General features: G+C 45.6%; 1 protein-coding gene across 1 annotated transcript; it reads right to left on the minus strand.

Moving 5' to 3' along the window:
• Nucleotides 1-9831: 9831 nt before the first annotated feature.
• Nucleotides 9832-174856, minus strand: LOC147123577 (mitogen-activated protein kinase 4-like). Its single transcript, XM_085974878.1, has 7 exons — nt 174672-174856; nt 139501-139596; nt 101763-102659; nt 57859-58003; nt 56087-56248; nt 42506-42707; nt 9832-21137 (listed from the first exon to the last, which is right to left on the minus strand). The coding sequence occupies exons 3-7, from the start codon at nt 102306-102308 to the stop codon at nt 20456-20458; spliced, it is 1737 nt and encodes a 578-aa protein (XP_085831004.1). The 5' UTR covers nt 102309-102659; nt 139501-139596; nt 174672-174856; the 3' UTR covers nt 9832-20455.
• Between the last annotated feature and the right edge of the window lie 28666 nt (nt 174857-203522).

The raw sequence follows: 203522 nt of genomic DNA on the forward strand, positions 1-203522 counted from the left end.
AGAGAGAGAGATTGGGAGTGTGAGAGAGAGAGATTGGGAGTGTGAGAGAGAGAGAGAGATTGGGAGTGTGAGAGAGAGAGAGATTGGGAATGTGAGAGAGAGAGATTGGGAGTGAGAGAGAGAGAGATTGGGAGTGTGAGAGAGAGAGAATGGGGAGATAGAGAGAAAGAGAGAGATTGGGAGTGTGAGAGAGAGAGACTGGGGAGAGAGAGAGAGAGAATGGGGAGATAGAGAGAGAGAGATTGGGAGTGAGAGGGAGAGATTGGGAGTGTGAGAGAGAGATTGGGAGTGAGAGAGAGAGACTGGGAGTGTGAGAGAGAGAGATTGGGCGTGTGAGAGAGAGAGACTGGGGAGAGAGAGAATGGGGAGATAGAGAGAGAGAGCGACTGAGGGGGAGAGAGAGAGAGAGGGAGAGACTGGGGAGATAGAGAGCGACTGAGGGGGAGAGAGAGAGAGAGGGAGAGACTGGGGAGATAGAGAGAGAGACTGAGGGGAGAGAGAGAGAGAGAGACTGGGGGGAGAGACAGAGCGACTGAGGGAGAGAGAGAGGGAGACTGGGGGAGAGAGAGAGATGGGGGAGAGAGAGAGACGGGGGAGAGAGACTTTTTCGAGGGCATGTTGTTGGAAGAGAGAGAGCGAGTGGGGGGGGGAAGAGAGAGAGAGAGAGAGCGAGTGGGGGGGGTGCAGAGGCTTTTTTGAGGGCATGTTGTTGGAAGAGAGAGAGGGAGCGACTGGGGGGGGAAGAGAGAGAACGACTGGGGGGGGAAGCGAAAGAACGACTGGGGGGGGAAGCGAGAGAGCGACTGGGGGGAGAGAGAGAGCGACTGGGGGGAAGAGAGAGAGCGACTGGGGGGGAAGAGAGAGAGCGACGGAGGGGAAGAGAGAGAGCGATGGGGGGAAGAGAGAGAGAGCGACGGGGGGGAAGAGAGAGAGCGACGGGGGGAAGAGAGAGAGCGACGGGGGGGAAGAGAGAGAGCGACGGGGGGGAAGAGAGAGAGCGACGGGGGGGAAGAGAGAGAGCGACGGGGGGGAAGAGAGAGAGCGACGGGGGGGAAGAGAGAGAGCGACGGGGGGGAAGAGAGAGAGCGACGGGGGGGAAGAGAGAGAGCGACGGGGGGGAAGAGAGAGAGCGACGGGGGGGAAGAGAGAGCGCGACGGGGGGGGGAAGAGAGAGAGCGACGGGGGGGAAGAGAGAGAGCGACGGGGGGGAAGAGAGAGAGCGACGGGGGGGAAGAGAGAGAGCGACGGGGGGGGAAGAGAGAGAGCGACGGGGGGGGGAAGAGAGAGAGCGACGGGGGGGGAAGAGAGAGAGCGACGGGGGGAAGAGAGAGAGCGACGGGGGGGGGACAGACAGACAGACAGACAGAAGAGCCGCTTTATATATATAGATTAAGGGTAAGAGGATAACTAGGGAAAAAATAGGGCCCATTAGGGACAAAAGTGGCAATCTGTGTGTGGAGCCGGAAGATGTAGGAGGGGTTCTAAATGAATTTTTTGCATCTGTTTTCACTATGGAGAAGGACGATGTAGACATAGAAATAGGGCGGGGGGACTGTGATATGCTCGAACATATTAACATCGAGAGGGAGGAGGTATTGGCGGTTTTAGCTGGCCTAAAAATGGATAAATCCCCAGGCCCGGATGAAATGTATCCCAGGCTGCTGTGTGAGGCAAAGGAAGAGATTGCGGGGGCTCTAACACATATATTCAGGACCTCTCTGGCCACAGGGGATGTGCCAGAGGACTGGAGAACCGCTAATGTAGAACCATTATTCAAGAAGGGAAGTAGGGAAAAACCGGGGAACTACAGGCCAGTGAGCCTAACATCAGTGGTAGGAAAATTATTGGAAAAAATTCTGAGGGACAAAATTTGTCTCCACTTGGAGAGGCAAGGATTAATCAGGGATAGTCAACATGGCTTTGTCAAGGGAAGATCATGTCTGACTAATTTGATTGAATTTTTTGAGGGGGTGACTAGGTGTGTGGATGAGGGTAACGCAGTGGATGTGGTATATATGGATTTCAGTAAGGCCTTTGATAAAGTCCCGCACAGGAGACTGGTCAAGAAGGTAAGAGCCCATGGAATCCAGGGTGCCTTGGCACATTGGATACAAAACTGGCTTAGTGACAGAAGGCAGAGGGTGATGGTCGAAGGTTGTTTTTGTGACTGGAAGCCTGTGGCCAGTGGGGTACCACAGGGATCGGTGCTGGGTCCCTTGCTGTTTGTGGTCTACATTAATGACTTGGATATGAATGTAAAAGGTATGATCAGTAAGTTCGCGGATGATACAAAAATTGGTAGGGTGGTAAATAGCGAGGAGGGTAGTCTCAGTCTGCAGGACGATATCGATGGGTTGGTCAGATGGGCGGAACAGTGGCAAATGGAATTTAACCCGGAAAAGTGCGAGGTGATGCACTTTGGGGGGACTAACAAGGCAAGGGAATACACAATGAATGGTAAGACCCTAGGCAAGACGGAGGGTCAGAGGGATCTGGGTGTGCAAGTGCACAGATCCCTGACGGCGGCGGAGCAGGTGGATAAGGTGGTAAAAAAGGCATATGGGATACTTGCCTTCATTAGCCGAGGCATTGAATATAAGAGCAGGGAGGTTATGATGGAACTGTATAAAACACTGGTTAGGCCACAGCTGGAATACTGTGTGCAGTTCTGGTCGCCACACTACAGGAAGGATGTGATCGCGTTGGAGAGGGTGCAGAGGAGGTTCACCAGGATGTTACCGGGGCTGGAGCGCTTCAGCTATGAAGAGAGACTGGGCAGATTGGGTTTGTTTTCCTTGGAGCAGAGGAGGCTGAGGGGGGACATGATTGGGGTGTACAAAATTATGAGGGGCATAGATAGGATGGATGCTGAGGAGCTTTTTCCCTTAGTAGAGGGGTCAATAACTAGGGGGCATAGATTCAAGGTAAAGGGCGGGAGGGGTCAATAACTAGGGGGCATAGATTCAAGGTAAAGGGCGGGAGGTTTAGAGGGGATTTGAGGAAGAACTTTTTCACCCAGAGGGTGGTTGGAGTCTGGAACTCACTGCCTGAAAGGGTTGTGGAGGCAGGAACCCTCACAACATTTAAGAAGCATTTGGATGAGCACTTGAAATGCCATAGCATACAAGGCTACGGACCAAATGCTGGAATATGGGATTAGATCAGACAGGGCTTGATGGCTGGTGCGGACACGATGGGCCGAAGGGCCTCTATCCGTGCTGTATAACTCTATGACTCTATGAACCTGCAGAGAGGCTTGTGGAGAGTCTTCCTCATTGGCAAGCTGCTCCAGTGATGGGAAGCAACCCGGAGTAGTTAGAAACATAGAAGATAGGAGCAGGAGTAGGCCATTCAGCCCCTCGAGCCTGCTCCACCATTCAATGAGATCATGGCTGATCATCCAAATTCAGTACCCTGTCCCTGCCTTCTCCCCATATCCCTTGATCCCTTTAGCCTTAAGAAATATATCTAACTCCTTCGTGAATATATTTAATGAATTGGCCTCCACTGCCTTCTGTGGTAGAGAATTCCACAGGTTCACCACTGTGGGTGAAGAAATTCCTCCTCATCTCTGTCCTAAATGGCTTACCCCTTATCCTTAGACTGTGATCCCTGGTTCTGGACTCCCGGCCATCGGGAACATCCTTCCTGCATCCAGTCTGTCCAGTCCTGTCAGAAGTTTATAAGTTTCAATGAGATCCCCTTTCATTCTTCTAAACTCCAGCAAGTATAAGCCCAATCGACCCAATCTCTCCTCATACGTCATTCCTGCCATCCCAGGTATCAGCCTGGTGAATCTTTGCTGAACTCCTTCCATGGCAAGAACATCCTTCCTCAGATAAGGCGACCAAAACTGCACACAATACTCAAGATGTGGTCTCACCAAGGCCCTGTACAACTGCAGCAAGACATCCTTGTTCTTGTACTCGAACCCTGTCGCTAGGAAGGCCAACATGCCATTTGCCTTCTTAACTGCCTGCTGCACCTGCATGCTTACCTGCAGCGACTGGTGCACAAGGACACCCAGGTCTCGTTGCACTTCCCCTTCTCCCAATCTATTGCCGTTCAGATAATAATCTGCCTTCCAGTTTTTGTCACCAAAGTGGATAACCTCGCATTTATCCACATTATACTGCATCTGCCATGCTTCTGCCCAATCACCCAACCTGTCCAAATCATACTGGAGTTTCTCGGCATCCTCCTCACAGCACACACGCCAACCCAGCTTTGTGTCGTTGCATTGCAAATCCGGGTGTAATTTCGAACTGGCCTGATGTTCAGTAACTACGATGCAAACTTAAAAATATTTAGAGTATTTTAATGTAAGGGAGAACCAGTGGATGTGGTGTATTTGGACTTTCAGAAGGCTTTCGATAAGGTCCCACATAAGAGATTAGCGTGCAAAATTAAGGCACATGGGATTGGGGGCAAGGTATTGACTTGGATAGAGAACTGGTTGGCGGACAGAAAGCAAAGAGTTGGAATAAACGGGTCGTTTTCCGAGTGGCAGGCAGTGACTAGTGGGTCCGCAAGGATCGGTCCTAGGACCCCAGCTGTTCACAATATATATTAATGATCTGGACGAGGGAATTGGATGTAATATCTCCAAATTTGCAGACGACACAAAGCTGGGTGGGAGGGTATGCTGTGAGGAGGATGTCGTGAAACTCCAGTATGATTTGGACAGGTTGGGTGATTGGGCAGAAACATGGCAAATGCACTATAATGTGGATAAATGTGAGGTTATCCACTTTGGTGGCAAAAACAGGAAGGCAGATTATTATTTGAATGGCAATAGATTGGGAGAAGGGGAAGTGCAAAGAGACCTGGGTGTTCTTGTGCACCAGTCGCTGAAGGTAAGCATGCAGGTGCAGCAGGCGGTTAAGAAGGCAAATGGTATGTTGGCCTTCGTAGCAAGAGGGTTCGAGTACAGGAACAAGGATGTCTTGCTACAGTTGTACAGGGCCTTGGTGAGACCGCACCTTGAGTATTGTGTGCAGTTTTGGTCGCCTTACCTGAGGAAGGACGTTCTTGCCATGGAAGGAGTGCAGCGAAGATTCACCAGGCTGATACCTGGGATGGCAGGAATGACGTATGAGGAGAGATTGTGTCGATTGGGCTTATACTCACTGGAGTTTAGAAGATTGAGAGGGGATCTCATCGAAACCTATAAAATTCTGTCAGGCCTGGACAGACTAGATGCAGGAAGGATGTTTCTGATGGCCGGGGAGTCCAGAACCAGGGGTCATAGTCTAAGGATAAGGGGTAAGCCATTTAGGACTGAAATGAGGAGGAATTCCTTCACCCAGAGAGTGGTGAACCTGTGGAATTCTCTGCCACAGAGGGCGGTGGAGGCCAGTTCATTAAGTATATTCAAGAAAGAGTTGGATATATTTCTGAAGGCTAAAGGGATCAAGGGATATGGGGAGAAGGCAGGGACAGGGTACTGAATTTGGATGATCAGCCATGATCTCATTGAATGGCGTAGCAGGCTCGAGGGGCCGAATGGCCTACTCCTGCTTCTATGTTTCTATGTATTTTGTTGCCTCTCAGTTATTATCTTTGTTGTGGCTGTCCTGTACCCATTAATCATTTGGGTAAATATGAAATATAACGAATGGACAAGGTACAGTTGCTATTTAGCAAAAGAATCCCTGACTGACTGTAGGTAGATCAACACTTTATTCCGTTTATAAACTCTGAGGGACCTCTGAGAAGGAGTTACTGTGCTCCTTTAAATAACTTGACCGGTTTATTTTGGAAGAGGTTGTTACTTTCACCACTTTCAGCTCATTACTTCTGGAGGTGATAGGCTGCAAATCATGTGTTGAAATTATTTGCAGCAGGAAAAAAAGTGCTAACGCAAACATTTAATTTTTGGAAGATGAAAAGAGAAGGCTGAAGGGTGGCCTACTAGAGGTTTCTAAAATTATGTAAGGTTTTGATAGAGTAGACACAGAGGCCTAGAAATTCTTGGGCGCCTTACCCGCAGAGTGCTAACGGCCTGCCCTCAAATGGGGAGGTCCGAGGAGGCCCGGATTTTGGGCCTCGGACCTCATTATCATGGAGATGGTGCTGCGGTAGGAGCCCGCACAGGTTAGCGCTCCAATGTTTAGGTAAGTGATTGGGTTGGATCGCAGGCAGTCTGGAGGAGGAATGGCTGGGTCTCGGAGTCTGATCGGAGGGCTGTTGGGGATCGGGTAGTAGGATTGCAGGAGTTTGGAGCAATGTCCCCTTTAATTTTTGGGAGGTGTGCGGCCCCTTTATGGGCTTGTGTGGCCCATTCAAAATACCACACGTGCAGTTTTTCCCTATTTAAAAGCCGGTGAGCTGGCTGCGCAGCTTAAAGGGAACATTGGTCTGGAGTATTGTTAGGGAAGTTGGGAGTGCTGTCGGGGAGGGCAGGCTGCTCGGAGGCTGGGGTTGGCGGGGGGGGGGGGTCAGAGATTGGAATCAGGATTGAGGTCGGAGATCATGGGACCAGGAGCAACGGTAATTATGGTAAGTACTTACCTTTTTTCACTTGCGTGGTGTTTAGCGTTAGTTTTCCCGGAGGCAATCAGCACTGGTGGTGGCAGCCTCAGGTGCAAACCAAAGTTGCAGCAGGGCCTCGAAGCTGGTGTTAGGCCACTTATTTGCATATGCAAATAGACTAATGCCTGCTTCAGACGTGGATAAAGGACACCTCTTGTTTGGCCTTTACCAAGATTGCTTCCGGCACGGCCGCCCCAGAAGTGCACGTGCACGGCCAAGATGCCATTTTAGACATAAAACGGCACCCGTAGTGCTGAAAAAAATGGGTGCCACGGAGCTGAATTTCTAGCCCATAGGGTGTGTTTCCACTTGTGGGGAAGAGCAAAACTAGAGGCCAGCAATATAAGATAGTCACCAAAAAAATCAAATAGGGAATTCAGAAGAAACTTCTTTACCCAGAGGATGGTGAGAATGTGGAACTCACGCCCACAGGTAATAGTTGAGGCGAATAGTATATATGCATTTAAGGAAAAGCTAGATATGCATATTGTTGTGTATGTAATAGGTATGTTACTTTAAACCTATGGCCAGGGCAGCACTACTTTGTAGGGCGTAGTGATACCGTAGTACCACTCCTGGCCATAGGGGTATAAATAGTACTCATCACCAGCCAATGTATCGAGCAGGAAACACGGAACGACCCGACATTGGCAAGGGTTTACGAATTAACCGTGAAAGGCTGGCCGGCGCAGGGTGACGCATCATTGCTGGCGTTTTCGGCAAGGAAGGACCAGTTGTCCGTCTGCCGGGGCACATTGATGTGCGGAGCCAGGGTGGTGGTCCCTCAAAAATTACAACATAAAGTGTTGCAGGACTTACACGAAGGTCATCTGGGGGGTGTCAAAATGAAAAGCCTCGCCAGAGCCTATGTCTGGTGGCCCGGCATTGACAGGGACATTGAGTAAGTAGCAAAAGCGTGCCAAGGGTGCCAGATGGTACAGAACGTACCACCACAAGCCCCACTACATCTGTGGGAGTGGCCCTCAACACCGTGGCAAAGGATCCACGTGGACTTCGCTGGCCCCTTCCTGGATGCGATGTTCCTTATTGTAGTGGACGCCCATTCAAAATGGCCGGAGGTCGTAAAGATGTCATCAACGACAGCCGAAAAGACGGTCGCAGTCTTAAGGACCATTTTTGCCCGAAACGGGGTGCCCGAGCAAGTCTGTTCGGACAATGGGCCACAATTTGTGGCGGAAGAATTTCAAGCATTCCTAAAAAGGAATGGAGTGCGACATTATACGTCCGCACCATATCATCCGGCTACAAATGGGCTGGCAGAGTAATTTGTACAGACTTTTAAAAAGGCCATCAAGGCGATGGGGGAGGAAAGGTTGCCACTACAACACAAGGTGGACAACTTCCTATTCGCATACCGTAATGCTGCACATACGGTGACCAACCAGGCCCCCGCCGTCATGTTCTTTAATAGAAGGTTAAGGTCTCGCCTTGAATTGCTCAGACTAAACATTCGGAGAGATGTGGAAAACCGAGTATTTCGTAGGGCTCCTGACAGACAGACACGGAGCTTCGAGGTGGGGCAGCAAGTGTTGGCCCGTGATTATAGGAATGAAAAGTGGCGGTCTGGTACGATAAAGGCCCGCCAGGGACCCTTGATGTACAACAGGGGAAGGCATAATCAGACGACATGCTGATCAACTTGTGGAGTCCAGAAACCCAACTGATTCACTACCTCAAACGTCTCAGCACATTGTTACAGCGGAATCACGGCCCAGCTCGTCGTTACAGAGGTCTCAGGATTGCGAGGAGTTCAGCACTCCAGTGATCTCCACGGCACAGGATGTGCCATCAGACACCGACGAGTCCAGCAATGAAGGGGTGACGGAAGTACCGCCGCCTACACCGAGACCGACTAGAGAAAGACGTTATCCTAGTCGAGACAGGAGGCCTCCTCAGAGACTGAATCTATAACATGTTTCTGTTTATATATATATATATATATATATATTGGTAGACAACTCTTGATGTAAATATGTTATGTATATTGTGTTACCAAATGTTATTAGCCCTAGTTATGGGGCATCTATTGACTTAATTGCACGGGTACGTTTTAATTAAAAGGGGAGGAATGTTGTGTATGTAATAGGTATGTTACTTTAAACCTATGGCCAGGGCAGCACTACTTTGTAGGGCGTAGTGATACCGTAGTACCACTCCTGGCCATAGGGGTATAAATAGTACTGTGGGTACTGATCTCCCCTCAGTTTCCCGCCTGTTGGTATTAAGTAAAGGCCTACGTTGAATCTTCCAAGCTATCTCGTCATTATTGCATTAAGTATAGACACATACTTTATACATATGAGCGAGAAGGGAATAGAGGATTGTGGTGATAGAGTTAGCTGAGGAAGGATGGGAGGAGGCTCGAGTGGAGCATAAATGGACTGGTTGGGCCGAATGGCCTTTTTCTGTGCTGTATATTCTATTTAAACCTATGTAACTATTTTAAAGTACCCAATATTCACTCTGATCACTATCTGAGATTTGAGCATGAGACATAGGACTAGAGATTAATCATGATTCTTTTGTTAAAATGACATTTTGTTCCAAATAAAATCCTCAATTGAACCAATTTCACTTCCAGTCATTGCCAAAAAATTGATATCAGGTTGCATGGAAAATTATATTATATTTATGATGAGATCATTGTAGGGTAAAGAGGTAAGAAATCTTGAATGCTCTATAAAAATGCATATTCCAACGTGACTCAAATTTATGCATTTTGATGGATCTGCCTTTTTTAAATGTGGTTTGGACCACAAGGAGTAGATTTGCTTTGCTCTGTAGGCTGGTGGCTACATGAGTAGTTCTTGTACAATTGGAAACCATCATTGAACTTGAAGGTGTAGAAAATGGACGAATACACCCATGGGAATAGCTGCAATAGAGAACACTGGGCTTGGGATCGGAATCCAAGAAGGATTGTCCCTTCAAGTTTTAGACCCTACCCTAAAATATACACAACCAACAGAGCACCGACGGGCATCCTAGACAACATAGCTGTTTGATGTGCCCCTCCCCCTTGCTGTATTTTTGGATTTTTTTAATGGCAGGTTGGTTAGTCACAATTGTTCTTGCTAATGGTCACAAATGTGCAAACTGAAAACAACTTGTGACACAATTCACCTTAGCAGCAAGATTATTTTGGGCGCCTTGGGATTTGTACATGTCACAAAATGTACTGTGGAAAATAATTAGCAGACTGAAAAGAACACTGTTGCAGAGAATATCCAACAGCGTTTTCCCCTAAAATTAAAATAGTGCAGAAAAACACATTAATTCTGAAAAAATGATCTTTATTCATTTTTGGAGATATTTACATCGATAGTTCTTAATATCCCAATAAATCTGGAATAATTTAGGAAGATATATGCTTTTAAAAAATAAAACACCAAGCTTTATTTCCATTTCACACATTTTGAGACACATTGATGTATTACATTTATAAAAATGCACACTGGAATTCTGTATTATGCATGAGTTACAGTGCTGCGCAAGACATTCATTTCTGTCACTATTTTCAAATATAAGTTTTGTTAATACAGTGCATTATCATGATTGATATTTTTCTTTAAATTTCTAAGCAACAGTCCCTTTTGCAGGCCTACATTCATAATAAAATATAGCTAAAACTTTTTTGAGGCCACTTTTAGGTAGATCTCCTGAGCTGGCAACCACTTTCTTATGTAGGTCAAATTTATTTTTGAAAGGCCACCATCTTCATGAAAAGAGACAAACCCCTTTCTCATTTGCTTGCAAAACAACATTATGACATGGTGCTATCAATTGCACTGAGATTTATTGTATCACTTGCTTGTCACAAAAAAGATGCATCATTTTTCTGGCTCTTCTGCCCATGATAGCAATGCCCCATTTAAAAGAAGAAAAATAAACTAATCAAGAGGCCTAATACTATAACAGTAAGGCACAACTTTGGTCACAAATTCCTACTTTCCAAATATTATTGTGAGTTCATCAGTTATACCTTGCAAGTTTACAATACATCTCGAAGGTTTCTGTATCACCTGCCCCTGGCTCCTGATGTTGAGCCAAGCTTGTCACATTGCAGTCAGAGACTTGACTGCAATGTGTGGAGTCAGCAAAGGTGATCCAGAATCCTTGCGGATAAAGAAGAAACTTGTAAAGTATAGTGGTTTAATTGTCAAGAAACTGATAGGGCTATTACAAGTCGACTGATTCAAGTGTACAGGAGGTCTGTATCATCGCCAAAAAATCCACAATGGCTTTTGATATCCTGACATGCCAACAATGCGAGTTTATATTTAGTAAATCACCAGTCCCATGACTTATATTCACTATGTAACTGCATGATGTTAATGTCTTATTAACAGAAAAAGTTCTTTATCTCATAGGAAGTGCTTTCAGCTTTGCACTTCTTGCTTACTCACTCCCTTTGAGCTTCACGTATTAAACTGAATTGTACCAATGATGATGACAGCTCATGAAATGTTCTTCATATTTCCTAAAAATGATCTTATAACTGAAAAGATAGCCTTACGATATAAATCCATACAACATAAAAGAATTTTAACCCATAAATATATTTTGATCTGTTACATTTATTTATTTTTTACCTCACACTTTTCTCTCTCATTTTCTGTCCTTGTCTTTACTTTGAAGTGGAAAATGATTCGGGGGTACAAATCCAGAGATGGCCTCGTCCATCTGGTACCTTGTTCCTTGTGGGAAACCAGATAGTGAGTGTCAGCAAGCTATTAGACCATGGGATCTATTGCAGCCGAGGCGAGTTCTGTTTTCCTCTGACATCTACACATATGCTTCAGCTGGGGTTGAGATAAGGTCATTAAGATTAGGTGCCCAGACCAGTTCATTTCACCCTCTCCCTAATCTAGTGACACTGAGGCCAATTGTGTGCACCTACAGCTGCATGTTTGAGATTGGCTAACTCAGCACATACCAGAACATGGGACTTTACTGATTTTCATGACGTGTTGTACATTTACCCATTGAGTTATCTACTTCATAGAATTTTAACTAGTTACAGAATGTAACATGCTTATTGACTGTAACTCATGACTTCATCACTCACAGATGATCAAATTGATTCACCCCTTTAATTGTATCCTACAGATCGTGTGTTCTCAATACATTACATATAGAACAATGGATATTTACTTCATCGACACAGAAATGTTGGTACAACAGATAGCCATTCAGCTCTTTGAACCTGTGCGGGTAGTATATATCAAAACTATCTATTCTAGTTCCTTTTCCCTGCCTTTCTCCTGCGCCCTTTATTTTCAAGAGATTTTCTAATTCCCTCTTAAAAGTAAGTAAATAAGTTCAGAAATGATGCATCATATTGGGTACATCTGCTGGACAGCAGCAGTGTTGTCAGTGACTAAAAGATTGAGATTGTTGTTCACTCAAGTATTTAGATTAAGTCAAGAACCAGCAGTGTTTTTGTAGTTTATCTAATCCCCAAGGTTAAAGTAGTACTTTATGATTATTTTATGATTTTTTTTTAAACATTCTATGACGTTGCTCACAGTAAGTCTGATGTTAATGCGGCTTTATAAGGAGTGTATAACATGCAGTGTTTTATTCTACTGCTGAAGCGAAGCTGTGCCCCTTTAAAGCCACAATGTCTAATTGATAAGTAAACACAGTCTCTGGTCAATCAGATTAATTGTCATTTGGTGAGGGAACTGTATAGAATTGAAAAATGCTTGTAGGTTTCAGGCTGCATGTCAGAAGCATTCAGCATTTAGTGGCCTGGTTTTCTTCCTTGTTTTTTTATGATTGTTTTGCATCTGAAGCAATGTATGACAGACAAAACGTGGACTAGATGGTAAGTCAGATGATACGATTTTTTATTTGAGGGCAAGTGTGTTATACAATTTATTGGTCTGATGCTGAGATGGAACTGAGTCCTTTTTAATACCACAAAATGTAATTGTTATTAAGTAAACAGGGTCTCATGTCAATCAGAATCTAATTGTTTAGTAAGGGAACTTTTAGAGTGAGACCAATTTGAGTTTAATTGCCTATCAGACTGCAAGTCAGAAGCCACGATGGAATATCTGGCTTTCTTTCCCTGTTTTAATTACTGAGGTCTTTTTTTAATTAACCTTCTGACTCCTGTGTTAGGAATGTATTTTCTCCTGATGAGGAGTTTCTCTGTACATTCCAAAGGACCAGCTTTCCCTTTTTTCCAGAAATTGGCTATGAAAAATTCTTCTAATAATCAGCTGCAAGAAATTTGCCTATAATGAAGTGTGACAGAGAGATCTGACACAAGAGGTGACACGACATGACGGAGATGTACAATTTCAATCTTAATTTTTAAAATATATATATTAGAATACATTGGGTATATAAAAAGCTCTGTGTTGCTGGTGATATTCACAATGAAAGATTAATGATTGTGGGCATTTACTGTTTTTCTCTTGCCTCTTTGACATCTCCATGCACCATTTCCAGCCGAGGGGAAAACAGGTGAGCTACTGACTAATTTGCATCTGCTACCTGACACGAGTCACATCAGAACAGTTCAGTTTGATATGTTTTCTGAGCCACACAATTTCATCCCTAGCTTTTAGAAACACATAAAAACAAAATGATTTTCTTGTTTACCAAAGAAAATAGTTTTATGTCAGAAACTGAAATGTATTTGCCATCATATATTTTTATATAACATGACATAGAATAACCATGTAGTTTTGTTTCAGGAACAATCATCAATTATATTTCAAATCTATATTTTCAGTGTAGTGGTTAGAGGGGATCATATTTAAAAAATTCAGACCAATTAGCAAAAGTAAGCAAACCAAAAAATGCTGAGGGAGATCCCTTGGGCCTATGCCACCCCAGCACATACATTACAATTTAGCAGCTCAAACAGCGATTATACAGAGCTCCAGAGAGGAGCCTTATAAATGGGATAATTTATGAACTGTTGCCCCCTCAACAAAAGTAATTTTACCAATGAATCATCCAGACATAAGCACTTACAGTGCCTAGCATTACCCCTACACTAAATGTTGCCGTTTAAAATTCAATGAAAGTAGGCAGGTTACAGCATCTCCAAACTGTGACATTATCATGCTTTCTTCCTGACCAACGCAAAAAACAGTGCAGTGCATAAAACAAAATACCAAAGACTAGTAATAATAAATGCAAGCTTTTTAAAATGGCTCTTGATTTTACTTAAACCGATTTTTAATTATTTTTTTCTACTTCCTCATGTACAGTGTACAAGTCCAGCTCTCTTCTGTACACTACTGGAGTCACTTGACAGACAAGTGACCCGGTCTTGATGTTTTGATATTCCAGTGTCGCCATAACCACCGTAGAGGTAACAATAGCTAGTGTTTCAATTAGAAGTGCACAATCAATAAAGATGTAAACTTGAGCCAGTCAGGGATGTGAAGCATCAATGTGCTGTGCCGTAGAGTGGTGGGATAGTTTGTGCACCCACCCCTTGAATTCACAACGTTAGTTGTCTTTCTCTGGGGAGGTACTGAGAGCAGACCAGCCTGATCCTGCTCCTGTTTTCGTGTGTCTAATTCTGTTAGATTCAGGAGATAGTCCTGTCATAGTGGATTGGCGGTTAGGATCAGATCAGCCATGATCTTATTGAATGGCGGAGCAGGCTCGAGGGGCCAATTGGCCTACTCCTGCTCCTATTTCTTATGTTCTTATGTTCTAGACCAGACACCCACTCCCTCCCAGAGGAAAGAAGGAAGGGAAAAGCAAAGAGACAGATATTCCACGCCACTCTCAGTAGCCAATTTTAAAGCAACCTCTGAGATCAAGTCCCCCATCTGTCCTCTTGACCTCTAATAACACTTGGTGATAAGGAAAAGGGAGAAAGTATTCAAAATACCTTAAAGAGGGAGCATCACCCTCAAAGTAAACCTGAGGCATCACAAGCCAGGCTTTTCTGAATTTTAATGGTGTGACTTGAACTATCTGGAGAAATACAGAACTATAAGAGGGATTCAGCATGGCCTTGTGGATGAGAGATCATCTCATGATTGATAAATCTCTTGGAGATAATAAATCTTGAGGACAGTGGGGAACTCCGTGATTGTTATTTGTTTAGGTTTCAGGGACGCTTTAGATAAAGCACCTCAGAAGTTTGGTCCACATGGTTGGAAGGCACATCACAAGTGAAGTGCTTCTGATTGTGAAATGGCTGAAGCAGAGGAAGCACAAGATGGATGCACATGGAGCTGGTTCATCATGGAAGAACATAACCAGTTTGATGCCTCTGGATTAGTGTTGGGGCTGTTGCTGTTTATAATGTACACAGATGACATGCAAGTGAGGATAGAAACAAACCTCTCCAAGTTTGCAGGTGATGTAAACAACACGGAACAAATTGATCAAATGCAGAAGGACTGGCTAGATTGGGAATCTGGGCTGACGAGTGGCAGATGTCATTTAATGTGGACAAATGCAAAGTCATGAAATTGGGAAAGGATAATAAACTGGCAATATGTTAGTATTCTACAAGGTACAACACAGGAGAGTATTAGTAGATAGATTGATAAAGCCTTCAGCATATTGTGCGGAACAGTAAAGAGAGCTAATAGGATATTGGGTTGTATAGTCAGAGGAATAGAGTACAAATCTCAGGAAGTGATTTTAAGTTTGTATGGAATGCTAGTCAGACCTTACCTGGAGCACTATGTATTATTCTGGTCACCATATTATGAGAAAGACATCAGATAGTGGAGAGGGTGCAGCAAAGGACAACTAAATTGGTAGTTGGGATTAGGTATCTGAGTTATGCAGAGAAGCTGCAGAAGCTGGGAATGTTTATACTGGAGAAGGAATCTAGATGTAATCTTACAGAAGTATTCAAGACAAGGTAAATGTCAATACGTTTAGCAGAGTTACAGATTCTACAACAAGAAGGCATAGCCTTAAACTTAGAGGAGGGAGGTTGAAGAGACAATTAGACTTAACTACACAGAGAGTGGTGAATGTATGGAATGGGTTGCCACAAGAGGCAGTGGGGGCTAATTGTATTAGCAAATTCGAGAGAGACTTGGATAAACACTTGGAGAGAAATATTTGATATAGGGGTATGCAAGGTATCAGGGGATGTGCGTATTCCTAGACTCTGGGACCGGCCAGATGGTCCTTTCGATCCTGTACATTCCTATGTTGTTGCTATGACATGTCACCTCACCATTCATTGAAGTTAGTCAATAGATCAGTGTTCAATTTAATGGAATCCAATTTTATGGCATCCAAACTGAGCCCATTAAACTCAAAAAATCAACAGTAAAATTCAGCTGACTCCTAATTTTTTATCTTTCCTTAATGTCCTGTGTGGGTTTTTTATATGTAGGAATTCTAAACTTAAAATGCGCAGATTTAGCATCGGCCTGACTGCATCTCATGGTGTTTACATTGGATCGGGTGTTCACGTTGGCTCGCCCAGATTCATGTCTATCTCAAGTTGACCTTTCAAATAAGGAAAATTGTTTTTGAGGTACAACAGTAATAAACAGACTTACCCCGGACTCCTACAGAAACATTTCTGTTTTCACAATCAGTCTTTCTGGTGGCTCTCCTGAGTGATACTGCCAATTTGAGCCTAATTATAGTTATTCTTAGGTTGGCGACTTCAACCCAGTGGAAATTGAATTCTGACTCATTTCACTAAGACTCTTTAGCCCATCCAGAGAGAGTCAGGAGATTTTTATCCTAGGGATTCAATTTAGGCCCCAAAGCTGAAGGAACTATGCATTGCTCTATTGCAGCACTCTGCCATTAAGTTAATGGGCCCGATTTTGTGGCTTGTGTGGGAAATGGTCGGATTCCCCCGAATGTGGGGTTCTGACACACAAAAAAATGTCAGCCAGCTCCACGCAATTTTCCCTCAAGTGGCCAATTAATTCCCAGCATGTGGGCAGCCTTGCTAATTGTCCATTTCTAGTCAGAAAGCCCCACAGTATGATGTCATCATTCGTGGCGCTTTCAAGGTCCATAGCAAGCACTGAATCATCTGAAGGCTTCCAAATGAACCATTCAGGATGGCAGAGGAGCCTGCAGCAGCTGTGGCCAGTGCCAGACCCCGAGCTGCCTCCAAATTCGACGAAGCTTCACTGCAGGCATTATTGGATGGGGTTAGGGCCCACAGGGAGGTCCTCTTCCCTAGGTCAGGCAGGAAGAGGCCTCCCACTGAGACCAAGGCTGCATGGATGCAGGTGTCAGCAGATGTCAACTCGAATGTGCATGTCACCTTGGCATCACATCTCTAACTCCTTCCTTTACTCCCCCACAGTACCATCCAGAGCCCCCGTCCTCACTGTGGAGGAGGAAGAGGCTGTGCAGCCAGACTCCTCAGAGGAAGCTCCAACCTCTGAGGGCGCAGCGTCAGCAGAAGTAAGCGCACCCAGCACTAGCGCAGACACTCACACCTCGTGGGGACCTTCGGGACATAGAGTAGTGTTGTCACCTGGTGTTTCACAGCTCACAAGTGAGCCTCAGCAGATTCTGGAGACAGGGACAGCAGTGGAGAGTCCTCGTCGGAGGGCACAGGACTCTGCCAGCTCAGCTCAGCTCAGCTGCATTGCATGTCGACCCTCTGCCTCTGGGTCCTTCCGTAAGATCAGAGGTGATGGAACTCCATGCACAGATGCAGGAGTCTCTGGCAGGTTTTGTCTCCAGGGTCGCTGCGAGTGTGGAGCGAATGGAGGAGTCCATAGCGATCATGAGCAGAGCCTTTGTGGAGTCATTGGCGCATGAACGCATCACCATGGAAAGGTTGGCAACCTCCATGGAGGAGATAACTCGCCAGGCTACGGAAAACATGGTGAGTGCTCATAAGAGAATGACATCTCTTGAGCATTGGCCATCTGTTGAACAGAGAAACCAGATCTTCATGGAAGTCCTTCTGAGTAGGACTGCCAGTGCAGAAACAGGCCCCCATGGCCCCCTAAAGCACAGCAAGTTGCTCTCAAGCCACTTCCAAGCGCTGGCCCCTTCTGGCCTGTGCAGCTTCAGGTGAGTGAGCAGCAGCCTGGTGCTCATCATGCTGTTCCTGGTTCTGCTGCTGCCGCCTCTGCTGCTGGAGATCCTCTAATGGCAAGAAGGGAAGGAAAAAATGGCGTCCCATGCTTCTCGTAGATGCCTCCACTGAGGAAGCGCTGAGTGAGGGTGGCAAGAGGGGCTTCCCAGGAGATCACATTGGAGAAGTTTGTGAGGCTCCAGCCTTCCACAGATGTGCCTAAGCCTTGAAGAAGTAGCCCCAAGCCTTCAGCAACAAGTACCTTCAACATACAAGTGCTGTCCCTTTTAAAGCGCAGCTTTTCCGAATGACCTGCAGCTGACAGCAAGCAAGCCGGCAAGCTTCACGCCAGGTTTCATCAGCGGGGTTCCCCGCAGGCGTGTTTGATGTGGGGAAAGCCCCAAAATCGCAACGGCCCCTGAAAATTGACTTAAACAAGGTAATAATTGCTTATTAGTGTTCCGACGGCCAGTCTCGCTAGCGGCGGGCGGGACTGATTCGGGTCGCGGGGAAACAGCGGTCCGAAAGTCAGACGGGGCGGGGAATCAGGCGGGGGGGGGGGGTCGCAACCCGCTTTTTCTGCAATTTTCGGCCCCCGGCCACCTGGAAAGCCGCCCGACGGCTGGCAGAAAATTGGGGCCAATGTCTGTGCCCAGCATCTCAATATGAGCAATTTACAGCAGTCACGGTCACAGGATAACAATCGGGAACGGGAACCTTCATTGGCTATCCCTTACCTAGCCCAGGGACACTGAGGCTAACTGTAGTGTCCCATTGCTGCCCTGTTTGAGATTGGCTAACTCAGCAGAAACAAGAGATAGAAGCTGGGACTTTCCTGTTTCGTATGGCTCAGTGGCGCACTGTGCCCTTGATGGGCTCGAGCAATATATTTACTTTTTCCCCGTCAATTTTCTCCACTCTCCTCATTTCTTGAATGCATTGACTCCTTGCTGACATACAGCTCAATGAGTACCAGTCACCATCCAGTCTCGCCCAAATGGTCACAGGGGAGCCAAGAATATTATTTCAAACAATTCCATTGTTCAGCATTCACTGATGACACTGTTCTCATCGTTTATGATGTCATCTGAATGTGATACTTACCTATAATACACTTCTGCTGCTGTGGCTAATGCAGCATTATGGATTTATTCTGTCAGCGGCAGCACTATTCTCATTCCTCAGTGGTTTGGTAATCACCTGCACTGGTATTAAAACAATATTGATCTGCAAGCGCTTGTTACATAACTGGCAGCAAACACCGCATTTCAGATCTGATTCAAAAACCTCTTGGTGTGTTTTCAACAGCTTAGCAGATTCAGTATAAGAAAAATCTAATGAAAGTTCCTTTGTCTGCTGACTAAGGTCCCTGTGAAAATTGAGTGTGACCAATCTCAATACAATTCCTAGAGGATGCAGGTCCAAAGTACAAAACTGCCTGTTATTTTGCACTGATTGGCGTTCTCACTCAGGGAGGTCACAAAAAACCGTAGGCACAGACACTGGAAAATGATCACCTTGGTAGAGTTGGGGTGGTTTTTCTGAGGTTGTAACTAAGGCACATTATTTGGACAGAATAGAGGGAGCTTTATTTTGCATCTGGCCTGTATTGTATTTGATAAGGGAATGCTTATTAATGACACAAGTGGAGAAAGTGTTTCATTCCCCAGCAATAATTATTCAGCTTAAAGAGAAATAAGCAAACTCACCTCAAAAAAAAAACCCTAAATTTAAATCAACCAACAAAAAAAAATTAACTCTGCCCGTGAAAAGATGGTAATAACAGTTTCACACCAACAGGTGGTGCAACAGCCCAGTGCTCTGCAATGACATCACAACACCACCACACAATGGACTAGAATTTAACTGTTGGGCTGCCGATTGGCTGCTTGATCGGGCCTCCTGTCAATTTAGAGGGCTGAGTACCATATCCCTGACGGGCTGCTGGTGCAAAAGAGGCACGCCAGGGCAGCCTGCCAGCTGTGTAAAAGGTGGGCCCAGGGCAGGGGGTTGCAGGTGTGGAAGGGGGAAGCCTGGAGCGGCAGCGGCCCGTGTTATTCATGTGGAGCCTCCGCGGAGCACCTCAAAAATAATTTTAGCACTTGCTCAAACGGGCCTCTTCTGCTGTTCCATCGGGTTTCACTGAGAGGAGCGTCCACAGTGGATGCTCTGCCCAGTACGCAGTTAAAATTGCATCAGGGTCTTATGTATGCCCCATTTCTGCTGGACAGAAGGAGTAAAATCTAACGTAATGACTGGAATTAACCCACTTCGCTTAATTCATGATCTCCGATGTGCTGTGGGAGAAATCAAAGGTCAGTCGGGTAGCTCCAACGGAAAGTGGCAAACATTGAAGGCTCACTCTCGGGTAGCTCCACATACTAACTCAGAACAACATTGGCAGAAAGCCAGAATTGGACAGACCAAGAGGGCAGGGAACCAAATAGAAAAATTTCATAGAACTTTTTTAAAATAAAAATTTACACCATGACTGTGTTATTGGTCCTAATTCACATGTGAACCGGAAATCTAACTCACTCATACATGTGTCACTGAAGAGTAATTGGTCTTTCAGGCAGGGCAATTAAAACTAGTAACGCATTTGACAAGTTCATTGTCTGAGAATACAAAAAATGCAAGCTTTGACTTGTTTTCTGGAATACCGTTATAGTCTTCAAAAGGTTAACATGTTGCCAGTACATGTACATGTACAGCTACCTTCCAAACCAGTGAAGCACTGATTCTGGGCTGTAGCAGGTTAACTAAACTTCCCCCAAGACTTAATTTTCCAGGTTAACAAACCCTTGGGTTAATCTGCTTGTTTTGTATTGCTGAGACACCATCTTTACGAATTGAAACTCCTGTCCAGCTGTTCTAAGAATTGCCTATTTTCTACCACCTCTCCTTTTCATTTACTTCTGCCTGGACAATTTCATTCGTATGTTCTGGCATGCACGTGCCATTCAAATCATTCAATTTACTATCAGTTAGCTCTTCTTGCTTCCCGCAAAGCTTCAAGGCTCTGGATATGAAGACATCAAAATCAAATTGGGAGCCCCCTCCATTTGATATTTCTGAAGATGCCAAGGTGCGAGGGGATGATGGCTGACTCCTTTCCTGAATATTTGGCAGTGAGCTGGAGCAATCGATTTTCAAAGGGCTCCCGTTCTTACAGTCCGAAACCTTCAAAAGGAGGTCGGATTTCCCTTCGTCCAGCGAGACGGCCACACAGGAAGCAGTTGCTGTTCTTTTCCTGTGAGATAGATCCAGAATGAGCTTAGGCTCCGAGTAATGATGAGGCTTGTTGTCCCTCCACAGTAGTCTATCCAGATAGGAGGGCGACCCGATTTTATAATCGCAAGATCGTCCATAGTCCATTTCACACACCCGATCCATGGAGGTGTGGGACTGCTCCAGGAGCCGCTCAGAACTGCTCTGCGAATATTTGCGAGGGTCGATCTGCACGTCCTCTGCAACAGCTTTGGACGCAGCACGAGGATCACGCTGCGCTTCATCCATGTCACCGTATTTGTCTCGGAGCCATTCCAAGTCAGAAGAGAGGCTGTCGTGATATCTGCAACAAAATTGTTGGTTGTAAAATTGTCAAAGACAAACAGCAGTAGTAACATTCAGCTTATTGATTCAGAACATGTCTTAACCCTGCAATGTCTTACAAAGAGCAAATGCATAAGAACATAAGAAATAGGAGCAGGAACAGGCCACTTGGCCCCTCGAGCCTGCTCCGCCATGCAATAAGATCATGGCTGATCTTGGGCTCAACGCCACTTCCCAGCCCGCTCCCCATAACCCTTCACTCCCTTATCTTACAAAAATCTGTCTATCTCCACCTTAAATGTATTTAATGACCCAGCCTCCACAGCTCTCTGGGGCAGAGAATTCCACAGATTTACGACCCTCTGAGAGAAGAAATTCCTCCTCATCTCAGTTCTAAATGGGTGACCCTTTATTCTGAAACTATGCCCCCGAGTTCTAGATTTCCCCACGAGGAGAAACATCCTCTCTGCATTTACCCTGTCGAGCCCCCTCAGTATCTTATATGTTTCGATAAGATCACCTCTCATTCTTCTAAATTCCAATGAGTATAGGCCCAGCCTGCTCAACCTTTCCTCATAAGTCAAACCCCTCATCTCTGGAATTAACCTAGTCAATCGTCTCTGAACTGCCTCCAATGCAAGTATATCCTTCCTTAAATAAGGAGACCAAAACTGTATGCAGTATTCAAGGTGTGGTCTCACCAATACCTTGTACAGTTGTAGCAGGACTTCCCTGCTTTTATACTCCAACCCCCTTGAAATAAAGGCCAACATTCCATTTGCCTTTTTGATTACTTGCTGTACCTGCACACTAACTTTTTGTGTTTCATGCACAAGGATCCTGCAGTGGGGAAAGAGTTAAACTGACATCGCTGGCAGTTTCACTGAATAGTGTAAGGAAGACAGGGACTAACATGAAAGACCACATCCATAAAGATGCGGTCAAAGATAGCTGACCTTTGGAGAGATATAAAACAATTAAATGGAGACAGGATGTCCAGCATTTCAACTGCCCGTAAGAACTTTATTACCTAGGTTACATTCCAAGGTATCTTTTAATTAACATTCAGCAGTTTGAGTGATTGATGAGGAGGCAGCTTATACATGTTTATATTAAGATTCGTAACCAATCCGTGAAGGTGCATGTAGGCCAAGATCCAATCAGGTGGCAGGAATGAATTTAGCATGAGGTGGCCATGCTTATTGTAATGTATAAAAATGTAGTGTTTTCTGTAACAATTTGGAAAGGTCTGGCTAAGACAGAGCAGATTGTTTCCCCACCGGTGCAATAAAGACAACTTGACTATCGATCTAAAACCTTGTGTCTAGTGTTGGTTTAAAATACTCCACAACAATTGGCGTCACGAACAGGATCCACACGGACGGGAGGCATGGGTGAGTGAAGCTGAGCCAAAAACGTGAGTACTTTTAAATACCACGTACAGTTCGGGCAAGGCAACACCATCTCATGTTCACCGCCCCCTTTGGAATCAAAGAACTAGAAGGTTTGAATTGATAAGTCAAGCGGTCTTGGGGTTAGGGTAATACGCGCGGGAGTATAGGCGTGGTATGATTTGCAAGTAGTGCATTAACTTTGGAGTAAAAGTCTAAAGCATACCTCTGACAATCCGAGTTGCAAGTAGTGCTAAGCATACCTCTGACAACAAATCGGCAGAACAAATTGTTGCAAGTACCATCTCACTCTGAGAGAGTAAAGTAAGGGACGTACCGCTGACAACAATTAACCATGAGAAGTGAACAACTCGAGTGGGGACCGGTGGGGTCTCGGACACGCTATTTAGCGGACAAAAATAAAAGATTAATTGACAAAATGGTTAAAAACGATTGGCAACCGAATGACCCATCGGTAAAACAAAGAGAATGGTGGGCTAAAGAAACAAAATTAAAGGGAGAAAAGGCCATCATTTTAGTGGCTCGCGCATATTATGAGTTGCGTAGACGTACTCGAATTTGGACCAAAAACGGGTGCCAAAATTGTACCTGTGTATCAGTAATTTAAGAAAGTGAATAAAGAAAAGATTAAAGTTTTATCGACACAGATGATATCAGTTTCTGTCCAAAACAAGTAAAATCCAGGATTTGCTGAGTGCAAGGAATCTTAAAAGGAATGCTGGAATCTCAGTTTGTGTGAAAGTGTGTGTTAAAAGTGTGGAAGTTTCTGTCTTTGGAAAAAAAATGTCTGTTGTGTTTGTTTTAGCTCCACCCACTCTTTCGTACAGAGAGCTAAAAGCTGTTTAACCCTTTGAAGAATTGTCTCGAATGATGGACAAGCGTGTGTTGTTTTAAGTTTGTTAATTGTTTTACAAAAGATAAGCTTCAGCCTTGAAGTCAGTTGCCAATGTGCCTGGAAGAAAATTAATTTGAATGTTTATGTCTGTTAATGTGGCTATTGTTTCTTTCTTTTCCAAGTGATACTGGTTAGTTTACAAAAAATGATCTGGATTGAATTGGAATTATTGAGGTTAATTAACCTATTAAAACCAGAATTTTATTGTGGCCACCGTGAAATTCTGGTCGCTGTAAATTTGTGTAGACCGCATTGAATAAGATATTTAATGGTCTGAAACCAGACTTTGAAATATTTACAGTCTTGGATATAGTGAACGGGTTCTGGTCCATACCATTGGCAGAGGAATCACAAAGGGAAATTTCGCCTTTACTGTGGGGGATAGACAGTATACATGGACCAGGGTCCCGCAGGGGTTCCACAATAGTCCAAATATATTCCACCGTGTACTGAGTCAAGCCTTAGAGGAGTTAGACCTATCAAAGTACCAGAGCGCCCTACTCCAATATGTCGATGGCATAATGATTGCATCAGAGGATGCCAAAGGACACATGGGAGCATTACTAGCCACCCTCCAGACACTTAAGAAAGCTGGCTTTAAATTGAACCCCAAAAAGGCACAGGTTGGACTGTCCAAAGTAAAGTATCTAGGGCATGAAATTAGCCAGGGGTATAAGGCACTCCCGCAGGAACGAAAGGCAGCCGTAAAAGACATGCCAAGGCCAGTGACCGTCCGGGGAGTAAGGAAAGTGTTGGGACTATTTAACTACTGCAGGAATGTTATATCAGACTTTGCAGGGAAAGCAGAGCCGATTCAACGGTTAGTTAAAGGGGGGAGACCAGCCACTGATAAGAGAGAATGGGAATCGGAGCAGGACGAGGCTTATGCAAAATTAAAAGCAGCCCTGATGTCCGCACCCGCACTAGGATTGCCAAATATAGTCAAACCATTCCATATATACTATAGTAATATAGACGGGAACTTCTATAATGTTGTAGTCACCCAAGAGTACGGGGGAGATATGAGACCAATTGCCTATTACTCAACCCAACAAACCCCCGTGGCTAAAGGAATGGTGAGATGCGTGGCGGCCCTCGACTGCCCCGCATGGGTGGTACGGATATGCGAGCCCGTCACTGTCAGGACAGCTGATATTACACATGCAACACACAGTGGTGGACCTGCTAAACACAGGCAAAATGAAGGCTGTATCAGACAGAAGGAGGGCAGCTTGGGAAGCAGTATTGATACCCAAGGACAGATCAGTCCAGGTTATAAGGGAACATAGAGTCAACCCCGCAGAGGGAATGCTATCGGAGGGTGAGGCACACGAGTGTCAGTTAGTATTCGAAAAAGAGGTCAGAGGAACCGTATCAGAATCGCCCCATGAAAATCCCGAAAACTCCTTTTATGTAGATGGATCTCGCCAATATATAAATGGGGAGCCACACATGGTTGGGCAGTAGTATCCGAGAACGGAGAAACAGTCACAAAGGGAGGGCTTGAAGGAGGAACCTCAGCGCAGGTAGCAGAACTAGTGGCTCTCACGGAAGCATTGAAATTGGCAAAAGGAAAACGAGTAAATATATACACAGACAGTAGATATGCATTTGGGGTAGTGCATAATTATATGATAGCGTGCAATAGGAGAGGATATGTAACCTCCGGAGGAGGACAAATACAGCATGAGAAGGTAGTGAGAGACCAAGTAGAAGTGGTAAAAGGAGCAGAAGAGGTAACAGTGATTAAAATAAAAGCACACCGTAAGATAGTGAGCGAGCAACAAAAAGGAAATATGTTAACTGATCAGGCAGCAAGAGCAGCAGTGGACACAGAGATGCCTACACCAATAGCAGTAGGTGGAATAACAGCAGAGGGAAGAAATACTGCCTAGTGATCATAGACCAGTTTACAAGGTGGTTGGAAGCATTCCCCACCAGAGACTGCAGTGCTCAGACTGTGGCCCAAATATTTGCATACGACGTGATACCGAGATGGGGGGTCCCGTTGCAAATAGATTCAGGTCAAGGTACCCACTTTACAGGAAAGGTAATGAAAGAAGCTTGTAAGCTACTAGGAGTAAGACAGAAGTTCCATATCCCCTATCATCTGCAAAGCTCAAGCATGGTAGAGCGAATGAACAGAACCCTGAAAACAGCCTTAAGCAAGGCCATTAGGAAATACGTACAAACATTGGATAATCAATTGAAGGAGCTCAAACAAGAAGTTAAAGAACAAGACATCGGAGATGAAAATACACAAAAGCAGGGGGCCTCAGAGCCCCTACCCAAGGTGGGCGAGCAGGTATTTGTTAAAATATTGACAGAGATCGGGATTCTCACCTAGATGGACGGGACCATTTGAGATTATCAAGACCAGCGATACGTGTGCATGTATAGATATGAGGGGAAAGGGTAGATGGAAACATTGGACCCAATTAAAACGATATAGCAATAACCCATCTGATCTTAAATCCCACAGGAACAATGGAATAAACACCGGAGATAAACTAACCTCTGGTGACGACCAGGCTTCTGCTTAATTTACAGGGAAACTTCACCATGAAGGTGGGATTACTGCTGGGAATCGTATGCATCACGAAATAAGCGAAGGGACATCCCACATTACACAAGTACATGATGAAGAAGCACCATGTCCCAATACAGAGAAAGAAGAGACAAGCGAACCGAGGATGCTACAATGTCCAGATATGAAACCTGGACCTATGAATGGACTAGTATTATTTACCCAGGGAGAACAACTGTATGGTAACATGAGACACGAAATTGTACCGGTGCTAATGAACTTAACTTTGTTACAATGGCCAGGATATTGTGAAAGGTTTACTAAAACTAGAGAATTGTGTGCATATATGATAAAGAATGTAATTAACCAAGCTGCTGATGCGACAGGGGCTACTAGTTTCAGGGGACATGCTGCATTCCACCAAAGGATTAAGAGGACCTTAGGAACCGATATACTCACGGGAATAAACACGGGGACATCATTCATTAATGCCCGAGATATACAAGGAGTCCAAAGTAGTGTGGAACGACTACAAAGGGTAATACAACAGATTTTAGAGAAGGAAACTGGTTTGGTTCGACAAGGGTCAGAGTTGGGAGGACATACAATAAGGAAATTACTCGAGGGAATCAAGGTTATAGAGGACCATGCTAGCATTATCAACAAACTAAGCCACAGAGATGTGGAACAGGCAAAAGACGGGGTAGGGAGAGGCTTGTGTCATGCCTATTGTAGTGTATGTGCTTTAAGTCAGAACTACTTTTTACAACTCCTGTATACTGTAGTACCGGCAGTGACCACACCGGTATATAAGCTGTGCGCATGCCTCTGTACCCCAGTCGAGAGATACCCTCCTCCAGTAAAGACCTGTTATTTGTTTATGTACAGCATCCGTGTAATTATTTATCCACTGAACCACGGATCTAACAGTGGCGACGAGTGTTGATGCGAATCTACCTGCAACATTAAAAAAAAAAAATTTTAATAGTCGAGTCCAGGAACATGGGCGTCGACCGCGAGCAACCGCCCAGCAGTCAGGCAGAGATCCAACTTCGCTGGGGAGGCTGTGGAGAGCCGGGCTTGGTTCCCCAGCCACAACGAGCAGTAAGAGACCGATGACAGGTCCAGAGCAGACCCTTCCCGAGCAGCGGCGGCTGGAGCCGACCGACGGCAGAGAGAGAGAGCCGGGCAGCGTCGACGAGGTAAGAAAGAGGGTGAAGACAGCAGGGCGCAGCCGGGGGTTGATCACCAAGCGGCGTCGAGGAAAAATACTGCAAACCAGAGAGAGGGTAAGAAACAGCCGGGTTTTAGACTGAGCGGCGTCGACAAATATCAAGAGAAGAACACGCAGAGCACAGCCAGGGATCACGGGCTGATCAGGGTCCGCGGGGCGAAGCAAGGGGAGACGCCATTGAGCCGCAGAGAAGCAGGGAGAGCGCGGGAGGCGCCATTGAGCCGCGGAGAAGCAGGGAGAGTGCGGGAGGCGCCATTGAGCCATGGAGAAGAAGGAAGAGCGCGGGAGACGCCATTTTGCGAAGACGGGTGAGCGCGGGAAGGAAGGAAAGCGCGGGAAGACGCCATTTTGTGCCAGCGGAGAAGAAGGGGAAGCGCGGGCGGCGCCATTGGTGATAGTTAACGCACAACCAAGGATGCCGAAGACTGGCAGTATTTCTACGTTCGACAATGAAGTCGAAGATTGGGCGACATATGTGGAACGTATTGAGGTGTACTGCAGGGCGAATGAAGTGCCAGATGCTAATAAAGCACTGGTTCTGTTAAATTCCATGGGTGCAAAAACTTATGGGTTACTGCGAAATCTAATAACCCCAGAGAAGCCGGTAAACAAGAATTTTGAAAGCATAGTAGAAATCCTACAGGACCACTTAAACCCCACACCGCTGCTGATAGCAGAACGATTTAAGTTCCATAAAAGGAACCAACACAAAGATGAAAGCAATGCTGAGTACCTAACGGAACTGCGCAAGCTATCGAAATACTGCCAGTTTGGAGCAGGATGAGCAGATATGTTAAGGGACAAGTTTGTGTGTGGGCTACAAAGTGAAGGAACCCAGAAACGGCTTCTATCAGAAAAGGACCTTACGCTGGACAAAGCTTTCAATATGGCAGTATCACACGAAGCAGCCGCAAGGGGCGCTGCAGAGATACAACGGAGACCGCAAGAATATGGCACCAACGAAATGACCTATGGAACAGGGAAGTGCTATCGCTGCGGCAGAACAACACATGACCAGAAAGATTGTTGGTTCAAGGACCAAGTGTGCAGACAGTGTGGGAAAGCAGGACACATAGCAAGAGTCTGCAGGTCTGGGAAGAAAACCAACAATAAGAAATCTCCACAGGAGAAGTACAAAAAGGTACACCAGGTGATGGACAGTGGTTCAGACGAACAGAAAAGTGACACAGACTCCGGAAGCAAGGAGCTGGGTTGTCTGAAACTACATAATGTAACCGAAATGGAGGATCACCAGACTATCTGGGTTACACTCAAGATAGACGGAGTCCAAGTGGAAATGCAATTAAGCACAGGGTCAGCTCTAACAGTCATAAATCAAAGAGACTACAAGCGGCTATTTTCACACATACCCTTGAAAGCTACAGAGATTGTCTTGAAGACGTATACGGGGCAAAAAGTCTACCCCAAAGGAAAAATAAGGGTGAAAGTGACATATAAAGGTCAGGAAATACCTAAAATGGATATATATGTATTGCCAAATGGAGGTCCACCACTGCTAGGACATGAATGGATCCGGAAGATACATTTAGATTGGCATTCCATACAGGCACTGAAGGTGGAGGCCAAAAAGGATGACGACGTCACACCTGGACGACTGTCAAAAATGCTAACTGACGCAAAAGAAGTGTTCCAGGAGGGACTAGGAACGCTAAAAGGAATAACAGCAACAATTAAAATAGAGGATAATGCAAGCCCAATGTTTCTGAAGGCCAGACCAGTGCCTTATGCGATCAGACCAGCGGTTGAAGCAGAGCTGGAAGGGTTGGAACGTTCAGGAGTACTGTCCAAAGTGGACTGGAGCGGGTGGGCTACACCCATCATTCCTGTAATGAAGAGGTCGTTGAATAATACGCCTGGGGAACCAAAGAAGGTCCGCATCTGTGGGGATTTTAAGGTGACAGTGAACCCAGTCCTTCACACGGTGCAATATCCGCTTCCACGAATTGAGGATATTTTCGCCTCGCTATCTGGTGGTAAACGCTTCACCAAAATTGATCTAGCCCAGGCGTACTTGCAAATGGAGGTAGAAGAAACTTCGAAACATTACCTTACGATCAACACCCATAAAGGGCTCTATCAATACAACCAGCTGGTGTTTGGAGTAGCCTCGGCTCCGGCTATCTGGCAAAGGGCAATGGATCAGGTCCTGCAAGGGATTCCAGGGACCCAATGTTATTTGGACGACATCTTGGTCACGGGCGAAAATGACGGTGATCACCTTGCTAACTTGGAGAAGGTGCTCGCCAGACTAAAGGAATATGGGCTACGAGCTAATCGCCACAAGTGCGAGTTTTTCCAGAAACAGATCTCGTATTGCGGCCACGTCATCGATGAAGAGGGGTTACATAAGTCCCCTGACAAGATTGAGGCAATAGTCAAGGCTCCAGCACCAGAAAATGTGTCACAACTGAGGTCGTTCCTCGGGCTGGTAAACTATTACCACAAGTTCTTACCAAATTTGTCTACGGTATTACACCCGCTGAACACCCTACTGCAAACAGGGGTACCATGGAAGTGGGATGACCAACGTAGACGAGCTTTCCAGAAGTGTAAAGAATTGATCACATCAAAAGAGGTGTTGGCCCATTTCAACCCAGCACTACCAATTCGTTTGGCATGTGATGCATCACCCTATGGCATTGGAGCGGTGCTGTCGCACAAATTCCCAGACGGGTTGGAGAGGCCAGTAGCCTTTGCGTCTCGGTCACTAACCTCAGCCGAGCGCAACTATGCCCAGGTTGACAGGGAGGCCCTCAGCCTAGTATGGGGAGTAAAAAAATTCAACCATTATCTGCATGGGCAGAAGTTCACCTTGCTGACTGACCACCAACCACTTGTCTCCATCTTTAATTCTAAGAAGGGCGTGCCAGTAATGACTGCACAGTGGTTACAAAGATGGTCCCTGTTTCTAGGGGCGAATCAATATGAAATAGAATATAAAGGCACGAAACAGCATGGGAACGCTGATGGGCTATCGCGCCTGCCACTGCCTACGGTGGAGGAAGCACCAGCAGTGGACCCTATCGAGATATTTTATTCATCGATAATTGAACGATTGCCAGTAACAAACGCGGATATAGAGAAGGAGACCCGCAATGATCCGACGTTGTCACGGGTATATGAATTGACGGTGAGGGGATGGCCAACACATGGCGACTCACTGTTGCCAGCATTCTCATCCAGAAGAGAACAGCTGTCAGTATGCCAGGGGACAGTGATGTGTGGATCCAGAGTGGTGATTCCACCCAAGTTAAGGGAGAGAGTGCTAAAGGAGCTACATGAAGGTCATCTGGGGGGGGAGTGAAAATGAAAAGCCTTGCTAGGGCTTATGTGTGGTGGCCGGGAATCGATCAACAAATCGAAGACCTAACTAAGAGCTGCTTAAGATGCCAGAAGGTCCAAAATGCACCACCACATGCCCCTCTACACCCATGGGAGTGGCCCTCCTCTCCATGGCAACGGGTGCACATTGATTTCGCTGGTCCATTCATGGACTCAATGTTCTTAATAGCAGTGGATGCTCATTCAAAGTGGCCTGAGGTGATAAAAATGTCTTCAACCACTACAGAGAAAACGATTGCAGTCCTACGGACCATATTTGCCAGAAACGGGTTGCCAGAGCAGATCTGCTCTGATAATGGACCACAGTTTGTGTCCGACGAGTTCCAAAAATTCATGAAAAGGAATGGGGTAAGGCATTACACATCCGCCCCGTATCATCCAGCCACCAATGGATTGGCTGAGAGGTTCGTACAAACCTTTAAGAAGGCGATAAAGGCCATGTGCGACGAGGAAATTACACTACAGCATAAGATGGACAATTTCTTATTAGCCTACCGAAACGCGACACATGCAGTTACCAACCAGACCCCGGCCATGATGTTCTTTAACCGAAGGTTGAGATCTCGTCTGGACTTGCTCAGACCAAATGTGCGAAGAAATGTTGAGGACAAACAATTCCAGCACATCAACGAGAAGCCGACAAGGAGCTTCAATGTAGGGCAACCAGTCTTGGCCCGTGACTATCGAACAGAGAAGTGGCAACCCGGAACGATATGTACAAGGCAGGGGCCATTAATGTACACAGTGGATGTCGGGGAGAACATTGTGAGACACCACGTCGATCAGATCTTAGCGTCACAGGAACCTGTCAACCCCATGTCTCGAGTACCTGGGGATGAACCCGACATACCGGTAGCATCTACTTCAGACCCAGTAGCAGTGGAACCCGATGAACTACCCGATGAAAAGGGGTCAGAATCGCCTCTGCACCAAGAACAAGAACCTCCGGAAAGGCGCTATCCCAAAAGGGTCAGGAAGCCGCCCCAAAGACTGAATCTATAAATGGACTTTTGTTATTGAATGTACATGTAAAAATGTAATTGTTATTTGAATATTAAGGGGGTATTAATCTAAAAAGGGAGGAATTGTAGTGTATGTGCTTTAAGTCAGAACTACCTTTTACAGCTCCTGTATACTGTAGTACCGGCAGTGACCACACCGGTATATAAGCTGTGCGCATGCCTCTGTACCCCAGCCTAGAGATACCCTCCTCCAGTAAAGACCTGTTATTTGTTTATGTACAGCATCCGTGTAATTATTTATCCACTGAACCACGGATCTAATACCTATGGCCAATGGATCACTGGACAGTTAAAACATAATCTGGCACAGATACAGCAAGGCGAGGTACCAGACTGGATTAACAGCACACAGCTCTATGGCCTGAGCCATAATCCAGGCCCTCTGAGTGCTTGTATCCTCAAAGGGATGACCAGAGTATATCCAGTGATACAAAAATGTAACGCAGAAGTGACAGCAATGGTAGGCATGGTACTCCTGATACCAGTGGTGGGACTAGACACGACTCCATACCCAAACATAGGCATAGTGAGGGGTGAGACATACCTCCAATACTATCCAATTGATACCTATGCCATCAGAAAGAGAAGCCTCCCTAAACGGATGCCATGGGAAAGGCACACTTACAATATGCCCACATCCAGTAGGAGAAGGCCCTAAGGATGATTGCGGTTATAATAAGACAGAGGGGTGTGTGTTGGAATTATCACATGTTGATCATCATCACACCCGCTCGGGATATAGAGGTGAAGGGGAGTATTGTATAGCCACCACAGAGACTGAGTCCCAATATAGTAACCTTGTTTGTGCAATCACAGTGCCTAACTTCTGCTTTACGTCAAAGATCCCTGTGACAATTGGACACGCCAGATTGGTGTATGTACATTCAAGGGAGGCGATAAAACTAAATGTGCCAGATAGTCTAAAGGACGAGTTGGTTAATTATGAAGATCTGGTAGGGGCCCCAATACCCCGCCTGCAAGAGGATCTGCAAGAAATGAAAGAGGATTTAAGTAAGATGGTGAAACAATAACTAGTGTTGCAAAGGAATCTTGGGGAATTAGGAAGGGACATAGAGGTAGAGCTACAGGATGTCCCGTGGTATGAGAACCTGTGGGATTGGGGAATGAATGTTAACATACACCCATGGATCCGCATCATTTCTCATATATTAGTGATAGTACAGTTAGTCATGGCTATAGGATGGGGAATAGCAGAATGCACCGCTTGTAAAAAGAAACGGAGCAAACAAAGCGAGTGGGGAAAAAACTAGAAAACACAAGGTTGCTCTAGACATGATGGGTATGCAGGGCCTCCCGAACCAGCGACTGATCACCGCATAGGGCAGGAGGCACAGCGATGCTTATACATGTGGCTTAACTTGGGCAAGGACCAAGTACCAAAAGGGGGGATTGCAGTGGGGAAAGAGTTAAACTGACATCGCTGGCAGTTTCACTGAATAGTGTAAGGAAGACAGGGACTAACATGAAAGACCACATCCATAAAGATGCGGTCAAAGATAGCTGACCTTTGGAGAGATATAAAACAATTAAATGGAGACAGGGTGTCCAGCATTTCAACTGCTCGTAAGAACTTTATTACCTAGGTTACATTCCAAGGTATCTTTTAATTAGCATTCAGCAGTTTGAGTGATTGATTGATTGAGGAGGCAGCTTATACATGTTTATATTAAGATTCGTAACCAATCCGTGAAGGTGCATGCAGGCCAAGATCCAGTCAGGTGGCAGGAATGAATTTAGCATGAGGTGGCCATGCTTATTTTTTAATGTATAAAAATGTAGTGTTTTCTGTAACAATTTGGAAAGGTCTGGCTAAGACAGAGCAGACTGTTTCCCCACCGGTGCAATAAAGACAACTTGACTATCGATCTAAAACCTTGTGTTGAGTGTTGGTTTAAAATACTCCACAACAGACCCCCAGGTCCCTCTGAACTGTAGCATTTTGTAATCTTTCTCTATTTAAATAATAGTTTGCTTTTTTATTTTTCCTGCCAAAGTGGATAACGTCGCACTTTCCCACATTATACTCCATCTGCCAAATGTTTGCCCACTCACCTAGCCTGTCTATATCCCTTTGCAGATTCTTTGAGTCCTCTGCACAACTCGCTTTCCCACCTATCTTTGTATCATCCGCAAACTTGGCTACATTACACTCGATCCCTTCATCCAAGTCATTAATGTAGATTGTAAATAGTTGTGGCCCCAGCACCAATCCTTGTGGCACCCTACTAGTTACCATTTGCCAACCAAAAAATGACTCATTTATCCCAACTCTCTGCTTTCTGTTAGTTAGCCAATTCTCTATCCATCCATGCTAATATATTACTGCCAACTCCGTGAGCTCTTATCTTATGCAGTAACATTTTATGTGGCACCTTATCGAATGCCTTCTGGAAATCCAAATACACCACATCCACTGGCTCACCCTTGTCCACCCTGCTCGTTACATCCTCAAACCCCAGCAAATTTGTTAAACATGATTTATCTTTCCTAAAACCATGCTGACTATTTGACTGCATTATGATTTTCTAAATGCCCTGCTACTGCTTCTTTAATGAAGGACTCCAGCATTTTCCCAACGACAGATGTTAGGCTAACTGGTCTATAGTTTCCTGCTTTCTGTCTCCCTCCTTTTTTAAATAGGGGTGTTATATTAGCGGTTTTCCAATCCGCTGGGACCTCTCCAGAGTCCATGGAATTTTGGTATATTGCAACCAATGCATCCACTATCTCTGCAGCCACTTCTTTTAAGACCCTGGGATGCAGGCCATCTAGTCCAGGGGACTTGTCGTCTTTTAGTCCCATTATTTTACTAAGTACTATTTCCTTAGTGATAGTGATTGTCTTTAGTTCCCCACTCCCTGTGGCCCCTTGATTATCCATTATTGGGATGTTGTTAGTGTCTTCTACAATGAAGACAGATGCAAAATATTTGTTCAGAGTCTCTGCCATTTCCCCGTTCCCCATGATTAATCCCCCAGTCTCATCCTCTAAGGGACCAACATTTACTTTAGCTACCCTCTTCCTTTTTATATACCTGTAGAAGCTCTTACTATCTGCTTTAATGTTTCTTGCCAGCTTACTCTCATAATTCATCTTTTTATTATTTTTTAGTCATCCTTTGCTGGTTTTTAAAAATTTCCCAATCCTCTGGTCTCCCACCAATCTTGGCAACATTGTATGCCTTCGTTTTCAATTTGATACCATCCTTTACTTCCTTAGTTAGCTACGGATGGTGCTCCCTTCTCTTAAAATCTTTCTTTCTCACTGGAATATATTTTTGTTGAGAGTTATGAAATATCTCCTTAAATGTCCGCCACTGCATTTCAACTTTCTTACCCTTTAATTTGTTTTTCCAGTCCTCTTTAGCCAGTTTTGCCCTCATGTCATTATAATTGCCTTTGTTTAAGATCAGGACAATGGTTTGGGATACAACTTTCTCACCCTCCAACTGAATTTGAAATTCAGCCATGCCATGATCACTCTTTCCTAGAGGATCCTTTACTATGAGATCATTTATTAATTCTGTCTCATTACACAGTACCAGATCCAAGATAGCCTGCTCCCTGGTTGGTTCCATTACATACTGTTCTAGGAAACCATCCCGGATGCACTCTATGAACTCCTCCTCCAGGCTACCATGGCCAATTTGATTTGTCCTATCAATATGGAGATTAAAATCACCCATGATTATTACCCTACCTTTTTTACAGGCCTCCATTATTTGTTGATTTATACTCTGTCCAACAGCATTGCTACTGTTCGGGGGCCTGCAGACTACTCCCACCAGAGACTTTTTCCCCTTATTATTTTTTATCTCCACCCAAACCGATTCTACATCTTGATCTTCTGAGCCGATATCACTTCTCAGCACTGCACTGATCCCATCCTTTACCAACAAAGCCACCCCACCTCCCTTTCCTTTCTTTCTATCCTTTTGCTACAGCTTTTGTTTGTTTTTGGTAACGTTTAGACCACCTATTTTAGCTAATTTTCTCTAATTGGGTCTCCACACATCAGGCACAATGTCATAGAGAGGAAGGTGGAGGCTTCTAAGCTTCCATCAAAGCTGCCCTCCCTCTACTTTTTCTGCTCTCGTGTGAGGAAGAACCAAACCTTTGCTGGCCCATCCCTACAATGATGTGGCTGAGCTAAGAAATTCAGCAGTGTTAAGGATAGAACGCATATGCCTAAATCCCGCCACTCCTTGGCTCTGTGCACTGGTGGCCAGCCTACTGCTACATTGATTAAATGGCCATTTTTGTGTGAGCACAGGCAGGGAGTGTTAATGTATTGAATTGTGGAGGGCACCACAGCCTGAGCTCGATCCTGTTCTCACCCATGCACACTTTTCCCAGCAGGGATCACTGCACTTCAATCAGGAGCCACTCTCAGTTTTTCTCTCCCTAGCCCAAGGTCACTAATACCAATTGTAGCTTGCTGCTCCCTGCTAAGATCAGCTAACTTGGCATAAACTATGTTTCAAACACAAGACCTTACTGGTCTATATGGCTCAGTACCACACCAGGAAGTGCATTTATTTGCTATAGTCAACTCCTATTAATTCAGTAGTTTTTTTTGCCCGCAAAAAATGCTAATTATCCAAATGCTTGAATTAAACAATTTAAATAAAACGGCATAGTAGGCAGTTTTTTAACACAATATCAGTTCAAATTAACAGTTAACAGATTAAACACCTTCAAATTAAGACTGTAAGCCATTGGGGGAGCGTCCTTGTAGATTTTCAAGTTTACTATCAGTGTTACAAAAAAAAATGACAATTCATTTCTAAGATGAGTCTGAGGGCTCTGAACATGCATCTTGCTCACATTTCTACAACTCCACATTTCTCTGAATTATGGATCACATCTCATTCTCTATCATCCTCTCCTCCTATAATGCCCTCTTTGTAACCCAGCTCTTTGACCAATCTCTTGATTACCCTTTTTAGTCTTCCCATCTGTTTTTCTTTATGCCTCTATGTAGATGCTTTTCTACATTAAGGGCATTACATAAATGTAAGTTATGGTTGTTGTTCAAAATTACCAATGTCTTAAAATACATTATGCTCCCTGGAAGATTTGAAGTTCAGCAAAAGAAGAAAGCTGCCCACAAAGATCTCGCGATTTCTGTGGCGAAAACTTTAAGTTTCTCCATGTTAAATTGATTGTAGTGCTGTCGAAAGGGTATTCCCAGCACAGAGCAGTAGCGATGTCATCAAGCTGTTACATTTAAGAATTCTCACAGACAGCAAACCAGGAAATAAAAAGCACTAATTCAATTTGCTTTTAATTTTTTGTACAGAGAGCGAAATAAAGACTGGGACATACACATGGGGTTAAGGTAGAAGCTGAAATATCATAAACAAACTGTAATTTTTCAAAAATTATTTTAAAAATAGAGTAATTTTTTATCATAACGGAGAAATTTGACATTCCACAAATCTAAAATTTGTTTTTCAGGGCCAGAATGGTTGTTCAGCAGTTAAAACCCCAGTTACACCTATTCCAATAAGGCTTAACTTTTAATGGGGTGTTTAACAGCGTAATTAGATTGGAAAAGCTTACGTTTTTGTCAGTTCAGCTGATTTCACTGATTGCCGGTTATGGGGAGTTTCACAGTAGAACCTGTGGCAGAGCAGTGAATGCCTGACCGCAACTTCAGATTTCCGCGTTTTCCTGCGCCTGCACTAAATCCTGAAGCTACGGTCAGTTTCAGAGGGGTAATGACAGCGAACGCTCACAGAAGACTGGCGAACGCTCACAGTTCGCATCATTACCACCACAAAATCCAGGCCAAATATATTTAAAATCATATCTTCTGCATGTACTTCCGGTCAGTACAACTTGACTACCTGTTGTTATGTTTTTGTCATTTTTTTAGTATCAACTTTTTCCCATTATAAATTCGTATGTCCACGTTTATAATAGGTTTTGCCCATGTAAATTCATCACTCTGACAACACAATCTGGATACTGTCTTTCCACAAATCACTCAAAATGCTTTCTAAAAAGATCCTGTTCTGCCCCATCACACGAGTACTTTGAAGTAGAAATCAGAAATGGGAACCCTGTATGATTTTTCTCCTTCTAACCTCAGGGTGCTGAGACCCATTGTCTGGTTTTGAATAGATAGTAAGATTTCATTTTGGTCACTACAACAACAACTTGTATTTATATAGCGCCTTTAACATAGTAAAACGTCCCAAGGCGCTTCACAGGAGTGTTATAAAACAAAATTTGACACCGAGCCACATAAGGAGAAATTGGGGCAGATGACCAAAAGCTTGGTCAAAGAGGTAGGTTTTAGGAGTGTCTTAAAGGAGGAAAGAGAGGTAGAGAGACGGAGAGATTTAGGGAGGGAATTCCAAAGCTTAGGGCCTTGGCAGCTGAAGGCACGGCCACTAATGGTTGAGCGATTATAATCAGGGATGCTCAAGAGGCCAGAATTAGAGGAGCGCAGATATCTCGGGGAGTTGTGGAGCTGGTGGAGGTTACAGAAATAGGGAGGGGCGAGGCCATGGAAGGATTTGAAAACAAGGATGAGAATTTTGAAATCGAGGCGTTGCTTAACCGGGAGCCAGTCAGTGAGCACAGGGGTGATGGGCAAGCGGGACTTGGTACGAGTTAGGACATGAGCAGCCGAGTTTTGGATGACCTCAAGTTTATGTAGGATAGAATGTGGGAGGCGAGCCAGGAGTGAATTGTCAAGTCTGGCGGTAACAAAGGCATGGATGAGGGTTTCGGCAGCAGATGAGCAGAGGCAGGGGCAGAAACAGACGATGTTACAGGGGTGGAAATAGGCGGTCTTAGTTATGGCGCAGATATGTGGTCAGAAGCTCATTTCAGGGTTAAATAGAAACATAGAAGATAGGAGCAGGAGTAGGCCATTCGGCCCCTCGAGCCTCTACCACCATTTAATGAGATCATGGCTGATCATCCAAATTCAGTACCCTGTCCCTGCTTTCTCCCCATATCCCTTGATCCCTTTAGCCTTAAGAAATACATCTAATATATGTCTAATAATAATATCTAACTCCTTCTTGAATATATTTAATGAATTGGCCTCAACTGCCTTGTGTGGTAGAGAATTCCACAGGTTCACCACTCTCTGGGTGAAGAAATTCCTCCTCATCTCAGTCCTAAATGGCTTACCCCTTATCCTTAGACTGTGACCCCTGGTTCTGGACTCCCCCGCCATCGGGAACGTCCTTCCTGCATCTAGTCTGTCTAGTCCTGTTAGAATTTTATAATTTCAATGAGATCCCCTCTCATTCTTCTAAACTCCAGTGAATATAAGCCCAATTGACCCAATCTCTCCTCATATGACATTCCTGCCATCCCAGGTATCAGTCTGGTGAATCTTCGTTGCACTCCCTCCATGGCAAGAACATCCTTCCTCAGATAAGGTAACCAAAACTGCACACAATATTCAAGGTGTGGTCTCACCAAAGCCCTGTACAACTGCAGCAAGACATCCTTGCTCCTGTACTCGAATCCTCTCGCTATGAAGGTCAACATACCATTTGCCTTCTTAACCGCCTGCTGCACCTGCATGCTTACCTTCAGCGACTGGCGCACAAAGACACCCAGGTCTCGTTGCACTTCCCCTTTTCCCAATCTATTGCCGTTCAGATAATAATCTGTCTTCCTGTTTTTGCCACCGAAGTGGATAACCTCGCATTTATCCACATTACACTGCATTTGCCATGCATCTGCCCAATCACCCAACCTGTCCAAATCGTACTGGAGTTTCTCTGCATCCTCCTCACACACGCCCACCCAGCTTTGTGTCATCTGCAAACTTAGAGATATTACATCTAGTTCCCTCGTCTAGATCATTTATATATATTGTGAATAGCTGGGGTCCTAGCACCGATCCCTGCGGTACCCCACTAGTCACTGCCTGCCACTCAGAAAAAGACCCGTTTATTCCAACTCTTTGCTTCCTGTCTGCCAACCAGTTCTCTATCCAAGACAGTACCTTACCCCCAATCCCATGTGCTTTAACTTTGCACGCTAATCTTATGCGGGACCTTATCGAAAGCCTTCTGAAAGTCCAAATACACAACATCCACTGGTTCTCCCTTATCTATTCTACCAGTTACATCCTCAAAAAATTCCAGTAGATTAGTCAAGCATGATTTACCTTTTGTAAATCCATGTTGACTTTGTCCGATCCTGTCACTGTTTTCCAAGTGCTCTGTTATTACATCTTTTATAATGGACTCTAGCATTTTCCCCACTATCGATGTCAGGCTTACCGGTCTATAATTCCCCGTTTTCTCTCTACCACCTTTTTTAAATAGTGGGGTTAGATTAGCTATCCTCCAATCCATGGGAACTGTTCCAGAGGCTATAGAATTTTGGAAGATGACCAGCAATGCATCTACTATTTCTAGGGCCAGTTCCTTAAGTATCCTAGGATGTAGATTATCAGGCCCTGGGGATTTATCGGCCTTCAATCCCGTCAATTTCCCTAACACCATTTCTCTACAAATACTGATTTCATTCAATTCCTCCCTCTCATTAGACCCTATGTTCCCCGACATCTCAGGGAGGTTATTTGTGTCCTCCTTTGTGAAGACAGAACCAAAGTATGTACTTAATTGGTCTGCCATTTCTTTGTTCCCCATTATAAATTCCCCTGATTCTGACTGCAAGGGACCTACGCTTGACTTCACCAATCTTTTTCTCTTATGACATATGACACTAGAATGGTAAGACGAGGATTTGTGCCCTAGATAGTCAATTAGTGATTTCTACTCTGCCGTTATGTGATAGGCAGCACTTTCCCAAAGGGGAAGGACAGTCTCCCAAGGCCACTTGTGTTGGCAAAGGCTTCTCAGCTGAAGACAGTGTGTGATACGGTGGTACCACAGAGCGGAAAAGGAGTGAAAATACATATCATAACAGATTTAAAATACAAAAAAAGGCATTGTAAAAGATAGCACCAGAGCAGATAAAGTGCCTACTCCGGTGTAAAACATTTCCTGGAATGATTAGAAACAGCTTATTCTGAAAACTGCAGCCAGATGCTAGCATGTTGCGTGCCTGGGAAAGCTTGCACTGCGGCTTATGCTGCAGTTGTCAAAATGTGGCTATCTCTGTTTTTATTTTGCTCAGAATGTTACAATCATTCACATGTTACTGCAGTTGTACATTTTGTTTACATGCCCAGCGAGTCTTTGTACATATTAGTGTATAGAGTGCTTTACAATCTTTTAATCCTAGGGGGAGAAATTCATTATAGCCCCGTTTGGGGCGTTAAATTTTAAAAGTTGAGAAAATTAACGCCAGGCGCTAATGTTTCTAAACTTTAAAAAAAATTGGTTTTGCGCTCCCGGAAGAGCGCTAAATCAAACACTCCACTTCCTTCTTGGAGCACAATCGGCAGCAGGTGGGGCGGAGACTTCAGCAGCGCTGCACACTGGGCCGTGCGGCGCTGCCGCGTTCAAAGGCTCCTTCCCTCCCTTAAAGGGAAGGGCCATCGCTGCAGGCTCTGCAGTATAAAAAGTACCTACCTGGACCACCAAGGCAGCCGCGATCCCGCGCGATCAGCCCGGCACTCAAGCAGAGTTCCGGGCTGATCAATCGCAGGCAGGAACCCGCGGAAAAAACTGGAACAAGATAGGTAAGTTTTTGTATTCTTACCTCGGCCACCTCGCCTTTAATCATCACCCCCGAAGTGGCCGCCCGCCCGATGCACGCCTCCTGCAGCTGTCGGTGTTTTCGCCCGGCACTGCTGCAGGGGGCAGAAGCCAATTTCGGGTCTGGGGCGGTACCGGGCAATGTGCACGATGATGACATCATGATCTCCGGGCGAAGGATATCGGGGCGCAACGCTGTAGTGCCTCCGCAAAACTCCCACCGAATATGGTGGGAGTCGATGTCAGCACTGCGCCTGGTTGCAAAGCCATTTGCGCCCCTTTAGCGCCCCCCAGGGGCGCTAACAAGAGAGGCAAAAGCACCCAATTCCCACCACGCCCCCCCCCTAGTTTTTATTCAAGTAATCCTAAAAAGAAACAATTTGTTGCACCACTTGCAATCACTTTTGCCAGGAAATTATGATGCTTTCCTGTATAAAGACAAGGTATCTTGTGAGATAACTTCTGGTAACATTGTCCCTTCAAATGCTACTTCAGTGAACACCAGCTGGTCCATCAAGCCTGCCCCACAATCATGATGGCCAGAGCATTACGACGAAACAATTCCTCCCACCCCCAACCTTTACCCACACCCTTACCTCACTTCCGCAGCTGACTTTCGTTGGTGTACATTTCTACAGATGCAGGTAGCCTTCTGTTAACTTGCTCAAATGGTCATTTAACATTTGTTGAGTGTCTGTGGAGGACATGGCGGCTGAGCCTGAACTTGCCTTCATCTGATGCATGGAATTTCCAGCAGGAGGTACTGAACAGCAGTTAGAAGAAGCCTAGCTGATTCATTTATATTTTTCTCCTCCTTAGTTCAGAGGATGTTGAGGCTGCCTGGTTGCAACCTGTAATTTAGCATAGACTGGAGATTGAATCTGAGAGCTTTTATGATCTGTAAGGCTCAGTACAACACTGAGACGTACCCCAGTAAGCCATTGGGAGAACTTTTCAGTACCATTACTGATTCAGCCAGTAGAAGCTACAAGAGAGTAGCTGAGCATTTCCCATCCTCTGGGTTTCCCATCCTCCCAGTTTCCCTTCTCCCTGTGGGGGAACACTGTCACTCGTTGCCAACTCCTTCTGAGACTGAGAACTGTTTGTGCAGAGATTTAGAGGTTCAAATGTAAGTCCTATCATCTAATTAAAGTATGATCTGACGTGGGCAGTGGTAAATTCTATGGAAAGAATAGTCTCTTAAATATCAAATTCATTTGATAGTACATATTGCAGAACATAATTCATATTACTCATTATGTAATACCTCTCCCAGTTGGACATCTGGCTCTGACTCGCTTCCATCAACAGTATGTCATCTATCTCATCTTCGATCCTGAAAGGATGCTGGGATATCGGTTCATCTTGCGGGCAGGAGTAAGGGCTCATAAAGAGATGTGCTAGGCCTTCCTCAGCAGTTAGTCGATCCATAGAGTTAAATGTCAAGATCTTTTCCAGGAAATCAATAGCTGTGGCAAGCAGATAATATTGGTTACTTTTACAAACATTGTAATTGGTTGTCTCAACACAATTTCTCTTCCCTCAGCTTCTACACTGATAAAAGTGACAATCAGGACTCATCTGAACCCTGTGCAAGTAATGTTTGCTGCATATTTGAATCTACAGTACTTTGACTGGTTGAGTAAAAATGCTCCAACTTATGCTCTTGCTGCTCACTGGGGAAGCTCTGTGGTGGATTTTATGTATGATTTGTTTTGACATGCATGGATCCCTCAACATCATTAAAGCAGATTATCTGGTCATTATCACATTGCTGTTTGTGGGAGCTTGCTGTGCACAAATTGGCTGCTGCATTTCCTACATTACAACAGTGACTACACTTCAAAAAGTACTTAATTGGCTGTAAAGTGCTTTGGGATGTCCGGTGGTCATGAAAGGTCTTTTTTTTCTTTCCCTACATTATACACATGATTATTTTTTGGAGAAATGGCAAATAAAGGAAAATATACCCTTATAGAAATAACTCACATTCATAAAGCAGCAACCAATACTTCTGAAATGTAGTCACTGCTGTTATGCAACAACAGTGGTAGTCATGTTGCACACAGCAAATTTCTACAAACAGCAGTGAGATATTGACCAGTTAATCTGGTTTTGGCTCAGGCCGGATTACCAGGAGTCCCTGTCTCTTCAGTCTAATGGGATCTTTTACACTTACCTGAACAGGCAGGCAGGGGCTCAGTTCAACGTCTCATCTGAAAGATTGTGCCTCCAACAGTGTAGCACTACCTCAGTACACCACTGAAGTGTTAACGTGGATTTTAACTGAAACCCTGGAGTGGGGCTTGAAGAAATATTCTTCTAATTTAGAGGCAATAGTGCTACCACGGAACTAGGTTGACACTGTGCAAGGGATAAATTGGAGTTTAAAACCAAATGAGAGGTGAAATATTGTAGATCGAGTAAGTTGTAACGGGGAAGGGGGAAAAGCCGGAAATTAGGGCAGTAAAAATGTTTGGCTATGACTGCTTTCCTCTGCAGTCCACCTTGGTGCCACTGCTCTTTCCCGGTTATAGAATCATAGAATGTTGCAGCACAGGAATAGAGCATTCTGCCCATCAAATCTGCACGAGCCACCTGGTCTAACTTCTCACTTCACTCTTCTCTCACTTCCCATATACCCTTCAAGCAACTATCTAATTTCCTTTTAAAAGTACTTATGGATTCTGCTTCAGCAACTAGTGTCCTAGGCCCAACCATCTACAGCTGCTTCATCAATGACCTTCCCTCCAACATAAGGTCAGAAATGGGGATGTTCGCTGATGATTGCACAGTGTTCAGCACCGTTCACAACTCCTCAGATAATGAAGCAGTCCACGCCCGCATGCAACAAGACCGGGACAACGTTCAGGCTTGGGCTGATAAGTGGCAGGTAACATTCACGCCACAGAAGTGCCAGGCAATGACTATCTCCAACAAGCGAGAGTCTAACCACCTCCTCTTGACATTCAATGACCAAATCCCCCACCATCAACATCCTGGGGGTCACCATTGACCAGAAACTTAACTGAACCAGCCACATAAATACTGTCGCAACAAGAGCAGGTCAGAGGCTGAGTATTCTGTGGCGAGTGTCTCACCGCCTGACTCCCCAAAGCCTTTCCACCATCTACAAGGCACAAGTAAGGAGTGTGATGGAATACTCTCCACTTGCCTGGATGAGTGCAGCTCCAACAACACTCAAGAAGCTCAACACCATCCAGGACAAAACAGCCCGCTTGATTGGCACCCCATCCACTACCTTAAACATTCACTCGCTCCACCACGGGCATACTGTGGCTGCAGTGTGTACCATCTGCAAGATGCACTGCAGCAACTCGCCAAGGCTTCTTCAGCAGCACCTCCCAAACCCGCGACATCTTCCACCTAGAAGGACAAGGGCAGCAGGCGCATGGGAACACCACCACCTCCAAGTCACACACCATCCTGACTTAGAAGTATATCACCGATCCTTCATCGTCGCTGGGTCAAAATCCTGGAACTCCCTACCTAACAGCACTGTGGGAGTACCTTCACCACACGGACTGCAGCGGTTCAAGAAGACGGCTGACCACCACCTTCTCAAGGGCAATTAGGGATGGGCAATAAACTCCATTTATATTGGAGCCCTGCCTTTATATGCAATGTTGCAATATAAATGAGACACCAAAATCAACATCAGGAATTTTACTTTGGACCGGGGCCAAGCCAGCACTTAGTGTAAGATCCACCATTTTATTCTGGCAGCAGGAGGACTGCTAATACAGGCCAGCAATGCATGTTTTGCATTAATAATACGTAGAATCTTCCCTGACAGATACATGTCCAGATTGTTAAGTTATAATGTGCAGTGTTCTGTTACTGTAGGAACTGTGCTACAGCATTATTTTTCTTTATTCATTCACAGGATGTGGGCATCACTGGCAAGGCCAGCATTTATTGCCCATCCCTACTTGCCCTGGAGAAGGTGGTGGTGAGCCCCCTTCTTGACAACTGAGTGGCTTGCTAGGCCATTTCAGAGGGCAGTTAAAAGTCAACCATGTTGCTATGGGTCTGGAGTCACACATAGGCCAGACCGGGTAAGGACAGCAGATTTCCTTCCCTAAAGGACATTAGTGAACCAGATGGGTTTTTACAGCAATCCGGTAGTTTCATGGTCACCATTACTGACACTAGCTTTTTATTCCAGATTTATTTAATTAATTAACTGAATTTAAATTCCCCAGCTGCCATGGTGGGATTTGAACTCATGTCACTGGATCATTACTAGTCCGGTAACATAACTACTATGCTACCATTCCCAGTTAATTTGAATTAATTAACATGAATTCATTTGATACCACAGAAACAGATCGCATTAATAACCTAAATGGACATCAGTGCATTTTTCCCCATCACTAGTAAACACCTCTTCTGATTAATCATAAATTAATAGGTTGCACTAACGAAATCAATAAATTTAAAAAAAAATCGCTCCTCATTTGCAAGCAGTTCAAAGGTAACAGTATTAATATCAAATCAGCAAGCTGGACTGAAAAATGAGTAAACAAGGTTCATCTCATACTGATCCAAAGGAAGGAAAGAGAAAGAAATGAAAGAAAGAACTTGCATTGACATAGAAATGTTTAATATGACCTGGCAGCAGAGTCAACAGTGGCAACTAGCATTTTTACAGTGCACCTCACACATGTCTTAAAGTGCTTAACATTGAGAAGGAGGGAGAAAGAGAAAAGCGGGAGAGTTAGGTTAGGGGTAAGAGTTAAAGGCAAGGTGGAAGAGAAGATTTTCTGAAGAGAGGGAGGTGTCAAGGTGAAGGGACCAAAGTAGGGAGTTCCAGAGCACTGGAGCATAGTGGCTGAAAGTAGCACTGGTGAAGCAGAGGGTGGAGAGGACCCTCTAAGAAGGATAGAGTACAGGGATACATCGGAGGTGCTAAGGAAGGATATACTTGCCTTAGAGGCAGTGCAACGAAGGTTCACTAGATTGATCCCTGGGATGAGAGGGCTGTCCTATGATGAGAGATTGTGTAGAATGGGCCTATACTCTCTGGAGTTTAGAAGAATGAGCAGAGATCACAAGATTCTGAGGGGGATTGACAGAGTAGATGCTGAGAGGTTGTTTCCCCTGGTCTCAAGGTAAGGGATCGGCCTTTTATGATTGAGATGAGGAGGAATTTCTTCACTTAGAGGGTTGTGAATCTTTGGAATTCTCTGCCCCAGAGGGCTGTGGATGCTGAATTGTTGAGTATATTCAAGGCTGATATAGTAATCTGGGATGTAATGTTTAAGTTATCCACCAGATGGAGCCAAAGAGTAAGGTTTCACATTCACCAGTATTTAAGGTAATGGGTCATGTACTCAATGTCCTGGTACACCAGTTATTAAGGTAATGTGGCATTGCATTATGGGTATGACTCAGAGGTGAATCCTCCATCTTGCCATCATGCAGTTAGAAAGTGTGTGCTTTGCCTGCAGCCTGTAAGAGATGTCTCTCTGCTACACCGTGTAATAAACAGTTGGGTTTTGTTCCTTATATCTCGCTTCTCTCAGTTTCTGACCTTACCACTCGGATATTACATATTGGCGACGAGGATCAACAGATCACATCGTGACGAAGAAAAAAAGAAAAGAGCACTGAATAGAGGATCATGGCTGCTACGGTAGGAAAGATCTCTGCTTTTGATGTTCAGACGCAGACCTGGGATGAATACTGCGAGGTGTTGATGCATTTCTTTGAAGCAAATGATATAAATGATGTCGGAAAAAGGAGAGCTATTTTGCTCACTTCCGTGGGAAGTCAGACGTATAGTTTAATGAGAAACTTATGCAGTCCTGAAAAGCCTGGAGACAGATCATTTGCTAACTTAGTGGCCTTGCTGAAGGACCATTTCAATCCCAGACCAAGTGAGATTGTACAGCGTTTCAAATTTAATTCACGGAACAGAAAACCGGGAGAGACTGTATTGGATTATGTAGCGGTGTTGCAGAAATTGGCACACGATTGCAATTACGGAAACAACCTGAAAGACATGCTGAGAGATAGGCTAGTTTGCGGGATAATGGATGATCGAATGCAGAGGAGATTATTGTCCGAGACTGGGCTTACGTATGAAAAAGCGTTGGAACTTGCTCAAGCCATAGAGACAGCGAACCGAGATGTAAAAGAAATGCAAGGTTCTGACTGGGCTACGACAAAGCAAGTTGCAGGTCAAATTGTTGTGTACAAGTTAAATATGCATCAGAAACTACAACGTGAGCATGTAAAGACATGTTATAGATGCAATGGCGATCACCTGGTGAGGGAATGCAGGTTTCTGGGGGAAAAGTGCCACAAGTGTGGGAAAAAAGGACACAAAACGTGCATGCAGGGCAAAAGCAACCGTGGAGGAATACAAACCAAAAGGGGGAGGAAAGTAAAACCTAGGAAGAGAAGTGAAAAAACAGGGAGCACATCACATCAGCGGAGAAGCTGAGAAAGAAGACGACATGTTCATAATGCATAGTATGGTAGAGAACATTCCAAAAGTGGATCCTATCACTTTGCAACTGACAGTAAATGACTCTAAGGTCAACTTTGAAGTGGATACAGGATGCGGGATAACCATAATGAACAGGGAGGAGTACTCAAAATTGTGGAACCGTGCAAAAGTTCCAGAGTTAAAGTCTTGCTCTATGCAGCTTAAAACATATACCGGTGAATGAGTGGCGACATTGGGTACAGCTACTGTAACTGTGCAACACAGGGACACCGTGGAACAGCTACCTGTAGTTGTAGTATCGGGTTCTGGACCAAACTTGTTAGGTCGGGGCTGGATACAAGAACTTAAATTAGATTGGGGAGCAATAAATCAAATAGAGGGAGGCAAACAGTTATCTTTGCAAGAAGTGTTGATTGAACATGAGAACGTGTTCAAGGAAGAACTTGGCACATTTAATGGCCCCCCAGCTAAGATTTATGTAGACAAGGAGGCACTGCCAAGGTTTTTTAAACAACGACCTGTGCCTTATGCCATGAAACCGAAGGTAGAGGCTGAGCTTGACCGTCTTTTGAGGGAGAACATACTGGAACCCGTGAAATGTTCAGAATGGGCAGCTCCCATTGTACCTGTTTTAAAACCGGACAATTCGGTAAGACTCTGTGGAGATTATAAATTGACAGTAAATAGGGTGTCTAAACTAGAACAGTATCCTATTCCTAAAACAGAGGATCTCTTTGCGAGCCTGGCTGGAGGGAAGAAATTCACAAAGTTGGATATGAGTCATGCATACTTGCAGATTACACTAGATGAGGAATCCAAGAAGTATGTAACCATAAATACACACAAGGGTTTGTTTACCTATAACCGCTTACCATTCGGTGTCTCATCTAGTCCAGCTATTTTCCAGAGGACTATCGAGGGTGTACTGCAAGGGATCCCACATGTTTCAATCTATCTGGATGACATTCTGGTGACAGGAAGAACCGACCAGGAGCATCTGAGCACTCTGAGAGAGGTACTACAAAGATTGGATAAGGCTGGGTTACGACTCAAGAGGACTAAGTGCACTTTCCTGGGGAATGAGGCCGTGTTCCTGGGACACAGAGTGGACGCCACCGGGCTCCATCCAATCAAGGAGAAGGTACAAGCACTGCAGGAGGCCCCAGCTCCTACCAATGTGATGGAGTTAAAAGCTTACCTGGGACTGCTAAACTATTATAACAGCTTTTTACCAAACTTGTCAACAGTGTTAGCACCTCTTCACAAACTTCTGCACAAGGAGACACAGTGGCAGTGGGAAGAGGAACAGAGGGTTTCATTTGAACAGTCCAAGAAACTGATGCTGTCCTCGAATGTGCTGGTTCACTACAATGCAGAGAAAGACATCATTCTCTCTTGTGATGCTTTACCTTATGGGGTGGGGGTGGTTCTTTCACACAGCTTGGAAGATGGAACAGAAAGACCAATAGGGTTTATGTCTCGAACTCTGACACCAGCGGAAAAAAACTATTCCCAGTTAGATAAAGAGGGGTTAGCAGTAATGTTTGGGTTACAGAGGTTTCACAAGTACATATATGGCAGGAAATTCACCATATGCACCGATCATAAACCTCTTCTATCTCTTTTTAATGAAATGAAAGCAGTACCACAGATGGTGTCACCCCGGATCCAGAGGTGGGCAGTGACGTTGAGGGCATATGAGTATGTCATCGTTTACAAGGTGGGCAAGTACCATGGGAACGCAGATGCCTTGAGCCGTCTTCCACTGCCAGGTACACCTATCCGTGCAGCTCCAGAGGACAGAGTTTTGATGTTGGAGGACACGGACACGGCAATTGTGACCACAGAACAAGTAAGAACATGGACAGGTAAAGATCCAGTACTGTCTAGAGTCCGAGAATATGGGATGAGGGGTTGGCCACAGCATCCGGAAGGGACTGATTTCATACCTTACAGTGTCAGGAAGACAGAGCTGGGTGTGCAGGATGGTTGCGTGTTGTGGGGAGCACGAGTGATTATTCCACAGCCAGCATGACAGTCTATCCTAGGGCGACTACATCAGTGTCATCCTGGAGTTTCGCGTGTGAAAGCCTTGGCAAGGAGTTACTTGTGGAGGCCAAAGCTAGATGAGGAGATAGAAAATCTAGTCAAGACATGCAGCACTTGTCAAGTACACAGGAAGGCACCAGCAGCGGCTCCTCTCCACCCCTGGGAGTGGCCGGATAAACCGTGGAGAAGATTACATGTAGATTATGTGGGTCCATTCATGGGAAAGATGTTCCTCATAATCATTGATGCACATTCCAAATGGATGGATGTGTATCCTGTAAATACTGCTTCATCTACTGTTACTATAGACTGCCTGCGTAGGAGTTTTAGTAATCAAGGGCTACCGGAGATCGTAGTAAGTGACAATGCCACGTGTTTTGTGAGTACCGAAACAAAAGAGTTCATGAGAAACAATGGCATAGTGCACGTGACCTCAGCTCCATATCATCCGTCTTCAAATGGACTTGCGGAGGGAGCCGTACAAACATTTAAGGAGATGATGAAAAAAAGTGCGGAAGGGAGTTTGGCAACCAAGGTGTCACGAGTTCTGTTCAGCTACAGAATAACACCTCAATCTACCACAGGACTCTCCCCTGCTGAGCTGTTGTTAGGACATCGACTGCGCTCCACTCTTGACCTGGTTCACCCAGATCTAAAAAGGAAGGTGGAAAACCGACAAATCAAACAAAAGGAGAACCATGACAGAAGGACAAAGAGCCACAGTTTTGGAGAAGGAGATGCGGTCCTTACCAGGAATTTCAGTTATGGTCCAAAATGGATTCCTGGTGTCATAGACTCAATGACCGGTCCAGTATCATATACGGTCATGGTGGGAACTGGTCAGGTAGTATGCAGACATGTAGATCAGATACTGACCAGACAAGGGGAAATCGAAATGGAGGTTCCAGAGGAGATGTCGGACGGCAAGTTGGCCCCCAGTTATCCAAATGCATCGGTGGTACCACCACCACGAACAGAGCCAGTTCCACCTGGACCCCTTCGTCAAGAGGAAACCATCGTAGCAGAGTCAGATACTCTGAGTACTGCTCAGGAACAGCAGGTGGCTCTACCACAACCAAGCAGGGACTTGACTGTAAGACGTTCACCAAGGACTCACAAGCCGCCAGAGAGATTGATAACGACCTGCTAGATTCATTCAGTATGGACTATCGTTAAAGGAGTTTCCTTATGGGACTTTTTAAGAATGTTGTTAAGAAATTAATGTTCAACTTAAAAGGGGAGGGATATAGTAATCTGGGATGTAATGTTTAAGTTATCCACCAGATGGAGCCAAAGAGTAAGGTTTCACATTCACCAGTATTTAAGGTAATGGGTCATGTACTCAATGTCCTGGTACACCAGTTATTAAGGTAATGTGACATTGCATTATGGGTAGGACTCAGAGGTGAATCCTCCATCTTGCCATCATGCAGTTAGAAAGTGTGTGCTTTGCCTGCAGCCTGTAAGAGATGTCTCTCTGCTACACCGTGTAATAAACAGTTGGGTTTTGTTCCTTATATCTCGCTTCTCTCAGTTTCTGACCTTACCACTCGGATATCACAGCTGAGATAGATAGATTTTTGGACTCTAGGGGAATCAAGGGATATGGGGATCGGGTGGGTAAGTGGAGTTGAGGTCGAAGATCAGCCATGATCTTATTGAATGACGAAGCAGGCTCGAGGTGCCGCATGGACTACTCCTGCTCCTAATTCTTATGTTCTAGGAGGAGAAACTGTTAATATGAGCAGATATACAAGTCATTAAAGGGTGACAGCACAAGTAGAAAGGACATACAAAAGGCAGCTGGAATCCTTGGTTTTGTATTTAGAGGCAGGGAACACAAAAACAAGGAACTGATGTTGAAAGGGACCTTAATTAGGCTGCTGTTGGAGTAGTGAGTTTTGGGCACTCTGTTATCAGAAGAATATAAAAGCAATGGAAAAGGTGCAGTGTAGATTCACTAGGATATTACCAGGAATGAGGGGTCAAAGTTATGAAGATGGACTTGAGAAATTAAGCCTTTTTTAAATTATAGCTCAGAAGGTTAAGGGGTGATTTGATAGAGGTTTTCAAGATTATGAAGGGTTTTTTAGGGTAAATAGTGACATACTGTTTCTATTGGTTGGTAAACCGGTGTCTAGGGGCAAATAAAGGGGAGATTAGAAAAACATATTTACACAGAGAGTGTATACTTCTTCTCTTCTTAGGCAGTCCCTCGGAACCGAGGATGACTACATTCTCTGCCACAAACGTTTTTTTTAATTTGTTTTTATGGGATGTGGACGTCGTTGGCAAGGCCAGCATTTATTGCTCATCCCTAATTGCCCTTGAGAAGGTGGTGGTGAGCCGCCTTCTTGAACCGCTGCAGTCCACAGTGCTGTTAGGTAGGGAGTTCCAGGATTTTGACCCAGCGACGATGAAGGCACGACAATATACTTCTAAGTCAGGATGGTATGTGACTTGGAGGGGAACTTGGAGGGGGTGGTGTTCCTATGCACCTGCTACCCTTGTCCTTCTAGGTGAAAGAGGTAGCGGGTTTGGGAGGTGCTGCTGAAGAAGCCTTGGCAAGTTGCTACAGTGCATCTTGTAGATGGTACACACTGCAGCCATGGTACACCGGTGGTGGAGGAAGTGAATGTTTAAGGTGGTGGATGGGGTGCCAATCAAGCGGGCTTCTTTGTCCTGGATGGTGTCAAGCTTGTTGAGTTTTGTTGGAGCTGCACTCATCCAGGCAAGTGGAGAGTATTCCATCACACTCCTTACTTGTGCCTTGTAGATGGTGGAAAGGCTTTGGGGAGTCAGAAGGTGAGACACTCGCCACAGAATACCTAGCCTCTGACCTGCTCCTGTTGCTACAGTATTTATGTGGCTGGTTCAGTTAAGTTTTTGGTCAATGGTAACCCCCAGGATATTGATGGTGGGGGATTTGGTGATGGTAATGCCGTTGAATGTCAAGGGGAGGTGGTTAGACTCTCGCTTGTTGGAGATAGTCATTGATTGGCACTTGTGTGGCGCGAATGTTACCTGCTACTTATCAGCCCAAGTCTGAATGTCGTCCAGGTTTTATTACATGTGGGCACGGACTGCTTCATTATCTGAGGAGATGTGAATGGTGCTGAACACTGTGCAGTCATCAGCGAACATCGCCATTTTTGACCTTATCTTGGAGGGAAGGTCATTGATGAAGCAGCTGAAGATGGTTGGGCCTAGGACACTGCCCTGAGGAACTCTTGCAGTGATGTCCTGGGGCTGTGGTGATTGACCTTCAACCACCGCAACAATCTTCCTTTTTGATAGGTATGACTCCAGCCAGTGGTGAGTTTTCCCCCGATTCCCATTGACTTTAGTTAGACTAGGGCTCCTTGATGCCATACTCGGTCAAATGCTGCCTTGATGTCTAGGGCAGTCACTCTCACCTCACCTTTGGAATTCAGCTCCTTTGTCCATGTTTGGACCAAGGCTGTAATGAGGTTGGGAGCCAAGTGGACTTGGAGAATAAGTGCCGCTTGATAGCACTGTCGATGACACTTTCCATGATGATTGAGAGTAGACTGATGGGGCAGTAATTGGCCAGATTGGATTTCAATTAAAGCTTTAACAAGTGAAGTGCCACCCTCCCGTGCTGACAAAATACTGCTACTGGTCTTACCACAGCAGCCAATGGTTACACTAGGTACATGAAAATCATCCACTTTGAAACTCTCCTCTACATTATATGTTGATAGGCTATTTTGTCATGGAAGGAGCGGTATAAGCCTGATCCTGCCCTCTCCAGACCGTAAAAACACACATGCTCGCTCCAGGAAGGGTTACTGGATAGCGTCAGTTTGGCTTCGGTCTTGGAGTATAAGGTCATGAGTTCAAACCTCACTGCAGGACATGAACATATAATCTAGGCTGACACTTCAGTGCTTCACTGAGGGAGTGCGGCAATTTTGAAGGTGTTGTCTTTTGGATGAGATATTAAATCGAGATCCCATCCCTATTGAGGTGGACATAAAAGGCTCTATGAAAACATTGGAAGAAGGGGCATTCTCCCAGTGTCCTGGCTAACATTTGTCCCTCAATAAACACAAAGCAGATGAACTGGTTATTTATCTCATTGCAGTTTATAGGATCTAATGATGGATATGCACCATCATTAACTTGCTGTGCCTTTCTTCTGGGTATTATCTTACTAGTGAATGTAATGGTCTAACAATGTGATATTCACTTTCTTTCAGAGTAGATAGGAGAAAATGATGGGCATCCCATGTAGTCTCTTGTGCAATATACCATAGTTAAGTTCCTCTCCAAGTCACACAGTGAATTGGAAATATATTGCCGTTCCTTCATCTTCGCTGTTTCAAAATCCTGGAAAGTCCTACCTAACAGCACTATGGAAGTACCTTCCCCACACGGACTGCAGCGGATTAAGAAGGTGGCTCACCACCACTTTCTCAGGCCAATTAGGGATGGGCAATAAATGCTGGCCTTGCCAGCGATGCCCACATCCCATTGATGAATACATTTAAAAAAAAAAGAGGTCTTTGTTAGTCCTATTGCACACTATCCCACTCACGGCAACCATAAGGCTACAAGTTTCCTAGGAATCTCAGGCTGCTTTTAGAAATTACCTTTCTGCCAATAAGTGTTGGGAAAAAGCCCAAACTGTAACACTGCTTACTGATTCCTTTTAATTCAAGAGTGATCTCTGTTCACCTTTGTCTACATTTGTCAAAGGAAAGCGAGTGCCTCAGGTGTACAAAGACAGCAGTAACAGAAAACAAAAGGAATCCGATATGAATCATTAATATGAAGCTGAAAATGAGCAGTGCAGTCTGCTTTGCGCCCCCATTATTTGTTGTGATATTAGGGGTGGGTATTTTTAACTGCCGGTTACCCATTTCTTACTTGAAGAAAATCAGAGGAAAGAAAAAACAATTTTTTCAGTCCTATTTCTTTTTCTACAATTATCCTTTCTAATTGCTCCACTTCTTGTACCCTTTCATTCCCACTACCACACTCTTTTGTAAAAAGCAAGGTAAAACCTCCTGAGTATTTCCAGCATTTTCTGTTTATAAGACAAAATACTCATTTAAGAACATAAGTAATAGGAGCTGGAGAAGGCCATTTGGCCCTTCGAGCCTGATTTAGTGCAAATTTAGTGTTTCCGCCATTCCTTCATTCTCTGTAAGATTTCCTTTTTTTTAATCTCTAATCAGGCCTACCTTTACTTTAACTATTCTTTTACTTTTCATGTGTTTTGCACCAGTTTTTATTGTATTTTCTCCTCTTCCCCACACTCCCCACTGCAGTAGACGTTCTGTTGAACTTCTCCTGCTGAGAGGTCAGGTATCTGGCCTACCCCGTGGCTTCTGTCATTGCTTGTCTTGGTTGGTGCAAGAAGCCTGGAGGAGATGACACAAACAACAACAACTTGTATTTATATAGCGCCTTTAATGTAGTAAAACGTCCCAAGGCGCTGCATGGGTGTATTTTAAGACAAAAAATTTGACACCAATCTGCATAAGGATAAATTAGGGCAGGTGACCAAAAGCTTGGTCAAAGAGGTAGGTATTAAGGAGCGTCTTAAAGGAGGAAAGAGAGGTAGTGAGGCGGAGATGTTTAGGCAGGGAATTCCAGAGCTTAGGGCCTAGGCAACAGAAGGCACGGCCACCAATGGTTGAGCGATTATAATCAGGGATGCTCAAGAGGGCAGAATTAGAGGAGCGCAGATATCTCGGGGGGTTGTGGGGCTGAAGGAGAATACAGAGATAGGAAGGGGCGAAGCCGTGGAGGAATTTGAAAACAAGGATGAGAATTTTGAAAACGAGGCGCTGCTTAACGAAGCCCCTTCTCTTTATATATCACTGCCACAGATATTAGCTCCACCGCGGTGGCAATGCTGTAACATAGATGAGGTGACACTACTGTCGACTGAAGTTTTCAAATCTTCACAAGCAGCAGTACGGTGGCAACACTGAGAACCATTTTATTTGGCCACAGGCATGCCGAGTGGTTTTCGCATTTCCTCAGCAGTCGATAAGGTCCACAGCAAGAAAATAAAAGTTAAGATGTGTAAGCTTGCACAGGAACCGTTGTTTCTCTGTAGGCACCGTTGTTGTGAAATTCATCTCGCAATGTAAATAGGGCAGATTCCATAGCACCAGGAGCCTCTTCACATTGCACAAACACTTCATGTAGAAGTGCTTCTTCAGTAGAAAGGAGGGAGCAGTACGCGATCTTCTCTCTCTCTTTCCCCGTGGGGAAGCTCTTGACCCCTGAAGACATCCCGCACACAAAACAATGATTACCCTTTATTTCCTATGTCTGATTTACCTTCTGCATTTCCTTCAGGAAGGAGTTTCCTCAATGGTTTTGGTACCTCCCACTTTGGGTTGATGTACGCTGGCATGACACGGAGCAGCTCCTGTTTGTCCTCCTCTCGGAGAACAGGAATTGTTTTCAGAATCAACTGCATCTGTTCCAGCTCATGAGCACCTAGGAAGAAAAAGAAAGGTGGAGAGGAGGAAATCACACCATGTTTAAGTTGGTTCACTCTATTCTTCGTCACAGGCCATGTACAGTCCAAAATTTAAAACAAAAATAAGCAGTGCCAGGGACTGCTAAGATAATTTAGGGTATTGGATTGTGGCCCAAATTCCTCAGACTGTGAATTTAATCTCAACAAGCTGTCAGAGGATTATAGACACAGAAAAGAGGCCACACTGGTTCATCTAAGGCCCTTCCGGAAAAGCAACTTGACGCCCCTGCCCAGTCTGGCCCACATGAGACTCGTGTCCCACAATATATGGTTCACTCATAATGCCCTCTGAAGTGGTCCAGGAAGCCACTCAGTGGTAAACAATCATTACAGAACAGAATCAAAAGAGAAATAACAGACTGACCTGTTGGTAATGACAAAGGCATCGGATCAACACAGGACTCGGGCAATCCAAGCTCAGTCGTTCTGCAAAGTCCTCCTTACTAACAAATGGGCCCTGGTTTTCAAGTTGGGAGAGCTGTCCCGCAGACTACTCGAGCATTAGCCTGACATAGTTGTGGTCAAAGAGTAATATTTATCATCCAGCCTTCCAGACTTCTTCATCATCATTTGTCCTGACCCACCAGGATAGTGATATACAGCCAGGTGGGAGTGGCCCTGGGAGTCCTCAACATTGACTCCAGACCAATATTCCCCCTGAGGTGCACGGCCGATTGCGGGGTCCCACGCAGGCCGCTCACCAGTTGTTCCACTGGAAGAGATACGACGCAGCAACTTTAAAGGGCCCAAGCAGGGGAAAAAATTTAGAGGGAATATTGCTCCAGACTCCATGAAGTCTCCTGGCTTCAGGTCAAAGAAGGCCAAGGAAACCTTCAGCTGATCACCACCTACCAACCCCCACTCAACTGGCAAATCAGTCTTCCTTCATGTGGAACACCACTTGGAGGAAGCACTGAGAGCACAGAATGTACTCTGGGTGAGGAACTTCAACATTCACCATCAAATGTGGCTTGGCAATACCACCACTCACTGAGCTAGCTGAGTCCTGAAGGACATAGCTGCCAGAATGGGCCTGTGTCAGGTGGTGAAGGAATCAACATGAGGGAGTAATCTACCTGACCTCATTCTCACCAACCTACCTCTCACAGACTCGTCTGTCCAAATTGCATTGGTGGGTGTGACAACTGCATTGTCCTAGTGGAAACAAAGTCTTGTTTTTACAGTGGAGGCACTCTCCATTCATGTAGTGTGGCATTACCGCCATGTTAAGTGGGATATTACCAAGGAGAGATTTAGTAGCCTAAAATGGGCATCCATGAGGTGCTGTGGGCCACCATCAGCAGCAGATTTGTATATCACCACAATCTGTAACCTCATAGCCTGACAGATCCCTCTCTCCTCCATCACCATCAAGCCATTTTGTCCTGGTACTCCATGGTGAAACATGTTAATAGAACTATGATGCATATGAAAAGAATCACAGAAAAATCACTCTTTTTCTTCACTTCTAATCATTATCCCTGTCACATGCACTAGCAACGCTGTCCTGCATGCTTGTAAGACAATAGTTGATAAGTAGCAAATCGAAGAACAGGAACTTGCTTACCAGCAAACAGCATCTTTCCAGTCAGCATTTCCGTCAATATACAACCAGCAGCCCACATGTCAATAGCTTTGGTGTAGTTGTTCGGTGACAGAAGGAGGCGAGGAGATCGATACCATTTGGTTACTAAACCTTCAGAAAGGTGGCCCTGGATAATGAGAAGCGAAAAACATGATATTGAATAATATAATGGTCCTGAAAGTGTAGTCGGCGGCGTAGCTACGGAGGATGCCGCCGACCTCCGAAAGCAATTCGCACTTACCTGGTGCGAGGCCCCGCACGTAAACTTGCTGTCAGACACTGCAGAGTTGTGCGGAGCATGGTGCATCACAGAGCCCAGGAACGCAGCGTAAAGCTCTGAGGTACCTGAGGCATCCAACATGCTGAGAATGGTAAGGGGCTCGATTCCTTCAGAGTTTAAGGAAACGTCTCTGTTTTACTGCCCTGTAGTCCTAGAGGCTAGCAGTTTATTTGCATATTTATTAATCCTGAGCTGGTAATATTGACATTGAATTGAATGTTTAGATATATTTGCAAACTTTTGCAGGAAGAATGCAATCGCACTTTTTTATGGAAAGGAAAAGACTCGAATTCTCCAGCAGATCCGCAATAAAATCGCGAATTATCTAAACTTTTATACTCGGGTATAGTTTTTTACATTGCGATCATTCTAACACGTTGCCCTCTACCTTATCTCTCTACATAAAATGATATTGTTTTATTTCTTTAAAGAAAGTAATCAATGATTCAAATTATGTCTTGAAATAAATATACACCTGTATAACATTCCAACAGAGTTTTTTTTAATTGAGACATCCTATTAATTCCTCAACTTTTCTGTTTTTTTAGGGGAGGGTGGTGGGAGGTGGAGACATGAATGGGTAGGGAGCATAGAAACATAAAAGATAGGAGCAGGAGTAGGCCATTCGGCCCCTCGAGCCTGCTCCGCCATTTAATGAGATCATGGCTAATCATCCAAATTCAGTACCCTGTCCCTGCTTTCTCCCCATATCTCTTGAGCCCTTTAGCCTTAAGAAATATATCTAACTCCTTCTTGAATATATTTAATGAATTGGCCTCAACTGCCTTCTGTGGTAGAGAATTCCACAGGTTCACCACTCTCTGGGTGAAGAAATTCCTCCTCATCTCTGTCCTAAATGGCTTACCCCTAATCTTTAGACTGTGACCCCTGGTTCTGGACTCCCCTGCCATCGGGAACATCCTTCCTGCATCTAGTCTGTCTAGTCCTGTTAGAATTTTATAAGTTTCAATGAGATCCCCTCTCATTCTTCTAAACTCTAGTGAATATAAGCCCAATCGACCCAATCTCTCCTCATATGTCATTCCTGCCATCCCAGGTATCAGTCTGGTGAATCTTCGCTGCACTCCCTCCATGGCAAGAACATCCTTCCTCAGATAAGGCGACCAAAACTGCACACAATACTCAAGGTGCGGTCTCACCAAGGCTCTGTACAACTGCAGCAAGACATCCTTGCTCCTGTACTCGAATCCTCTCACTATGAAGGCCAACATACCATTTGCCTTCTTAACTGCCTGCTGCACCTGTATGCTTACCTTCAGCGACTGGTGCACAAGGATACCCAGGTCTCGTTGCACTTCCCCTTCTCCCAATCTATTGCCGTTCAGATAATAATCTGCCTTCCTGTTTTTGCCACCAAAGTGGATAACCTTGCATTTATCCACATTATACTGCATCTGCCATGCACCTGCCCAATCACCCAACCTGTCCAAATCATACTGGAGTTTCTCGGCATCCTCCTCACAGCACACGCGCCCACCCAGCTTTGTGTCATCTGCAAACTTGAGTTAGGTTACTTTCAGAAACTTGGACCCTTTCTAAAGCTGAAAGGACAAAGAGGGTTATAATTAAAGTTACGATAGCAAAATACCGCAGATGCTGGAAATCTGAAATAACAACAGAAAATGCTGGAAAAACTCAGTAGACCAGGCAACATCCATGGAGAGAAATTAGAGTCGACGTTTCGGGTCTAACCCTTTTTCAAAACTGGAAAGGAAATGAAATAGATCGAAAGGCAGGGCTGGGAGAGAACAAAAGAAGTGAAGAGACATTCAGAGGTATTCAAAATGAGACGAGATGGTGATAGGACTAGTGGAGACAAAAGACGGCTCTAGATTAGGTGTGAAATGTTTTGGCAGCATGAGAGACAGCTGCCATGTGGGAGAGAGAAAAAAAATGAAAGGGCGGGGGGGGGGGACAAACCAAAACAAAGGGGTGGATAAAAAATATAAGTAAAAATGTAATAGGGGCCGAGGTTATGATCTGAAATTGTTGAACTCGATATTGAGTCCGGAAGGCTGTAAAGTGCCTAATCGGAAGATGAGGTGCTGTTCCTCGAGTTTACGTTGAGCTTCCGTGGAACAATGCAAGAGGCCAAGGACGGTGAGGTCCGAGTGGGAATGGAGCGGTGAATTAAAATGACAGGCGACCGGAAGCTCGGGGTCACCCTTACGGACTGAACGGAGGTGTTCCGCAAAGCGGTCACCCAAATGCGTTTGGTCTCCCCAATGTAGAGGAGACCGCATTGTGAGTAGCGAATACAGTATACTAGATTGCAAGAAGTACAAGTAAATCGCTGTTTCACCTGGAAGGGGTGTTTGGGGCCCTGGACAGTGGGAAGGGGGGAGGTATAGGGGCAGGTGTTACATCTCCTGCGCTTGCACGGGAAGGTGCCAGGCGAAGAGGAAGGGGTGCTGGGGGTGATAGAGGAGTGGACTAGGGTGTCTCGGAGGGAGCAGTCCCTACGGAATGCTGAAAGGGGAGGGGAAGATGCGTTTGGTGGTGGGATCACTTTGGAGGTAGCGGAAATGGCGGAGGATGATCCGTTGAATGTGGAGGCTGGTGGGGTGAATTTCTCTCCATGGATGTTGCCTGGCCTGCTGAGTTTTTCCAGCATTTTCTGTTATTTATAATTAAAGGTGTTACGCTGTGCAAACAGGCTGTGGCGCCTGTTTGCACCAGTCGTAAAATTTTCAGGCGTAATTGCTGGGCAGTTGGTGGGCAATTAGCCCAACTCTGTGTCAGCAATGAGGATAACACAGTCGGAGTGGATGATCTGTCAAGTTGGAACCTGACAGATCGCAAGTTTGGGCTTTGGCGCATGCAAACTTGCTGTCCATTTTAAAGGTGGTATGACCACAAATTCTGCCCCAATGGATTCTCACATTGGTTCAGGCTTCGAGATAAGGTTTTGTGAAACAATTATGTTACTTAAGGTACTGAACAAGGGTGTCATTATCACTAGCCTACAGCATGAAATTGGCAACACATCACCAGCAAAGTTGCTACCATTGGCATTTTATATAATGAATCTGCTGTATTTTATTTCAAGTCCATTGTGTAAAGCATATTCTACTAGTAAGCAGCCTAAAACTAATTCAACTATTCTGCGATGCAATTCTTTTCCCCATCTGTTTTCCAAATGTAAATCTGTACAACATTTAATGGCCCGTAATTTGCGGTGGGTAATTACAGTGAACAAACAACGTTCGCTGTTATTACCAATTTGAAACTGACTGCAACTTCAGGATGTAGCGCATGCTTCTCCAACACTGGCTGCACTGTGCCCCCCAACCCCCCACACAACCGGCAATCAGTGATATCAGGGAAACGGACAAAAACTTCAGCTTTTCCGCAGTAATGTCGCTGTTAAATACCCCATTAAACGTTAGACCCCTTTGGATCAGGTGTAACTGGGGTTTTAACAGCATATTGACTGCTAAACAAACTAATTTTAACTTGTGGAGTGTTAAATTTATCCATTTTTAATAAAATTTAAAATTTTTAAGAAACTTTAATGCGCGAAATTTGGTTACGCCCCGCTTAGGGGCGGTAACCGAATGAAGGCTGGACATTTAGCGCCTGGCACGGAAGTAGCGCCCCGGCCAATAACTTCGGCTTACCACCCCGCACAGGAAGTGGAGCGCAATCTCAGGTGCTCCACTTCCTGATGGGTGGTAACCGAGGCGATGTCGGGGCGCAATCGGCAGCGCTCAGCGGAGGCTGCGCGGAGCGCTGCCGCATTTCAATGCCCCTCCCCTTCCGTTGAAGGGGAGGGCCGTTGCGCACTCTGCAGGGCTTCCGATGGCCCACACTAGGTCACCGGGGCGGCGTGGTGTTGCGGCCGCAGCACAGCACTGAGATGCAGTGCTGGGCTGCCTGATGGCGGCCAGAATCACGCCACGGCCCACCATGGAGGGTCGACCTGGAGGTCGGCCAAAAAAAGAAAATGGCGGCGCGGGTCACGCCAGCACATCCCCTTTAACTACCGCCATGCGAGTGGAGGTCGTCCTGATTCATGACCCACGAGGCTGGCGCTGACACCGCCCGCAGCAGCCTCGCAGGGCACAGCCGTATTTCTGCTGTGGGCAGTAATGGGCCACAGCGGGGCGCTAAGTGGTCGTCGTCCACGACGATGATGTCATCGCCAGCGGCGCAGCAGCCCGGGGCGCTACTGGCGGGGGTGCGGCACTATCAGATAGCACCTCAGCAACGCCCCACCGAATTTCTCAGGAGGGGCTTTTACCCCCCCCGGGCAATAAGCTCTCTGCGCCCCGTTAGCGCTCCTCGGATATGCTAACAGCAGGCGCAAAGGAGCTGAATTTCTAGCCCTTTAAAAAAAAAATTAAGTTTGTTCATCTTTATTTCAGGTTTACCTTTTCCCTATGTGAGAGCCCCAATCTTTGTTTTGCTCTGTATAACATTTTTTAAAAGTTAGAATCAAAGGAACTTTTTCTCTTCTTGGTTATCGGTCTATGAGAATTCTGCATTGTGATTTGCTGCTTAGACAGCTTGTTGACATCACAGCAGCTCACATTAGGGATTTCCCATTAGCTTACGCTGATTTCAACTGCACGCCGGAAAAGCTGAACTTCTCGTCGCAGAGATCGCGAGATCTTTGTGGAAAGCTTACTTCGGGGCCAGCGGCAAACGCCTTTGCTTCGCCGCTGACCGCAACTTATGGGCCAATGTAAAAACAAATGTTGCTGTGTAGCCAGCACATAGATTGGAGTGTACTTCAAAGGCAATAAATACATCAAGCAATTGACATGATGTCAAAAATGCATGAGATGGGAGTTTTGCTTGATGCTACATCAACGGCAATGGGCCGTATTTTGCAACCCCTACGGGTATGTACGAGGTGTGTCTTGACAGATGATCCGCATCCCCGGGAGATGGGCTTCCATGGTTGGAGAGTTGCGCTATTTGCCCAACTTCCGCCCGTTGAATGCCTGTGAAATTCTTACGCCTCCGACCGCAAATTTTGGGCCAATGTGTTGCATCCTGGATGGTGTCGAGTTTCTTGAGCATTGTTCCAGCTGCACCCATCTAGACGAGTGGTGAGTATTCCATCACAATCCTGACTTGAGCCTTACAGGTAGTGAAGAGACTTTGAGGCGTCATGAGGTGAGACACTTATTGCGGAGTGCCTACACTTACCTCCTGTCTTGCTGCTTTAGTCACGGTGTTGTTTTGGCTGATCTAGTTAAATAGAAAGATTGGCTAGGATTTCAGGTGAAGGTCATCGGTCACTCTGGCTTCTGGTATTCTAGTGAAAGGTTCTCTCAAAACAATAATTTGCCTTTCAGGTGCTGACGGATCTGCTGTGCATTTGCTGTGCTATTGGCAGATGCTTTTTAGAAAGATAGAGGGCAGGATTTTCGTTGAGCCGTGGAGGCGGGATTGGAGGTGTGTGGGGGGGGTTAAAATCCCGAAATCGGGGGGCACGAACCCATCCTGCCACCAACCCGTCTCCATGCCAGTTTCAAAGGAGGTGGGTACCCGACCCGTGCTGGGATTCGCCTCCCTGAGGCGGGAAGGGGATTAGTGCCAATTAACAGGTAGTTAACAGGCAGTTTTTAGCCTAATCCCTATATTTATTGGTGGGATTCCCGACGGCTCCAAACCACGCCAAGTTAGCGAGGTGGGCCGTCAGGATGAAGGGCTTGGAGGGATCGAGATGTCCGGTGTTCAGGTGAGTGATGGGTGCATGAGTGCAGAGGTAAGTGTGTTTGGTGTGTGTAAAGTGTTTAAAGAAGTTTTACTTACATGTACTTACCTTTACAGCCTTCCTTCCTTTAGGTCTCGGGAGTCCCTCATCTCACCGGCACAGAAAGCAGAATGGCCGCGATCTGTCGAAATCTGCAGCATTCGGCTTTCTGTTCCGGAGAGATCTCTAAATCATCCTGAGAGGAAAGAATTAACTTAGAGTACAGATTGTCAGTGTTTGACAGCTTCAAACAGCTGTCGAACGCTAATATTTCATCTGCCAAAAGGTCTTGACAGGTGAAATGTCAATCTGTGACATCACCTGTTGCCGGGTGGACCTTAATTGGCCTGCTGAGCCTGCTGGGTGGGTTCAACAAGGTCAAGCAAGTGAAAATCACGTGGGTTGGCCACAACTCGATGGAGGCAGGACTACAACCCCGAAAGTTGTAGTCCCGCCTCCTCAATGAAAATCCAGCCCAGAGTTTCTGTGATCAAATCGGATTCCCATGACTAATGTGCTTTTGTATCACATGACTCATGCAATGTGATATAAAGTATATTTCATTGCATGTTGCAAGGCAGTAGCATAGCCCATATAATAAATATTCATGTTCTGTTGCTGACTTCTCGATTGATTTGATGTTACTATTTTGTTTCCTAGGCTACCCCTCCACTGGCACAAAACCTACATCTGGCTGAGATTTTGCAACAGCATGGGTTTCAAGTACTGTATTTCTATGGCTGTCAATCGTGCAATCCTATGATTGTCATACAGAGATTCCAACTAAGGGTAAACCACTACCACAGTGGGAGCCCTTTGGTCTCTAAACTAGGAGCTTAATTTCCAATCCAAGTCTCAACTGACACTCCCACTTGTGATTTCCCCCAGAGGGGGAGAAGGAGTGAAATAAGAAGTGAGTGAGTCAATACATGTCAATGTTAGACAGCTGGACTTGAGTAGGAGTGACAAGCTGCCTGGCAAGGGCCTTTCCAGATTATTTAATGATGCCAAACCATCGCCTTGACTTTTTTGAGGAAATGACATCCCAAGTTGACTGTGGAAAGCCCTGTGAGTTAGTGTACCTCAACTTTCTCAGGGCATTTGACAAAGTTCCACACAAAAGGAATAATAGTCAAACTCAAAGATGTAGAGATTCATGATAAATCTTGGGTATGGGTAAGAAGTTGGCTGAAATGTAGAAAACAACAGGTATTGTTAGAGACTGGGGAGATTTTCATTGGTTCTGTCGGGTGGAAAATCGCGGAGGAAAATTACTGCGCGGTTCCCGTTCGCAGTCTGCCATCCTGAAAGAAGCCTACCACTGGCCAATAGGCGGGCCTGCCTGTTTCTTAATATGCAAATCGGAGTCCTATGACATACATTTTGATTGCCTATGATTGCCATTTTTGGGAAGCAATTTGGTCAGTGGGAGGCAAGGTCAGTTGAAAATTTCAAATCTGAGATTGATCAATTTTTGTTAGGCCAGTGTATTAAGTGTTACGGAACCAAGGCGGGTAGATGCAGTTAAGATACAGATCAGCCATGTTCTAGTTGAATGGTGGAACAGGCTTGAGGGGCTGAATGATCTAATCCTGTTCCTATGTTACTAACTGGGCGGAATAATAAACATAATAAGAAGTAGGAGCAGGAGTAGGCCATACAGCCCCTCGGGCCTGCTCCGCCATTCAATAGGATCATGGCTGATCCGAACCTAGACTCACGTTCACTTCCCTGCCCGCTCCCCGTAACCTCTAATTCCCTTATCAACTAGGAAACTGTCTATCTCCGTTTTAAATTTATTTAATGTTGCAGCTTCCACAGCTCTCTGAGGTAGCAAATTCCATAGATTTACTACCCTCTGAGTGAAGAAGTTTCTCCTCATCTCAGTTTTGAAACGGCAGCCCCTTATTCTAAGACTATGCCCCTTAGTTCTAGTCTCACCCATCAGTGGAAACATCCTCCCCGCATCCACCCGATCAAGCCCCCTCACAATCTTATATGTTTCGATAAGATCACCTCTCATTCTTCTGAATTCCAATGAGTAGAGGCCCAACCTACTCAACCTTTCCTCATAAGTCAACCCCCTCATCTCCGGAATCAACCGAGTGAACCTTCTCTGAACTGCCTCGAGAGCAAGTATATCTTTTCTTAAATATGGAAACCAAAACTGTACGCAATATTCCAGGTGTGGCCTCACCAGTACCCTGTATAACTGAAGCAAGACTTCCCTGCTTTTATACTCTATCCCCCTTGCAATAAAAGCCAAGATTCCATCGGCCTTCCTGATCACCTGCTGTACCTGCATACTAACCTTCTATGTTTCATGCACCAGGACCCCCAGATCCCTTTGTACTGTAGCACTTTGCAGTTTCTCTCCATTTAGATAATAACTTGCTCTTTGATTTTTTCTGCCAAAGTGCATAACCTCACACTTTCTAACATTATATTCTATCTGCCAAATTTCTGCCCACTCACTTAGCCTGTCTATGTCCTTTTGCAGGTTTTTTATGTCCTCCTCACTCATTGCTTTCCCTCCCATCTTTGTATCGTCGGCAAACTTGGATATGTTGCACTTGGTCCCCTCCTCCAAATCGTTAATATAGATTGTAAAGAGTTGGGGTCCCAGCACTGACCCCTACGGAACACCACTAGTTACTGATTGCCAACCCGAGAATGAACCATTTATCCCAACTCTCTGTTTTCTGTTAGATAGCCAATCTTCCACCCATGCCAGTATATTACCCCCAATCCTGTGATTTTTTATCTTGTGCAGTAATCTTTTGTGTGGCACCTTGTCAAATGCCTTTTGGAAGTCCAAATATACCACATCCACTGGTTCCCCTTTATCCACCCTGTTTGTTACATCCACAAAGAATTCGAGCAAATTTGTCAAACATGACTTCCCCTTCACAAAACCATGCTGACTCTGTCCGATTAAATTATGCTTATCCAAATGTCCTGTTACTGCTTCCTTAAAAGTGGACTCCAACATTTTACCAACTACAGATGTTAGGCTAACTGGTCTATAGTTTCCAGCCTTTTGTCTACCTCCCTTTTTAAATAAGGGCATTACATTAGCAGTTTTCCATTCTGCTGGGACCTTTCCTGACTCCAGGGAGTTTTGGAAAATTACCACCAATGCATCCGCAATCCCTACCGCTACTTCTCTCAAGACCCTAGGATGTAAGCCATCAGGTCCAGGTGATTTATCCGCCTTAAGTCCCATTATCTTACCGAGTACCATCTCCTTAGTGATTTTAATCGTGTTTAGCTCCTCCCCCCATAGCCCCCTGTTTGTCCAGTGTTGGGATATTTTTAGTGTCCTCTACTGTAAAGACTGATACAAAATATTTGTTCAGCGTTTTTGCCATCTCCATGTTCCCCACTACTAATTTCCTGGTCTCGTCCTCTAAGGGACCAACATTCACTTTAGCCACCCTTTTTCTTTTTATATAACTGTAGAAACTCTTGCTATCTGTTTTTATATTTTTTGCTAGTTTACTTTCATAATCTATCTTCCCTTTCTTAATTAATCTTTTAGTTATTCTTTGCTGGCTTTTAAATGCTTCCCAATCTTCTATCCTCCCACTAGATTTGGCTACTTTATATGCCCTTGTTTTCAGTCGGATACTATCCTTTATTACTTTACTTAGCCACGGATGGCTATCTTTTCTTTTCCTCAGTTGAATATATTTTTCTTGAAAGTTGCGAAATATCTCCTTGAATGTACACCACTGCTCATGTACCGTCTTACACCTTAATCTATTTTCCCAGTCCACTTTAGTCAACTCTGCTCTCATACCTTCATAGTTTCCTTTATTTAAGCTTAGTACGCTGGTTTGAGATCCAACTCTCTCACCCTCCAACTGAATTTGGAATTCAACCATGTTATGGTCATGAATGTGTGGCATGTATGCCCACCCAGTTTAACCTGGTGGTTTAGCTGAAGAGGACCAAAAAGGTATTTTAAAAATTATTTTGTGGGGCCAGGAGGAGCAATAATAGTGTGAATCACTGCCTCCCTGTGCTTTCCCCTCCTGCGATTGGTTTCCCCCCCCATCCCACAGACCTACTTTGCTGCAAGCCAGGTTCGCCCCCAGATGTTGGGTTTGGCCCAGAGGTGGCAAGGACTGAATGTTTGGTGCACATGGCCCGCTGGCAATAGGGTAAGGGACCCATGTCCTCAAAATGGACTGGTCCTCCCGCCGGCACTACCTGGAGCACAGCCAGCCTCATGAGACAGGTGCGCTCCTCCAGTTCCACATTCAAACCACACGGGCTGCTGGCCACCACTCCCCCACCCTGATCGCCACCATTGCCTTCCCGATCCCAACCTCTACCTACCCTCCCCTGATCCTGGCCACCACTTACCCACCCTCCCGGTCGCACCCCTCTCCCGGTGCCCTTTAGGAACTTACCTGAGGGCCTCTGGTGTTGTATCAGCAGCTTGATATTCAAGTCATCTTCTCCTCGAGCTGACTGGGGACGCCTATTAGGTGTCTGCAGCTCGCTGGGGGTTTTATGTTATTGAGGCTTGAGGCGTAATATTACGTGTGCTTCAGGCCTACTAATTCAGGTGCAGGGATTGATCCCTGCGCACATGTTTTTGGGCGTGCTCGAATTCCTAGTCCAAAAAGTGTGACAAAAACATGACAACAGGAAGTCAGGTGGCTTAGATGTCAGATTTTTAATAAGATATAGATATAATTATACTAGTAAATCTACCAGGTCATTGCTCAAGGGTAGTCTGGAATCTGAAGTGTGTATTTAGATATTTACTGCAGTCCCACTGGAACCTAAAGGTAACAGCAGTTCACCCATCATTATTATGCATCAAATTTAATGAAGCAATTTATCACATGATTGAGTCAAGGTAAAAAATATTACATAACTTAGTAATAGTATAAGGTACAGGCCTCATTAAGTATATTGTTTGTAATACTGTTTGTCTACCACTTTACAAAGTAACACTGTTATTTCCGCCCCAGAACCTTCCTTCTTTTTCTTAGTCATTTACATAATTATAAAATGTATTTATTCTCCCTCTTGCTTCCCATGGTGTATTTCTAGTTCTTGTTGAAGCTGTCATTTGTGTAGCGCTTGCCAACTGAGGTGTTGAATCCCCAGTGACCAGCACTTGGAACAGCTGTTCATTCCCCATGATCCGAGCCTGGCTGACTGAGTGACTAACTCTGGCCGCCATGTCCAAGTCAGCATGAAGGCACTTCATAAACAGTCGCCTCTGATCCCACCAAACACCTCGATCCTCTTCAGTCATACAAAAAAAATATTCATTCCAAAACAACATCATTAGCTCAGAACTTTTTTATTTAATAGATTAAACTGTGAACAAACTGAAAAAAATTAATTTATTTTGTGCCTCATTGTTATTTGTAAATGTTCTGCCTGGGTCACAGTGTGCTCTGGTAGTTCCACAGCATTGTGAAAACAGGAACATCCCATGATGTGATAAATTTATTCACACTCTCACACACACACAATTTCTCCACAGGAACTACAGCTGGTTTAAAAAAAAATCTAATTCTTGTGCCTCACAGTTATTTGTAAATCTTTTAAAATCACAGCCCACTATGGAGATTGTAGTTCCACAAGAAAAAGGGTGAAAAGCACAACTTTCACGATCTATTTTTCTGGCACTCTCTCAGAATTTATCAACTGTTGAGCTGGAAATTCCGGTATCCAGGCCATACAAAAATTCTAACGCAAACTCCAGACAGAGGGTCAAGCCTATCTGGCAGAACTTTCTTGCAGGCATTTCTAACATTAAATAACTCATTTTATTGGTACATTTAATGATTTTTTTTCACTGTCTGCGATTCGGGGGGTTTCTCATTGGAGTCAACGGAACTTGCTGCAGCAGATAGCCCAATCTCCTAACAGGTACTAAAAACGCGAAACCACCACCACAAAAATGACCTTCATCGAAAATCTTTTTAAACAAGCCTGCTGCAGCAGGCCAGGTCCCGGGACTCACTTGGATCCAGATTTGACGGGAAGATGCGTGCTGTGAACCTCACCCAAAGAAGTAAAATTCAGTATGGGATTCTATACAACGGTATTTCAATATTAAAATAAGTCCACGCATGCTAATAGCATCTCCTCGTTATTTGCTCTCAAATCAGCTGTTGGAAAATTGGTGCCCCCACGAATCACTCTTCCAAAGTTGAGTATCTGATTATCTGACAACCCCCGCCACCCTCCCACTGTTTGTAATGACGTGGTTTCCAGGGAAGATGATATAATTTTCCTTTCTATCCTTCCTTTGTGAATTTTGTGAATAATTTCAGTATCAGAATCAAGCACTCCCAGGTCATTAATAGCATACCCACTTGGGCCCAAAATTCTTGAGCAATTGAGGATGCCTCTGAGGCAGAAGCTTTGCAGGAGTCGGGAATTTGGGGCAGGATAAGAACATAAGAAATAGGAGCAGGAGTAGGCCATTTGGTCCCTCGAGATGCTCCGCCATTCAATGAGATCACGGCTGATCTTCTACCTCATCTCCACTTTCCTGCACTAGCCCCATATCCCTTGATTCCCTTAATATTCAAAAATCTATCGCTCTCTGTCTTGAATATACTCAACGACTGAGCCTCCACAGCCCTCTGGGGTAGAGAATTCCAAAGATTCTCCACCCTCTGAGTGAAGAAATTTCTCCTCATCTCAGTCCTAAATGGCCGACCCCTTATTCTGAGACTGTGACCCCTGGTTCCACACTCCCCAGCCAGGGGAAACATCTACCCTGTCAAGCCCTGTGAGAATTTTGTATATTTCAATGAGATCACCTCTCACTCTTCTAAACTCTAGAGAGTATAGGCTTTGTCTACTCAATCTGTCCTCATAGAACAATCCCCCCCCCCATCCCAGGAACCAGTCTGGTGAACCTTCGCTGCACTCCCTCTATGGCAAGTATATTCTTCCTTAGGTAAGGAGACCAAAACTGTACACAATACTCCAGGTGTGGTCTCACCAGGGCTCTATATAATTGCAGATCTGCTTAGTCTTCAACCCTTTATTTAAGTGATGAGAAATTCTGACAGGTGGAGTGCTGGGCCTTTCTGAGCATCTTCCCTGCCCCAGGCTGACTTAAAAAGAAGAGGTGGGACTGACGGGATGACCCCAACCTACCAGAAATCCCAGCAGTACCACCTCCCACCTCACACAAGGTACATCTTCATAATGCAGGGGCACTTGATACCCTGGCAGAAATGAAGCTGACAGTGCTGGTTTCCTAACAGCAATGTATCGCAGAGATTGGTTGGAGTTAGGAAAGTGGCAGTGGAAAAAATGAATCTACTTCAGAAAGCAAATCTTTATTCGTCGGTCAAGATGGCCCACGCTTCCCAATGGACTGGTGTTGTGCCACTCTGAAATTCCTGGCACCCAAAGGGCCGGTTGCCCAGGGAGCACCATAAAGCATGCCCGCTTTAAGGAAATGAGCCCCAACCAATACATTTGGCACAGGGTCAGGGCTGGGGCAGACTGGCTGGCAAAAGCCACGCCCTGCCATACATCTGGTGGCACAGTGGGGCTCACGGAATTCCAAGCCCCTCTACTCCAAGAAGGTACCTCAGTCCGAACTTCAGAAAAGTATCACCCAACTGCACCATTGTGGCATTACTATTTCCAGTATCTTGTGGCCACTCTAAGTGAGATTGCTGATTTAATGCCAAATTAGGGGTTTATGGCCACTAGGAACTGAATTAAAACTGCCCAAACTCATTTCATATAGGACCTTTACAGCCAGTTGCCAGGAGGGTTTAATATTTTAAGCGCCTTTGATGCAAAGACATATATGTTTACAAATGTGTGATAAAAAATATATCCAAAATGATCTTACTCGTACAACAATGCCCGTTGAATTAACCATCTTTCAAAGTAGAAAGGCATAATAAATGTACATAAAGATAATGATTTAGATTGTAAAACATTCCTACCCACAATGTTCTCTTTTCTTAAGTGTGTGCAATTACTGGTAGAGATCTGATTAGGTTAGGTCATTGACCTTGCACTATACTGGAACTAGATAGCTTCCACCTGCTTCAACCAGTTTGCTCTAAAAGTGCAGCCTTGACCATGCCACATTTTTCTGCAATACAATAAAAATCAGTTACTGATAAAGTAAGAACTCCTTTGTCATTCTCGCAGTATAAGAATCTAAAGCATTATCAGTGTTTTAAAAAAAGGATGATGGAGAGCAAATTCGTGGCTAGCAGTGTTGCAAAGCAAAAGATTCTGAAAGCAGCGACTGCAAGAAAAGAAGGATCAACAATACGTAGACACACCACTGAAGGCTCAATGTAAAGTAGAAAATTATATCTGATGTTTCATCACTTGCTTTGAAACGCAGCAATGTTCTTCTGGCAAAACGAACAACAACATGACAGCTGGTCCACACTGCAGCATTTTCTGTTATGTCCCTCATACACTTTTGGCTCGTGCCCCAATTGACAGTGTATCAATGTCAGCTCGCATCCTGTCTTGATATATGCCTTCTCTCATTCTCTCTTTTCCCCTCACTCGCCTGACTAGAACTCCTCTAATCTAAGTTAATTGGCGGTCTGGCGCACGCTCTGACGGATCTGTTTAAATACTAGGGCCGATTTCCCCAATCACAGAGAAAAATGACCTTGAAATCATGGCACACGTTTGTACTCCCGCATTGGTAGAGTGGGCAGCTGACCTTACTGGATTTGGCAAGAACAATTCATGAACATAATTATAATATAAGTCCCTGCATGGTTTCCACACGGACAGCGCATTCCGGCAGCAGGCGGGGGGAGATTTGGAGTGCAGCACCTCTGAAAGAGTTGCTGCTCATTTGTGTTTTTGATGCTGTTGTGCTATACCTGAATTATTCAGTCAGAGGAATGTATCGAATGGTTGCTCAGAGACCAGAGATACCCCCTTGCGATCATAGTTGATGATCCCACTCTGGCACCCAAGGCCAGCTGCAGACAACAGATAGAGCGAAGCTCCGGGAGTTACATACATCATCATTGAAGAGACAATCGAGATGCTGAAATCCTGCTTCAAGTCCCGGGGTAGGTCTGTGAGAGCCCTGCAGTACAGCCCAGCAAGAGGGTCTTCAATTATAATGGCATGTTGCATTCTTCACAAGTATATAATTCGGAAAGGATTAGTCTTGCTGGCTGCAGATGATCAGAAGAAGTACAAGGCCCTCCATCTCCAGAACAAGAAGGGGCTATCCATGGGTGAGAGGAGATGGCACCTAATAACCCCTTGCCAGTAGCGAGCGAGGAGGCAGAAAATAATCAGAAACTGCTTCCACTAGAGATTAGGCAGTCTATCACCAGAAGCCATCCTTCCCACTACTTACTATAATTCACAAAACCAATAAATCATGGAACATCTCAGGGAACGGAACATTATAGCCGTGATCATCAAACAAAAAGAGAGCCAGAGGCTTCAACATAAAAATGCACAAGCACACTAATATACAATTTTTAAAAAATTACAGATTTTCACCACAGTCTTATTTCTATTTCTTGTCACGGAGCCAAAATTCCATTCTGGCCCCGGGCGTCTCTCCGGCGTTACTGCCGGACCGGAACCAGAAAATGGGATGTAATCCTGGTTCTGTCAGGATTCTACCCTGTGGAGAGGAGGCCTGGAAATTCTGCAAAGGACCACCCCCTATGTCAAGGGGTGCATCTGGGAGAGTTCCTGGGAATTCTGCCCAGCACACCATCCACAGACATCAATGGAACTCTCTCTAGCTAAGAGTGGTGTGAGGTATCCGGAAAGCTGTTTGCAGCCAAAGGTATTGTTTAAGTTCAGAAAAACCCACCGATAGCGCCACTGGGAGCAGAAGGAGAAAAAAAGTCACCACTTTGTTGACCTCTTCCCAGGCCTCTCTTCCAACCTCGGAATGACATGATGTGCTTTTGGACATAACTTTCTGCCCACACCCTCCATGATAATACTCCTTTATCATCTGATTTTCAGAGCCGATGTCAGGATAAAACCGCTGCTGCAGCCTTGCAGGTGCTTGAAGCCTGACCCCATCCCCAGGATTGGGGACAAGATCTGTATTGGTGCGGTCGGGAGCACACTCAGTTGCACTTCCGCAAGCGGAGCGGGACTCCTGGAATTTCAGGACGGCAGTAACTACCCTTTATGACGAAACTCTACTGACACTTTCCCAAACCCACCAAGGATTACCAAAAATTGGGATGAGGTAGTGAGTGGCAGGTTCATATGTGCAGGTGGAGATTCCGCCCTTCAACACATTCAACAGCAGAAGAAAAATTGAGTCCCTTATCTCTTTCAGTTCTCTCTAACCCCACCACCTAAACACTATTTATTAATTTATTTCTCATCTTTGTAATACTTTTCAACCTTAGTGGTGTCCCTCTCTATGTGCTATAACCCTTCACCTAGGGTTTTCAATAATAAATAACCTCACTTGTAGATACATTGATGCCATAATGTTGTACAAACATAGAAACATAGAAGATAGGAGCAGGAGTAGGCCATTCGGCCCCTCGAGCCTGTTCCACCATTTAATGAGATCATGGCTGATCATCCAAATTCAGTACCCTGTTCCTGCTTTCTCCCCATACCCCTTGATCACTTTAGCCTTAAGAAATATATCCATCTCCTTCTTGAATATATTTAATAAGTTGGCCTCCACTGCCTTCTGTGGTAGAGAATTCCACAGGTTCACCACTCTCTGGGTGAAGAAATTCCTCCTCATCTCAGTCCTAAATGGCTTACCCCTTATCCTTAGACTGTGACCCCTGGTTCTGGACTCCCCCGCCATCGGGAACATCCTTTCTGCATCTAGTCTGCCTAGTCCTGTTAGAATTTTATGCGTTTCAATGAGATCCCCTCTCATTCTTCTAAACTCTAGCGAATATAAGCCCAATCGACCCAATCTCTCCTCATACGTCATTCCTGCCATCCCAGGTATCAGTCTGGTGAATCTTCGCTGCACTCCCTCCATGGCAAGAACATCCTTCCTCAGATAAGGCGACCAAAACTGCACACAATACTCAAGGTGTGGTCTCACCAAGGCCCTGTACAACTGCAGCAAGACATCCTTGCTCCTGTACTCGAATCCTCTCGCTATGAAGGCCAACATACCATTTGCTTTCTTAACCGCCTGCTGCACCTGCATGCATACCTTCAGTAACTGGTGCACAAGGACACCCAGGTCTCGTTGCACTTCCCCTTTTCCCAATCTATTGCCGTTCAGATAATAATCTGTCTTCCTGTTTTTGCCACCAAAGTGGATAACCTCGCATTTATCCACATTATACTGCATTTGCCATGCATCTGCCCAATCACCCAACCTGTCCAAATCATACTGGAGTTTCTCGGCATCCTCCTCACAGCACACATGTCCACCCAGCTTTGTGTCATCTGCAAACTTGGAGATATTACATCTAGTTCCCTCGTCTAGATCATTAATATATATTGTGAATAGCTGGGGTCCTAGCACCGATCCCTGCGGTACCCCACTAGTCACTTCCTGCCACTCGGTAAAAGACCCGTTTATTCCAACTCTTTGCTTCCTGTCTGCCAACCAGCTCTCCATCCAAGTCAGTACCTTACCCCCAATCCCATGTGCTTTAACTTTGCACGCCAATCTCTTATGCGGGACCTTATCGAAAGCCTTCTGAAAGTCCAAATACACCAAATCCACTGGGCCTCCCTTATCTATTCTACCAGTTACATTCTCAAAAAATTCCAGTAGATTAGTCAAGCATGATTTACCTTTTGTAAATCCATGTTGACTTTGTCCGATCCTGTCACTGTTTTCCAAGTGCTCTGCTATTACATCTTTTATAATGGACTCTAGCATTTTCCCCACTACCGATGTCAGACTACCGGTCTATAATTTCCTGTTTTCTCTCTACCACCTTTTTAAATAGTGGGGTTACATTAGCTACCCTCCAATCCATGGGAACTATTCCAGAGTCTATAGAATTTTGGAAGATGACCAGCAATGCATCTACTATTTCTAGGGCCACTTCCTTAATACCCTAGGATGTAGATTATCAGGCCCTGGGGATTTATCGGCCTTCAATCCCATCAATTTCCCTAACACCATTTCCCTAAAAATACTGATTTCATTCAATTCCTCCCTCTCATTAGATCCTATGTTCCCCAACATCTCTGGAAGGTTATTTGTGTCCTCCTTTGTGAAGACAGAACCAAAGTATGTATTTAATTGGTCTGCCATTTCTTTGTTCCCCATTATAAATTCCCCTGATTCTGACTGCAAGGGACCTACGCTTGACTTCACCAATCTTTTTCTCTTCACATATCTATAGAAGCTTTTACAGTCAGTTTTTATGTTCCCTGCAAGCTTACTCTCATATTCTATTTTTCCCCTCTTAATTAATCCCTTTGTCTTCCTTTGCTGAATCCTAAATTGCTTCCAATCCTCAGTTTTGCTGCTTTTTCTGGCCAATTTATATGTCCTCTCCTTGGATCTTATGCTATCCCTAATTTCCCTTGTTAGCCACGGTTGAATCACCTTTTTTGTTTTATTTTTATGCCAAACAGGGATGAACAAATTCTGTAGTTCATCCATGCGATCTTTAAATGTTTGCCATTACCCATCCACCGTCAACCCTTTAAGTAATGTTCCCCAATCCATCCTAGCCAACTTGCGCCTTGTTGTTGTTTTATCACAACCAATTTAACCATTGGTAATTGGCCAATTGGAAAATAAATTTGGATACCCATAAATGACCTAGAATTTGATAATCATATTAGAATGCATATATCTGGTTAAGGTATTATTCAGTTGAAATCATGCACTTTGCTTACTCTGCCTTATCAAACTAAGGATAGGCTGATAAATGATAGACTCGACCTTCAGTCTCATCCTTCAATAGTTGAGCATGTTCTCATTTTAGCAATAAGGCACACACCCAAGCATATTGCTGAAACAGATATTGCATCAGTATTATATTTTTAAAACTAGTTAAACAACTGCAATAGAAAAAACCATCAAAAATCATTTGCACGTAGTGGAAACTTTTAAAGACTGTTATAAGGTGCTGGTACTGCAGTGGCACGGTGTACTTGAGCATTGTTCTAGGAGTGCCAGAATACAGCTTTGACTTTCCCACAACACTGCTCTCCCAATCCCATCCGCATCACTGTGGGAGAGAATTCTGAAAAAAAAGTTGCCCTTGGCTCCCTTCCAGAAGCCAATTAGAAGTGATCTAGTCAGAGGGGTAGGTACAAGTTGCCTACCCACACCCTTGGTGCCAGTTGGTGAGTGGATTGCAGAGTAAAGGTATGAGATGATATGTATGCTTCTGGCCTCGAGAGCCTAGGAAATCGACTTGAAATAATGTTGCTGTTACAAATTTGTGCCTGCTATAAATAGCTTGTCGGGTTCTGTGGCATTGGTCACTCCCATAAATGGAAAGAGCATCTTATTTTTATGGGAGTTGACTCACTCACAAGATGGAATTACCAGGAACGTGACAATACATTACCCTTGTGCTCATATCTTAAAAGGATGAGGCCTGATATGAATCAATAAGCTGCTTTATTTCACAATAAACATGTCGAATAGTGTCATGATCAAACTCATTTAATTCAAGCAGAACACCATATCCCCATGGAATGATACAAAATAAAGAACATAAGAATTAGGAGCAGGTGTAGGCCATATGGCCCCTCGAGCCTGCTCCACCATTCCATAAGATCATGGCTGATCTTCGACCTCAACTCCACTTACCCGCACGATCTCCATATCCCTCGATTCCCCTAGAGTCTAAAAATCTATCTATCTCAACAACTCAGTGTCCACAACCCTTTCGGGTAGAGAATTCCAAAGATTCAGAACCCTCTGAGTGAAGAAATTCCTCCTCATCTCAGTCTTAAATTGTTGACCCCTTATCCTGAGACTATGCCCCCTAGTTCTAGACTCCCCAGCCAGGGGAAACAACCTCTCAGCATCTTCCTGTCAATCCTCCTCAGAATCTTGTATGTTTCAATGAGATCACCTCTCATTCTTCTAAACTCCAGAGAGTATAGGCCCATTCTACTCAATCTCTCCTCATAGGACAATCCACTCATCCCAGGGATCAATCTAGTGAACCTTTGTTGCACCGCCCCTAAGGCATGTATGTCCTTTGTCAGATAAGGAGACCAAAACTGTGCACAGTACTCCAGGTGTGGTCTCACCAAAGCCCTGTACAATTGTAGTAAGACTTCCTTACTCTTGTACTCCACACGGCACACATACCCACATGGGCATTAGCATTATATTTTATAAACTAGTTAAACAACTGCAATATATAATAATTCCTAGAAAAAAGCAAGGTGTCTTCTAACTGTACCTCCAGCATCTCTGACTTTCTGAACCTGGCCAAAGCTTTTGTAGTTCTCTGTTTAAAAGTCTGACTGCCTGCATTTGTTTGAAAAAATCTCTCTGACAGCCTGTGCCCCAGCTTTTGGGAGGAATAGTTAGAAGATAACAATAAGGAGGCTGGCATACAGGCTCTGGACTCCTCCTTGGAGAGACAGGTGTCCACAATAAACAGATTGATGGATCGAATGGATAAGTGCCTTCAAGGAGCCACTTATCTTCTGGAGTCTGCTCTCCCGCAAGTCAGTGCAAGTGATGAGCCCCAACCCCACGGGAGTGGCAGTGCTGCTATGGGAGCAGTATTTGTTGCCCTTTCTCAGGATGGTGTGGAGATGCCGGTGTTGGACTGGGGTGGACAAATGTAAGAAGTCACACAACACCAGGTTATAGTCCAACAGTTTTATTTGAAATCAAAAGCTTTCGGAGCGCTGCTCCTTCGTCAGGTGAAGTGGAGAGATGCCTATAGACACAGATTATATAGTCAGAGAATAATGCCAGATGATTACAGGTAATCTTTCTAACTGCCATTTATCACACCTCGGCAGAGAGATAATCACAGCAATCAAAGGTGTGAATGGTGCCCAAACAGGTCAGTCAGGAAAACATTACATCAAAGAACAATGGGGTGGGGTCACAAGGGGTAAAATGTTGCAGATGCTGGGGTCTGTATGAAAAACAAAAAACAGACAAAAAACATTTTCTTTGCTGGAAATCACAGCAGGTCCGGCTGCATCTGCGGTGGACACCTACAGACGCTGAAAGATGCCCTCGTAAGAACGGGATATGACGCTCGACTCGTTGATCAACAGTTCCGACGGGCCACAGCAAAAAATCGCATAGACCTCCTCAGAAAACAAATACGGGACACAACCAACAGAGTACCCTTTGTTGTCCAGTACTTCCCCAGAGCGGAGAAACTACGCCATGTTCTTCGCAGCCTTCAACATGTCATCAATGATGAACACCTCGCTAAGGCCATCCCCACGCCTCCACTACTCGCCTTCAAACAGCCGCCTAACCTCAAACAGACCATCGCTCGCAGCAAATTACCCAGCTTTCAGGAGAACAGCGACCACGACACCACACAACCCTGCAACGGCAACCTCTGCAAGACATGCCAGATCATCAACACAGATACCATCATCACACGTGAGGACACCACCCACCAGGTACATGGTACATACTCATGTGACTCGGCCAACGTTGTCTACCTCATACGTTGCAGGAAAGGATGCCCCGGAGCATGGTACATCGGCGAGACCATGCAGACACTGCGACAACGGCTGAACGGACACCGCGCAACAATCGCCAGGCAGGAGTGTTCCCTCCCAGTCGGGGAACACTTCAGCAGTCAAGGACATTCAGCCTCCGATCTTCGGGTAAGCATTCGCCAAGGCGGCCTTCGAGACACACAACGCAAAATCGTAGAGCAGAAACTGATAGCCAAGTTCCGCACTCATGAGGACGGCCTCAACCGGGATCTTGGGTTCATGTCACGCTACATGTAACCCCACCTGACGTAGGGTCATCCAGACTCGAGTCGTCGTTGGCTTGTTCTCTCTACACAGATGCGGCCGGACCTGCTGTGATTTCCAGCAAAGAGAATGTTTTTTGTCTGTTTTTTGTTTTTCATACAGACCCCAGCATCTGCAACATTTTACCCCTTGTGACCCCACCTCATTGTTCTTTGATGTAATGTTTTCCTGACTGACCTGTTTGGACACCATTCACACCTTTGATTGCTGCGATTATCTCTCTGCCGAGGTGTGATAAATGGCAGTTAGAAAGATTACCTGTAATCATCTGGCATTATTCTCTGACTATATAATCTGTGTCTATAGGCATCTCTCCACTTCACCTGATGAAGGAGCAGTGCTCCGAAAGCTTGTGATTTCAAATAAAACTGTTGGACTATAACCTGGTGTTGTGTGACTTCTTTCTCAGGATGTCACCATGTCTGCTCCTTTGCCAATCCTTCAACCAGTACCCGCCATGGTGCCAGCAAGTTAGCTGGGCCAGACTGCCCCGGCAGCAGCCAGAGTGCAGCAGTCTGCTGCCGAACCATCACAGGCTCTAGTACCCAAAAGTTACCGGCCACAAGCATCTCAAGGGTCCCAACACGAGCAATAGCAGCCTTGCACCAGATTTGCTGAGGCCACTAAGGGAGCACCTCATAGGAGTAGACTTCGGAAACCTTCTAAGAAAGGCACCATGGGTTGGCACTTGGGTGAAAAATGAACGGAAGGCAATTATTGTGTTGGAAATTACATTCAGCAGTTTTATCATAATTGGCAATTTGGTCTGCAGTGTGGTTTTATAGCTTCTGTCTCTGCATTGTCAGTATGTCACGGATATAGAAGTTTCTTGAATGGTTTCAGTGTTCGTTGGTGCAGGATTAAGAGAGTGATGAAGGATGTAACAAGGACTGTTAATGCAGAGGACCTTTGTGTAAGTTTTCAGGGCAGAGGAATGAGCAGGCCACCAGAGTCCGTGCGCAATGAACTCATCCCTCACATCTCTTGTTGCAAAGTGTTGAGCGAGACCTCCTTCTTCTGCTGCTTCCTTACCTTTACCCTGGTCTTCCTTGTCCAATGAGAACTGCTGCTGCTGTTGATGTGCCTCCTCCAAATCCAGCCCTGGTGAGGTTATGCAGGCTGCACTGATCTGGGAGTCTCTCTCTGGGGTATAATGTAGAGAGCCCCCAGACCTGTCCAGACACCTGAACCTCTGCTTCAGCTGCTCCTATGGTGTGCTCAATAATCATCCTGATAGTCCGCTGGCTTTGATTATATGTGTTGCTCAGGCATGGAGGGGTTACAGAGGAGTGTTATGAGCCATTTATGTAGGGGGTTATCCCTTGTCCCCCACCAGCTATCATGTCACATTCGTGGACGGGTCGTATATTAGGGGATCATTGAATATAGGAATGTAAGAACAGGAGTAGCACATTCAGACCCTCGAGCCTGTTCCACCATTCAATTAGATCATGGCTGATCTGTACCTCAACTCCATTTACTCGACTTTGCTCCATACCTCTTGATACCCTTACCGAACAAAAATCTATCGATCTTAGTCTTAAAAACTTCAGTTGACCTAGTATCCACGGCCTGTAAATCCACAAACTCTCCCCTATTGATATCAACAGGAAGGTGATGTACTGGTTAGCTTTGGGGCAGAGGGCACTGGTGACCTGCTTAATGCAGCTGTGCATTGCAGACTGGGAGTTGCAGGTGATGTCCCCTTGATGTGCCTCAATAAATCCGAGACTCAATGTTGGCGGAACAAAGCAAGGCTTTTATTAACTTAGAAGGTAACACAGTAGAGAAGTGTCTCCCCATCCAGATGTCTGCTGTACTGGATGCGAGACACGCTGGGCCTGCTTACATAGGGGCCAGGTATGGGCGGAGCCCTACACAATACAATACAAGTGAGGAAACGGAACTGAGGTGAGGGAAATGAAACTGAAACTAAACCACAGTCACAGGCACACAGAGAATGCAAATGAGTGATGAATGGCATATTTCATCACATTCACCCCTTCTATAGATTTAGTCTGTTCGGGGGTTTGATAGTCCTCTGTGACCGACGTGGCTGTTGTGGTGCCGCGGGCGTCGGCTGGGTGTCCCCGGTGGCCTCCTGGGTCTCTGCCGGGGGCGCCGCCAGGGTTGTTGAAGGGGTAGTTGGTGGGGGTACCGTTGGTCGATGTTCTTCCGGGGGTGATGAAAGAGTAGTGGGTGGGTAAGAGTTGCTGTGATCGTTGTTGCTGCTGTTGTCGTGGTTGTTGTCGTTACCGGCTGGGGCGACGTCTTTTATGGACACGGTGTCCTCCCTTCCGTCGGCGTGCCGGACATACGCGTATTGGGGGTTGGCGTGGAGTGGGTGCACTGACTCCACGAGAGGGTCCGTCTTGTGGCCCCTCACATGCCTTCGTACCAATACCGGACCTGGGGTGGAAAGCCATGATGGCATGGATACGCCCGAGGTGGATTTCCGGGGAAAAACAAACATTCGTTCATGAGGCATGGCATTAGTGGCAGTACACAATAGCGACCGTATCGAATGGAGCACATCTGGGAGGACTTCCTGCCAGCGGGAGATAGGGAGGCCCTTGGTCCTTAGAGCTAGAGTGACTGCTTTCCATACTGTCCCGTTCTCTCGCTCCACCTGGCCGTTACCCTGGGGGTTGTAGCTGGTGGTACGGCTCATGGCGATCCCCCTGGACAGCATGTACTGGCGTAGCTCTTCGCTCATGAAGGACGCCCCCCTATCCGTGTGGATGTAGCTCGGCATACCAAACAGGCAGAACAGGCTGTTGAGGCATTTAATGGCCGTGGCGCTGGTCATGTCTGGGCAGGGGAAGACGAATGGGAAACGGGAGTATTCGTCCACAATGTTCAGGAAGTAAACATTGCGGTCGACCGACGGGAGGGGGCCCTTGAAATCTAAGCTGAGCCGCTCAAAGGGCCGTGTAGCTTTGATTAAGTGGGCTCTATCTGGGCGGTAGAACCGAGGCTTGCACTCAGCGCAAGTGCGGCAGTTCCTGGTCAGAGACCGAACTTCCTCAATCGAGTAGGGTAAGTTGCGGGACTTTATGAAGTGGAACAGCCGTGTGACCCCTGGGTGGCAGAGGTCGTTGTGGAGGGTCTGTAGCCGATCCCCGGTGGCGCTGGCACACATCCCTCGTGAGAGGGCGTCGGGGGATTCGTTAAGGGCCCCTGGCCGGTAAATGATGTCATACTCGAAGGTGGAGAGCTCGATCCGCCACCTGAGAATCTTATCATTTTTGATCTTCCCCTTCTGTTTATTATTAAACATAAACGCTACCGACCGCTGGTCGGTAAGTAGGGTGAAGCGTTTGCCGGCTAGGTAGTGGCGCCAGTGGCGCACTGCCTCCACGATGGCTTGGGCCTCCTTTTCCACGGAGGAGTGTCTGATCTCGGGCCTTTGGAGGGTCCTCGAGAAGAAAGCTACGGGCCGCCCCGCCTGGTTGAGGGTGGCCGCCAAGGCAAAGTCAGACGCATCACTTTCCACTTGAAAGGGAGTGTTCTCGTCCACTGCCTGTAGCGTGGCCCGCTCAATATCCCGCTTAATGCTTTTGAAGGCGGCGTGGGCCTCAGCAGAGAGCGGAAAAGAGGATGCTTTCAAGAGGGGGCGGGCTTTGTCGGAGTAGTTGGGGACCCATTGGGAATAATAAGAAAATAACCCCAGGCACCTTTTCAGGGCTTTGGGAGTGTTGGGCAGGGGCAGCTCCTGTAGAGGGCGCAATCGGTCGGGGTCTGGTCCGATTTCCCCATTCTCCACCACGCTGCCTAGTATGCAGAGGCACGTGGTGTTGAAAACGCACTTGTCCTCGTTGTAAGTGAGGTTGAGTTTTTGTGCGGTTTTCAGGAACCTCTCGAGGTTCGAGTCGTGATCCTGCTGGTTGTGACCGCAGATGGTGACGTTGTCAAGGTAGGGGAAGGTTGCCTGCAAGTGGTGGTCATCGACCATGCGGTCCATCTCCCTCTGGAAGACCGAGACCCCATTCGTCACCCCAAAGGGGACTCTGAGGAATTGGTAGAGGCGTCCGTTCGCCTTGAAGGCGGTGTACGGGCGGTCCTCTGGTCTGATAGGGAGCTGGTGGTACGCTGACTTGAGGTCGATGGTGGAGAACACCCGGTATTGGGCGATTTGGTTCACCATTTCTGATATGCGGGGTAGCGGGTAGGCGTCTAGTTGGGTGTACCTGTTGATCGTTTGGCTATAGTCGATCACCATCCGTTTCTTCTCGCTACCCCTTACCACTACCACTTGGGTGCGCCACGGGCTGTTGCTGCGTTCAATAATGCGCTCCTTCAGGAGCCTGTCTACCTCGGTCGCGATAAACCGCCTGTCCTCCCAGCTGTACCTCCTGCTTTTGGTCGCTATTGGCCGGCAGTTAGGGGTAAGGTTCGCGAATAGCGAAGGCGGCTTTACCTTCAGGGTAGCCAGACCGCACACTGTGAGGGGCGGCTGGGACCCACCGTAATTGAGCGTGATGCTTTGGTGGTGGCACTGGAAATCCAGGCCCAAGATCACGCTCGCACATAGATTCTTCATGATTAGTACTTTAAAATTATCGTATACAGTTCCGTTAACGGACAATTGTACCGTGCAGTAACCCATAATGGTCGATGTCTGTGTTTTATCAGCCATAGAGATGGTACCTCGAGTAGGGACCACCATTAGGGAGAGTTGTTGTGCTAGTTCAGGGTGGATAAAACTCTCCGTGCTTCCACTGTCAATTAAACATTTAACCCCGCACCCGTTTACCTCGATGTCCACCATTGATTTGGATAGCGGGTGCGGCCTGGTCTGGTCCACTGTGACCGATGCCACTGTAGGGCCCTGATCGAGACAAGATGGCATCCACGCTGTCTGCTCACAAGATGGCGGACCCCACTAGGTCGGGCAAGATGGCGTCCAAGATGGCCGCTCCCGCGGCGGGTGGCGGATTTTCCGGCGGGGTTCCCTCTGCACACCTTCCCGAAGTGCCCCTTCTTACCGCACTTAAAGCAGGTGGTGCCTTTCGCCGGGCACAGGTTTCTGGTGTGCTTCGGCTGCCCGCAGAAGTAGCAGTTGGGTCCCCGACGCGTCGCGGCTGTCGTAGGGCTTCTGGGGGGAGAGCGGGGCCCCGACGGTGTCGGGCTGGGAAGATGCCTTCCAAGATGGCGGCGCCCTTGGTGCACACGTGGCGGCGTGGGCTGAAGAGTAGGCGTCCGAGTTTCTCTGGGCCACATCCAGGGATCGCGCTGTGTCCACAGCCTGTTTCAGGTCCAATCCCGTTTTTTCCAGCAGTCTCTGCCGGATGTAAGTGGAGCTGAGGCCTGTGATAAAGGCATCGTGAACAAGCTTGTCAGTGTACACTGCGGCTTTTACATCTTGGCACTTGCAGTCTTTGCCCAGCGTTTTCAGGGTGACTAGGAACTCATCCAGCGATTCCCCAGGTCGCTGTGCGCGAGTAGCGAGCAGATGCCTAGCATACACCTCATTCGTAGGCTGCTGGTAATGCGCCTTTAAGATGTCGCAGGCGGCCGGGTACGTGTCGGCGTCTTGGATGAGGGGGTAAACCCGGTGGCTTACCCAATTCTGCAGGATTCCGAGTTTCATACTTTCAGCGTCCGTAGCGGCTGTGATGGCTGCGGAATTGTCCAGGAAGAATTCCATACACTTAAACCAGTGTCCGAAGCGTGCCGATGCGTCCGGACGTTCGGGTTTCAAGAGTTGATCCATTGTGTTGAAAAATAAGTTAATAAAATTGATATGCCTCAATAAATCCGAGACTCAATGTTGGCGGAACAAAGCAAGGCTTTTATTAACTTAGAAGGTAACACAGTAGAGAAGTGTCTCCCCATCCAGATGTCTGCTGTACTGGATGCGAGACACGCTGGGCCTGCTTACATAGGGGCCAGGTATGGGCGGAGCCCTGCACAATACAATACAAGTGAGGAAACGGAACTGAGGTGAGGGAAATGAAACTGAAACTAAACCACAGTCACAGGCACACAGAGAATGCAGATGAGTGATGAATGGCATATTTCATCACACCCCTGTCGCATACCTAGAGTTGCCAAATCTGATTCGATGTATTCCTGGCCGTTTCATCACATGACCTCCCACCTCCAACCACCCCACCCAGTTAAACAGACTTTTTTTTTTATCCTTCTCCAATATTTTTATAACTAATAAACGAAAATGAAAAATGCACACAATCTTTTGCTCGCAGCAGTGTCCAGGAGATGATTTTTTAAATTCCCGATTAGAGGGCAATCCGGGAGGGTTGGCAATCTTAAGCAGACTGGAAGGAGCTAGTGCCAAAGACGTTAAGGGCTTGTGGTGACTTTGACAGCCGTTGGCAAAGCTTGCCCTCCCTGGTCAGTAGGCAGCAGTCCTGTTGCAGGAGGCCTGCAACAGCCTGGCTGGAGAAGCACAACCTCCTGATGCACTGCTCTTCAGATAGATCCAAGAAAGTGACTCTTGTTCTGTACAGCCTGGGTGCTGGGTACGGCCTCCTCCAAGTAGCCCCACTCAAGCTGGTTGCTGAGGCTGCTGCTCCTCTTCCTCCAACTGCTCCCCCGTCCAAATGAAGCTGTCAATAACAGCACCCATTTTAAGCAGATAGAGCTGACTGAGGGTAACTAAGGCAACAAAGTCTCAGAAAGAAGCGAGCTGGAATCTGAAGACTCTCCTGGTAATCCAAACAGCACAATGACACACAGGTGCTGTGTTCCAATTAACTGTAGGTGAGTGCTCCTTTAACTCCTGCTCCAGTGGCTGCGAGAGACTAATCCCCGCTGGGTTTTAATGGTGGGTTGCTTGCTGGAAACATAGAAACATAGAAGATAAGAGCAGGAGTAGGCCATTCGGCCCCTCGAGCCTGCTCCGCCATTCAATGCGATCATGGCTGATCATCCAAATTCAGTACCCGGTCCCTGCTTTCTCTCCATACCCCATGATCCCTTTAGCCTTAAAAAATATATCCAACTCCTTCTTGAATATATTTAATGTATTGGCCTCTACTGCCTTCTGTGGTAGAGAATTCCACAGGTTCACCACTCTCTGGGTGAAGAAATTCCTCCTCATTTCTGTCCTAAATGGCCTACCCCTTATCCTTAGATTGTGACCCCTGGTTCTGGACTCCCCGACCATCGGGAACATCCTTCCTGCATCTAGTCTGTCCAGTCCTGTCAGAATTTTATAAGTTTCAATGAGATCCCCTCTCATTCTTCTAAACTCCAGCGAGTACAAGCCCAATTGACCCAATCTCTCCTCATACGTCATTCCTGCCATCCCAGGTATCAGCCTGGTGAATCTTCGCTGAACTCCTTCCATGGCAAGAACATCCTTCCTCAGATAAAGTGACCAAAACTGCACACAATATTCAAGATGTGGTCTCACCAAGGCCCTTTGGGTGGGACTTCCATTATTTTGAGTTAAAATGGAGACGGGGTCCTAATTGGTTCAAAGCACCCTGATTTGAGTGTATTCATGAGGCCCCACTGCCTGCCTCTGATGGTGGCTCAGCCGATTAAAGAAACTACACGGTTAAAATGGCGGCCGGCCAGCAGGAACGCAGCGGGAACATAGCGGCAAGTCCTCTACAACAGTTCTACCCGGCCGCCCCATCCCTGCTGGACGGGCAGGGTTAAAATTGCACCTAGAGTGTTTGAATTGAGAGAACTCCCTTCTTTAAAATGAGGTGGTTGTTTTTGCATCTTCACACCCTTCCCTTGGAGAATAGTGTGAAGTGGTGGAAGGACTCACAGACTGATTAACACTCTGACAGGCTGCGGCGTGGATGCTCCTTCCGTGGCTGGAAACCTCTAGTATACCAGCCGATAGGGTGGTTCGTTCCGCTATCCATCCGATGAGGGGGAACCAGCCACAGCCACCAGATGCGAGTATCCCGCTGGATGTCAATCCAGGATTTCAGAGCTCGAGCTCCGTCTCTGCTCCCCGGGACTGTCTGGAGCTGGGTTCCAACCCTGCACCTTCCGACTTTGAGCTGAGAATGCTGCCACTAAGCCAAAGGCTTGCTTTTAAAATGATTTTTTTTTTTTTTTTAAAGTGTAATTAAAACAGTACAAAAATTAAATGCAAAAATGACCAAAAAAAACATGCACCAAATGAAATGCAACCCAAGCAAATGAAAGTTATATCTCACACTGACTTCCAATGCAACTAAACACAGCCTCAAGTGAAACACCATAAAGTGAGTTACCAAATGTGCCCGTGTGAATTCCTTCTTCACCGATGATGTTGCATCTCGGGAGCAATCCATTGAAAATGGGGCGGAGGGAAGCCCTGCCTTTATTTGCATAATTTTCAAATCCTTGAGGCTCATGCATACCAGCAGAACCTAGTAGTGCCCAGTTGGTAAGTAAGGGACAGCATGCTCCTCACACAGGTTCAAAGCAACGGCACTCCTCTGAATTTCATTCCCTCCTCCTCACTCCCACCCCGGCTCACCCATCCACACTTCAGACATGTATACGCATCAGTAGGTAGAAAATCTTCCCTTATATTCCAAATATAAGTGGACTTGAGTGGGAGCGGCGGCAGCAACATAAAGAGCGGGAGAGGAGAAGGCCCAGGACACAGCGGGCCTGAGCGGGAGAGGAGAAAGCCCAGGACACAGCGGGCCAGAGTGGGAGAGGAGAAGGCTGAGGACACAGCAGGCCTGAGCGGGAGAGGAGAAGGCCCAGGGCACAGCAGGCCTGAGCGGGAGAGGAGAAGGCTGAGGACACAGCGGACCTGAGTGGGAGAGGAGAAGGCTGAGGACACAGCAGGCCTGAGCGGGAGAGGAGAAGGCCCAGGACACAGCGGGCCTGAGTGGGAGAGGAGAAGGCTGAGGACACAGCGGGCCTGAGTGGGAGAGGAGAAGGCTGAGGACACAGCGGGCCTGAGTGGGAGAGGAGAAGGCTGAGGACACAGCAGGCCTGAGCGGGAGAGGAGAAGGCCCAGGACACAGCAGGCCTGAGCAGGAGAGGAGAAGGCCCACGACACAGCGGGCCTGAGCAGGAGAGGAGAAGGCCCAGGACACAGCGGACCTGAGCGGCGATTTAAAAAAAAACCAAGGATGATGTCACTGGACAGCAGGTAAGTGATTGGTTGGTGAGTATTAGTTTCTTTTCTTTAAACTAAGCTGGGGAACTATAACTATTACGTTATTAAATAGTAACTTAAGTAGATAAACTAATTCATTAATATCAATATAAATAATAATCGTTTGATTAAAAACTTTAATTAAATAAGCAAAAATTTTTTTTTTTAAAGTCTAGGGATGGGAGGGCAGGATATGTGTTGGGACTGTAGTATATGGGAGTTTGTGGACAGCAAGACTGTCCCGGATTCCCACATCTGCAGGAAATGTCTCTGCTTTCAGTCACTCCGGCTCAGAGTCATTGAGCTGGAGTGCGAGTTAGAGATACTCCGAAATATAAGGGACGGGGAGGAATTTCCGGACAGTTTTATCCAGAATACAGTCACACCCCAGAGGAAAGCACAGGTACAGGAAAGGGAGGGTGTAATCGTTAGGGAGCTGGTTAGCAGGGATTTAGGAAAGGTTGAGAAGGAGGTCCCGCAGACACTGGTCCTGTCCAACAGGTACGATGTATTCGCTACCTGTGAGGACAAGGAGAAAGACTGCGGGGAGGACAGCCACAATGCAGACCAAGGCACTGTGGCTCAGAAGGCTGTCCAAGGGGGGGGGGGGGGGGAAGGGAAGAGCAGAATAGAACTGTGGTAGTGATAGGGGACTCTATAATTAGGGGAATAGATAGCGTCCTCAGCAGCCAAGAACGAGAATCCTGATCCCATGGCGGCTGGAGAGGAATTTGGAAAGGGAGTTGTAAATCCAGTTGTTGTGGTCCATGTCAGAACAAATGACTTATGTAGGAACAGCAAGGAGGTCCTGCTGAGGGAGTATCAGGAGTTAGGAGATAAATTAAAAAGCAGAACCTCGAGGGTAATAGCCTCTGGATTATTGCCCGAGCCACATGCAAATTGGCATAGAAACAGTCAGATCGGGATAATTAACATGTGGCTAAAGGGATGGTGTGGGAAAAAGGAGTTCCTTTTCATGGGACACTGGCACCAGTTCTGGGACAGAAAGGAGCTGTACCAATAGGACGGGCTCCACCTAAACCGGGATGGGACCCGTGTCCTAACGGAAAGGGTAAATAGCAAGGTGGCAAAGGATTTAAACTTGTAAGACAGGGGGATTGGGGGGGGGGGGGGTGGGGGATCTAAAAGAAATAAATCCAGCCTAAATATAAACAAAACAGGAAAGGAGAGCGTAGGAAAGAGTAAAGTAAGAGAGGACATTGATGGCCAGGGAATAAACAGAGTTATAGAACAGGAGTTTAAAAAGATGGTTAAAATAAAGTGAGAGGAACTGCTATTAAAAATGAGTTAATCTCTCTGTACAGCAATGCACACAGTGTCCGTAATAAAAGAGGGGAGCTGGAGGCAATCATGCGTTGCGAGGAACCAGGCATAGTAGGGATTACTGAGACATGGCTACAGAAAAATCAGGACTGGAAATTAAACATTGCAGGGTATAATCATATTTAGAAAAGATAGAGGGAAAAAGGGGAGGTGGAGTAGCTGTACTTATTAGGGATAACATAATGGCAGCAGAAAAAAGTGACGCAGGTATCAGCAAAACCGAAATAGAATCCACGTGGATAGAGATAAAAGATAATAAAGGATCAATCACACTAATTGGGATAGTCTACAGACCCCATCTAATAATGGAAGGGAGGTGGAGGAAGAAATATGCAAACAAATTAGGGAAATGAGTAAAAACATTGAATAATAATCATGGGGGATTTCAACTACCCAGATATTAATTGAACAGAAGAGGTAGGTAAAGGGGATAAGGAAATCGAGTCCCTACAATATGTACAGGACTCCTTTCTAACTCAATGTGTAAAAAGCCCAACAAGGGAGGATTCGCTATTGGCTCTAGTAATGGGGAATGAACTAGAGCAGATAAGAGAAGTAAAAGTAGGGGAACATCTAGGCAATAGTGACCATCGTATAATATGCTTTCAGATAATAATTGAGAAGGATGGAGGTATGATGAAGACCAGAGTAATCGATTGGAGAAAAGCTGATTTTGCGGGGCTGAGAATAGAACTTGGGAAAATAAAATGGACAATAATATTGGCAAACAGTGACGTAGAACAGCAATGGGAAACATTTAAAATGGTGTTCAACAGAGTCCAGGAAAAATATATTCCGCTAAAAAACAAGAACAAGCTATACACTAATGACACACCATGGATGAATAAAGCCAGAAGGGAAAAGTTGGGGGTAAGGAAAGAGGCATACATTAAGTACATGGACAGCAGGGGAGAGCATGATGAGGGAGACTACGAAGAGATTAGGAGAGAAGTCAAAAAAAATTAGAAAGACAAAGAGGAACTATGAAATTAAATTATCAAGGAACATAAAACAAAATAGTAAAATATTTTACAGGCATGTAAATAAAAAAAAAGGAAGGTTGGGAATAGAGCCACTAAAGGATGGACAGGATAATACCACATGCAGCGATAGACAGATGGCAGAAATATTAAATAATTACTTTGCTTCAGTATTTACCAGGGAGATAGAACAGGTGGCGATGACATCGGATGATAAGATTAGCAATGAGATAACTGCATTTAAAATAAAACAAGGAGATATATTAATATTAAATAAACTGATGAAACTCAAAGAGGATAAAATCCGTGGTCCATAAGGATTACATCCGCGCATTTTAAAAGAATCTAGGGAAGAGTTAGCAGAGGCATTACTACACATATTTAGTAATTCGTTAGAAAAGGGTGTTGTGCCAGAGGACTGGCAGATAGCTAACGTAATACCTATATTTAAGAAGGGAGATAGAACATGTCCAGGGAACTATAGACCAGTCAGCTTAACATCAGTGGTAGGAAAAATAATGGAATACCTACTAAAGGAGAAAATGGAAGAACATCTAGAAGCCAAAAATATAATAATAAATAGTCAGCATGGATTTCAAAAGGGAAAGTCCTGCTTGACCAACCTAATTAAACTTTTTGAAGAGGTAACAGAGACAGTAGACAAGAGTAATGCAGTTGATGTAATTTATCTAGATTTTCAAAAACCCTTCAATAAGGTACCACATAATAGACTAATGAATAAGGTCAGGGAATGTTGGGGTATGGGGACAAGTAGCAGAATGGATAGTTAGCTGGCTTCAAGACAGAAAGCAGAGAGTGGGGGTAAAGGGTAGCTATTCAGAGTGGCAGAAGGTGGGAAGTGGTGTTCCACAAGGATCAGTGCTTGGACCATTGTTGTTCACAATTTATATTAACGATTTAGACTTTGGAATCAAAAACACACTTTCTAAATTTGCAGATGACACCAAATTGGGGGGATAGTCAATACTGAGGAGGACTGCAACAAATTACAAGAAGACATTAATAAACTTGAAGAATGGGCATATAATTGGCAAATGAAATTCAACACAGTTAAATGTGAGGTATTACATTTTGGTAAGAAAAATAGGGAGGTCACATATTACTTGGAAAATAAGGAGCAAAGGGATCTCAGAGTACAAATAGACAAATCACTAAAAGTATTGACACAGGTTAACAAGGGCATAAAAAAAGCAAACCAAGCACTAGGGTTTATTTCTAGAGGGATAGAATTGAAAAGTAGTGAAGTTATGCTAAACTTGTATCAAACCTTGGTTAGACCACACTTGGAGTACTGCGTACAATTCTGGTTGCCATATTATAAAAATGATATAGAGGCACTGGAGAGGGTGCAGAGAAGATTTACAAGGATGATAGCAGAAATGCGAGGGTATACATATCAGGAAAGGATGAACAGGCTGGGTCTCTTTTCTCTAGACAAGAAAAGGCTGAGGGGTGACCTAATAGAGGTCTTTAAAATCATGAAATGCTCTGTTAGAGTAGATACAGAGAGAATGTTTCCACTTGTGGGGAAGAGCAAAACTAGAGGCCATCAATATAAGATAATCACCAAGAAATCCAATAGGGAATTCAGAAGAAACTTCTTTACCCAAAGAGTGGTGAGAATGTGGAACTCGCTGCCACAGGGAGTGGTTGATGAGCATTTAATGGGTGGTTAGATAAGCATATGAGGCTCAAATGGAGCATAAATGCTGGCATGGACTGGTTGGGCTGAACGGCCTCTTTCTGTGCTGTATATCCCATGTAATCCTATGTAAATATGGCCCACTAAAGATAGACAACATTGTATTTTACATCCTTGAGATCCCCTTATCCATATCTTAATTTGTAGGCACACAAAGCAGCCCCTTTACTGGAGCATTCTCCAATGCGTCATAATCTGCAACATACTATGCATGCTGATAGCTCCCGCTGTAACTCAAAAGTCACAGTGAGGTGTATAGTTGGCTCTAAGATGCCTAATTAATAAAAACTCCATTTGTCATCAGTTTTCAGTGATATTTGTTTGGTATAGTTAGTCTTAAGAATATATTATTCATAATTAGTGCATAACTGGAAAATAGGCAGAATCTCATCTATATATCTGTGAGACTTCTCATACAGTATATTTCATTCTACTCAAGTGAGCAAATGCTAAGTGGATAGTTCTGCACACTGTACTTTTCACTAGTTGATACTGTGTTGATTCAATCTGTCCTCTTCTGTGCCACATCCTTACATAGCTGCTGCACTGAATGATTTATGAAGCGTACTGCCACTGTGGTAGTATTTCAGGACACAGTGTGAATTCCTATTACATCCAAGGCCCTAATGAGAAATTACAATGCTGTGGCACACAGAATACTCTCCTGACGCTTCAGTCACATTTTATTGCAATACTCATTTTTCCGTTCCTTTAATGGAGGTTACTGTTATTCATTGTTTTGCGAGATGTTTCATCTTTGCAAATGAGGAATGCAAAGATTTGATTATTATTTTTTTCTTTATTTTAACTTGAACATAAGGAAGTGTGGAATGAGGAAAGACCATTCAGTCCATCAAGCCATGGGTTGCGGGGGGGGGGGGGGGGGCGGGGGGGAGGGATTATTTTTAACTTTGGCACCTGGGCGATAATGTGACAGTGCGGATTGCCTGCCCATTACAGAAGTCATCCAATATTCATCCCATTGAAATCAGTGAAATGAAAATTGAATGAGTTTTGTAAAAGGCAGGCAAACAGTTCTGCCACATTACTGCCCAGGTGGCGAAGTTGAAAATGACCCCCATGATTCATTATGTTAATCTTCCACAGACTGTGTCCAATCTGTCCCATAATGAACTCTAGCCAAGCCAGAATAAAGTCAGCCTCAAGTTCACAGTAAATGATATCTAAGGCAGTGGTGCTCATACTAAATAGATTTTTGGCTCATCTTCCCTTCATCTGAGAACCTTGACAGACTTACCAAAGCTATCCTGAGTTTTTTAGTCAATCATCTAAGAAACAGGATGTAGGTTTTTAAAAAGTGAAAAAGCACAGCAGGTCGCTCAGTGTCTGAAACCTGCCTTTTTTTCCTATTAGATGCTGATGAAGAACGAGTCACTTATAAAGCACCGTATCACATTTCTCAGGATGCCTCAAACCACTTAAAATACAATCAATGACTTTTCTATGCATTCTAGTTATGTGGGCAAACACAGCAGTCATTTAGCACACAATAAAGTCCACAAGCAGCAATGAGAAGACGAAGCAATTAATCTTTTTTTTTTGGGTCGTGCTGGCTGAGGGAGGTAATGTTAACCAGGGCTCCCTGCTCTTCTTCAAATAGTGCCATGTAATCTTTAACATCCCAGTAATAAAAAGGGCCTCAGTTAAATGTCTCATCCAAAGGATGGCAGTTCCAACAATGCAGCACCAACTCGGCATTGTCCTGAGGTGTCAGTCTAGACCATGTATTCAAGTACAGGAACGGGGCTTCAATCACAACTTTTAAACTCAAGCTCGAGCTGAGGATACTATTAACTGAGTCAATTATGTTTCTGTCATTTTCACCCTTTACTTTAGATTTACATTATTCACTGTTTTTCTTTTTATATATAGTTTTTTCTACTTGCCTTTACCTATACCAGATTTTCCCTGGTTTATTTCTCACAGGCACAGAACATAAAGATGACTTCTTAAATTAACTGACTTGTTAATACAGTTGAGTAGAGATACAGTCATAACCAATTTATGCACAGCATTTCAATCAACAGAACTATAAAGCTGATTTTAATCCATCCTGCTCGGCAGGGGGCCAGTGTGGCACCGCATTCCTGACACATCGCCGCGCTCCACCATTTTAACTAGACTGAAATTAGGCACAGGAACGCCACACACCCCAGAGGAGCAGAGCCTGAATTTAAATGGCAAAGCTGCATCCCCATAACGCCATCAGATAGTGCGCACTATTTTAACCACAGGCCAGGCTAAGGCCCGCACGGTCTCAAACCCTCCAGCAACTTTGTTGATCTTCTGCTTCAGGCGGGAGTCAGTGTCAGGGCATGCAACTGAGGCCCGTACCCACGAGTTAAAATCGGGGCTTATATCTCAGTTGTAAAATTCCTGATCCAAAGGCTATCCCTGATCCAAGCAAGAATCCTATCCCAACAGAAATGTTTGTTATCAATTCTCTGGTTTTTCTGCTCAGCTTAATAAAGACACTGCCAGAATGCACCTAGAGGATCAAATTTGTGCGAAGAAATGCCGTTCTGTTGCCAAAATAAAGATCGAGCCATTTACTACACAAAGATTGCCAATTTATAGAAATCCAAATGTAATATTTCTTGGGAGACGAGTTATGTTTTATTCCACTTTCCTAATGACTTACCTGAAACAATTAGACTAGTTATACTGCACAATTTGCAGTAATGTAAAGCAATTTCAGCTTTACACCAATTTGAAATCTGTTGTATAACTCCAGTGCAAAATCACTCAAAATCAAACTTATACAAATTTAGGACAGAAATGAGGAGGAATTTCTTCACCCAGAGAGTGGTGAACCTGTGGAATTCTCTACCACAGAAGGCAGTAGAGGCCAATTCATTAAATATATTCAAGAAGGAGTTGGATATATTTCTTAAGGCTAAAGGGATCAAGGGGTATGGGGAGAAGGCAGGGTCAGGGTACTGAATTTGGATGATCAGCCATGATCGCATTGAATGGCAGAGCAGTATCGAGGGGCCGAATGGCCTACTTCTGCTCCTATCTTCTATGTTTCTATGACAAGCAGTATGAGATCTTTTCGAGATGGTAATCTCGTGTCACTTTGACTTCACACTATAATCAGTATGAAATAAGTTTGAAAAAAACATTTTGGAACTTTGTAAATGTTACTTTTCATCAACATCATCTTGCATTTATATAGCGCCTTTAACTTAATAAAAGTTCTCAAGGTGCTTCCCATAGGAAAATGACAGACCAAGTCGTAGAGGGTTTAGGAGAGTTGACTGAAGGTAGTCAAAGGATAGGCTCTGAGGAGGTTTTGGAAGACGTAAAGGGAATTAGTGACACAATGAGATTTAGGGAGGGAGTTCTAGAAGGGGGGCGATGGTGGCTTAAAGCTCTGCCATCAAGTGAGTAACAGCAGGAGTAATGCACAAGAGCCCAGAGTTGGAGGACAATACAGTATATCTTGGGATGTATGGCTGGAGGAGTTTTCAGAAATAGGGTGGGGCAAGAATATGGAGGGATTTGCAAATAAGGACAAGGACTTTGAATTTATTAGTTGGGAGACAGGGGACTAGTGGAGGTCAGTGAGGACAGAAGTAAGATCTACTGTGAGTTAGGATGTGGTTGGCACAGTTTTGGACATGTCGAAAGGAGGAGGAGCTCAGAGACCAGCGAAGAGGGAGTTTTGGAAGTCAAGTATTGAGGTAATAAAAGCAGGAAAACTGTTTTGATGGTGGAAGAGATGAAGATACTCTGGGTGGGGGACTTCAATGTCCATCACCAAGAATGGCTCGGTAGCACCATTACTGACCGAGCTGGCTGAGTCATGAAGGACAGAGCTGCCAGTCTGGGCCTGCGACAGGTGGTAAGAGAACTAACATGAGGGAAACACCTATTTGAACTCGTCCTCACCAATCTACCTGTCGCAGATGCATCTGTCCATGACAGTATTGGTAGCAGTGACCACCGCATAGTCATTGTGGAGACCACAATCTGTAACCTCATGGCCCAGCATATCCCTCACTCTACCATTAACATCAAGCCAGGGGACCAACCATAGTTCAATAAGGAGTGTAGAAGAGCATGCCAGGAGCAGCACCAGGCGTACCTAAAAACGAGGTGCCAGCCTGGGGAAGCTGCAACACAGGACTACATGCATGCTAAAAAGCGGAAGCAGCATGGTATAGACAGGGCTAAGAGATTCCACAATCAACAGATCAGATCAAAGCTCTGCAGTCCTGCCACATTCAGTCGTGAATGATGGTGGACCATTAAACAACTAATGGGAGGAGGAGGCTCCATGAATATTCCCATCCTCAATGATTGTGGAGTCCAGCACGTGAGTGCAAAAGACAAGGCTGAAGCGTTTGCAACCATCTTCAGCCAGAAGTGCAGAGTGGATGATCCATATCGGCCTACTCCTGAGGTCCCCACCATCACAGAAGCCAGTCTTCAGCCAATTCTATTCACTCCACGTGATATCAAGAAACAGCTGAGCGTACTGGATACAGCAAAGGCTATGGGCCCTGACAACATCCCAGCTGTCGTGCTGAAGACTTGCGCTCCGGAACTAGCCGCGTCTAGCCAAGCTGTTCCAGTACAGTTACAACACTGGCATCTATCCGACAATGTGGAAAACTGCCCAGGTATGTGCTGTCCACAAAAAGCAGGACAAATCCAATCTGATCAATTACCGCCCCATCAGTCTACTCTCAATCATCAGCAAAGTGATGGAAGGTGTCATCGACAGTGCTATCAAGCGGCACTTACTCACCAATAACCTGCTCACTGATGCCCAGTTTGGGTTCTGCCAAGGTCACTCGGCTCCTGACCTCATTACAGCCTTGGTCCAAACATGGACAAAGGAGCTGAATTCCAGAGGTGAAGTGAAAGTAACTGCCCATGACATCAAGGCAGCATTTGACCAAGTGTGGCATCAAGGAGCCCTAGTAAAACTGAAGTCAATGGGAATCAGGGGGAAAACGCTCCATTGGCTGGCGTCATACCGAGCACAAAGGAAGATGGTTGTGGTGGTTGAAGGTCAATCATCACAGCCCCAGGGTATCGCTGCAGGAGTTCCTCAGGGCAGTGTCCTAGGCCCAACCATCTTCAGCTGCTTCATCAATGACCTTCCCTCCAACATAAGGTCAGAAATGGGGATATTCGCTGATGACTGCACAGTGTTCAGTGCCATTCACAACTCCTCAGATAATGAAGCAGTCCATGCCCACATGCAACAAGACCTGGACGACGTTCAGGCTTGGGCTGATAAGTGGCAGGTAACATTCGCGCCACACAAGCGCCAGGCAATGACTATCTCCAACAAGCAAGAGTCTAACCACCGGCCCTTGACATTCAACGGCATTACCATCGCCGGATCCCTCACCATCAACATCCCGGGGGTCACCATTGACCAGAAACTTAACTGGACCAGCCACATAAATACTGTGGCATAAGGAGGTCAGAGGCTAGGTATTCTGCGGAGAGTGTCTCACCAAAGCCTTTCCACCATCTACAAGGCACAAGTAAGGAGTGTGATGGAATACTCTCCACTTACCTGGATGAGTGCAGCTCCAACAACTCTCAAGAAGCTCGACACCATCCAGGACAAAGCAGCCCGCTTGATTGGCACCCCATCCACCACCTTAAACATTCACTTCCTCCACCACCGGCGTACCGTGGCTGCAGTGTGTACCATCAATGAGATGCACTGCAGCAACTCACCAAGGCTTCTTCGGCAGCACCTCCCAAACCCACGACCTCTTCCACCAAGAAGGACAGGGGCAGCAGGTGCATGGGAACACCACCACCTCCAAGTCACACACCATCCTGACTTGGAAGTATATCGCGGTTCCTTCAATGTCGCTGGGTCAAAATCCTGGAATTCCCTCCCTGACAGCACTGTGGGAGTACCTTCACCACACGGACTGCAGCGGTTCAAGAAGGTGGCTCACCACCACCTTCTCAAGGGCATTTAGGGATGGGCAATAAAATGCTGGCCTTGCCTGCGACGCCCGCATCCCATGAATGAATAAAAATTTTAAATGGGTAATACTGCAGAAGTAAAAATATGCTGTCTTCGTGAATAGGATATGGGGTTTGAAGTTCAGCTCAGGGTCAAATAGAACACTGAGGTTTGTGCACCAGCTGGTTCAGCCTGGGTAAGCAGCTGGGAAGGAAGATTGAGTCATGAGCAAGAGAATCTATTTTTGGCACGAGCTGAATGAGATGGCTTCAGTTACCCAATGTTCAATTGGAAGAAGATCTGGCTAATTGACATTAGACAGACAGTCTGATAGCACAGAAGTGGTTGTGGAATTGAGTTGGCAGTGAAAGCTAAGGATGGAACCTTGGAGCACCACGGAGTTGACTTTATGGGGGGTGGGGGAAGTAATCATTGTTGGAAATATGCAGGACCCACAGGGATAAGAGTTGAACCTGAAGGACCACAGATCAGAGGTAGTGGTGGTGGATGCAGTAATTGATCATATCAAGCACTCTTTAAAGGTCAAGGAGGGATAGCATGACATGATTGCAGTCGTAGAGGTTTTAGTTAATGACTTTGACTAAGGTGGTCTTGGCAGGGCAGAAACCAGATTGTAGGGATTCAAAGAGGGAATTTTGGGAGCACTGGTCACAGAGCAGGATGGCAACAATACTCTCAAGGACCTTGGAGAGGGAAGAGAGGATATATTTGGGATGATAGCTGGAAAGAGTACCGCAGCGGAAAGTGAGCTTTTTTGAAGGCTAGGGAAGGGATGGGGTTTGATGACAACACTTTTAAAGCAGAGGATAATGATACCTGAGCAAAGAGAGCTACTTATGATATCAGCAAGCTTTGGGGCAAGGATATGGTTCAATATTCAGAAGCTTAATATGCCAGAGAGTCAGGTGTTCTGTTGGCTTTTGTTCAACTTAAAAATCTAACCAGTATTTGGACACAGTTGAGCAGAGGTCGAGGTGTATGTGCTTGCTCTGATTTCATTAGCCAGGAAGGTAAGTGGACCGAGCTGTATAATTCAAGTCTGCCAGTACTTTGCTAAGTGCCTCGGGATGTTTTGCTATGTTAAAGGCGCTAAATAAATGCAAGTTGTTGTTGTCACTCAAAACAGGTAATGGTCTCAAACAGAAACTATACTCTAAGTGTGGCCTAAGGGTCTAAAAATGTTTAATTTGCAAGTGACTCATAAAAAAAATATGCTGTTGCTTTATGTTAGTAAGCTAAGGTTAGTTAAAGGCTTGGGAGATCATATTCTATTTAGTTCAATACATGCTGAAATGAATTCAGTCACCAGTGTAAGTGAGATATGATTCAATTAGTTGACCAGCAACTGACCTACATTTTCATTGTAAAGGACCAATAGCTGTTAAAAAAATGAATTTGTCCCCCCAATATTCTCAGCTCCTCTCCTGAAACTGCTAATTATGTTGGGTATGGCCCCACTCCTGTAACCTTACCCAAGTGACCATTGTTCATATCTGAGCCTAAACATGCAGGGGTCAAAATTCCTGTGGTGGGGGAATTGCACAGTTTGATCAGGTCGCCCACAGACTGGGTAAGGACGGCAGGTTTCCTTCCCGAAAGGACATTAGTGAACCAACTGAAGTTTTATGACAATTACACAACTTCGTGGTCACTTTTACCGGTACCACCTTTTTATTTCTAGATTTCTTTTGCCATGGTGGACTTAAACGCCCGTTAGCCCAAGCTTCTGGATTATAGTCCAGTGACAGAACCACTACGGTCCTGTACCACCTCATTTAAGAACCTTCAGAAATCCTGACTGGCAGGGTGGGGGGTGGAGGGGGATGCCGGTGAGTCTTCTGCCCATCCGCCCAATGTCCGCAGCCAGCTGTTGGGGGCATGTCTGGGGCGTTCCTGGGCTATCTCAAGAATTACACCCAGTATGCCCTCCTTATACAGAAACATAGACCATGACACACTGTTCCATATTGTGTCTTGCCAAGGCTCCAAACTTCTTAAGGAGTAAAGGTAATCACAATGCCACACTTTGTTTCCCCATGGGGAGGGAGCATTTAATTAAAAAACTGAAGTCAGTTAAGATACCACACCGATTTTCTGACACCCCTTCAGGGTGGGTGCCGCTTCTGCAGCCTCGGACCACCCGCCCCTGATTATTAAAATGACCCCATCCCTGAGAATCGGAACAAGGTCAACGTCCTCAGTGGTTGACGGCCATACGTCCCACCCTGCCACACTTCCGGTAGCAGAGCAGGAGACCTGGAATTTTGGGCCATAAGTTGGTTATGGACAGTATCATAAGGCGCTTTTACACTAAAGGAGTGCAGCCGACTGCAGGCCCACAAGCTGCCTCCATTGGATGAACACCTTAGGGTAAACAAGCCCAGCTTCCAAAACTACAATTTTGTGTCTGAGGTAAGGGAGCTGGTTTCATTTATATTTAGACAGAGTGCTGGTCCCATGCATTTACTGTCTGGTGTCTATATAAAAGCAATGTTCAGCACACCTACAGAGACCGACTGCTGCCCAGCCGGAGTGTAAAAGCAAGAAAATGGTGTACAAAGGCTGTTCTCTGGCTCTCTGTAGGCAAGCTTAAAAGATCCAGTAGTTGAACTCAATCCAGGGCTCTCCTGGCACTGTTTAATCATCAGGTGTGGAAACCAGAGCTGATTCTTTTTCCCTTCCCTAGCCCAGAGGTGCTGAGGCCTATTGTAATATTATTGCAGCTTCTACCCAGCAAAGGTTTAATTCATCACATCCCACTGGATTGAATTTGGCAGCTAACAGTACTGAATGCTCCAGTACTATATTGAGCCAGTGAGTTTTAATGTAGCTCACTTACTTTGTGTGAATAATGTGGATCCACAATCCTCGCCAATCCAAAGTCCCCAATTTTCAACACAAGGTCTTCGGTGTTGATAAAGATATTGGCTGGCTTTAGATCTCTGTGCAGTATGTTGGCTGAGTGGATGTACTTGAGTCCTCGAAGTAGCTGGTACATAAAAAGCTTAGCGTGTTCCTCTGAGAGGGGTCCCTGCTCCAAAAGGCGAGCGAGGTCTGTGTCCATGTGTTCTTGGACTATGTACACCACGCTCAACCTACAGACATCGCGAGGTAGATCACTTCCTTTGGGGCCGAGAACCTCAAAAACCTTTACGATGTTGTCATGATCCAATCGACGGATGATTTTGATCTCTCGCAGAGCATGCTTGATACTTCGTGAGTCGCTAATAGTGATCTTCTTCACCGCAACCTTACGGTAGCTTTGGCTGTCTATTGCCGCAAATACCAATCCATTGGCACCATATCCCAAAGGCTTCAGTTCAATGTAACGGACACCTAGATCAAACCCGTGGACATGGGTGACGCAGTCAAACCTCTCTGCCATTGCCCTAGTCAATAATTGTTTCAAGGTGGTGGTTGATCCTTTTTCTCATCCAGAAGCCTTTAGGAATATTTGAATTTTTTTTCAAGAGATCGATAATGTTAAAAGAGCCCCCAGTGTTTTGCTGAAGGGGGTTATCTTTCAGTTGGCATGCCCTCAGTCGACACGTTCTATGGATGTTGTGTGCCCACATGGATTCCCATGAAGCTGTGCAGTAAAACAGGCAGACATGCGGTCGTCTTGTTCAGCAGTAGTTCTGCTGCTGTTCTTCACAGCTCATTGAGATTTTTATTGCCATTTGTTTCTGCCAATGTTACGCAAACAGCTTGGCCTTGCTCCACACCAAGTCACCTCCTGGAAGAAAAAGAAATTATTTACTTGTATAGAAAATCTCCAGAAACTGGACACAGTGATTGTACTTACAGATTCCCTAATAACACTGAGAAATAAAAGAACAATCAAATGCTGATGAGATCAATTCCCTAAGAAACAATAACTGGTTAAGGATAAGTGATGGAACCAAATTAAAAATAGAAGAACTCTGTTTTCAAAAATTATTAGAGGTTCCCTCAATGACTCTGTTAGCAAATGCACTGCCCGGTGTGATACTGAATTAAGCAGGTCAGGAAGATCCCAGGTTTGATCCCAGGCGCTCTACAAATGACTTCTGTACTGCTGGGCTATTTGGCCAGGGTTTCCACTCCTGACTGCTGTCCAGTGACCTCAGCTGGCAAGTGGATGTGGTTACTTGGTGTGGTATCAGAAGACAGACAGTGCCCACAGGACTATATCCCAGCATGTGTCAGCACTCTCAGGAAAGGAGGAGAAAATTGGGAATTTTTATTTAAGTTGCTCAGGTTCAATGGGGTAGACCTCGACTTTGTGTGGTAGTGTAAAACAGGGGACAGCGAGTTGGCAGCCCGTGTTACACCTCGTTCCATTGATTTCAACAGAAATAAAAATGGGGAGATATAAAACGGGCTGCCGACTTGTTATCGCCCATTTTACACTATGGTACAAAGTCAAGATCTTCCCCAAATAGTTAATTCAAGTTCCTCAGTCTCGTGCCAAGTTATCCGAACAATTGCTTGCTGTGGAGAAATCCAGTTTGTAATATTGCAATCTTTTACCAGCAGGGTGGTGCCAGCACTCCCTTCTTTCAGTAGATTCTGGCTAAGATGGCATCACTATAGCTGTGCTCTGTAACTATTTCTTTTTTCCGGTTTCCTCTTTTTTTTTTAGCCTGCTCTCCTGAACAAGCTGACTTGTGCTAGGTTATGATTTCACAGGCACTAAGCACCTTTCATCATCTCACCCAAGTGATTGTTCTTCATCTATTATCCTTGACATTGAGTGTCAGCGGGCTTTTTAACCACGAGGGACATCACAGTTGAACTTTGATTCTGTCCTCATTCAAAACTGACACACACTTACTTTCCTACAGCAGTCACTGGATAGTGATTAGGAGTAGACATCCGAGCTGATATTTTCCTTTCCTACCGCAGGGATAATGAGGCTAACTGTCATGCCCAATCTTTCTGAGCTGAGATCAGCTTACTTTTCTTTGGCTCTTCAGATGTAGTCAACACTGCAGTGTATACGCTTATAGCGGGCACATGGGTGCTAACGCGATTTGCCCACCATACACGGTGGACAGCAAAACCAGAAAGTGAAGTAACCAACATATTTTTCAAAAACAGGAAGTCGCCACTTAGCAACTACCTCTCGTAATTGTTAGCAGTTGCATCCAGAATGTCAACACAAAAGTAATCGCACTTTAACGAGATGCGAACAATTGATTTAAACCGCTCGAAGAGCCGACTTTGCCTGAACTCAGCAGAACTTTTTAAATTGGTAAGTACAGGGTAAGTACTTATTGAACCGCCCAAAATAGTCTGCACACTTAATACATTATTAGCAGCGCCTTTATAATTGAGTCCTATGGTAATGGCTAGCGCTATTTGCCCGATACAGCACTGAAATGGCCCTTATCAAAGTCACAAATTACATTCTATGTGACTGTGTCCATGGTGCACTATCCTTCATCCTTCTCGACCGATCTGCAGCTTTTGGCACGGTTGACATGCCATCCTCCTCCAACACCTCTCCACCATTGTTCTGCTGGATGGGTCTGCCTTCGCTTGGTTCCATTCTTATCTATCCAGTCATAGCCAGAGAATCTCCTGCAATGGCTTCTCTTTCCGCTCCTGCACCGTTACTTCTGGAGTCTCCCAAGGATATATAATTGGTTCCCTCCTATTTCTCACCTATATGCTGCCCCTCGGTGACATCATCCGAAAACACAATGTCAGATTCTACATGTACCCTGACAACACCCAGCTCTAGCTCACCATCACCTCTCTTGACCCCATCACTGCCTCTGACTCGTCAGGCTGCTTGTCCAACATCCAGTATTGGATGAGCAGAAATTAACTCCAATTAAATATTGGGTAGACCAAAGCCATTGGCCGGAATTTTCCAGGGGGGTTAACGGGCGGGATCGGTGGCAGGTTGGGTGGGACAGTGTTTTTTTTTGACACGCCTTCACGCGCCTTTCCCAATGTCGGGTCTGTCAGCGCTGAGCAGACCAGACAGGCAGTGGCGGGGGACCCAATTAATCTCTTAACATGTAGTTGACAGATCAGTAACAGGCTTTTTTAACTTACCTTTTCACCTTAACTTCATGGCCACGGGAACCACGCTGTTTGGGGACCACGGCTATCAACCTGAGGCGGGAGTTCAGTGGCCATTGCTCCAGCTGATTACTTGACAGCTTCAAATGTACAGTAAAAGCTCCCACCTGACAGATCTTCACTTTCCTCAGCCACAAGCTGTTTCTCAGTCCATTTCCAGCAGATTCTGCAGGCTTTCCACTTTCCACTCTCCATCCAGTATCACCTCATTGGAAGAACTCCCTCACCACTGACAGAATGCTTCTGTTATCTGTACTTCACCTGCCATCTATTCCATCAACATGGGTGCTCTTTATACTGCCTCACCTTGGTCCTCAGAATCTGACCACGATCAGCCCCAACACCAGCAGCACCAGGCACACCAGCAGCACCAACAACACCAACCTTCTAGGTAGAGGCCAATACATTAAATATATTCAAGAAGGAATTGGATATATTTCTTAAGGCTAAAGGGATCAAGGGGTATGGGGAGAAAGCAGGGACCGGGTACTGAATTTGGATGATCAGCCATGATCGCATTGAATGGCGGAGCAGGCTCAAGAGGCCGAATGGCCTACTCCTGCTCCTATCTTCTATGTTTCTATGTTTCTCCACAATCGGGAGGATGTTCCCGATGATGGGTGAAACTAGAACTAGGGGGCATAGTCTTAGAATAAGGGGCTGCTCTTTCAAAACTGAGATGAGGAGGAACTACTTCACTCAGAGGGTGGTAGGCCCATGGAATATGCTGACCCAAAAAGCTGTAGAAGCTACATCATTACATAAATTAAAAACAGAAATAGACAGTTTCCTAGAAGTAAAGGGAATTAAGGGTTACGGGGAGCAGGCAGGAATTTGGACATGAGTCTAGGTTCGGATCGGACATGGCCCTGTGGGTAGCGGAGCGGGCCCAGGGGCCGTGTAGCCTGCTCCTGCTCCTATTTCGTGTGTCTAATTCTGTTAGATTCAGGAGATGGTTCTGTGATAGTAGATTGGCGGTTAGGATCAGATCAGCCATGATCTTATTGAATGGCGGAGCAGGCTCGAGGGGCCGATTGGCCTACTCCTGCTCCTATTTCTTATGTTCTTAATCAACTGATGCTGCACAGGGCATCAGCACCCAACAACATTGCTGCCCTGGAGGCCAGGGATGGCCTCACCATGGCCAGATTTACTTCACTTGATGCTGTACACCCTGACTTCCACATGAAGTGCCAGGTTGGCACCACCCTACACCAACACCATAAAGCATCTCTACAATGTCCAAGCCATTCTTTTCACACTCATCACCATTGTGGGGGGTACCGTTACTGCAACTCACTAAGCCACTTCCAAAGGTGCACACAAATCTGTCCAGGAACGCAAAGTGTTCAAAATAAAGGTTTCAATGTTTGACAGCATATTAACATAAACTTTACACGAACATTGGATAACAGAAACTTTACACGAACATTGGATAAAACACACAAGTGCCTACCCTTGTGTGTTGTTAGTTGGTATGATTGCACTAGGATGAGGGTGAGTGTGAGGGGTGGCCAGTGAGATGGGGATGTGATAATGTAGATAGAGAGGGATGGGTGGAGGTGCAAGGTAAGTTGGTGTGAGTAATGATGTACAGGAGTAGGGTAGGGAAGGCAGAGTGATGGGGATGTGATGAGAGGCACAGCAGGATGAAGGTGAGTGTGGCTTTGTACTAATGTTTCGTGATCTAATGAGATAATTGAAAGGTTTGCGCCACTGCACCCAGGTCCTCCTGACCACATCCCTGCTTGTGACCCCCTGTGCAATGCGCAACCAGGCTGCGTAGGTGTCCTGGAGAGGTCTCTTCCACCCATCAGAAGGGAAGAGGGCCTCCCTGCGTGCCCTGACTCCTTCCATAAGCATTTGGAGGGAGTCATGGGAGAACCTGGGTGCAGCCCTGCACCTCTGTGCAGTCATTGTCGGTGTTTGCAGCACTTCAATGCTGTAGAACACTGACAGCACAAATGTTAAAATAAAGTTGGTCATAGTCCCTTTAAGGAAACCGGCTGATGACGCGTCATCCAATTATGTCATCAGACCCGCATCCTCTAATTGGAAGGCAAATGCGCTGGGTGGGCTTAACAAGCCCTATCAAGGGAAAATCATTTTGGACAGCAGGATGGAGCCAACAGCGGGTTCGCGTCCTGCCACCGGCGTCGCCCGCCCCAGACCCGCTGAGGTGAACAAAATCCCGGCCAATGTTTTTGGTCCCCACTACAAACTCCATTCCCTAGCCACCGATTCACTCCCCTCTCTGGTCACTGTATGCGAATGAACCAGACTGTTCGCAACCTCGGCATTCTATTTGACCCTGAGCTGAGCTGCTGACCCCATATCCTCTCCATCACCCAGACCGCCTACTTCCACCTCCGTAATATCACCCATCTCAGCTGTTGCTTCAGTCCAATTGCTGCTGAAACCCTCATCCATGCTTTTGTTACCTCGAGACTATTCCAATGATCTCCTGGCCAGCCTTCCATTTTGCACCCTCCGTAACTTGAGCTCATCGAAAACTCTGTGCCCGTATCTTAATTCACACCAATTCCTGTTCACCCACCATCCCAGTGTTCACTGTCTCTTCCCTTCCCTTCCTCGACTTCTCCGTCTCCATCTCTGGGGATAGGTTATCGACCAATATTTACTACAAGCCCACTGACTCCCACAGCTACCTGGACTACACTTCCTCCCACCCCGCTTCCTGTAAGGACTCTATTCCATTCTCCCAGTTTCTCCGCCTCCGCCGTATCTGCTCCGACGATGCCACCTTCCACACCAGTGCTTCAGACATGTCTTCCTTTTTCCGCAACCGAGGATTCCCCTCTACCGCGGTTGACACCGCCCTCGACCGTGTCAGTTCTATCTCCCGCACCTCTGCCCTCACCCCTGCCCCTCCCTCCCGGAACCACGATAGGGTTCCCCTTGTCCTCACCTTTCACCCCACCAGCCTCCACATTCAACGGATCATCCTCCGGCATTTCCGCTACCTCCAAAGTGATCCCACCACCAAACGTATCTTCCCCTCCCCTCCCCTTTCAGCATTCCGCAGGGACCGCTCTCTCCGAGACACCCTAGTCCACTCCTCTATCACCCCAAACAGCCCTTCCCCTTCGCCTGGCACCTTCCCGTGCAAGCGGAGGAGATGTAACACCTGCCCCTATACCTCCCCCCTCCCCACTGTCCAGGGCCCCAAACACCCCTTCCAGGTGAAACAGCGATTTACTTGTACTTCTCGCAATCTAGTATACTGTATTCGCTGCTCACGATGCGGTCTCCTCTACATTGGGGAGACCAAACGCAGATTGGGTGACCGCTTTGCGGAACACCTCCGTTCAGTCCGTAAGGGTGACCCTGAGCTTCCGGTCGCCTGTCATTTCAATTCACCGCTCCATTCCCACTCGGACCTCACCGTCCTTGGCCTCTTGTACTGTTCCACGGAAGCTCAACGTAAACTCGAGGAACAGCACCTCATCTTCCGATTAGGCACTCTGCAGCCTTCCGGTCTCAATATTGAGTTCAACAATTTCAGATCATAACCTCGGCCCCTATTTCATTTTCACTTATATTTTTCCACTCCTTTCCTTTCCCCCCCCCCTTTCCTTTTGTTTCTCTCTCACACCTGGCAGCTATCTTTTGCCCTGCCAGTACACTTTACACCTAATCACAGCCTATTACCATCTCGTCTAGCTTCTAATCTCTTTTACTTCTTTTGGTTCTTTTATTCTTTTGTCCGATCGCAGCCCTGCCTTCGATCTAGTTCCTTTTCTCTCCAGTTTTGAAGAAGGGTCAAACCCGAAACGTCAACTCAAATTTCTCTCCACGGATGTTGCCTGACTTGCTGAGTTTTTCCAGCATTTTCTGTTGTTATTTCACTGACCTACATTGGTTCCCGGTCCAGCAACACTTCAAGTTTAAAATTCTCATCCTTGTGTTCAAATCCCTCCATGACCTCACCCCTCACTATCTCTATAACCTGCTCCAGTTCTACAACCCTCCAAGAAGTCTGCATTCCTCCAATTCTGGCCTCTTGTGCATCCCCGAATTCTTTAGCCCCACCATTGGTGGCCGTGCCTTCAGCTGTCTAGGCCCTAGGCTCTGGAATTCCCCCCCTGCACCTCTCAGTCTCTCTACCTCCATTAAAACACTCCTTAAAACCTACCTCTTTGATGAACTTTTGACTGTTATAGTAATTAAGTATAGACTTAGATTAAATAATCTATGAAACGGAGTCTGTACTGTTGGGATCATGATCAAAATGCGGCTGTTGTTAACAATGCTAATTGTGTACCAAGATGCATCTCCAAATCATTTGATTATAAATCAAAACAGTTGTTAACCTTCCATACACCATTGGTAAGGCCACTTTTCAAATATTATGTGCAATTTTGGACGCCCTGGGGTAGATTTTCTGATCAGGACCCAATCAGATGTCGGTCCAGCAGTGAATTACCACCCAACCATTAGTGTGCTAACCCCACCTCATTCTGTGCGGTCATTTCACTTGCATAGTATGGGAAAGCTTCCGACTCACATTGGTCCTTGTTGAACGCTCATGGAAATGAATTTCACAGCCTCACAACTGTGTAAAGAGGTTTTGTCTGCTCTCCGTTACAAATCTCTTACATTTAGTTTTGTATCAGTGGCCTCTTGTTCTTGACCCCTAAACTATTCAAAACAGTCTGCTTCTATCTATCCTGTCCCATCCTTTTAAACACTTCTATTTTATCACCACATAATCTGTGTTGTTTCAATGATGAAAGACCCAATTTTTCCAGGTAATCTCCTCCAGCCCTAAAACCCTCCCACATATCTGCATTCCTGCAATTCTAACCTCTTGAGCATCCCCGATTTTAATCGCTCCACCATTGGCGGCTATGCTTTCCACTGCCAAGGCCCTAAGCTCCGGCATTACCTCTCTAAACCTCTCCGCTTCTCTTTCCTCCTTTAAGACACTCCTTAAAATCTATGTCTTTGACCAAGCTTTTGGTAATCTCTCCTCATATCTACTTATGTGGCTCAGTGCCAGATCTTGTCTGATAACGCTCCTGTGAAGAAACGTGGGACTTTTACTACGTTAAAGACACTATATAAATGCAAATTATTGTTGATATAGGGGGCTGCCCGCGATAAGTGTGGACTGTGTAAGTGATGGCGACTGTATTTATTGACCAACCCCAGTTGCCCTGAGAGTCAACCACACACTGTGGGATTGGAGTCACATGTAAGCCAAATCAAGTAGGGGTGGGTGGTTCACTTCTCTAAAAGGCATTAGAAAACCAGTTGGATTTCAACAACGATCTAGCAGCTTTCATGAATTTTTGTTTCCTGGTCACAGCCCACAAATTACCCATGGTGGGATTCGGACTTATAACCACCATGTTCAACATAGATCAGAACTCAGACCAGACCCTTCCTGGTCCAAATGGCTTAGCACTAGACTGTGCATTGACTCAACACATTTGTAACGTTTCTGGATAAATGTTACACAGCAATATTTTGGGCAGAAGAGGACGCTGAGCCCAAAGCTCCTGCACTCCACTGGCAACAGATTTCCACTCTAACACTTCGTAAATCATACCACCATCCTTTGCTGTCTACCTGTTAGCCACACATCTATCCAAACTAATATTTTGCCATCTATCCCATAGGCATGAACCTTGTGAATCAACATGTATTGCAAGACAGTGTCAAATAACTTTCAAAACTTATCCTTATCTCCCAGATATATAATCTTCTTGAAGCAATCCAGTAAATTGGTCAGGCATGATCTTCACCTTCTGATCCCATGCCTCCTCTCTCTAATCACAGAATTTTGGCTCATAAGGTGATAAAAGGTTTTATTTGATGTTGTGCAGACAGAACAGAAACTAGTGGCAGTACTATTACTGAGAATGCATGGCATGAAGGAGATTCATATTACCTTCCCTTTCCCTGTAGTTAGTGAAGAAAAAAGTACAATGTTATAAGCTAGACTTCTTCATTGCAATATATAGTTCACCATTGACTTTAACAACTTCAGCCTCCATTTTCTTTACAGCAGATACTGGGAATGTGGGATGGTTCTGTCTGTGCCAAGGGGAAGGGAAGTCAGGTTGGTGCTTGGGTTGGAGATTCTTTGTCAGAACACAGCACTGTTGGAGAAGTCGGAATCCATGATGTTGCCCTGTTTTTCTCCTCTCCAGGACTGGTGGACACCAGCATCTCCCGTTTTAATTTCAGACCTGATTTACAGGATTTCTATCAATCTTCACATCTCTTCCTTGGGTTGCCTCCCACTTCACCTATTCACATATTTGTTGTTTCTCCAGTATCTTTGATGTATCTTTCCATTGTCTGATGTAAAGATCATCTCGGCCAACCTATAATCTCCTGTTTTTCTTTTAAACAGGTTACAGGCTGTTCCACAAAAACTTTCTCTCCCCCCTCCCCTTTGTTCTGACTCTATTAAAATGGTTGTTCAGCTTTCATTTTTTCTGTTCTGATGAAGATGGTATTTGCATTTACATAGCACTTTCCTCAGGACAACCCAAAGTCACAGCTAATGATTTATTTTTGAAGTGTAGTCACTGTTATGTAGACATGGGCTGTCTGTTTGAAACATGAACTTGTTAGTTCTCTCCACAGATGCTAACTGAACTGCTGTATGTTTTTATTTCAGATTTCCAGTTTTTAGCTTTTTATTTTTATGGGTTCATCGTAACTGACATGATTTTACGTATAATGTATTTGTTGTAGAGACCTTTGAGGTCGTTTTCTCCCCTATCCCTTCTTAGGCACCCAGTGCCAAGAATTATTCACAGCTGTGAAAGTCATAGATGACCTCCTCCCAGGCCTCTTGTCAGTGACACTCCAAAATTGAAAAGAAATTTTTATTTAGCGCCTTTCCTGATCTCAGGATGTTCGAAAGCGCTTTACATTTGAAATGCAGTCACCGAGTCATCATCACTGTTGTAATGTAGGAAATGCGGAAACCAATTTGCATACAACAAGTTTCCACAAAAAGCAATGAGATAAATGACCACATAATCTGTTTTAGCAATGTTAGTTGAAGGATAAATATTGGCCAGAACACCAGGGAGAACTTCCCTGCTCTTCTTCGAAATAGTAGCATTGCATCTTTTACGTCCACCTGAAAGGGCAGACTGGGCCTTGGTTTAACATCTCATTCGAAAGACAGCACCTCCGGCGGTACAGCACTCCCTCAGTACTGCATTGGAGTATCAGCCTAGATTATATGCTCAGGTCTCTGGAGTGGGAATTCAACCCATGACCTTCTGACTCAGGTGAGTCATGGCTGACACCTGTCAAGAGGGTCGAGGGCGACTTATCCTTCGGGCTTTTCCATCCCTTCTTGTAAGTAAATGGTTGTCCTTCACCGAGCACCGCCCTACAGCAGTAGAGCTGAAACTGAATTCAAGCTGTAGAGAAGTGCAGGAATGAACCAGTGTACCCCCAATCACTGGCACTCTGTCACCGGGCTAACTGTATATGTGATTTACACTAATATCATAAACTTTGAGTAAACTATTCAGGCCCAAAATTCCAATTTTGTTTAGTGCAGAAGTGGTGTAGTTCTGAAGACTGGAAGTTAGGGCAGATGGTCATGGTGCCACTATCCATTTATAGTGCTGCATTGTGTCGAATCCTTCTCAGATGTTGGCACTGCAGATGGGATTGGCTGAACCCCTGCCATCTGTCTCAAGTCCTCCAGATGGTCCTCAGTGCCTCTGAGCATGTCCAGCGTTCTTATGTTTAGAGCAGGACTCCAGAGATTGGAGTCGGCAGGCATGGGAGTCAGGGGTAACTTCTGCAGAGACTCTGCTCCTCACTGTCTAATCCCACTGGATCCTCCGGCATCTTCAGGGTAATGAATGGAGTGCCACACAAAGAGACTGTAAGGATGGGTCAAAGGAAGCAGGCAGCCTCCCTGCTGAGGTTGTTAAACTTTTTCCTGCACTGCAAAGGAGTCCTCTGTCTCAACAAGGTGGCATTCACTGCCAACTCACTCCACAAAGGACGAACCACATTCCTGGTGGGTCTCCAGCCCCCGACACCAAACAGATTGTCCTTCCTGCTTCATATCTCCTGTGTGTGACAATACTGTGGAAGAGGAATTCCTGGAGTGTATACGGGATGGTTTCCTGGACCAGTATGTCGAGGAACCAACTAGAGATCAGGCCATTTTAGACTGGGTATTATGTAATGAGAAAGGATTAATTAGCAATCTTGTTGTGCGAGGCCCCTTGGGGCAGAGCGATCATAATATGATTGAATTCTTCATTAAGATGGAGAGTGAAGTAGTTGACTCAGAGACTAGGGTTCTGAATTTAAATAAAGGAAACTACGATGGTATGAGGCGTGAGTTGGGTAGGATTGATTGGGGAATGTTACTCAAAGGGTTGACGGTGGATAGGCAATGGCAAACATTCAAAGATCGCAGGGATGAACTACAGAATTTGTTCATCCCTGTTTGGCATAAAAATAAAACAAAAAAGGTGACTCAACCGTGGCTAACAAAGGAAATTAGGGATAGCATAAGATCCAAGGAGAGGACATATAAATTGGCCAGAAAAAGCAGTAAACCTGAGAATTGGGAGCAGTTTTGGATTCAGCAAAGGAGGACAAAGGGATTAATTAAGAAAGGGAAAATAGAGTACGAGAGTAAGCTTGCGGGGAACATAAAAACTGACTGTAAAAGTTTTTATAGATATGTAAAGAGAAAAAGATTGGTGAAGTCAAGCGTAGGTCCCTTGCAGTCAGAATCAGGGGAATTTATAATGGGGAACAAAGAAGTGGTGACCAATTAAATACATACTTTGGTTCTGTCTTCACAAATAACCTCCCAGAGGTGTCGGGGAACATAGGGTCTAATGAGAGGGAGGAACTGAATGAAATCAGTATTTGTAGGGAAATGGTGTTAAGGAAATTGATGGGATTGAAGGCCGATAAATCCCCAGGGCCTGATAATCTACATCCTAGGGTACTTAAGGAAGTGGCCCTAGAAATAGTAGATGCATTGCTGGTCATCTTCCAAAATTCTATAGATTCTGGAACAGTTCCCATGGATTGGAGGGTAGCTAATGTTACCGCACTGTTCAAAAAAGGTGGCAGTGAGAAAACGGGGAATTATAGACCATTAAGCCTGACATCGGTAGTGGAGAAAATGCTAGAGTCCATTATAAAAGATGTAATAGCAGAGCACTTGGAAAACAGTGACAGGATCGGACAAAGTCAACATGGATTTATAAAAGGTAAATTGTGCTCGAATAATCTACTGGAATTTTTTGAGGATGTAACTGGTAGAATAGATAAGGAAGAACCAGTGGATGTGGTGTATTTGTACTTTCAGAAGGCTTTCGATAAGGTCCCGCATAAGAGACTAGCGTGTAAAGTTAAGGCACATGGGATTGGGGGCAAGGTACTGACTTGGATAGAGAACTGGTTGGCAGACAGAAAGCAAAGAGTTGGAATAAACGGGTCTTTTTCTGACTGGCAGGCAGTGACTAGTGGGGTACCGCAGGGATCGGTGCTAGGACCCCAGCTACTCACAATATATATAAATGATCTAGACGAGGGAACTAGATGTAATATCTCCAAGTTTGCAGATGACACAAAGCTGGGTGGGCGTGTGTGCTGTGAGGAGGATGCCGAGAAACTCCAGTATGATTTGGACAGGTTGGGTGATTGGGCAGATGCATGGCAAATACAGTATAATGTGGATAAATGCGAGGTTATCCACTTTGGTGGCAAAAACAGGAAGGCAGATTATTACCTGAACGGCAATAGATTGGGAGAAGGGGAAGTGCAACGAGACCTGGGTGTCCTTGTGCACCAGTCGCTGAAGGTAAGCATGCAGGTGCAGCAGGCGGTTAAGGCGGCAAATGGTATGTTGGCCTTCACAGCGAGAAGATTCGAGTACAGGAGCAAGGATGTCTTGCTGCAGTTGTACAGGGCCTTGGTGAGACCACACCTTGAGTATTGTGTGCAGATTTGGTCGCCTTATCTGAGGAAGGATGTTCTTGCCATGGAGGGAGTGCAGCGAAAATTCACCAGACTGATACCTGGGATGGAAGGAATGACGTATAAGGAGCGATTGGGTCAATTGGGCTTATACTTGCTGGAGTTTAGAAGAATGAGAGGGGATCTCATTGAAACTTATAAAATTCTAACAGGACTAGACAGACTAGATGCAGGAAGGATGTTCCTGATGGCGGGGGAGTCCAGAACCAGGGGCCACAGTCTAAAGATAAGGGGTAAGCCATTCAGGACTGAGATGAGGAGGAATTTCTTCATCCAGAGAGTGGTGAACCTGTGGAATTCTCTACCACAGAAGGCAGTTGAGGCCAATTCATTAAATATATTCAAGAAGGAGTTAGATATATTTCTTAAGGCTAAAGGGATCAAGGATATGGGGAGAAGGCAGGGACAGGGTACTGAGTTTGGATGATCAGCCATGATCTCATTGAATGGCGGAGCAGGCTCGTGGGGCCAAATGGCCTACTCCTGCTCCTATCTTCTATGTTTCTATGTGTGAGAGCATGCTCGTCCAGCTCTGTGATCTTTTCTTCAATTGGGCTGCCAACCCTTTCACCCAGGTGGCCTACTTTCTCTGGTGCTGCCATTGCCTCTTTAAGCAGCAGGATCACTGCCTCTCCTGCAGCCCAGCCCCCGCTCCCCTCCAGCAGGGTTGAGATCAATCAACAATCCACACTGGATGGGTCTCTTAGCTTTATCCTCTTAAAAATTGTGTTTTGTGTTCGCCGGTTTGTTTTCTTCAGAGTCAACTGAGACGATGTAATTGAAATTTTCAAAATTGTGAAGGGATTGACAATGTTGATCAGATAAATTGTTCAGCATAAATACCAGCGGACTCGAGTTTAAAATCAGGAATTGAGGAGCAAGAAGCGAAGTCAACTGAAACTTTTTTTAAACACAAAGGGACAAGAATAAAAGTTGCCAGGGACAGACATCAAAATGAATGCAATTAGAAATCAATTAGATTTGTTTCTTGAGAGAAAAACTGAGGGACAAGGAGAGAATGCAGCTATATTGAATTTAAAAGGGATGACATTGTTGGGCAAATACTTTGTTTGAATTCTAAAATATTCTTAAATTCTAACATGGTATTTGCATACACATTGAAGACACATAGAATCATAGAAAGTTACAGCACTGAAGGAGGCCATTTCGGCCCATTGTGTCTGCGCCGGCCAACAAAGAGCTATCCAGCCTAATCCCACTTCCCAGCTCTTGGTCCATAGCCCTGCAGGTTAGAGCATCCCAAGTGCACATCCAAGTACTTTTTAAATGTGGTTAGGGTTCCTGCCTCTACCACCCTTTCAGGCAGTGAGTTCCAGACCCCCACAACCCTCTGGGTGAAGAAATGTCCCCACAAATCCTCTCTAAACCTTCCACCAATTACTTTAAATCTGTGACCCTGGTTTTTGACCCCTCTGCTAAGGGAAATAGGTCCTTTCTATCCACTTTATCTATGCCCCTCATAATTTTATACACCTCAATAAGGTCTCCCCTCAGCCTCCTCTGTTCCAAGGAAAACAGACCCAGCCTATCCAGTCTTTCCTCATAGCTAAGATTCTCTACTCCCGGCAACATCCTTGTAAATCTCCTCTGTACCCTCTCTAGTGCAATCACATCTTTCCTGTAATGTGGTGAACAGAACTGCACGCAGTACTCTAGCTGAGGCCTAACTAGTGTTTTATACAGTTGAAGCATAACCCCCCTGCTCTTGTATTCTGTGCCATGGCTAATAAAGGCAAGCATTCCGTATGCCTTCTTAACCACCTTATCTACCTGGCCTGCTACCTTCAGGGATCTGTGGACAAGCACTCCAAGGTCCCTTTGTTCCTCTACACTACTCCGTGTCCTACCATTTAATGTGTATTCCCTTTCCTTGTTAGCCCTCCCCAAATGCATTACCTCACACTTCTCCGGATTGAATTCCATTTGTCACGGTTCTGCCCACCTGACCAATTTATTGATATCGTCCTGCAGTCTACAACTTCCTTCTTCAGTATCAACCACACAGCCGATTTTAGTATCATCTGCAAATTTCTTAATCATAACCCCTATATTCAAGTCTAGGTCATTGATATATACCACAAAAAGCAAAGGACCTAGTACTGAGCCCTGCGGAACCCCACTGGAAACAGCCTTCCAGTCACAAAAACACCCATCAACCACTATTGTCTGCTTCCTGCCTCCGAGCCAGTTTTGAATCCAACTTCACACTTTGCCCTGGATCCTATGGGCTTTTAACTTCGTGACCAGTCTGCCATGTGGAACCTTATCAAAAGCCTTGCTAAAGTCCATATACACATCAAATGCACTACCCTCATCTACCCTCGTTAGCTCCTCAAAAAATTCAATCAAGTTTGTCAGACACAACCTTCCCTTAACAAATCCGTGCTGACTATCCTTGATTAATCCGTGTCTTTCTAAATGAAGATTTATCCTGTCCTTTAGAATTCTTTCCAATAACTTTCCCGCCAGAGGTTAGGCTGACTGGCCTGTAATTACTGGGTCTATCCTTCTCTCCCTTTTTAAACAAGGGTACCACATTAGCAGTCCTCCAGCACCACACATCAAGCTAGAGAGGATTGAAAAATGATGGTCAGGGCCTCATAGAAGATAGGAGCAGGAGTAGGCCATTTGGCCCCACGAGCCTGCTCCGCCATTCAATGCGATCATGGCTGATCATCCAAACTCAGTACCCTGTCCCTGCTTTCTCCCCATATCCCTTGATCCCCTTCGCCTTAAGAAATATATCTAACTCCTTCTTGAATATATTTAATGAATTGGCCTCAACTGTCTTCTGTGGTAGAGAATTCCACAGGTTCACCACTCTCTGGGTGAAGAAATTCCTCCTCATCTCTGTCCTAAATGGCTTACCCCTTATCCTTAGTCTGTGACCCCTGGTTCTGTACTCCCCCGCCATCGGGAACAGCCTTCCTGCATCTAGTCTGTCTAATCCTGTTAGAATTTTATAAGTTTCAATGAGATCCCCTCTCATTCTTCTAATCTCTAGCGAATATAAGCCTAATCGACCCAATCTCTCTTCATACGTCATTCCTGCCATTCCAGGTATCAGTCTGGTGAATCTTCGCTGCACTCCCTCCATGGCAAGAACATCCTTCCTCAGATAAGGCGTACAAAACTGCACACAATAATCAAGGTGTGGTCTCGCCAAGGCCCTGTACAACTGCAGCAAGACATCCTTGCTCCTGTACTCGAGTCCTCTCACTATGAAGGCCAGCATACCATTTGCCTTCTTAACCGCCTGCTGCACCTGCATGTTTACCTTCAGCGACTGGTGCACAAGGACACCCAGGTCTCATTGCACTTCCCCTTTTCCCAATCTATTGCCGTTTAGATAATAGTCTGCCTTCCTGTTTTTGCCACCAAAGTGCATAACCTCGCAATTATCCAAATTAAACTGCATCTGCCATGCATCTGCCCAATCACCCAACCTGTCCAAATCATACTGGAGTTTCTCGGCATCATCCTCACAGCACACACGCCCACCCAGCTTTGTGTCATCTGCAAACTTGGAGATATTACATCTAGTTCCCTCGTCTAGATCATTAATATATATTGTGAATAACTGGGGTCCTAGCACCGATCCCTGCGGTACCCCACTAGTCACTGCCTTCCACTCGGAAAAAGACCCGTTTATTCCAACTCTTTGCTTCCTGTCTGCCAACCAGTTTTCTATCCAATCAGTACTTTACCCCCAATCCCATGTGCTTTAACTTTTTACACTAGTCTCTTATGCGGGACCTTATCGAAAGCCTTCTGAAAGTCCAAATACACCACATCCACTGGTTCTCCCTTATCTAATCTACCAGTTACATCCTCAAAAAATTTCAGATTAGCCAAGCATGATTTACCTTTTGTAAATCCATGTTGACTTTGTCCGATCCTGTCACTGTTTTCCAAGTGCTCTGCTATTACATCTTTTATAATGGACTCTAGCATTTTCCCCACTACCGATGTCAGGCTTACCAGTCTATAATTCCCCGTTTCTTCTCTACCACCTTTTTTGAATAGTGGGGTAACATTAGCTACCCTCCAATCCATGGAAACTGTTCCAGAGTCCATAGAATTTTGGAAGATGACCAGCAATGCATCTACTATTTCTAGGGCCACTTCCTTAAGTACCCTAGGATGTAGATTATCAGGCCCTGGGGATTTATCGGCCTTCAATCCCGTCAATTTCCCTAACACCATTTCCCTAGAAATACTGATTTCATTCAGTTCCCCCTCTCATTAGACCTTATGTTCCCCGACATCTCAGGGAGTTTATTTGTGTCCTCCTTTGTGAAGACAGAACCAAAGTATGTATTTAATTGGTCTGCCATGTATTTGTTCCCCATTATAAATTCCCCTGATTCTGACTGCAAGGGACCTATGCTTGATTTTACCAATCTTTTTTCTCTTCACATATCTATAGAAGCTTTTACAGTCAGTTTTTATGTTCCCTGAAAGCTTACTCTCATACTCTATTTTCCCCCTCTTAATTAATCCCTTTGTCGTCCTTTGCTGAATCCTAAACTGCTCCCAATCCTCAGGTTTGTTGCTTTTTCTGGCCAATTTATATGTCCTCTCCTTGGAGCTTATGCTAATTTCCCTTGTTAGCCAATGTTCAGTCACCTTTTTTGTTTTATTTTTATGCCAAACAGGGATGAACAAATTCTGTAGTTCATCCATGCGATCTTTAAATGTTTGCCATTGCCTATTCACCATCAACCCTTTAATTAAGATTCCCCAATCCATCCTAGCCAACTTGCGCCTCAGATCATCGTACTTTCCTTTATTTAAATTCAGTACCCAAGTCTCTGAGTCAACTACTTCACTCTCCATCTTAATGAAGAATTCTATCATATTATGATCGCTCCTCCCCAAGGGGCCTCGCACAAGATTGCTAATTAATCCTTTCTCATTACATAATACCCAGTCTAAGATGGCCTGATCTCTAGTTGGTTCCTCAACATATTGGTCCAGGAAACCATCCTGTATACACTCTCGGAATTCCTCTTCCACAGTATTGTTACTAATTTGGTTAGACCAATCTATATGTAGATTAAAATCACCCATGATAACTGCTGTGCCCTTATTGCACGCATCTCTAATTTCCCATTTAATGCCATCCCCAACCTCAGCATTACTGTTTGGGGGTCTGTATACAACTCCCACTAATGTTTTCTGCCCCTTGGTATTTCTCAGCTCTACCCATACAGATTCCACATCATCAGAGCTAATATCCTTCCTTACTATTTGTAATGTATGTAATGTATATATACCTTAAGGGAGAGAACTACTTTTTACAGCTCCTGTATACTGTAGTACCAGCAGTGACCACACCTGTATATAAACCCTGAGTAATGATCCGTACAGTTAGTTCTAGAGTAACCCTCATTCAGTAAACACCTGTTGAATCATTCCCTGCAGTCTGTTGTCTGATTATTGAAGGACACAACATTAAGATACACGGACATAACACTATTGTGTTAATCTCCTCTTCAACCAGCAATGCTACCCCACAGCCTTTTCCTTTTTGCCTGTCCTTTCTGAATATTGAATACCCCTGGATGTTGAATTCCCAGCCTTGGTCACCCTGGAGCCATGTCTCCATAATCCCAATCAAATCATATCCGTTTACATCTATTTGCGCAGCTAATTCATCCACCTTATTATGAATGCTCCTCGCATTAAGACACAAAGCCTTCAGGCTTGTTTTTTTTAACACTCTAGACCTTTTAGGAATTATTGTTTACTATGACCATGTTTGATTTACACCCTTGATTTCTCTGACTTCCACTTTTGCTTTTCTCCTTCCTGTCTTTTGTTTGTATCCTTTTTTCCCTTTCCTCTGTCTCCCTGCACAGGTTCACAACCCCCTGCCATTTTAATTTAAACCCTCCCCAACAGCACTAGCAAACACTCCCCCCCAAGACATCGGTCCCAGTCCTGCCCATGTGCAAACCATCCAGTTTGTACTGGTCCCACCTCCCCCAGAACTGGTTCCAATGTCCCAGGAATTTGAATCCCTCCCCGTTGCACCATTCTTCTAGCCACGTATTCATCTGAAATATCCTTTTATTTCTACTCTGACTAGCAAGTGGCACTGGTAGCAATCCTGAGATTACTACCTTTGAGGCCCTATTCTTCAATTTACCTCCTAACTCCCTATATTCAGCTTTTAGGACCTCATCCCATTTTTTACCTATATCGTTGGTACCTATATGCACATCGACAACTGGCTGTTCACCCTCCCCCTCCAGAATGCCCTGCAGCCGCTCCAAGACATCCTTGACCCTTGCACCAGGGAGGCAACATACCATCCTGGAGTCTTGTTTGCGGCCGCAGAAACACCTATCTATTCCTCTTACAATAGAATCTCCTATCACTATAACTCTCCTGCTCTTTTTCCTCCCGTCCCGTGCAGCAGAACCACCCATGGTGCCAGGAAATTGGTTGCTGTTGCCTTCCCCCGATAAGCCATCCTCCCCAACAATATCCAAAGCGGTATATCTGTGAGAGGGGGATGGCCACAGGGGACCCCTGCACTACCTGCCTGCACCTACTACTCTGCCTGGCGGTCACCCATTCCCTTCCTGCCTGTGCAGCCTTTACCTACAGTGTGACCAACTGATTAACCGTGATATCCACAACGTCCTCAGCATCTCGAATGCTCCAGTATGTATCATTCGCAGCTCCAGCGCCGCAATGCGGTCTGCCAGTAGCTGCAGCTGGATACACTTCCTGCACACATGGTTGTCAGGGACACACGAAGTGTCCCTGATTTCCCACATAGTGCAGGAGGAGCATGCCACAGGGCTGAGCTTTGCTGCCATGACTTACCCTTTAATTCATTTAAATTAAATCAATACTACCAATTATACTACAATTAAATGATATACTCAAGGGCCCTAGTTTCCTAGCACTCCCCCCTACACAACAGAGACCTTAGAAACTATAACCACAAAATTAAGACCTTCTAAACTTTATTAACTATGAACCTTAACTGTCAAAGTATAGAGTAGTATAAATACTCACCTGACCGTACTCACCCAATCAGCTGCTTCCTCCTGCCCGCATCACGTTTTGAATCGTGACGTGGCTCTGGAATGCCGCCGCCGGTCTGTGAGATTGGTAAGTCTCTGAAAAAAAGCCCGCGAAAGTGAGTTTAAATACTCACTGATCCTCCGCTCTCACCGCTCCCGACAATGGCCTGTGAAAAAAAACCCGCGAAAGTGAGTTTAAATACTCACTGATCCTCCGCTCTCACCGCTCCCGACAATGGCCTGTGAAAAAAAGCCCGCGAAAGTGAGTTTAAATACTCACTGAAACTCCGCTCTCACTGCTCCCGACAATGTCTCTGCTATTTCCTCTTTTGCTTCGCTTAACAGCCTGGGATACATTTCATCCGGGCCTCAGGATTTATCCACTTTTAAAACTGCTAAACTCCTTAATACTTCCTCTCTCACTATGTTTATTTCATCTAATATTTCACACTCCTCCCCTGATAGCAATGTCTGCTTCGCCCCTCTCCTTTGTGAAAACAGATGCAAAGTATTCATTAAGAACCCTACCGACGTCGCCCGCCTCCACTCACAGATTACCCTCATGATCTCGAATAGGCCCTACCCTTTCTTTAGTTATCCTCTTACTCTTAATATATTTGTAAAACATCTTTGGGTATTCCTTGATTTTACTTGCCAAGAATTTTTCATGCTTTCTCTTTGCTTTCCTAATATCGTTTTTAATTGCACCCCTGCACTTTCTGTACTCCTCTAAAGATTCTGCAGTATTTAGCCCTCGGTATCTGTCATACACCTCCCTTTTTTCTTTATCCTACCCTGTATGTCTCTAGACATCCAGGGGGTTCTAGATTTGTTAGTCCCACCATTTTTCTTTAAGGGCACATATTTGGTCTGAACCCTCCGGACCTCCTCCTTGAATGCCTCCCACTGCTCTGACACTGATTTACCTTCAAGTAGCTGTTTCCAGTCCACTATGGCTAAATCCCCTCTGAGCTTAGCAAAATTTGCTTTTCCCCAATTTAGAATTTTTATTCCTGGTCTATCCTTGTCCTATTCCTGATTATATTTGTATGGTAAAATTTTATATTATTTGCTGCCTGCCACAATCACAATTGAAATGTAGTCTATTTTACTGCGAGCCACAACTGATAAAAATTCTGCCTATTAAGAGTACATGCTCCTAGCACAATGCTGTGCATGCAGTGCTTGGACATAAGCCCTAACCACCCAATCAGTGGGTTTTTGATCATGACTGTGCCATCAGGAGAGCTGTCAAGGGAGATGCTTGCCCAAAGGGAAGGAGTTAAAGTTGGAGGGTCCCCCTGGGTGACAATCACACGCCACCTAGAAAACAGTTCAAGTTGGGCATTTTAGCAGAAGATTAGGAGTAGGTTTCTGTCATTTAGTTGGATGTGGTGTTGGGGAGGAAGAACCAAAGAGGAAGTGAAAAACAAATAAAAAAGAGCTAAAGTAAAAATCAGAGGGGGAAAAAGTCAGTATCTTAGCGCCTCCCGTTCACACCAGCTAGAGCATATTCACCGGGGCGGGGCAAATCCAGCACCGCACACCAAATCCCGCCCCCCCCGCAGTGCTGCTGCTAACAGTTATTGCCGGGAGCCTCAATGCCAGTTGGATCGTGACGTCAGTGAGTATGCAACGCTCACAGACCGCCCAATCTGCAAAATTGATTGTCGCCACCTACCTTAGCGCCTGGAGGAAACAGCGACAGGGAGAACTGGCGTGAAACACCAGGAAGCCGGCTCCAGGGACATTATTTAAAGGAATCATCAGTAATGACTTGCAGCTGTAGGTTAGTGGAGTTTCAGTGCGTTCTTGTCAATTTCACATAGTGCAACAGTCTCATTCCATAATTTCAAGATTATTTAGTATCAGGAGTGTTGTGGCAACTAAAAAGTAGCTACATTTATTCTTAAAAAATCAAGCTACTATGCTTGGTTACATTAATGGGGGCTGTACTGGCAGTCGACCTCACCCTCCAGGATCAATGGCGGAGGGAGAAAGAAAGACTGGAACATGTGGCCAAAGGGAGGAAAAGAGCCATCAGGGCTCTCAATAGGAGTCCTTACCCTCTGAGGGTATTCCGAGAGCACTTCTCCTACCTCCAGTTAAGCGAGGAGCAATGTATTAGAAGGCTCCGCTTCACCAAGGAGGTGGTTACAGAACTCTGCCACCTCCTGCAACCAGACCTCCAGCCTCAGACCAGGGTGACCACGGCTCTCAGTGGCAGTCAAGGTCACCGTCACCCTCAATTTCTTTGCCAGTGGATCTTTCCAGTCTGCAACAGGAGACATAGCTAACATTTCACTGCATCTGGGAGGTCACAGAGGCTCTCTACAGTAGGAGAAGGGACTACATTTCGTACCCCATCACCAGAGAGAAGCAGGACAAGTGTGCATGTGGCTTTGCCAGAATAGTGGGATTCCCCATGGTGCAGGGCGCCACTGACTGCACCCACATGGCTTTGCGAGCACCACATAACAATCCTGAGATCTTCCATAACCGCAAAGGCTACCACTCACTTAATGTGCAGTTGGTGTGCGACCACAGAGAGCTAATCCTCAATGTCAATGCCCGCTATCCTGGCAGCAGCCACGATGCCTTCATCCAGCAGCAGCACTCTTTCAGCCACCATGTCAAGCTTGTGGCTGGCTGGTCGGAGACAAGGGCTATCCGCTCTCCACCTGGCTCATGACTCCCCTCCGCAACCCCAATGTTCTGCCCAGCACTCATATAATGAGAGCCATGCTGCCACCAGAAACATCATCGAGCAGACCATCGGAGTGCTCAAGCAATGGTTCCGCTGCCTTGACCGCTCGGGAGGAGCCCTCCAGTACTCGGCTGAGCGGGTGTCCCATTTTGTCGTGGTCTGCTGCATGCTCCACAACTTGGCCATCATGAGGGTCCAGCCCTTGCCACCAGGGATTGCGGGACCACCTCAGAAGGAGGAGGAAGAAGAGGGAGAGGGAGAGGAGGAGGAGGAGCGAGGGAGGAGGCAGCCACTCAATCGTCCTTCTGGAAGTGCAGTCCGTGACTGCCTTATCAGACTGTGATTCGAATTAATTAAACCCCAGATCCCCGTTGCTCACCACATACCCATCATTCCATCCCTGTCGCAGGCCATATCACAGCGCACAGCTGAAATGAGAGACACCACAAAAGAATCCAAACTGAATTAATACATTTATCAATAATCAGTGAACACATATTAACAGCAACAATATTAACTATTCACCCTTGTGCAATCCCTTAGTGCCTGTCGTTACAGTGCCTTTGCCTACTCCAGTGCTCCTACGAAGTGTTGGCCCAGTGGCTGCAGCCGGGCTGGTGGAAGGCTGCTGAGTGTCCATGCGGGAGACTTCAGATGGCCCTGCAGGATGCCCTCGACCAGCTCTGGGCCTGGAAGGCCCGGCTGTAAACTGCGGCACCTCATCATGGGCGGCAGCAGTCTGGGCTGGCTGGATGACAGGCAGCGACAAGAGCGGAGTGGCAGTGGTGGGAGCAGGAATGCTGTCATCCTGAGAGAGGACAGCAGCTTCCTGCTCCACAAACCCACTGCCACTCCCCCAGGGCAGCATCTCAGCATCCCTAGCAATCTGTTGGAGCCTGGTGCTAATTCTCCCACTTTTCTAATTATACCACCCATTCCTGGGCTATAATGAATTTCTAGCCCAGATTTTTCAGAGTAGTAGAACAATTCAACTGACCTAAAAGACATGCATCACTGTCTTTTTATTGACACTTCTAGTGCCATTCCTCAGCACTGTCAATTAGTAGCCTGCAAGAGCATAGTTCTAACATTTGTCAATACAGTTCAACTTATACTAATAGTCACTCGGATTAAGCCATTGATTTTCCAAGAGTTCTTTTGTGCAAGTCCATTGCAATGGTTGATTGTTAAGAGGCAAGCATTTCAGAGACGCATAATAACCTGTAATTTGCAGTCAGCGGCGAAGCAAAGGCGTTCGCTGCTGGCCCCGAAGTAAGCTTCGCACAAAGATCTCGTGATCTCTGTGACGAGAGGTTCTGCTTGTCTGATGTGCAATTGAAACCTGTGTAAGTTGTCGGGAATGGTGGCATAGTGATTATGTTACTGGACACCAGGGGGGCACGGTGGCATAGTGGTTAGCACTGTTGCCTCACAGCGCCAGGGACCCGGGTTCAAATTTGGCCTCGGGCGACTGTCTGTGTGGAGTTTGCACATTCTCCCCGTGTTTGCGTGGGTTTCCTCCGGGTGCTCCGGTTTCCTCCCACAGTCCAAAGATGTGCAGGTTAGGTTGATTTGGCTATTATAAATTGACCCTTAGTGTTAGGGGATTAAATACGTGGGGTTACGGGGATAGGGTGGGATATGTGTCGGTGCAGGCTCGATGGGCCGAAATGGCCTCTATCTGCACTGTAGATTCTGTGATTCTGTGTGACTAGTAATCCAGAGGTGATGTGGAGACATGAGTTTAAATCCCACCAAGGCAGCTATGGAGTTTAAATTCAGTTAATTAAATAAATCTGGAATAAAAAGCAGGTGACCATGAAATTACCAGATTGTCATAAAAACCCATCTGGTTCACTAATGTCCTTTAGGGAAGGAAATCTACTGTCCTTACCCGGTCTGGCCTATGTGTGACTCCAGGCCCACAGCAATGCAATTGACTCTTAACTGCCCTCTGAAATGGCCTAGCAAGCCACTCAAAGGCAATTAGGGATGGGCAATAAATGTTGGCCTAGCCAAAGAAAATGACGCCCACATCCCGCGAACAAATTTAAAAAAGTTAATGGGGAATCCCTAATGCGAGCTGCTGTGACCTCAACAAATTGTGCAGAATTCTCACAGACCAGGAAGTGAATAAGTTCCTTTGATTTTAACTTTTTAAAAATGATAGAGAGCAAAACAAAGATTGGGGCTCTTACATGAGGAAAAGGTAAACCTGAAATAAAGATGATTAAAGTTTCTTAAAAATTGTAATTTTTATTAAAATGGATAAATTTGACACTCCACAAAATTTAAATGAGTTTTTCAGGGCCATAACATTTGTCTAGCAGTCAATACGCTGTTAGAACCCCAGTTATACCTAATCTAAAAGGGTCTAACTTTTAATGGGGAATTTAACAGTGACATTACTGCAGAAAAGCCCAAGTTTTCGTCAGTTTCACTGATTTCCCTGATTACCGGCTATGGGGGGTGGGGAGCACAGCGCAGCCAGTGTCGGAGCAGTGAATGACTGACCGCAACTTCAGGATTCCCGCATCAGTATGCACATGTGCTAACTCCTGAAGTTGCGGTCAGTTTCAAAGGGGTAATAACAGAGAACGCTGTACGTTCGCTGTTCTTACCCACCGCAAATTCTGGGCCATTAACTTTTAACTTAGAGCCACAATCCTGAGCAATAGTTTACTCAAAGTCCTATCTCACCAGATCAGTCTCACACACCAATCATCAGGTGACTATAAAAACAACCCATTGGGGCCCTGAAATTCCACCATGGGATAGCAGAGCAATGCTTAAAATAATCGCATTAATGCCTCTGCTAAAATAGTGGAGTGTAGAATTTCTGATGCTACTATTTCCTCCCTTCCCCCTCCACCTCCCCCCCCCCGCACCCACCGCTCTAGGGTTGCCAACTCTGGTTTGACATATTCCTGGAGGTTTTATCACATGACCTCCCACCTCCAACTGCCCCACCCAGTCAAACAACCTTTGATCGCATCTCCAATAAGTTTGTAACTAAATGAAAGTGTTGAAAGAAAACTCCCCAATGTTTTTTTCTCTTAAGATGCTCGCAGCCGTGTCCAAGAGATTAATATTTAATTCCTGGAGACTCCAGGACAATCTGGGTGGGTTGGCAACCCTAACCCCTCTCCCATGCTTGAATCCCCATTCCAGCAATATCCCAGAGCCAGCAAGCTATAAACTGAAGCCCTGAGGCATATGGAACAGCAAGCGTCCTTAAGATGAGGAGGAGTGGGCACCTCTGCACTGTATTATGCACTGTATTATGAGTAGCACTGAATTCAATGGTTGGTCACCAGTCTTAATTTGTATATGGAATGTATGCCACTGCTGGGGTAGAACTCCTACCCCCCAACTCAGCCAGGTACTGAAGTGGGGAGTGAACAGACTCTGTTAACTTTATACAAATTGTAGAGAGAAACGGCATACTCAACGGGAAGTTATAAGTCACTTTCAGTCCTAGCTTTAATCCGTGTCAGTAGAGCTGAATCAGCACAATGGAGTCAACTTCATTCAGATATATATGGAGTCATCAGGCACTGGTGATAATCCCACACTGATGCACACTGCAGCATGTGTAATGAACCTCCTCTGTGCATTCCATTGCAACACTTTGCTGACTACATTCCTGTAAACTGTGTGCAATTACAGCATATATATGGGGGTTAGGGTTAGGGTATACTGTTGGAACTGGCACAAGTCAAGACACCCACTACATAAATATATATTGATGTCCATACAGTAAAGAATGCCATATGTGGTTAAATATTCTAGAAACCAATATAATTGCAAGTACACCAAGTGAGTAAGTGCCACAAAACTGATGTTGCCACTTTATGTAGGTAAGGAATTAAAAGATTGATACAGGAAAGAATACATGGGAGTTATAAATGGAAAAAAACCCAAACAACTTGGCCCTGAAATTCGACAGGGGTTCTTCTGGTCTCCAGCCTTAATTCAGTGTCAATAATAGGTTTACATAATCACAAAGCTAAAATATAGTTACTCATTCCTGTTTACAGATTTTTGGAAAGACTGCCTGCCAACCTTTGGGAAGATCCATCCATCCAGAGGAGGGTAATCCTAATTGGGCTATCTCAAGCACAGAAGAATTGGATGCTGGCTCCTGAGCCCCTACAGAAACATAGAAGATAGGAGCAGGAGTAGGCCATTCGGCCCCTCGAGCCTGCTCCGCCATTCAATGCGATCATGGCTGATCATCCAAATTCAGTAACCTGTCCCTGCTTTCTCCCCATATCCCTTGATCCCCTTAGCCTTAAGAAATATATCTAACTCCTTCTTGAATATATTTAATAAGTTGGCCTCAACTGCCTTCTGTGGTAGAGAATTCCACAGGTTCACCACTCTCTGGGTGAAGAAATTCCTCCTCATCTCAGTCCTAAATGGCTTACCCCTTATCCTTAGACTGTGACCCCTGGTTCTGGACTCCCCCGCCATCGGGAACAGCCTTCCTGCATCTAGTCTCTCTAGTCCTGTTAGAATTATATAAGAAAGTAATTTAAATGATACCAAGAAGCTCTGAATGGCAACATTACAGAGATGCACAGAAGTGAGTTACTGGTTTCATACTTATGTACTAATTAGATTGATGATGGGGATCTGGAAGTCCCCAAATTGTATTCTAGCATTGGCAATATCAATCAACTGTTTATGCGTAGGTACATCTTTCTCCTCATGACTCTGTGATGGTGAGGATTGTTGATGGTACAGCATCTGTTCTATGCAACTGACACATAGGGCTCGATTTTAACTCGGGTGCGGGCTGTTGGGGTGTTATCCGAATTTCATGTTTCCCACACGAATCTAAATGGATGTGGGAGATTGATGCAATTTTTACTCAATTGGCCAATTGATTTCCAACGTGTGGGAAGCCTTTGCAAAGGGGTTTTTCATGACTGAAAGTCCCCTCCAATAACGTCATCATTGCTGCTGCATTTAAGGTCCACAGCAAGCCTTGCTTCTTCTGCAGGCTTCCAAGCTTCCTCCATTTGGTGTCAGAGGGACCTGCAGGGAAGATGACAAATGGGAGGGCAAGGGCAGCTCCTCACTTTGACGAGGCGGCACTGCAGGCATTGGTGGATGGGGCTAGGGTCAACAGGGAGGTCCTGTTCCCTTCATCAGGGAGGAAGAGGCCTCCCACTCAGACCAAGGCTGTGTGGATGCAGGTGGCGGCGGAGGTCAACTCCTTGGGAGTCACCCGCAGAACCTGGATACAGTGCAGGAAAAGATTTCATGACCTTCAGCGCACTGGAAAAGTGAGTATGAATTTCCCATCACCCTCAATCTGGTCCCCATTGCCTTTCCTCACCAGCACTCAGCTTTAGCAATCTCTTCCTCCACATCCCACTTGACACTGACATCCATGCACCCTTACCCATTTCCTCTCTCTCTATGCTCACATTCACATGACGATTCTACCATGCAGCCCTCACACTCCCTATCACTCTGATGCTTTGAACACAACTGACAACACACAGGGAGGGCCCTTGGTCTTTGTAGTGTATGTACCTTTAAGAGAGAACTACTTTTACAGCTCCTGTATACTGTAGTACCGGCAGTGACCACACCTGTATATAAGCCTTGAGCATGCCTCTGTACCTCAGTCTTGAGACTACCCTACTCCAGTAAATACCTGTTGATTGTTAAGTTACAGCATCCGTGTGGTTATTGAAAAACATCATACTCTCAGAATCACGGATCTAACAGTGGCGACGAGTGTCGATTCGAATCTACCTGCAACTCTACATTTCCCTTCGAGGATTCGCTCCGGGAGGGCGGTGGAAGAAAGTCGAGGCCAGAAACACGGGCGTCGACCACGAGCAACCGCCCAGTCGTCCGGCAGAGAGTGAACATCGCAGGGGAGGCTGTGGAGAGCCGGGCTTGGTTCCCCAGCCACGACGATCAGCAATAGACTGACGACAGGTACAGCGCAGACCCTTCCCGGACAGCGGCGGCTGGAGCCGACCGACGGCAGAGAGAAAGCCGAGCAGCGTCGACGGGGTAAGACAGAGGATGAAGCGCACAGGGCGCAGCCGGGGGTTTAAAACCGAACGGCGTCGAGGAAAAACAAAACGGAGGGTAAAGCAACAGCCGGGTTCAGGACCGAGCGGCGGAAATGGGAAAGGCGCACAAAAAAAAAACCGCGCAGAGCACAAGGGCTGAACAGTGTCCGCGGGGAGAAGGGAGAGCGCGGGAGACGCCATTGAGCCGCGGAGAAGGAAGAGCGCGGGAGATGCCATTTTTAGAAGCCGCAGCGGAGAAGAAGGGCGAGCGCGGGAAGGAAGGAAAGCGCGGGAGACGCCATTTTGTGCCAGCGGAGAAGAAGGGGAAGCGCGGGAGACGCCATTTTTGACAGTTAAATCACACCCAGGGATGCAGAAGAGTGGCAGTATCTCTACGTTCGACAATGAAGTCGAAGATTGGGCGACATATGTGGAACGTATTGAGGTGTACTGCAGGGCGAATGAAGTGCCAGATGCTAGGAAAGCACTGGTTTTGTTAAATTCCATGGGTGCAAAAACTTATGGGTTACTGTGAAACCTAATAACCCCAGAGAAGCCTGTGAACAAGAATTTCGAAAGCATAGTAGAAATCCTACAGGACCACTTAAACCCCACACCGCTGCTGATAGCAGAACGATTTAAGTTCCATAAAAGGAACCAACACAAAGACGAAAGCAATGCTGAGTACCTAACGGAACTGCGCAAGTTTTGGAAACACTGCCAGTTTGGAGCGGGACTAGCAGATACGTTAAGGGACAAGTTTGTGTGTGGGCTGCAAAGTGAAGGAACCCAGAAACGGCTTCTATCAGAAAAGGATCTTACGCTGGACAAGGCTTTCAGTATGGCAGTATCACACGAAGCAGCCGCAAGGGGCGCTGCAGAGATACAACGGAGACCGCAACAATATGGCACCAATGAAATGTCCTATGGAACAGGGAAGTGCTATCGCTGCGGCAGAACAACACACGACCAGAAGGATTGTTGGTTCAAGGACCAAGTGTGCAGACAGTGTGGAAAAGCAGGACACATAGCAAGAGTCTGCAGGTCTGGGAAGAAAACCAACAGCAAGAAATCTCCACAGGAGAAGTACAAAAAGGTACACCAGGTGATGGACAGTAGTTCAGACGAACAGAAAAGTGACACAGACTCCGGAAGCAAGGAGCTGGGTTGTCTGAAACTACATAAGGTAACCAAAATGGAGGATCACCAGACTATCTGGGTTACACTCGAGATAGACGGAGTCCAAGTGAAAATGGAATTGGACACAGGATCAGCCCTAAAAGTCATAAACCAAAGGGAGTACAAGCAGTTATTTTCACATATACCCTTGAAAGCTACAGAGATTGTCTTGAAGATGTACACAGGGCAAAAAGTCTACCCCAAAGGAAAAATAAGGGTGAAAGTGATATATAAAGGCCAGGAAACACCTAAAATGGATATATATGTATTGCCAGATGGAGGACCATCACTGCTACGACGTGAATGGATCCGGAAGATACAATTAGATTGGCATTCCATACAGGCACTGAAGGTGGAGGCCAAAAAGGATGACGACGTCACACCTGGACGACTGTCAAAAATGCTAACTGACGCAAAAGAAGTGTTCCAGAAGGGACTCGGAACACTAAAAGGCATAACAGCAACGATTAAAATAGAGGAAAATGCAAGCCCAAAGTTTCTGAAGGCCAGACCAGTGCCTTATGCGATCAGACCAGCTGTCGAAGCAGAGCTGGAAGGGTTGGAACGTTCAGGAGTACTGTCCAAAGTAGACTGGAGCGAGTGGGCTACACCCATCGTTCCTGTAATGAAGAGGTCGTTGAGTAATACGCCTGGGGAACCAAAGAAGGTCCGCATCTGTGGGGATTTTAAGGTGACAGTGAACCCAGTCCTCCACACGGTACCATATCCGCTTCCACGAATTGAGGATATTTTCGCCTAGCTATCTGGAGGTAAACGCTTCACCAAAATTGATCTAGCCCAGGCGTACTTGCAAATGGAGGTAGAAGAAGCCTCAAAACAATACCTTATGATTAACACTCAAAGATCTTTATCAATACAACCGGCTGGTGTTCGGGGTAGCATCGGCTCCGGCTATTTGGCAAAGGGCGATGGATCAAGTCCTGCAAGGGATTCCAGGGACCCAGTGTTATTTGGACGACATCCTTGTCACGGGCGAAAATGACAGTGATCACCTCGCCAACTTGGAGAAGGTGCTCACCAGATTAAAGGAATATGGGCTACGAGCTAATCGCCACAAGTGCGAGTTTTTCCAGAAGCAGATCTCGTATTGTGGCCACGTCATCGATGAAGAGGGGTTACATAAGTCCCCTGAAAAGATTGAGGCAGTAGTCAAGGCTCCAGCACCGGAAAATGTGTCATAACTGAGGTTGTTCCTCGGGCTGGTAAACTACTACCATAAGTTCTTACCAAATTTGTCCACGGTATTACACCCACTGAACACCCTACTGCAAACAGGGGTACCATGGAAGTGGAATGACGAACGTAGACGAGCTTTCCAGAAGTGTAAAGAATTGATCACATCAAAAGTGGTGTTGGCCCATTTCAACCCAGCACTACCAAGTCGTTTGGCATGTGATGCATCACCCTATGGTATTGGAGCGGTGCTGTCGCACAAATTCCCAGACGGGTTGGAGAGGCCAGTAGCCTTTGCGTCTCGGTCACTAACCTCAGCCGAGCGCAACTACGCCCAGATTGACAGGGAGGCCCTCAGCCTAGTATGGGGAGTAAAAAAATTCAACCACTATCTGCATGGGCAGAAGTTTACCTTGCTGACTGACCACCAACCACTTGTCTCCATCTTTAATCCTAAGAAGGGCGTTCCAATAATGACGGCACAACGGTTACAAAGATGGTCCCTGTTTCTAGGGGCGAATCAATATGAAATAGAATATAAAAGGCACGAAACAGCATGGAAACGCTGATGGGCTATCACGCCTGCCACTGCCTACTGTGGAGGAAGCACCAGCAGTGGACCCGATCGAGATATTTTATTCGTCAATAATTGAACGATTGCCAGTAACGAACGCGGATATAGAGAAGGAGACCCGCAATGATCCGACGCTGTCTCGGGTATATGATTTGACGGTGAGGGGATGGCCAACACATGGCGACTCACTGTTACCAGCATTCTCATCCAGAAGAGAACAGCTGTCAGTATGCCAGGGGACAGTGATGTGTGGATCCAGAGTGGTGATTCCACCCAAGTTAAGGGAGAGTGTGCTAAATGAGCTACATGAAGGTCATCTTGGGGGGGGGGGGGGGGGGAGTGAAAATGAAAAGCCTGGCTAGGGCTTGTGTGTGGTGGCCAGGAATCGATCAACAAATCGAAGACCTAACCAAGAGCTGCTCAGGATGCCAGAAGGTCCAAAATGCACCACCACATGCCCCTCTACACCCATGGGAGTGGCCCTCCTCTCCATGGCAACGGGTGCATATTGATTTTGCTGGTCCATTCATGGACTCAATGTTCTTAATAGCAGTGGATGCTCATTCAAAGTGGCCTGAGGTGATAAAAATGTCCTCAACCACTACAGAGAAAATGATTGCAGTCCTATGGACCATATTTGCCAGAAACGGCTTGCCAGAGCAGATTTGCTCTGATAATGGACCACAGTTTGTGTCCGAAGAGTTTCGAAAATTTATGAGAAGGAATGGGGTAAGGCATTACACATCCGCCCCGTATCATCCTGCCACAAATGGATTGGCTGAGAGATTCGTACAAACCTTTAAGAAGGCGATAAAGGCCATGCGCGATGATGAAATTCCACTGCAGCATAAGCTGGACAATTTCTTATTAGCCTACCGAAACGCAACACATGCAGTTACCAACCAGACCCCGGCCATGATGTTCGTTAACCAAAGGTTGCGATCTCATCTGGACTTGCTTAGACCAAATGTGCGAAGAAATGTTGAGGATAAACAATTCCAGCACATCAATGAGAAGCCGACAAGGAGCTTCAATGTAGGACAACCAGTCTTGGCCCGTGACTACCGAACAGAGAAATGGCAACCCGGAACGATATGCACACGGCAGGGGCCATTAATGTACATAGTGGATGTCGGGGAGAACATTGAGAGACGCCACGTTGATCAGATCTTAGCATCACAGGAACGAGTCAACCCCATGTCTTGCGTACCTGGGGATGAACCCGACATACCGGTAGCATCTACCGCCGAACCAGTAGCAGTGGAACCCGATGAACTAACCGATGAAAAGGGGCCAGAATCGCCTCCGCACCAAGAACCTCAGGAAAGGCGCTATCCCGAAAGGATCAGGAAGCCGCCCCAAAGACTGAATCTATAAATGGACTATTGTTGTTTAATGTACATGTTAAAGTGTTAATTGTTATTTGAATATTATGGGTACTACTAATCTAAAAGGGGAGGAATTGTAGTGTATGTACCTTTAAGAGAGAACTACTTTTACAGCTCCTGTATACTGTAGTACCGGCAGTGACCACACCTGTATATAAGCCTTGAGCATGCCGCTGTACCCCAGTCTTGAGACTACCCTACTCCAGTAAATACCTGTTGATTGTTAAGTTACAGCATCCGTGTGGTTATTGAAAAACATTATACTCTCAGAATCACGGATCTAACAGTCTTGCAACCTCACTCCATCTTTGTCTCCTTTTAAGTATCTATGCTATGCAATCTCTACACTCACTCCTTCATTCTCACTCAACCTCCACTTGTCTCCCTCATTGCAGGAAAAGAGAGCTCACAACAAAAGAGAGCGAGCCAGGACATAGAAGATAGGAGCAGGAGTAGGCCATTCGGCCCCTCGAGCCTGCTCCACCATTCAATGAGATCATGGCTGATCATCCAAATTCAGTACCTGTCCCTGCCTTCTCCCCATATCCCTTGATCCCTTTAGCCTTAAGAAATATGTCTAACTCCTTCTTGAATATATTTAATGAATTGGCCTCCACTGCCTTCTGTGGTAGAGAATTCCACAGGTTCACCACTCTCTGGGTGAAGAAATTCCTCATCTCTGTCCTAAATGGCTTACCCCTTATCCTTAGACTGTGACCCCTGGTTCTGGATTTCCCGGCCATCGGGAACATCATTCCTGCATCTAAAACAGGAGGAGGGCCACCCTTAATAGCCCACCTGACCCCCTGGGAGGAGGCCGTCCTGGAAATTATGGGCATCGAGGATGATTCGCGTGTGGGGGACGGACAGACGGGTGTAACACAGCAAGCTGGTGACAGAAAAGTTTCCCATCTCTCTCTTTGACATTGCATGAGTCGCTGATAATGATTGTGAAGCTGTAACAGATGCACTTATGAGCATCTGCAAAAAGCTATGTGCATGTAGCCTTTGCATCACATCTCTGACTCTTTCCTTTACTGCCCCACAGGACCATCACAAGCATCCATCCCCCCTAACCAGGAAGAAGAGGCTGAGCAGCCAGACTCCTCAGAGGAAGCTGCAACCTCTGAGGGCACAGCGTCAGCAGAATTCAGCGCACCCAGCACCAGCGCAGACACTCACACCTCGGTGGGACCTTCAGGGCATAGAGTAGTGTTGTCACCTGGTGTATCACAGCTCACAAGTGAGCATCAGCAGATTATGGAGACAGGGACAGCAGTGGAGAGTCCTAGTCGGAGGGCGCAGGACTCTGCCAGCTCAGCTCAGCAGCATGTCGGCCCTCTGCCTCTGGGTCCATCCATAAGATCAGAGGTGATGGAACGCCAGGCACAGATGCAGGAGTCTCTGGCAGGTTTTGTCTCTAGGGTCGCTGCGAGTGTGGAGCGACTGGAGGAGTCCATAGTGAACATGAGCAGAGCCTTTGTGGAGTCATTGGCGCATGAACGCATCATCACGGAAAGGATGGCTACCTCCGTGGAAACGATTGCTACCTCCGTGGTAAGGCTGGCTACCGTACAGGAGAGGATGGCTACGGTAGAGGAGAGGAGGGCTACGGCCATGGAGGAGCTTAGTCGCCAGGATATGCAAAACATGGTCATTGTTCAGAATAGAATGACATCTCTTGAGGAGCGATGGGCATCTATTGAACAGAGAAACCAGACCTTCATGGAAGTCCTTCTGAGTAGGGCTGCCATTGCAGATACGGGTCCCCATGGCCCCCCTGACATGCAGCAAGGTGCTCGCCAGCCACTTGCAGGCGCAGAGTGGGACCTGACCCATGAGAGGGAGGTTGGTGGCACACCTCAAGGAAGTGGGGGTTCCTCTCCAAGCGCTCACACTTCCAAGCCACTGCAGCGCCCTTGGTCAGAGCCCCAACGGAGTCCACAGCCAAGTGAGATAGACGTCTCAACCCCTGCACAGCCGCAGGAGCAGCAGACTGATGACGAGCCCTCACAGGCTCGCAACCCCAGATGACGCCCGCCAAAGGTGTCGAGACAGGAGCAGCAGGAAAGCGAGCAAGGGGCCTCCACATCTGCTGAAGCCACAGGGGAAGCACTACGTAGGAGCATGCGTAAGAGGAAGATAAAGCACAAGTAGTCACAAGGGTAGTCACTTGGGTGAAATTGATGTATTGTTAGAAAAAGCCATCAGATTAATAATGTTAATAAAAAATCTGATGGCTACTGCTGTAGTTGTGGCGTGTGTCATTTCGCGAATGGGACTTTCACACTGAGGGCTTAGGATTACTTACAATTGTCAGTATGCTGGTCAAATAGCTAGGAATCCGTAGGGTCTTGGCCATTGTCGATGCTCAGGTAAGAAGCTGCGAGGCAAAAGTGTTTGATTGACTAGGCTAAGCAAATCTGGCCAGGATGAGTGCGTTCCTTGCATCCCGGGCAGCAATGTTCTCGCGTAATGCTGCCGCTGGTTGATGGGCCTCTGCAGGATGTTCGTTTTCGCCCTCCTCCTCCTCCTCATCTGAGGAGGATATGTGAGGAGCCACTTGGTCCTCAGGAATCTGCAAGCCACGATGCTGTGCCATGTTGTGAAGTGCACAGCAAACCACAATGATTCTGGAGACCCTGGCTGCTGAGTACTGCAGGGCTCCACCTGCTCTATCCAGGCATCTGAAGCGCATCTTCAGCAAACCGATGGTTTATTCGATAATGGATCTGGTGGAAATGTGGCTGGAGTTGTAGCATTCCTCAGCTTCGTTGGCTGGCCTCCTCAACGGTGTCATTAGCCATGTCCTCAGGGGATAGGCCCTTGTCTCCAAGTTGCCATCCGTTAAGTTGGTCTGGCGGACTGAATAGCGGAGGCACACTAGACTGGCGCAGTATGAAGGAGTCATGGCAACTGCCAGGGTACATGGCACAAACATGCAAAATCTCCTTCTTGTGGTCACACACCAGCTGAACGTTGAGGGATTGGAAGCCCTTGCGGTTGACAAAATACCTGGATTGCGATGGGGTGCCCCAAGGGCCACATGTGTGAAGTCAACGACGCCTTGCACCCTTGGAAAGCCTGCCAGATGAGCTAATCCAACCGCTCACGCCGTGACACTTGCTCGGTCCTTGGTGAAATTGATGTGATTGTGTGCGAGGGCAAAGAGGACATCGGTTACCTGCGTGATGCAAGTGTGCGGCCGCCTGGGAGGTACCGCTGATGTCTGCTGCTGATCCCTGGAATGAGCCTGAGGCAAAAAAGTTGAGTGCGGTGTTGACTTTGACAGCCACTGGTAATGCTTGTCCACCTGGTCCTCTGGGCAGCAGGTCTTGCTGTAGCATGGCGCAGATGTCAGTCACTACCTCTCACGAAAGTCAGAGCCGCCTTTGGCACTGCTGCTCAGACGTGTTGAGATAGCTGACCCTGCGTCTGTAGACCCTGTTTGGGGGGTATCTCCTGCGCCGACGGGCTTCCAGGCGCTGGCCCCTTCTGGCCTGTGCAGCCTCAAGTGGGTGAGCAGCAGCCTGGCGCTCCTGCTGCTGCGGTTGTTGCTGGTGCTGCGGTTGTTCCTGGTTCTGCTGCTGATGCTCGAGCTCCTCTAATGCCCAGATGGGAAGGAAATAAATGGCTCCCATGCTTCTGGTATATGCCTCCGTTGAGGAAGCGCTGAGTGAAGGTGGCAAGAGGGGTTTCCCAGGAGGCCACACTGGAGATGGGCGTGAGGCTCCAACCTTCCACAGGTGTGGTTAAGCCTGGTAAAAGTTGCCCCAGACCTGAGGCCACTAAGTCCTGCCACCTGCAAATGATGGCTGATCAAATCTCCTCTTTAATGGTTGACCTGCAGTTGATAGTCAGCAATCCAATAGTGCTCCCGGCAGGTTTCACCATCGTGATTCCCACCAGGCATGTTTTATGTGGGAAAAGGGTTAAAGTTGCAAGGGCCTGTTAAAATAGGATTGTAGAAGCCTTTTAGTGGTAATTAAGGGCCTTAAAGACCAGTCCCGCCTGTTGGATGCAGGACGGAGTCGGGACCATCAGACACAGCTGATTTAAAATTGCTCGGAGTAGGGAACGAGGTGGGGGGGTCCCCGCCCACCAGTTTTTGCGATATTAACCCCCCGCACGCCTCCAAGCCCGACTCCACGGCTCAACGAAAATCGAGGCCATAGTCTTGTATGCTGCTGACCCTCCTACATGTTTCTATTGCCTCAGAGAAGATCCTGTGGAGGATCCGACCACAGCTGACGGCTTTTCGCAGTACTTGACCACACACACTCCCCCCTTAGTGACAACTGTCAAATGGTTATAATCAATCCCCGCCCCCCCCCTCACCTACAGACTCCTTGGCCTCCAATGTCTTGTTGCTGTCCTCCAAGTTAGCTATGGCCTCATAAATGGTTGCAGCAGAGCAAGCTGAAGACAACTCCTCTGTGGAGACATAACATTGGAATACATATTTATCAGCAATGAGGACTACTTCAAACATTTGTCCAGCAACACTATCTGAAACGGTGATATATTTAATGAGGACTTTACTTGCATATTGTTAAGAGTTGTTATGATCTGAAACGCACTACCTGAAAAGGTGGTGGAAGCAGATTCAATAGTAACTTTCAAAAGGGAATTGGATAAATACTTGAAAAGGAAAAATTTGCAGGGCTATGGGGAAAGAGCAGGGAAATAGAACTAATTGGATAGCTCTTTCAAAGAGCTGGCACAGACACGATGGACCAAATGGCTTCCTTCTATGCTGTATTATTTTATAATTAGAAACTTTAGAAACTGATATTAGCAAGCGGATTAAGGAATTCAGGTAAAAATTAATCACTTTTCACCTACTTTTACTGTACCGGGAGATTTTCTCAACTATCAGATGGTTGGAACTCTGGGGATGAACTTTCTCTCTCTGGGACTAATTTAAACAGCTTTCTTGAGCGTGCATTTTTAGGTGTGACTGAGTCTCTTCATTATGCTTAGACATTTGAGAATTGAATCCAACCTTCTTCCTCACCCCACCCCGTTTTAAGATCATTTATGTGCTTCCTGTTGTTTTGCAGTGTTTTCTGAATTATGGCAATATTATTAATTTTTCATGAGCCCTTCAGTCAGATTATCACATCCCTTAATGGACAAATCCTACCTGAATAATTTGTATGTAATTATATTTTTCATTCACTGCAATTCTTTGAAAGCTTCAATTGTATTCACCCGAGCCCTGAAGTTATAACGGGGGGACACTAGCGTGTGAATGCTTAAAGCATTTGACTGAAATTCCTCCCTGTGCTATTTTAAAATAAATAGGTTAATATCTTCATTAAAATAAGAGAGAAATTTCAGATGAAAGCAGTAAGCATTCATAGCCTAGTGTCCCATTCCATAATTTCAGGGCTGCGATCGCTTTACATTATTACCTGGTTTGTCATTAGGCCCATACCGCTCAAATTGGGACAATGACCCCATAAATGTGGGACACAACACCTTTCAGTATGTATAACATCTTAATGGTGTTCTTTTATTATAACAATCTGCTTACAAAGCTTACATTGAAATCAACAGTTTTGTTAATGCTTCTTGCTGTATATTGCAGTAGTCTTCCTGGCTGACTCCAGTACTGCCTCAGAGCACTGTCAGTCTTCATTCATCTTGATATTAAACAATGAATCCAGTGTGATAGCAAAATACTGCAGATGCTGGAAATCCGAAATAACAACAGAAAATGCTGGAAAAACTCAGCAGGCCAGGCAACATCCGTGGAGAGAAAATGGAGTCAACGTTTCGGGTCAAACCCTTTGTCAAGACTGACAATGAATCCAGTGTCTTTGTTATGTTTAGACTTAGCTGCAGTTCTGTTTGACTTTCTTCTCATACTAAAAGCATGTTCAGGCTTGGCATTCGAATGTGGCAACACAACACAGTCATTACCAGTCTTTCAACAGTGTCTGCAAGATATACAGATTCCTCTTAGTAAACTGTTCCAGTACCTGGATACCTCTGGAGGACCTGGGATGAGATAGTCAGTATCTGCAAACTGACGCATGGAAAATACATTAGTCTGCCTGAAAGTTCTTTCAATATGAAGAAAATCAAAACAGAACTGACGATTTCACCTGTATTGTTAATTCCCAAACAGATATGCAGATCTACCAAACCTCTGGCTGACAGTTGATGCTTAGTAGAAAAGTCATAGAAGCTTGCAGCGCAGAAGGTGGCATCTTGGCCCATCATGTTTGTGCCAGCTCTGTCAGAGCAATCCAAAACTAATCCCACTGTTCTAACCTCTCCCCATAGCCCTGTATCTGCCTCAGCTTCGAATACTTATTCAAATTTCCCCCTGAAAGATGCAATGCCCTAAACCACTTACTGTGGCAAAGCATTCATAGTTGGAAGATTTGTAGAAGGGTTCAACAATTTAAGCTTTGTAAAGGGAGTCAGCCTCCAACAACTGGCATTTATACAGTGTCTTCAACATAGAAAAATGTCCCAAGGGCTTCAGCCACGGAAGCTTTGTAGCAGGATTCAGCCATTGAAGATCTACAGAGAATTTGTTTTACCCAAGAAGAGGATTTTCATTGAGTTGGGAATGGAGGACAATCTTCACGAAGACACCATCAATAGTTATTGACCAGTTGAGGTGTTGTAGAGGAGTTTTCCAAACATCAGCAGTGACTGCTCTTCAAAGAAATGGCTGTGAAGCACTTCAGGATGTCCTCAGAAACATGATAAAATGCTGCAAGTTCTTTCATTCAGCAGTTGAAGCTTTGCAGAAAGTTTTGAAACTGAGGTTAACCACTTAGTGGGAATTTACTAATTATTTTGCTGAGCACCCTCCCATAGGACAATGTAGGGTAAAAAAAAAAATTCTCTTGTATGTATCATACATTAGGATCATCTTGCTTCAGGAATCTGCCAACGAGTCTTGCAGATATCATTATGCAGTGCCACAATCTGACACAAGCTTGCATCTTTTGATTAAATTCACACAGGCTCCAATGCAGACTGCAAAGAGGAACAATGTTCTGTGAGTTTGTAATTTCTTTAGCTGCTGACATAAAAGTTCCACCTTGGCAGTTCTAGATTCAACAAACAGGAACATGAATGTATTGCACCCCAACTACATAGAAACATGGAAGATAGGAGCAGGAGTAGGCCATTCGGCCCCTCGAGCCTGCTCCGCCATCACCGCAGACCGTCACTGTTCAATTTCAGCCCTAAAAGATCAAAAAGTAGTTCGAAGAAATTGGGTTAGTACAAATTTATTATTTACAGTAGCTAAACAAAGTGCATGGAAATCATTAAAATGCATTAAAAGATGCAACTAGGGATGGGCAATAAATGCTGGCCTTGCCAGCGACGCCCAGATCCCATGAACGAATAAAAAAATGGTCGCAAAAATTATAATGTAAAAATGGAAATTAAAATCGCTTGAAGAGTACATGCTTCAGTGTAATTAAAACTGTGTAACCTCAATTCAAAGCATAATTAAAAAAACTGAATAAGGTTTTACACACTTAAAATAACTAGCAAAATGGAAAGGCATTTAAAAGGACTGGTTCCAAAAAAAGGGGATGCAAAAGTAATATGGCTAAAAAGGAAATAATGTGGCAAAACAAAGCTAGTCTTAAAGCATAAAAAAATGCTTCTAATAAATCAATGCTGGAAACAGAAAAATTACAATAAATTTAAGTTGGATACCTGATTTGTTCCTCCAATTGTAGGTTAGCAGTATTGCAGCTTCCTCTTTGTTCATGCTCCATTGGTGCCTCTTTTCTGCGATTTCTTTGTCATCCTGCAAAGCTTCCCTTCTTGTACTTTATCCTCTTGGATTCTCAAACTAAAGTCCACTAAGCCATAGATGGCAAAGATGATGAACAGGTTTGTTTTATACACCAGTTAAACAATGAGCAAAACGCCTGCAGGCAGGGCTCAGGTTAAACTCTGGGCGTGTTTTAATTGGGTGGATGGTGTGGTGAGTTGCTGCAGAAGTCAGGCCTGGGTTATTTTAACTCCCGGGCCTCATTAACATGCCGCTGGAACAGGTGGAAAGTGGATGGGCAGCGGCTGGCGGCCTCTGGTAAACTGGGTAGCCAAGGCTACCTGTCGGCACGCAGGTAGATGTGGTGGAAGGGGAAGGGGGCGGGGGGAGAGAATCTGGGCCAGGAGAGGCTTAAACTTTCCACGTGGAGTGGGAAAAGCACGCCTACTCCTCCTGGCCTCACAGAAAAGTAAAAAAAAAAAAAAATGGTCCTCTTCTGTTCCAAATTGGCCTGGGTGGGGAGGGGGTGGCGGTGTGGGGCTGGAAGCCACAGCAGCCTCCCCACTCAGAACTGTTAAATTTGTAGTCGGGTCCTGATATTATCGGGACCCGACATGCATATATAAAAATGGATCCCGCCGGCATTGGGCGGGTGTCCGTGTCTCCTGCTCAGCGGCGGCTCATGGACGGCAGGATCCCGTTGGCACCAGGGTGGGTAAATAACTTGGTGTTATTTGAACTGCCTACCCACCCAGCTTCCACCGGACGACTAGGGTTAAAATTGCCCCAGCTGGTTTAGCTATTGGCATGAATTTCAAATAGAAATGTGGCCTTCTTATTGGCCACAAAAATGTCAAGTAAGCATGTGATGTTACATACCATTTAAAAAAAGTGATGAGAAGAATGGGGAAAGCAATAGCTGGCGTAGACTGTAGGCTTTACACAAATGCAAGACTTGTTTCCATATATCCCTCAGTGGGCTTTCCACCTGATATACACCACACCCAATTTTCCTCACTATTGATGTCAATGAAAAGAAAAATTGGGTAGGATGTATAAAGGGTGGCCGATCGCTACCGCCAATTTTCCACCGCTGTAGAAGTTGAATATTTCCCCGTGATACCATGCTAAATCTGACTCTCTGAAGCTATGATCAAGACGCTAAGCACGTGGACTATCCCAGCATGTATTTGGCACAACACCAATTCTCAAGGTTGTGCTAGGCTGAATGTCCCTCTGCGCACCAAGGATAGCCACGTTACAAGGAGAGGGTTAAAGTAAATACACTGACCACTTAGTGTTAAGTCTGTGGTTGTATTGTAAATAACACACAGACTCCAACATTAACAAAGAAAAACAGGTCTTTACTATTCAGAGGTCTGGGCGATTTCTGCCCTAGTTAACGTATCACAACCCTTATATACTGGTGTGGTCACTATCGGTATTACAGTATACATGAGCCAACAAATAGTGCCACCCTAAAGTAGTGCTCTTAAAGGCGAACGGTTACATTCTATAGTTCCCTTAAAGGTAAACGGTTACATACACAACACTCCTCCCTTTTTAGCTTATTACTTACAGAATCCCCTTTAAACATACAATCTTCAACTTCATATAAACAGTTTACAGATATACTCTCGATGGAGTCAACGTCATATAACTTCATGTTTAACATAACATAATAACATATATAACTTCATGTCAAAACAGATCACAGATTCAGTCTCTGCGGAAAACAGTTCACATTGCTGAAGTGACTCATTCAATAGTCCTTCCATGGATTTAACAGTTTGAACTTCCGAACTGATTTGGCTCCGTTCGGAGGGACCACGTGTGTGATCTGGTAGAGGTGATAATGGTTCAGATGGGTCATCTTCTGTTTCGACTTTTCCTTTTCTGCTTCTTGGAGACTCTCTGGGCTCCACTGTCAGCTGCCAGCTGCCTGCGCAGTTCCTCCTTCTCTGCCTCCTGTTTCCGTCGTAGAGCCAGCTTCACCCGATGTTCCGTAGACTTTTGGTGCTCCTCCATGATTTCTGCACTTTGGGAGTCGAAGTTACAAGCTGGGCAGGACAGGACATCGCAATAATCGGTGTAGTCCACCAGGTCATGGTAATATTCGGTGTCGTCCTGAGCTAGGCCAGCGAGAGGGTCGTCTATTTCCTCCATACCCAGCTGGACGTTAGCCAGCTCTTGTTCCAAATCCAGACATCTTTCCTGAAGAGACTTCATGTGTACCTCTTCATCCAGCTTTTTCTGGGCTTTCAGCAAGTCGTTTACTAATGACCTCATTTGTGATTTTAATACTTCAACTTCCTTTGGAGATTGATTGATCGGACTATTCAATCCCTCTACTGAAGCAGCCGTTTCCGCATTCTCAGTCTGTGTTGCAACCTCAGCTATTTTAATAACTTTTGAGAGCTCCAAACCCCTCTCCTTTGAAGATTTAAGCTCATGTCCAGGGCCCATTCTTACAGTTTCCTTTTCTTCTACTGAAAGGATTCCTAGTTGAATATGTTCAAGTTGTTGAACCTCGGCCATTGCCGCCTCATATTTGTCTTGGGTTTCCTTCAATAATTTAACGAGTTCTTGGACGTCCTGCATTTCATGTTCTGCCATGTCTTCCACCACTAATTTTTCATCTATTGATGGAATCTTTACCGATGAGTCAGCCTTGGCCTGAAGCTCATCAAACATTTCCTGCAGTCTTTGTAATTCTTGCTTATGGTCAACCTTTAGTCGTTCATGTTCAACCTTTAGTTGCTCATATGCTTTCACTAACACTAGCTTTTCGGAAGTTGCCAAGTTAACCCCTTCCAGGATTGTAGTCTGAGCCTGTTCATACTGTTCTTTCAACTCGTTACACTCTGCTTGCAACAAGTCGTAGAGGTGAACTGGAATACCATCCTGACTTCCTGAAGATTCCTCTTCCTTTGGATCGTTCTGTGTATATTCCAGTTCCTGAACAGCCTCAGGGGAATGTGATTGGTACTTGGCCACGATGGCTCTATGGTCGCTCTCTGCTTGAGCTAGCTGTCTCTGTTGCCTTTCCAGGGACTCCCATTCGGTGTCCCAGAACTTTTTCATCTTTTCCATCTCTTGTACGAGACGGGCACTCAACTGTTCTAATTGTCGTTGTACTTTGACATAAGTTTGGGACTGAGCTCGGTGTTCTTCCGTCGTGGATGAATCCTTAGCTTGAGTAGGTTCAGAATTCTCTGTCAACCTGGGGTTTTGCTCTACAGCTTGATTTTGCTTGGTAACATGGGCCTGCCTGCCTGTCTTCGTTTCCTTTCCCCTCATCAGCAATTCCTTTTTTTCCTTGTCTTCCATGTTTACCTTGGTCGTCACGTCATCCATTTCAGAATCTGAGCTGATAGCTTGCACCGAGTCCTCCTTCCCTATGGCTTTTAGGTAGTGCCATTCTATGTTTATTTTCTGCATCCACTCCCGCCCTAGGAGTGGTGGTCCTCCCTCAGGTAATACGTACAGATACATTTGTGGGTGTTCTTTGCCCCTATCTCTCACTTTGACTCGTATTTTTCCCATGGGGTATACATTATGCCCCGTGTATGTCTGTAATACGAATTTGGTATTTCTTAAGGGTATGTGAGAGAACAGCCGGTGATAGTCCTTTTGGTTGATGACGGATACAGCTGATCCCGTGTCCAGCTCCATTCGTACCTGGACTCCCGCTATTTTTAGTGTGACCCAGATCATCTGTAGATCAGTTACTTTACCCACATTGTGGATTCTCAGACTATCCAGCTCCTGGCTGTTTGGGTCTGAGTCTGAATTTTGTTCGTCTGAACTCTTTTCAGCCACCTGATGTACCTTGTTGTACTTTCCTTGTGGTGGTGGCTTCCTTTGCTTGTTGGTCTTCTTTCCGGACCTGCATACCTTCGCGATGTGACCCAGTTTGCCACATTTCCTGCACTCCTGGTTCTTAAACCAGCACTGATTCTGGTCGTGCGTTGTCTTTCCACAACGGTAGCATTTGGAAGTGCTTGCAGTAATTTGGTCCACCCCGAGTGCCGCCGCCTTTTGCTGCATTTCCGCCGTTCCTTTCGCTGCGGCTTCGTGCGATGAAGCTATGAGGACAGCCCTGTCCAGTGTGAGGTCGTTTTCTTCCAGAAGTCGCTTCTGCGTTCCTTCTTTGGCCAAGCCGCATACGAACTTGTCCCGCAGCGCCTCTGTCAAATTCCCTCCAAACTGGCAGTATTTCGCTAGCTTACGCAGTTCGACTAAGTATTCCGCATTGCTTTCATCTTGCCTCTGGCGTAAAATTTAAATCGTTCAGCCAGCATCAACGGTGTGGGGTTCAAGTGATCCTTCAGCACTGCTACGATCTCTTCGAAGGTCTGGTCCACTGGTTTAACTGGTGCTGTTAGATGTTTCAAAAGCCCGTATGTTTTTGCTCCCATCGAATTTAACAAAGTTATTGCCTTGTCGTCATCCTCAATTTCGTTGGCTACGCAATATATTTCTATGCGTTCCACATACGTGGCCCAGTCTTCTATTTCAGCATTAAAATCATTAATATTTCCTCGCTTAGGCATCTTCTTCTCTTTTCGAGAACAGTACAAGTATTTCTTTACTTATTATTAATTTTCTTCTCTTCTTGAGAACACACCAGCCTCTCTGAAAATTCTAATTAATTTTCTAAGATGGCGGTTTCCCGCTTCGGTCTTCTTCCCCAGCGGTTTTCCCGCGAAAAATGGCGGCTTTCCCGCGCTTCTCGCTCTCCCCGCCCACTTCAATGGCGGTTTTCCCGCGCTTGACGGTCTTCCCGTCCCCCGACGCTGTCTTTCAGCCCGAGTGCGGCCCTTATCAGCGGATGCGATCGATGGCCCGGCTGCGCCTCGCACCTGAAAGCGGCCCGGCCCTTATCAGTGCTTGCGATCGATGGCCCGGCTGCGCCTCGCACTCCAAAGCCCTTATCTCCCGATCGCGATCGATGGCCCGCGCTGTGCACCGCGGCTCTCGCGCCTTCAATTTCTGCAGCCGCTGCCCTTTCAGCCTGAGTGCGGCCCTGATCGGTGGTTGCGATCGATGGCCCGGCTGCGCCCCTCACTTCAAAGCGGCCCGGCCCTTATCTGCCGATCGCGAGCGCCTGTACCTCTCTCTTCCCAGCCCTGTTTCTTCGACACTCCAGTTTTTATTTTAGACACTGATGGGGGCTGCAGGGTCCTAAAGCCTGTCGCTTCCAGTGGGGTGGTGAGGATTGAAACCTCTCTTCAACGTCCTGTCTTTGGACGACGCCGCCGTGGAATAACTGCCGCAGGGTTCGAATCCGACTCGTCGCCAGTGTTAAGTCTGTGGTTGTATTGTAAATAACACACAGACTCCAACATTAACAAAGAAAAACAGGTCTTTACTATTCAGAGGTCTGGGCGATTTCTGCCCTAGTTAACGTATCACAACCCTTATATACTGGTGTGGTCACTATCGGTATTACAGTATACACGAGCCAACAAATAGTGCCACCCTAAAGTAGTGCTCTTAAAGGCGAACGGTTACATTCTATAGTTCCCTTAAAGGTAAACGGTTACATACACAACACTTAGGAAGGAGCAACCTTATTAAAACAGGATCATCTGGGAGACTCACTCCTTCAACTGCTTTCGTAAGAAATAATGAACAAAGTGATTGAGCAGTTTCATTCCCCGTTTTGACCTAGAAGCACTGATATTTAATCACGCTTTGCTACTGCAGTCCTCCTCTCTTAGTTGCATAACGCAATTGCATAAACTGCTTAATTGTATAAGCGTCTAAAGTCTCGATGTATTCACCGCCAATATCCCATGAAGTAATGTCAGGGCCATAATTTTTAATTGTCTGTGCATGCAATGTTGCAAAAGCAAACTTTTCTTAACTTTCTGTTCAGAGCACTGTAGTGATATCACATACTGCAAATGAGTACATTGCACATGTTGGGTCAAGCAACAGTGTCAGAAAGACACTAGTATTGCTTTGCAGTGAAATATATTGCATCAGAAAGCTCTATATTGGAAAATGTGCTTGAAGTAAAATAAATATGTAATAAATATTTCCTGGCAGTAATAAAACTTGCTCCAAGTGTGAGTTACAGTCCTGTTGGTAAAGTATCAGAACATGAAAAATTACTTGTTAATTGGATCTACCCTTCATAATCAGCTAAATTGATATTTTTGTTCTCTGGTGAAGATTACTTTATTTTTATTTTCTCTTTCTTTCTCCACTCTTCTTCTGAGTGTTGACTCGTGCTGGGATATGGTTTCACAGCTACCAGAAGCCCTCCGGTATCTTGCCAAGTGGACCTTCCTCATGTATGAGGCTGGAGAGTAATCATTGGCAGGCTACTTTGCAGGTCAATGAACATAAGAAATAGGAGCAGGAGTAGGCCAATCGGCCCCTCGAACCTGCTCCGCCATTTAATAAGATCATGGCTGATCTGATCCTAACTGCCAATCTACTATCACAGAACCATCTCCTGAATCTAACAGAATTAGGCACACGAAATAGGAGCAGGATCAGGCTACACGGCCCCTGGGCCCGCTCCGCTACCCACAGGACCATGGCCGATCTGAACCTAGACTCATGTCCAAATTCCTGCCTGCTCCCCGTAACCCTTAATTCCCTTTACTTCTAGGAAACTGTCTATTTCTGTTTTAAATTTATGTAATGATGTAGCTTCTACAGCTTTTTGGGGCAGCATATTCCATGGACCTACCACCCTCTGAGTGAAGTAGTTCCTCCTCATCTCAGTTTTGAAAGAGCAGCCCCTTATTCTAAGACTATGCCCCCTAGTTCTAGTTTCACCCATCATCGGGAACATCCTCCCCGCATCCACCCAATCCAACCCCTTCACAATCTTATATGTTTCAATAAGATCGCCTCTCATTCTTCTGAACTCCAATGAGTAGAGTCCCAATCTACTCAACCTCTCCTCATTTGTCCATCCCCTCATCCCCGGGATTAACCGAGTGAACCTTCTTTGTACTGACTCGAGAGCAAGTATGTCTTTTCTTAAGTATGGACACCAAAACTGTATGTAGTATTCCAGGTGCAGTCTCACCAATACCTTGTACAACTGAAGCAATACCTCCCTATTTTTATATTCTATCCCCCTAGCAATGAAAGCCAACATTCCATTGGCCTTCTTAATCACTTGCTGCACCTGCATACTAACCTTTTGAGTTTCGTGCACCAGGACCCCCAGATCCCTTTGTACTTCAGTACTTTCCAGTTTCTTGCCATTAAGATAATAACTTGCTCTACGATTTTTCCTGCCAAAGTACATAACCCCTCACTTTCCAGTATTGTATTCCATCTGCCAAATCTCTGCCCACTTACTTAGCCTGTCTATGTCCCCTTGCAGGTTTTTTATGTCCTCCTCACTCACTACTTTCCCTCCCATCTTAGTATCATCTGCAAACTTTGATATGTTACACTCGGTCCCCTCCTCCAAATCGTTAATATAGATTGTAAAGAGTTGGGGACCCAGCACTGACCCCTGTGGAACACCACTAGTTACCGATTGCCAGTTTGAGAATGAACCATTTATCCCAACTCTCTGCCTTCTGTTAGATAGCCAATCCTCTATCCATGCCAGAATATTACCCCCAATCCCGTGATTTTTTATCTTAAGCAATAATCTTGTGTGGCACCTTGTCAAATGCCTTTTGGAAGTCTAAATACACTACGTTCACTGGTTCCCCTTTATCCACCCTATATGTTACTTCCTCAAAGAACTCCAGCAAATTTGTCAAACATGACTTCCCCTTCATAAAACCATGCTAACTTTGTCCTATTAAATTATGATTATCCAAATGTCCTGTTTACTGTCTCCTTAATAATGGACTCCAAAATTTTACCTACCACAGATGTTAGGCTAACCGGTCTATAGTTTCCAGCCTTCTGTCTACTGCCCTTTTTAAATAAGGGTGTTACATTAGCAGTTTTCCAGTCTGCCGGGACCTTTGCCGAGTCCAGGGAGTTTTGGAAAATTATTACTAATGCATCCACAATCCCTACCGCCACTTCCCTCAAGACCCTAGGATGTAAGCCATCAGGTCCAGGGGATTTATCCGCCTTGAGTCCCATTATTTTACCGAGTACCACTTCCTTAGTGATTTTGATCGTGTTTAGCTCCTCCCCCCCTATAGCCCCCTGTTTGTCCAGTGTTGGGATATTCTTAGTGTCTTCTACTGTAAAGACGGATACAAAATATTCAGTGTTTTTGCCATCTCCATATTTCCCACCATTAATTTCCTGGTCTCATCCTCTAAGGGACCAACATTTACTTTAGCCACCCTTTTTCTTTTTATATAACTATAAAAACTCTTACTATCTGTTTTTATATTTTTTGCTAATTTACTTTCATAATCTATCTTCCCTTTCTTAATCAATCTTTTTGTTATTTTTTGCTGTCTTTTAAAGTTTTCCCAATCCTCTATCCTCCCACTAGATTTGGCTACCTTATATGCCCTTGTTTTTAGTCGAATACTATCCTTAATTTCTTTACTTAGCCACGGATGGATGTCTTTTCTTTTACACCCTTTTCTTCTCAGTGGAATACATTTTTTTTGGAAGTTGTCAAATAACTCCTTAAATGTACACCACTGATCATGTATCGTCTTACCCTTTAATCTATTTTCCCAATCCACTCTACTCAATTCCGCTCTCATACCCTCATAGTCTCCTTTATTCAAGCTTAGCACACTTGTTTGAGATCCAACCTTCTCACCCTCTAATTGAATATGGAATTCAACCATGTTATGGTCACTCATTCCAAGGGGATCCTTTACTAGTACATTTTTAATTAATCCTGTCTCGTTACACAGGACCAGATCTAAGGTTGCTTGCCCCCTGGTCAGTTCAGTTACATACTGCTCAAGAAACCCATCCCTAATACACTCAATGAACTCATCCTCAAGGCAGCCCTGCCCAATTTGATTTGTCCAATTAATAGGATAGTTAAAATCCCCCATAATTATAGGTGTTCCCTTATTACAAGCCTCAACTATTTCCTGATTGATACTCCGTCCAACAGAGTTGCAACTGTTCGGAGGCCTGTGGACTACGCCCACTAGTGTTTTTTCCCCCGTATTATTCCTTATCTCCACCCAAGCTGTTTCATTATCCTGATCTTTTGACCCAATATCATTTCTCTGTATTACAGTGATTCCTTCCTTTATTAACATAGCCACCCCACCTCCCCTTCCTTCCTGCCTGCCTGTCCTTCCTGATCGTTAAATAACCTGGTATGTTTAATTCCCAGGCATTGTCACCCTGCAGCCATGTTTCTGTAATGGCCACAAGATCATACCCATATGTAGTTATTTGTGCCATTAACTCGTCTATTTTGTTACGAATGCTACGTGCATTCAGATAGAGAACTTTCAAATATGTTTTGTGACACTTAGTTCCTGCTTTTGCCCTTTTTATTACTTTACCTTTTACTCCATACCTTCTGCCCCTTCCTGACACGCTCTGGTTTTTAATTTCCCCACTGCTACCTAAGTCTATGACCTTCTCTGTTGTCATTTTTATTATTTGCTCTCTAGGAACCTCCCCCCCCACTAGTTAGTTTAAAGCCCTATCTACAGCCCTAGTTATATGATCCGCCAGGACTCTAGTCCCAGCACTGGCCAAGTGAAGCCCGTCCCAACGGAACAGCTCCCTCCTGCCCCAGTACTGGTGCCAGTGTCCCAGGAAGCAAAACCCATTTCTCCCACACCAGTCTTTGAGCCACGCATTTAACTCTCTAATTTTATTTGTCCTAGCCAAATTCGCTCGTGGCTGAGGATTATTACCCTTGAGGTTCTGTTTTTTAATTTGACCCCTAGCTGCTCATATTCCTTTAACAGAACCGGCTTCCTAGTCCTACCTACGTCGTTTGTACCAACATGGAACACGACAACTGGATCCACCCCCTCCCACTGCAAGTTTCTTTCCAGCCCAGAGGAGATGTCCTTAACCCTGGCACCGGGTAGGCAACACAGCCTTCGGGACTCTCGCTCTCGGCTGCAGAGAACTCTTATCTATCCCCCTAATAATACTTTCCCCTACCACTACAACATTTCTATTTACTCCCCCCTCTTGAATGGCCCCCCATTCCACAGTGCTGTGGCCAGGTTGCTCATCCTCCCTGCAGTCCCTGCTCCTGTCCCCACAGGGAGTAAGAACCTCAAACCTGTTGGACAAGAGCAAGGGCTGCGGCTCCTCCAGCTCTACCTCCTGGATCCCCGTACCTGCCTCACTCGTAGTCACACCATCCTGTCCCTGACCATGGGCTACATCTGAATGAATTAACTTCATAGGTGTGACCACCTCCTGATACACAAGAGTCCAGGTACTTCTCCCCCTCCCTGATGTGTCGCAGTGTCTGAAGCTCAGACTCCAGCTCATCAACATGGAGCTGGAGTTCCTGGAGCAGTAGACACTTGTCACAGACGTAATCACCGTGAGCCTCAATGGGGTCCACCGGCTCCCACATCTCGCAACAGTAACACATCACCTGCTCCATTCCTGGCTCTTTTTTCACCTGATGTCCAGCAAATGTCACTGGATAACAATCAGGAGGAGAAATGATGGTTGATTGTTCCCCTCCCCATTCTAGGGGCACTCAGGGCAACTGTGGTGCCCTAGTAGGTACCCTGGCTGAGATCAGCTTATCAACAGTGTTATTTGTCGAATATGCTGAAAGTGTAAATATCACTAAAAGCACTCTTGGGGCACATTCACACTACAACTTTAGCATTGATGTGAAGAGGAGTCAGGAGTGAAGCTAAAGCTGTAGTGTAAATGCACGTTTGTTTGGATTAAAATAAAGCAAAAGAGAATTTGCATTTATATCACGTTTCCTATCCTCAGGAAAGCTCAACGCTCTTCACAGCCAATAAATTACATTTGAAGTGTAGTCACTGTTGTTATATAGGCAAGCGTGACAGCTAATTTACACACAGCAAAATCCCACAAAACAGCAATCAGAAATGACCAGTTAATTTGTTTTGGTGATGTCAATTGAGGGATAAATGATGGCCATGAGAACACCCCTGCTCTTTAAGTAGTACTAAGGGATCTTTTACATTCATCTGTACCGGTAAATAGGAACTTAACTTAACATTGCATCCAAAAGACAGCACCTCTAACAAGGTACCACTCCCACAATAATACACTGAAGTGTCAGCCAGATTTTGTGCTCAATCTTACAGTGGGACTTGAATCCTGACTCAGAGGCATTAAGGCTAGCACGGAGTCAAACTATTATATGCTTGCCTGGTGGTAATTAGGAAAGTAGAATTATTGATTGACTTCCAAATGTCTACAAGACAATTGAACTAGATAACACTCTAAAATCCTCAAAGAAATTAACAAGAAAATAGACAAGGCTCGGTATGGTATATTTAGGAGCTGTACCTCAATACTGCAAATGTTATCTTGAGAGCCAAACACGTTGAGACATGAATCTACGATTTAGTAACATCCATAAGTAGGGAATATGTTGAAAAAGATTTTATGGGATGCTGTGAATGTTCATCTAAAGAGCAATGAGGCCATAAGGAGTAGACAAAATGACTTACAAAGCAATACGTTTTGCCTTATGAATCCACTGGAATGCTTTATGGAGGTACTGTAACTACATTTGTGGACGAGGACTGTCCAGTGGATTTAATCCACTTGAATTGTCAGAAGGTATTTGATAAAAATCTGTATCTGAGGATCATAAGGAACATCTAGATTCCTGGAATTAATGGCAAATTAATTAGCTGGGTTGAAACCTGGCTTGGCAATAGAAAGTAGAAAGTGGTGATAAATGGGAAATGTTGGTCTGGGAAAGTGACTAGTGGAGTGCTGCAAGAATGTGAACTGGATTTTTTTTTTTTTAATTGCCCTTATACAGAATCTTATCATGTCTCAGAATCACTTACCATGAATTACTTTGAAATACAATGACTGTTGTTACCGAGATAACTATGGCAAAGAAAGATCCAATAAAAAGCAGTGAGGAAAAGGATCAGTTAATCTTTTTTTATTCGTTTACGGGATGTGGGCGTCGCTGGCAAGGCCAGCATTTATTACCCATCCCGAATTGCCCTTGAGAAGGTGGTGGTGAGCCGCTGCAGTCCGTGTGGTGAAGGTACTCCCACAGTGCTGTTAGGGAGTGAGTTCCAGGATTTTGACCCAGCGACGATGAAGGAACAACGATATACTTCCAAGTCAGGATGGTGTGTGACTTGGAGGGGAACTTGGAGGTGATGGTGTTCCCATGCGCCTGCTGCCCTTGTCCTTCTAGGTGGAAGAGGTAGCGGGTTTGGGAGGTGCTGCCCAAGAAGCCTTGGCGAGTTGCTGCAGTGCATCTTGTAGATGGTACACACTGCAGCCACGGTACGCAGGTGATGAAGGGAGTGAATGCTTAAGGTGGTGGATGGGGTGCCAATCAAGCGAGCTGCTTTGTCCTGGATGGTGTTGAACTTCTTGAGTGTTGTTGGAGCTGCACTCCTCCAGGTAAGTGGAGAGTATTCCATCACACTCCTGACATGTGCCTTGTAGATGGTGGAAAGGCTTTGTGGAGTCAGGAGGTGAGGCACTCACCGCAGAATACCCAGCCTCTGTTTTTGGGCATATTGGTTGAAGGAGGAATGTTGCTTTTGGGAGTATTGGTTGAGGGAAGCCAAGATACTCTACTTTAATTTGTAGTATGATAGTGTTATGAGATCTTTTAGTATTCACTTAAATAGGCATTCACGACCTCAGCTAAACATTTCACCTGAAATCTCATACTCCCTCAGCACTGGAATGAGAGCCTATATGTGCTAAAGACAAGGGGGGCGATTTTGACAGCCCTGGGGAGGTGGGTATGGAGGCGGGACTGCCGGGAAAATGGCAGAATCTGGAGGCGGGTACCCATCCCGCCCCCAACCCACCTCCATACCATCTTCCCAGGAAGCGGGTACCCGACCCGCACTGGGAGCTGCCTCCTCGAAGCGGGAAGGGGATTAGTGTCAATTAACTGCCTGATAATCCCTATTTTGCCATCTAAGTGTGGGCTTCCCGACAGCTCCGAACCTCGCCAGGGTCAGCAAGGCGAGCCATGGGTCTGCGGGGGTCGGAGGGGCCGAGATGTCCGGTGTGCAGGTGAGTGATGAGTGCATGTGTGCAGAGGTAAGTGTGTGAGGTGAGTGTAAAGTGTTTTAATAAGTTTTACTTACCTTTGCTTCTTCCGCCAGGCTTCATCCCTTCAGGTCTCGGGAGTCCCTCATCTCACTGGCAGAGAAAACAGAATGACCACTGCATTCTCAAATGCATCAGCCTACTGCTTTCTGCTCAGGACAGATCTCTAACTGAGCCTGTGTCCCAGGACTCAACTTAGAAGACAGATTGTCAGTGTTTGACAGCTTCACAGAGCTGTCAAACGATGACAATTCATCTGTCAAAAGCTCTTGACAGATGAAACATCACTCGCTGACGTCACCAGTAACCGGCTTTCCCTTAATTGGCCTGCTAAGCTCGCTGGGCGGGCTTAACAAGGTTAATCAAGGGAAAATAGCGTGGGTTGGCCACAAATCGATGGAGGTGGGACTAAAACCTGACAAGCAGCAGTCCCGCCTCCATCACGTCCCCATTGGCCAAATCACCCCCATGAAGTCTAGCTTAAACTCACAACCTTCTAACTCAAAGGCAAGAGTACTACCAGCTGAGTCAAGCATTTTGCATACAGTCAGTGAATCTATCCATGCTTCTCTTTCCTGAGATTCATTAGAATCTTACCAAATAAACAGACTAGGATAAAATTTAACATTAACAAATATAAAGTAATTAACACGAGCAAGAAAAATGGATACATTCACTGATTAACTTATTTAAAAACAGATGAATATCTGATTTAAGAATGAGAATGACTGTTAATGAGAATGACTGTTATAATAAGTAAGTACAGACTTAGATTAAATAGTCTATGAAACAAAGTCTGTACTGTTGGGATAATGATCAAATGAGGCTGTTGTTAACCATGCTAATCGTGTACCAGGATGCATCTCCAAATCATTTTATAAATTAATAAATCAAAACCAGATGTTAACTATGTATACAGTGGCAAGGCCACATTTCAAATATTGTGTATAATTTTGGACACCCTGGGGTAGATTTTTCTGATCAGGACCCAATCAAATGTTGACGTAAATACCATTGATTCAACAAAAACATAATCGATATAAATAACTAACTAAAGTTCTCGTACAATTTTATGATTTTTTACAATAAACAGCAAGTTATAAAAATAATAAATAAAACCAAAACCAAACCTAATTCAATTCACTGACTCTCACACCCCACCACTGAAGCCCAGATTCAGAGAAGTGAGGCTCAGGGAGAAGCACCAAAGCTGCCCGACTCCCACAATGGCCCAGAAATTCGGGTCCCAACGCGTGAGTACGCACGGGGTACTCACGTGTAGGCCCAACGAAAGTGCCGGTTTCGTGCATGCACTGAGCATGCGCGGGAAACCAGCACTTCTGTTCCCCTGAAAGAAGGGGTTCCGAGGTGGAACGCGTGCGCAGGAGAGGCAGCATGTGCGCATTGAACTTACGTTTTTTTTCCAGGTTTCTCCGGGAAGGTAAGTCTCCAGAAGTTAGACATGTAAAAAGCAGTCGCAAGGCCTGCTTTTAACAAGGTAAGTGGTGAATTAATTAAAATTAAAACATTTTTCCACAGGTTTATTATTTTTAAATACTTTAAAGAAATGTAAGTTTATTTTTAGCCCCATTAGAAAATGTAATTATTTCTTTCAAAAATTTAAATTATTGTTTAAAATAGTTATTACATCGAACTAACTGCGCCCCTGTGATACGCAAGCACTGCGCGCCGGCAGTTGGAGGAGACCCAGGATCGCAATTCCACGGGGGCCCACAGCTCAATGGCTGGCGCGCAAGGTAAGTGCAGGTCGGAGGCTTGCACCCGCGGGAAGTCTCCCACCCGAATTTCTGGGCCAATTATACAACAGCGCACATCACAGGCTGACATGAACTCTCCATCTTGTGTCTTTCTCTCCCTCTCTCCCCAGTTTCTCGCTCCCTTCCTCCCAATTCACAATTCACAATTCAAATCGCTTTATTGGCATGATAAGTTACATCTTATGTTGCCAAAGCATCAAAATACATTTATGGTTTAGCACATAAACGCAGTTCTATTCATACAGTGTATAAACAGGTATATCCCTGAGTGTATAAATATACATTCGCATTGTTTATATATATTCTTTTCTTAGTTTACTGGTTGTCCCTCTGTTCATGGCAAGCTGTAACATAGTGTGCCGCCAGTGTTATACAGCTTCTCTCCTCTCCCAGTAGGAATGGGAGTTTTTGGTTGTCATTCAGATTTCTGAAATCAGGGCATATTTGTGTGAATTTTTGGTAGAAATTCTCCCTGATGCCCTGATATTTTCCACAGGCTGTGAGGAAGTGCATCTCTGTCTCCACCACTCCCTGACTGCAGTGAGAGCATATCCTGTCCTCTCTTGGCAGCCTGGTCTGCCTGTGTCTGCCTTTTTCGATCGCTAGGCTATGTTCGCTAAGTCTGTACCTTGTCAAGGTTCTTCTCAGTTTGTTATCCTTTACCATGGTCAGGTAATCAGCTATGTTGTATTGTCTGTTTAGGGCCAAGTAGCAATTGAGTTTGCTTTGGGTTTTTGTTGTTTCTGCCCAATATGTCAGATATTTTTCCTTTTGCTTAGCGACGATTGTGTTGGGTCGAATTCTTTGTGTTACCCTGTCACTGTCCTGGGGCTGGTTATTGTTAGTATTGTTAGTAGTTACTTCACTGAGTCCCAGGACTAGTTGACTGAGGGTATTCTTCTTTATGGTCAGCTCTTGGCATTTCAGGGCGTCGTAGTGATAGCATTGGGGATTGCTCATTTGTAGGTGATTCCAAAATTTGGTGGCTCTTTTTTGGATAGTGATTATTAATGGATATTGGCCTAGTTCTGCCCTGCATGCATTGTTTACTGTTTTCCTTTGAGTCCGGAGGATACTTTTACAGAATTCTGCATGTAGGATCTCAATTGGGTGTTTGTCCCATTTTGCAAATTCTTGTTGAGTTAGCGGTCCCCATACCTCACTGCCATAGAGTGCAATTGGTTCAATTACTGATTTGAAAATTTTGAGCCAAATGCTAATTGGGATTTCTATTTGGATTGATTTTTTGATGGCATAGAAAGCCCTTCTTGCTTTCTCTTTCAGTTCATTCACAGCCAGTTTGAAGTTTCCCGTAGAACTGATTTTTAAGCCCAAGTATGTGTAGTTAGTGGTTTGTTCAATTTTGGTTGTTCCTACTGTGAAATTTATTTTGGGTCCCTGATGTTTGGATCTTTGCTGGAACACAAGGACTTTGGTTTTTTGGGGATTTATTGTCAGGGCCCAAGTCTGGCAGTACGACTCCAGCAGGTCCAGGTTTTGCTGTAGCCCCTCTTTAGTAGGTGACAGCAGAACCAGGTCGTCTGCATAGAGGAGGAATTTAACCTTGGATTCATATAGGGTGAGGCCGGGTGCTGTAGATTGTTCAAGTAGTTTTGCCAATCCATTTATGTAAATATTAAAGAGTGTCGGTGAGATTGGCGAGCCCTGCGTCACCCCCCGCCCCTGTGGGAAGTATTTTGTTTGTTTGTCTCCAATTTTAACTGCACATTTGTTGTTTGTATACATTGATTTAATTACATCATATGTTTTCCCTCCTACCCCACTTTCGATAAGTTTCAGGAATAAACCGTCATGCCAGATGGAGTCGAAAGCCTTCTGGAAATCTACAAAGCATGCGTAGATTTTGCTTTTGTTATGGTGAACGTGTTTGTCAATTAGGGTCTGTAGGGTGAAGATATGATCGGATGTTCTATAGTTTGGCAGGAATCCAATTTGGCTTTTACTCAAGACATTGTGCTCCTCAAGGAAGTTTATAAGTCTTTTGTTTATGATGCTAAAGAATACCTTCCCCAGGTTACTGTTTACACAGATGCCTCGATAGTTGTTTGGGTCGATTTTGTCCCCACTTTTGTATATGGGCGTTATGAGTCCTTTGTTCCAGATATCAGGGAAATAACCGACACTCAGAACCAAGTTGAAGAGTTTTAGGATAGCCAGTTTCATTTTGTTGTCTGTGTGTTTAATCATCTCGTTTAGTATGCCGTCTGTCCCGCAGGCTTTTCCTGGTCGCAGGTCCTTGAGTTTTTCAAGAAGTTCTTTTTCTGTTATTATGGCGTCCAGCGGGTTTTGGTTATCTTTTATGGCCATTTCTAGCTTTTCCAGTTTTTTGCATATTTGGTGTTGCTCTGGTCTTAGTGTGTTTTTCTGGTATAATTTTTCAAAGTGGTTTACCCATGTGTCCCCAGTTTGTGTTTCTCTCCCTCTCTGTCTCTCTCTCAGGACGATTTTCGTTGGTCCCGATGCCATTATCCTCACAACTGGTAAGGAACCGGTGTTTCTGAATAACAGGGAGACCAGCAAGCCTCAGACAATGCAGTTTGGTTGCAAGCCACGACAGCCAGGGTACTGCGCGTCTGCGAACCGTGCAAACAGGGACGGTTTCTCCCGCGTCGCCAGCAGGAGAGAGACCAATCGCCCGTTCCGGTAGACTCCCGCCCAAAGCGGGAGGGTTGGTAACTCTAATTGGTGTGCAGAATACACCAATCATTAAAAGGTGGCAGCACAGGTATATAGCCATTATTAAGAAGCTGAACAGAATCCTGTATCTGGAGGCAGAAAAAACAAAAGCAAAGAGGTGATGTTGAATTTGTATAAGACATCAGTTAGGGTGCAGTTGGAGTTTTGGCTACTCATTATAGGAAGTATATAAAAGCAATGGAAAAGATGTAGTAGAGATTCACTTGGGGAAAAGGGCAAAAGGAATGAAGGAAGGAGAGACAGAAAGAAAAAACATGGCAGCCAATTTGCACACAGCAAGGTCCCACAAACATCAATGTGATGATGACCATATAATCTGTTTTAATGATGTTGGTTGAGGGATATATATATTGGCCAGGATACTATGGAGACCTTCCCTGCTCTTCTTTGAAATAGTGCCATGGGATCTTTTCCGTCCACCCGAGGGGGAAGACGGGGCCTCGGTTTAACGTCTCAGCCAAAGAGAGACTTCAGAAGGCAGGGCTATTTTCACTGGAGCGGAGTAACCTGATGTAACTCTTCATAATCTTGAAGACTTCTGATAGGGCAATTAGTGATAGAGCATTTCCACTGGTCAATGAAACAGTAACAAGAGGACAACAATTTAAGATAATCACAAAAATAATCGAAGAGAAGCTTAGAAAAAATTGTTCATGCAGAGCATGATTAGATAGTGGAATTGTGTGTCACAAACTATTGTTGAAGCATTGTCCAGAAATCCTTTTAAAAGGGACATTTAGAGGAATGTTAAATGATACGGGGAGTGAGCAGGTGCGTTGGATTAGATTAGGTGTAGAGAAAAACATCGCTGCAGGCTTAATGAGCCAAATGGCCTGTTTCAGTGCCGAAACATTTTATGATTCAATGATTCTACTCGAAGTTACTGTCTGCTGGGATATCACTGCAGGTTGCCAAGAAGGAGGTGGAGGATGAGGACCTGAGGGCATAGCTGATCATTACTGGCAGTGCCAGCCATATCGTGCAAGTCAGCTGCAGGTGCCTTTACAGCAGTGGCACAGATTTGCATTTGGCGATGAATTATCTGCTGACTGTAGCCTGTATAGTTGTGTGTGGTCACTTGCAGGCAGGTGAGCCTCTGCCAATGAATGTGAGGGTACTGGCAGCTGGCACAATCTGCTTCTGGTATCCCTCCATTGCTCTTCTGTTTCTTCCTCCCAAAAACATGTCAAGGGAATACCCACTGGGAAATCCATTGTCCAAATATTGCAGACATATCAAAAGAATCCAGTGCCAAAGCTTTCTCACCAACTAAATGGAAAGAAAAAAAATTGCGCTTAATTTAAGACTTTTTATATATACTACTGGATTGTAGTATTGCTCGTAGTATATCAGATATATACTATCTTATAATGATAGGAGCATTATATAGAATATAATATTCTGCTATTCAAGTGGAGCTGTATACAAGGTGGCCTTTCCTTTAAGCCAGAAAGTCTAATTGCTGTAAGTAAACCCAGTCTGAGGTCAAGCAGAGTTTAATTCTATTTGGTGAGAGATGTTTACAGATTGCAAGGTCTTTGTAAATGTCTCACCCCTGCTCAGAAAAAAAAAGCATGAAATGAGTGTCCTGGACAACCATATGTGCAGGAGATATCGTCAGCTGGAGGAGCTCAAGTTCCAGGTTTCGGAGCTTCAGCAGCAGCTGGCGTCACTGCAGTGCATCTGTGAGGCTGAGAGGTACGTGGATAGGATGTTCCAGGAGGTGGTCATCCCGCAGCGTAAGAGTGTGCTGGCAGAGAGGTAATGGATGACCGTCATACAGACAAGGAGGACCAGGCAGGTAGTGCAGGAATCCCCTGATGAGGGCGATGGTTCCTCTGGGGAGTACAGCCAGAGTCAAGTCGATGGCACCACGGGTGGCTGAGCTGTACAGGGGGGGGGGAGGAGCAAGAGTGGGAAAGCAATAGTGATAGGGGATTTGATAGTTAAGGGAACAGACAGGCGTTTCTGCGGCTGCAGATGTGATCCCAGGATGTTATGTTGCCTCCCTGGTGCCAGGGTCAAGGATGTCACTGAGTGGCTGCAGAACATTCTGAGGGGGGAGGGTGAAAAGCCAGAGGTCGTGGTCCATATCGGTATCAACGACATAGGCAGAAAGAGGGATGAGGTCCTGCAGGCAGATTTTAGGGAGCTAGGAAAGAGATTAAAAAGCAGGACCTCAAAAGGTAGTAATCTCCGGATTACTGCTGGTGCCACGAGCTAGTGAGTATAGAAATAGGAGGATAGAGCAGATGAATGCGTGACTGGGACCAATGTCCTCGTGGTGGGGTTTGCTAGTGCTGTTGGGGAGGGTTTAAACTAATTTGGCAAGGGAATGGGTACCAGGATGTAGCATTAGAAAGGAGAAACAAGGTGCACAAAGGATTGGGAGAGACTGATAGCACTAGAGTAAGAAATAATGAGGTATTAGGTGGGGTCAGACTAAGAGAGAATACAAGAAGGTCTGAGAGAGGTTTACAGTGCATGTGTGTGAATGCACGAAGTGTGGTAAATAAGGTTGGTGAGCTGCAGGTGCAAATAGCCACATGGGAATATGATGTTGTGGCGATAACGGAGACCTGGTTCAAAAAAGGGCAGGATTGGGTTTTAAATATTCCTGGATATAAGGTGTTTAGGAAAGATAGGGAAGGAAAGAAATGAGGTGGGGTGGTAGTATTGGTTAAGGAGAATATTAGTGCTGGAGAGAGAGGATGTCCTGGATCTATTTGTTTAGAGTTAAGAAACAATAGAGGTGCCATTACACTACTAGGTGTATTCTATAGGTCGCCAACTAGTGGGAAAGATATAGATGAGCAAATTTGCAGGGAAATTACAGAGAGCTGCAAGAACTATAGAGTAGTGATAATGGGGGACTTCAATTAACCTAATATAGACTGGGATAGTAATAGTGTAAAGGGCAGAGAGGGGAAAGAATTCCTGAAGTGTGTTCAGGAGAACTTTCTGGATCAGTACATTTCCGGCCCAACGAGGAAGAAGGCATTGCTGGATCTGGTTCTGGGGAATAAGGTGGGTCAAGTAGAGCAAGTGTCAGTAGGGGAACATTTAGGGAACAGTGATCACAGTATCATAATGTTTAGATTAGCTATAGAAAAGGACAGGGAGCAATCAAGAGTAAAAATACTTAATTGGATGAAGGCAAATTTCAGTGGGTTGAGAATGGATCTGGCCCGGGTAAACTGGAATCAAAGATCGGCAGGCAGAACTCTAATCAAACAATGGGCTGCCTTTAAAGAGGAGATGGTTCGGGTACAGTCAAGGTACATTCCCACGAGGGGGAAAGGTAGGGCAACCGAAGAAGAGCTCCCTGGATGGCGCAAGAGATAGAGAGTAAGATGAAGCAGAAAAAGAGTGCATATGACCGATGTCAGGTTGAGAATACAAGTGAGAGCCAGGCTGACTATAGAAAATTCAGAGGGGAAATAAAAAAAGGTAATAAAAGGGGCAAAGAAAGAGTATGAGAATAGATTGGCAGCTAACATAAAAGGTAATTCAAAAGTCTTCTATCGGCATATAAATAGTAAACGGGTAGTAAGAGGAGGGGTGGGGCCAATTAGGGACCAAAATGGAGACCTACGCATGGAGGCAAAGGGCATGGCTCAGGTACTAAATGAGTACTTTGCATCTATCTTTAACAAGGAAGAAGATTCTGCCAAAGTCATAGTGAAAGAGGAGTTAGTGGAGATACTGGATGGGATAAAAATTGATAAAGCGGCAGCACTAGAAAGGCTGTCTGTACTTAATGTAGATAAGTCACCAGGACCAGATGGGATGCATCCTAGGATGCTGAGGGAAGTAAAGGTGGAAATTGCAGAGGTACTAGCCATAATCTTTCAAATTGCAAATGTTACACCCTTGTTCAAAAAAGGATGCAAGGATAAACCCAGCAACTGCACGCCAGTCAGTTTAACCTCGGTAGTGGGGAAACTTTTAGCAACGATAATCAGGGACAAAATTAACAGTCACTTGGACAACTGTGGATTAATTAAGGAATGCCAACATGGATTTGTTAAAAGCAAATTGTTTTTAACTAACTTGATTGAGTTTTTTGATGAGGTAACAGACAGGGTTGATGAGGGCAATGCGGCTGATGTGATTTACATGGACTTCCAAAAGACGTTTGATAAATGTCACATAATAGGCTTGCCAGCAAAGTTGAAGCACATGGAATAAAAGGGACAGTGGCAGCATGGATACAAAATTGCCTAAGTGACAGGAAACAGAGAGTAATGGTGAACGGTTGTTTATCGGACTGGAGGAAGGTATACAGTGGAGTTCCCTAGGGGTCAGTAGTAGGACCACTGCTTTTCTTGATATATATTAATGACTTAGACTTGGGTGTACAGGGCACAATTTCAAAATTTGCAGATGAAACAAAACTTGGAAGTATAGTAAGCAGTGAGGAGGATAGTGATAGACGTCAAGAGGACATAGACAGACTGGTGGACTCGGCAGACACGTGGCAGATGAAATTTAACGCAGAAAAGTGTGAAGTGATACATTTTGGTAGGAAGAATGAGGAGAGGCAATATAAACTAAAGGGTACTATTCTAAAGGGGGTGCTTCAACAGAGAGACCTGGGGTATATGTGTACAAATCGTTGAAGGTGGCAGGGCAGCTGAGAAAGCGGTTAAAAAAAGCATACAGGATCCTGGGCTTCATATATAGAGGCATAGAGTACAAAAGCAAGGAAGTTATGATGAACCTTTATAAAACACTGGTTTGGCTTCAACTGGAGTATTGTGTCCAATTCTGGGCACCGCACTTTAGGAAGGATGTGAAGGCCTTAGAGAGGGTGCAGAAATTATTTACAAGAATTGTTCCAGGGATGAGGGACTTCAGTTATGTGGCTAAACTAGAGAAACTGGGGTTGTTCTCCTTAGAGCAGAGAAGGTTAAAAGGAGATTTGAAAGAGGTGTTCAAAATCTTGAGGGGTCTAGACAGAGTAGATAGAGAGAAACTGTTCCCATTGGCGGAAGGGTCGAGAACCAGAGGACACAGATTTAAGGTGATTGGCAAAAGAACCAAAGGCGACATGAGGTAAAACTTTTTTACGCAGTGAGTGGTTAGGATCTGGAATGCACTGCCTGAAATGGTGGTGGAGGCAGATTCAATCGTGGCTTTCAAAAGGGAAATGGATAAGTACCTGAAGGAAAAAAATTTGCAGGGCTATGGGGAAAGGGCGGGGGAGTGGGACTAGCTGAAGTGCTCTTGCAGAGAGCTGGCACGGGCTTGACGGGCCAAATGGCTTTCTTCTGTGCTGTAACTATTCTATGATTCTATGTCTTTCATTTTTTAATGCTATTGACACTTTTTTGAGAGTATCCATCACACTTCACTTATATACTGATAGATTATGTTGATTAATTTCTTAAAAAGATAAATATTTGGCTAAGAATGTGAATGTATGTTATAAAGAAACATAGGTAAGGAGATAGATAATTAACTGGTTTGGTGCTGTTAGGATCACAATTATTCTAAGAAATGTTAGATGGGATTAATTGTAATGTTAGATAGCCTGCGTATCAAAATCAAGAGCTATGAAGAACTAAATTATGTTTCAACAAATAAAATTATTTGAATGCCAAGTGGGAATGAGAAGGACCACTAACAGAGCGCTAAGAGAGGCACTAACTAGCGTCACTGATCCTGACCGTGCAAAAAAGTGAAACTGAACTAACACAGCAAAGTTGAAACTACATGATACTGAAGTACACGGATATCTGCAAATGTAATTGGTTGTTCATGTCAATTCAACCCCTCATGCTGCTATGATTGGCCACTTTTCCCAACCTGTTTTCTCAAATGACTTGGAGAAATCGTACTACAGTACCAACAGGAAGTCAGATTTATCAAAATGGAACACATGCTTCAACAGTCCTCAGGAAATAATAGTTAACTTTGCGTTTAAACTTTTACGTACAAGGAAAGGTTCATATACTGTATAATTGATTTTAAGATGACAGATGTTCCTCTTTAAAGTAATGAGTCAAAATTAGTCATGAAAATTTTGCACTTAAAAATTATAATTTGTTTTATTTATAGATGAGTGACCTTTTAAATAATCATAACTTCTAAATAATTGAGAAATCTTAACTTCACATTGGATACTTGGATAAGAGGGATGATTGAGAAGACCATGGCCTAGAAATTCAGTATAGCCACGTTTTGGGGCGCTACAGCCGGGCGTTCGCTAAATTTTGCGCCCGGCGCAACTTAGCGCCACCTTCGCCGATATTCAGTTGCATCGCCCCAAGAGGTTGCTGCTGCACTAAAGCAGGCGATGCATGAGTATCATAAGGCACTAAGCCGGCGAGCCGGGGCACTACCGAGGGCGGGCGCAGCGCAGGTGCGGCGAGTTGCTGATTGAAGGCAGACAGTCAGGCGCCGGTCAGCACTTAAAGGGGGAGGGTGGAATTGTTTGGCTGCTATGCCCTGCACACTGCAGCCCTGAAGGAAGGCCTGACCAGTGCTATTTCAACTGCTCCACGCCCAGGAGAATGGAGAAGGCCAGGGAGAGAGCGCAGCGCTTTGGCGAGGGTGACCTGAGGCTGCTGGTTGGCGCAGTGGAGCACAGGCACCATGCCCTCTTCCGAGGGTGCCAGGAGGCCGCTGCCCTCCGATTATCGGAAAGCCTGGAGGGAGGTGGCAAACAGGGTCACCTCCAACAGCATGGTTGCCAGGACTCCCATCCAATGCCGGAAAAAATTCAACGACCTCACTCGGGTTGTCAGGGTGAGTACCCTTTCCAGTATCCTCCTCATCCCTGCATGTGCACCTCAGTTGATGGCCAAAGGGACCTGAAAGCCCTAATGCCCAGCCCTCATCCAGCAGCTATGGGACTGTCATGAAAAGCACTTGCACATTTCAGGAGTTTATACACTGTCAGGGCTATTCCACCATGGGAGGCTGTGCAGGCAAGATGAGGGCTTCACACTGTCAGGGCTATTCCACCATGGGAGGCTGTGCAGGCAAGATGAGGGCTTCACACTGTACTTAGAGGCCGTCCTTTCTCTTGCAGGGCAAGCTGGCGCATAACCGGAGACAGCAGCGTCAGACTGGGGGAGGCCGTCCTGACCTGAAACAGCTCAGCGACAGAGCAGCGAGTGGAGCGGATCATGGCAGGGCGGCTGATTGGCCCCGTTGCCACTGAAGATGCCAACCCTGTTCTGGGCAGCAATGGTAAGGTCATCACCTTTTTGACCTCTTTCCACTTGCGCCTCACAGCAGCATCCTTTGCCACTATCGAACCAATGCAGTGCATAGCAGCACTCATGCCTCCCTCGCTGCCGCCCTGTCCTCACGAAAGCAACTCTTGTGCCTCCCTGCTTTCAGATGGTGACTCGCCAGGTGAGGAGGCGGCCCCTCAAGCTGGCACTGTCTGAGTCAGACATAGAGGAGGAGGAAGAGGAAGCCAGCCCATCAGGGACACCCTCAGCCGAGGCAGCCCATGGCCATGAGGGGGACATATCTTCCCTGGAGGGGAGCGGGGGGGGGGAAGGGTCGGAGGAGAGTGAAGCTCCGGGGACCAGTGGGCTGCAGCAATGCGGGAGGGGTGGGGAAGCTCGGCGGCCTTCTCCCCGGAGGGAGAGTCTGGCCTCGAGTCCTGCTACGGTAAGTGCAGAGGAGGTGCGGCTCCTTGTGGAAATGGGCGCCCAGGCTGAGCGCAAGCACACTGAGCTCATGGCTGCAGTGGCAAGGATGCCTGACTCCATAGAGTCACTGGCAAGGAGTGTTCAGGAATTCAGGGCAGCACAGGCCAGGAGTCTGCAAGAATTCAGTGCAGTACAGGCCAGGAGTCTGCAGGACTTCACGGCAGCACAGGCAGCCTCCAGCCAAGTGCTCAGTCGTGCCGTGCATTCACTGGCTGGTGTCATCCAGACACAGACCAGGGCCACATGGGCACTAACTGCTGCCACCCTCGCTGGATCAGCCAGGCATCGCCGGGTCACTCGCCGCGCCGCAGCAGCCCGTGCTTCAGCAGATTGCTGCGCATGCTGCAGTGCCAGTGAAACAGCTGACCAGGGAGTGCCTGTGCTCTGTCAGGTTGGCAGCATTCCTGCAGCTAAACACGGTCACTCGTCCACTGCAGCTACCACCACCCGTCAGACAGACTGCTGCCGCCCAAGCAGAGTTGGAGCAGTCAGCAGCCGGCCCCTCCAGGCCCAGAGCTGGTCCAGGCTGACCCCCATGGGCATCTGCCGTCTCACCAACTGACCCTCAGCAGCCTTCCCCCAGCCTTGCTGCAGCCACTGGGGTCCCATTGAGGTGGAGCTGCAGGGCGGGTAGGGGCCAGTCATGGACGCGAGACGGATCACCCTCGCAGGGGAAAAAGTAGAAGGTGTGGCCATATGTTTTGTTTTTAATATAAAGGCCGAGACTGGTGTGTTTTTTTTGGGGGGGGGGTTTCTCAGAATTAGTTTGTCATGCGGGAAGGACACAGAGTTATCAGAGTGAAAAATTCTCTTTAATCGCACTGTCCATGTTGGCTTTTGGAAGTATTTGTTGCCTTGATCGGCTGAGGGCTTGCGGAGCGGCTACATTCATCTTCTTTCATTGGCACAAGCCATTCCGAGAGGGGTCCTAGAACCAAGTTGCAATAAGCCGCCGACGGACGGCCCTTGCACTTTGTGCCTCCCTCCAGTGCTGGTCCTCTTCCTCCTCCTCCGGTGGTCCTCCAATGTCTGCTGGCAGTGGCTGAGTCCTGAGGATAGCCAGGTTGTGCAGCATGCAGCACACAACGACGAAACGGGAGACTCACTCAGGCGAGTACTGTAGGGCTCCCCCGGAACGATCCAGACAGTGGAACCGTTGCTCAATGGCTCTCATTGTATTGCTCTTCAGCAGGGGTGCTGGGCGCACGGAGCGGGGTCATCAGCCAGGTGCACAAAGGATAGCCTTTGTCCCCGAGAAGCCATCCTCGTGGGTGAGGCTGGGCCTTGAACATGTCTGCCACAGAAGTCTGGCGCAGGATGAAGGCATTGTGGTTGCTGCCTGGAAAGCGGGCATTTACAGCTAGTATGAGCTGCCTGTGGTCACACACCAACTGCATGTTGAGCAAATGGTAGCCCTTCCGGTTGCGGTAATCCTCGGCATTCTCCAGAGGTGCCCGCAAAGCCACATGCGTGCAGTCAATGGCGCCCTGCAACATGGGGAAGCCCGCTAATGCTGCAAATCCCATTGCACGCTCTTGCTGCTTGTCCACGGTCATGGGGAAGGAGATGAACGGACGTCTCCTTCTGAAAAGGGCATTGGTCACCTGGCGGATGCAGCAATGTACCGCGAACTGGGAGATATTGGAAATGTCCCCAGTAGCAGATTGGAAGGAACCGGTGGTGTAGAAGTTGAGAGCCACCGTCACCTTCACTGCCACCGACAGAGACGTCCTGCTCCTCAGCTGTGGCTGCAGATCTCTCTGAAGCAGGTGGCAGATCTCTGTGACCACCTCCCTTCTGAATCGCAGCCTCCGAACACACTGCTCCTCAGACATGTTCAGATATGAGAACTGCTGGCAGTATACCCTGGGTGGGTAAGGCCTCCTGTGCCAACGCCTGTTGGCCCTTCTCCGTCTGGCCATGACTGGCACTCTCTCACGGCATCTGAGCCCTTTGAATGTAATGCAGTAAGCCAACGTTTGTACCCATTGCAGCCCCCATTAGATGTATCGAATCAATGCTATGGCACTGAAAGTTAAATCCAAGTGCAAAGCTCTGGCCTGAAGCCACAAGTACCTGAGTGAGTGTTGAGTCAAACCAGAAAGCGCTCTCCCTTTGTCTCTCCAAATATCCGTCTCTCACAAAGAAGGAGTAGAGCAAAATGGCTGACATTTATACTGCAGGAGGAGTACCCTTTAATTAGCGCCCCCCGCAGCGACTGGGAAACGTTCCCCTTTACCAGTCGCTGGGAGTGCCAGACGCACAATAGGCCGGCGCCACTGAATTTCCGGTTCGGGGCGCACAAAGGGCGTTGCACCATGAAATGTCAGGATCTGCGCGCGCAGCTGAGCGCGCGCAAAGGTTTTGCGCCGGCGCTAAATCTTAACTGAATTTCGCGAGAGGCGCAGATCGCGCCGCACCTGCGCACTAGCCGCTTCGCGCCCCACTTCTCGCCGTCTTAAGGCGCTAGCGGCTGGCGCTAACAACTGAATTTCTAGGCCCATGTGTTCACATCACATATTACAGTTCATGATTTTATCTACACCCCACAATTAGATTACAGCCATGTAACTTTCTTCCCCCATATCTAATACACAATATAATGTATCCTTCACCATTAGTAGATTACTGTAAAAATACTTCATTTTCAAATGTTACCACTGCGGATCATTGGACATTAATTAACACCCACAGTGCATGTAAACTCCAGCATCCTTTCATTGCTGTGGTTGAATTCCTAAATCTTGATGATCTCATCCGCCCCAAAAAGTGCAGCCAAAGTCTTATTTATTTCAATTCTTCAAAGATACATTTCTTGGTGTCTCTAGCAAGTCTAAATAATAGGTATTATTTCTCACCTTTTGTGGTAAACCACTGTTTGTATTCCTGTTTGTCCTGTTTGTATTCCACGGTGTACATGCCTGGACATGCCTCGGCTGACTCCTCCCACAGGTCCTAGTATAAAGGTGACTGCTCCCCAGCCCTTAGTATCATGGACCGGTCGACCACGCGAGGCAGACCTCCATTCTGTTGTTAATAAAAGCCTTTAGTTACTCTTCTAACTCTCAGTCTTTTATGAGTAATTGATAGCGCATCACCTTTGATGGCTTCAACCTTGGTCCTTATTTGACTTTCTCTTTTGACCACATTTCCAGTAATAAAGCTGCCTCCAATAGGTTCAGTTTTCACTTTCAAGGCTAGCTTTTCAGAATAAGGGATTGACCATTTAGGACTGAGATGAGGAGAGATTTCTTCTCTCAAGGGGCTGTGAATCTTTGGAATTCTCTACCCCAGAGGACTGTGGATGCTCAATTGTTGAGTATATTCAAGACAGAGAGAGATAGATTTTTGGATATTAAGGGAATGAAGGGATATGGGGATAGTGCGAGAAGGTGGATTTGAGGTAGATCAGCCATGATCTTATTAAATGGTGGAGCTGGTTCAAAGGGCCGAGTGGCCTACTCCAGCTCCTATTTCTTATATTCCAACATTGTGCTCTGCATTATGGGGTTTGGCCTTTCAAATTGGTTTCTCAGTAACAAAAACATCTCTCTTCGCATAGATAAATCTTGAGAAAGAACATTTCATACATGGTACTACATAGAGGTCCCAACCTCAGTGAACTGTTAGAGGAAGTGGCAAAAAGAGACAGGGTGCATCCCCATAGGGAGGGGAGGTAAATCAGAGAGCAAGTCAATCTCTTACAATGCTCCATTCAAGAGCAGGACTGGCAGAGACTTAGCAAAAAGGTTATCTGTAGCTCCCTGGTGGGGAACTGAAAGATGCTGCTGAGTGAGGAACTAAAATGTTTGTAGACTATCGTTTACACAAAGCGACCGGAGAAGGAATAGTAGAATGGCACTTTACTGTTACCACCCTCCTGTAATCCATTGTTAAAATTATCCCTGCAAGTCTTTAGGTCCTAAGTCACAAATGCATTGAGCCTGCTGATCTTAAATCATAAAGTCAACAAGATTCTTTGTTCTACATCACGTGACATACCTTTTATTTCAAATAGCATGTCAGGTAAACAGATCACCCCACAGTAGTATGAAATTCAATTAGAAATGTAAGAATTTACGGCTGTAATCCAATCTTTGGGTTGCGATGGTAAACAAACTATTCAAGGTTCACTCTTATGGTTTTTGACTCATCTGAACATTTCAACTCAATTACCATGTTGTAAAACACTCAGATCATTATTCACCATGTGATATATACTACCAATGTTATTTTCTCGCAATAACTAGGTCACAATCATCAAACCTTTTTTATTTTGTGTTCATCAAGCTGAGGCACATTCGTTCTTGGAAATTAAACACTTTCCATTTCAGGCACCCAGTGTCAGAATCAATTGAGATTCAGTTCAGATGCAGTACAGTTAGATGCAGACTAAAGCTCCCTCTATAAAGCCTCAACAATATGCCTTAACCCTAAACTCAATAGGGCACCCCTGCCACAGCAGGATGATATTTTCCCATTTCCAAACCAGCAATTGAGGGAGTCACAATTTAATGCTAATTATTGACAAACTAAAAGCAGTTTTGTACTATGGATTTGAATCCAAGTCCCAAATGTAAACGGCTATTGTCTAAGTCACTGCACCATCCTGTGCCCAATCATGAATTCTTCAAGTGAGGATGTCATCATGCATCAACTTCACAGAGCATCCTGACCACCAATATCCATGAAAGTACCCAAAGAAGGGACAAAATTGATGTCCTCATCAAGCTCACAGCAGATTATATGAATCATTGAAACAATGGATTTAGTGTGAATTGAGATGTGTGATTTTAAGACAAAAGATGTTGTCACTGATGTGGCAGTCAACCAATACCATGTTACAGACGCTGAAATATTGCACTGATTATTTTCAGTCAGTTATATAACATAGTAAATACTAGTATTACATAATATGTTGTCTAATATTTTATACAGAGAAGAACAGGTACATGAGAGTGATTACAAGGCAACAACCCAATTGAGGAGTCTAGGGGATTGTTATAAACCACTTCAGCTACCTGAAAGTAACTTTCAGAATACTGCAACACCTGCCTTGCAGTGGTAGCATAGTCAACTGCAATGAATGGTGCTTAAATCAAATCATCTTGATCTTGCAACCATACTGTTTGTGCTCAAATAATAGTAAGGAAACTAACTTTATTTGTCATTCAAATTACCAATCAAGGTACTTCTTTTACAAAGAGTTACAAATAATTACATAGGATATATTGCACAGAAACGGGCCATTCGGCCCAACCAGTCCATGCCGGTGTTTGTGATCCACTCGGGCCTCCTCCCATCCTTCCTCATCTAACTCTATTAGCAGAACCCTCTATTCCCTTCTCCCTCATGTGCTTATCCAACCGCCCCTTAAATGCATCTATACTATTCGCCTCAACTACTCCTTGTGGTAGCGAGTTCCACATTCTAACCACTCTCTGGATAAAGAAGTTTCTTCTGAATTCCCTAATTGATTTATTGGTGACTTCTTATATAAGGTAACTAACGTGTGGGTATGAGTTAGTTGGCAACCCAATTTCAGGGATTCAAGTAATCTTGGCACACTAGTGAAGCGTGACCATCATGCTTTATGGCATCACCTCAGCTCAAATTGTATCTCCCTCCCACGGAACTAATACCCTATATTTATTTCTTGCATAAAGCCCTCCTGGACAGGCAGAGGGCATTATAGGCAATCCTTCCCCACAAGAAAGCTACGTATAGTATTGGTCACCCAATATGCTCCACTACCCTACACCTATTTATCACTGCCTAATACCTAGTTATCCATCACAACACACCATGTCTTTGTGCTTGCCTCGTTGATACTCTACCTTTGTGTACATTATAGATGGTTATATGTGCTGCAGGTTCGGGATCAGCACCGCTTAGGTAACCAGTTATGAAACGGCATTAACCATACCTCCTTACCTCAGAAAAGGTACCAGCAAATGCAGACGATTTATTTACGAAACATACTTACTGTACAGGCAAAAATCAACATGCAGACACAAACACTGCAGAACATACTGCACCTGCATGAATCCATTATTTATGCACTTCCAGTTTATGTCTGATGCGCTAAGAACCCCAATCTATTCTGTACACAGACACGGGTACCAACAGGGACAGAGCCACACGTTCAGTAATTAAGGGGAGACAAAGACGAAGTACTGAGCAAATATGCGTTCTACTCCATCCCTCCCATTAACCAGGACCGATTGTGTGGATTTAAATATCCTGTCTTCTCGCAACCAGCTTCCAATTTCTTTTTTTTAGGAAGCCTGCGCTATACTGCAATCAATACACTGCATCGCTCCTTGCCAACTGAAAATGCTCCAGAAAATGTCTTTGAAGAACAGGACGAGATGTCAGTGATTCATCCTCCGGCACTGCTCCCTGTAATTGGGAAATGTAACTTACCATTAAATAAATCCCGTCCGGGTGCTTGCTCTGCGGCTGAGGCGGCGTTGGCATTTGCCAGGTCAGGAGACGGCTCGCTGTGTTGCTGGGGGCACTGAATGGATGATATCCGATCTGTGACTGTACGATCTGGTTCCCTTTCTCTCCGGGTTAGAAAATGAAGCCAGTCTGAAGCAGAGAGAGAGAGAGAGAGAGAGAGAGCACAGCGCCACGGCACTGACGTCACCGCGGCTGTCAATCACACTGCAGCCACCTGATGTACAGCCAGTGTAAAGTGCGAGACCTTCGGGGGCAGAGAGCCAGCATCGGCTGGGCTTTATTTTTTGCTTCGGAAGGAGAGAGTGCAGCCACCTGATGTGCAGAGTGTATAAGTATTATATGCACCGAAAGAGAGAGAGAGAGAGAGAGAAGTAGACCCTATTCTTTTGACCCTGCTGCAGGTTGAGCTACATAATGTGTACAGTCTCAGTGAGCAGCAGAGAGAGAAAGATGCAACAGAGTGCTACAGCACAGAAGCAGGCTGGTGTTTTACTCCACCAACCACATCATCGAATTCCACTCACCTGTTACATACCCCCTTTTAACAATTCCTCTTTTTGAAGCTAATATCTAATTCCATGTTTTAAAGCGTGCCTCAACAACACGTTGTCACTGAATTCCACATTCTAACCACTCTCTGTGCAAATTCACCCCCCCCCCTAAATTCCCCTATAATCCTTTCCGTGATTATTTTAAATGTGTGCCTTCTCTCATTACCAAGTGCATGAGGCAGGTGGACCCAGAGCTGGGTTATATATAGGGAGGCACCAGCTGGGGCACCAATGAATGGGTAACAAACTCATAGTTCATATGGTTGAGATCAACAACTAGTTGCACGGGATCCAGCTGTAAACTGTTGTGGAAAGGTGCTGAATGGAGGCTAGGCGCTTCAGTACAGGGAGAAAGTTACATTAAAAAAAATAATGTCCTGTGATGGCTCAGTGAGTTTATTCTTTCAGTAGCTAAGCCATCCAGACTTGAAGAAACATTTTTCCAAAAAGCTTAGAATGAGTGGTCCATCATGCCTGATCCTTCCATAGTCTGAGCAGGAAGACCACAACCGTAGACTCCCACCCCACAAGAAGGTCTCAGGATTGACCCCAGGCCTGCGTTGAATTAGCTCATCTAAGCAGGGGCAGCGGTCGAGCTGTATCAGTATGGATATTGTACCAAACTTAATGAGAAAATCAGAAATATTGACAAAGAGCGAGTGAGCGAGAGAAACACTGCGTTCTCCTGATGTACAGGTAACAATGATATACTTGCATTCATATTGTCCCTCATCATAGTGAAACATCTCTGTTACTTTTAGATAGTTCCTTGGGTTCACATCACTCATCACTCCTGTAAGTGGGCTGAAAATCTGCAGTGCACCTTTTTCTGTCCAAATATCTAGTTACACAACAGTGTGACCCAGGGACCATAACAGAGAACCTTTTACTCAACCCAATCACTACTGAAATATAATTTATTTTCCCTTCTTTGTTGGCACCATCATCCTCGAGTATGAGGGACAGACTACACTAGAGTATGTGTCACCGCACACATTCTCCTTATGGAAGGCTGACTGAATGAGCATGGTATGGAAACGGAGGTTTATTTATATAAAGTACATGAACAAACAGTTTTCACAATAAGAACATCGATTCCCTGGACTCCTCGGTGTATGAAAACAACAAAGATGTAACTTACTTTCCTTTTAAGCATGGACCCTATGACAGAAGACCATTTACCCAGCTGAACTCTTTAAAGCTAAGCTGGCACAGGCTTTAAAAATACTGACAGCCTTTTGCCGCTGGCTGCCAAATCCACACAACTCCTGATAGAGACTGACCCTGCCTTGAGATAGTGCGTCAAGGCTTATACCCACTGAGCTGACAAGGTACCTATCCTTAGAACAGTGGGTAGACAACATACCTGTCATGATTTAATTAAACCAGAATGTCTGTTCATCAATATTGAATGAAAATAATCTCTACTGATGCTCGTCAGTGAATGTGTCCATTCCAGTTAATTCCCACCTGGGGATTTCTCATTGTTCACAGCTTCAGTAACTCACATAAGTAAGCAGTTTAGATGCCAACACTTCTAGAGTTGAACTGCTAAGACTGCCCCTTTGAGAAACCTTGGGTGACATAAATTTAACCCCTTACACACTGATCCTGGCAGTACAGAAATATTAAAAGTTAAACATACTGACAAGGACAACACAGGCAAAAATTCATTTGGCCACAACCTCAGAGCACTTTATGCAATGAGTCACTTTTGAAATGCAATGACTGTTTACACTATTTCTTGGGGTTTTTCCAATGGATCTTCTGGCAAAGTTATGACAGGTGATCGAAGAACCCCCGTGGAAATTCAACCCCCTAATTTTTAACTATAACAAGAAAAGGCCATTTTGGTACATCTAGCAAGTTCTAGAGTTCAAAAACAGAATATACAGTTCAGTACCTATATCTGTCAATGCCTGAAAGAGAGACATGGACTGACATTTTCTTTCTTATATATCATTTGCATGTAGTTGGAATAAATACTTGGTAGCTAGCATTTATGAGAACAAATGTGTTTTCAACAGCATAAAACAACCCTCATCCTTTCCTTTAACTTCAGTGGAATAGAAAATCGGGTGGGGTGTACAACGGGCCGCCGATTTGCTACTGCTCATTTTGTGCCCCCACATCCTGTCGAAGTTGAATTTTACCCAGCGTTTTGCACGTGCGCCTCTCTAAACTTTTTGATATGCTGAACTGGTGCACACTTGGTAAGATGAGGACAAATAGGAATTGTTAAACTGCTTTATTACACAGATAGCAAGTGAACCAACAGAGCAACAGTTAAGATCAGACTCACTTAATTCAATCAGTACAACAGGATAGAAATTTCATAGTCCCTGTGCCAGGACAGGTAGACCTGAAGCCCGATTGAAATTAAGCTTCAAGTATCATTTCAATTAGACCGGCATGTTGTGGAAGCCTGCTGCGGACAACTCGCTGGTGAATATCGACCCATTGTAAACATGTACCTTTTTGGGTGGCGGCCTCCAGCGGTCCCTTTAAGGACTGCTGGTTAGGCCGCATGGAGACCTGGTTATCCTGAACGCAGCAGGCCCGGCACCATCTGTGCTGCTGTTTATCATCCACATGTGGCAGTGGTCCTAATCCCATGTGCCCGCTCTGTTCCCATATCCTTTTATCTCCCTTTCCATCAACTATCTATCCAATCTATTCTTAAATGTTGACATGGTCTCTGCTTCAATCATTGCTCCCTTTCTTCCCTGCCCAGCATAGAAACATAGAAGATAGGAGCAGGAGTAGGCCATTTGGCCCCTCGAGCCTGCTCCACCATTCAATGCGATCAAGGCTGATCATCCAAGTTCAGTACCCAGTCCCTTTCTCCCCATACCCCTTGATCCCTTTAGCCTTAAGAAATATATCCAACTCCTTCTTGAATATATTTAATGTATTGACCTCTACTGCCTTCTGTGGTAGAGAATGCCACAGGTTCACCACTCTCTGGATGAAGAAATTCCTCCTCATTTCTGTCCTCTACCCCTTATCCTTAGACTGTGACCCCTGGTTCTGGACTCCCCCGCCATCGGGAACATCCTCCCTCTAGTCTGTCCAGTCCTGCCAGAATTTTATAAGTTTCAATGAGATCCCCTCTCATTCTTCTAAACTCCAGCGAGTACAAGCCCAATCGTCCCAATCTCTCCTCATACGTCATTCCTGCCATCCCAGGTATCAGCCTGGTGAATTTTCGCTGAACTCCTTCCATGGCAAGAATATCCTTCCTCAGATAAGGCGACCAAAACTGCACACAATACTCAAGATGTGGTCTCACCAAGGCCCTGTACAACTGCAGCAAGACATCCTTGTTCCTGTACTCAAACCCTCTCGCTATGAAGGCCAACATATCATTTGCCTTCTTAACCGCCTGCTGCACCTGCATGCTTACCTTCAGCGACTGGTGCACAAGGACACCCAGGTCTCGTTGCACTTCCCCTTCTCCCAATCTATTGCCATTCAGATAATAATCTGCCTTCCTGTTTTTGCCACCAAAGTGGATAACTTCACATTTATCCACGTTATATTGCATCTGCCATGCTTCTGCCCAATCACCCAACCTGTCCAAATCATCCTGGAGTTTCTCGGCATCCTCCTCACAGCACACACACCCACCCAGCTTTGTGTTGTCTGCAAATTTGGAGATATTACATCTATTTCCCTTGTCTAGATCATTAATATATATTGTGAATAGCTGGGGTCCAAGGACCAATCCCTGCGGTACCCCACTAGTCACTGCATGCCACTCGGAAAAAGACCCGTTTATTCCATGTCATAACTACCACGTGTAACCATTTCTAATGGCCTTTGATTCAAAGCCAGCAGCAGTAGCATTTTATTATAGTTGGAACTAAAGTAAAGATTATCACAGCAAGGTTTCTGAGGCAAGAGTTTAAGAAAAATACAAAGTGGCAGTGTTGACTGCAACCTGTACTTACCTGCAGTGCGCAATTTGGGGAGTTTTAAGTCAAAATAAAACCAATTCTAATTATAATAAATACAGGTGCAACATTAAAGAGATAAGTGAAATATTGGCACTACTCACTCTCCTCCAAAAATATGAAATCAAATTAAAACTGTAAACAGAAATTCCATCAGTTATTCATGGTTTTACTGGGAACTTTTGTTGATTAATTTAGAAATTAGTAAAGTGAACCCAATAATCCACTTGCAACTGCTCCCCGGGGTAGGGATGGGAAAAATCATCAAGTGTTTGAATTGCTGATCGCTCTGCACAGATCCCTGTTGCCCCCTGCGAGAATGGGCTTAGCTATTGTTATGTTCATTAATAACTAGACATTCTTATTATGAACAGCTAGCTTCTAGCTAGACATTTATTCAGTACACGTTCTCTAGGTACAGCATCTGTAGAGATTCAGCATGTGTGCTTCCGTGTGCAGGCTTCCATCTTGACTACTGCCTTCTGGGTAGCCTAGTGCATCTTGGGTAGTGTAGTCTTAAACACATACAACTAAATATACAGCTCTACGGCTCCATCTAGTGTACCACTTCAGAATAACATGTTATTGATCATTACATCCCCCTTTCTTTGAGGTTAACAAAATCAATATCAATCAACTTTCAAGAGAAACAATAAAGATGATATCAGTAACACTTTTGTTAGTGCTCTATAAACATAAACATTTTCACAACAGTCAATACATTTTCAATATCGTTTTTTTTTGTACTCAAAGATTAAGTTTATCAGGCTTTTTTACGACACGTGTGGGTCTTCTCAGCACGGGTAAGTCTGATGTGTTTTCATGAGATTGTTCTGGCGGTGAATGACAAGATTCAGTTGCGGCATTGTCATCAATCAGCTCTTGGATAGTTCCTTGTGTTTTCAGGAGGGAACGGCGTTTCCTCCTGAGAATCTGTCCTTCCTCAGTTCTAAAAGTGTATGACCTTGGTCGTACTTCCTCAAGAACTGTAGCTTTCCTGTTCCATGCATCTGGATCCTCAATCCTGACAACATCATCCCTTGTCAATGGTTTTAGAGTTTTGGATGACTTGTCATAGTATGATTTCTGTTTCAGCTTTAACAGTTGAAGTCTCTGTCTCAGTTCCTTACTTTGCTGTTCTTTTGCACAGCAGGGTAGCGTGGTGAGCAACTTGTGACCCATTAGTAGTTCAGCAGGTGAAGAACCACAGTCTAAAGGTGAGGCTCGGTAGCTCAGCAGGGCGAGATAAGGATCAGACTTGCTTTCTGTCGCTTTCTTCAGTAGCTGCTTCAGAACTTGAACACCTTTCTCTGCCTTACCATTTGACTGAGCATACAAAGGACTGGATGTGATGTGCTGAAAGTCATACTGTGCTGCAAACTGTTGCCACTCCTTACAGTTGAAGCACAGACCATTGTCGCTAACGGCAATCCTGGGAATTCCATGTCTGGCGAAGATGGATTTCACATGCATTATGACACTGCTTGCTGATGTGCTTGAGAGCAGCGCCATCTCAGGATAGTTAGAATAGTAGTCAATCACTATTAGATATTCTTTACCATTTAAATGAAAGAGGTCCATACCAACCTTTTGCCATGGTGCTGTTGGTAAGTCAGCTACTATCATTGGTTCCTTTGTTTGTTTGTTTTGGTGTTTCTGACATGTCTCACATTTGCCTATCATGTTCTCAATGTCCTTATTTATGCCAGGCCAATAAACAGTGTCTCTTGCTCTCCTTTTGCATTTTTCAATTCCGAGGTGTCCCTCATGAATCCTTTTGAGCATGTCTTGACGTAGAGCCTGTGGAATGACTATTCTGCTCTGTTTTAGTAATAGTCCACTTGCGACACTCAATTCTGACCTTATGTGAAAGTATTTTGGACAGGAACCTTTTGGCCAATCATGATGAATGTTTTCTATTACTGTTTGTAACACTGTATATTTTACTGTTTCTTCTGCTATTTGCTTTGATTTTGTGTCTGACACGGGCAGCGCAGCAGTGACCATACTCACATGAACATCCACGTCTTCTTCAGTAGAGCTCACATGACTCATTGTGGGTGCTCGGGATAGTGCATCTGCTAACACTATGTATTTGCCTGGTGTGTAGATCAGTTCAAAGTCATATCTTTGCAGCTTCATCATGAGTCGTTGAATCCTTGGAGACATCTCAGTCAGATTTTTTTTAATGATGCCAACCAGTGGGCTGTGGTCTGTCTCAACTGTGAAGGTGGGAAGTCCATATATGTAGCCATGGAACTTTTCTAATCCAACTACCAAGCCTAGACATTCCTTTTCAATCTGGGCGTATCGACACTCCGTATCAGTCATAGACCTGGAGGCATAGGCAACAGGCTTCCAATCTTCACCCTCTGCTTGTAGCAAGACCGCGCCTAGGCCATCCTTTGATGCATCCGTTGACACTTTGATTCTCTTTGTCGGGTCAAAGAAAGTGAGTACAGGTGTGGTTGTCAGCACTGTTTTGAGGTTCATCCACTCTTACTCATGTCTTTCTGTCCATGCGAACTCATTTGTTTTATGTAGCAGGTCTCGCAGACAGGCTGTCTTGGCTGACAAGTTAGGAATGAACTTTCCAATGAAGTTTATCATCCCCATGATGCGTAGCACTCCTTTTTTGTCAGTGGGTCAGGGCATGTTGAGTATGGTGTTTACTTTTTCCATATCTGGCTCTATTCCTTTACCAGATAGATTATCTCCTAGGAAAGTGACTTCCTGGACGCCAAACTGACACTTGGCTTTGTTGAGCTTCAGTCCATTCCGGCGTATGCTCTGTAGCACTTTAGTCAGTCTCTCATTGTGTTCTTTCAGTGTGGAGCCCCAGATGATGATGTCATCAACATAGACCCGAACTCCTTCCAGACCTTCAATTATGTGTTCCATCGCTCTATGAAAGATTTCAGATGCAGATATTATCCCGAAAGGCATTCTGAGGAAACAATACCTGCCAAATGGTGTGTTGAAGGTACAGTATTTGGTGCTCTCTTCATCCAGTTTTAGTTGCCAAAATCCTTGTGAGGCATCGAGCTTTGTAAAGTATCTGGCACCTGACATTTCACTGGTGATTTCTTCTCGCTTGGGAATCTGGTAGTGTTCACGTTTTATGTTTGCATTTAAGTCCTTTGGATCCATGCATATTCTTAGATCATTGTTCTTTTTCTTTACAAATACCATGGAGTTAACCCAGTCTATTGGCTCTTTGACTTTCCTGATGACTCGTAGTGTGGTCATTCTGTCAAGTTCTTTCTTGAGCCGGTCACGCAGGGGTGCTGGAACTCTTCGTGGAGCATGTACCACTGGCTGAGCATCCTCCTTTAGCTGGATCTTGTAAGTGAATGGTAGAACTCCAAATCCTTTGAACACATCCTGGAAATTACTCACTACAGAATCCACTGAGTCATCTGGTCTGCTTATGGCACAGTTTATACGGTAGACTCTCTTGACCAGTTCTAAGTCTTCACAAGCTTTGTCACCTAGTAGTGAATCAAGTCCTTCAGCCACAACAGAAAACATGAGATGATGCACTTTGTCTTTGACTGTCACTTTAAGTATGCATACACCTAAGCTATCTATTTTCTGTCCATTATAGTCCTTCAGTAGTACTGACTTTTTCTGTATTTTGGGCTTTTCTTTCATATTTTTAATGTCACTCATACTGATTAAGTTTGCTTTTGCCCCAGTGTCTAGTTTCAATGTAACTAATGCTCCATTTACCTGCAGTGGGATCATCCATTTGTCCTCTTTTACTGCATTAATTTTATGTTCAGCATTGTCCATATCAGAGGGCGGCACATTTTCTGTATCATTTTTGACATTGTCACATGACACCATTCATACAAAAAATGTCTCAATTAAATCAGTGTCCTCAATCATATTGACTTGTTGCCCTTACTTTGTTGTTACTTTTGAAAAGCATTGTTTGGCAAAGTGATTCTTTCCATGACATTTTGTGCACATTTTTCCAAACGCTGGGCATTGTTTTAACTGGTGTTTGTAACCACAGCGTTTACAATTAAAAATTCCTTCCTCCGATTGCTTTTCATTTCTGTTCTGCCCATGTTGCTTCCCCTTGTAGAACACAGCACCGACAGCAGCACTTACTACAATCGCATCATTATTGATTTCACTGAAAGTCTTCGCGTGCTGTCGAGCTAGCTCACTGGCTTGGCATATATTCACAGCTTTTTCCAATGTTAGTTCGGTTTTTCTCAGCAGACGTTCCCTGACTTTTTTATCATGAATACCAAACACAATCTGGTCACGAATCATGGATGCTTTCAACTCAGATAAATTACATGTCTGTGCTTTCAGTTTCAGATCGGTCACAAAGCCAGCAAAAGTCTCATTTTGCCGCAGTGTCCTCGAACGGAACATGTATCTTTCATAGGTTTCATTCTTTTTGGGAGAACAATGTGTATCAAATTTCTTTAGCACATCGTCTAAATTTTCTCTGTTCTCCTCTGGATTAAATACAAGTGTATTAAATACCTCTATCGCCTGTGGGCCTGCAACCGTGAGCAGCAACGCTATTTTTCTTGCGTCTGGCTTCGTACCGAATCTGATGGCAGCAATGTAGAGTTCGAATTGTTGTTTGAAAGTCCGCCAATTGTAGTCGACATTTCCCATGAGATTCAAAAACTCCGGTGGCCTCAAATTCTCCATGTCGCTTTTCACAATTTTCAGCAGATCTTCACCAATCCTGGTACCATGTTATGTTCATTAATAACTAGATATTCTTATTATGAACAGCTAGCTTCTAGCTAGACATTTATTCAGTACACGTTCTCTGGGTACAGCATCTGTAGAGATTCAGCATGTGTGCTTCTGTGTGCAGGCTTCCATCTTGACTACTGCCTTCTGGGTAGCCTAGTGCATCTTGGGTAGTGTAGTCTTAAACACATACAACTAAATATACAGCTCTACGGCTCCATCTAGTGTACCACTCCAGAATGACATGTTATTGATCATTACAGCTATGATGCCTTCCACTATCAAAGAGCCTGTCACTACTCATTGTCTAGGTTCATGGATGAAGAAGAGGTGAATGGGCAAGGCACCAGCAGGCTGCTAATGCCAGTGGAAACGCAACCAAGCAACAGGCAAAACCTTTGGGAGAAGATGGGGAATTTTTTTTAAAAATCCACTTACTAAGCTGCAATCTGTTTCTAAATGCCTGATAATTTGTCACGCAAATAGAGTTATATATTTGCCAATAAACATTTATATACTGGACTTTTTAGTTGAAAATAGCAGTCCTCATTAAATTAACATGAGCCGCTGCTTTGTGCCTGATTCGGGGTTTTTCTTACCTGGTTACAAGCTTCTGCTGTTCTTGTAGACACTTCAAATTATTCCTAGCATCTTAGTTTTTGTTTTAAAATTGTAGTTCCCCATTATCTGTGGATAACCAAGAAGTATTCCTTATGCCTTTATTAGTTTTGTATTCCCAGTTTTTAGTAATGGAGTCCTAAATGCCAGACCACATGTCTTGTGTATTTACTGTTGCTTGGCCTGCTCTCTGATTCTGCTCTTCGCAAGAATTAAAAATGAAGACTAGAGGTTGGCCCTGATAGAATACAAACCCTGTATTTCTGATTGCTGCCTTTCCTACTAAAAGAACCCATAATATAATATTTTATTTATTTATACATATTAAAACTCTTGCATTTGGCATTTCTCTGACACTCCAAAGTGTTACACTTGTACCCGATTGGCTCAGACATCGTATTCGCAAAACACAACTAAATCACAGCTGAAAAGGTTGGAAACTTGCCATTGAACAAGAACCAGAACCAAGGAGAGTTATCGGCTGCATATCCTGTCTAAATATCCAGCCCCTAAAACGCTTGCATAAGGCATTTTTGTGACACCTCAAAGTGTTACACTTGCATCCACACCAGCACGCTCGAGGCCTTCTGCGATCGGTGGGCACCGCAGGGACTGGAGTGCATCATCACCACCGGTAATGGAATTTTAATTTAATTTATTAAGTTTTCTTTAATGTTTTAAGTTAAGTTACACTATTTATTAGCACAAAAGAGTACACTTGCACCCAGTTTGACTCTGACATCGTATTAATAAAACAGCGCAAATGTTATTATGGACTTGCTCAATTGCTCCCTGTGGGAAAATGTTGTAAATAGGCACACCCTGAGATCCATTAGACGCTAATTACTGATCCACAAGCCAGAGAAAATCACTGTCAGGGCTCAATTACATCATCGGACCCTGTTTACCATATTTGAATTAGGACCCTGACGGGTTTGGGCAGGCAACTTAGCCGCCTGTCCAGAAGCATTCCTTAAACATAGAAGACAGGAGCAGGAGTAGGCCATTCGGCCCCTCGAGCCTACTCCGCCATTCAATGAGATCATGGCTGATCATCCAAATTCAGTACCCTGTCCCTGCCTTCTCCCCATATCCCTTGATCCCTTTAGCCTTAAGAAATATATCCAACTCTTTCTTGAATATATTTAATGAACTGGCCTCCACCGCCCTCTGTGGCAGAGAATTCCATAGGTTCACCAGTCTCTGGGTGAAGAAATTCCTCCTCATTTCAGTCCTAAATGGCTTACCCCTTATCCTTAGACTATGACCCCTGGGTCTGGACTCCCCAGCCATCAGAAACATCCTTTCTGCATCTAGTCTGTCCAGGCCTGACAGAATTTTATAGGTTTCGCGGAGATCCCCTCTCAATCTTCTAAACTCCAGTGAGTATAAGCCCAATCGACACAATCCCTCCTCATACGTCATGCCTGCCATCCCAGGTATCAGCCTGGTGAATCTTCGCTGCACTCCTTCCATGGCAAGAACGTCCTTCCTCAGGTAAGGCGACCAAAACTGTACACAATACTCAAGGTGCGATCTCAGCAAGGCCCTGCACAACTGCAGCAAGACATCCTTGTTCCTGTACTCGAACCCTCTTGCTACGAAGGCCAACATACCATTTGCCTTCTTAACCGCCTGCTGCACCTGCATGCTTACCTTCAGCGACTGGTGCACAAGAACACCCAGGTCTCTTTGCACTTCCCCTTCTCCCAATCTATTGCTATTCAAATAATAATCTGCCTTCTTGTTTTTGCCACCAAAGTGGATAACCTCACATTTATCCACATTATACTGCATTTGCCATGTTTCTGCCCAATCACCCAACCTGTCCAAATCGTACTGGAGTTTCACGACATCCTCCTCACAGCTTACCCTCCCACCCAGCTTTGTGTCATCTGCAAATTTGGAGATATTACATCCAATTCCCTCGTCCAGATCATTAATATATATTGTGAACAGCTGGGGTCCTAGGACCAATCCTTGCGGTACCCCACTAGTCACTGCCTGCCACTCGGAAAATGACCCGTTTATTCCAACTCTTTGCTTTCTGTCTGCCAACCAGTTCTCTATCCAAGTCAATACCTTGCCCCCAATCCCATGTGCCTTAATTTTGCACGCTAATCTCTTATGCGGGACCTTATCGAAAGCCTTCTGAAAGTCCAAATACACCACATCCACTGGTTCTCCCTTATCTATTTTACCAGTTACATCCTCAAAAAATTCCAGTAGATTAGTCAAGCATGATTTACCTTTTGTAAATCCATGTTGACTTTGTCCGATCCTGTCACTGCTTTCCAAGTGCTCTGCTATTACATCTTTTATAATAGACTCTAGCATTTTCCCCACTACTGATGTCAGACTTACCGGTCTATAATTCCCCGCTTTTTCTCTACCACCTTTTTTGAATAGTGGGGTAACATTAGCTACCCTCCAATCCATGGGTACTGTTCCAGAGTCTATCGAGTTCTGGAAGATGACCAGCAATACATCTACTATTTCTAGGGCCACTTCCTTAAGTACCCTAGGATGTAGATTATCAGGCCCTGGGGATTTATCAGCCTTCAATCCCGTCAATTTCCCTAACACCATTTCCCTACAAATACTGATTTCTTTCAGTTCCACCCTTTCATCAGACCCTATGTTCCCCAGCATCTCTGGGAGGTTATTTGTGTCCTCCTTTGTGAAGACAGAACCAAAGTACGAATTTATTTGGTCTGCCATGTATTTGTTCCCCATTATAAGTTCCCCTGATTCTGACTGCAAGGGACCTACGCTTGACTTCACCAATCTTTTTCTCTTCACATATCTATAAAAGCTTTTACAGTCAGTTTTTATGTTCCCTGCTAGCTTACTCTCATATTCTAAACAACTGGATCTGGGCAGTGTTCCAGCGGGTAAGTAGCCCGGAGCGTTCCCACCCGGTAGAAACTGGGCAGGTAGGGTTAAAATCCACCCCCAGTTTTAGTCAGCCTAGACTACAAAGTTTGCAGTCCACAAGAACGTGTTTGACTGGGGTAACAGGGCTGTGCTCAGTGACCAATGGGAGAATCATCTTGTTCTTTACCTGAGCTGCAAACTTTTAGCATGTGACTTGACATACTTATTGATTGAGAAGTAATGTATTAGCACCATGTAGGCATTGCAAAGGTTGCTCCTATATCTCTGGAGCATTTGTCACTGTATATTCTGAATTCGACACGGGACAAAAATGCACAGTAATTATGGTGGAGCATTGTGTTGCCGATATATGACATGCACATCATTTATTGCAGGGGCATAGTGAATGATAATGCTGATGTGTTATCTTGCCTTGCGTGACTCTTGACGTCAGTTTCATAAAGCAATTCAACTGAGGTACCCTGCAAACGTTTCAAAGGGGGTACAGAGGAAGTCATATAGCAAATTCAGTGCTCATGTTACTGTAAGTTTAGATAGGAGTAAGTCTACTCTTCTATATAGTTTAAGTTCTCCCTATAAATCAAAACCCAAGGCAGATGAAATTTTGTGCCCAGAAACCTTAAGATGGCCAACAGGTATCTGGACTGTGATAATGCCCTTTAACCAACATTAATAAAATAGATTCTCTGGTCAATGTTCCCCTAACTTTTTGGGGGCCATTTGGCCCCTTTAAGGGGCTGCACGGCCCATTTAAAAATCTGTGCATGCGCGGTTTTTACATTTAAAAGCCGGTGAGCCCGCTGCGCAACCGCACAACTTAAAGGGAGCATTGCTGGTCATTATATCATTGCTGTTTGTGGGACCTTGCTGTGCGTAAATTGGCTGCTGTGTTTCCCTACATTACAACAGTGACTCCACTTCAAAAGTACTTCATTGGCTGTAAAGCATTTTGGGACATCCTGAGCTCATTAAAGATGTTGTATAATTGCAAGTCTTTCTTTTTTGTTCTTGATTTTCAGACTGGCTTAACAAGTTAACTGAGCCAGCGTGACACCCATCTGTGTACAATTCACTTTGAATATGACATTTGAGCCCCTATCTTGGGGACTGTTGGAGAGAGAATGGAAGGAGGACAGCATCCTTGGAAATTGTATCGAAAGTTTGTGTTGGGATGAACGGCAGACTTATCGTGAAAGAGACTACATAGCCTTTACTGTTGAAGGAGAAACGTGCATCATCTCAGATCTGTGGGTTTAGTAGCGAGTTATTGTGTAGAAGTGTGCTGTTCTATATGTACTTTTATTTAAAGCTGCTGTAAATTAAACTTAGTAACTCAGTTTGGAGCTGAAAGGAACCAAAGTATGGTAAATTGGTATTTCTATCCTCTAGAACAAAAATATTGAATAAGAGCGCACTGGCATACTAGGACTTGTGTGAGTCCAAAGGGAATTAGATGTTCGCAGGTGGTAGAAATCGGATGGGCTGAAGTGTTAGTATCACGGGGGATGCATAGTCCACTGACTGGGAATACAGTGAATCATTTGAAAAGCTCATTAAAATATTCTAAAGCTTCCAATACAACACAAATGCCTATTGCGTAGACTAATGATTCTCCCTGTCCACTGCTGATTGTTCAAGAATAGATACTGTTACAACAGGTAAGGACTGTGCGCAGTCATCTGCTTTCTTCCGAAGGATAAGGTGCCCATTTTATTTACCTTCTGTCTTTGAGTCAAGAAATTGAGCTATTAATGCTGCACTAATCATAAATGATTTCCCTTTATTTTCATTTCCTTACTCAGCATACTGAACAGCGACAGTCCATCAGTCATCCTTTGCCCAGAAACAACTCATGTAAAAGATTAGATTTTGAACGAGAAGCATTTTTAATTTAGATTCAACTCTACTCTGACTGATTAAATGGACTGTGCTGCAAATATTATTAAAATGGCTATTTTCTAAGCAATTTATTGAAATCCTGACCCAAATGGAGTTTTGACCCAAGCATTAAATCAGCAGATGAATTATTGATACATTCAACTCCATCTAACATCAGTAACTGGTAAAATAAGGGAACCTATTGTAAGGGGCATGCTGGACATGTATCTGTATATAAGTAACTTAAATAACAACCTGATAAACCCCCTGCAGGATTCAACAGATGGAGGAAATCCAAGATTTGTTTAATTGAACTTTTGGAAAGATTTTGACTAAGTTTCACATGAAAGACTTCTAATCAAACTAAAACCACAGGAATCTAGAGTAGAACATGGAACTAGTTAAGAATTTGGTTCAAAATAGGTAACAGAGTACGTCATAGAATTATGCAGCAGAGAAGGAGGCCATTCGGCCCATTGTGCCTATGCCAGCTCTTTGATAGAGCTATCCAATTACTCCCACTCCCTGCTCTTTCCCCATAGCCCTGCAATTTCTTCCCCTTCAAGTATTTATCCAATTCCCTTTTGAAAGTTACTATTGAATCTGCTTCCACCACCCTTTCAGGTAGTGCATTCCAGATAAGAACAACTCGTAGCGTGAAAAAAATTCTTATCTCCCCTCTGCCAATTAAATCTATGACCTCTGTTTACTGGCCCTCCTGCCAGTGGAAACAGTTTCTCCCTATTTACTCTATCAAAACCCTTCATAATTTTGAATACCTCTATTAAATCTCCCCTTAACCTTCTCTGCTCTCAGGGGAACAATCCCAGTTTCTCCAGTCTCTCCACATAACTGAAGTCCCTCGTCCCTAGTACCATTCTAGTAAATCTTCTCTGCACCCTCTCCAAGGCCTTGACACCCTTCCTAAAGTGTGGTGCCCAGAATTGGACACAATTCTCCAGCTGAGGCCTAATCAGTGATTTATAAAGATTTAGCATAACTTCCTTGCTTTTGTACTATGTCTCTATTTATAAAGCCAAGGATCCCGTATGCTTTTTAACAGCCTTCACAACTTGTCCTGCCATCTTCAAAGATTTGTGTACGTGAACCTTCAGGTCACTCTCTTCCTGCACCCCCTTTAAAATTGTACTTGCAAGAGGTGAATACCAGACTTGGCAGAAGTGCTAAGTAGAGTTCCTTAAGAGTCAATGCTTGGAACCAAGCTATTTTTAATCCATGTTAAGGACAAGGGTATTGAAACGAAATGTAAACTTTTAAAATTTGATAACATTAAATAGTGCAAATAAAGATTTGCAGCAGCTGGGCAGATAAAAGATAAGTGACATGTATAACTCCTAAATATAAAGTATTATAATTGGTTATAAAATGTGGATCTTTAGCATACAATGCATGGCATGGAATTGGTGGTGGAAGATTTAGAACAAGACCTGGGAATGAATTGGACTCACTGGCCGTGATATTAATATGAAGGCGGTTTCTGAGCGTGGGGTGGAATTGTGAGGGCGAAACCCAAAAGTAAAGTCAGCGGTCTTATGTTCATTAATAAATAGACATTCTTATTATGAACACAGCTAGCTTTTGCTAGACACTTTTATTGAGCACATGTGGACTCGGTACAGTATCTGTAGAAGCTTCCATCTTGACTGCTGCCTTGTGGGTAGCCTAGTGCCTCATGGGTAATGTAGTCTTAATATACATACAGCTAGGTAGTGTAGTCTTATACATACAGCTATATACAGCTCTACGGCTCCACCTAGTGTCCACTATAGACTGACATGTTATTGATCATTACAAGCGGGTCGGAATCTGCACTTGCAACTGAATTGGGTGGAACTGAAAGAAATCAGTATTTGTACGGAAATGGTGTTAGGAAAATTGATGGGACTGAAGGCCGATAAATCCCCAGGGCCTGATAATCTACATCCCAGGGTACTTAAGGAAGTGGCCCTAGAAATAGTAGATGCATTGCTAGTCATCTTCCAGAACTCGATAGACTCTGGAACAGTACCCATGGATTGGAGGGTAGCTAATGTTACCCCACTATTCAAAAAAGGTGGCAGAGAAAAAGCGGGGAATTATAGACCGGTAAGCCTGACATCGGTAGTGGAGAAAATGCTAGAGTCCATTATAAAAGATGTAATAGCAGAGCACTTGGAAAGCAGTGACAGGATCGGACAAAGTCAACATGGATTTACAAAAGGTAAATCATGCTCGACTAATCTACTGGAATTTTTTGAGGATGTAACTGGTAAAATAGATAAGGGAGAACCGGTGGATGTGGTGTATTTGGACTTTCAGAAGGCTTTCGATAAGGTCCCGCATAAGAGGTTAGCGTGCAAAATTAAGGCACATGGGATTGGGGGCAAGGTATTGACTTGGATAGAGAACTGGTTGGCGGACAGAAAGCAAAGAGTTGGAATAAACGGGTCGTTTTCCGAGTGGCAGGCAGTGATAGTGGGGTACCGCAAGGATTGGTCCTAGGACCCCAGCTGTTCACAATATATATTAATGATCTGGACGAGGGAATTGGATGTAATATCTCCAAATTTGCAGATGACACAAAGCTGGGTGGGAGGGTATGCTGTGAGGAGGATGTCATGAAACTCCAGTACGATTTGGACAGGTTGGGTGATTGGGCAGAAACATGGCAAATGCACTATAATGTGGATAAATGTGAGGTTATCCACTTTGGTGGCAAAAACAGGAAGGCAGATTATTTGAATGGCAATAGATTGGGAGAAGGGGAAGTGCAAAGAGACCTGGGTGTTCTTGTGCACCAGTCGCTGAAGGTAAGCATGCAGGTGGTTAAGAAGGCAAATGGTATGTTGGCCTTCGTAGCAAGAGGGTTCGAGTACAAGAACAAGGATGTCTTGCTGCAGTTGTACAGGGCCTTGGTGAGACCACACCTTGAGTATTGTGTGCAGTTTTGGTCACCTTACCTGAGGAAGGACGTTCTTGCCATGGAGGGAGTGCAGCGAAGATTCACCAGGCTGATACCTGGGATGGCAGGAATGACGTACGAGGAGAGATTGTGTCGATTGGGCTCATACTCACTGGAGTTTAGAAGATTGAGAGGGGATCTCATTGAAACCTATAAAATTCTGTCAGGCCTGGACAGACTAGATGCAGAAAGGATGTTTCTGATGGCCGGGGAGTCCAGAACCAGGGGTCATAGTCTAAGGATAAGGAGTAAGCCATTTAGGACTGAAATGAGGAGGAATTTCTTCACCCAGAGAGTGGTGAACCTGTGGAATTCTCTGCCACAGAGGGCGGTGGAGGCCAGTTCATTAAATATATTCAAGAAAGAGTTGGATATATTTCTTGAGGCTAAAGGGATCAAGGGATATGGGGAGAAGGCAGGGACAGGGTACTGAAATTGGATGATCAGCCATGATCTCATTGAATGGCGGAGCAGGCTCGAAGGGCCGAATGGCCTACTCCTGCTCCTATCTTCTATGTTTCTATGAAGCAATACATTTTTTCTTCCAGGTCTTGCATCTCCAAGCTGTGCAGCGGGCTGAAGTCCACTATTTAAACGGCCAAAATTGGAATTTAGAGGAGAAAGGAGGAAGTGAAGCCATGGATTCACAGAGAGGATGGCCAGCACCCAGATTCCCAGATGATTTCCTTGAAGTACTGCTGGTGCAGTGAGGACCAGGAGGGAAATAATTTACCCCAGCAATGGGAGGAAGAAACCAAGATCTGTTACTAATAAATAAAAACAGAAAATGCTGGAAATACTCAGCAGGCCAGGCAGCATCTGTGGAGGGAGAAACAGAGTTAACGTTGGAGGTTGTCAGAACTGGAAAAAGTTGGAGATGAAACAGGTTTTTAAGCAAGTGCAGGGGCAGGGAAAGGGGGGAGGGGAAGAAAGAACAAAAGGGAAGGTCTGTGATAGGATGGAAGGCAGGAGAGATTAAGAGACATTAAGAGATGGTGCAAGGCAAAAGGAGATGGTAATGGGACAAGTTAAGAAACAAAAGATGGCTCTAGATGAGGTGTAAAAAAATGAATGGAAAAAAAGAATAGGGGCAGAGGTTATGGTCTGAAATTGTTGAACTCTGTTGAGTCCAGAAGGCTGTAAAGTGCCTAATCGAAAGATGAGATGCTGTTCCTCGAGCTTACGCTGAGCTTCATTGGAACAGTGTAAGAGGCCGAGGGTGGTGAAGTCTGAGTGGGAGTGGAGCGGAGGATTAAAATGACAGGCGACCGGAAGCTCGGGGTCACCCTTACGGACAGAAAGCTACTAAGGTGGTGTGGCTGGAGAGGGCTGAGGTGAGCAGCAGGAGCATTGTGCCCCAAATTTGGATTCAGTGCAGGAAGTGCTTTAATGACCTAACCAGGTCAGGAAAAGTGAGTACAGTTGCTGATTCACCTACATCCTGTGGTGTACAACACCTCCCCCCCTCACTCTGTCTTGCCAAGCATACTCCATCACATCACTCCTCATACCCACTTAAGTTTCAGCAGCACTCATCCTTCATTTTCTGTGCACTTCCTCACCTCCCCATGTATCCACCCACATCTGCCACTCATCCCAATCTTTATGCAATGTGAGGCATCTGTCTGATAGTCACCCTCAACCAATGCACTACATCCATCTGGTAAATGTGACCTTCAGTCACTCACAGGTCTTTTCTTTTGCCCTTGTAGAAGAAAGCGCAAAATGCAAAGGAGAAGTAGAGGACTGGAGGTGACGCGCCACAAATAATGCAGCTAACTGATGTAGAGGAGGTCACCATGGAGATACGTGGCACATCTGCATTCCTCTCAATCGGAGATGGATAGACTGAGGACTCGCAGATGCCTGGTGACAGAATTTAAACATCTTTCACACACAATATGATATTATTTAATTAAAGACTGACTGAACTATGAGAAGACTGTGTATGTTGATTGGCAAGGACTAATTCATATCACTTTCTTTTGTCTTCCAGGTACAAGAAGAATCTGTGGAGATTCATGACAATTCCTCAGGGGACCTCATTCATTCTTAGGGTGCACCGTCGCAGGACATACAGCCATGCACCAGCGCAAATACTCACACTTCGGTGGGTCCTGTTAGACAGTTAGTTGGGTTTTCACCTGGTGATTAGCAACTTCATCGTCCCCCACCTCTAATCCTTTCTGCTGCATCACTATGATTCTCGACGCCCTCCCTGGCGAGTACTGAAGGGTACCTCCAGACCTAGCTAGGCACCTGAAGCGCACCTTCAACATGCCGATGGCTTGCTCGATGACACACTTGGTGGTCATGTGGCTCTGGTTGTAGTGTTATTGTGCCTCATTGGTGGGGTTCCTCACAGGTGTCATGAGCCAAGTGTGATGGTGGTATCCCTTATCTCCACCAAACCATCCCTTAAGTCTGTCCCCTGGCAAGAGGAGGTCTGGCATGTTGGACTGCTGGCGACCATGTAGGAATTTAAACAGAGGGATGAGAATTTTAACTAGAACTAGAAACCAATGTAGGTCAGAAGAACTTGGTGAACAGGACTTAGGATAAGATACAGGGAGCAGAGCTTTTAAATGAGCTGAAGATTATGGAGGGAGGTAGATGGGAGAGTCTGGAGGTGACAAAGGCATGGATGAGTGTTTCAGTAGCAGATGGGCTGAGGTAGGGGCAGAGGCACGCAGTGTTACCAAGGTGGAAGTAGGTAGTCTTTGTGATGGAGAAGATTTGTCAGAAGCTCAGCTCAAAATCAACAAAAGCTTGCATTTATATAGCACCTTTATGTAGTAAAACGTCCCAACGTGCTTCCCAGGAGCATAATCAGTCAAAAGTTGACACTGAGCCAAAGTAGATATTAGGAATAAAAACAGAAAATGCTGGAAATACTCAGCAGGTCAGGCAGCATCTGTGGAGAGAGAAACAGAGTTAACGTTTCAGGTCAATGACCTTTTGTCAGAACTGGAAGAGTTAGAGATATTTACAGGTTTTAAGCAAGTGCAGAGGCAGGAAAAGGGGGAGGGGAGAACAAAAGGGAAGGCCTGTGATAGGATGGAAGGCAGGAGAGATTAAATAACAAAAGGTGTGATTTGCTTTGTACAAAGGAGATGGCAAAGAAACAAAAGATGGGTCTAGAAGAGGTGTAAATGAAACTAGCAGAATCATCAACTGCTGTCTGAAAAAAATGGGGGTTGTTGAATTCGATGTTGAGTCCAAAAGGCTGTAAAGTGACCAATCGAAAGATGAGGTGCTGTTCCTTGAGCTCATGTTGAGCTTCATTGGAACAGTGCAAGAGGCCAAGGGCAGAGAAGTCAGAGTGGGAGTGGAGTGGAGAATTAAAGCGACAGGCACCGGAAGCTCAGGGTCACGCTTGCGGACTGAACAGAGGTGATCCACAAAGCAGTCACCCAATCTGCGTTTGGTCTGATTAGAATTGGAGTGATTTGGTGGAACACTGGTGCTGCCATCCTGATCCGTTTGCCAAGAAGTTACAGCCGAAGTTGGATGATTGTTTGTTAGGTGATACATTACTGTTGGTGAATGTGGCGAGCAATGATAAAACTGCTATAGTTTAAAAAAAAATTGTTCCGGGATGTGGCCATCGCTGGCAAGGCCAGCATTTATTGCCCATCCCTAATTGCACTTGAGAAGGTGGTGGTGAGCTGCCTTCTTGAACCGCTGCAGTCCTTGTGGCGAAGGTACTCCCACAGTGCTGTTAGGGAGGGAGTTCCAGGATTTTGTCCCAGCGATGATGAAGGTACAGCGATCTATTTTCAAGTCAGGATGGTGTGTAAGTTGGAGGGGAACTTACAGGTGATGGTGTTCCCATGCGCCTGCTGCCCTTGTCCTTCTTGGTGGTATAGACCGTGAGTTTGGGAGGTGTGGCCGAAGAAGCCTTGGCGAGTTGCTGCAGTGCATCTTATAGATGATAGACACTGCAGCCATGGTGCTTCAGTGGTGGAGGGAGTGAATGTTGAAGGTGGTGGTTGGGGTGCCAATTAAGCAGGCTGCTTTGTGCTGGATGGTGTCGAGCTTCTTGAGTGATTTTGGAGCTGCACTCATCCAGGCAAGTGGAGAGTGTTCCATCACACTCCTTACTTGTGCCTTGTAGATGGTGGAAAGTCTTTGGCGATGGCAATGCCGTTGAATGTCAAGGGAAGGTGGTTAGACTCTCACTTGTTGGAGATGGCCATTGCCTGGCACTTGTGTGGCAGGAATGTTACTTACCCCTTATCAGCCCAAGCCTGAATGCCATCCAAGTCTTCCTGCATGTAGGCATGGACTGCTTCATTATGTGAGAAGTTGCAAATGGAACTGAACAATGTGCAATCATCAGTGAACATCCCCACTTCTGAGCTTATGATGGAGGGACAGTCATTGGTGAAACAGCTGAAGATGGTTGGGCCTAGGACACTGCCCTGAGGAACTCCTGCAGCAATGTCCTGAAGAGATGTAGAGGAGACCGCAGCGTGAGCAGCGAATATAGTATACTCAATTACAAGAAGTATAAGTAAATCGCTGTTTCACCTGAAAGGAGTGTTTGGGGCCCTGGATGGTGGGAACAGGAGGTAAAAGGGCAGGTGTTGCATCTCCTGCATTTGCACGGGAAGTGCTGTGGGAAGGGGAGGGAGTGTTGGAGGGGATTGAGGAATGGACCAGGGTGTCGCGGAGGGAAAGGTCCCTTCAGAATGCTGAAGGGGGAGGGGAGGGGAAGACGTGTTTGGTGGTGGGATCGTGCTGGAGGTGGCAGAAGTGGCGGAGGATAATCCGTCAACTGTGGAGGCTGGTGGGGTGAAAGGCGAGGACAAGGGGAACCCTATCGTGGTTCTGGGAGGGAGGGGAAGGGGTGAGAGCAGAAGTGTGGGAAATGGAACGGACACGGTCGAGGGCTGTCAGAAATAGTAGGGGGGAATCTGTGGTTGAGGAAAAAGGAAGACGTATCGGAAGCACTAGTATGGAAGGCGGCATCGTCAGAACAGATGCGATGGAGTCAGAGAAACTGGGAGAATGGAATAGATGAAGCAGGGTGGGAGGAAGTGTAGTCAATGTAGCTGCGGGAGTCAGTGGGCTTATAGTGGATGTTGGTCAATAACCTATCCCCAGAAATGGAGACAGAGAAGTCGAGGAAGGGAAGAGTTGGAGATGGACCATGTGAAGGGAAAGGAAGGGTGGAAATTGCAAGCAAAGTGAACGAAATTTTCCAGTTCAGGGAGAGCGCAGGAAACGGCACCGATACAGTCATCAATGTACCGGGGAAAAAAAAAGTGGACCCAAGTAGGACTGGAACAAAGAATGTTCCACATATCCCACAAAAAGGCAGGCATAGCTAGGTCCCATGTTGGTTCCTGTAGCAACACCTTTTATTTGGAGGAAGTGAGTGGAGTCAAAGGAGAAGTTGTTCAATTTGAGAATAAGTTCAACCAGGCAGACGAGGGTAGTAGTGAATGGGGACTGGTTGGGCCTCCGTTCAAGGAAGAAGCAGAGCATCCTCAGGCCTTCTTGGTGAGAGATGGAACAGATATTAGGAGGTGATTAATTCTTGGTCAAAGAGGTGAGTTTTAAGGAGGGTCTTAAAGGAGGAAAAGTCGGTGGAGGCGTTGAAGAGGGAATTCCAGAGCTTAGGGTCTAACTGTGTGCAGTTCTGGTCGCCACACTATAGGAAGGATGTGATTGCATTAGAGAGGGTGCAGAGGAGATTCACCAGGATGTTACCTGGACTGGAGCGTTTCAGCTATGAAGAGAGACTGGACAGGCTGGGGTTGTTTTCCTTAGAGCAGAGAGGGGGGACCTGATTGAGGTGTACAAAATTATGCAGGGCATAGAAGGGTAGATAGAAAGATAGAAAGGAACTTTTCCCCTTAGTAGAGGGGTCAATAACCAGGGGGCATAGTTTCAAGGTAAAGGGCAGGAGGTTTAGAGGGAATTTTAGGAAAAACTTTTTCACCCAGGTGGAACTCACTGGCAGGAACCCTCACAACATTCAAGAAGCATTTAGATGAGCACTTGAAATGCCAAAGCATACAAGGCTACGGACCAAGTGCTGGAAAATGGGATTAAAATAGATAGGGCTTGATGGCTGGCGCGGACACGATGGGCCTCTCTGTGCTGTATAACTCTATGACTCTATAAATGACTGAAGGCATGGCTGCTCATTGTTGGACAAAGGGATTTTGGAACACACAAGAGGCCAAAGTCAGGAGAACACAGAGTTCTCAGAGGGTTGTTGTACAGAAATAGGTAGGTGCAAGACCATGAAGGGATTTGAACACAAGGATGAGAATTGTAAATTCAAAGCGCGAGGACCAGGAGCCAATGTAGGTCAGGGGTGATGGGTACTTGGTGCGGGTTAGAATATGGGCAATATGGTTTTGGAGGAGCGGAAGTGAAGGGTAGAGGATGGGAGGCCAGCCAGGTGAGCATTTGAATAGTTGAGTTGGGAGGTGACAAAGGCATGGATGAGGGTTTCAGCAAAAGATGGGTTGAAGTCACGGCGGAGACGGGCAATGTTATGGAGGTGGAAGTGGGCAGTCTTTGTGGTGGTGAGGACACGGTGTTGGAAGCTCAGCTCGGTGCCAAGACTTCAACTCGACACAGTGGCCAGGGAAGCGGATGGAGTCGGTGGCGAGGATACGGACTTTGTGGCAGGGGCTGAGGACAATGGCTTTGGTCTTCCCAATGTTTAAATGGAGAAAATTGCGGCTCATCCAGCATTGAATGCCGAACAAGCAGGCTGACTACACAGAGGCAGTGGAGGGGTGGAGAGATAAAGCTGGGTGTTGTCAGTGTACATATGGAACCTGGCACCATGTCGTTGGATGATGTCACCAGGGTCAGCAGGTAGCTGGTGAAGGGGAGGGGGGCCAAAGATAAATTCTTCGTGGACTCCAGAGGTACAGGGGCAGTGGGGGGAAAAAGGGAAGTCATTGCTAGAGATGCTCTGGCTATGGTCAAATAGGTAAGAATGGAACCAAACGAGGACAGACCCACTCAGCTGAACAACAGCGGAGAGGCATTGGAGGAGAATCGTGTGTGTGGTCAACTGTGTCAAAGGCTGCACAGGTAGAGAAGGATAAGGAGGGATATTGCACCGTGGTCGGTCAGAGAGGATGTCATTCATTCCTTTGATTAGGACCATTTCATCCTGTGGCTAGGATGGAAGCCTGATTGGAGTTGCGGGAATTTGGATGGCGAGAAAACAATCAAGGACTTGAGAGGAAAGCAAGGTTGGAGATGGGGCAGTAATTTTCAAGAACAGAGGGGTTGAGGGCGTTTTCTTTTGAGGAGGGAGACACTACCTAAGGAGAGGGAATGATTTACATCGTCACCTAGCATGGGGCCACGAAGGGAAGTTGAGTGGTCGAGTTTAGTGGGAATGGGGTTGAGAGAGCAGGACGTGGGTCTCATTGAAGGGGCCAAGAAGAGAGATAGGAGAGAAATTATTGAAAGACTGTGGCAAGGGAAGCAGCAGATGCAGCTAAATGGATGGTCTCAATCTTCGGGACAGAGATTATTATATTATTTAAAAGGTAAGCCAGGAAAATAGAACCGGAGGACATCAATTTAAAATGAGTGAAAAGTAAATTTTTGATACTAGGAAGAATTTCTTTTTTTAAATTTGTACATGGGATGTGGGCGTCGGTGGCAAGGCCAGCATTTACTGCCCATCCCTAATTGCCCTTGAGAAGGTGGTGGTGAGCCGCCTTCTTGAACCGCTGCAGTCCGTGTGGTGAAGGTATTCCCACAGTGCTGTTAGGGAAGGAGTTCCAGGATTTTGACCCAGCGACGATGAAGGACCGGCGATATACTTCTAAGTCAGGATGGTGTGTGACTTGGAGGTGGTGGTGTTCCCATGCGCCTGCTGCCCTTGTCCTTCTAAGTGGAAGAGATTGCGGGTTTGGGAGGTGCTGCCGAAGAAGCCTTAGCGAGTTGGTGCAGTGCATCTTGTAGATGGTACACACTGCAGCCACGTGGTGGAGGGAGTGAATGTTTAAGGTGGTGGATGGGGTGCCAATCAAGCGGGCTTCTTTGTCCTGGATCGTGTCGAGCTTCTTGAGTGTTGTTGGAGCTGCACTCATCCAGGCAAGTGGAGAGTATTCCCTCACACTCCTGACTTGTGCCTTGTAGATGGTGAAAAGGCTTTGGGGAGTCAGGAGATGAGACACTCGCCGCAGAATACCTAGGCCTAGAAATTGGGTATCGCCCCGCTTGAGGCGTTAGAACTGGCGCTGCGCAAAGTTTATAGCCAGACGAAACTTATCGCCGCCTGGCGCGATATTGGGTTGCATTGCCCCCAAAGGGGCTTGAGGCGCGAATTCAGACGTTGCACGGGCCTCCTAAGGCGCAAAACTTCCGGCACTACCCAATATCGGCACGGACGGGTGCAGCGCAGGTGATCTCAATTACCGATAACCACGAGACTTCCAGGCGCCGGCCGGCTCTTAAAGGGGTGGGTCAGTCAGCCTCAGCTTCCACACTCAACGCCCTGTAGGCCTCAGAATCGGCGCTCTTCCTTCTCTGGCGCAAAAAACTTGGTCAGGATGGAGAAGGTGAGACAGAGAGCAGAGCACTTCAGCACTGAGGCTCTGGAGGAGTTGGTGTCCGCAGTGGAGCGCCGTCGAGATGTTCTGTATCCTGACAATGGCAGGAGGCCGAATCAAAAGGATTACCGCCGAGCTTGGAGGGATGTTTCTCAGAGGGTCAACTCCAGCAGCATGGCGACCAGGAGCCCTGTTCAGTGCAGGAAGAAATTCAACGACCTCACTCGGGTTGTTAGGGTGAGTGTTGTTTATGCAAACTTCTGATTCCCTCCATCTGCACCTGACTTCGCGCACCCTGTTGCCATGATGCCCCAATGGCCATCTGTCAGCAAGCACCCGTGGCCCTTTCTGGGCACACACATGGACATTTGACTCAAGGCATCATGTAAGGGCTCTTGCACCATGGGGGGCATGAGATGATCTCTCAAGGCATCATGTAAGGGCTCTTGCACCATGGGGGGCATGAGATGATCTCTCAAGGCATCATGTAACAGAGCTTCCCCTTCTTTCCCCTGCAGTCCAAGCTGGCGACGATCCGAAAGGACCAGCGTTGAACCAGTGGCGGACCTCCACAAGTGGTCACTCTCACGGATCTCGAGGAGAGAGTGCACCAGATTCTTGGAGGATGTCTGAGTGGTCCTGTTACCACTGCAGCTGCCGACCCCCTTCTCGACAGCGAGGGTAAGGCTCTCACCTTTTTCAGCTGTCTCCTTCCACTTGGTCCCCCCGCCAGCATGCTTTCTCAGTGTGCAGCCATGTCAGAGCCTTGCCGCAATCTGTCATGCCTTGCCGCCAACCTGACCTTTTGCTAAAGCCACTCTTCCACCTCCCTGCTTTCAGGTGCTGCATCACCAACTCGGGATCTGCGCCCTGAAGCTGCCAGTGCCAGTGCCTCCGGAGGTGAGGATCAGGAGGAAGCCGGAGCATCCGTTCCAACTTCAGGGGAGCGCACACATCTGCAGACTGGGGATAGTAGTTCCCTGGAGGGGAGGGGGGGGGGGGGGGGTCTGCTGATGAGCCAGTTGCCGGAACAAGTGGCATGCAGCAGCGCTGGGGGGGTAGGCAAGTTCGGCCACCGGCTCCCCGGAGGGCAAGGCAGGGAGTGATCACTGCTGCACAGAGTGCAGAGGAGGTGCGTAGCCTTGCTGAAATGAGCACCCAGGCCCGGCTCAGGCACACTGAGCTGATGGCTGCAGTGGGGAGGATGTCTCAGTCGATAGAAACACTGGCAAAGAATGTGTTGGACTTTGGAGCAGCAATGGAGAGGACTGTCCAGAGCTTTGGGGCAGCAATGGAGTGGACTGTCCAGGGCTTCGAGGCTGCTATGGAGAGGACTGTTCAGAGCCTCGGACAATCCCTGGAAAGGTCTGTCCAGGGCTTGTCCGAGGCAGTGGAACGGACTGCTCCGGCCTTGTCCGAAGCAATGGAAAGAACTGTCCAGGGCTTCTCCGAAGCACTGGCACCTGCCACACAGGTCCTCACTGCTGCCACGCAGTCACTTGCTGGCCTCGTCCACACCCAGATTGAGGCAACGCGAACTCTCACTGCAGCCACCCTATCTGCATCAGCTAGGATCACCCCGGGCCCTTCCAGTACCATACAAGGCCAGGAATCAGTGGAGCAGGCGATTGTGGCGGTTGAGCCGAGCCGGTCCCCTCAGAGAGCCAGTGTGTCGTCCGACCATGGTGCAGGTGTCCTCTCTCGGCAGGTGACCATTGCTCATGCCACCGCTGGTACGTCTGCAGTGCAGCTGCCACCACCTGCAGGGCACACTGCTTCCAGCCATGCTCAGATCAAGCAGCCTGCGTCCGCACCCTCCAAGACCAGAGGTCGGCCAGGCCGTCCCTCAGGGGTTTCTGCGCTTCCACAGTCAGCAGGCGTCCCCCAGCCTTGACCCCGCCACTGGGGTTCAATTACGTAGGAGCAGCAGGGAGGGAAGGGGCCGACCGCGAAAGAGAAGTCGTTCTCCATCAAGGGGCCAGCAGCAGAGGGAGGTGCAGAGACGTTTCTTTGGCCAAATTCAAGGACTCCCTCACCTGTTGTGATTGTTGGAAATGGTTTGTTTAGTTTTACGGCTTTGCCGAAGAGTTAACTGTTATTTTGTTAGTTATGGTTTCTGTTGACATGACGTTGTTATGCTGGAAGGAAGGACTTTTGTGACAATAAAGAAAAGTTTTAATTTGCAATGGTACACGTAACTATTTACAGTCATGCTGGCCTTCAGAGCCTTTCAAAGATCCGAAGTGCGCAGGACGAATGACACCCATCATTCCGCCAGAGGGGCCTGGAACCGAGTCATGATGAGCCTCTGATGGATGGCCCTTCCACTTTCAGGAGCCCTCCCATCTTCCTCCTCCTCCTCCGCATGCTCCTCCTCCTCCTCGTCCGCCTGCTCTGCTGGACCTTGAGGGACAGCTGGCATTGGCTGGGTGCGTCGAATCGCCAAGTTGTGGAGCATGCAGCAGATGACGACGATGTGACCCACTTGCTCCGGCGAGTACTGCAGGGCTCCCCCCGAATGGTCCAGACAGCGGAAACGCTGTTTGAGCACACCAATAGTGTGCTCTACAATGTTCCTGGTTGCCTGATGGCTGCTGTTGTACAGCTCTTCTGCTGGGGTGGCGGCCAAACGGAGTGGTGTCATGAGCCATGGGCAGAGAGGATAGCCCTTGTCCCCA

This window comes from Somniosus microcephalus, chromosome 2, assembly GCF_052327205.1.
Source record: "Somniosus microcephalus isolate GS21.2 chromosome 2, FLI_Smic_1.0, whole genome shotgun sequence".
NCBI classification, from domain to species: domain Eukaryota; kingdom Metazoa; phylum Chordata; class Chondrichthyes; order Squaliformes; family Somniosidae; genus Somniosus; species Somniosus microcephalus.

Coding starts and splice junctions, on each gene's coding strand:
- LOC147123577 (XM_085974878.1), bottom strand. CDS start 102,308: ATGGCAGAGAGGTTTGACTGCGTCACCCATGTCCACGGGTTTGATCTA. Junction 58,004..101,762: donor ATCCACATTATTCACACAAA/GTAAGTGAGCTA, acceptor CTCATTATCCAG/GGCCACCTTTCTGAAGGTTT. Junction 42,708..56,086: donor TCCTGAAGGAAATGCAGAAG/GTAAATCAGACA, acceptor TGCTTGCCACAG/CTATTGATTTCCTGGAAAAG.